Here is a 288,358-nt window from a genome sequence, read left to right as displayed (position 1 = left end):
ATGTCTCTTTCTAGCTCAAAAGCCAAAGCAGCTTTCTCTCAGAGCTTTAGAAAACGTATAGCTCCGCCTGAGATTTTTTTTCCCCTTCGGATCAACACGTCTTTAGTGCCGCGTGGATGCTCTCTCTGCCGGTGTGCGGAGAGGCATTTCACCGATTATTCCTGTTCACTTCCTGGCGTTTGTGAACACTGCCGGTGATGCTCAGGCAAAGAGATCCCCACCATCCTTGCTCTCTCCTCTTCTGGGCACGGGAGGCGTCAGTAATGGGCACCGGAGAGAGAGGGTGCTTGTCCATCCGCGGTTGCCTTGGAAACGGGCTGTGGGGAGCCGCTTTCCCTTCATTAACAGGCCCGTCCATTTACAGCGGATTTTCTCTGCGGTCCCTCCTGCTATTTTTGCCACTTAAAGAGACCCTAAAAAACGCTTCCCTATTTGTAAAGAAGAATAAAAATGACATTTTGTCAGGCCTTCAGTGTTTAAAATCCTAACAGATGATGTGTGGTTTCGGTAGTAATGCCAATTCACAGAAACCCCTCAGCAGCACATTTTTCTGGTCTCCATGGATTTCGAGGCTTTGTAATTATATATTTTCTCCCCTTTTTATTCTTTCACTTCCTTTTCTTCATATTTCACTGTCAAAGATTTACTGCTGCTCTGTTCCTCTATAGGCTCAGGGCTGTGATCAGGTACTCGGATCACTTCTGTGGTTTAAGAGATGCCCATATTTGGGAATTTACAGAGCAGTTTCCCCCAAACACCCTCAAGAAATGAAGAGAAAACAAGATATATAAGAAGATGCTTTATAAATGATGAAGCACGGTTTAAACGTGGAAAATTGTCACAAGAATAAAAGCCACCCAGCGTTTCAGACACCTGACACCCTTAGTTTTCACAACAGAATGTTGAACATTTTAAATCTGATTTCCGTTTTGCAAAGCATGTTCCCGAGCATTATTGTATCTGATCCTCTTCAACCGTGGCACACTGGATGTGAGGGGCCAGTAACTCTTTCCCCCAGCTTCCTTTGCAGCTGTGTGTGACCCCAGTGACTTAGCAGGTCTCCCATGGCCTCTGAGCGGAGCTGACACAGGCCTCTCTCAGACCAGGAGTCCACCACCTGCTCTCCTTACCCTTCTGCCGACCTGTGGGAATGGCAGGCCCTCAATGATGGTGGAGTCACGTGATCCAAGGACACTCCAGTACCCTCCACCCTGGGCTTTCATACGTGTCTAGGCACAGCAGTTTCTGAAATGGGGGTGAATGGGGGACATGGCTCTGGCTGCTTAGGCAAGATGCTCTGGCCGTGGATGCAGGCCTGAGCAGAGACAGAGGCTGGAGGAGAGAGCATCCTTCCTCTTACAGATAGGTGTTCTTGTTTGTACCTTTGCTTGTTGTATTTTTAATCAACTTTCTCCGTAACTCATCTTGAGTTTTTCCCCTTAAACTAGCCAATCCCACTTTTCAAGGTAATTCTTCTGAAATGGCAAACCCTTTGCGTTGCTGCATTTCTACAGATATTTGAAAAGTAAGAAAGGGGCAGATGAATTGGGCATAAGGGACTGACTTGTCATCACTACACCCAGATCAGTTCTAATGATTATTTTTTAAATTTCTCAAATTCATTCTGCAAGTGCATGCTGAACCCATTTTGTTTAGTAAAATGAAGTCCCTGAGTTTGTTTCCCTCTGGCTGCAGGCTCCTCCTCCAACTGAATAATCTCCAATCCTGCTTCTCTGCCACTCTGTAATTCTGTAAATATGGAGGGAGATGCTGACGGGACAGCGCCGGGGGAGGAGGCATCTGGTCCAGGCAGTGGAGCTCTGGGAGAGGAGGCTGCACAGAGGCAGCGGGCCAGGCCGCACCGGCTTTGAGGAAGACCTCACGCTGCAGACGGGCCTGGGATGCAGGTGGTTGTAGGAGGACTGGTTTCCTGAGCCATGAACGTGCAGACTGCAGGAAGAGAGAGAGAAACTCAGCGCCGAGGAATGCAGGGAAGGGGAGGGCTGAAAGAAGGAGAGAGGGAGGAAGAGAGGCAGAGAACAGGGGGAGAGAGGAGACGGGGGAATCAGAAATGGGGGTCCAGCTTCGTCTCCATCTGCACGTATGTGTTGTGCAGGGAAATGGCGGGACGACTCTTGCGGCCAGAGAGGGAGAACAGAGGAGAGGGGCCAGGGAAGAAGAGCTCCCTGTGTGAGTGCCCGGCTAGGAGGACAGGGCAAGGGCTGGAGAACGAGGCCAACAGCCTCACTGATCCTCTCATATCCCTGGGCCCTGGAGGAGCTCCTGCGTTAAACAAGAGAAAAGCACATGGAAGCTATCCTGACTCATTCCCTGGTAACTTAGAAGTTGAGTTGCCACGAAACTTCTTTTCCATTTCATTCTAGAATTACAGTTCTCTTTGCAGTCAGATCCCTGTGGACATCCACCAGGCAGAGCTAGAACGGCTGTCGGCCTTGTCCTCAGGCCCATGACTGTTGGAATGAGAACCCCATCACTTCACACATTCGGAGAAATTATTTTTCTTCCATGAACGTCAGTTGTGTCATTGATACATGGGAGACAGTGTTACTGCAGATCGTATAGATGCTCTAATGTTTAAATGAAATAGCACGTGGGACATTGTCCCTCAGTAGTTCTGCAACATACTGCACAGTCATTAGAGGTCAGTTTTATTTTGGTTCTTGCCTGCCTAACTTATGTGTAGCACTTTGCAGGCTCACGGTAACATTCAGACAAGAAAACAGGCCTTTGACCTCAAGAAAATGATGGTTGAATGGAAGCAGTTACAGTTCATTCCCCTTCTCTGTTCACTCCTCTGTTTGAGAACAGGAATTCTGCCCATTTTTATCCATCTGTTCCCAGAGCCTGACACTGTGTGTAGGACAAATTGGTGCTCAGGACATGTAGTTAGTGAGGCATCTTGAATGGCAGCCATAGGCCACCTAGAAACATTCTCTAAAGTGATTGATTAATGCAGATACAGACGTGAAGGTGGGTCTGGCTGAGGCGCCCTGTTTCTTAGTTGTCTAGAAGAAGTCTGGGAGGGAGTGGCATTGTCATGAGGGTCCAGATCAGGGAGGGGTACACCTATCTGACGACCTCAGAGCCAGCTCTGCATTACAGTGTATTCCCTCCAATCTGTTTGCCCTGAACCCAGAGGTCAGTGAGAGCGAAATATAGTTTACAAAAGTAACACAGATCTCAGGAAAAACTAGAGACTCCAAATGCAAGATGAATCAGCACTCCTTCAGGCTGTCAAACCTCATCAATAAGGAATAACCCCTCTTGAAGATTAATAAGTGCCTGGATAGAGTGTTTAATGTGTGCTGCTACCAGGACCGTGTTTTCTAGAAAAAGCAATCAGTGAGAAGGAAAAATAACAACTGTTTGTTTCAGATAGAAACAAAGAAACAATTTCTATTTTATCAAAAATTGATATCAGGGATTCTCTGAAATGTATGTGATTTGGGTGTGTTTTAAAAAGAATTGCTTTTCCAAAAATGTTGAAAATATTAATTCAACTAACAGTTACTGATAACATGCTATGTTTCTATTTACAACTATATGTATTTCCATCTCCTGCTATAGTGTCTGTGATTGGTTAGGCATAGAAGGCCAGATTTCTTTTTTCTCAAAGTGCTCACAATCTAGAGGAAAAAACACACAGGAATAATAACTTTTCTTTCTATTTTACAAAAAGGAAGCAGGCTTCATATTGCCCAAATGCCTTTTTTGGGAGTTGGAAATCTGATCTTAAAGTAAGGAGGAATGTCAAAACTTGAGACTCGAATGGTGGTTTGAGGTAAAGTTGGGCAGAGCTTTGAATGCTTCCCTAAGAAGTTCAGCTGTCAGCAGAAGTGGCTTCAGGGACAGAACTTGACGCATCATCAAGATGCGACTCTGTTCATCAGAGTCAGCATAGAACCAACATCCGAGGTCATTCTGTTCCAGCCCCTAGAGAGAAGAGACAAGCTCCCCAGAGCCCCACGCATGGTCCCCCTGACCCTGTCTGAGCACGCCCATCTCTGGAGAGGAGAATGAAGTTCTCGTGTTCATAGGACACCACACTTCATGGATGGAAGGTTCTAGCAATGAACATGTTCTGTATGGGCTCTGCTTCTGAAGTTTCCAGCTGCTGATTCTCGTATCTGATGGGCAGGGACTCTCAGCTCACTGAAGAGGTACTTTCTGCCTGTACTGTCTCCACAGACATTGTGGGAGGCACTGCGGGAGATGCGCGGGCTTCAGTCTCTCCCCTGAGGAGCTGAGAAGCTCAAGGAGGACAGACAGACAAATGGACAGAAACCACAGGTCTCCAAACGTGATACTGAAGCGCTAAGACAGCTGAGCCAACGTACTTCACGGACACAGGAGCTGGTTTGGAGACACGCGTGGGAGTTTTCTAGGAAGAAGTTAAGAAGAACATTCTTGGAGGGAACAGAGCATATGAGATCATCCGACAGTTAACCCCCTGCATGTTCAGAGACCCGTGAGAAGTTCTGGGTAATTGAAACAGAGGACTGTGAGGGCTGCGGACCGGTAGACAGACGGGTGTTCCTGGAGACTGATGGCAAGAGGTGACACTGGGGGTGTGGTTTGGGCACAGATGGCTGGCTGTGGATGCTATCCTGTAGAGCCCTTGTTGTCAACGCTCACTGCTTTTGAAACCACAGATGCCTGTGCCACAGGCTGCAGCCTCCTGACGTCATAGGGCCTAGGTGTCATCTGGGCATCAGTGCTCGTAAAAGGTCCTAGGTGATTCTGACTTGTACCTCCCAAAAGATAACCACTGTGCTAGGCAAGTCTTTTAAAAGTGAAAGTAAAAAGCAACATGATTGAAACGTGTACTCCTGTCAGCTCCCGACCACCTACAACTAGTGACTGTGCTCACTAAAAAATAGTGATAGGTAAAAGGTCCTTTAATGATGGAGGAAGTTTTTCTGAGCTCTTGTCTCGTTGTATTACTTAGTAACTGGATGTCCCATCAAGTGTTTTAGTGATTAATAAAGTAAAAAACATCAAAACTCGTGAGGGAGTCCAGGTGAGGAAGCCACCTTGTCATCTTACCCCGAAGCAGCAAATGTGCCTCACAGCCTGGACCCTGAAACCCCCTTGTGTAAGTCCACACATTCCAGCTTCATTTCACAGGCAGGAACGCCGCTGCAGGAGAATTCTGAGAATGAGTGTGTGAACAGTGCTACAAGGACCGATGATCGCACCGAGACGCTCAGTAAATCTGTCATTTGATGACAATCAGCACTTCCTGTAAATAAATCGAGAACCTGATGGAAGCAGCGTTTATAAAGGAGGGCAATGAGGACAGGTGTGTGCTACAAGCTTGCTGGCTTTCCTGACAATCCGTCTTGCAGCACAAGATTCATAAAACACTAGAGAACGCTCAAGGTCCCTGGGGGCTGCTTTATGCAGACCGCTCCAGACGATTCCACGAGCACCAGCAGTGACACAGGAGCATTTGGGTTCTCAGCATCTGATAAATCCTTTAGCTGGTGTGTCTACCCTGAAGAGAGATTTTCTTCCTGGGAGAGGCTGCTCATGGAAATGTCCTTAGAGAAGCCCAGGGAAATGGGCAGTGATCTCTGCAGTCAATGGGACATTGATTTCTTTTCTTAGAAATTTCCAAGGATTTAGATTATATTTCTTGAAGAAGCCTGCTTTTACGAATATCTTTTATTCAGTCTGGGTTTATGACATTTAGAACATATTAAATGTCTTTTGTTTTCCTTTTTATCCAAAGGGTCAGAATTAATCAGGTCAGAAGTGAAACAGAAAAATATGTCTTTGTGTGTGTCAATGTGTGTGTATGTTTTGGTGTGCATGCAGCTGTGGGTTAGTGTATGTGTGTGTCTGTGTCAGTGTGTATTTTTGTGTGTGTCTGTGTATCTGTATATGTTTGTCTTTGTGTGCCTGTGTGTGTCTGCGTCAGTGTGCATGTTTGTGTATGTCTGTGTGCGTGTGTGTGTGTGTGCGTACTTGTGTCTGTGACTGAGTGTGTATCGGGGACGGTACTGGAGAGGGATTGGCTATACTTTGGTCTTGCCATATGGCTTATATGCAAATATAGATTGTAGAAACTTAACCACACAAAATTAGGCATCTGTGCTTGACAATATTGCCTGAAGTTAGACTTTCAAAATAAAGATAAGCATATCAATGCTTTTGCAGTGAGGTTTTCTGTTGTTTTCCTGTGTGAGTGGCGTTTCCGAGCTCCGTTCCTTGGGCTGCGTCTGTGACATGGCCTCCGCTTGCCCAGCGCTCTGGAAGGCCTAGGGCAATTTCGTCCTCTGCGCTGCGAAGGTCAGATGTGAGCTCTTTCTTTCCTGGACACTGCGAGAGGGCCCATGGGGTCTTATTTTATATGTCACTGCAACTGCGAACTTCTCCATGGGGAAGGAGAGGGGTGGAGCGCACCCCCAGCTGTTTGAATGCCCCAGGGATGTGACATTGCCCCAATGCCTTTTAGCTTGGAATCAATCCTCATTCGGACCCAGGAGTGAGAATTCCTGCTTTCTCACTGTGCTCTACTTTAAGAATGAAGATCCTTAGCAAGGTGTGCCTGGGGCGTGGAGCTTTTTCCTTCCTATTTATTTGTGCCCAATGCTCATGCGTGTCTCTAGGACAAATTGAAACAAGGACCATATCAGAGAGCATGGCATAGGACTTTGTTTGTTTGGTTAGAGTTGATGCCGTGTTTTGTTCAGATCACCTACAAGCATTAACGTTGCTTTCCTGAGCTGATGTAACCAGAAGTGCTCGCTCCCTCTAAGGTGCTCCTTTGTCTGTGTGGACACTTGCCTCCGGAAGGGTGGAATTATTTGTTTTTCCCAGTAGTGTTTCTAGGTCCCAGTTGCACCTTAATAACAGTGTGCTGCATGTTCTCGGCATCTGAGACGCATGCCAGACATACCAGGGAAATAAATCACGTGTCCTTCTTCATTCTCAAAAAGCCTGCTTCTCTGTCATCAGGATATGGCAGATGCCTGGACAAGGCTGATTATAAGCTCACAGGCAGAAAGTCCCCAGCAGACAGGCCCAGAAGGACTGCTTAGCCTCTGCATATGCTAATCATAGATGGAAAGAAGGTGTCAAGTAATTGGGCTTTGCCCAAAAAGCCTTGGAGTTTAGATGAGTAGCTGGGTACCCTGGTTAAGCACATGGGAGCCTTGACTATGATATGAGAGTGGATTCCCCTTCTGGGTATAAGTGGGGTTTAGCATGCATTGTGGTGCTTTAGAAATGTAAAGTGTTTGCCCCCCATACTGTCTCACTGTGCTTTGAACCTGATAACAATCCTGTAAAGGTATTTTTTTAAATCCCCGTTTTACAGAAGAAACTGGCCTTCAGATAGGAAAAGTGACTGGCCCATGGCATAGAGTGAAAAAGTGGTAGAGAGTGTTCAAATCCAGCGGTTTTGACTTTGGGCCCAGAACTTGTTGCACCATTCTGTGCTGCACAGGCCTGCTCCCCAAGCAGGCAGCTCCCTCCACCACCAACATCCAAAGTGGATCTCGAACCCTGCCCCCTCAGGGCCGTCAGCCTCAAGGACACATGCAGTGAGGATTTAGCCACTCTGCCAGAGACAGTGAATCACTCTGGTCTAATGAGCCTCACAGATTCTGGCTGAATGTGGCAATCCTGAAAGGCCAAGATCACATACCTAGTGGTCCTCACTTTGTGACTAAAACCTGCACAATTGTAGAATGAGGACAGTGGCCTGGCCAGCTTTGCGAGACAAAGGACAATAGAGGTGAAGGCTTTTTAACTGTGAGTAATCTTGTGCCTTGGGCTGTGGAAATCTATACTGAATGAAATTAATTGAAAGAAAACAAGGTAATCTTTTGTTAATTGCCTGTAGCATAGGCAGTGGCTTGGTAGAGAGAAGATATATTTGTCTTTGCCCATAACTTCTCCCATTTGTATCATCTTCCCTCCATCACGTGAACTCCTCTTTACCCCTTCAGCTCAGCAGCACTGTCAACTTCTCCTTTCTCCAGCAACTCAGTCCACACTGCTATCTTCTGTCAAAGAAAAATTGATCTCATGTTAATATTTTATTTAGTATTTAACTTTTCTTTGATAGTTTATGTCCTGCCTCCTCAGCCACCTTGTAAGTTCCACAAGGTTAGGGATTTATGTGTGTGTGTATGTATTTGATTTTTTTGGTCTGGAGTATCTTCCATAGTATATGCAATAGGATTGGACTGATTGTAAATATGCAGTAAATGTGAGCTAATTAGTTAATGACCCCGTCCCCATCACATTTTCCCAGAACTGTCTGATGATGAAATCAGAATTGCATATTTCCATAGAAAAAAATTTCAAACAATTAATATTGAAAATTTTGGATAACAGTTACATATCTGACAATAAAAACTAAAACGTAAACTTGTAGTATCCAACCAATCAAAACTAAGAAGGTGTAATCATTTGCAGAGGGAAGTTCAGCTAAGTAGGACTTACTTTAAAATGGCATTTACTTGATCTGCTCCAAGGTGGCCTTTCCCAAATTCATTCATCCATCCATCCCTCCCTCAATCCACACATCATCCATCCATGCATCATCCACCCATGCATCCATCACCTACCCATGCATCTGTCCATCCATCATCCATCCATCCACTCATCATCCATCCATTCATTCATCTATCTATCCAGTCTTTCAACAAATATCTACTTTTTTTTTTATACCAGACAGTATTCTAGATAATTAGGATGGAGTATTAAAAAAGACACATAGAATTCATGTTCTAATAGAACAATAAATCTAGTGTGGTGAGACAGAAAGTAAAAGGCACATAAATAAACCAGAAAAATATCTGATTACAATAACTATTATGTAGATAATAGAAATAGAGTCTCAGGGAAAGCAAAAGCCAGTGCAAATGTCCTGAAGAGAGGATGAGCTTGGTGTTCTCAGGTGACAGCAAGAAAGCCAGTACACCTGGAGTGGGAGGGGCAGAGAGGGGAGAGTGGGACTGCTGAGCTCAGAGAGCTTGGCAAGGACCCATCGGGAAGGGTTTTGCATACCAGGCTAAAGAGTTTGCATTTTGTTCCAAGTAGGGTGGGAAGCAATGGAAGGTTTCAGGTTTTAAACACGTGTGCAAAGTTGATGGATAGAAAGAGAGGATGGAAATCAGTTAGGACATTTTGTTAGCCCAGGTTAGGGATGCTGGGGATAGTGGCTGTGACTAGCATAGTAGCAGTTGATACAGAAATAAGTGAATATGCTTTGTTGGTCGAATAAACAGGAATTGTTGGTGGGTTAGATGTGAGAGGATAGGAAGGAGGAGAAAAGAAATTAATTCCCGTTAAAACACAGAACACAATGAAAACTCACAAGTATACTGACAACCAGGACTGACAGTAACTTATTGTTAAATTGTGGTGGAGTTTTCCGAGACCAGAAGGCCAGTGGACGTAGACAGAGAAGTTTATCTGTTGGTCTGTGTATACTCAGCATCTGGAAACAGGAAATCTGCACTTAAACTTAGGACAGGTCCTCAATCTGCTCCATCTCCTCTCCAGGGCAGAAAAACCAGCTCTCTGCCTGTCTGAAAACTCACCAAGTAGACATTGCTTTCGAAGCAGAGAGCTCTTTCCTCCCACATCTTTCTTATACCTCCAAATAGGACTACGACTCTGAGGACACATATGGACAGACTGCAGAAGGTGACTGCGTATATGGATGTAGATGCCAGGTGGAGAGGAAGAAGCAAGAACTTGGAGGTAGTGCATCTGCAGATGGAATGTTGTCATGGACTCTCTCTCGGGTCGTGGCACGGTCAGCATTCATCTCTCGTTTCCTTCACCCACGGCAGGTGTGCCAGCTGCCCACTGCTTGCCCTCTGGTTCAGTCTGTCCTTGTTCACTGCCCCACATTTCTCCTCAATGTGTGCTCGAGGCAGCGATTATCAAACAAGCTGAATTGTCCAGAGAGATTAAATTTCATTTGCCGTTCAGGATGTCGGGCAAGGCAATGAGAGTTAGAGAAGATTTAGCCTCAGTAGAATAGAAGTTTACCAGGGGAAATCTTACCAGAGGCTTAAAAGTGGGCCAGATATTGCCTATGAACTTGCACTGTGGCTATATATCTGAGAGAAGGATTGGATCATCAACCAAGGAGACTTTAGATGGAGTCTACGAGATAGCTAATGTTTCTGAATCAGTCAAGGGAAAGAACAACTTCAGGTTTTTGATTTTAAAAAATCCAGGCAAAAAGGATATTAGCTTAAAACTTAATGGAATAAAATACAAGTAAAATTTGAGAAACCTGCTTAATATCCCCAGTAAGCCACAAGAAAATATGTCTCTTATAAAAAACAAAAAGACAAATGGATAAAATAGACTGAGACAAAGAGAACGATGGTCAGTTCTCATCCTCATCCATTTAGCCAATTGGCAGCACCTAGCACAGAGGTTCACTTTGTTGGCTTTCAAACATCACAGGCTGCTGACGATCCTTTCTCATAGCTTTTGCCTTCTCTGTCTTTCGTGGTTTCTCCTCATTTCCCTGATCTTTAAACATTGGAATACCCAAGGACCTCTTCTCTCTTCTGTTGGTGATCTCATTCATTCTCATGCTTTTAAATATTATCTACAAGCTAATTATATCCAAATCCATTTCTCCAGTCCTAACCCCATCCTAGAACTCCAGACTCATATATTCACCTGCTCATATACCCATCTACATACTCATGATATCTACTTGGATGTCTACTAGACATGGGAAACCTCCCTATGCCACAGTCTGAGCTCCTGATAATCCCCTAGTCACTTCCCCCTGTCTGCTTCTCTATCTTGGTCAATAAGCAACTCCATTCTTCCAGTTGCTCAAGCCAAAAATCTTGGAGCCATTTTTGACTCCTATCTTTTCTCTCACTTTATAAACTGTCCATCACCAAATCCCACTAACTATGCCTCAAGATATATCCAAAATTTCTTCCCACCTCAACTGTTTCTCCACAGTCTCGTCACCATCATCTTTCACATGGATTGTTGCAATAGACTTCTAACAACTCTTACTTTTGCCCTTCCTCCCCAATACCCTGTTCTTAATACAGAAGCCAATATAATCACACTAGCCTACCAGGTCCCCTGTGATCTTCCCCATCCCTCTGCATCTCGGATGTCTTCCCCTCCAGTTTTCCCTCTTCTATAGCCACATTGGCCTTCTTGCTCTTTCTCAAGCACGCTAGGAAGGGTCTGGCCTCAAGGCCTTTGCATTTCATAATCCCTTTACCTAGAATTCATGGCTTGCTCATTACCCCCTTCTCAGTGGGGCTTTCTCTAAAGTAATTATCACTATCCGATGATAACATACCTATGTGATGATGACACACACAGATAGAAATATGCCTGGTTGGAAGGACTGATTGATTCGTTGACTGAATATCTGTCTCTGTATAAGGACAAAGTTCCATGAAGACAAGAATTTTTATCTGTTCTGTTGATTGCTGAATTCCATTTGCCTAGAACAGTACCTGGCACATAACAGGCATGCAATAAATACCTGTTGGATGAACTAATAGATTAATGAATATAGAGATCATATACAAATATAAAAAGGAAACAATGAATGAGGTAAGGAAAAGGAAAGGAAAGGAAAAAATTACCAGCAGTACCAAAGTCTGCATGGGATGCTCAAAAAATAGTTAAAATACTAAAAATAAAATTTATGATTTGATGATGAATTTTAAAGTTCTTCCAGAATGAACAGAAGAAAAAAAAAAACCAAAGGGAAGTAAGTGAAGAGAAAGAAGGTGCCATAAAAGAAAAAAAAAAACAGACTAGGCATCCAATCTTAAAATTATGGTGTTCAAATTAAAATAGAAAATCAGTGCAGAGCAAATAATTAAAGTCAACCACTGGAGGAAATGTTCCCATATAAGAATAAAATTAAAATATCTTAATATGTAGATTAATTAGGTTTATTATATTTTAGGTGAGATCCACAAAATCAGCCACACCTAGATAAAGTCTGGCTTTTTTTTTTTTTTTTAATTATTATTACAGTGGGAATATCCTCTGAGTTTCCTACACACACAAAACCCCCCAAAATCAACTGATGTCAATCCTCACCACTGCAGTAGTTAATGTCCCAGATAACAGAGCCTTTCAAGCACAAGACCAAAATAATACAGCACAACTTCTGAACAGGAGAAACAGCCTTAGGCCACAACAGTGCAGACATTGGTTTCTTCATGGAAATGAAAGGTGATAGATACCATCCATTTCTTAGAGAAGCGGGGTTGCTGAACAACCGGTTACGAATGTGGTTTCCGAAACTTCCCTTCGCAGTTCTAACAGCAGCTCCTCCACTTAGAAGTTACATCATGTTTTATTATATCTTTGCTGCTTTAATGTTCTTGTTTTCTGTTTCCATCATCTTGGTCATTTCTGGGTCTCTTTCTATTGATTGTTTTTTCTCATGGTTGTGAGTCATGTTTTCCTGGTTCTTTACATTTCTGATCCTTTCTTATTGAGTGCTGCACATAGCGAATTTTACATGATTGGTTCCTGGATTTTGTTGTATTCTGTAAATAGTGTTGAGTTTTGTTTTGTGATGCAGATAAGTCACTTCACATCAGTTGGATGATTTCAAGGTTTGCTTTTAGGATTTGTTAGAGTGGGTACAGTGCAGCTCTCAGATTGCATCTAATTATTCTTCTGATATTCACCTGGATGCTCCATATGTTATTTGGCTTTTCTGCTCTGGCTGGTGGGACACTGACTATTGGGTGAGCTGTCTACCACTTTTCCGTGGTTCTTTTCCCTGCCTCTCATGCATGCAAGCTCAGGACTCAGTCAGAGACTCAGAGCAACCACTCTGCATATCTCCAGACCTTGTTTTCTGTATAGCTCTCTGTTCTCCAACATTTCTGCTCCACAAATTCTAGATGGATTAGCCTCCCCAGTCTCTGATCTCTGACTTTTCAGCTAAGAGAGGATTCTGAGCTCTGTTTGGGTTTCCTCTCCCGGTCCTGGGCCTGGAACCCGACTCCAGTGGGTTGCTGCCATGTGGAGCTCATCTTCTTTGTGCCCTTTCTCCCAGGGATCAGAGTCCTGCATGGCCTGTTCAATGTCTGACAAACATTGATTTGTATATTTTGTCCAGTGGTCCAGCTGGGTAAGGAGAGATGGTAAGACTGGTCCTGCTCCTCCATCTAGGCCAGAAGTAAATACCAAAAAGCTTTCAACCTGACGATGCCCAAGCTCTACTCAAAGTACTTATTACAGAGGGAGATGTTGAGTCCTTCTCTCCAAAATTTCAATTTTGGGCAGCAGAGAAGTTGGGAATCTGCATTTCCAACAATGTCCGAGGAGATTCTAGTGCAGGGAGTTCAGGGATCCCCTTCTGAACAACAAAAGTTAAATAAAAACTGGCTTATTAGGATAAATGACATGCCAAAAACTAAACAAAGCAATCAAAAAACCCAATTCTCTGCATCTGAACTGGAAGTAAGCTTTTCTGATTTTTAGTTCTTGGCCTATTTTTCAGCAGACACGGACCTTCTGTCTTGCTTAGCCTTCCTACAGCAGGTGTTCTCATCCAAGTGGAAGAGAAGGTCACACCAGACATAGCAGACGTCCTCAGGTTGATGGAGGGATCAAGAGTGATCATAAATAGCCTATAACATAGAAAAGAAAACTGAGACAGCCACAGCAGGATCGTATGTGTCCCAATCAAGTTTTATTGGTCATTCTTTTACTCATTTCACCAAGTTCTTCAACCCACTTCCACAGGCCCATGGTCTCCTTGAATTCCTCTTGTTCTTGACTCTATGACTTCATCCTCTTAAGGTCGGAAGGTAGGGTGGCAGTAAAGTGTTGGTGTGTGGGAACAAACTGATCTTAAAGGACGTTTATGACTTAATCATCTCGCTGTACACAGCCTTAAGAAGGGATACCAGTTTTCCAGATCTAGAAACAAATAGGCCTTGCTCAGGGGCCACTGAGCCCATTGCTAATATTGCAGTGAGCACAGGCTATTTTCCAAAGTTCTGGTGTCATTCTACGTTCAGCTTTTATGGCCATGGACTCAGATTACTTAATGACAGAAGATATGAGCTATTATGATGTTCTTGAACTTCATTCAGTTGGATATTGAACGAGCCTTTGGCCTTTTCTTGCTGGAGTACGTGTCCCTCAGTCTGACTCTGTGGAGAAAACGTAGACGTAGTTCTGATTCTAGACATACATTTAAGCCTTTGCAGCGCTTGCATCCTGAGATGAGCTGTGGGAGTCCTGGAGTGGACATTTCCCAAATCCTGTTCACCCAAGGGATTCAAGTCTTGTGCCGAGGACTGTGGCAGCACTGACCTCAGATGTCTGGAGTCCTGTGATGGCGACTGATAGTAGTTTAGTGGGCTATTTCCTACCCATCGTGCATCCGGTTTCTACTTGTTAAGATTCAGTCAAGCTCCTCCTTTCCTGTGGAGCTGGCCTTGCTCAGCTTCCTCCCTGCCCCCTCAGAAGTGAGCCATCACCATTTTGTGCCCATTGTTGTATCCCGTCTGTACATGCTTAACCCACTGTTTGCACCTATTACACTGTCCCCATGGGTGTCACCCTTTTTAGATCACAACACCTTCACAGTCCAAACCAGACTCATCCTTCATTTGTCCCAGCCACCATAATGTCTCTATATAATATGTAGCACATAAATGTTTGTTCAATGAATGTTTCCTTCTAGATAGAATAAAATGTTTTCCTTACAGAAAGTCACACTGACCAACAGATAGTTATGTTCTGAAGCCACCAAATTTAAGTATGGATTATGTTCCTATTTCAGGGTGGAGGCTGGAATCCATTATTAATAAGTAGTCCCTTTTTTGTATGTGAGGAAGATTGGCCCTGAGCAAACATCTGTGCCAATCTTCCTCTATTTTATGTGGGATGCCTCCACAGTGTGGCTTGATCAGCAGTGCTAAGTCCTTGCCTGAGATCCGAACCTGTGAATCCTGGGCCACTGAAACGGAGGGCACGAACCCAACCACTGTGACACTGGGCTGGCCCCAAGAGTCCCTTTTTGATAAGGGGGAGAGAATTTACACTGCTGATATCATTCCCCTTTCTCTGTTAATATATGTAACATTTTCTCTCACCAAAAATATTGTGTTTCCATAGCAGCAATAGGAAGAAATAAAGCTGACTTCAGAAATTAAATGTTCTTGCACCCAGGAAAACACATGCTCCATGGAACTTCGTCTCACAGAAGGGTGCAGCCTCCTCTATAGCAGGCAGTCTGAACAAGTGCATACTGATTATAACATAGGGGCTCTGGCATGTGTGCTGAGGTGTGTGTTTTGTACAGACAGGAGCATACAGATGAACAAGGCTTGGGTCTACTCTAAGGCAGAGCATTCTTTAAGGTGAGAAATGTGAGTAAATAATAGGCAGATGTAATAGTAAGGACTCTAACACAGATCAACGGGAAAAAAGGTTTGTGACATAGACAAGTGAGTTATTAATTAGAAGATTTGGGACACAGTTTGTAGAGGAGATGGCACTTGAGTCGAGTCTTGAGTGACAGAAGTGTACCAGACAGCGTGGGATAAAGGACTTAGGGTCAGAATGATCTGGACTTAATGCGCTCTTTCACCATTCTCTAAGAGCTTAAGCTTCATAGAGTTGTTGAACTTCCTGAGGTTCGGTTTCCTCTTGTGTACAGTGGGGACAGTAGTAGAGAAGTCACAGGGCTGTGGAATAATTTACAGGGAATCATTTATGCAAAGTGTGCAAGCAATGGTGTGATGGATTGAATTATGTCTCTTCAGGAGGATATATAGAAGTCCTAACCCCCAGTATCTCAGAATGTGACCGTATTTGGAAACAGGATCTTTACCAAGATCATCATTAAAATGAGGTCCCTAGGGTGGGCCCTAATCCAAAATGACTGGTGCTCATATAAAAAGGGGAAATGTGGACACAGAGACAGACATGCACAGAGGGAAGACGCTGTGAAGACACAGAGGGAGAAGCTGGCCATGTGCCTGGAGTGATGCAGCTACAAGTCACAGAGCTCCGAGGAGTGTCAGGAACCAGCAGAAGCTGGAAGAGGCAAGCAAAGATTCTCCTCCAGAGCTGTGAGAGCGAGTGCGACCTTGCTGATGTCTCTTTGACTTTGGCCTTTTGGCCCCAAGAACCGTGAGGCAATACCTTTCTGTTGTTTCAGGCCCCCCACTTTGTGGGACTTTGTGTGGCAGACCTGGGAATCTGTTACAAATATCTAATATGAGTAGACAATCCAAAAGGCCTAAGAGGACGAATTGGGAAGACACTCCAGCCTCCCCTCCTCTGTGGAGCTTGCCCTGGGCCAGTAACATAAAGTTATTGAGGCATGAAAGAGCCCGGCTGTTCAGAGACCATGAAGAAAACCCCTCAAATGGTGCAGAGGATGGACCAGCAGGGAAGAGAATGGAGAGGAGCAAGGGGTCACATCATGGAGATACATGCTTCCCACGCTAAGGAGTTTGATCCATCAGGCAGTTCAAATTGCTTTGGCTGATTCAAGGAAATTGACAGTAGTAGAAATTGAGTAAGAAAGCATTCAGCTTCATGGTCCTCCTCATGCATTTTCTGTGGCTCTAATATTCTCTAAAGTGGCCTTACTTGGCAAGCCAACACTGTATACGAATTCATAGACTAAATGTGGTAATTTGTGTTGGTAGCAAACCGTGCCCAGACACAGGTTCTCAGGTCCCCGGGAAAGGCAGCCAGTCCTAATGTGTGCATCTTGCGTGCCCGGGTCATCGAGACTCCTATGCTGTAACTTGCCTTTTATCTTTTTCCCTACAAAGCTCAGGGTCATGAAAAGAGATTCTCTTTGAAGATGTGGTGAGACCATTTGCCTCCGTCCTGGGAGGATGCTGTTCATGTCCAGGCTCCAGCAGGGTGGAGCTGCAGACTGTGCCCTACAAGTGCTCTGGGTGGCAGCTGCAAACGCCTCACTCAGCGCCCTGCCAAGGGGACCTGTGTGGGCGGCCCCAACCATGGAAATAGCTGGAATCCAATGGGCATGTGTTCTCTGGCTGCCGCTCTGCTCCTCTGCCTGGTCGCTGAGTGCCAAGGTCTGCTGCACGGGAGGCAGAGAGGAGGGGGCAGGAGGCACCACCTCTGAAGACCCTGCCCGCCCTTGGAAGAGTCTGTGCCAGAGGAGGACAGGATGGCAAAGTTGAGATGGGCTGTCATGGTCATTTTAGCCCCCACTCCTCCTTTTACACACAAAGACCTGAAGGTCCACACAGTGGAACTAGCACCGCCAACATCAGACAGCCGGTTGGGTGATGGAAGCAGAATGCTGATTTCACTGCAAACAGGTATTTCTAGACAAATTGAGTCATTTTTGTTAAAACCAGTTTCCCCAGATCTTCAGCATCTCTTCTTGCTCCTGAGCATCAGGTTTCATGAAGGCTGCCTTTCCTTCACTCCTTCCTTTGACCCCTGTGTGATGCTTCTGGAACGGTTGACCATGCAAATAGGTGGGGGTAATCCCACAGGGCAAAGCCTGTAAGAGCAGCACCTCCCTCAGTGCCTGAACCCAGGTGATTATTTCCTTTGAGATCTGCCTCAAAACAGACAGTTCCAAAGATGTTTGTTTAGACACAACTACTTCACCTTTGACACTTTCCCAAAAGCTTTTCTTGGTTCCTCACATAGACACACAGCACAATTGTCATCATTCCCAGTGACCCTGATTTCAAAGACAAATTGTTTGCATCTGCTGAAAGCATTAAAACTAAAGGTGCCATCAGCTCCAAACACAGTTTAGATTCCAGAAAATAGACATCACCGTTACAGTCTCTCTTTTATGAAAACTAACTTCTACCCGCTACCTTTCATAACCACTGTGTGTTATGTGTGTTGATTTTATCGAATCATAGGTTTTCTGCCCTAGAGGGCTCCTTGGAATTATCTAATTAGAACTTCTTTCAACTTAAAATTGAGGAAACTAAGCTCAAAATAATCGTGTTGTGTTTTCCCAAGTTTTCGAAGCTGGTTGTCAGGTTCAGCTTTCGGAATGATAATCCAGATCTTTCTGTAACAGTATAGTCTGGTTTGGTGCGACATCCTCTGTGAGAACATGTGAGGAATGGACCCCAGTACGGCTGTCTTTGAAATCTGGTGCCCGCTTCCTCCTGAAATACGGGGTTGAGTGGTAATTTAACTCTTTGAGGTTATTGGTTGAAGACTGGACCTGGAGCAGCTGCCTCTGAGCGAGGGCGATGTAGACCCTGGTGGAGCGGGCTTTGCTCACTTCTGAGGGACGAGAAGCAGCCCGGCTCTTTGTTCATATGTGTGGGCTGCTCTGTTTGACCAGCATGTGACAGAGAGAGATGGGGACACATCTCATGAGAGCCGTTTCTCCTGAAGGTCCCAATGCCACAGAGATGACTCATGCCCTCACTGCATGGTGGGGACATGCTGACTCTGGGCAGGGCCAGCCCTTTGAGGGACCAGAGTGACCTCTTGTTGTCTTGTCCCCTGCCCAAGTGGTGGGAAAGGAAGTGGAGACAGCTGCGGCTGCCGTGACAGCAGGGTAGAGCTGACACACGGGCCCTCCACCTTGCCTCTGCTGGAGGCTCAGGACGGATTATTAGGCAACCTGAACTATCTTATGATGGGAGCTATTTTGTCCAGCCCAAGGGAAAATAAAGTAACTGTGAGGCAGCTATAAATACGGTGGGACACTCATTCCAGAGACCTCTTGCTGGATCACGGTCAGAGGCATCTGTGCCCACACCCAGGAACGCCCACAGGTCCCAAGACCACAAGGCTATGTAGAGGGACTGAAAAGGGTGGGCCCATGGCACAGCTGCTGCCACAGCCCTGACACTTCCTTCTAGGAAGGGTGCAGCTACATTCTTGTACAGGTGTCACCCAATCCTTCCGGAGATTGCCCTAGAAGCTGCCTGCTGGAAGTGGAAAAATAAGTATCCTTTAATTGCTCATGATCCCTGGAAAATCCCCGGGCGTGGCCGCCTAGGGGCTGTGTTACCCTGGAGGAGGCTGGCAGTGGAAGGTCTGTTGGCTTTCAGAGAAAGAGGGAAGCTCGAGCCTGGGTGGCTGCTGCGGACAAGAATCTCTCTGCTTCTCTCTCTTTCCTACATTCTTCCTTCTCCTGTTCTTCTCTTCTTCTGTATTTCCTTTCATCTCATTAGAGAGGTCAGAAGTTTTGAAAAGGGAAGGGATGTTAGAGATCATGTAGCTCTGATGGCTTTGCTTCCTCGCATTTTAAAGATTCGAGAATTGAGCCTGGAGAGGGGCAGTAACTTGTCCAGGTCCTCAGTTCTCAATCCAGCGTGGATCATCTTTCTTCCTCTCTAAGCCCACTCCTCCTTCGGCGTGCGCCCCTTCTTTCACCTGTGGAATAGTTGGGTAATCTCTTTGCTTATCCATCCACCTATTCATAAACGTTAGTGACACAGGTGCGTTTTAACTTCCAGATTTTTCTGCAGCATTCTAAAACAAAGTGAATCAACACAACCACCCTGGATTTGGAGCTCTGGGTTGTAAAAGCATCTTCTCTTCTGTGACTTCTAATGGCAAGCACGCAATCTTCTCCCACTCTGAGGCTGTTTTCTCGTTTTTACCATGAAGAAGTTGGACTGCACGCTCTATGGAGGTTGTTTGGGCTGAAACACTTTATCATCTCTCAAATCATTTACGTTTCGCTTGACCGTATTGAGGATACACACTGGGAGGAACAGGGCATTTAAGACACCCCAATCTGTCTGGCCCACAACGTTAAGAGTTTTACCATCATAACCGACAGTTGCTTTTTCTTAAATATTCTAAAAAGTGAGCCACATGACACACCACCGCCCACAGCCCCACACATCGCAGATTCTTGCCGAGTGTCCCTGAACAGCTGTCAGAGTGAGATCCAAGGATAGTTCTCTCTGTGGCCACATTCTATGGTGCTTTTTGGGTCGTCTTCTAGGTATCGTTCTCACGAAGGCCAACTAGCTCACTCACATCTTACAGGCCAGAATTCTCACACATGACATTTCTATGACTTAGGTCAGAGTTTTCTTTTTTTCCTAGTCTTGCATATACAAAATCCTATAAGTGTAACAACTTTGCCACGCGTGTAAGGAAGGCTGTGAGGGCTAAGGCAAGAGAGCTTTGTATCTATCTTACAAATTGGACGTTATAGAATATCTCAGTCAAATATGCTGGGTGATGTATTACAGGCAAGTGACTGAAAAGCTGAGGAGTTTCTAGTTTCATCTCAAGATCTTCTCAGTGTCAGGCTGGGTTCAGTGGGAAAGGTCCACCACTCCAGGACTCAAGGCTAGAGTGTTAGTTGGTGCTCCCCAGAGGTCTTAGTGTGACTGACCCTTGATGCAAGGCCAGTCACGTTGCTGTCAGCATGGCACTCACCCTTTGTTCCAGTTCTCCCCTTAGCCAGTCACATCTCTCCTTCATTCGGTTTCTGTCTTATAGGAAAAGTGTGATCTTTAGAATTAGACGCATCTGAGTTCAAATCTTTCTCAACCATTTGGTATAGCTTTGTGGCCACGGCAAGTTCCATAACCTTGCTTACTCTGGGACTCCCAGACCCGAAAATGCAGCCACTGCCTATCAATGTGCATGAATATTGTACAAATCTAATAGAACAACTCAGGAAGTGTGGGTACTTTGTAGAGTCCAGTGCCGGCTTTCCACCCATCCTCCTCAGTTTCCTGTCCTAATTTCACTCCTTCTCTCATCCCCAGTGGATGTGGTAGAAAGAACCTGAGAATGGAAAACTTGGCTCTACCATGTAATGACCCTTGTGATTCTGAATAAGCTGTCTAATTTCCTCACTAGAAAAATGGCTATGCTAACAATATGACGATCACCGGGTTTTTAGGATTAAATGATTATAGACAATAATGTGAATAATAGTAGTTAATACTTTATTTATATTTAATATTTGTGAGAACATATGATATGTTAAGTATTTAACGTATTTCATTCTCACAAATATATCAGGTGATAATTATTGTAATCTCTGTTTCACATGTGAGCAACTTGAAGCACAGAGAAGGTAGGTAGCTTGCCCAAGGTAAGAAAGAAAATACTGCAAAGAGTCCACAGTCTGAGTCTGTCTATCTTTACTCACCTGAAGTCCCTGACATATTGTATTGTCCTAGCAGGTGCTCAACCTGGGTTTCGAATGAGCAAAGCTGCAGAACTGTAGATGGTGCCTTTGCAACTTTGCCCTGAATCTCTAGTCTCCTGGAGTGAAGATTCCATCATACTCTTGGTTTTCTATCTTCCAGGTGTTCAAGTAACCAGTGATGAATGATTTACAGGACCAGTTGTTTCCAGTTCTGTTCCTTGGGGTCAAGGGTAAAATGTATGCAGTTCTAATTCCCATTATAGTAAGCCGGGAGTGGTCAATGCCTAGAAGCCAGACATTTCTGTCTCGAGGTGTGTCCTCCTGATGGCACAGTGCCCCCTGATGGCACTGCTTCTGCCAAGCCATGATTGCTCTGGACTGGCGAGAACTCATAATCTGAGCTTGGAAGAATCTAAGACAGTTGTCTTCAGAAATGAACCAAGTGGATGAATGTAGATTCAATTTTCTATAGTAAGAATCAGTTGACGCATACATTCTCTAATAGGTGAAGTACTTCCATCTAAGCGTATTTTTATGAATTCCTCCAAGCAATGAGTTGCATGGTATAGTGTTGCCTGGCATGTATCTCCTTTACCTGCAGTCCTTATAATTTAAAATGTAGAACCAACACTCTATGTATTAAGTTACATAGAGATATTTAATTCATGGACTTACTGTGTGAAAAATATACAAGACATTAATTAGTACAGCGCCTACATAACTGAGAACTTCCGGGGGATCTGACACTGCAGAAGAGACCTCTGCTCGCAGGCACTGCAGTTTTCCTTCTTTTCCTTACAAACTCACCTGTGCCTACTCCAGTCTCCCTGCTTTGCCTAGAATCTACTCGCAGTGTTCAGTCTTTCTTCCTTGTTACCTTGGCCTGTGATCAGGTAACAGGTAGGAGATTAGAAGTGATTCCCCCCCTAACTTTGTCTTCACCTGAAGCAAACACATCATGGTTACACTCTCCTCAGGTCATATAAAGTTCAAAGGCTTTGGCCTGTTTTATTGTGGTAGGCACTTTTTAATTTTCCTCTTCCTTCTAGAGCCGTAGGGACCTCAAACTCTGTCCTTCACCATTTTCTGTAGCAGAGATTCTCAAATTCTGTTTCTTTCTCTCTAAACTTTAATAAATTTATGTACATATGTATTCTTTAGTTGGAAGGACTGCTATTTAGTTTTAAAATGGTCTTTCTTATTTTCCAGTGTTTAAATATTCATGTGAACTGGTGGCATTGATAAATTGTTGTTTTGTTTTGTTTTAATTTACAGGTCTATGTAAATCCCAAATCTGGAAACCACTTGCATGAGAGTGCTGTTTATCACTGATTCCAAAATACTCTCTCCCTGTCCCGTCTTATTATTTCTGAAAGTGGTATGCAACTTACACTCAGTGACATCTTAGATTCAATGAAATAGAGCTATATGTATTATTACAGAATTATCACACGTGTATAAGACTAATGATTATAGAACACATTCCCATTAATTATCTCATTGGGTTCATGCAACTGAGGATGTCAATGAACATACTCTCTGAATGGCATTAAGATATTTTGAGTGGTTTTAATGGACTAAATTTTATCCCCTCCCCCAAATTTGTATCTTGAAGTTCTAACCCCCAATATGACTGTATTTGGAGACAGAGCCTTTAAGAACATAATTAAGGTTAAATGAGCCGTAAGGGTGGGGCCTAATCCAATAGGATCAGCGTCCTTGTAAGAAGTGGAAGAGACACAAGCAGGCAGCACACTGAAAAAAGGCCACATGAGGACACAGCAAGGAGGAGGCAGCCATCTGGAAGCTAAGGAGAGAGACCCGAGGAGAAACCCACCCTGTGACATCTTACTCTGGGACTTGATGCCTCCAGGACTGTGAGGAAGTAAATGTCTGTTGTTTAAGCCCCCAGGCTGTGTGCTGTGTCATGCAGCCCTTGATGACTACCACAGAGGTGACGGAAGATGCTAGTGCCATCATCACAACATTGGGAGTAGTTTTGTGAATGAACCCCAAGCTTGGCTGAAGAGATTGGAATGGACAAACAGCAGATTACTATTTCTGACCTCTTTTGATTGTGAAAATCTTCCATAAATGTATCTAAATTCAGCAAGAAAATTCTAGAATTTATCCATTCATGCCAAAAATTTTTAGCAAAGTAAGAAGAGAAAGAAACTTCATCCAACTGAAAAAGGGCATCTACAAAGTATACGGCTAGCATCACATTTAGTGGTAAAAGGCTCGTTATGTTCCTCTTGGGACTGGGAACCAGGTTTGGGTGTTGGCTCTGACTGCTTCCATTCAACATTATAGACAGTGTAATAATGCAAGAAGAAGAAATAAAGGCATAATTCTTGGGAAGAAAAAAGTAAAAACTCCTGCTTTTGACAGATGCACAGGTGGCATGGTTGTTTATGGAAAGCATTCTGAGGAATACACACACACACACACACACACACACACACACACACACAATAACCCTTCTACCAGGGGCCTGCCCTGTGGCTGAGTGGTTAAGTTCATGTGCTCCACTTCGGTGGCCCAGGGTTTCGCTGGTTCACATCTTGGGCGCAGACATGGCATTGTTCTTCAAGCCACGCCGAGGCAGCATCCCTCATAGCAGAGCTAGAAGGACCTACAACTAGAATATACAATTGTGTACTGGGGGGGCTTTGGGGAGAAGAAGAAAAGAAAGATTGGCAACAGATGTTAGCTCAGGTGCCAATCTTTAGGAAAAAGAAAAAGAAAGAAAAAACCTACCACACAAAATGAATTTAGCAAGATTGTAAGATAGTGGGTAATATCCCAAACTCAACAAGTGGAAAATGCAACTTAAAATACTATTTACGATAGTCTCAGTCATACTTAGGAGTCAGGTTTATGAAAGATGTGCAAGACCTCTACAAAAATGATTACAAAACATTGTTGAGAGAAGAGAGGAAATGTCTAAATATGTAAAGAGATAGACCATGTTCACAGAATGAAATATTAAATGCTGTTAAGATGTGCCTTTTCTCCAAATTGATTAGAGACTCAATGGGGTCCTAATGAAAAATCCTGCAGGCTTTTTTGAAGTAATTGTTAGGCTGGTTTTAAAATGTATATGGAAATCCAAAGAATGTAGAACACCCAAAATATCCCGAAGAGTTGGAAAAGCTGGGAGACTTACACAAACTGATGTAAAGACTTACTTGGATCATAGACCTAAATGGAGAAACTAAAATTATAAAAATTCTAGTAGAAAACATAGAAGAAAAATTCTGTAATTTTGAAGTAGAGCAATAATTCTTAGACACGACAAAAAAAAAGCTTAAACCATTAAAATATATAAATTTATCTTCCTCAAAGGTAAGATCTTCTACTCTTCAAAAGACGCAGTTAAGAAAACAAAAAGACAAGCCATCGACTGGGAGAAAATATTCTCAATCTACATACCTGGAAAAGAGTTTCTATCTAGATTACATAAAGAATTTGTACAACTCAATATAAATTCAACATAAATGGGCATAAAACTTAAAACAGACACTTCAAGAAAGACCTATCCCAATATCCAAGAACCCTATGAAAGACTGTTCTACATTACTAGTTATAAGGGAAATGCAACTTAAAACCACAACGTACACACTCATTTGGAGGAATAAAATGAAAAGACATATTGATCAAGTGTTGTTGAGCGTACGGAGCAACAGGAACTCTGAGACATTGAACCTGGGGGTATAAAATGTTGATCCACATTTGAAAAAAGTTGGCCATTATTTCCTAAAGTTCTACATGTACTTACTATATTAGACTTTTTAAACTGCTTTGTAGCCAACTACCACAAATCTAGTGGCTTAAAACTACCTACCTTGATTATCTCACAGCTTCCGTGGATTAGGAGTCTAGGTGATGCTTAGGTGGGTGTTCTGTTCACGAGGTTCAACCGAGGAGTAGACTGGGGCTGAGGTCTCGTCCGAGGGTCGTCAGGGTCCACCTCCAAGGTCATGTGATTTTCATAAGGAATCGATTTCCTTGCAGCTGTGGAACTCACGGCAGCTTGCTTCTTTGAGGACGGCAGACCACGCTGTCACCTCTAGAGTCTCTTCTAAAAGGCTCACCAGATTAGGTCAGAGTCGCCCAGGACAGTCTCCCTGTTGATGAACTTAATGGTAACTGATTAGAAGTTTTAATTACAGTTGCAAATCCCTGCATCTTTGCGACCGAATCATAGAAGTGACACCTATTATTCACAGGTCCTGCCCACCCTCAAAGGGAAGGGATTACAAGGTTGTGTACCCCAGGAGGCAGGGAATCTTGGGGGGAGTCTTAAGAATTCTGTCTATCACATTTACCATATGACCCAATAATTCCACTACTAAGTATTTACTCAAGATACTTGAAAACATGTGTTCACAAAAAGACTAGTGTGTATATGTCCATACTAACTTTATTCGTAATAATTTAAAAACCGAAACAACCCAATCCACCAACAGGTAAATAAACAAACTATGAAATAGTCATACGACTCAGAATACAGAAAGGAAAAACAATTAGTATATGCTACAACACAGGTGTATCTCTAAAACATTGTATTGAGTGAAAGAAGCCAGACACAAAAGAGCACATGTTTTATGATTCCATTAATGTGAAGTTCTACAACAGGCAAAATCAACCTATGGTAATAGTGAAAGTGATGGAAATCTGATCGTTGGTTGTGTGGGGAAGGGGCGGGTTGACTGCAAAAGGGCGAGAGGGAACTTTCCTGGATGAAGGAAATACTTATATCTTGTTTGGAGTGATCATCAACGCGCATACGTGCATTTGTCAACACTCATCAAACTGTACACTCAAAATGTGTGCATTCTGTAAATTATGTAAACTATACCTAAATAAAGTTCAGTCTTTTTTTTTAAAGGGCCCTTCTCCCCGAAACAAGCCAAAAACAAATTCTAGAGGCCAAATTACCTTAGAATGCCTTTGGAGTTACTCCTCTGCTCCCATACAGTTTCACGGTCCTTCTGAAATCTTGATTGCCTACAGTGTGTCCAAATACTTCTGCCTAAAGCTGCCCCTGTGAGCCAGTTGGTTGCCAGCATCGGCACTTGTGGGTGGTTTCATTGCTCTTGTAGTTTCTGGATCTCTAGGCATCTTCACAATTGGTTCATTTTCTGCCTGAAGTTGTTGTGCAACAACGTGGTCCTTTTCTTTCTAAGAACAAGGGATAATCTGGAAGGAAAAAATAGTTTTTAACATTTGCAGCAAAATTTGTCGTAAGAGTATCAGCAAAAGATCTGGTTTTTCTTGTCGAAATTCTTTCTTATTTTTATATTTTATACACACACACACACACACACACGTATAGACACATCCATACACACATATCAACTTATTCCATTACCTTTATCTCCTTTACAAAGAGCATCTCATTCAGCAGGAGGACTAGATGCCAATTCCAAAAGATACACTATCAAAATTGTGCTCTGCCATCTTATCAAGTAAAAGGAGAGTTTGTGTTCACCCAACCTTATTGATTAGTTGAGTATCGAACAGGCATGGGGAAGAGGGACGGTGACGTGTCAGCTGTATCATGCAGGAACAGTTGTAGAAACTGGGATGACACAAGGCAAGCGTTTGGTGAGGAAGGGCTGGGTGTGACTCTCCGATTTCCTCCTGTCCAGGAACCTCTGTAGGCCTGTAGAGCATGCCACTCATATGCTGGCACTTAGTAGAGATACAGTAAGTGAATGAATGGAGATATATATACACACAAAAGTGCCCTATATATATTTATATAGTCAAGACTCAACAATAGTGTTTGAAAAGAATAAGTTATATTTATCTCAGTGTTTAAAGAATTGTGAATTATGAATAATAGAGCATTAAGAGAATGCCTTCAATTCACATCAAAGAGCTTGTGAAGACATTGAGACTGTTACCAAAGAAATCCTAAAATGAGAGCTCCTAATAAATGTCACCTCTTTCATCCTTACAACATTCCTAGTAGAATACTGGTCAAACAGATAATATTGCAAATGAGGAAACACTGCCAGAAAATATTTAAGTCTCCTTATTTTAAAACCAAACAAAAATCTGTATGGCTAGCAGTCCCTGGGGGTATGAATTAGACTTGCACCTGACCTCCACCCACTCCTAGACCAGTAGGGGGAAAGGTTAGTAATTGGTGATTTCAGTGCACCCCATAGGATAAGGTCACAGGATGCACAGACACCAGGGAAGAGATGCAGGACTCTGGCAGGCAGGAGAGAGTATGGTGTTACTGAACGTGGTTTCTGGGCTTTCTGGAGACATCAACTCTGGAACTGAGCTGAGAAAGAGAAGACACGGAGAGTGGAACAAAGAAGTGACCTATACAAGGCAAAGAGGCAAATGCGAGACTGGGCGTATCAGAGAACAGTGAATAAAGCTGGAGGTGCATGGAAAGGGTAAGAGAGGAGTTGGCCCTGGTCAACCCATTAAGGCCACATTTTATAATTTAACACCACTGACTTCCGAGGCGCATGCTCCAAGTCAGTGGAAATGCAATAACTGTGTTTATACCTCTGAATTTCAAAACTTACCCACATACTCAGGTTAGGGGTCTTGGAAATGTGAGCAATACACTAAGGTATTCATTTATGATGCAAGTAATAAAGGTACTCGTCAACAAAACATTGTGAACTACGGTCAAAGGAAATCACATGTGCAATGGACAAAGGGCACTCACTCCTTCAGAATTGTCACAAAGCAACACATCTTCCTGAGAGGCCTGTATAGCAAATCCCAAAATGTTCCATCCAGTGTGAAAAGAATTAGAACTCCTAAAAAGAAACAAAAGCTCCTGCCTTTTTTCATAATTCTCTAAGGCAAGGTGGAAATCATGTTTTACCTGTAATTATTTTTGAATGCCCAATTCTCAAAAGTGATCGGACTGAGTCAGAGCCAAGTGTCTGCATTGCATCCAGTTGCAGAGGATTAAATTTAGGGTTTGGTGGGGAGGAGCTATCAATTTGAGAGAATTGCATATTAAGCCTATAAAAAGTATTCCACCACGTGGACTTAAATATAGTTACTTATTTTGTCCCTGTGGAAAAAGAAAACTATGCTGCAAATACTAAGCACCTTTGTATTACTCAAGAGGCTTTTGGGTACAATTCAAGGTATTGACTTCACAAACATCAGGGAAGGGATTTTTTAGTGCACATTCTTATTAAGGTTGTTTACAACCAATGAACACGAAATGCAGTGGTAATCACACTTATTTCCAGTTACTTGTTCTTTTTTTTTTTCTTTTGAGGAAGATTAGCCCTGAGCTAACATTCGTGCCCATCTTTCTCTACTTTATATCTGGGATGCCTTCCACAGCATGGCTTGACAAGAGGTGCATAGGTCCGCACCCAGGATCCGAACCAGCGAACCCCAGGCCAACGAAATGGAATGTGCAGACTTAATGGCTGCACCACCTGGCTGGCCCCCTTTGTTCTTTTTTTAATTGACAAAAAGCAAACCTTGACAACCATTTCTAAACTAACATGTCCTTTTAGGTACATTGTGAATATCCATTCAAAACTTACAAACATCAATGCAAAAGTTCTCTACAGTGAAGCACTTGGCTCTTAGTTATTAAGAGTAAGAGGAAATTTTATCCACAATAGTTTGGGAGGTTAAAAGCTACATCTGTTTTCCTCTCTTTTCTATTATACACAGAAGGATTTTAAGAAGTGTAGCAAAATATACAAAAATGAAGAGTCATTAACTCATGCCTCACTCAATAACTCTGCGATAACCCAGACAGGAATTATTCTACTTTACAACACAATTCCAAGTAGTTCTAATTTCTGTTTTCATTCAGAACTAATTATGACAATGGAGACATTATCTACAAACAGATTTTCAAATTAAGGCTTGATTTATTGAGAATCACTATAAAACTCTTTCTATATCTTTTAATATTTCCCATCCTCAAAATCACTGCCCCATGTCCACCTACTCCAAGAGAATTCCTAAACCCCTCCTGTTCCTTTTCAAATACTGTGCATAGTGTTTTGGTATTTTATTTTCTCTTTTAGCTTTAGATCTGTAGTATTGCCATTTTCTGTTAGCTTTAATAAAAATTGTGTATTAGGAATCTCAGACCTAAAATGATCCTTTCACTCATTTATTTCCAATACCCAACCCAACGCTATCACCTCCTTGCAATGAGATGACTTCCAGAAAATTCTCAATGACAGGGAACAACACGGTGTTTCAGTAAGAGTCATTGTTGGATAATTTAAATTATTCCTCCTTGAAATATGAAAATATCAACATTGTCAACCAAACAAATCAAAATTGTTAGCACTGGTCGTAACAGTGTGTTCAGACTCTTCTGTATTGACTGAATTTATTCCAATGGGTATTTATTATTTTCATAATTCCGTTAACTGGAATAGTTACAATAGTCTTCCTTATATTATTTGGAAGATAAATATGACAGGACCATGATAGATGCCCTGGGGCCATTGAAAACAAGCTTCATGTGTCTGTTACCTGCTGATTTCCAACTTTCGAAGGCATCGATCACTTATTCTTCTTCTCTCATGACTTTTCTCCACGTTAAATATTTCAGGCCCTTCAATGATATCACCAACATCCTTAAAGTTGAGGAGTGTGACTACTTATATACGTGCCCCAGGAACTTACACAGTGTCTCATGTGAACTGAGTCTGGAGACCAGGTAATATTGGAGGAATAAATGAATGACATGATTTTATATTCCTTCCTCAACATGATCACTTTCCTCTGAAATTACAAGTTTAGCTCTATCTCTCTCGAAGTGTGTAGCCTCGAATTGGCTCCTGACCAGTGTCCAGAGTGACGTGCTTCTTTTAACAGAATACAAGGTTGCTTTTGTGTCTTGGCAGCCACATTACACCACTGACTCCTGTGGAGTTATCGGCCACTGAAGTTTTGAGTTCTTAACTCAGGGAATGCTTATAACTTGGACAGTGGTGAGTTCACTAACTTTAGTCCATTGTTTCTAGTTTATCATAATATCAATAATCAATGCTGTCATGTATTAACTGCTTCTTATGCGATAGAAATAGTTCTCAGAATTTTATATTCTTTATTTGCATTATCTCAGTTCTCAAAGCAGCTCTGCCAGGTGGACTAGTGGCCATTTCAAGCAAACAGTTTGAACCTGGGGAATTCAAGAGTTGTACCTGACTCTATATTTTATCACCTCCTACTGGTTGTAGGAACTTAGAAATGTCACTTTCACTGAAGGAGTCTCAGTTGCCTACACAATAAAATGGGTTCTGTAATTGCTCCCTGAAATCATAGAGAATGTTCTAAAGGTCAGAAAGTACTAACACAAAAATAAGAATTAAGAGAGACATTTCTGAAAAGTTTAATTTAGCAATGTTCATAGTACCTTGCTACGTGGGGTGTGGTTTGAGACCAGCAGCATTGCCTGGCAACTCATTAGACAGGCACGTTCTTGTCTCTCGAATGTGCTGAGAACTTCCTAAATCAGAATCTGCGGTTTAACAAGATTGTCAGGTCCTTCCTACGCACATGGCACATGCGGGTCTGAGGGGCGGGGCACAGTGCAAGGGGCTGCACCTGGAGGGCAGAGCGGGCTTAAGTGCTTGCTCCACACACAGCAGCTGTTTGAACAAGTTACTTAGCATTCCCAGCCACAGCCTCTTCATTGAAAAAAACAAGCAAATGCCATCTACCTCAGAGTCACAGTTTAAAATAAACCAGATTAAATATATGCACGGGTTCAGCCCAGTGTCTGGAATGTCACTGATATCTTTTACATATTTATTGAATCCAAATATGACTATTTTAAAATAATCCTTTCTTTTCCCTGATTTTTAAAATAATACATGTTTATTGTGGAAAATTGGCAAAACACATTTTTTAAGTGCCGTTTTATTTCAGTGTAAAGCTATATAAGAACTAAAAGGTTTATGAGTATTCTGTCAAATTAAGTGGCTCTTATAAAAAGCAAGTGCACTGCACTTTAGAAAACCAGGTTCTATTTTCTTAAAATAATTCTGTAATTATATATAACACTAGCACAAGTACAAAAAAAGATGTTATGCATAAAAATCCTCGTAAGAGGTAGAGCTAAGCAGAAAGAACCCAGACTTTTGAATCTGGCAGGCTCAAGGATGGGTCCAGAAGGGGTCACTTGATAGATGAATGAGGTCAGGCAGGACATCGAAGTCACTCGAACCTTGGTTTCCTTGCCTGTCAGTTTGTTGTTCTGAAGATTTAATTGAGATGAGTGGCCTGACTCAGGGGCCGCTGTAGAGGCTGCATTTTATAAACAGTGGCCATCATTGTGACAGGGTCTAAAAAGACTCCATTTTTGACAGCCCCTTCGAATATAAACTAGAACAGGGTTTACTATCTTGGTGGAATTCAAAGGAACTTCCAGACGGACAATTCAACCAAGCCAGAGAGGACCTGGGAGTGGGGCAGAGGAGAGCTCCTTGTGATGGAATTTAAAGGCTAATATTGCAGAGGTGGCAGTTTTCCGATAAAAGCAGGTTAAGCCACAGCTCTATGATGGAAGTGATTATACGCGGTTGCGCGATTATCTGCAAAATGCTGATGCTGCTTAAGATAGGGAGTTATGCAGCTAAAGAAGACAGTCTAGGAGAAACGAGGTGCCCTCTCCAATCGAGTTTACCAGATGGATGGGGCGCTGTGTGTTTCTAATATGTCTTCAGATCTCTTTTTGTGTTTTCTGATCTTTCAGAGTCAGTGAAAATGAAGCCAGTGGAAGAGTCATCAGCTCATTATCAAAGGACCAAGATTATGATGGGGAAGTAGGATACTCAGTATAGCTTATAGAATCTGTTTTAAAATCCACTGTTGTGAATCCTGCTAGGTCACAGGCCATGTGAATGTTGACAAGCAAATTTCGTCACAGAGAGGAAGTTTGGACTGAGTTCTCAGGCAATCATTCCAAAGTAGCTACATAAAATACTGTGATTTCAATCCTGCCGTGCAATGTTTGGCTGCAAAATACAGCTGGGGTGTGGTCGAGAAGACATGGACTGTGGACAGGTCAGCAGATTCTGCTTAATAAAGAGTTTCAGAGAACCGCACTTCCAAGTCCAGCCTGCCTACCAAGTCTTTGCGCTCATGGTGGGCTCCATGCTTACGACGAGTGTATCTGCTTGTGTCCTTTCCTGCTCCCTGCCAACGTTAAAAGATTACAGCCTGGCCCTCTCAGATGCTTTCCTTCACTCTTCCTCTGAGGAATGTCTGCCTGTCACAAGTGTTCTTGGGCTTCTAGCGGAGAACCGAAAAGAAAGTAGCAGGGAAGAAAAAGGGTGCAAGGAATCAAGGCCAGAATGTTTTTTCTAAGAGTTTTGAAGAGAAATATGTGAAAGTGGACCTCTTCCTAAATGTGTTTGATTATGTGGGATATAATCTTTAACTGTGCCACCTTTGAATTGATCAACATGGGTATCACTTATTAATCGGTACATATTCATTGAAATGCTCTTTGGTAAAAGTCACTGTTGGGTGACCTTATGAGAGGGAACATAAAGCAGTGAAGACGTGATCCCAGTACCAGGTAAACAGAATACCTAGGAGGGGACAGAGCACAAATGTGCATACTGTTGCATGAAAACAAAGCCTAATGGACAAGTGCCATCACGAGGCTGGGTGTGACCTAGGCATGCATGATGACGGGGAAGAAGCCTGGGCTCTCTGCTGGGGGAAACGACACTCTAGCTGGAGGAGCATGGAAGTCTTTGCAGAGAAAAGGTGCTCTGAGTCCTTTCCTGAAAGGCGAACGATTCCAGGCAGGTAGAGAAGAGAGAAGGGGATGGCCTGAACAGGCCACAGCTGCAGAAAGGGCTAGCTTTTGTGTGAGAAATTTGGACTTTTTATTCCTTTTTGTTCTCTGTGCCCTGTCTCTCTTTATATATATAATGTGTGTATGTATATATGCTGGAAAAATGTGTTAAAACCTGTTATAACCTATTTAAAAATTAGCTTTCTATAACTAATTTTAAATGGGGAACACGAAAAAGGCTCAAGAGTTTTCTTTTTAGTTTTCTATTTTTTTTTTAGTGGCCAAAATAAATATTAACTGGTCTGAGGAGACATCTGAAAAACCTTGGGCCATCTTAACTCTCTAAAATCAAATATTTACCTTGCTACAGTTCTCAAAATAAAAGCTTCTGCTTGAAAGTTCTTGCCAGCAAAACAAATGTTTGCTGCAGAATGCTACAGTTGGACTGTTAAGACATTACCAAATAAATTGCTTGATTGCCAAATCATACTCTTTGTTTGGAAAATTACTAAGATTGGTCATATGGCCTAAGCGTTAAAGTTAGCTTTTTATAGATGAGTAATAGTGTTGCACGCACTGCAGAAGGAGTGTCAGTAAAGCAGAGTAATGTTTACTTTATGGATAATATACATTTCAAAACATTTGGGAAGCTCATATGCAAAGGCAGTTACTTGCCCCTAAAATAAATGCTCAGTGGAAGATGCACGCTTGCATCATTGTGCTTGACGGTATGCCAGCCCATCTAGTGTCCTGGACCCTTGTCAATGTTTATAAAGAGATTTCACTGTAGAAAGCAACCTCAATCAATTGGACTTCACTAACTTGGAATTTGTAATATTGCTTGTAGAAACTAGTTTGGAATTTTTCTTTTAAGATAAAAGAGTAAACATAATTTCACGGCAACTTTTTAAGCAACTTAAAATTTGAACTATTGAACTATTTTTAAGCTCTGTGGGAAGAATTTACTTGCACGTGAACATTGTATATGCCTGTTGCTCGTTTCTTTGATTTATATATTTAAGCAAGTTCCCTCCAGATCCACTCAGGTATGCTGACTCTTAGCCACTCTGAAGGTTTTGTTATTGAGGTTTTGTTTTATTTTAAAATTAATAAAGCTGCACGCATTTTATATTGTTCCCAACTTTAACTATCTCCTGTACTCAATTTCTATGAATCGGTGAGGTTTTCTTTGAATAACTTCTCTGCCATGTGGGTAGGAAATCAGGTACCATTTCTTCTCGTATACGTGTTCAACTGTGAAAAACGGCCCCTCAGAGACGAAGACCTGGATCTCTGTTCAAATTCTTTGAGCTGAGATAAAATCGAGAATTCTCCAGCCTTCCATTGCATACGATGTTAGCACTGTATGTTAATAATGCGTATGTATGAGCACTTATGAGTTGTGACCGTGTTCTATACGTGAAGAAAGGGCACCCCCTGCCCTAGAGGCTTAGTATAAATCACCCAGATCAATGGATAGGAAACAGACCAGGAGAACAGAGAGTAGGAGCGAAAAAAGCCATTCTTCCAAAGATGGCTTTCTAAGTATATCAGCTAATATTGAGCACAGTATCTGAATTGAATAGAGCTGCTCTCATGGAAAGGTTATAATCCCTACGATGTAAAAATCTAGATGGGACATCCACTCTGCTGTACGTGAGGACTTTTGAAAAAGGGACATGCCCATCTCACTCCTAGAGATTTTGACAGAGTAGATCTGGGATGGGGTCTGGCCAGGAATTTTTTTTTTAACGCTTTAGAGGTGATTCTAAAGCTCAACTGGGGAATGGAAGCAACATTAACTAGAAGTCTGAGAACCTTAATGCTAGCTTGGAGATTTTCATTTACCAGAAACGTGACCTTGATGGAGTTCCCAATCCTGCCTGGGCTTTGGCATAATATTTACACAATGCAGCACTCCTAAGGATAGCACTAGAGAACACGTAAGGACAAGCGTAGAAAATTGCAATCCTCTGTGAAAATGTATGAGCTTCTTATTCTCAGAGATTAGCAGTTTGAGTGAATGAAGTTTTTTATGTAGAGAATATTTTGCCACATTTCACCAAGCTGGTTCACTAACAAATAATACCTCCTAAAGCCCCAATCAGAGCTCCACCCTAAGCCATGTATTCAGTTCATGGATTGACCAAGCAATTCCTTTTGTCTTGATGAAGCAGGATAATTCAGGAAGTCGATGTGCTTCCACAGAGCTGTGTGCATGACTTGCATAGCTGTGCCAGAAGCACAAGAACACAGTGGGTTTGAGACCCCAGCACTGAGGTGTGTGGCACCTCAAAAACGTAGAGAAAGACTGTGCATTTTCAGAAGAGACATGGAGGATATAAACATGGTCCAAATTGAACTTCTGTAGATGAAAACTGTATCTCCAGAGATTTAAAAAAATAACAGGAGATGGGATTGACGCAGATTAGATACTGCAGAAGAAATGATTAGTAACTTGAACACATAGCAATAGGGCTAATCAAAATGAAACAGAGAGAGAAATGACTGAAAAAACTAACAGCTCTGAGTGTCTTTGGGACAACATAAAATAGCCTGATGTACTTGTAATTGGAGTTCTGAAGGAAAGGTGAGGAAAAACAAACAGAGAAAAACATTCGAAGAAATAAATAATAGCTGAAACTTTTCCAAATTTTATGAAAACTCTAAACTCAGAGACCCAAGAAGCTCAACGAACCCCAAACACAAGAAAAATGAAGAAAACTACAGTAGTCAAATTGCTTAAAACCAGCAATAAATAGAAAAATTTAAAAGTACCTAAGTTATAAAGATACACTGCATACGGATGAATACAGGTAAAGATGACAGCCAATTCCTTGTCAGAATCAATGGAAACCAGAAACAGGAGAGCAACATCTTTAAAGTAGTGAAAAAAAAAAATCAAATTATCAACCTAGAATTCCAGATGTCAAGACTTTCTATATAGCTACAATAATTAAAAAAACTGTAAGGTATTAGGATAGACCTATAGATCAATGGAACAGAACAGAGTCTAAAAATAGATCCACAAATAATGTCAATTAAATTTTAACACGTGTCACAATAATGCAATTGGAAAGGGATTCTTTTTCAACAAATTCTACTGGACCTACGGAGTATCTATATGCAAAACAATGATCCTCAACTCTTACTTTGCACTGTGTACAAAAAATTTAGGTCAACACAGAATATAGAACTAAATATAAAAGATAAAACTATAAAACTTTTAGAAGAAAATATGGAAAATCTTTGTGATCTTGGGTTAGGCAAATATTTCTTTGTTATTATACAAAAAGAATGAACCATAAAGGAAAAATGATGATTGACTGGGATTCATCAAAATTGAAAGCTTTTTTCTGTTCAAAAGACCTTGATAATCAAGTGAAAAGACAAGCCACCGACTGAGTAAACATTTGAAAAACACACACTTGATAAATAACTTGTATACAGAATATGTCTTATGACTCAATAATAAGATGAACAATCACAAAAATAAAATGGGGAAAATATGTAAATAGATACTCCACCAAAGAAGATATGAAGATGGTAAATAAGCGTACAGAAAGATGTTCACAGTCAATAGTCATTGGGGAGATGAAAATTAAAAACACAATGAGATATAATGACCTACTGGCTAGAAGGGATGAAATTAAAAAGATTGACAGTACCGAGTGCTCGCACTGTTGAAAGCTGACTGGAGCATTGCCAATGGGAATACAATACGATACAGTCACTTTGGCGACCAGTCTGTCAGTTTCATATAAAGTTAAAACATACATACCGTAAGGATTAGTTTCCTAGGGCCGCCGTAACCAAGTAACACAAACTGGATGGTCTAACAACAGAAATTTATTGTCTTGTGATTCTAGAGGCTACAAGTCTGAAATCAAGTGTCGGCTGTGTGGGAGAATCTGTTCCGCGCCTCTTCCCTACCTTCTGGTGGTTGCTGGCCATCTTTGGTGTTCCTTAGCTTGTAGGTGCATCATCCCAATGTCTGCCTCCATCTTCACATGGCATTCTCCCTATGAGAGAGTGTGCAAATCTGTGTCCAAATGTTCTCTTTTTATAAGGACACAGTCATATTGGATTAGAGCCCACCCTAATGACCTCATTTCAACTTGTTCATCTGCAAAAACATTATTTCCAAATAAAGTCACATCCACAGGTACTAGGGGTTAGGACTCCAACATCTTTTTAGGGGACACAATTTAACCCATGGCACCATAGGACCTAGCAATCCCACAGCTAAGTATTTCTCCTCAAAGGGTTTTGTGAAGACTATATGAAATTTAAATCTCAATTAGTATGATTCCTGTTAACATAAGTTTTACTGTACGGAATCCAGTCCCCCATCTTGCACATGCAAGTTGAGTGAGAAGGAAATATTAATTTATTCTGCCTTTCAACACATTTATTCAACACCAGATGCATTAGTTGCATTGTATATGATCCTGCTCTTGAGGAGCTCACAGTCTAGAGGAAGATAAAAAATGTGTCTCAATGCTTATGAGGTCGGGAAGTCCTACCTGGTATAAGGAAAGTTGCAGACAAAGTGTTTGGGCAAATTCAGGAGAGCTGGAAAGTCTTTTCACTTGGGGAGGGTCAGAGATGCTATCGCGAGAAAGTGGCAGTTAACCTCATCTTAAAAGTTCTGGACAAGTGGATAGAGAGGAAGACAACACAGGCAGTCAGAACAATAAAAGCCAGGTGAAGGAGATGGGAATGTACCAGAAATATGTGCAAGAAACAGTAAATAACTGATATGCCTAAGGAAGTGCAGGTGAAGTGGACTACTGGGAAATATCATTGTAACGATGGACCAGCTCAGAGGGTCAGCTCTGAGAGGCCAGGAGGCCAGTGGAGAAGACAGCCTGTGTTCTGGAGGCAGCAACGATGAAGGGACACATTTTGAACAGGAGAGTGACAGGATTAGTACTATTTCAGAGAGATTTATCTTGCATTGGGTGCAGAGTGATCAGAAAGAAGACAGTCACACAGGAGGCCACTCAGTGGCCTTTGAATGGTAGAGGAGAGACCTCACTAACAGGGGCTCTCTCTTTCCTCCATTTGGGGAGGTTTCCTGTTCTGATAACTGGCCTTGTGTGTATCAGGGACTTTTTTATTAACACCAGTCCATGACAGGATGTGACTGAATAGTTAGAGAGGCTGATGGTCCATTCAGTAAAAGAGCAGGCACTTAACATGATGCCCTGCTTTGTTTCTGCTACTATGATGAGAAAAGCACTTGACACAATACTATTGGAGTAAGGCAACAATCAGCTTTATTTTTGCAGAAGGAGCAGGACAATTTTCTTTAGAATCAGATCTCTGAACCATCAGCATTAAAGATAATTCCAATACCACAATTTTTAAAAGGTTAAGTTTTATGCTGTTATATGCTTCTAATTGCCAGCCCTGGTGGTCTAGTGGTTAAGATCCGGCATTCTTACTGCCACAGCCTGGGTCCCTGTCCCAGCCAGGGAACCACACTATCCATCAGTCAGTTGTCATACTGTGGTGACCGTGTGGTGCTGTGATCGTGAAAGCTGTGCCACTGGGATTTCCAGTACCAGCCTGGTCACCCATGGTGGACAGGTTTCAGCAGAGCTTCCAGACTAAGACCGACTAGGAAGAAGAACCTGGCAACCCACTTCTGAAAAAAGTGGCCATGACAACTCTGTGAATAGCAGTGGAGCATTGTCTTATACAGGCCGGAAGGTGAGAGGATCGCGCAGAAAGACGGGGCAGGATTCTGCTCTGCTGTATACAGAGTAGAGTGGAGTTGGAATCCACTCAATGGCACTAACATCAACAACAGCAACAACAACAAATTCATCTAGTCCAATGCACCCTAAGCATTTAAGGATATAGCTCAAATTGTGCAGATTTCCAATTGTCCCCATGTGGCATAATCTTTCAAGGTCAATGGCCAGAGAAACAGTCCCTGTTAGAAAATCTGAGAATGATTCAACTTCATAGTAAACTACCCCCAAAACTGATTCTCGAGGGGAGCAAAGGCGAAGGACTTCTACTTCTTAGTTCTACGCCCCTGCTTGAATATCATCACAAGGTAGACCTGGCATCCTCTTTTCATTGATTATGTCAGGGGATTAATCTCTCATCACTCCCTCCCTGAAGGTGCCACTACAGACTCCTGCTTCTTGGGCAGAGCTGTGTCCCCCAGGACAAGCTCGGTGACTGTGAGGTGAGACTCAACTTTGGGGAAAGGGCTTCAGGTGTCCCCAGACACCTGGGAGATTGTGGATTGCGGGTGTACAGCCCGACTTTGCCCATGTGTAACTCTGTGGGAAAGAGGAGGCTCCCCCAGGAAGGTGACTCCGGATTCCAATCTGTCACTCGTGCACAAGAGAATGAGTTTAAGAACAATTGAGTTGAGTGCGCACATGTACTATCTCCACGAGCTCCCCAGAGGGCATTTTAAACGGGAAGCAAGATGTTTATTACTATGTAAAGCTCTGAGTTTCCTGGATAAGAAATCTGTTCCCCTATTTCTTTATTTGTGCCTGTACTTCATATATATCCATGGAGAAAAGGAAAATATTTTATGCAGGAGCATCTCTGAATGGCAGGCTTATATTTGTAAGGAAAAATGTTTGGAAATTATCTGGGTGATCTGACAGCCAAAGGAATCTGTGACTCTATGCAAAATTTAGCAGAAAATCAAAGCAACTAAATAATTTTCCAAGACCCTACAATGAATTATTAGCTGATTTGAAATAGAGTCCTTATCTCTTGATTCTCTGTTCCAACTATCCATCCAGATAACAATCACCCCAAAATTCAGCCGCTTAAAACAATAGGAATCATTTTTGCTTTTTACAGATTAGTTTGGGCCAGTATGCACGGCTCACCTGATTTGTGCAGAGTCAGCCGTGTTGGCTCTGGGAGGGGGGGGCGGGAGGGTTCTGCTTCCTGGAAGGCTCCCTCTCAGAGCAGGCACGTGGGCCATGGCTACTCCTGGGGGTTCAGGCAGGGCTGTATCCAGGGATCTCTTTACCTCTTCAAATGGGTCTCTCCAGTCTCGCTTCTTCGCAGTCTGGTGGCTACATTTTGTTTGTTTGTTTGTTTGCATAGACTTTATTTTTTTAGAGCAGTTTTAGGTTCACAGCAAAATTGATGGGAAAGTACAGAGATTTCCCATATATTCCCTTCCCTGACATGCACAGTCTCCCCCATTATCCACGTCCCTCACCAGAAGGGTACATTTGATACAACTGAGGAACCTACACTGACACGTCATTGTCACTATCAGCCAAAGTCCATAGCTTACATTGTGGTTCACTCTTCGTGTTGCACATGCTATGGATTTGAACAAATGTATCCATCATTATGGTACCATATAGAGTATTTTTATGGCCCTATAAAACTCCTCTGTATTCAGCCTATTCATCCCACCCCCTTTCTCCCCCATCCCTGCTAACCACTGATCTTTTAGCTGTCTCTGTAGTTTCACCTTTTCCAGAATGTCATATAGTTGGGATCATATGGTATGTAGCTTTTTCAGATTTGCTTCTTTCACTTAGTAATACACATTTAAGTTTCTTCCATGTCTTTTAATGGCTTGATAGCTCATTGATTTTTAGTGCTAAGTAATATTCCATTGTTTGGATGTACCACAGTTTATTTATCCACTTATCTACTTCATCTTGGTTGCTTCCAAGTTTTGACAGGTTTTGGCAATATTAAATAAAGCTGCTATAAACATCCATGTTCAGATTTTTGTGTGGGCATAAGTTTGCATTTCCTTTGGATAAATACCAAGGAGCACAATTGCTGGATCTTATGGTAAGAGTATGTTTAGTTCTGTAAGAAACCACCAAACTGCTTCCAAAGTGGCTGTACCTTCTTTGCATTCCCACCAGCAATGATCGAGAGTTCCTGCTGCTCCACATCCTCGCCAGGATTTGGTGTTGTCAGTGTTCCAGATTGTGGCCATTCTAATGGGTGCATAATGGTATCTTGTTGTTGTTTTAATTTGCATTTCCCTGATAACATACGATATGGATCATCTTTTCATGTTTACTTGCCATTGGTATATCTTCTTTGCTGAGGTGTCTATTGAGGTCTTTGGCCCATTTTTCAGTTGAGATGTTCTTTTTCTAATTGTGGGGCTTTAACAGTTGTTTGTATATTTTGGATAATAGTCCTTTATCAGATGTGTCTTTTGCACATTTTCTCCCAGTCAGTGTCTTATTTTCTCAGTCTCTTGATATTGTCTTTTGCAGAGCAGAAGCTTTTCATTTTATGAAGTCTAGCTCACCAGTTGTTTCTTCCATGGATTGTGCCTTTGGTGTTATATCTAAAAAGCCATCAGTATACCCAGGGTCATCTAGGTTTTCTTCTATGTTATCTTCTAGGAGTTTTATAGTTTTATGTTTTACATTATGGTCTGTGATCCATTTTGAGTTAACTTTGTGAAGAGTGTAAAGTCTGTGTCTATATTATTGTTTTTTGCATGTGGATGTTCAGTTGTTTCCAGTTGTTGAAAGACTATCTTTGCTTCATTGTACTGCCTTTGTTCCTTTGTCAAACATCAGTTGATTATGTTACTGTGGGTCTATTTCTGAGCTCTCTATTCCATCCCATCGATCCATTCTTTTACCACTGCAACCCTGTCTTGATTACTGTAGCTTTACATTAAGTCTTGAAGGCGGGTGGTGTCAGCCCTCCAACTTTGTTCTTCTCCTTCAATATTGTGTTGGTTATTCTGGGTCATAGCTTTCTCTATGCATGAAAGAATTCTGTCTCTGGAAGCTCATGGAATCGCTCCCGTTCCCTTAGTCCATGAGTCTTAAGGTCCTTTTAGATCCTTAAGTGAAAATAGCGTGAATTGGGTTTCTGTCCCAGCTGTGCTGTTGCTTTGATGTGCAGTAGCATCGCAAGCTCTGCTCTTCGGTTGCTAGGGTGCTCTGTGATTGTATCATTGTTTATGTTGTTGTGGTTGCTTTATTTACCTGTTTGGGCCCAGCGTACTATAAGGCCCTCAATATGATACACTGCGTCATCCCAGAGATGTAGATATGTTGTTCTCATCAGTGTGGCTTCAGAAATAACCTCAGTGTATAGAACACTGTCAAAGAAAGCCTGTCCCTGATGAACTTTAAGTAAGACTAACGCATCCATAGTCAGGGTGATTTTTGAAATGTGATTCTCTGGGTTAAATGTCCTATCCATACATTATTTAGTTTTAGAATAAACATAGCATTAAACTTTGATTAAATAGGGAGTAGATGCGAATTTAAACTACTGCAACTCAATTATTGGACTGATTAAACAAGAAATACATGTTATCTATTTTAATCTGCTTAATTACTGAAACAAGATTTTCTTTTAAAATTACTCCATTAGTCCAAAGAACAAAATCGATGCATCTTCAATTAATATTAATTATACAACAAATGCAAAGTTGAGTCAGAGAGAAAGAAAGGCACTACAGTGCTTTTCTTATTGGTAAATTGAAAATTCATTTGCTATTGAGAGAAGGGTGCTTTTGGCTACATTTAGAATCAGCATGAATGTTAAATTCTAAATGTCAAAGCAATCTCCAACCTGTAGGGGTTTATGTGTTTACAGGGCTGGAGTGGGGGCACAATATGGTTCTGTTTCCTCTACTTCTAAAATAAAACTTAAGACCTATGAAATGAATTTGTAAGGATTCTGGACATGAAGTACTTTTGCAAAACAATGTTTTAGTGGTTGAAGAGTAATGGATCAGAAGATGTTGAGTGAATTTTTTTTAGGCTCTAGGAAAATGTTACAAATGAAGAAGCAAAGTTGTGATGAGATGTGTCTGTGCTGCTGTGATGAAATTCTCTTGGGACCACTGCCTGGGACAGCTCATTTTGTGCACCTGACAGAAAGAAAAGCATGCACAGATAATTCATTTGCCAACCAAAATCCACTGGTCACTGAGGAGTAGAAGGGGAGAAGGGAGAGAGGCCTGGAGTGCTGTTCTTGGCAAGGCTGACTTGCACTCTCCCGGTTAGGTTTGGCCTGTGCCTACACATAAATAAAGTGTAAATTTGGTTTCATAGTTATACTTGATGTTTAAATACCATTTTCCATTTTACAAAGCTTTTTGTTTATTTTCTTATTTAACTTTCATAACTCCTCTACCAGTCGTATATATATATATGTGTATGTACGAAGTTATATATTACTACTAATTATAGTATATAATGAATATATATAAATTAAACAATTCAAGTTATTATTCTCCATCCATGTATTAGTAAACAGGCCCAGACAGGTGGAATAAGGACATCAAAAATGAATGGCAGAGCTGGAATTTACCTTGCATTTTCAAAGTCTAGTGCTCTTTTCTCTATAGCAAAACTCCCACCTAATAAACTGAGTTGTTCACTGACAGAAAGAGAGGAAGACTCTCAGATACACTTTAAGGATCACTTGGACTTTTCTGCCTAGGTTGGTCGAGTTGCCTTCAAATGGCCACAGATCTGCTTCTCAGCATGCTGTTAATCTAGAGCCGAAATCATTAAGCATGTGACTTAGATGTCCCATTAGTTCACTCCTTCATTTATTCATTCATTCAACAAGTATTTATGGTTGTTAATGATGTGCGAGGCTCTGTGCTCTTCCCTGGGAATAGAACAGGGCTGAAAACTGATATGGGTCCCACCCGCAGGGAGTCGGGTAGGGGGAACGAGACCAGTGGTCCAGGAATTAGACCAGTATAGGCTCGGCCATAAGGGAAGAACAGGGAGCTGTGGTGCTGCTGGAAGGGAGGGAACGGCCTGGAGGAGTCAGAGAAATCCCAGGTGGCATGTCTAAGATTAGTCTTTATGATAAGTAAGACTTCGCAGGGAGAAGCTGCAGTATGAAGGTTTGAGGAGGAAAAAATAATGTTCTTGGCAAATAAATAGCATGCGTAGGGACCAAGTGCCTTATCTAGTTTGATTGTTTCAACAATCCCTTGAGGATGCTTTGCCCTGCCAGAAACACGCCCGATCTGCAGTGGCCAGCCCTACCTGATCCGTGTGGATGGCAGGGCTCAGGAAGGCAAGATAATGTACCCTCTTCTGGAAAATAGCAGTCAGACTTAACACCTAGGTCTATCTGTCTCCATACACATTTTTCTTTTCATAGTATTATATTGTAATTAACCATGGTTTACATCAAAATTTCCAAAACCACAGTTTGCCTTCAAATAAGGAGAAGATAATAGCTCTTGCTGCAGCCAATTAGACTAGAACTTAAAATTATAAAAAGAGTCAAGGTAATCTTTTCAATGGGTCTCGACCATAGAGATGACTATTCAATCATAATTTTTCAATGATTTCTGTGTCATCAAGCCTGGAAAGGGAATAGAGTTTATGTGTGCAAGAAACCCCATTCTCAGTGCAATAATTTGCAACATGCACTAATTTCACCCTTTCTAATTCATCAGTACTCTTATCTTGTGACGAATGGACAGAGAGAAAGAAAACGAATGTAACACTGCTTTTGGGAGGTTTTGGAAATATTTATTTGTACAGGAAAACAGGCACAGGGCTTCCTTCCTATTTCTCTGCCTTCCTCTCCAGCTCTCCCAGGCACATGTCTGCTAGGACGTGTCTGCAGATCCAAATCACCAAATTATGCATACCCTTTCCTTGAGAGACAACATGTATACTCTAAGAATCAACCCTTAGGAATAGGTGATTAAGATACATAGGCAGGAACAGAGTTGTTGATTATATAGTGTGGCACTGAGGTCATCTTTGATGCCTCACCACTCAACCCTCACCCCTACCGAATGTTTACAGTTTCCTGAAAACTGCTTGTCTTCACACCTTTGCGTCTGCATTCCTCTTCACATGCTGTCTGCCTGGCAAACTGCTGTTCACATCCAGCCTCATTTTCTATCTTCAGGCTTTTAGCTCTAATTCATATATCATTTATTTTTGCTGCCCAACACCCATTCAAACTTATTCTACTAAACCAATATTGTGATTTTCTTTTGGAAGGAGAGACTTTTTTCAAGGCTCTTAACCCATGAGGTTTAGATGGAGTGGACTTCACCTCCAGGACCTGTGGTGGGTGAACTCTAATTGGCCCAATAAGAATAATACATTTCTCTTAATTGGTTCAGAGCCAATAAGATACAAAACGACTTCTGCTGGGTCTTTGTGAAACCTGCAGGTGTTCTGCCTGCTGTACTTGAACTTGGAAGAAATGTAATGTTGGAGCTGATGCTTCCATCTTGCCCCAAGACATAATCTAAAAATGAAGCCAACCCTCTCACCTGGAGAATGGACTCAAGAAAAGATGAGAAAAGTAGAGTCTAGTGAGATCAATTGGGTCCTTGAACCCAAGCCTACCCTGACCAGGCATTAGCATTTCTATTTCATAAATATTCCCTTATTCTCTAAGCCAGTTTGGGTTGTGCTTTGGCCATTTTCCATTGAAAGAACGTTAACTGATGTGCTTTGCCAACTCTGCCAGGCAGAATGGATTGCTCCCTTCTCTGCATTCTCAAAATGCTTTGTTTATAGCACTATCGGATCACTTATCAAACGGCTTCTCATGTGTCTCTAAGCCTCTGGAGGGCGTTAACCGTGCCTAATTCCTCTTTACGTCTCCCCAGCTTTAAACACAGTGCGTGGCACATGGTAGGTGCCCGATGAAGGTTTGTTCATTTAACTAACCCGTTTACTGCCCTTCCTCTGTTAGCTTCCAAATTGGTTTCCCTCTCTGTGTTTACAAGCTTCAACTCCTTCACAATGAGAATATATCAATGCAACGTTTTAATGATTAAAATAGTGTTAAAAGGCAATAGTGCTACATAATTTTGACAACCTCCTCAAAGGTGAACCAAGTTAAACACTGTTAACTAATTACCATCAGAGGCAAACCAAATGGAAGAAATTGTCAATTGTTTGCCAAGAAATGTCACCTTTTTTTTTTTTTGGTGAGGAAGATTGTTGCTGAGCTAACATCTACGGCAGTCTTCCTCTATTTTGTATATAGGACACCACCACTGCACGGCTTGATGAGCCATGTGTAGGTGTCCCAAGGGATCTAAACCCATGAACTCCGGGCTGCTGAAGCGGGGTGCACAAACTTAACCACAATGCCACCAGCCCAGCCTCGTCACCATTGTTTTAAAACAGCCATATTTTTCGAGGCTTATATTATTTCAATCCTTCTGTGGGCACTGGAGACCTTTGAAAAATGAAGTATGAGTATTCTATTGATGAAAAGATAACCTGTAAAGGATTTTAGAAGAGAAGAAATAGCGATCCCCGAGAGGGCCTTCCAGAGCCTTGTAAAAATGCTACCAGCTGAATCATGACGAGATTTCTACCTCATTTCAGAAAATCCACCGCTGCCAGGATTGAAAAGTCCCAGCCAATTAGCCATCCAGGCAGCAGGGGTGTTTTCATCAGCCTGCAGGTGTCTGCTGACTTGTACCCACACTGAGCAGAAAGCTTGCTCCTGGATCCCACGTGAATGCAATCAATACACCAGCCTCGTCCCCTCTTAACTCTGGTTGCTTGGTGAATCTATGCCCGGTGAGTTCACTACTGTTGCTCATATATTTTTGTTTTATCACAATTTTCGCAACGATCTTTTCCCCGCTTTAGGTGGAAGGAAAGACCATATTGGCCCTTTATTGATCATTCCTTGCCTCAAACAGAGCTCCTGGTAACTAGAGCCTACACTTGCTGCTCCTGGCTGTCAAAAACGACTGGCACATCTGTCGCTACTTGGCTTCTGTGGCGCTTTTTATGGTGAGATAGCGATGCTCTTGAATTTCACCTTATAGGAGTCACACCAGCAAGAGGAATAGAGCAGCGTGGTGGATGCCAGCACATAAAGTACCTGCAGGTCTGGGCTCAGGGTTCTCTGTGACCTGTGAAAAAAATTACTTCTCTTCCCTTCACCTCACAGGCTTATAAAAGACAAGAAACTCGTATAGACAGTCTATAAGGACCGGGATGTTAATGTTTTCTGATTGTGTGTTGCTTTTCTTGGAGAGGATGGCATGCTAGCTAACTCACATGGAATGTCGGGAGCTTCAGTTGGAGAATGCTCTCAGAGTTTCTTGTTTGTATTTGGCGACACACCTTTTTCTTTCTTCCAAGTTACTTTGCACAGTTGTTAACTGGGGAGCATGTGCTCTTCTTAAGCCCTCTTGTTGTGGAAAGCAAGAAATGGAATCATGGGCAAGAATAAGAATTAGAGCCTCCTCACCCTTTTGTCACGAACTGTGCGGGCTTTGGAATAATCTCTTGGGATATTAATGACATTCGAAACGTGTTACTTTGTTGGGATTTCCTCGCTCTATTTGCTGATACTTTGACTCAAATTTCCTCATCCAGAGAATTTCTAGTGACTTGTGAAATCTTCACTCAGGCCCTACCTGCTCCAGCAGGGCTTCACTGAGACACCCCATCTCTGTGTCCCCCGAGGCACATGTCAGTCATTGCGCCCCATGCTGCTGTCTTTATGGTCCCTTGGATTAGATCCGTTTCCTACGCTTTGAATTCCTTCAAGGAAAAGTGTGCCATATTCCTCTTTATATGTCCAAGATACAGCTTAAAGGGTAACACGTTATAGAAATCACAGTCAACGTATGAAAAGTAAGTTTTGATCAAATCTATTAACAAAATCCTTAAAATAATGACATACTTAAACAACACAAAAGGATTCCCAGAAATATGTACTGTAAATGGGAAATGGATTGACCAGACCAGACATAGGAGGAAATAGAGAAGATGAAATGTCATCATTAGAAAAAGCAAAATATCAATAAATATGAAAAAGAGGAGATGTGCCTTTTGAGATTAAGAACTATGGTTAGTCCAGTATGGCTAAGGAGTAAGGTTGAGAGGGAATTATAAGAACCTTTGAAGGTCAGGCTAAGACTTTATGAATATATTCTGTGGTCAACTCTATCTTGCGTGTACGTTATAAAGATGGACACAATCTCCCCAAGCCTCGCTTCCCTTACATATAAAGTCAAGGGTTAGATTCCCAGGTGACCTCTGAGGTCTCTTTACAATCCACCATCTATGACTGAGGGCAGGCTGGCTTACCCTACATGGATATCACTTAGCATAGTGTTCTTGTCATTAGGTCTGCCTCATCTGAGCCCAGGTTAGTGAATAACTGCAATTATCAGTTTGGCTCAGTCATTTCATCTTCTTTTCCTAACCACCTTTTTGTTTGTTTTTTCTTTGTTCTTGTTATTGAGGTATAATTAACATAGTAATTATATTAGTTTGAGGTATACAACATAATGATTTGTTATTTGTGTACACTGAGAAATGATTGCCACCAGAAGTCTAGTTACCATCCATCACCACACATAGGTACACAAATTTTTTTCATGTGATGAGAACTTTTAAGATTTACTCTCTTAGCAACTTTCGAATATGCAATACAGTATTATAAACTATAGTCATGCTGTACATTGTATCCTCATGCCTTATTTATTTTATTACTGGAGTGTACCTTTTGACCCCTTTTACCCATTTTTCCCACCTCTCGTCCCTTCCTAATCATTTTGAAGACAATTCTTTAACTCAGGGCTTTATCAACACGCAAGATAATTGGTTGAGGAGAACTAAACCTATTGAACTCAAGAGAAGCAGCCTACCACCCCGAGAAGTGCTTTTTCACAGAGGAAGTGGGGAGCTGAGTCAGAAGCCAGGACCCAGAACCAGAGCTGAGTTGACTCCACATTGAGAACAGAGGAATACTGAAAAGGAACCAAAAACAGAAGCCAGAAGACCAGAGCAGGTTGTTCAGGCGTGGGCTGTCCAGAGCAGTGCAGATCTGGAGCCCTGAAATCAACATGGCTGGGCCAAGAGAAGATCAGAAATGCCCCGAGACGACCCAACAGAACTAGTGTGGCTGCCTGGTTGTGGCTCCACGGGTTTGTGTTCCCAACCACCTTCCATGGAAGTTTGCACTTATACCCCAGAGAAACTTAAAGCTCCCAAGTTATTTACCATAGTTTGGAGGTAAACTGAATCATTAGAAGCTCAGACAGGCCAATATGAAGCTACTTTGGCAAATAATTCAGATAAATACATTAACTACCGTATATTACAATCACTTTGCATGGGTCCGTGGTGAAATAAAATATAATACAGACGTTTGGATGTAAAAATATTTTGCCTACTATAATTTGCACTCAAAAAAAGACTTTCTATATGATGAGCTCCTCTGACTGCTTCCTATTTCACAAGATCATTTGACTCAGGCTTTTATTCACACGTTTGGGATAAAATGCTACCCAAACACATGAAGTTAAAGTTTTGGAGCTTATGGAATTTTATAGGAACAATGAGGGTAATAAAACACACATGTATATGCAAAGCCAGCTTCATGGGCTTGCAACAGGTGCAGTCTCACTTGGCCCCATGCTCAGCAGGGGCCCACCACTGATTTAATGCTCTGCTGTCTCCGTTAAGAAATTCTCAATATTTTTTTGACAAAAGACCCAATTTTTTTTTTTTGTACTGGATCCTACAAATTATGTAACCAGTTTAAATGTATGTGTAGATAGATTATAGATAGAGGATAGATAGATAGGTAGATAGATCGATAGAAACAGATAGAAATTTCTTTTTCTAGAAACAGATGACGATGATGATGATGAGAGAGAATGATTGAGAGAGAGACATGTGAGTGAAGGAAATGACTCTTGGGGATAGGGAAGAACTTTCTACCACATGTTGAGTGGCTGAAGCATTATTTTTCTGCAAACTCACTCTTCCGCTTATTCATATCCTATCTAGAGGGAAAGTTTCCATTTGATTATTAATAGAGAATTTAAATGCTCGAAAGCACCTATTTTTTATGAGCTGCATTAAGATTAGTTTGCACGCTTCATTAAATTGAGTTAACGTTATTTATGTGGGTACTTTAAAAGAAATTAGAAAGCCACTTTTTCTTGAAAAGGTAGTGTATCTGTCAATAACCTTCCTTCCACTTCTTTTTATCATAACTTCATGCCTAAGAACCAGCTAATCCTCAGTGAAAAATATGCCTCATACGCTGCCACCTCAAACATCACCTGGAGTCAGGTTGATTCCAAATATACAGTCAGTAGACTTTGGGCCTGAGTTACGTGGTGACCACGTCTCACGCTGGTGGAATTGCAAATAGCCCCGACGTGAAGCACTCCGTGCGTGGGAGCTGGATGTGCAGCCTAAAGACACTCACATGGAGAGAAATGGTCACAGTGACAGGATGAGCCTATTTGAAAACATAAATTGTTAGAAATCCTCTAAAGCTCAGTGTCAGTCCCCATTGTATTACCTTGTTGACTAGTACATATTAGTAGTTTCCTGCATTTCTATCACTCAGTTATTCTACATTTGGGCTTACTTTAAAAAAATTATGTTTTCTTTTTGGATAAAGAAAATCATGGATACTGGAGCTGAAAGAATTATTTGGCATTATTCCACTTCATTGTTTTACAATTTTCAAGTATTTGGGCATTAGCTTCATATATATATATGTTTTTATGTTAAATAAATTTAACGTCAACTTAAGCAACAATATCCATTAAATCCTGGATTGAATAAACTAATTTTATGCTTTCCAAACATACGTAGCACACAGATATGTGTATGTGTGTGTGTAACTATTTTTTCCTAAAGTTCATCTATGACCACCTAAAAATGGTTTGTGTACCTTTCTAACAAACTCAAGTCTACAACTGGAGGTACAGAGATATAATCCAAACTTCTCTCGCTACAATACTTCTTCTGATAAGTTACTTAAAATCCCCGGACCTCAGTTTTCTCATATATAGAACTTGAATTTAACCACTAACCTAGGTTGTAAGATATTTCTGAGCATCAAATGAGGCCAAGGAGGAAGGTTAGTAGTTGGGGGGGTTATAATGACAGATGATGTGTGACCTGGTCAAGACTGTGGGTATTATTCGAGTGATATAGGAGGCCACCATCCAAGGTCACAAGAGGGGTTATTGACACACCATGAACAAAACAAAACTTTCCTAATTCTCAGTTCAACGACCTTGGTGAAGAATGAAATATGTTAATTAGGTGCTGAATAAACTTCACTAACATCGTGACTCTGCCTTCAAAAGTGTTAGGTTTTTATAAGGCTCTATTTTTCCAATGATGTTCACAGAGCACTGATCACATTTTTTTTCCTGATAAAAATATATTAATATAGTATTGCATAACAATCATTGGTTCCATAATTATTTTCTGACATGGTTGCTTCCTTGCAATTTATCTGTTCAGCAAAAGGTAAAATGATTGGTTTGTTTCTGATTTTTTTTTTTCGATCTAACATATGGTTCTGTTTAAATGTGTCCATGTTTGCAACTTACAGTTGACATTTTTGGCACTCAGAATAGTATCTTGCAATTATGCTTAGTTTAGAAAGGAGGGTTTGCTTTAACAGCAGAATGCATGAAATAAAAAAGTTCAAGTCAAATTTATTGGCTGCTGAGAGCCCTTGAGAATGTAGACGTCTGGTCTGGGGGAACTCAATGGATTTCTGTTCTTGGTACATGCACCCACTTATGTGTTCATGTTCCACCCCCATCCTCATGGCCATTACATGAAAGCATCTGAGTGTTGTACAAGGCTAAAGCTTTTTGTGTTAATCTATCCCATATGGAGTAGGTATTAAACAGACAGCGAATTCACTCAAGGCCTGGGGGCAAGCATGTCTTTGTAACATGGGGACACTGTCAAGGGACTTGTGTAGCAAAGAATAAGAAAAAAAAAGCAAAACAGAAAAAGGCGTATGAAAACTGGAAGAGTCCCTTCCAGGCTACCCTCAGCCTAAAAATAATTTCTTGTGAAGACTATAAACCTCCTACTCTGGTCGTGGTGGACATTCACAAACACTCGAGGAAACTACCAGAGGAAGGGTGCTCCTCTTGCACCTCTGTGCCCATAAGACACAGATTTACCCTATTTCTGGGACTAACCGCAGAAATTAGACCCAGAAATAGCAACGATTCAGTGAAACTCAATAGTGTCGCAGCACCAGATCCTCGACACATGGAATTAATGAAACACAGGAGTTCTGCAAAAGTAGTAGAAATGCACATATAGAACCCTTTGTAATTTAAGCAAAAGAGATTTTATGTTTGAGGTATTGAATTTTAAGCAAATGAGAGAGATGTTGACAGGTATTGGTGGTCAGAATATCTGTAGCGAAAACAAGAAATGATCAGTCCAGTTCACCATGGATCAACAGACAATGCGGGTCAGAGATAGATCTGGGGCCATAGAAGTATGTGAAGCGAACCAGGAGAGAAACACTTGTGTAGATGACCTGGTTCAAGGAGGGATTGATTCCCTAGTAGGGAAGAATTGGACTCCTGATATCTTATCTGCTGTTCTCCCACTATGCAATGCGCTCAAAGATTATTGGTCAATCTTCCCATTAGTTAATTAAACTTCTCCAAATGCCGTCTTTGACTGTTCAGACACCTTATTGTCATTGTTCCATAAACACCAATTAGACCGGTTTACTTCTATAATTTCTGACCTGCATTTTTCCTTGTTTTTTAGATTTAAAATAGCTCATTTTAAAACGTGGATACATTTCTTCTGGGTGATTTTCCTCTTGTCTTTTCACAGTCCTTAAAGGACTCTTTGAGTGATGTAATCCTATCATCTATTGATGAAGATCTCTTACACAGAATGAGGCCAAGCAAAGCCTGGAAAACCATTTATCAAGTAGAATGCATGCCCTAGTAGGTTTGTGAAGAGAGGGAGTTCTGAGTTCGAGGATGTCTATAATCTCTTTCAGCTCTGAGACTATTATTCTATGAGAGACCCCTAACAAACACTATGGACAAGACCGCACCCTGCTTTGTGGATGAGTGGCCTAGGAGGGAACAGCCCTCTGAGTCATTCAGATCAACATTCTTCTAGTTAACAAATTTCCGTTCAACAAATACTGGGTCCCTACTACGAGCCGGGCACATGATGATAACCACAGAGGACACAAAAGTGAGAAAAACAAACATCATCTTTGCTCTCACAAAGTTTACACTTTAGAGGAGGGATACAAATATTACTCAAATAACAGTAAAAGTGTATACATGTAAGAGTGGATATAAGAAGTCGAAGGAAAAGAACACTATTCTGTGCACCACATGATACAGAAACCTGACTTAGGCTGGGTAGTCAGCGAAGGATTCTTGGAGGAAGTGATATTTGAGCCAAAATCTGAAGAACAGGAGGATTTAACTAAGGAAAGGGGGACGTGAGTTTCTGGAGAGATGAAATAGCTATGCCCTGGGGAAGAATGTGACATTAAAACTACTAAAAGAAGGCTAGTGGGCTAGAGGAGAAAGATGAGGGAGGGAGGGAGGGGAGGTGTCCTGGTGCAGGAGTTACTTAGGGACACAGAAGCCAGGTTGAAGATTTAGCTCTTGATCCTAAATGATGACGGAAGACACTAAAGGTTTTAAGCCAAAAGTTAACATAATTAGATTTGAATTTGAAAGCATCAATTTGGTATGCACTTAGCCAGAAACACCCAAACAGAAACAACTTTTGAATCACCTCTAACTTATACTCCCTCAGTAGACAATTCTCAAAAAATCTTCATTGCTGGGTTCTTACTCTGCATACCAATGGCTGGACTGATTTACACACTATGGCTTAGACCCAATGAATGCTGCCAACCAGGACTTCCTGGCCATCTTGTGCAAAAGAGCCTCTTTAGTTTCCTTGAAAACTTGAGGTCAGTGGGAAAAAGCCAGGAACAATGACAATAAGGTGTCTGAACAGTCAAAGACGGCATTTGGAGAAGTTTAATTAACTAATGGGAAGATTGACCAATAATCTTTGAGCGCATTGCATAGTGGGGGGAACAGCAGATAAGATATCAGGAGTCCAGTTCCACCCTAGATAGAGCACTTACCACTCTGGGCTTCCGTTTCCTTGCTTGTAAAATAGGATTCCTTCATCCATGCAGCACTTATGTTCTGTCTTATTTTTAAACAATGCACCCATGTACCAAATCCGGTGCTAAGCTCTGGGGATATAAAAATAAAGCTTGGGGCCAGCCTTCGAGTCACTCACATTCTCCTTGGGGAGGAGATAATCCAGTATTTATCAAGTACCGACTGAGTTCTAGACACTGGCCTTGGTGCTTTCATACATTCCATTATTTAATCCTTACCCTAACCAGGTGAGATCACCAGCTTCTTAGCACCACTTCTACAAATGAGAAAACTAAGACTTAGAGAGAGGAAGTGCCCAGCCTAAGATGAGGCCATTGGTAAGTGGCAGAGCCAACTTTCACATACAGGTCTGCTTGTTTGCAAAGCCCTTGTTCTTCCCACTGTAAGCAGGTCATTACACAGCAAAGTGAGAAGTGTTTCAGAGGAGGTATGCCGGAAGAATTGAGGGGGCAGAGTGGGGAAACACTAAGAATAGCTTCCCCGCTGCTTCGGAGGGCCGTCCCAAGGATCACATGCACTAATGGACTTGAAAGTGCTTTATAAACTCAAAAGCGCTATATAAATATAAGGGATTATTGTAACCCAAACAACCGGCTCTGCTATGTTAGGGTGCTGAGTAACTCTCGGGGTGAGGAATACATGCTGGGACCACGGCTATTTAATTCATTCATTTCCAGGACTTTCTTGGCATTCACTAAACCACAGGGGTGGGACTGCCAGCCAGCAATCTCACACGCTCTAAATGGAAGCCAATGCCTGTCAGCTGTGTGGGGACATTCCTGGGTGCTGAGTGCTGGAATGACGCTTAAGGTTTTTATCTCTAAGCTGAAAGGGAAAGGATCGATTTAGCCTGGAGTGCTCCCAAGGAACGTCCTCCTTCCCTCCCCTGTTGCTCAGAACCCAGAGTTCAGAATTGAGAGCCCTCCCAACTGTACACTCCCACTGAGGCCCTCAGCTGTTTCCTGGCGGGATTGCCCACAGAGACAAGCACCAACCGGGGCGGCGGGGGCGGGCTGAGTCACGTCTCCCCATCCCGTGGGGGGTCAGGGCGAGGGATGGCTTGGAGACAAGCCCTGTTTAAAATTACAGGGATTTTCCAGGCTGCCCGGGGCGGGCCTGGGTGGATTGTAAACAGCTGTGTGCAGTAGGGAGAGAGTGACAATAGGGCTGTGTGACCCAGCTCGGAGTCCCCCAGGAGAAATTTGTGGCCAGGCTCAGGGTGGAGCTGCCCCACTGCCCATTCCTGAGTCGGCGTGCTATTGCCTGTGTGAATGCATGTTAGTTAGGGGAGCGCCCTTACTTCTTCTGTGTTGGAAGCCCTAGCATCTCCTTACAGACTCATACACCAATTCCCGACACTAGCAAATTTCTTTTCTGCTTTGCTTTTTGAGCTTTTGTGATAAGAAATAGTAAAATGGAGAGAAGGAGGCAACTGAAAAGGAGAAAGGACTTGGGCCAGAGATGGAGCTGTGCCTAACAGAGTCCTGAGGGGTGGGGCAAGGAGGAGGAAGAGAGGCTTCTGGAGGGGTGGACCAGTGTGAAGAGAAGTCGTTTTAGAAGCAGCATTGGTATGGCTCTGCGGTTTAGACAAACACGGAAAAGAAAGAGAAGTAGAAAGATCCATACCGGGGACTCTGTATTTGCTCTTTGGGAGGTTCAGAAATAGAACGGCCACCCTTTTAACAACAGTGGTTGTTCGGCCCTTGTCCTGGAACATGACACAGCCTGAGGTGAGCCCACAGGTCTGCAGGGTCGTGATGGGGATGGACACAGCTGTCTCCTGCACGTGCACAGAGCTGTTAGGAAGAATTCTGTATGTTGGCAACTAAATGCTACCGTAAAAACAAAGACAATGAAAAAAATCCTATTGTTGATCAAAGTGTGTTTCAGCAACTAGATACAGCAATGAGAGACTTTTAACTTTTCAGAGGACTCGTGGCAGAATACCCACTTGCGCCTGAATTTACCTTTTCCACCAAGTGAGGCAATTGAAATAAGTTCTTTGAATGTAACCTGCCAGGTTTCTCTAGAGAAAGCTGCAGGAGTGTCAGCCCTGATGGTTGGCAGGGACCGGAACCCACCTCATTCTAGAAGTGGTACACGCTCATCCCAGCTTCGTGCTGATTTAAGAAAATCACTCAGAGATCTTTCATTTGTACTTTTGCAAGCAGTGTGGGGTCGCAGACAAAGGGTTATTTTCGTATCTGTCTTCAGCATTATTATTATAAGAAATTAATATCATCCACCTTATCTAGGAATGCTTTAAGGGCCCTGCCCTGACCCGAACCGTGAACCCAGAACTGAATGGAACCACATTAATTTGCAAAACCAGCTGCTGAAACTGAAACCTCATAGTGATTTTAGCTGAAATGTATACTGAAACAATGTCTGCGAAAAACTTGGCTTGGCTTGGTGTGTTCCGAGAGCTAATGAAGGTATGTAAAAATGTCTCTGACTGACTGGTCATCAGAGCTTTCTTTGTAATATGAGTCAAAGCACAGGCAGTGTGACCAAAATAATTAAAGAAGAGAAAAACCACTCCAGATCTTAGCGTGATTGAGCTATCAACTTTCCATACTGTTCCTGGAAGGGAGAGGCAGGAGGGGAGCCGTGCTGGTGAGGATGAGGAGCCGGTCCAGGAGTCAGGCCTCTCGGGGAGGCAGCCCTGGGATGAGAGGGCTGGGAGGGAGCAAAGCTGGGCTTGGGGACAGCTCCGGGTCAGGCTGGGAAAGGAGAGGAAAGTGAAGTAGCGAGGGGCGGTCTTCTCCTGGGGTGTTCTGCAAACAGACTCTAAAATTTTCTAAAACTGATGAAACGAAATATGCCGGATTGTAAGTGACGCCTTGCACTGATGAGGTCATTCAAAACTGAAGTAGAAACTTCCCTTGGGTCACTCTCCTTTGGTCCACTGCTTTTAGTTTGAATTTGTTATCCATCCAGATTGGGGGTGGCGGGTGGAGGAGGAAAAAGAAAGAAAGGAGAAAGACTACCTCTTGTTTCCTGTGCAAGTGACTCTGCTCCCTGTGAAAACAGCATTGCACATCCTCTAAGGGTCCCGACACTCTGGGGACACGGTCGCACCCTGGAAGGAGGGAGTGAGTCCCCTAGGGCCTTGTGTCTGCCCACCTTGACATTCCCCATCATTTCCCACCAGTTTCAGCTTCTCCTGCCTGTGTTTAAGCAAATGGCTGTATAAACACATGAAGAAAACCATCCCAAAAGCCCGTCCTCACCCCTCCATCCTTGCCCCTGATCCCATCTAGGCCTGGGGCTCATTAGTTATTCTGTATTTCCTAGCATCACAGGCCCCTGCCTCTCAGCTTCCAATATCTTCAAGCATCCTTCATTCTCTTGCTTTACTGCCTTAAAATAAGCCTTTCCCTCACAATATACCGCCCACTCGAATTATCATTTTCTTTCCTTTTATTTTAGCAGCTGTACTAGTTTTCTGGGGCTGCCATCATAAAGAATTAGAAATTGAGTGGCCTAAAACAAAAGAAATTTATTTTCTCACAGTTTTGGAAGCTGGAAGTTCAAAATCAAGGTGTTGGGAGGGTCATGCTCCCCTCCTGAAACCTTTAGAGGAATGACATGTGTTGCATTGTGTCCCCCAAAATTCTTACATTGAAGTCCTGACTCCCAGCACCTCAGAATGTGACCTTATTTGGAAATAAGGATGTTGCAGATGCAATTAGTTAAGAGGAGGTCATTAGGGTGGGCTGTACTCCAATATCAGACACCCCAGAGCTGGGATCGTACCACTGCTCTCTTTATTACTTTAATATCCTACTTTCTCTTCTCCTCCTTAACATTGATAGGGTTGCCCATGACCTCCCAACCACCCCAGCTAATGGCCTGAACTGTCCATCTTCTGGAGACATTGACGCTGTCAACTTCCTCTTGCTCTTTGAAATGCTTTCCTGCCTCCCTTCCCAGAATGTTTCTCCCATTCTGAACCTACTCACAGAGTCCACCCGCTCCTTAAATGCCGGCGCTGCCAGGCTTTCCTGCCAGGTCTGCCGTGCGCCTCCTCCCCATCCCTGGCACCCAGGGCACCCGTGGGACCCAGGTTTAAGCCCCATTAACCACCCACTTCTCCTTCTTCCTCTGAACACTGTGACCATGGAAGGTAAGCATCACTACGCCCAGCACAGAATAAACACACAGCGGCTCTTGAGGAACTGAATAAATACGTAAATGGACGGGACTTTGTGAATTTTCAGAAAGGCAGGATGAAGTAGGGCTTCACTGCGGTCTTTTTATCCCATCTGAGAGCTGGGCCCAGAGAGACACTCATCATGCCCTGCTTCAGTTACACCCAGAGGTGAAAAGGAGAATAATTATGGGGCGTTGTGGAGGAAGGAACCCATGGTCGAGGGCACATGTTGATCGCTGCCTCACCCGGAAGATAGATGATGGATGCTGCTGGGGAGGTTGCGGTCTAGAAGCTGACACACTCACTGCCACTCTCGCACAGAGTCTCTGTCCACTTGTGAAATGAAAATACGTAACAGGAAGGACAACCATCCTCCTTCACAGGGATGTGACGGGAATCAACAGAATGTTCCTGATTTTTTAGGAGAGAATTTTAAATCCTAGAACAAAAGGCTAGTGATAAAAACAACACATCATAATATATAAAACAGACAACAAAATACATAATACAAAACCCAGCATCTTAAATCTGGGCTGGAACAGGGGCGGGCTGCAGCCCACCAGTCAGGAGGTATTTTGCAAGTGCAGTGGGCGCCTCACTCAGCAATGAAAGCTGCGCACAGCAGCTCGGGCTGTGAGCAATGGCTCTGCAGGACGAAGGGCGCTTCCCACAGAAGTGGAATTCAAAACCTTCACTTCACACCAAGACCCTCTAAGCCCGAAAGGATCCAAAGTAATGTCTTTAAAGGTATAAGGAAGCAATATCATTTTGAGAGCTCTTCTCTCAACCTGCAAAGGATAGTAATGATGTTACAACACGTGGTGCCATACATATACACACCCATAACCCAACTCATTGTGATAGTGGCTTGTGCAGTTAAAAACATGAAACGATTTGGCTAATTGAAAATTTGCAAGGACCATGATAGAATAGTAAAAATGAATAACAGTAGGTTGTTTCAATTTCTTCTCATTTCTAATTCAGAGCAGGAAATGAGACGGCACGTTAGGTCAATGGTTGTGAACTACTTAAGAGGCAAACTGAAAGCAGCTCCGTTTTTAAATAGATTATGCACAGAATATGCAATAGCCAACGTGTCAGTACACTGGCAGGCATACGGCACTGGGGCTCAGCCAGGTAACCTGGGTTTCAATCCTAGCTCTTGCACTTACTAGCTGTGCAACACTGAGCAATTTACTTAAACTCTTTGAGTCTTGGTTTACTCATCTGTAACATACACATAGTAATGAATGCCTCACAGGCTCTTGCTAAAATGTTACTGTGCAGACTATCTCAGCATACTTCGTGCAGAACTGGCCAGAGGATCCGTGTTTGGTATTTTTTATCCACATCTGACTTCAGATTGGGGGAAGCCTGAAAGAAATACATTTCACTGAAAATTAAAATCAGCTGGTGGGGACCTCGCCCCCAAATTCTAGCAATTTTTACTTTGCCACGTTAATTTCTTCATCAAATATTCATGGGCATTTTTCATCTCTCTGAATCTGCCTGGGAACCCTGGAGGAAAAAGCACATCCTGTGTCCTTTGAAAGGTTACCCTGAGCTAGTGGACATGCTTGGATGCTGGTGGTGGGCAATCGAAGAGCAGGCGATGACGGAATGAAAAATGAGGGAGGCTGGAAAAAAAAGCAGGTCACTGCAAGGGCAGAACTCAGCCTCTGAGCCACGCCAGCAAGAGGCCTGTCCTACTGCCCAGCACCAGAATCTGCTTGGGTTGCTCCCAGTTTGGTGGAAGGTGCTTCTCGCCCCAGGAGCCCCTGTCTTCGTGATCACGTGGAGGGAACATGAGGAGGGCACTCGAGATGTTCCTGCAGCCCACTCCCAGGTGTATCACTTGAAAAGGGAGAGCCACACCTACACTCAGAATAACTACAGTTTCTTGAAAATGCTAGATCAGCTTATCCTGTCTTCACAAAGACAACCTCAACCACACAGAAACCGTTTGTGTTTATAAAACAGAGAGTCACCAGAATGAAATATTGTTGCTGCCTTTTAGTGGTTTCTTTCTGTGTTATACTGGTGGATTCCGTAATGGGAGGAGGGGGATGGAGTCCTGACGACTAAAGATCTGTACTATTTGCCTTGCATAATGATTTATACCTTACAAAGCTCATTGACAAGGGCTATTTCATTTCGTTCAAGTTAAAGTATTATTTTGCTTTCCTGATGGGATTGGTGAGAAAGTGACTTGAAATAATATTTGCAAGACAGAAGGGCAGTCATGTTTCAGTGAGGAAGCCCATTCAGATGAGGGCAAGAAGCGCAGGGGAGCACCTCCTGTCTGTAGACGCAGGGCCAGGTGCTTGGCGTGTGATTTCGTATTAATCCTTTTAACAGCACCGCGTGCTGTTTGTTACTGTTTTTCATTTCATAGATGAGGAAGCTGAGGCTTGCATAGTCTGAGCAATCTGTCAAAGACGGCATGATCGGTTTGTAATAGAGCTGGGGTTTAAACAAATTTTTTAGCTACATGTGTGGTTTTCTTTAAATGATACTGGGTTACATATCAATACAAGTTACTTTGAAAAAAAAAATCTTCTCCCAGGGTGGGCATGGTAATATATCCGGGCTGAAAGAGAAAATAACTTGTCAAAACTGCCTGAGGTTGATGACAGTCACAACGTGATTACTGTGTCTTGCTGCTTTCATTGACAAGAACACTGAATTTGGTTTGAGCGGGACCTGGTGCCGTTCTCTGTCCTGCTTCCCTTCCTCAGGCTCCAGGGCAAAGTTGGAAGAACAGAGAAGACAATAAAACATGGAGCAGCAAAAGGGGGAGAAGCTGCACACCAGATGTGTGCTTTGCCGGACTTCCCCATGTGGCTTTGTGACTGATGCCGTGCGGGAGGAGAGAGGCCGGGGAAGTTTGGGGTTATTGCCTGGTGGCCAAAGACTACTTTGCTGAGCTCTCGATGTCACCGGGGTTCAGCTCCGGAGTGAAGGGAGTTGCAGGTGCTTAAGGCTGTTCTTGCTCTCCAGGAGCTTCCACTCTACAACCATCCAAAGGCTGGGATCAGCCAGGCGATTTTCCAGGACCTGTGGTATCTGGGGACCATATTTTATGGCGCTTATGCCTTTGCCTCTTTACCTGCTTTACATGCAGGGTCTCTGCTTAGGTATCCTTTGAGGAGAGGCTTCCTCGGCTGAATCAAGTCTGAGCAAAAACTGCTGTTGGCAATTTGACATATCAGTTAGTGGATCAAGGTAGTAAATTCTCCTGTAATATCTTCAAAAGAAACAACAATTATCAAATATATAGCACTTGAGGAGTTTTATATGGTAGAATGTTATACAACCTTTGAAACCGAATTGAAGTACTATTTATTATATTGGAAACTAAAGTGAAATGGGACCCAAAAGTTGGATACACATAAATTGTATCCAATTATCTACAATATTTCATCCATGCTTCTTAGGCAAAAATCCAGATGTAGGTGAAATATTAACTTCTTTGTTGTCTACACCACAACTTGTTATCTAGTTGAGATTCACTTCCCTGGGGTCATAGCACACAGCTTCTGGCCTTTGTAGGTTTGCTCCTCTTTGAGATTGTCCACAGTTTTAGCACCTTGTCAAGGTTTCAGGGGTTGTGTAGAGCAGAGCATTGGATCACTGACCCACAGAAGCTGTTGCTGAGATGTGAAATACCCCAGCACCCGGCGCCTTCACACTAGTAGGGCCCTCTGCTGCCTGCAGTCACACTCAGGACCAAAGTTCCTGGGTGTCCTGGTTGGACGCATCTTAGGTCCACACTTCCCTGTGGATATGGGGTTGTCACATCAGAACCCACAGATCTTGCCTCTTCTTACCTCCTTCTTTTTTTCTTACCTTCTGGGGGAAATCATTCTTCATCCACGTTTCTGGCCAAGACACCTTGTGTAGACACTTGGTATATCTCACACCCTCTCATGTGACTTGAGCATTTGAAAAGAGAATCCAGGAAGGAACTATGTGGAGGAGAGTCAGAGTCTTCTAGTGTTGTGAGAACACAACCAAACACACCAATGAATAAGGAAAAAGAAAAGGGAAGGCGAGAGGGAGACACAAAAGTCACGGAGGTTAATATCTACATCTCTGTATTTAAAAGCCATACATCTATATTTCTATGCATATCTGCTTCTCTCTTTATCTATTTATCTTGGAGAAAACACATCAAAACGTTAGCAGTGTTTATTTCTAGCTGGTAGGCTTTTCAATGGTTTTAATGTTTAAAAATTCCTCTACAAACATTTATTATTAATAACTGCAATAAATAAACAAGGCTATTTTGTAAAATGATGAACATAGACATGTTTTAAACTAGTATAGGAGTCTCAAAAATTAGGAGTGTGAAAGAGTAATAGATAAGAGATGAGCTGTCGTTTGTGGTCTTCGGCACAGGGCAAGGACCAGATTCTGTTTATCCTGAAGAACAGCAGATTAATTTCTCCTGGCTTTTTTAGACAGAGTGAGTAATGAGCGCTGTAGACACACAGCAGGGGAGGGCATCTCTGTTGTTGTTTCATATAATTTGTGCAGAGAATGATAATGTTTTTCCGAGCAGACTATGTGACATTCTTATTTAACTGCGGTTTTCACTGTGACATTTTATTCACTCTAAGTGTGTAAGTTCACATATTATCTGACCAGAAAAGTGAAAACTGAGGCTCAGCTCTGATGGTTTAGGAGAACCCCCTGCAGGGAGGGACCTAACGGCGGAACACCCCTTTTCAGTCAGGCTTCCAGATTTCCTCCTGATGACCTTCCTAAACCCCACCACATGGAATCGATCCCCGGCAAGGTGACAGAGCTTCAGGGACCAAGAAGAAAGCAGGAAGGACAATACCACTGCCAACAGCATACTCACTCTGTTCTTCGCCCCTCCCGGGATCTCTGCTGGGATTGTCACGTGGATCTTCTGACTGGCCGCCCTTCCCTTCCAGCCTCATCCCCCACAGGTAGTCCTCCGTCTTGGAGCCATTTTGATTTTCCTGACATTTAATCTGATCCCGATGTGCCAGTGGTGAAGAGTTCTCCACTGTTTACAGGATGAAGTCCCAAGCACAGGCATGACACAAAAAGTTTTCCACTAGAAGTTTCTCCAGAGAAGATATACAGATGACCAACGAGAACATCAAAAGACGCTCACCATGATTAGTGATTAGGGAAATGCAAGTCACAGTGCATCCATACCACGATGAGATACCACTTCACGTCCACTAGGATGACAATAATAACAGTAATAATAAGGAATAACAAAAGTGAGGATGTGGAGAAATTGAGGCCCTCATACATTATTGACGAGAATGTAAAATACTGAAGCTGTCGTGGAAGGAGTTTGACATTTCCTCAATAAGTTGAATGCGGAATATCATATGATCTAGCAATTCCACCCCTAGGTCTATACTCAAAAGAATTGACAACAGGCGTTCAAACAAAAACTTGTATAAGAATGCTCATTAGCAGCACTCTTCGCAATAGCCAAAAGGTGGAAACGATACAAATGACCATGGATTGATAAACAGGTAAACAAAATGTGGTATACCCATACAATAGAATATCATTCAGCCATAAAAACAAAAGAAGTACTTGTATGTGCTGCAGTGTGGATGAACCCTGAAAACATTATGCCAAGTGAAAGAAGCCAGACATAAAAGGCCACCTATTATGCAATTTCATTTAAATGAAATATCTAGAATAGGCAAATCACACGGACAGAAAATAGACCAGTGGTTGCCAAGGGCACTGGGTGGGCAGAGGAGCAGGGAATGGGGAGTAGTGTTTATTGGGTATGAGGGATTCTGGGGGTGAAAAATGTTTTGTGGTGATGGTTACACAACATTGTGAAAGTATTAAAAGTCACTGAATTGCACACTATAAAATTGTTAAAATGATAACTTTTATGTTATGTGTACTGTTCCATAATAACAAAGAAATGTTTTAAAGGCTTTCCATATCTGGATGTAGCTTTGTTTTTTCTGACTCTTCCATTCCAGCCCTGTCCTCAGTGGGCAGGCCAGGCCAAACACTCACACTTCACAAAACAGACACACTAGCTCCTGTCTTCGTTTCTGTGCTTATGCTGCTCCTGGTGCTAAAACTGTGAGCCATGCCACCTGGCTCTCTGCCTGGCTAATATTTATTGGACTGTGCATTCATGTTGCAAGAAATCTTGCCTGAACTACTCAAAGTAGACTTTGTGCATTCTGAGCTGAGTAAATTTTTATCAAATCCATAGGATATTGTTAAGGTTACTGTGACTTTGTAACAAACCACATCAAAGCTTAGTGGCTTCAAACAATGACATTTATTTCACTCATAAATCTGCAGTTTGATCAGAACTTCATAGAGGTAACTCTTCTCTCCTCCATTAAGCCCCAGACAGGGCAACCTGAAGGCTGGAATCATTGAAAAGCTCACCTACTCACAAGTCTGGTAACTAGTCACTAATGTGACCATTGGCTACATTGATGCTATCATCCTGTATACCTATATACAGCCAAGCCGTATCACCTGAACTTCCTTACAATATGGCAGCTGGCTTCCCAGGGCAGGGTCCAAGATAGAGAGAGGCAAGCAGAGCTCTATTATCTTTAATGTCCTAGTCTCATGGGTCACATGGCATCACTTCTGCCACATCCTATTAAAAGTGAGTCAGTAAAGCCAACTCATATTCAAGAGGAGGTGAATTAGACTCCATGTTTTATGACAAGAGTGTCAAAGAACTTAGAAGCATGTGTTAAAATCATCACAGATATTCCCCTAATCTAAGAGAGGTACACCCTGGACCCCCATGGGATTCCTTGCTCCCAGTATAATATTCTGCCTTATTTCTCATTTTGTGTCTCATCTTTTCTAGACTGTTAGCTGCATTAGATGGTATTAATTTTGCTCAATATCATATCACCAGTATGCCACACTCTGCCTAAAAATTCATTGCATGAATAAATAATATATTATTGCACTCATTTGTGTACCAGATTTTCTCAACCTGCTATTGCCTGAGGGCAAGAATTGTGTCTAATATAACTTCATAATCCATGCACCAGGCATGATAGCATCTGACACAGAGCAGCAAGAGTAGGTTCTTGTGAAAGGAATTAATCAATGCACGGATTGATGATTGCATTTGCTAGCCGGGAATCTATGTGCATTTGTGTGTGTAGGTGCTTTTGAAAGACTTTTTCCTTTGTCACATAACCACAGTGAGGAGGACAGACACTTATTTTTCTTACAAGTCTGCATTTAGGGCTAGGAGATTACTTAAACCATAGTAAGTGCACAGTATATTCATTCAATTTACTGATTAAGTAAATTAATGAATAAATTTGTAGTTTGCTTTTTCACGGAGAAATACATTGATGGATATTAATTGTCCAAAGGCTGCATCTTATGCTACATTTAATGAATTCTATTGTAATTTGGTATTTTCAACAACCCTTTTTTCCAAATATTAACTTTGACACAGTAATCAGACTAGAGTAATGGTTTTCCAAAGGAGTTGATTTTGTCCCCAGGAGATATTTGGCAATGTCTGGAGATTTTTCTGGTTGTCTCAACTGAGAGGATGCTCCTGGCATCTTGTGAGTGGAGGCCAGATGTGTGTAAACATCAACAGTGCACAGGACAGCCCCCCACAAAGGAGAATCCTCCAGTCACACACTTCAGTATCACAGAGGTCAGGAAACACGAGACTAAAATTCAGGGAAACAGATCAACAAGGCACAACCTTTGTCCCTAACAGCCCCACAAAAAAATATACAGTAGTCCCTCCTTTTCTGCTGGTTCACTTTCTGTGGTTTCAGTTAGCCAAGGTCAACTGTTGTCCAAAAATATTAAATGGAAAATTTCAGAAATAAACAATTTATAAGTTTTAAATTGCACCCTGTTCTGAGTAGTGTGATGAAATCTCACGCTGTCCCACTCCATCCTGCCCTGGACGTGAGTCATCCCTTTGCTGGATCCCCAATCATTGGCATCGTCTGCTACTGCTATGCCACCGCCTGCATCATCAGGACCCAGTGATCCTCCTCCTGATGTATCTTCAGAGGTCGATAGTAGCCTAACGCTACAACACAATGCCGACATCATTCACCTCCCTTCATCTCATCAGGTAGGCGTTATATCATCTCACGTCATCACAGGAAGAAGGGCGAGTGCAGTACAGAAAGACATTTTGAGAGAGCGAGCGAGACCACATTCACATAACTTTTATTACAATATATTGTTATAATTGCTCTATTTTATTATTAGTTATTGTTGTTAATCTCTTACTGTGCCGAATTTATAAATTAAGCTTTATCATGGGTATGTATATATAGGAAAAATCATAGTATATATAGGGATCAGTACTATCTGTGGTTTTAGGCATCCACTGGGATCTGCAGCAGATAAGGGGGCAACTGTGTGTGTAAATGAACGATTGTATCAGGGTGACTTCTGTGTAATAATGGAAGTGTGTGGAACAAATGGAGGTGGAACAGGGTAGGACGTCATTAGCTGGCCTGGACTCATCAAAGAACTCACACTGAAAGGGGAAAAGCTTGTGTCAAGTTATACGAAAAAACCTAGACTGAAATGTATAAATTTAATAATGCCCAGAACTGGTAGGAACTGACTAGAAGGACTCTGAGGTCCCTTTTATTGGGGAATGAACACTCAAGATGGACATAAAGATGTCTTCCAATACCTATCAAATATGTTTGGCACCTTGACCGACATGTTGGACAGGTCAGTACAATTTTTTGATTTCATGAAAGTGAAGAGGGCAGACAGGTTAGCGGAGAGAAGGAGGCTTTTGTCGTTGTTTTTTCCTGTTTTTTTTTTTTTTCATCCTGAAACACAAAACCTCCGAGGTGGCCCATGGATCAGGACTCTTCTTGTAAGGAGAGGCGGCTCCTCTGCGTTTCCCCTTCTCAAGCGTTTATCTTTGGATCGTGTGCCGGTAATCATGGATGGTCTTTCAGCTCCACGTCTACCCTTCGTTCCCTGCTTTGTGCTCCTGGAGCTGTACCCTGTAAACATGTCTCCTTTGCTGGCTGGAGGAATGCTAAGCTTCATCAACAGAGGTCAGTGGAGGGACCCCGAAAAGGGCTGGAGGCAGAAAGACACCTTCCTTCTCGGTTCAGGTCCTCACTTGTTATTGTTGTCATCACTATTTATTATTATTATTCAGTATGAAATATATTTAATTAATATATCAATAAATATTTTCTGGATCCATACTTAAAAAATTTTTCTAAGGTCCCTGAACCAATAAAATGTCGGAGATCATGAAAAAAGAAAGACTGAAGAGAAAAAGGCCAAGCCATCCCTCCCTCCAACGTAAAGCCTCGTCTCGGGTTCTGCTTTCTGGTAGAAATCCTCCTTTTCCTCAGGTAATTTCTATGATGAATGACTTCACCGTTGGGAGGGTTTTGAGTCAGACTTCCAGAGTTCCTATCGTGGACTCACCACTAACCAGATCTACTACTTTGGTCAAAGTATGTAACTTTTCTACATTACTATTAACTTGTTTTATGATTGTAGATATTTTAAATGGTTTTTGAAGGGAAAAAGTTTTACTTGGTGCCCTGAAACAGAAGATAATATAGAAAAAGTTCTTTACTGAATGCCCTGGCATATAGTAAACGCTCAACAAATGCTTTTTGTTTGTCTGTTTTTGTTAAGGCATGGTCCTGCCTCCTAAACACAAAGATGTGGCCTTACGTGCACAAGCATCAGCAAGATCCTACATCAATAAGGCCAGGACTCTTAAGTGTATACAACAAGGAATTTGCATATCCAGTACTGGAGAGTTATTACAAGAGCACAAAAGCTGTGGCGGACTCAGGACCACAGAATAGGGTAATAATCACAGGGACCATATACCGAGCACAGACCAGGGAGTGAGCACTGTTCGAGGTGGTTTCGCCTATAACAACTCATTTAATTCTTACAGCAACTGTATCAGCCCAGGTGGCAGGTAATACTTTCTCATATTGTGGATCAAGATACACCCATCTTTTCCAAGATTTGTCCAAGTTACAGAGCTCAGAAGGGGCAGGTGATGAGTCGAGGCCCATGACTCTCCAGGGGTTCTAATGGCCACCTCAGCTAATGATCACACTGCCTCTAAAACTGCAAGTAGATAGCTTCTCTTTTCTTGGCTCCAGAAAAGAAAAACTACGCGAGCACTGATGCTGGAAGGGACTTTGGCAATCAACCTAGTCTAACTGCTTTCAAGCCCAGGAGGGTATTGAAGCCGAGAACCAAACCGCTTGCACAAACCTGCCCAGCTAAGTGAGCTTCAAATCTGGAACTGGAACCCCGGTCTCCCAGCCCCCATCCTGTGCCCTCCTTCCCTGTGTCTCGTGTTCCTCCAACAACATAATCCGTATTCTAACGTGCGTTAACTTCCTATGCAGTTACATTTTTTAAAATCTCCATGTCTCCCCAGTCAGCCATATCCTTTCCATATGGAGGTTAAAGTCATATAAATTAAATGAGAACAACATGTTATCCAGGACTGAAGGAATGGCTGCTGGATTTTTTTTTTTTAAAGAATAAAATGACTTCAATTGATAGGTATTTATGGAAAAACACTAGAATCTTTACAAATAATCTTAATGCTGAAAACATATTTTAATTGGCTTACTAATAAAAGAGAGGCACTTAAACAGAGGCCTTGGGATTAATAATTACTTTGCTAAAAATGATACATTCCTGGCTGGCATCTCATGCAGGGTTGGCTTGTGAACCCCGGAATGGCCAGCGCCCTGGCAGAGGGAAGCTGAGGTGTCAGAACAGTGGCCTCGCAGGAGCCTGCATCTTACAGAGACTCAAGGGCTCCGAGCTTGGGGACGAGACAGTTAAAGTCTCCCTGTGCGCGCGCGTTATATCACACAGCGCCGGTGCCAGGTCAGCAGTCTGGCTGGAGCTCGGACGTGGCTGGTCGTGCCAGGAGGTGCCAAGCCACCCTGCCAGCCCTGAAGAAGGTTCCCAAATCCAGGTTTCCTTCTGCAGCCTGGAGGATGCTTTGACGACTGTCTCATGAAAGGATACTAGGAGCTGCCCTGGTGCTTCCCAGACAAGCCACGGTGGAACACGGGACTCTCCCGGCTGGGAGCCCACTGCTGCTGTAACAAAGGCAGCCCAGGCGAGACCCTGCTCAGGTGAGACGAGGCTCTGGGATTTGGCTGCTGGCTGTGTGGTCCTGTCTCTGCCGTGTGTTTGGGGAAAAGTCACTCTGCCGGGGCTGGACGCTGCTATCAGACAGATTGATTGCTGAATGCCTTTTGCCATTTCCCTAATTCCTTTTTAAAAAGCATGAGCCAGGCTCTTCATGCAGTTTGGTCAGAAAGCCACCTCTCAAATCAAGGAGCTGGTTTCCAAGAGCATCTAGCTGATGAGGAATGCTACCTCAGACCCTCAGCTGCGGCGGCGGCAGCAGAGGGGAGTCTGAATGCACGTCCCAGAGGTGATTTCTCCCGGTGCCTCCAGATGAATGCTGGATGGGGGCAACAGAATAGGACTGGGGTCTGGCGTGCTGAGTTCTAATTCAGAGCCTGTTCTGGGGTGACCAGGAAGCTGTGTGGTGTTGGAAAAAATCTCGTAACCTCTCCGCATTTTGGTTCTTGGTTGAATATTTGCTGCGACAGGTCCCAGCTCCGTGGGGGACAGAACTGGGTTCTATTTGCCTTTGTGTGCTGAGCCTGGGCACAGGGTCCGGTGTGTGGCAAGCTTAGAAACTGCTTGTGGACTCAATGCCTTGGAACAGAAAAAATGACAGCAAAATGGGTAAACTTGGAAAGACCACAGCCCAGGCTGTAGTCTCAGAGAAGCTGGCTAACCTTTTGGAGCATTTGCAAAACGAACAGAGCAAAATTTCGTGTTGTGATGGTTGCGTTAGTTAAGGTCTGTGCAACTGTGAGGCTCGTGTGGGCACTGCGGCAGCGCGGGCCTGAGCTTCGGGTTAAGTGAGACCCCAGTGACAGGTCCAAGGGATGGAGAGCAGACAGGGGTAAACCCCGGTCTTTGGGATGAGGGCATTTTTGGAACAGTCTGGATAAAATCCCGTCACAATGGCGGAATGCATATGATAGCCTTGAGCCACACCCAAGTTGGGGCCAACCTCCAAGATGTCTGATCACAGGGTGGGGTCTGGCATTAGAAATGCTCAGGATCAGGCAGATACTCTGGTTTCAGTAACCAGAAGATTCATCCAAATCGCACCTCCAGCTGAACTCTTGGACAAGCAAATACGACTATTTTCCTGATCCAATCCCCATGTTGCCTTGTCTCTGCCTTCAGGGCTGTGTTCAAAGTCCCTCCTATGACCTCCTAGGCTGATCCCAGCCTCTGGGGCCTTCATTCTCTTGCTCTCCCTTGCCTCTCTGGCCTGTTTCCAGAGAGTCCTGCTCCACGCTTCACGCAGCACATACTCAGGGCTTGTATTTTCCTGCTGGCTCCCGATGTTGTCATCATGATGCCTCTGCTTCGTCCAGATCCTCAGCCTCTAACATGCGCTCCAGCAACCTGTACTACCGTTCTCATTGTTCAAGACTAAGCTTAGCTGTAGTTTCCTCTAAAAAGCATCCTGAGGCTCATTTGGGTATTTCTCTTCTTGCCTGAAAGTGCCCTGTGTTGTTTCTCTCACGGAATTGGACTGTAATTGTCCTCACCCCCCACTAATTGGTGCTGGAGCACAGAGGCTATAGCTTTGTCAGTGGGTGCGCCCAGCATCTGGCGCACAGGAGAGAGAACCTCATCCAACTGCAGGTGGAAAGAAAGAGCATCCACCCCTGGGGAAGGCTCAAAGGCTTCCAACAGTTTCGTGGTCCTCCCCCGGACTGGAAACCTGTGAGAGACAAAACAAACGCCAGGAAACCAAAGCAGGGATCTGGGGCCCTGACACCAGCACTCAGGGAATCAGGCGGCTGCAGCTCAGAAAGCTGAGCGTTACAAGTGCACGGGCCCACCGCAGGCAGAGTGTTCACCTGGTGAGCGCACCGAGAGCATCCCTCCAGGCCCCATGACTGCCAGCCTGGTCTGCCCTGGACTACACGGGGACGAGGCCAAGGGCTTGAGCTAAAGACTGAAGCTAAGATGGAGCTGTAGGGTGGGAAGTGACGGTCAGTCCCACACTCTGTGGAAATAAGTTGCATCTTTTCCAGGACTCATTCCAGCATTGCTCTGCTCTCACAGGACAGTTCATTGCAATCATGACTGGATAATTTGCACAGAGAGGCCTGTAAGTCTCTCACTTTTTCCCAGAATCAAAGCCCGAGGGCCCCTCATGGGGACAGTGAGTAGACGTTCCCTGTGGGACCTGTCCCCAGTTAGCCGTGCACGCGAGAAAAGGCCCTATAGTCCCGTCCAGGTGGACTTCACTGTCCTTTGTGGAGGGCTCCCAAGAAAGGCAACAGCAGGACGTCTGGGTGACAAGCTGTGCATATGAGTCAGATCTATTGTGACAAACGCATCTCACACTGGTTTAGACAAGAAAGGAAATTTATTGGGACAGGTAAGCAGGAGCATTAAAATATGATTGTGCTTCTGACCCAGCATGATCCAGGGGTTCGACAAAGTCAACAGAAATCACTGGTTATCCATGTTTGTTTGTTTGGTTGGTTTTCTCTATCTCTCAGGTCTGCTTTTTTTTTCAGTTGATTTTATTCACAAACATACACTCCCCGTGGGGTGGCAAAGATGGTGCTTCTGACAGTTCCACGTAACAAGCTCAATGATGACAGAAGACCTCTTCCCCCAGAGTTCAAGCAAAATCCCAACGTCCCTTGTTTGGCCTCATTTGGCTGCCAAACCCACAGCTAAGTGCAGCCCTGGGGTCCAGGGAGCGCGATGTGCAGAGGGGCCCTCCCAGATCTGCCCCTCCGTCTCCACCCTCACTCCCACACCAAGAGGCACTGGAAGATCCTCCAACCACCGTGAGCCCCTCAACTTGCGATCACAGGCTGTCGGGGCCAGGAGGGAGCTCAGCAAGCACCTGGTTAACTTCTCTCATTTTTGGTTTATTAATTTTTGGGAGGAGGGGCTGTGAAGTCTTATATGCTTATTGATTACAATTTAGAGAATAAAGAGAAAGGAAAGATGAAAATAAAAGCCATACATAATCCCCCAATAAAAAGACAATACCTCTATTCATTCAAAATTTTCCCAAGTAACTTAAAACTTTTCTACATAATTTGAATCATGTTTATATTTTGGATTCCTGAATTTACCATAATCAATTTCCTTTGTCATTCAAGTTTTCTTTAAAATTTACTTCTATGGCAGCCCATCCTTCCCTGGCATGAACAGACACATTCACCTACATTTTGGCAGCCGTTTCCCCAGGATCAATTCCTTCTTTTTATGGGTGAGTGAACGGAGGTCCAGAGAAGGGACAGGATTCTCCTCGATGGGCAGCAGCACTGGGCCGAGAGTCCAGGCCTCTGCCCCTGGCCCCTCCTTTCTTATTTAGGGCTTCATCTTCACGGACCTGCCAGACATACAAAAGGGTTTTTTTTTTTTTTGGTGATTTCATGAACTGATGGATGAGTATTAGAGAGAGACAGGTCTCAGCTGAGTGAAATGTCCCCCCAAGGGTGGAGACTGCCTGAAGCTCGAAGGAGACAGGGTCCTTCCACCTGACCCACATGGCAGGTAGGAGAGAGTTACTAACGGGGGGGGGGGGGGGGGAGCAAAAATGCGTTTTTCTAAATTGAGTAAAGGCGACAAATACTCTGAAAATGCACATCCTTCTGTATAAGGCAGCGCGTGGCGGGGATTACAGGTGTTGCTTCTGCCTCCATGTTTTCATTCATTTAACAAATACTTATGGCTTGTCTGCTCTGTGTCAGGCACTGTTCTTAAGTACCGAAGACAAGCCATGAAAAGATGAGGGCTGTGCTCTCAGGGGCTCCTGGGCTATGCAGGGGAGGCTGGACAGAAAACAGACAAAGCAGTAAAGGAAAATGGAAAATAGATAGCGATGAATACCGAGCAGGGAATGAAAAGGGAGAGCTCTGATGGGGACTGGCGAGTGTCGATTTGGACTAAGTTGTCGGGAGAGGCTACTTAGGGTGTGAACACTAGGCTGAGCTGTGAACGGGAGGAAGCCTCAGGAATGGGAGCGACCCAAAGCTGAGGGGAGAGTTAGTGCAAAGGTCCTGGGGTCGACTGTGCAGGGCTTGTTTGTGGAGCAGAAAGAAGGCCGGCTGTATGGCTGAGGCTAAGTAAAGGAGACTGCCATCCAGACAGGGGTCAGGGAAAGGCAGGGACAGTAAGGAATTTGTGTTTTATTAAAAGTGTACTGAGAGGTTTTACAGCTGCACAGCGATGTGACCTGATTCGTGTTTTGAACAAGATCATGCTGGCTTCTGGGGAAGCATGGATTTGATGGGGACAGGGATGGAGGCAGGGAGACCAAGAAGGAGGTGTTTCAGAGGACCCGGCAGGAACCCATGGTGCCCTGAGCTAGAGGGAGGAGTGGCTGGGACGGACGTGTTTTGGAGTCCACAGGACTTGCTGATGGATTGGACGGGGCTGGAGGCCTGGGGTGGCAAGTGTCGGCTTGTTTAGGGAAAGAGGGAAATCAAAGAGCATTCCTAAAATTTTTCACACAGGAGAAAACTTAACACCTTGTCTATTCCCTTTGGGTTTCTACTTTATTCAGAAGGAGAAATTCAGATTCAAATGCTCCATAACTCATTCAGCCTGTCTGTTACCATCAAGGGGCTTCCTGGAGCATTGCTTGTCCGTCATCCTCACAAAGAGGGAGCGGATTTCACCTCTTCACCAATGAGGTGGGTCCCTCAGCTGCTTAGGGGCGTAGCCAGGACAGAAGCCAGCCTCCAAGCTGCGTCTTTTCCCACTGTGCTGCTCCATCCCTGGTGGAGAAGGGCCCAGGGGCTATGCAGGCCCTCTACTGTCTGGGTGTTGCTGTGCGGTGGGAGACGGGATTTATGCTGCCAGAATATTCGAGTGGTGCCCCTCATGCGCAGAGCAGACACAGAGTCTCACCATTGCCCAGCTCCTGCACTTCCTGTTCTCACTCTCTCTCCTCACCCTTCAGTCCTGGGTGCCCTGACTTCCTCCACTGGTCACTTAATGCCCTCTAAACCAGCAGCTAAATGCACCCAGGGGCTCAGGTGAGGGAAGGTGGCAGGGCGACATCTTTTAAATGAGAACTTTCACCTGAGTTAATGAGTCAGTGAGAAGTCATTTTTAAGGATCAAGGCCGTGAGCAAACCTTCCAGGAGTGGTTTCCAGCCACGAGCTTGGGGCTGAGGCTGTCCCGTGCGAGGGGTGCCCTTGGGCCCAGGTCGTGTGTTAGAAACAAGACAGTTCTGGAGGACTCTCAAATGACAGTGCTGAGGTTGGCAAGCTTTGGTCTGAGTTACGGTCCCCTCTTCCCTGCCCATGGCCTCTGCTCAGCGGCTGGCCTCTCTTCCCGGAGCCCCACTTCTGGGTCTTCACCTGGAATATCCGTTGTCCTCCTCGGGGCTCTCGGCCAGCCTGCCACGTCCCCGGGAAGCTGCTGTCTTCACACTCCAGTCTCTTCTTCCTCCGAATTCTGCAGCTCTCTTCATTTATTCCCTCCACTTTGCACAATTACTGTAAATCCTCTAAGTTTTGAGGATACTTCCTAGTGTACAGAACAAACATTTGAAAGCACCACAAAAAGAAAACACAGCACATCATTTTGACAGTAAGCTGCTGTGTATCGCGCATTAGGCTTCTGCAGAGGAATTAAAGATGAACCCAACACTCTTGTTGCTGGCGTTTTTTGCTATTTGGGCATCCATTATGGGCTATAGTTTTTGTAAATATTGTGAAGAGGAAATTCAAAGAGACATCGTGAATGTTTTTATGATACACTTCGCTATAAAATCAGAAACTCATTAAAATTAGAATATGCAAAGGCAGTACTTTTTCCAAAAGCAAAACCAAAATCGGGACAAGCAGACAAAATATTTTCATCATTGGAACAGGAAATGGGCTCATATGAAGAGATGCTGTGGTCACATCTAACTTGAAGTTGCTTTTGGATATACTGACAACAATTTAACTAATGTTAACACAAATGAAAGAAGTGTTTCTATGTCTAGAATATTTGTCATGCAACTAAGATTGAGATTATAAGATAAGGGAATTAATACTTCACTTGCTTTAAAATTTCATTTTAAGAATAACGATTTCAAATACTAAATATTTATGATAATATCTTTCATTTTTAAAGTAATTTTTATTAGGCATTTATTTTGTGTTAATATACCCTTGTTTTAATGATTTTATTATCAAATATCTATTAGGTGGAGACAATTTTTACTTTTTATTGAAATATATAACCTTGTCACATCATATGGGTTCATAATAATGAACCGTGAATTTATTATAATATAGAAATTTTTTTTGGAAGATTAGTCCTGAGCTAACATCTACCACCAATCCTCCACTTTTTGCTGACTAAGCTTGGCCCTGAGCTAACATCCATGCCCATATTCCTCTATTTTTTTTATTTGTGGGACCCCCGCCACAGCATGGCTTGATAAGCAGTGCCTATGTCTGTGCCCAGGATCCGAACCAGCGAACCCCAGGCCTCCAAAGCAGAGCGTGTGAACTTAGCCACTGCACTGTCGGGCTGGCCCCATAATATAGATTTTTAGAAGAAAACCTTTTTAATATAACCCAATCACAGAAAGATGATTGACTATTTATTATTTTGGTCAGTCATTATTGAAAACCAAATGAATACAATGTTATAAAAAATACAGAGAAGAGCCAGCCCTGATGGTCTAGTTTCATGGGCTCTGCTTGAGCAGCCTGGGTTCATTTCCCAGGCATTGAACTACACCACTCGTCTTTCAGTAGCCAGGCTGTGGCAGTGGCTCACGTGGAAGAGCCGGAAGAATTTACAATTATACACAACTGTATGCTGGGGCTTTGTTGGTGAAAAAGGAAGAAAGGGGAGGAAGGTTGGCAACAGATGTTAGTTTAGGGTAAATCTTACCCTGCAAAAAAAAAAAAAAATTATAGAGTAATTTGTGATTTCGAGAATACCCTAGAATTCTTGGGAATTCCAATATCTCTTTCCTGAATCCAAAAGATTTACATCTGATGGGAATTGGGAAGCGCTGAAACACATTCATGCTGCAAAGTGAGGAATCTATTACAGAACTGAGGATCGATTGATACAACAGTGTACGTGAGAAAACCATAATTGTTGCCTGAAGTAGAGGGTTAGGGAACAGAATTGAGATAGTACATAACTTAAGATGGGTTTTGAAGGACCAATAGGAGTTCATCAGACTGTAAAAGAAGGACATCTCACACTATGCAACCTGCACAAGAAAAATCTAAACAAAAAAGTATATAGTACAGTAGCAGCACAGTAAGAATTAGAGATAAAAATACAAATATCTGTGCAGTGTAACAAAACTTACGACCCCGGAGGAAGGGCCACAAAGGAGACAACGCAGGTGGCAAAGCCATTGGAACAGGGTTTGAGCCCTAGCACGTACACTTCTCTTCTGACCTCCCACAGAGCCTCTCTTTCCTCTCCCCAGGTCCTCCCAGATCATACCTTCTCCAGGAAGTCTTCCTGCCTCTCCAGCTCCAAGGGGCCCATCTTCTCCAACACCTCACCATGCCTTCCACTCTGAGTGCTCCCACCTGTAGACACATTGGCTCCTGACCCCCTTCTCCCCATTTTCCACTTCCCACGTTCTCCCTCTCAGCCTGAAGTGCCTTATAGGCCTGAGGATGTCCCACCGTCTCCACATTCTGGCATACAAATCGAGTAGTAATGCATGTAGGGTACATGGAGAAGCCACTTGCAGGGAGGGGTGGCCCGCCAGGGCCTGAGGGGACCCCCATGTCAGCACACCTGTAACTAGGAACCACTTTTGGAAAGCACTGCTCTAATCAGTTGTTCCACTACTTGAAGGGTGGACCTCGGATGAGCAGATGGGCGCCACCTGGGAGCAAGTTGGAAATGCAGATTCTCAGGCCCCACCCAGAATCCACGTTCTAAGAAGGTCCCTGCATGACTTGCATGCATGCTGAAGGTAGAGGAGCTCTGGTCTGGCCCCCCGGGCTCCTCTCCTGGATGAAGCAGAGCCAGGTGTAGGCAGGGAGGGGACCCGCCAGGGAGACCTGGGGTGGATGGGCTGCTGTCCTGCACGGAGGGTGGCAAGTAGATGGCAAGGGCTCTCAACCCTGTATGCACATGGGAATCACCCTGTGAGATGCTGACCCTGGACCCCTTTCTCTGAGGTCTGAATTGGTCTGGAATGGACCAGGAATGGGTATTTAGTTTCCAGATGATTCTAATGTGCAACCAGGGTGCGTGCAATGGTTCCTATAGCATACACCTTCTCCTCCACAAGTGGATCAAAGGATGAGGAGCCCATGCTATCCAGTTGACATGGTCCTTTAATCAGCCTGGAAGAGGGCGTGGGAGCGCCAGAGCACATCGGCGTCAGGGGTCTCTCTGGTGGGACCTCAGGACCATCCAAGAACCTCCAAGGAGAGTCCCCACCATGACTGTCAGCTGAGGATCGGTCCAGGAACAGCCCCCTGGGACATTAGGATGGTCCTTCATGCACTTGCTGGAGAGTGCAGCCCAGCCCCGGCCCATGGACAGCCGCAGCCGGCTCTGAGCTCAGGCTCAAGCTCAGGGGGCAGGCAGGGGGCTCAGGGGGCAGACCCCCGAGCCCTCTGCTTCTCACACAGAATCAAAGCCCCTTCGTGGGGCCTATAGACACCTCCATGGCCTGGCCCTGCCTCTCAAGCCTCATTTTTGCCATTCTCTGCCTCAAAATTCCCACTGTAATAGGAAAGACCTTCATGCAGTTCTGCGTGCGTGCAGACACACACACACAACCACACACACACAAACACACACAGGGCAGTGCTCGCCTTCGGGCTGTTTTCATGCAGCGCTGACTGCTTAGCCACCTGCCCTTGTCCATTCACTCCTTTCATGCCCCCGGTACGTAAAGCATCACTACGTGCCCCACCGAGACCTCTCTGGTCCCCACCCTGTCTGGGCTCAGTGTTCCTCCTCTGCATCCCCACAGCTCCCATCCCCACCTCGGTCAAGCTTTCAGCACACTCCTCCGACTTCTCATCACCTGCTCCTCTCCCCTAACGTGTGCTCCTCACTATCTGGGTGGCGGCCTCTTCCCCACCACGGCCTCCTCATGCAGCAGCCTCCTCATGCAGCAGCCTCCTCATGCAGCGGCCTCCTCCCCACAGTGACCTCCTCACACAGTGGCCTCCTCATGCAGTGGCCTCCTCATGCAGAGGCCTTCTCATGCAGCGGCCTCTTCATGCAGGGGCCTCCTCATGAGGCCTCCTTGCCAAGGCAGCCTACGTAGTTTCTGAGACCTAGTGTCATACAGCCAAGCTGTCTAACCTTTGGGAAGGAAATGTTAGGTAGCCTGGAAACCCCAAAGGACTTTGTCTGACATCTAGCTAGTCTTCTCCACATTAGACACACAGACTTTCTCTGGGTCCAGGATCCAAGTGGAAATCTCCATGGTCTGGACAAGGAGGAGGAACCTGGGGCCCGACCTCAGAAGCATTCACTAGTTGGTCCTGCGCAGGAGAGGCTCGCCGGCTCCTGCTCTAGAGAAATAGGCAACTGTCCCTGGGACCCAGGCCGGTCCCTCTTCCTATTCTATGCATAGCCTTATTTCCTCACTGCACTAGGGCACAGATTACAAATCATGTTTAGTATTAACCAGTGTCGGGGTCCCAGAAAAGGTGTCAGATTTGGGGTCGGATGATGTGGTTTCAAGTCATGGCTGTGCAATGCAGGGGCCTTGAGGAAGTGCCTCTGGACCTTGGCTCTGCATCTATCCTGAGATCAGTCTCTGCTCTAGAGTGTATTTAAGGACTTGGAGAAAGAGGAAAGCCGTTTATGTCCTTGAAAATGCTGCCCTAGAAGAGTTCCCTAGAAGACGGTGCCCAGGTGCGTTCCTCTCACCGGGAGATGGATGCCTGTTTGTATGAGGTGCCATGACAGCCCAAAATCACCCTGGACTCCAGCCAACTCTTCCTGCTGCCAAGTCCTAACCCGGAAGAGTCCCCACCCCCCAGCTCTATCCTCAGGTCTTGCCTAAATGACACTTCCTCCAGGACACCTGTCTCCCCGCCTCTTTACTCTCAGTCATGATTCATTCCAGCCTCCCCGGAGCTTCTCAGGACAGGTGCACACCCAGCTCTCCAACCAGGGCAGTGACGTGGGTCCCTCAGCCTGGGTGCAGAGACCCAGTACTGGTTTGCAAGTGAACTTGATTCGTTCGCCCTCTCAATCCCCACTTCCTTTCCTCCCTCTCTCCTCCTCCACTTCCCACTTGTTGCTGGCTGCACACGACTATGACTACATGACAGCAGGATGAGGTGACCAATGCAGTGACCCAAGCATGTGGACCTGAGAATAGATAGGAAGAAATTAGCTCACCTGGCATTGCACCTACAACCTGGGATTTTAAGGAGCATGTTCTCTGACCAATAGGACTCACCATTCGCCAGATGACCTGGAAGTGTATATAGAGAGAGTCTCATCCATTGCATGTGGACGTGTGCACACAGGAGAAGTGTGTGCGTGCTTTATGGCCATTGTTTTTAAAGAAATATGCCCTGTGTCTTGATTCATTTTGTACTCCCATTTTGCTCTTGGAGGCAGGGTAAAATTTCTTAGAGATAATGGGAAGGAGCAGGGAAGAGTAGGGGATTAAGGCAGTCGATATGTGTCAATGGAGCCCACGTTCACAGTGAGACGATGTGGGCACTGGGCAGCGAGTAGAGAGGCCGCGTCTCTAAGATCTGACCCAGGGCTGAGAGGTGTGGAAGGCTTGCTTCCATGCTCCACCTATTCTTAAACAACTTTCCTAGTTTTATACAAAAAAATAGTAATCTGAGACTGTCAGGAAATAAGGAGTTGGTGTGGGAATGCCAGTCGGCCAGAAAGGTAAGCATTTATTTTTTAAAATTTTGACCAGTTTATATAGAGCTTCTTTAAAGTTCATTATATAATTTTCCTCCTTCTTAAGAAGAACAAACGTCATAAGTCGTGATGGAGCACAGCGATGTTTCAGGGCTCTGCAGGGAGGTTTCTGCTACTGTAAGTAGCCGTCGGCTGCCGTATCTTTGGAATTTTTATGTTAGTTTCTGGAGGTTCTCAATGTTTTATCTTTTCTTTTTCCTGTCCATTGTCAGTTTTCTTATTTTTTCCAATGTTGGTGCATTTACCTATAATAGCAGTGTTTCTCAGTGTGAATATTTTTCTTCTAATATGGAGAGAACTAGGAATATGAGTATTGAAGCTGGTTGAAGATATATATAAATTAAGAAAAACCTGGGTTCGAGTGAGGACTGAGAGTGGCCTGGAGCTAAGGACATGGCATTTATCACAGGGATTTTGTAGATTCTTTTTTATTTTTAAAGATCGGCACCTGAGCTAACATCTGTTGCCAATCTTTTTTTTTTCTTCTCCCCAAAGCCCCCCAGTACATAGTTGTATATTCTAGTTGTAGGTCCCTCTGGTTGTGCTGTGTGGGATGCCACCTCAGCATGGCCTGATGAGTGGTGCCAGGTCTGTGCCCAGGATCCAAACCAGCGAAACCCTGGATCGCAGAAGCGAAGTGCACGGACTCAACCACTAGGCCACGGGGTGGCCCCTCTTGTTTCTGCTTCAATGGATAGCCAGCCCTGGGGGTCTAGTCGTTAAGGTTTGGGCTCTCACCAACGCGACCCAGGTTGGGAGAGCCACACCATCCATTTATTGATTGCCACACTGTGGCAGCTTCATTTTGCTGTAAGGCTGAAAGTTATGGCACTGATATTTCAAATACAAGCCAGGCAGCATTGTCTGATACAGTGCTGGAAGGTGAGAGGATGGCACAGAAAGACAGGGCGGGGCTGTGCTCTGCTGTCCACAGGGTCACCAAGAGTCAGAATCCACTCAATGGCACTAAAAACAAACTTCAAGTGATGCAAAGCGGTTTTGTCTATTTTATTATTTTGTATCTTATTGACTTTTATTTTCTTATGTTGTGGCTTTTGGCCATTTTACTAATAGGTGTGATTGCTAAAATCCTGAGTTCCAACTACTTGAAGTATTTTGGCTGCAACATGAAAATTCCACTCTATAAAATGGCAGAGTGTCCAGATTCAGCTTAGTTGTTCAAATACGTGATTAATCAGCTAACATGTAGTAAGCCTCTCGATGTCCAAGACATTGTGGGGGTCACTAAAAGGGACCCAGGAAGGGTAAGGGGTTTATGGCCCCCCACTCTGGATAAATGCTTGATTCCCTTGAAATGGGGCCTTTCTGGTGAAACTTTTCTGGATAGTTGGACAAGATCTGTAAGAACAGATAACTTTCTCTTTTTCTGTTTCATTTAAACATATGGCAAAAGGCACTCTCTGCTTAGGCCTATCAGTTACTCACATGTTTGTGTGATATTTTAGGTAGAAAATCTCCATGCTCGTCTGTGCAAACAGGAGAGCATGAGCAGAATCTTCTTTGACCCCTGCAGCTGGATGCCTTTTGGGGGGGTGTCACATTTGTAAAGTGGATGTTTGGATGCCCTGGGGTCACAGCGACTTACTCACTGAATTAGAGACTCTCAGCGTGTGAATTACGTGTGTGTATTTTTCCTGTGACGGGAGACTAAGCCGAGGGCTCCTGTAACCCTAGACCTGAGCAAAGTGGTCCCTGGGAGACTTGGTCTCTTTGGCACAGAGTTGGTGGCAAACTCAAGTAGCCAAACAGGCCAGGCAGCCAGCACAAAAGGGTGAAGCAGGCCAGGTCCAGCACGACAGGAAGCTCCTGCCCCATCCAAAGTGTACTGCTGAGTGCTACAGGGACACACAGGGGCCTGAGGATGCTGACTATTCTAGAGTTCCACAAGAAACCAGAGATCCAGAACTGAACGTGGAATCTCCTGGCTTTTAAAGTCCTGTGAACAACAAACAAAACCTTATGTTTGTGGAAGGGATGTGTTTTGAGATCCTCAACTTTGTCACATCTGCTTGGTACCATCAACAGGGCGTAAAAGTCTCCCACTGGGAGGCCCATTCCCCAAATCCAGATCCAGAACTACCTCCTGAGGTCAGCTTAGGGATTAGGAACTAAATAAATAAGCTCAATTTGAATGTAAATTTCTTTGAGAGGTGGATCATCTCCAGTTTTCCTCAGGCCTCACCACTCCCTCTTGCCTTCCACCAAGCCCAATGCCCAAGTTAATACTTCTTACCTGTCGCCATGGGCATTTGCATTTTTAACTGTGTACACAAAGAGACATACATTTTAATCTCTTGTCTGTTGGAGGTTTACAATCTCGTTGGAAAGCTAAAGCAGAGGAATTGATAACTAAGCAGAACCAAAAAAGTGTTATACATATCATCTTGTGACCTGGCAGAGTGGCTAGTGGTGTGCTGTGGCTTCCTTTCCTTTCCACTGGAACTTTCTAGTTCTAGGCTCTAGCCTACAGTTAACTGGATGTTAGAAAGAAAATATACAAAGCATTGATTACAGTGCATGACAGGTAATAGGAACTTGATATATAGAAACTACTGTTATGGCTGTTATTTTATGATGATTATTTTTATTAGAGTAACTGACATCAGGGGACACAAATGCATAGCCAAACAGCCTTGACATCACTCAACACAGAAATGCTTATATTCATAAACTTACACCGCCTCTTAGCAGAGTGTTCCTTATATACAAACACAATAGAGGTGGAATTCTAAAGCCCCAATTAAGTGGAAAAGGTCTCTTTCGTGGCAACAATAGGCCAGAGCTAAGCAACAAAAAAAAAGCTACTTAGTTTGGCAACCTTTGTCCGGAAGAATCTTCTGAAAAAGCCCCCCTCGGAACCCTCTGAATGGGCCCTGAACCAGCCATCTTAATCCTCAGCATCTCACATAGGGTTAATTGAATGCTAGGGAGGGGGCGGCTCCCCCTTTTGTGGCAGGAGCCGGTGGGTCACAAAACAAAAACCAATTGCCAGGTTCCAAAGGGGACCTGGCTAAAGGAAGCACTGCAGTTTGGGTTGCTTCTTGGCCAGGAGGGCGTGGAGAGAAAGTTAAATCTTTCGAACATGCAGAATTTGCTGGAAAAGGTGAAAGCGCCATTTCCAGTTCCAAACTGAATACAGACTCCAGGCATGGATGCTGTGTCCCCTCTTTGTCCCTCTTTGGGGAGATGCACTGCTGGCCCCTGCAGCTGTGGGGCGGGGGGAGTCTGTCAGGCTGCCACCCCTCCGCCCCCACCTCCCCACCCCCAAACAGCAGGCTGCACATGGTAATTAAACCTCCGGGGCCTGGAGATTTTGGACTCCAGTTTGGAGAAATACTACACTGAAGACTCCCTCCCCCCATCTTGCCCCCTCTTGCTGTGGGAATTTTCTTTAGCTACACATGGCTTCCCAGGTAAACAAGCTTGAAAGAAAGTCACAGGCGGGAATTGAATTAGCACCTTAGTGTTGCTTATAATGAACCAGTTTGCTTAATTAGATGATCATGAAATTATAACATTGAAAAAACATTAAATTGTAGCTAAAAATTGAGGATTCACCCAGCTTTCATAGGTTCTCCACAGAACATCCTTATTAAATAGGATGTTTTCTTAGATACTAACCGTGATGTTTTACAATAGACCAGTTGGAAAGTGGAAGATATGGGCTCATATTACCAACAATTGTGCTACAGTGATGCGATGTCTCCTTAGATAGATTGTTTTGTTTCTCTGGGTTTCCTTCTGTAAAACTGGTATGATTTTCTGTGTCTGGGAACTTTGAGGATTAAGTGAGGTCATTCTAACTGCCACACTTTGAACACTTAGGATATGCAAGCATTGTGCTAATTCACCTGCACACGCGATCTTCTTAATTCTCACATAGATCTGGCACGCGGACATGTGTTATCCTCCATAAACAGACGTAAATTGTTGGACATGTGAGGTGAAGTACTCACCCAAGACCACAGACTGAGCGTGTGACTGAGACCAGAGTCAAAGCCAGCTCTGCTGACTCCAGAGCTGCTGCCCGGAGCGAGACCTAATCGCTCCTCAGACTCCACGCACAATATTCTGTGTGCAGGAAGGGTTCACGCGGTCCCTCTGCTTCAGTAACCTTTCTCGTTCCCTCAAGAAGGAGGGGAACAACTGGCCTGGCCTCCGGTTTGAAGTCCACTGTGAACAGTGTGACGTTGTCCCTTGGAGTTGCTGAGTTTATAGTCTACTAGCAGGTCCTTTATTCCTGAAATAATCATGGGCCATTGCTGTTGGTCTGGGAAAGAAGGAAAGGCCAACATGTCACGAAAATGTTTTCAAGCCCGCACCCAAGTTTGAAAGCTGCTCTCGGAGGTGTGCGTGCCCAGAGACCGTTCCTGGTCTTCGACGCAGAAGAACTGGGTCCTCCAGGATTTCCTGTGGTTGTGCATGGGCACCCCAGTCCTGAAATCTCTAGTTCTCGTCACCACGGACACAGAGGGGAAGAAAGTGATCCTCTTCCATCATCTTTCATTTGCTGGGCTTCCCACTGTTCTTCCAACAGGGAAAGCATCGTCTTCAGACCTGCAAGGACGGAGGGCATGGGACTTGGGTTCCCATTCTGGCCTTGTCTCTTTCCACCAATGTGATCAAGGACAGGTTGCTGAGTTGGCCCTCATTTCCTCAATCACCTCTAAGTGTATTTCCAGTTTGACAAACTCAGTTTGGACCGATAAGTATCTGTCCAAATGATCACGTTAATCTTAACAAGTCACAGAAGTGGGAAGATCCAATTAGAACACGCAGGTGTACAGTTTACTGCAAACCTAAACCCCCACGTGCTTAGGAGCACGTTCACCATGTTATGATAAACTCACACTGTCTGTCCTCTCGTTCTCCATGCCATCACCGAGCATCCTCAGCCTGCCCTTGTGGTCCTGAGGGTGGAGGTGGGGAAGAAGTGCAGGGGAGCTTGAAGGTAACGCAGCATTCTGGGTAAGAAGAGCACAATTTAGGGGAAGAGGAGAGACTTGATCTTCCTTTTCCTTCCCACTCAAAGCACATTCTGAAGAGACTTCCATGGTGGGGGATGAAGGGAGCCACTGGGAGAGAGAGATGGGGTCCTGGGGGAAAGTTCAAATGCCAGGTTCTTGGAATTTGGTGGCTGGTAGTACCAGTAATGGTGGTATGGGTTACACTAGTAATGGTAACAGTAGTACTAGTAACAGTGGTAGTGGTGATAGGGGTTACCATAGTAATGGTAGTAGTACTAGTAAGGGTGGTAGTGGTAGGGGTTACAGTAGTAATGGTAATAGTAGTGCTAGTAATAGTGGTAGTGGTGGTAGGGGTTACCGTAGTAATGGTAGTAGTAGTAGTACTAGTAATGGTGGTAAGGGTGATAGGGGTTATAGTAGTAATGGTAATAGTAGTGCTAGTAACAGTGCTGGTGGTGGTAGGGGTTATAGTAGTAATGGTAATAGGAGTGCTAGTAACAGTGGTGGTGGTAAGGATTACCGTAGTAATGGTAATAGTAGTACTAGTAACAGTGATAGTGGTGGTAGGGGTTGTAGTAGTAACAGTAATAGTAGTACTAGTAATGGTGGTAAGGGTGATACGGGTTATAGTAGTAATGGTAATAGTAGTGCTAGTAACAGTGCTGGTGGTGGTAGGGGTTATAGTAGTAATGGCAATAGGGGTGCTAGTAACAGTTGTGGTGGTAGGGGTTACCGTAGTAATGGTAGTAGTAGTACTAGTAATGGTGGTAAGGGTGATACGGGTTATAGTAGTAATGGTAATAGTAGTGCTAGTAACAGTGATGGTGGTGGTAGGGGTTATAGTAGTAATGATAATAGGAGTGCTTACTGTAATTCTCAGGTGCTCTTTACTTGGATGGATTTTCTAACTTTCACAAGAGCCTTGGAAGGTAGGCACTTTTATTTTCTGTATTGACAGATGAAAGGCACAACGTTTAGAAAGCCGAGTGACTTATCCAAAGCACAGGGCCACAAATGGTGCCGTCTGTTCAGCCCAGGCCCCAGTACGAGACCATCCCATACAGAGGGAGTGCTGTCCTCAGCGGGGCGACGACCACCGTCCAGCAAAGCCCAAGTCCCCCGTCCCGCTGGGACCGGACGCCACGGCTCGGGCCAGCAGACAGAGCAGCTCTGCACCCCTGTCACTTGCTCCTGTCCCCCCTCCCCTGAACAGGGCAAACAGAGCACCTGCTCTGAAGAAACACACGGGCGCTCGCTGTGTGAGGCGGGGAGTGTGGGAGAGCTAGGGAGCTCCTGTGATGGATTCTGCGACCCTCTAGAACTGCTTTCACTCCTCTTTCAGGGTCATGGCCTCTGCTCTAACTGCCGTTCACCTCAAATCCCACTCCGGCCACGGGCCCCCAATTCCATCGGAAATGAGGCCTCCACGTGCCAGAAGGGCTAGAGAATAAATGAGGAGAACTGGCACATGAATGGAAAAGCATGTTTCTTTGAAGACAAGCATCCTTGATTTCATCCAGAAATCTCAGATTGAACGCAAAGATGAAAAGGCACAAGCTCTCCCTCAAGGGTCTCGTTGCTCTGTGAGGTGCAGGTGGCCAGTCAATTAACAATCATGACATGAACTTACCAGTCTTGGAAGGGAGGCCTGGAAGCAGGCGGGACAGAAGCCCCGGGGAGGATGTGATCACGCAGGGGACAGGCGCTCTTGAGCTCCTTCTTACATAAGGCTTCAGTAGACTGTCTCCCTACATGCCCGCCTGGAGAAAGGTTAGCTCCTTGTCTAAAGGCTTCCTCATGGCCCTGCCGCCTTGGGGGGAAATGCCTAGCTGACAATCTGTGTACACAGGTCTCCCTGCGACTCCCTGTGGCTCCCATGCTTCCTCGCCTTGAGTGGCAGGGCCAAGTATCAGCTCTTCAGTCAGGACCAGGCAACCAGCTCCTCTCGCTCCACGCTGGGGAGGAGGTATGTTTTGCAAAAGTGAAGCAGCAGTCGCAGTCCCACAATAACCGAAGCAGTGGGTGCTCCCCAAGGCTGTACCGAGGGAACCACTTGGACTAGACCGGTCTTGCTGCAGAGCAGGACAACGCCAGTCCATTGGATGGGCATGGCTTAGCAGCCCGCAAGTGGAAAGGGATAAAGCTTTCTAGTGCAAGCATCCTATGGTGGTGGTAGGCTCTCTGAGGGGGGAGAGCTGCTGGGCCCCAGGTAGCTGGTTCTTTGGAGAACAGGAGTGGGCAGTGAGGTGGCATCAATGTGGGAACAAAGCTTGGTGCCCTGGGCCCTCTGGGAGGGCCATACTGCCAGCAGGAAGGTGTGGATCTGGAGGTCTGATGACCATGGTTCCTCCTCTCCTTTCTCCCAGATGGAAAACGTTTATCTGCCAACTCTTCAGCTTTTTGAAGTTTTGATTTTCCCACCTGAAAAAGTAAAACAAGGAAACCTATCTTGTTGCATTTCTGTGGATGCTTAGCAAACGGTTATGGGTGGCAGTTCTACTTCTCTTGGCATGGAGTAGGCACTTCAGCAGACCAGGCACTGTGGTGGGAATGGGGCAAAGTTCTCATCCCCAACAGCTACATACTTAGCCTCCCACCCATCTCCATGCCTGAAACCCTTCTACTTGTCCTTTCTCATTTATTTAGCTATCACAACACTATTTGTGAAACATCTACTATTGCAAGGTACGTTCCTAGGCTTTCTGAGGAAGGCAGAGAGCTCCAGGAGTTAAATATTTAGAAGGGCAAGGCCAGGCATTTATCCAAATGGTCACTAGACCTGGCATCTTGTCTCAGTGTCAGAAGAGTGTTATATATACCCAAGGTCCAGGGAGAAAAGGGAGCTGGTTCTTCTCATGGTGAAAAAGGAAACTTGAAAAGCAATGAGCTATCAAGCCATGAGAAGACATGGAGGAACTTTAAATGCATTTTACCGAGTGATAAAGCCAGTCTGAAAAGGCTACGTACTGCACGATTTCAACTCTATGACATTCTGAAAAAGACAACTGTAGGGAGACAATAAAAAGGTGAGTGGTTGCCAGAGGTGGAGGAAGGGATGGATACGCAGGGCATGGGAGATTTTAGGGAAGTGAAACTACTGCGTATGATTCTATGATGGTGGACATTCGTCATTATACCTTTATCCAAACCCATAGAATATACAACACCAGGAGGGAACCCTGATGTAAACTGTGGACTTCAGTTAACAATAATGTACCAATATTGTTTATCAGTTGTAACAAACCTACCACACTAAGGCAAGATGTTAATAGTAGGGAACCGGTGGGGGTGGAGAGAGAGAGGATATATTGGAACTCTCTGTGATATCTGCTCTATTTTCCGTAAACCTAAAACTGCTCTAAAAAAGAAAGTCTATTAATTTTTTAAAAAAGGAAAGTTCAATGAAGCGGGTTCATTAGAGTGGGTAAGATTTAACAGGTGGAGCTCAGAGGCGGGACCCCCACACCAGCATTTATGGGGCAAACCAGGATGGAGCTTGTAATGGGTGGAGCTTTGGGGCAGATCCCAGGTGACCTTGGTCTCCATTTACTTCCCTCTGGAATAGTGAGCAAGCCACGGATTTGGAACATTCTAACGCGAAACAAGAATCAAGAAGCAGCTCAAACAGTAGTGCGGTGTGCCATGGGGGAGAGAGAGAAGGGTTTACACCAAACTTGTTTAAGTCTTGGGTTTGCTGCTGCTGGGTTTGTTTGAGCAAGTCACACAGTGTCTCTGGGCTTCTGTCTTGTTCACAATTTACCAAAACAGAGGTCACTGGTAAAACGCAGTAACGTTTCCCCATCAGAGGATGCTGCGAACATTAGTGACATAATTGGTGTGAGCGCCCAGAACAGTGCTTGGCACAAACTATCAGCCACTGACACTTTTCTTCTTCTTTCCTGCCTTTTTATGAGCAGGAGAGAAGAATAAGGAGAAGTGGTGCCTCTCTCAGGTGCCAGGCTGGAGGAAGTCACTCGTGAGAACGAGTCTGTACCTGAAATTCAGGTGAGCCCCAGCCGGTGGCGGCCGTGCACCCAGGTTCTATTTTGTAGCTTCTGTTTTGGTGCCTGTGTTCAATGATGCCTATTTTTTAATGATTCTCTCCTGCTGACCCCAGTTTTAAGCTCATAGTTTTAAACAGTGTGGACTGTGGCCTGGTATATCTCTACTTTCCCTCTGTCCCTGAACGGCGTCATTTGTCATAGTGACCGCTCTGTTGTGCGGCTGTGAAGGTGTTCACCACTGTGCCTGAAAAGATGCCATCATGACATGTGAGTGCTGATGTTTCAGCTTGGCACCTCTGCAAGCTGCCTTTGGGGTTTCGGCACGGAGCCCTGTCTGGAGCACCAGTGGAACCCCGTTTTTAAAGCTGCAGAGCCCACGCTGGTGCTTTGTGATACGACCTGTGTCTCGCTGGCTGTCAGAGAGCTAACGCAGCTCTTGTCTCCCCTCTCTTGGGTAATCGCCATGCACCTGCCATAGCTGCCTTCCGGTAAATGCAGACCGCGGATAATGGGACCACCGCCCAGCGGCCCAGGAAGTCATCTTAAGCAGGAGGTGGATGCTCAGTTCCTTAATGACCCATACATGAACTTCATTGCGTCCTTCATCTCTCCCAGATATATACATATAAATGTATACATATAAATATATACATCTAATTTTTTTTCTTTTTTTTTTGAAGAGGGGTAAGACAATGCTGCTTTGATCTTACATTAAGCAAATGTTCTTCAAATGAGCCCACCACGAGGTTGACCAGTGGTGACTTTGCAGTGGCTTTGGCCCCTGGGGCCAGCACAGGCCAGGGGGCGCCTCCTTCTGGCGCATTTCCCCATTTCCCTTGGTGGCCACGGGCTGGTAAGGGGTGGCACAGACAAACAGCTGGGGGGCCCACGCGGGACAAAGGGCGGAGGCTTTATGCTGATTTGCTCACAGGCAGCTACCAGGGAGGGGCTTCGCTTCTGGGGAGTCTATGCAACCCGATTGGAGAGTTTGGGCGCAGATGTGGGCAGCTAGGGAGACGCACTGGAGTGGGAACCTTTCCCCAGCAGCCGCCGCCCATGTGTTCCCTGGCCCGCTGCGCGATCTGCAGAGCCTCTTCTCAAATGTCCCAACCCCCTCTGTTGGGTTCCACAGAGCAGATGGCACCCAGGCTCCTATGACGGTGATTTACGAACGTCACATATGCTGAGTTATGGACTTCACTCTGTTGCATGTGCTTTGCTGTGATGTTCCAAAAAGCACATTTTTATGGTTTTGTAGAAACTGTGGTGTTCTGCTCTTGCTCTCTGTGAGATTCTGATTTCCTCTCTCGTCAGCATTTTAGGCTTGCCCCAGAACAACACAGATGGAAGAGAGGATCCCAGTAACCCCGCCCCTCCAGCTGGAGGCTGGAGGTGAGGAGCAGCTTAGGGAGAGGGGGGTCCCCGAGTTTGTCGGCTCAGTGAGCGGCTGGAGACCCAAGCCCTGATCCTGACCTCCAATCAATCCAGGGTTCTTTGTGTCTCAAGCCCTGATTCCCGATAATATCACAGCTTTCACACACGGCATATTTAAAAAAACAAGTGGTTCAGTAATGAACGTTATTTTATAGGTTTTTTAAAAAAGATTTTATTATTTTAGAGCAGTCTTAGGTTCGCAGCAAAACTGAGAGGAAGGTACAGAGATTTCCCATACACCTCCCCCAAGCACAGCCCCTCACACATAGCCCCCCACTATCAACATCCCCCACCAGAGTAGGACATTTGCTACAATTGATGAACCTATCCTGACACATCATTATCACCCAAAGTCCGTAGTTTACAGAAGGGGTCACTCTTGAGGTTGCATGAGTTTGGACAAATGGATAATGACGTGTATCCATCATTATAGTGTATTTTACTGGGTAAAAATCCTCTGGGCCCCATCTATTCATTCTTACTCTCCCAACCCCTGGTAACCTCTGATCTTTTTACTCTCTCCATAGTTTTTCCCTCATTTAATATTTTGTTGAGGTTTTATTGTTACCTCAAGAGGTCATATGAGTAAAGAGTTAACCATCACAGCCAAGGGCGTAGGTCTGGCCAAGTGTCCACCTTCAGGACAGAATCCCATCAGCAGCTTTCCTGTAAGTAAGGAGACACTGTTTGTCTCTAAGGTGATGTGGTTCAGCCCCCACTTCTGAGGACTGCTGTCCTCTGGGCATTGTTGAGTGTTCTTCTCAACATCCTCTCCCTTCTCACCTTGGCACACACCCCAACCCTGGGCGCCAGTATCCCACATTAGTGCCTGGCTTTCCAGGGTCTTCCATCCCTGTCTGGAGCCATTCCCTCAGAGCAAGGCCTGGTTGTCTTGCTGAGTCCTGTGCCCAGCACAGGGGACAGTGGCCGGTTTACAGTGTGTACTCACTGGATAATTCTGTGAGGAAAGAACAGATGCCTTATTCAAATTGGCCTTTCTTATGTGTTGTACTTTCTATCCCAGAGCTTTAGGGTCTTATCCTGGGATTTCTAAGCTTCGGGGTGCACAGCCATCACCTGCTGAGCTGATTCTCTGGCCTAACCCACAGGGGCTCTGAGCCGTACATCTGGGGTGCGCCCAGTCTTCTGCGTTTCCACGCAGCCTGGGGTCTCTGGGCTGCCACCTGAAGCACTGCCCCCCAAGAAGGAGCCGTGGAGACGGAGTGCTTCAGGGGCAGGGCTTTGTGGTCCACCCTCATCTGTGCTCAGTGATGGCAGGTTTGCCTGGGCCACAGGGGGATGTGTTGGTTATTTTGCGGGATAATGAGTCACTGAACTGGAGCCCTTGGGCTTGAGTTCTGGTTCCAGCGCTGCCCCTCGCAGGCTGATAGGGCTTGAGCAAGTTGCCTCCTTGCCCTGAGCCTTTCACCTCATCTTGGAGTTTGAGCATTTGCATATGTGAAGGTCCCTTTCTGTCCTTCCTAGCCTGTGAGATTAAGAACCCAGGAGTTGGTGGCTCTGGTTATGCCCTTACCCTCCGTCTGTCAGGAAGGGGCGAAAGGGGCAGGGGGTGGTTCACACCCATTACTCTGCTGGCAGCTATCCGAGGGAACCTTGCCCTGGTCTCCCAGCCAGTGCCACACTTCCACACGGCCCCTCACCTCAACATCCGGAGAGGGACTCCCTTCCCAGCACTGAGAAGCAGAGCCCACTAGGTCTTTCTTTCTCTCTGCTCTCTGCTCCCACCAAAGATTCCCCTTGCTTCCAGAACTCACCACTGTCCTCTCCAGCTTGTTTCATATCTAGAGTGGGAACTGCTTAACACCAGGAGTCAAAATGCTGGTATTCCAGCCTGGCTCTGCCGCCAGTGAGCTCGGTGACTGGGGCAGGTTACGTACCCATCCGACTTTAGTTTCCCATGTTCACAGTGGGGATTGGTGCCCACTGGTGGTTATCACCCTGGAGCCCAAATCAGGATCCTTTGTGCCAAATACACATCACTAGGTTCTGACTGCAGAGATTCTGACTCAGGAGGGCTGGCGCAAGGGCCAAACATAAGAAATTTTGGGCGAAAACTCAATAGGGGAGTCTGAGGTTAGCCGAACTTTGAGGGCTCTCCTCGCTCAGTTACAATGTGTCCCTAATAACCCATCTCTGGTGTTCATCTGTTAACAGCTTATCCCTGACATCCAATGAGCAGCCCGTTTCCAGTTAGTACAAACACTCCCTTACATTTACGCACTGTTTATGAGACTTAGCCTGAAATAATAGATCTTTTCCTGCTATTTGAGTTTCAAATGTATAAGGACCACTGTTAATAGGTGAGACTGGGTCAATCATAAAAATGTTCTCCGGGGGCTTAGCACAGAGGCAGCCCACGCATCGCAAGCATTTGCAAAGCCATAACCAGGTATTCTGGGCTGCGGCTTAAACCACCTGCGGACATTCCTTGACTTCAGGGGAGAAATCTATGGAGTATTCCTGTCATTAGGTGCATCGAAGCAGTGTCCTCCGCGTTCTCGGGAGGAAGGCAAGAGGGATGGTATGGTATGTTCTGTGCTTTCTGGTCCTGCAAATGGCATGTGGGAAAGTCACTGGAATTTTTTATTAATATTCTTTGATATGTATTCTTATGGCTTCCTCACATTGTTGTTTTTATTAACATTATGTTTATAGCAGTAGCGATATTAATAGGTACAATTTTTTGAGCATGTGCTGTGTGCCAAATCCTCATATGAATGCTTTCCATGCATTCCCTCATAACTGCACTTTGAAGTAATTCTTATTACTCTCACTGCACCTGTAAGGGAAGTAGAGACCCGAGTTGGAGCGGCTTGGCCTGGGTGCTGAAGCTGGAAGCCGTGAGCTGGGGTCTCACAGGGTTGCCTGGCTCAAGGAATTTACTCTGCCACCACACATGGCCCTGCAGGACGCTGCATCTCCTCAGAAGGGAAGGGACGATGGCAGGACCCAACAGCTTCTCTTTTGCAAACACTGTGAGCATGTTCTGTGTATTATAGTCCTTGAGGTTTTGGGGAAGGTATTATTTTGGCCACTAGGGAGTCTTATGCATCAATCCATTAGAATTCAGAAAAGAAAAGTTAGACAAATTATGGCTACCTGATTCACCTGAACTCTATGTTTTGCTTGGAAAGAATTACTGCTTTTCTTAACAAAGTTCTGGAAAAGGGAGTCACATTTAAATGCCACCTTGTGCTAGGAGCTCCACTCTGTGCATCAGCTGTCCCAGCCCTGCTCTGAGGGGAGGCACCACCGTGCTTCTTGTGCAGATGGTGGCACGAGATGCTGGAAGGTCAGCTCTTTGCCAGGCCCTTGATCAGGGGCGCACCTGATGCAGGAAGGCTGGTCAGTGCTCGTACAACACGTGTGCATTTGGGCTTCACCAAGAGATTTCTGTGAAGTGGATTTTCAAAAGCTTCAGCAAGTTCTGCTCAATCAGCTCAGGAAGGACTGAGGCCCCGGTCACCAGCAGTGTGGGGTCTGGAGGGACGGGGCTGTGGTCTGGCTTAGTCTCTCATCCTGCATGCTCATGCCTTTTTCCTCTTGAAGTGATGGCACGCTCCGGAGACTGGGCCTGCTCAGTTTTAGGAGTGTCAAAAACAACCATTTCAGTCTTTGTCCCCATGTGGCGCAAGGTAAATAATCATTTATTGGGCCCCTTCAGGTGCTTGGTATTGTGCTGTTGCATTTCTGCAACACTTCACTGCAACCTTCCCCTGCTCGCAGTAACGTTGGTAGATAGTCTTATGTCCTTGTACAACACAGGAGACCGAAGCCAAGAAGAATGGAGTAGGGGTCCAAGGTCACACAGGGAGTCACAAAACTTAGACTCAAGCCAGAGTTTCAGATGCCAATGCCAGTGCCCTTTGCATACTGTCCTATCTTTACCTTGAAAGCTGATGTGGGTCCACTCTGCTTTTAGTATCAGGGAGTAAAATGATTAAATTTGATTCTAGCCCAGCCCTGCAGCTGGCAGTGTCATTTCTCATATGAAGTCCAGGCTCCTTGTTGTAAAGTGGAGGCAAATTCATGTGAAGATGATGGATTGGGCAGTGTATAACCCACTCTCTCTCACCCACAGATCCATGCTCCAGACACAAAGGAATGCTGAATAATACAAAGCACATTTTGGAAAATGCCATAGGTGTACTTATAAAGCACAAAAAAGGATATTTCCAGGTGCCAGAAAAGAAGGGGAAACGTAAAGACAGAGCATAAGCAGGGTTTGAAACCAAGACCCTTATGCAGCTATGGGGACCAGAGAGAAATCCTGGGGGATGAGAGCCTACCACTTGCTTGGAGAAGTTCATGGAGCTTGTAGATGCTGTGTGCCATGAGAATGAGAACTGAGGAGCTTTACACAGCCAGGACCGGGATGGAGCTGTCGGGTCTCTGTGTAGAAACTAACGATACTTGGCCTTCCATCTCAGGGAATACAGTGCAGAAGCCTATGTCATCTCTGGCCTCCAAGCATGCCTGATGTGTGGAGCCTCAGTTCACACTGTCTGTGCTATTTGGATATTTTGAGCAGGAATTGACTGCAAAAGCTGATCTGGAACTGACTGCAACCCTGAAGGCCCCGGCCCAGGAGCAAGGACCGTTGTCTGGGGAGAGATGCCTGTACAACTCAGGGCATCTCTGGGACTCCAGCGGAGGATAATTCCTGAGGAAGAGGAGCACACAGCCCCTGTGGAAGCTCACTATCATGAGGTGGACAGACTCAGTGAGAGGAGAATTTACATCTGAGGAGCTGCATATCATGGGGAAATCAAAACTGGCCTTCGATCATTCAAAACACATTTTAAAGAGAAAAAGAAAGGAGCATAGCACAAATTCCAACAAGAGGACTTTAAAAAAATTCCAAAATGAAAAATAGTCACTGAAATAAAGTAGTGAATTGGACTAGACTCTGTCCTGGTCTCTGTTAGCTTTGTCCCCCAGCTGCAACATCCTTGGGAGTGGGGATGGGTCTCAGGTGACCTTAACTCTCAGTGGCCTTGCACAGTGCCTGGTACAGCGTAGGCACGCGATACGCATGCGCCTGCTGAGTGGATGGATTGTGGATGTCAGTGTCTATGGTGTCCATGGTGAGGTGCTACTTTCAGAATATTCAGGTGTGGACTGTGGTCACTACCAGATCCTTTCTGTTCCAGCCAGGTGTCCTGGACTTCAGCTTAGTGTGTGAGGGAACAGTGTGCATTGCTGGAGAGAAGATCAGCAGGAGAAACAGAGGCCAGGTTCTCCTGTCTTACACCCTGCAATGGAAGGAGCCCAGCGTGGACCTGTGGGTTTTATTAAGGTGCCAGTAGAAGCACTAAAGCTCTCCTCTACGGGCCGGCAGACTCGTGTCAGCTCCTCTGAAGCTTTCCTCTCTGCAATCTCCTGCCACGTTGTTTATTGTGTTCCCTTGTCCTGTGCTAATGAGGATCTTTGAAAAATGACTGATATGATAATGATCTACGGAACTTACTGTAGATAAGCAATTAACTATGGTTAACGGCCGGGTTACGCTGACACATTAAAAGGCCTACAGGCTGCGATTTATGAAGACTGCTCTGCTGCCTCCTTTGTATCTGCTGCATTTCTCTGGTTTCCGTTTAGGAGGTCTAGTCTCAGAAGGGAATGATTTCCAGGCTTCCCCACATCACTCCAGTTGCCAGGCCACCCAAAATCATGTTAGCATGGCTTTATGGTCTTTATTGCATCTCATAATGTCCTCAGGGTGCCTGCTGGCCTTTATCAATGTGAGGCCTGTGTCAACATTTCTCTGTGCAGAAAAGGCATGTGTGGTTAAGGAGCAATCTTAGACATAACAGTGAGGATGGTTCTCATACGTGGTGTACGATGATCTGATGACAAGAATTGAGATTAAGTGCTGGATTTTACTGTCCGAAATTTTGTGGACTTCTGGACTTAACAGAGATTCAGCCCTAGTACAAGGATAGGGAGCAATTTATCTGACCAGCAGCCAGCAAGTGCCATAGAACATGCCTCATTTATCCATCAGCCTTACCCATTGTGAGACTCCAAAGGAAGAAAAAGAACCTCTGAGAAGGCAGAACGTGAACTAAGACTGTGAAACCTACTCTGAAGGAAACAACTAGATAAGAGATGACCAGCCCATCACAAGTGTCCCACACTGCCTGCTGGCCAACCCCACTCACTGGCATCATGTTCTTCAACATGTGCCCGTGCGTTAACAGTCAGGGCTGAGGAGGAGGAAAGGTCTGTCTGCTGCTCTTCCTTTGGACTCTCACCAAGAGCTTACTGACCAACTACAGAAACATTGCTAATAACGTAAATTTGCAAGACAAGTTACTGAGGTATCTTTGGTCATTCTTTCCCCTTTTGTGGACACTTTTCATTCCTTACACTTGAGAAAATAGCAAGACAGTGCACTTTCTTGCCTTTGAGGTTGCTAATGGTTTTGTGTCATAGGGCCAAAAACAGCAGCGTCCAGGCAGCTAGAAGATGGTTCCAGCTCTTATTGTTGAAAGCCTGGGTTTACTGAGAGGAATCATGTAGGACTGGCCCGTGGAGGAAGCAGCAGAGGTGTGGAGTTTTCAACGGCAAGAGAGGAGAAGGGCCAGACCAGATGAGTCCAGAAGATGTCTCGGGGCGAGGAATGGGATGGCTTCTTGTTGACGTCATTGTGACTTCTGTCCAGTGAGTTCCTGGGGCACCACTCACATTAGAGATGCTGGGAATGTGAGGTCACTGAACACAGAGCAATGACCTTGGAGAAAGTGACAATGTATCCCTGTGCCCAAGCTCAGCTCAGATCCTGCCCACTTCAAAGGGAGCACAGGGGGTGGACGGAGAGTTCATCTGTGGGACACTAGGGGCTGAAGAATAGATAATGCTTCCATGAATGTTTTCGCTTCCAGAATGCAGAGCCTTCTGGAATTTTGTTGAAGTCCAGGAGGAATGGCTCAAAACTCAATTGAAATTACTTTGCAGCCAGTAGGTTGAAGAGAAGTTCGGATCAGATTTTACTTAGTTTGGAGAAATTACAGCATGATAGTTCCTCTGTTGTGGTCTCAAGTTCTTTAGAGTTTGCTGGTGAGATGAATTTCCCCAAAGAGGGAAGAATGTGGGAGGTGATGTTATGGCCTCTATCTCCCTCCATGTGTTATCTTCTAGGGGAACTGGAGCTGTCTTCCTGAGTGGGAATGGCACACAAGTCTACATTGCCACAGTGCTGGGAGCAAGGACAAAGGACGTTTTACATGAAGCATAGGCACCAAGTGGGTCCAGGGTGTGAGCCCACTGCCAGGATGAAAATGGTCGGTTCACCAAAATCAAAGGTGTTTTCTTTTTGTCTTTCCCAGCATTATGGATGTATAATCGACAAAAATTGTATATATTTAAGGTGTACAACTTGGTGCTTTGATACACATATACAATGTGAAATGATCACCACAATCAAGCTGCTTAACATATACAACACCTCACATAATTATCTTTTTTGAGTGTGTGGGGTGAGAACACTTACTATCTACCCTCTAAGCAAATTTCAAATAAACAATACAGTATTATTAACTATAGCCACCAGGCTATACTTTAGATACGCAAAATTTATTCATCTTAAAACTGAAAGTTTGTACCCTTTGACCGATGTCTCCCTCTTTCCCCTCCCTCCAGCTACTGGTAACCACCATTCCTAGCTCTGCTTCTATGCCTTTGACTGTTTTAGATTCCATGTATTGATAAGATCATGCAGTATTTGTCTTTCTGCATCTGGCTGATTTCAATTAGCATAGTGTCCACCAGTTTCATCCATGTTGCCACAAATGGCAGGATTTCCTTCTTTTTAAACGCTGAATAATATTACACTGCATGTGTGTGTATGTGGTAAATATATATATACACACACACACACACATATCACGTCTTCTTTATCCACTTATCCGTTAACAGACACTTAAGTGGTTTCCGTATCTCGCCTATTGTGAATAAAGCTGCAGTGAGCATGGAGTGCAGGTATCTCTTTGAGATCTTGATTTCATTCTGTTTGGATATATATTCGGAAGGAGATTTCTGGGTCACATGGTAGTTCTCTTTTTAATTTCTCGAGGAATCTCCATACTGTTTTCCATAATGACCATACCGAGTACCTTCCCACCAACAGTACACAGGGCTCCCTTTTCTCCATCCTCCCCAGGACTTGTTATCGCTTACATTTTGATAATAGCCATTCTAACAAGTGTGACGTGATCTCTCATTGTGGTTTTCATTTGCATTTCCCTGATGGTTAGTGATGTTAAAACCTATTACCGTACCTGTTGGCCATTTGTCTCTTCTTTTGAGAAATGTTTATTCAGGTTCTTTGCTCATTTTTTAATTGAGCTGTTTTTTGCCATTGAGTTGTAGAGGTTCCTTATATATTGGATATTAACCCCTTATTAGATACATGGTTTGCAAATATTTTCTCCCATTCCGTAGGTTGCCTTTTCACTGTGTTGATTGTTTCCTTTGCTGAGCAGAAGCTCAAAGATGTTTTCTAAGGCTGAGACTCCTTCTGCTCTTCCTATCGTCCAGAACTTAGTCACCTGGCCAAATCTACCTGCAAAGGAGACTTGGGAATGTCTTATTCTGATTGACCACATGTCCAGCTAAATATTGGGGGTCCTACTATTATGAGAGCCAGCCCCAGGGGTCCAACGGTTAAGATTCAGTGCTCTCACCACCACTGCCTGGGTTCATTTTCCCGGGCAGGGAACCACACCACCCATCTGTCGGTTGTCACACTGTGGGGGCTATGTGTTGTTGTGATACTGAAAGCTCTGCCCTAGGGATTTCCAATACCAGCAGGTCCCCCATGGTGGACAGGTTTCAGCAGAGCTTCCAGACTAAGACCGACTCGGAAGAAGGAAGGACCTGGCCACCCACTTCCCAAAAAATGGCCATGAAAACCCTGTGAATAGAGCGCAGCATCATCTGATGGAGTGCTGGATGGTGAGAAGATGGCACAGAAAGATCGGACAGGGTTCTGCTCTGCTGTCCACAGGGGCACTAGGAGTCAGAATCCACTCAAGGGCACTAACATCAACTATTCTGAGAAGAAACGGGAATACAAATATTGGGAACCTACTGGCAGGCTGCACAACAGTTACTTCTACAGTCCAGAAGAAGGATCGAGTGAAAAATTAGAATACATAAAATACGAAGATAGAAAACCACTAAGAACAGTGCTCCTTGAGTGGAACTTTAAATGACGTATTTGCTAATTTTTGTGTTAGCTGCCAAGTAGATAGAATACAGTGTTCAGATTGTCTTCTTTCTTTAAGTTCATACAGTTCTAACTGTAGAAGCAGTAATACTTCACTCTATTTTGTTTAGGAAAAAATGAAAAGTGTGGAAAATCAATTAGAATTAAGTAATTATCACTATCAAGAGGTAACTACTGTTTATGTTGGTAAATATTCTTCCTGTATTTTCTATGGGTATGTGTCTCACAGGTGTATGTTTCTTATGATAAGAGAATCATACTGTATACTCTATGTTATTACAGGGTTTTTAAATTTTAATAGTTTTATGGGCTGTCTATGTCATAAGAATTCTTTCTTTCTCTGCTAGAACCTGGTCAAAGACAGAGAGAAGCAGGCAGTTTACTGTGCCTGCTCTCCCGAGGGCCTTTGAGAAGAGAAGACAATCTCAAAAAGTCCTAAAGAAGATAGGTGCAGAGCAGGGTCCCTCCTGGTGCTGGCCTGGTGTGGACCTGCCCACGCTGCTCCACTCTCTCAGGCCCAGCTGGGGCTCTTCCTCCCAGAGCTGGTGACAACCACTGCGGGGAGAAAGGGAAACACTAGCGGCCCACTCCAACCCCCCGGTGCTCTGCATCTGTACACGGAGGCGTGGATGAAAAGAAGATGGCGGCATACTCCGTATCATCGAAACCCTGTAGCCTGTAGTACGTCCCCCAGATCCACGGCAGCGGCTTCATCTGGGCCACCCCGTCTCTCCTAAGCTGCTGCTCTTCGGGCACCTCACCCACGTCCAGGTGGAGTGAGGTGTGTCTGCAGCCTGTCTAAGGCTGGAAGGACCTTCTGAGGGGGCCGTCGGAAGGGCCCGGCAGTCTCCTGTTTGGATCTTGATTTGAGTTGGAAATTACATTTCTCAAGGTCAGCTTTTCCTTGGGCCATAGGTCAGTTTTAGTACTTAGAAGTGTGTGTGTGTATGCATGTGTGCGTGTATGTGCATATGTGTATGTGTGTGTTAGGGAGTGGAAGAGGGAATGAGCAGGCAGACCCAGCTATATAAGCATTTTGTTCATTCTCAAGTCTGCCCTAGTTAGCAACCAACACTTTATGGCTGGTGAATGTTCCCTAGGATTTCGATGTGAATTAATATTCTTTCAACACACACACACACACACACACACACACACACACACACACATCCATTCCCCACCCACCTCCTGGTCCCTGACATGATAGATGGCGGGCTGACCCAATGCCCAGAAGGTCAGAGCGTGCTGAGGAATCAATCTTGGGCTATTCTTCTGCTCAGTTCCCCAGGAGAGCCAGAACCGGCCTGAATCCTTGCTCATCATTTCTCAGGGTTTTTCCGACTCACAGCCTCCCCATCCAGTCGCACTGAAGGAAGGCAGGCCCCTTTGTTAAGGATCCGGAGGGCAGGCATGCCAAATAAGGCTGCGCGCAGGAGTGGAGAGGGGAGCCGCAGGCTCGCACAGCCCCGTGTCACCGTCACCGCGGCAGCCCCCAGGCCGCGGGACCCAACCTGCCCCGCTGCAGGGGCCTGTTGTGCGGGATGCTCGCACAGATTTTTCATAAGTGCCATATATTTGGAGAAACAGAGAGAGAAAGAAAGGCAGCTAGCCCGGGAATTAATCAGCCCCACATGGCTAGCGTATACATTTAAAAACTTCTACATGGCAAATAGCCCATGAAAATCCCACACTGTAAGGCTTTAAATAGGAGCTTCCTTTCCCTGCAGTACCCCAGCTCTGCTTGTCAAACAGGCTTTGTTACCCGTGCACTGTCACCGCACTCTCCCGTCCGCTTCCTCCTGACCCAGCTGAAGGAGGGGGGAGAATAATCCATCACGGCAGAGAGGAGCGGGAACTGCAGGCAGCGCCGGGAGCGCGCACGGGAGCCCCTGAGGTTTCCTTTCTGTCGGCCTCCATCTTATCGACTGCAGAGACCGCACTAAGATGGTGGCAGGCGTGGAGATGGGGGAAGAGGCAGGCTGGCTTCCAGTTACAGTCACAAGGCAGGACTTTGTGTAGGTTAGACGTGCATCTGCACCTCGGAGTCTCCCGCAGCGGATGTCAGCCTGTATGGTGACGTCTCCAGTGTCTGTGCAGCTAACTCGCAGTGCTTTTATTTTCAATAAACTCGCTGCACAGCTTCACCCCTGAATGTCTAGGAAAGACCCTTTCTGGCTGTTCTTTTTAAGAAATCAACATTGCCTTTGCCTCCTAGCCTCAGTTAGATGTAAAAGTGGTGGTGTGACTCTCTCCGCTTCAAAACTATACAGAAACATGTGGAAATGTTCTGTTTTTCAGATCGAAAACCATGTGCACCAAATTTTCACAGACCTGATCTTAACGTAGATAAAAGTGAGAAACCCAGAGGGGGAACATACTATAGAGACCCCGCATTGTGTCCTATAATTTAATCATCGTGTGCTGCAGAATTTCTTTGCATAAATTACAACCACAATGATAGCATCACTTTCACAAAAGGTGGCCTCTAATCGATTCAGCTCTCTCAGACATGCCTGGGTTTTTCAAAGCAGAGAAAGGAGGATGCCCTGCGGTCCTAAAGAGCTGGCCAGTGCACCTGGGCTCCCGGGGCAGAGGCCCATCGGCAGCACATCGCGGCTGTTCGCTTATTCAGCTGATTTTCCTTTTCATCCTGACATCTGCTAACTGCTTGGGTTTTCTTTTCCTGGAATAGAGGGCTGTTGGCAACGGGAACCACCCTGGTGTCTGGAGGAGGGGCGTTTCTAGCATTACCCAGGAGTGGAGAAATGGTGGAGGGGACTTTCTTATTAAAGGGCCTTCCCCCTCCCTTCTTCTTGTCCTCCCCTCCCCCCAAGCCTTGGACAAACACAATTTTAAAGTTTTCTACGTTTTTAATGCTCTTGGATCTTCTCATATCTGGAAAAGCACAGGCCCTGTGCTGCTCTGAGCAGTTCCGGGCCTGTGGCCTCCCTTCTCCAGGCCTGAGCCCCCAAAAAGAGGGTCTTCTTCAGGCCCCCAGAACATGTTTTGTCAGCCTCTCTATTGGAGTGAGACCGTTAGCCAGCCGCGCATATCTGCATTGTGGTGGTCCCAGAGCGTTCTGGACAAGCCTTTGAAAGAATAGGGTTGAGGAGATTCTCAGGACAGAGGCAGCTAATTTCCATCCTTGGAGCTTTATCTTATAAAGGACATTTGATATAAAGAAAAAATTGAGTCTGTGGAAACTTTGCTCCTGTTTCCAAAGGAGTTGACTGGATGAAATGGAATATTTTCACATTTTCCCAAAAGAGTGATGCTTTTAGTTCCAAAATCCTCAAAAGAGAAGGAACACACGTCACACCTATATGTGTAAAGGAGGATTATACAGTAAAAAATCCAGTGACTACAAGCATACAGTTGATGTTCAATAAGGTTAGGTGAATGAGTGAAAAATACTCAGCATTTTCATTGCTGCTCAAAAAAGTAGTGATTACTAACAGATGGAAATTTATGTTCACTTTTATAACCACAGCAATATAAAGGCCTTATCTCCCATCGTATTACCATGGGAACCTTTGATATTTATTCCTGGGGGCAAAACAGCAGAGCGGCCATCCTGGGTGTGCGTGTCCACAAATGAGATGCACCCCTGCCGCCCTGGACGCGACTCGCCTTGTGTGCCTTCAGGGATGGTCACGAGGCAGAATGCTCCCATGGACTGAAAGAGGAAATTTCACATGATACAGACTTAGAAAATGAAAGTTTCCTCTGATTCTGTTTACCTGTGTAAATAGGAAGACCTGAGTGGAAAAGAAGAGTGAAAATAGAGACAGTTTAGAAAGGCAGCAAGTATGTGTATGACATGATCATACTTTTCTGCAAATCAGATTATTCAGTTGCTCACCCTCTATGTCGTCTATGATGTTGGACTCAGTGATAATTGAACTAATAGGCCAATTAGGTCCCTGGTGTAATAGTGTGTGTGTGTGAGTGTGTGTCCATACTCCAGTGTAAGTAAGTGTGTGTGAGAGTATATGTGCATGTGCACATGAGTATAAGTTAGTGCATGTGTGTGAGTGTGTGATGTGTATTAGTCTGGACACCATGGACGTATACAATAACCCAGGAAGAGCCCCCTCCCTCGCCATTTCAATAGAAAATCTGCTGAATTGGAAACCCAGCTGGAGGATTCATGGTGGGGCTAAAAGAAAGGCTTGACTCCTTTCAGAAGATGTCTTAGCTTTACAACTTTTGCCAGTTTTATTTGTCTGTTTCCCATGCTTTACACTTTCCCCCTTGGATCCTTAGATTAAGAAAGGAAAATCTACTGAAATGATCTGTGCAGTTTCTCTTTTGTTAAAGATAAATCTCATCACTAGGTGAGATATTGGATGTTGGGAAGCTACTACCACTGGCTTTGGAGCCAGGCAGATCTGGGTGCTGGTCCCAGTGCCCCAGTGTACATGACCTTTCCCACTTACTCTGCTGCTTCAGCCTTCTTAGTGAGAATGTTTTATCTGCAGGACTGAGGCAGTGACACCCACTGTGCTGGGTGGTTGTTTATGTAGAAAAAACATGGTGCACAATAGGAGCTCAATACATAAATAGGAATTATTATCGTCTTGTGTGTGTACGTTAATGTATATAATGCCCTTAATATTTATTGAAAGCAAATGCATGCTTCTGGATTAAACATAGAAAGTTCATAAAATGCCAGAGATGTGCTTATTTGATATTTGTAAAGCTTTAAATAAGGAGATAATACAACAGGGTCTTAGCTCGGCCACTGATTAGTTATATAACCTTAGAGAAATTATGTCCCCTCCCTGGATCTCAGTTGTAACCAGAGGGTTGTGTCATAGATAGTCCTAAAAGAGGCAGTGCGCTGTGGAAGCGACATTGTGTAGGGGGCCTCTGTGATGTTCGGGTCCTAGAGGGAGCGTGAATTTGCATCTTCACCTCCCTCCCAGCTGGGATCCTGCAGACAAGCTCCTCCCTTCTCCTCTCTGGAGGCAGCCGCCCTCCTTTCCGTGTTTCACTTGTCTGCAGTCCAGCGAGGGCAGGCCTCTCCCTGGTCCTCGTGTGCAGGGCAGTCAAGCCTCGGCCTCATGGTGGCAGCTCTGGCTTATGTGCCTCCTCCCACTGGGCAGCCCCCTGTTCCTTGGGCTCCCAGGTCTCTGCTTTCCTGGTCAGGATGTCAGGAGGGCACAGCCCCCAGAAGCCGCAGGAGCACTCTCCCATTCCACGCACAGGGGTCAGCATTCTTCAGTACAAGTTATGATTTTGCCTCCAATTCACTCAGCGACGTCACTCGGCTCCTGCACCGTGAAGTTTCATGTGTCTAACATGAGAGGGCAGACCCCAGGTTCCTTCCAGCACCACATTTCCACAATTCTGAAAGGAGCCAATGAGGATGCCCACACTGGCAGTAGAGAAGTGGGGGAACCTTGTCATTCCAGATAGTGTCCCCTGGTGCAGAAGGCCCCAGAATACCCGCAAATGCAGAAGAGACCAACTCCTCCATCAGTAAGGACAGAGAAGTAGGATCCCACGTGGAACGAGAGCAAGTCCCACTGGTGTGAGCCGAGGAGGAAACGCAGTCAACAGAGTCCACAGGGATTGAAGGTGACCAGAAGGCTGGGTCCCGGCAACAATTAGAGACAGCCCGGCAGGCAGCAGCTGAGGCCCCATCCCCGAGAGCAGCGTCGGCCGCAGAAGGGCCTGTTGCCCTGGCAGTCTTCTCTGGCTGGCCATTTGTCCACAGGGGAAATAATAGCCCCCGCCTCATGGCTTGGGGCTGCAGTGCGGACAATGACCTGCTGTGAAAAGAGTTAAAAAGCTTCTGGGGAAGGGAAAAGCGGGCCGACACGGTGGCAGTTCCAGATCTTTTGGACGCTGTTAGCGTGTTCTTTAACTAAGCCCTCTTCTTCAGCTCATCCTGCAGAAACGCACCTGCTTCCCATCTGCCATCCAGAACGGCAAGCAGGAGAGCGACTTCACGCTGTCACTTTCAGAGTTTTACTGTGGCCCACGGTGATATTTCAAGGGAGTCAGCCACAGACTAGCTCTAGCTCACTCTTTCTCTTTCTGCCTTGCTCTGAGAGATTCTATGAAAACCACATTAAAAAGTGCGTGAGCCAAGTGACTCCATTTATCAAAGGAAGAAGATCATAAATAGTATTCATTCCAAGAATATTTGGTGTACTACCAGCTTTCGATGCAAAGCATGAAGACGAGAGTCCCCTTAATTGACCTAATCTCCATGTCATTCCCCAAACTGCATCTGTGCCTGAAAGCTGGGACACAAAATATTTTCCTCCACTAGAAGAATTTTATTTTCTGCAGCAGCATCTAAGGAGCGACCAGGGCCCATGACTCCAGCTTGTGAGATTTTCTGAACAACCCAGTTCTGTTTGGTGTTGCTGTGGGGGTTGCTAGTTTAGGCGGCTTGGTGCTTCTGTTCTGCAGATTGGTCCCATTCACATGGGCCTGTGGTGGGCATGAGCTGGGGCCTGCCAGGAGGCAGCAGGGTGCGCCTGTCTGTCCTCCTGGAAATCTTGTTGTTGCCAGAACTGTGTTAGCACATGACTCCAGTGCCCCTTCCCTCCCCTCCCTTCCCCTCCCACAGATGTCACTGCATTTTCAGGGAGAGGCCCTGCATGTGCTGGTTCCCTCTCCCACATATGCCTGCTCTCTCCCAAACTAGAGGAGGCTGGGGCAAACCCAGCCCAGGTGCCACCTGCTGTGGCTCAAAGCACCCAAACTACAGCAGCTGGCTCCTGCGGACTAGCCCCTTCGTACCTCGGGGCCTGTTGGAGAGGACTGTCCCTTGTTATGAATAGGGAAGCTGCTAGAGTCATTATTGATTTGCACAGGATACAAAGAAAGTGCAAGTGGGAGTTCCTTGTCTGGGCTGCCTCTCTTGAAAAATGACTGTGCCCCAAGAAGCTGTGAACCGAACAGTGGGAAGCGGTTCTCCTCCTACCTGGGAAAGCGCCCCCTGATGGGCTCAGCCATTAGACACCTGCTCCTGCTCACTGGGTCCTCTGTCTGCACGCACCTCCCTGGGCTGCCTCCACCCTCTCACACACATGTTCTCTGGACACTCCCCTCTCTGTCTGTCTCCTTACATCGTTCTTGACGTCACCGTTCACTGTGTACTCACCCTGCTGGCTCGGGACCTCCATGGACCCCTGATATCCGATGTTTTTCCATTATCAGCCCAAAGCTCGCTGAGTCTATGGAACTGAGAGGACATTTTTACTATATGCTTTTAATTATTCAGATGAAAGAGTCCTAGGGCCAGATTTATCACTGCTGCCTAAAGAAAAATGGAGAGTTAAATGCAATTCTACTCTCAAAAAGCCAACCTTAAAAAAAAATATATGATTCAATTGAAGATATTCAGAAAAATTTGCAGATTGAAAAAGCTTGATGATTTTTAGCATTTCAAAAAGATTGTGAGCTGTTATCACCATTTGGTAACTATTTCGGAGCCTATGAGCTGATGATGATGATCTTGCATTTTCAGACAACCGTAAGTGTCCACCAGCAACCAAAGACGATCTAATCTGGCTGCTGGGGGTAAAAAAAGAGAGAGAGAAATCTGCCAAGAAAGATCCAGACTTTCAAATGGCTCATAACATGCTTGTGAAATTGAGGAACGTGGTTCCAAGCCAAGACATGAAATAACTAACATTCAGGTGGGGCCTATTTATGTCCAGCAAGAGATCTGTGCAATTCCCTGATGAAACAAGGTTTGAAATCAAGGATCAGTTTCACAAATTACGCAGACACACATGCACAGACACACACACAACCAGCTTAGGAGGGTCCAAGCAGAATGCTCCCGAGGAAAAGGGCTGCATCTTGCACCTGTGGCTCTTTCAGCTTTCTGCCGTTGGTGGGGTCTCACATGGGCTGGCCTCGGCAGTCATGTAGGAGTTTGAGTTCACCAGATGCTAACTCCATCCCTTCCCCCTTCCCAAGGCCAAGTAGGGATGATGTGCCCACAACACACCCGTAGCCTTAGCACCTCAGTGTCTTCAGGTGTCCCTCCTTCCCCGTGGGTGCTTCTTCCTAGAGTAGCTTTTCAATCATGCTCACTGTTTGTCTACTTGTTAAGACTTGTCACTTTTCACAACTCCTCCTATTGCCTGCCTTCATCTAATGCTGTACCTTTTTCTCAATCTTCTCATTGACTCCTAAGACTTTAATTTTCAATTTTATGCCCATGGTTCTGAAACCTTTATATCCAGCTCACATCTCTCTGTTGAATCCTGGACACACGGTTCCAAGCCTGCTGGTCTGCTCTGCCCAAGCATTTCCCAGGCACCTCCACCTCCAAGTGTCCAAATGAGCCAAATGTCTTTGCTCTCTCTGCTTCTGACTTTGTCCTTTACAACCTGCCCATCCCTAATCTCATAATTAGCCCAATCTAGAAATCTAGTCCCCTTCTGCACACACGCACACCCCCTTTAATTTATTTACTGAATTCTGTTTCTTCTGCTACTGAAAGATTTCTAGAATCCTCACTTTTATCATGACCACTGTCATTGCCCAAGTTCAGGCCCTCATCAATTCTTTTCTTCATGGTTGCAAAAGCACCTGCCTGGTTTCCTGTATCCAGGTCACTCCCCACCCTCCAATCTGTCCTCCACCTGCCTCCAGACTTCTTTTTCATATATAAGGCTTTTGTTTTCAAGCACGTATAGAACGAGCTGCTTAGCCTGACACTTGAGGCTTTTCATGTGCTTTCAGCCTCTCTGCACACCTGTGCAGGCTCCTAGTCACCTGGCCACTCTTCAACACCTGCACCCCATTCCCAAGAGGCTGCACTCAGGATTTTGCAACTTGGAATGCCTTTTCTCCCCTTTTCCTGGCAAAATACGCTTCCAGAACCTCTTTAAATGCTATCTGTGCTATATGCCATGGGGGATATTCTCTATGGTATATGCCATGTGATGTGTACTATGTGGTATATGCTGTATGGTCCACACCATATGGTTTCTGTTATGTGGTGTATGCTAAATGGTTCTGGGAGCCTCCATGTGATTGATATCTCAGACTTGGGATAAAGCCTCAGTCCAGCCTCTTCTTTCCCAGGCTGAGCTGAGCGGCCTTCCAGGGAGATGGTGTATTCGCCGTCATCAATAAAAGGCTGTGGGCTTATTAGCTGTAATGACACACTTAGCATCGTTACTTTGTTCTTTTCAAAGTACTTTCCCATTCATTTTCTCATTCAGGGCATTGGATTTTGTCCCCATTACACAAAGGAGGAGATGAAGATTCAGAGAGAGCAGGTCATTTTCCAAGGCAGTGGCTACACTCCAGCTTCTCCTGACTCGGGCCACCTTCTGGGAGACCTGCCTCTCTTCTTCCTTCTCTCTCCTTTCCCTTGGTCCTCGTCCCTCTTGTACTCCTCCCCCATCTCATTCTCTGGCTACTCAGAGACTTTGCCCATTGCCTCACCCCCACACGTTCCTATATTGGCCTTCCTCTGCAGTGCTGCAGGCTCCCAGATAATGTAAAACCCAGAAGTATCAGAAAGTGGCAGGTATGGAAGCAACATTTTGATGGAGATGATAGACCACCAGAAGGGTGCCTGGGCTCATGAATTCCCCTGGAGGGCTATCCACTTCATGCCTACACAGGGCCAGCTTCACTCTGACTCACCACATCTTTTACATAACATTGATGTTATGTTTGTTTTCTGCATCTTGACCCAAATAATGGGTAATAATCAGACCTGATGTTTCTCAGGGGTTTGGCCATGCTTCTTTAAAATCACTAATTAAGAGGGCCAATTTAAGTCATAAATACAAATCCAGCATGATGGTGTACAAAGTTTGTCAAACTTCAGTGGGAAAGGATCACCTGAGAGACTTTTTGAAAAACATGGTTGGCATCATCTCTAGAGATTGTGATTGTGTAAGTCACAGGATTCATGGAGTGTCGGATGATTATTTACTTTATCCAGCTTTATTGGGTGTAATTGAAAATTAAAAATGTATATATTTTAGGTGTACAACTTGATGATTTGACATATGTATAGTCAATAGGATTCTCACTTTGAAAGTCTCTGGTGCAAGTAGAATTGACTTTAGACTTAGACAGACCCAGGTGCAGAGCCGACCTTTGTCATACACTAGCTCTCTAACTTTGGAAGAGTTGCTCCATGTTTTTGACCTTCAGTTCTTTCCTGTTAGGAAATAAAGAAAAATACCTACCTCAAGGAGTTGTTGTCAGGATTCAATGAAATCAATGCAATCAATTGATTAAATCATTAAATGAAAGTACCTATCATATGTTGATGTTCATATAAATGAAAGATTGCTTTTTTATCTGATAGAATATTTTGTAAAAGTATAATGCTGCATAAATGAAAATATTTTGATCCATTGGGAAATTGGTTGATTGTATTATTTAGTTTGAGAAATACATTCTACTACTGTACATCTATCAGTGGAAATTTGCAGACATCACTATAGACGATAGTTGTAATTTATTTTTTTTAAATTTCAGCTTCCTCAATACAGTAGACCAGGTACCTGAAAACTCGACCTGTAGAACCTCCTAGTAATTCTGGATACAGAACTGCACCATCATTTAAGTGCAAGGCTGAGTTCACAAGAAAGGAAGGAACATCACAGCAGCCAGAACGAGGAACAAGATACAAGACAGTGGGTGACAGGGACATTCCTCCAAATTGTATATCAAGGGGCTTATGTGTAATGACTGGAGGAGACAGAAGTTGAAGCCTTGAACTTACTCTCCCCTCTTGCTCTGCCTACCTGTATGGGTGACAGCTCAGTGACAAGTACACTAGGAAAAGTCGGCCCACCAGCTCAGGGGGCTGGCAGGGATCTCGGACTGTCTCTACCTGGGATGAGGTTTCCATTAAAGGAGGGGAGGGGTAAAATTCCCTGAACAGTGTAACTGGGCCTGCCTCGAGGGGTTGGGGCTCAAACGGAGGAAGTCAGGACTGTGACGCCCAGGCACACCTGGCAACAGCAAACACAAAACCACTCTAGCAAAAGCAACACCGACAAGGTGGAGCCCAAGATTCCCAAATCCAAAATTCATGGAGAGTGAGTATGCTGGGAATGTTTAAAGACAAAAGAAGGAAGTGAAATCATTAGAAAAGACAACGAATTCTTCAAAAACACCAGATAGGTTTTGGAGAAAAAGGTAAATTAAGCTCTTAGAAAAGAAATTAAGATAATTAGAATGAGATAAGCAGCATGTATGACACACATGAAAAGAGAATTTGTGGCTGAGAAGATAGCTTTGAATCACTTATCCCTAACGAGCAAAAAGACATAAAGAGATGTAACATGCAAGGTTAAATCTACTCACCTGTTAGAGATAACCTACCTCTAACAAGAGAAACAAGAGAAGAGAATTGAAAAAAATGAAGGTAAGACAATATCTCTGGAAATAGTGAAAGCAAATTTTTCACAACTTATGAAAGTCTTGTATCTGGAGAGTCAGGAATCTCAATGAGTCCTAAGAAGGAAAAATTAAAATAAATCCATACCTAAACTCATGACAGCGACACTACGTACTACCAAAGACAGAGATGATTTTCACAGAAACCAGAGAGAGAGGAGAGGTGATCTACAAAGAAGAAGAAACAATGAGTCTGACAGTAGACTTCTCCATAGTGCTCAGGGAGGTAGAGTTTTGGCAGGAAGATCTATGTAGGTCACCTTGACTGCCTGAGTGAGAGTTCATGTTGGGGACATCCCAAATGGCCAAGCAATGAGTCCCTGCTCTTTTGTGGAATGCAAATTTAGCCAGATTTGGTGTGTTCACTCAGCAGAAAGAGGAGTAGTCCTCGCACTCACTGTGCACCTGGACAATGGCGTCTTCATTGTGGGAGATAGCGATGACTAAGAGTCATTCAGGAACTCCCTATGATTAAAGAAAACATTGACTGACACCCCAGATGAAAAGCACTTTTTAAGGACAAAGATGAGGCTGTGTGTGCCTGGCTGAATCTCTGTATAGAGATATGTAGAATCATAGGAAAATGTATGAAGATATTAAATTGATGTGTCATTATTTCCCCCTGAAATTGTGTTCTTTTCCAGTTGTTACTTCTCAGGCTGAGCCATGAGGCTTGTGGGCCCCAAGCAGGGGGGGAGCAGGCACCAGTGTGAGCCTGAGAAGTCCTGTGAACTCTAAATGTAAATGTTGATTCTCTTGATCTCCTTAGTAAGACTTAGTTTTGAAAGTCAGCCGAGAAGACGTTTAAAATTTAAAATCTCCCCTTCTGCACATCAAGACTTAGATCTGATCACAGCATTTTCTACAGGTAGGTCTATGGGAGTGGAGAGAGAGAGAGAGAAGCAAAGGGAGAGAGACAGAGAGACAGGAGAAAGAAAGAGACAGAGAGAGATGTAGAGAAATAAAGATGAGAAGAGAAAAGGTAAGATAAGTAAGGCTGTACAGTTGCCCTGGAAAAGCTGAAACCCCAGCAGCTGAGGAGAGAAGGAGGGACAAGCTGGGTGGGGTGGGTGGGGGTGAGGGTGGAGAAATGTGCAGTAGACTAATATCATACAGCTGTTTGCTTAGCTATTTTAGTGGCTTGCTTTATTGTGCCTTTTGTTTAATATCTCTTCCTCAGAGAAACTCTCCCTGATCATCTTACATAAATAGCACCCTTTCCTTCACTCGTCACCCCTTTTTGTTTGTTTGTTTGTTTGCTTTGGAAGATTCACCCTGAGCTAACATCTGTTGCCGAACTTCCTCTGTTTTGTGTATGAGCCGCTGTCACAGCATGGCCCCTGATAGACAAGTGGTATAGGTCCTTGCCAGGGAACTGAACCTGGGTCACCGAAGCAGAGCATGCAACCCAGGCTAGCCCTCCATCCCTTATTTTTTTAAGGTTTCTTTATCCTTAAACATTCTCTCTCTTACATTGTATGTCTACTTGTTGATGTGGTTACTGTCAGCTCTCTCAGTAGAATGCCTTATTTGTTGTCATCTCCTCCAAGCCTGGAAATGGTCTACCATAATGTTTATGCAGTCAGTGAATGGGGAGGGGAAAGCTAAAATCTAAAGGTGCTTTGCTCTGCTTGTTCTCCAGGACTATGGCAGGAGAATGTCTTACAGAGTGCTTCGTGCACCGACACAGGGAAGCCACATCGTAGTCAAATTAGCATGGTTGGCCAAAATAGAGGCTGCTCACGTGGATCTCCCTGAAGAGAGGTGGTGGTGTGAAGGTCATAACGTATAGGAAAGAGAATGAATCCATGTGGACCAGGTCAAACAAGGATTAGCTGCACATTCTCAAGGCCATGGCAACCTGATCCAGAATTCACGGAGCTTCGATTTTTCTGTTACATCGTGAGTGCTATCATAACTAGAAATATAATTATGTGGAGAAGAATCCCCAGGGGTTTCTAAACATCCTTCTCCTCCTTTAACATATAAAGACATACACATTTTGCATTACTATTAAGCAAGAAATAATAAATTATAAACAGAACAGAAATTACAATACAGTGGTGTGATATCTGTAGATTTTTACAGTCCCTGGAGTATGTCCCTCTAGAAATGTACATTCTTTCTGTTGTTTAAAAATATTCACAATTCTTTGTTAATCCAGTTCACCATACCCATATGGGAACACTGGAACAGAAAATGTATTTAGAATTCTATGGGCTCCATTCTTCCATTGCATTTCAATTAGAGACGCCATTTGTCTTGTGTGTTTTATCTCTTGGAACATTCTGCCGTGTGCTGTTGGAAGATAACACCATTTTCAGGTCTCTGAAGTTGCTGGGTTTTACTCTGTGTCTCCTAACACTCCATAGGTGTATGTAATCTCACCGTAACAGAATGTTGTCATGTCTTGTTGACTAATTAAGCTCCGTTACTCCAAATCTCAGCAGCTGAAAGTTCAAGTGTTAAATGGTGGGACAGTGAATCCAAAAGGGAGCTAACAAGGAGACTACTCAGGCACCGGCTGTGTTTTTACTTCTTGTTCATCCTTTGCTGTACTTTCCCTCAGTCATGCCAGGTGCTGCCTGGTTAGAGATGTTAGTAGGCTCAACTCAAAGCCAAAGATATTGTCCAAACATGAAATTAGGAAATAGATCATATGATCATATGATAAAAGACAGCAAATTCTTTTAGCTCGATATTCCAGCACAGGAGTGCAAATTGTTATAATCAACTTATTTGTTTATTCACACAGCAAACATTGAGTGTCTACTGTGTGTCAGACATTGGGAAAAATGTTGGGGCCATAACAATCCATAAGACAAGATTCTTGCCCTCAAAGAAGACAATCTAGTGGGGAAGAAAGATAAGTGGACAATTGTAGGGCACTATGCTAAGGATTGAGAGAGAGAGGCCTGTTTAGGAGCCTGAGGGCTCTGAAGAGAGAGGGAGACTTTTGTGTGCAGGAAGGGGTCGAATCAGGGAAGGCGACTTTTGACCTGTGTGCAGATCGGTTGGAAGAATGATGCTAATTGAAGTGGGAGAGGAAGCAGAGTCTAGACCATGGTAAAAGGCCATGCATTCCACAGTACAAGCTTGGGCTTCTACTGAAGGACTTGAGGGGCTATTGAAACGATTCCAGCTGGGAATTTCCAAGGGGAACCTTGGGGTTGAAATCATACCTTGATGGCTGTGTTAAAGGATTGACTTAACAGTGGAGGAAAGTGGGATCCCACAAATTGGGGGAATTCTTTCTAAGGAAAGGAGAAGAAGCAATGAAGGTCTGGGCTAAAACAGTGAAGGCTGATTCTAGAGTTATCTAAGGAGCACATCAGTGGGCTCAGCATGTGGCTGGAGTGAGGAGGGTTTGGAGTCTAGTTTGATTACCTTGAATGGACATGATGTTGTTTGTCAAACTAGGGAATATAGAGAAGAGACATTGTTTGGGGATGATGTCATGATTTCAGTGTGGTTCACTTTTGGTTTGAGGTACCCATGAGGCATCCAGGAGGAAATGTGGACCACTCAGCCAGCCATGAGTGCCTGGAGCTCCAGAGAAACATCTGGGCTGGAATGTAGGTTTGTAAGTCAGAAACTTTCCAGAGCAGTTACAAACCCAGTGTATAAACCTTGAGGATAAAAGTAGCAAAATGATAATTATAAAATTCCAGGGAATAATAAAATGTAAAGAAAGCAAGGAGAAGAAAACCAGAGACACAGACTGGGGGCAAGTGGTTTGAGGGGTAGGAGGAGACCCAGAAAAGAGAAAAGTCACAAAAGCTAACAGGAGAGATTACCATGGAGAGATGCCATCGAAAGTGTCAGTCAGACTAGGATGGCCCCTAGCCACTGGGATTTGGCAGTTCTGAAGTCTCAAGTGAACTCTAGGTGAGCAATGCCAGTGGGTTAACGAGTGAACTGAGAACTAAGCAAAGTAAAGAGAGTAAAGCGGAGCCTAGAGTTCATCCAGCTCATTGGCTTCAATTTGTAGATGTATGAGATTGAGGTGCAATGAATGTTTGCCCAATGACATCTACAGCCTGGCAAACTGGGTTTATATGAAGGATCAGAGAAATATCCTCAGAAAGAAGGAGGCAGGGTCTTGTGGAGGGTCTTGGATTCCAGTGCAGGAATACAGGCTTCAGTTTGTTGCCGTTTTCAATAGCAATGTGGAACCACTGAAGATCCTCGAGGTGAGTGCTGGTGTGTTCACAAGAACATCTTGAAAAGGTCAATTTAATGTAAATGAGCATGAGACTGAAGGGAGAGAAAGGATGGTAAAGCTGGAAGTGAAGGTTGGGGGCTGTCACAAACTCAGGTGTTGAGGGCTGAGCATAAAAGAGTCGGGATGCGAGAGAGTTGGCTAGCCAATCGTGAGGACGGGGTCAATGAATGAATGGGGAGAAAACGAAATAGAGAAGAAGCCTAATTGTAAGTTTTCCTGTCTTTTTGTCTTAAAAGAAGAGAGATTCATTAGTGTGAATAGGAAAATCTGGAAGAAATATTGTTTCTTGGCATATAAAATGTCTCTTCTGAAAAAAAATGGTGATTCTAATTTTCCAGCGTAGAATCAGTTTTAGGATGTACCAGCAGACTACTATAAACGTGTCACCTAATGCGTCTCTTCAAGTTCGTACATACTCACTTGCTAGTCAACACTGTACAGCCTTCATTTCAGTCCCTCAGTGAGTTCTCATTCACTTTGTTGTTAGTGTCGTCAAGTGAATTTTGACCCCTAGGTACCCTGGGAACAGCACAACAGAGCCTTACCTTGTCTTTCTGCACCATCCTCTCACCGTCCAGTGCACTACTGGAGATTTTTCAAGAGTGGGTAGCCAGATATTTCTTCCTAGTCTGCGTAGTCTGGAAGCTCCACTGTAACCTGTTCGCTATGGGGGACAATGCTGGTTTTGACAATCCTGGTGGCATAGCTTTCAACATCACAGCAACGTGCAGCTGCCACATTATGACAACCGATAGATGGGTGGTGTGGTTCCCTGGCCGGGAAATGAACCCAGGCCACAGTGCTCTGGGCCTCAACCACTAGACCACCAGGACTGGTCTCACTGACTGTCAGGCTGCTGTTCCCCCAACCCAGCCACTGGAATGCAAACCCCCGATGGTCTCACCTCACCTGTCAGGAGCAACTGAATAACAGAGAGCAGCAGTGAGAGCTCATGTTACTAATATTTCATTACTTTTACAAAAGAGACAAGAGCACATTCATTAGTATATGATGAAATATTACCCTAAATAAGTAAAATTAAATTATGCTTGTCAAAATAAATGAACACTGTACATGCCATGATTCAGTGTCCCTAATTCTTTTAATTATTTTTTTTCTTGCTTGTTAATTTGTGAAATTTGCTAACTCACACTGGGCTCCCTGTCATTACTGAGAACGAGTCGACTTTGCTGTGACACAAAGGATTTGCACACCCTGATCCCATGGCTTCTGGCATGCTCTGCCTGGGTACCCTGTGGACTAATTGATTGGTTCTTTTCCTCTCTTCAAGCTTGTTACAAGCTATCTATTAATTTTCACCCTTTGAAATTGATGATCAGGAGATGAGCATTCTCTAGGCAAATAGAAGAACACCATTTTGCTTTGAAATCGGAAATTCCACTCGAGTCTACACAATGACTATAACATTGCTTTCTGTTTAGTGTTGTGTGTGTCTTCTTATGAACGCAAAGAACAACTTGCTAGTTTCAAATGTGTTGCTCTGCTGAGCCTTCTTTGCAGGTCCATCACCTCGAGGATGCAAAAGTCCCGTTGGCCTAGGTGTGCTGTGGGAGAGCTTCAAATCCAGAAAGTGCTCACTGAGTACCTTCTGGTGGTGTGAGGCATTCTGCAAGAGTTTCATAAATATTACCTGATCCATCCTCACAATACTTGTGTGAGTTAGGCATTTTGAATTTCCTTTAAAGAGTCTGACGCTCAAAGCAGTTAAGTGGACTTCTCAAATTCATGTACCTGCTGAATGACAAGATGTGAATACATGTCTTTCAAAAACGTGTTTTTACCAACTCGAGGTTCGTTATTGACTCCCATCAAACTGCCCTTAGATTGTATGTTATTATTAAGAAGCAAATATGTTTAGATGATAAAGAAATAGGGTATGTGAAAATGGTAGAGGGGAGGCATTAGAGGCAGGCATTGAAGAAAGGCTTGCACAGTTATCTCATTCTTAATTTTAATTTTTGAAAAAAAAATAGATGTTTATTGAAAAACATCGAGAAAAGTACAGCCCCAAAAGAAATGCCTATCAACATTGCATTTGCACAATTTATCTTTCAATATTTTCTTTCAGGCACCAGTAGTTTTAAAACTCTCCGTAGCCTCTGAACTAGCTCTCATCACACTGGAGTCTCATGCTCTCACCTTGAACATGTGTTGGCCTTCGGGACTCACTTTTAAGGAAGAGGATGTAGGACGCAAGCCCATGATGCCCCTGACTTCCTCCCAGGCTAGACCACATGGGGCTTCCTCCGTTTCCTTCTCTACATTGGGGTATGCAACCAGGGAGCGCTGAACTGTCCTACACTGTGATTGTCACTCCTGATGCGACCAGACTGGAGACACCACATAGAGGCCAAGAAGCCTGAGGAGCTCAGTGTGGTCCCAACACCAACCGTGAGCGAGCTCTGGGAGGAAGCCCAGCTTCCCCAGGTGACGCAGAGATGCTGTCCTCACGGAGACCCACCCTGGAGGCCAATTTGCGAGGAAAAGAAAGAAATCTTCATCTTTTTTTAAGTCACTAAGATTTGGGGTAGTTTGTTACACAGTCAGTCACTGGGACACGGGCATGGCTTATTTTTACACACTTGTGTTCATATTTTATCGGAGGTCTTAACTCACTGTACGTATTGTCTAAAAGAAAGGCTCCTCCAGATAAATTTCTTTGGTTTAATTATGAGAATGTTTGTATAATAAGGGGGAACAATTTATGCTTAAACTGTTTACTTTTAGATGTCTAATTTGTTTGTTTAGACATCTGTTTGATAGAGATTTTCTGTGGCAATTCAATAGGATAAGTTTTGCTGAGGGGACTTTTAATTCTCCTAAGGACAAACTTGGGGTACTGGGCCTGTTGATAACCCCCATCTTAATCAATTATATTTTTTGAAAAATACCTAATATTCCCCCACTATTCAGGAACGAATTTTGATTTTTTTCCTGATTGGTCATCATCACCCCAGGTAACATTATTATCTTCCAGAAAGATACGAGGCTGGCATATTTTAAAAGTGCTTGTGTATCTGATGACGAAGTAAGGCAATTTGGCTGAGCGTGATTCTTACATCTCAGATTTTCTCCACTTAAACTCCGGAGCTGTGTACATAGCCTTTCAGCCCTAACTGCTGAGGTGCAGTCTGAGACTAGTCTGCTATGGTTTAATTTTGGAAGTGAGCCCGGCCTGCCACCCCCCCACCGAACAGATGAATAGATGGTTGTAAGAGTTTACTTTATTCTCCTAATGAAAAGACCACCAGAATCAGTCTAGATGCAAACCTAACCAGCATCTCGGAGGCTCATCTTTATACAATGAGGTTTTTCCAAAATCACGGATGTCCCTGATGAGACACAGCTCTTCTCATTGCATCCAACCAAGGACCTCTGTACTGGTTTTGCCCATTCTGGGAATGTTTCTCCCATCAATTTGTCTTCCTGTGGCTCATTCGTCTCAACATTCAGATCTCTGTTCCTCGTCTGACATGCTGGACCTGACCACATGATCTAGAGAGTTTCCCAGTCTCTCTTCAGCCCGTCACTCTGTTTCTTTTTCTGAAAGCAGTTATCATTATCTGAAAATATCCTGTTTCCCTACTGGCTTGCTTGTTGATGGCCTTTCTACTTTCACTAGAACCGAAACTCCATGAGAGCAGGACACTTTTGTGATATTCACTGTTACTCCCCACAGCCTGACACGTGGCTGGAAAATAGTAATTGCGCCAGAGACAGTCGTCAAATGAATGAATGACAGATGAGTGGATGAATAGTGTTGAGTTCCTTAACAGAAACTCCTAAAATTTTTTGATTGGGAATTTTAATCCCTGTTAACCTTATCTATCCCCATCCTCTCATCAGATTTTGCTCCCGGTTGTTTTCCTCCAGTTTCAGATTCTACGTGTGTTTCCGTTTGCAGCCATAGCAAACATGCTATGTTCAGCCTTCCTGTGTTTTTAAATCTCCTGCTACATTTTAAAAGTTTTTCTGCAGTCGTTCTTCACCTCTTTCTTTTTATTTATCCTGGGTGTAGTATAGAATCTTCAACATGTGCCTCCACATCACAACTGAAATTTGCAGCAGTTAATGTGTTATATGAAGAGAGGGATGCGGTTGGGGGGAACCTCACACTGACAGGCTCATGAAGCAGCAGCTAGGAGGTCAGGAGACAGCTGGCCTGCTTCCTGAATGTGGCAGGTTTGGAATTTCTCTGCTAGGGAGATAACGAGTGAGGGAAAGAGGGACCCTTCTAGTCTATTTTCAGACAGGCATGGCACAAGTGCATGGACATTATCCATCTAGTTCCACTGGCCTTGTCGTTGTTGTAAATGCTTCTTAAACTTCATCCTCTGTCTCAGTGGTGTAGACAGAGGCTTTGATTTCTGGAGGCTGCTAGCCAGACATGAGTTTTAAGAAAATTCATGTGCATTTGTCTTTATTAGAAAATAAATAAATAAATAAATAAATGAATATATATATATATATATATATATTACAGTTCAGTGTTGGAAAAACATTCAAAGAGGAGAATTTTTCTCAGTCTGTCTTCAAATTGCTAATATTTTTAAAAATTGAAGTGTAACTTACAGAATGGAACAGGCAATGCTTTGAACACTCAGAGATTTGACTCACATCCTGAAGTTGTGTTAGTGGGTGGAGGGTCAAGGTCGTCAGGTCTGTATCCTTTGGTGGGATAACAGACTTCAGAAGGAGGACGTCTAATTTTCGATGCAGGTAGGTCGCAGGCTACTGCCTCTGCCCAGTTTGTAGCTGTGTCCCTGGAAGCTGGGTCTGAGGCTTTGCCAGCGAGTGGGCATTTGCCTTTGGCATTGGCCTAAGTGCTCTTCCTCCGACAAGCCGAAAGCCTTCAGCTACTCTCCAGAAGAGCCACGCAGCCCACTCCGACACACGGGAGTGGGGAGAGGGGAGGGGTAGGGAATAGCTCAAATTCTGTCTGCAAGGGTGAGACGACCGCCGTGTGCAGTGTCAGACTGGAAACTCCACATGCAGCTCTCCTAACTCACCGGGCAATAACCGGCACAAGAAATTCAGCGTAGACTCTGCACCACTTCTTTCTGTCTTTTTGGATGAAATTTCACTTGTATTCGTAGCACTTTGAGAATTACTTAATCTCTCCTTAAATCACTGAGGTGTGCCTTTTTAAATGGTGTTTGCATAGGCCATTAATCAGAATGAATAAAAGAAAAGCCCTAAGATCGAGGGCATTGCTTTTAGAATTTGTGCCTACCCAGTGCCTTCTCCGGAATTTACTTAGAACACAGGAAGAAGTTGTCTGTGCATGAACCCTTGAGAACTGCTCAAACATACTTACAGTTTAGGCAACTACAGTGGGTAAAAAAATGGTGGACGCTTATCACCCTCTCCCCCCACCCAAGAGGCAGTCTAGGGGCTAAGTACTACATGTAACCACTTGTATATATTGTTTTTACATTTGTTTATCTACTACATTCTGTTAGGCTCTATCTGTTTGTAGATATTGGAGATTTAGCAGGAAGAGAGATTGTCACCTTAAATCAAGTTTATAAATAATTACAATTATGATTAATGCAGTAAAATAGAAGCATATGCTGATATGGGCTGTGACAGGAAGACGTACCCCAGTCCGAGTGTTACTGACGTTTTCATGGAGCACCTGCCTGGACTCCGTCCCTAAATTGCCATCCGCCCCTTTGGTACCACTGGGAAGGGCAGGAATATCTGCAGCCTGGAGTCCAGTTGGTATCAGCTTTTAGTTTTTTTCCTTGACAAGATGGCCATTCTTATAAGACAGTTTCTTCAGGTGGCTGATGGCCTTCTCAATCTGGCTTCTTTTTATGGCCTTGTGAGAAAAGCATATGTGAGTATCTTGGAATAGAAGCATAGAATTGTAAAATTCAACACTGACTCACAACTTGGAGTGTTTTTCTTGCACTCTGAGAATAACGAGGATAACCCAATGATGAATTCCATGTGACAAAGGAGAACATAGGTGCAAAAGAAAGATACCTGCATTCTGCTCAATTTTGTGTTTATTTCTAACCAAATGTGTTCATGTGTGTGTTTTTTATTGGCCTGCCTGTGATATAGGAGCAGAGGCACTGGCCTCACTGTCGATGGCTAACGTGGCCAGTCCTGGTTCTGGTACTTTATGTGTGGACACAGCAAAGTTCTTAAGACTATTTTCACCAGATTCATTTCTTTACTCATTCAGCAAACAAGTTTGGGCTAATAATCACTTTGGAGGACAAGATATAGTAATTTTATCCCTAATGATCATAAAATCTAGATGTAAAATTTTACTGATTAAAAATACATATGCAGTGAAAACCTCCTAAGGTTGATAAAATGTGAAGACCTGATTCCTGGGGGAGAGAAACATAAGCCAACCCTTGTGGTGGATCTTGTTTTCAGTGCCAAGAATGAATTCCGTAGAAATACAGTGGCACGGAGAGGGTGTGGTCAATTCTACCCATAGGGCTCAGGAAAAGCTTTGTAAAGAAGATACACTTGAGACAGTCTTTAAAGCGAAGCCCACGTTTTCAGGGCAAATAAGAGCTAGGGAAGCATGTGTAAAAAGTCTGAGAAATGATCCAGCTTGGCTCGTTCTGAGAACACAAGCATTTTAGAATGACAAGAACACAGGGAGTGAAGAGATTTGAAGGACGAGAGAATTATAACTTACTTTTATTGAGCAGTTTTGTGTTAATTTATTCTCTGGGTGCTGTTTACATGTAAACTCACTTACCCCACCTTTCAAACCTAGAGGGGACGCTGCCACTGTTGGTTTTTTCATGACAGAGCCAAGGCTCACTGGTGAAGTAAGGGGCCGAGGTCCCAGAGCCAGGAAGTGTAGGGAGAGGAGAGACCTCTCATACACAGTCTCATACACAGGCTGAGGATATTGAGCTGTATTCTGTGTCCTTGACAAACTCCCAAATGCGTATTAGCATCTGCTTTGGTCAGGACAGGTGGGAGGAGGTGGGACTTGGACTTCAGAGAAACCATTTAGGAAACAGTTGCACTGGTCAAGGCAAGAAATGGTGACATTCTCCAAAAGGCAGTGCAGGGGGAGTGAAGAAGGCTCAGGAAACAGCTGTCAGGATGGTAGATTTTATGAGCTTTGGAAACTGATTGGATGTGGCAGAGGAGGAGGAGGTAGGTGAGAAACCTAGGATGACTCCAGAGCAAAGGCACATACATGGACCCGGGTCAGGACCCTACAAACCACTTGGTTAAACCATGGTTAAAAAATGCAGTTAACATACTTCTTGCTTCTCTCTGGCTCTGTCTACACTCACACTATGAAAACTGCAGCCCGTCAAATTTCCTTGCCTCCACTCTCCCATCCCACCAACAGAGCCACTGCATCATTTGAAGCAGTCTCCTCTGTGGCCACAGAGCCTCTGCCGTTTTCCTCCAACCCTGTTTTGGTGAGTAGAGGAAACTCCCTTTTCCCATCTGTATTGGTTTTCTTAGACTGAGAAAACAAGTACCACAGGTAAGGTGGCTTAACCAACAGAAATTTATTGTCTCACAGTGCTGGAGTCTGTAAGTCCAAGATCAAGGCTGAAGGAGAATCTGTTCCTGGCCTCTCTCTCAGCTGCTGGTAATTTGCCGGCAATCGCTGGCTTTCCTTGGCCTGTAGATGCATCACCCCAATCTCATTTCACATGTCATTCTACTTGTGTGATTGTCAATGTCCAACTTTCCCCTTCTTATAAGAATTGAATTAGAGACTCACCCTACTCAAGCATGACTTCATCTTAGCTAATTACATCTCTAACAGCCCTATCTCGAAATAAGGTCGCACTCAGGTACTGGGGGTTAGGACTTCAACATATGCATTTTTGGGGGACATAATTCAACCCATAACACCATCCAATCCCAAAAGCAACACATATGCTCACAGTGATGGGGAAGGTACTACCCCCAATGGCCCCTGCTGAAAACACCGCCACTCCTGTTGATGATTCCCATTGATGTCCTTGCCAAAGTTGCCACATTGGCTGTTTTTTCCATGGGTATCATTGCTTGTGGATCAAACCACTGGCATGATTCTGCTCAGAGATTGGGTATTCAACCCTCCCAGGAGACCACAGCAAAGCATATTCCACTTGTGCTTACACTTTGATGCATCCCTCTTGCCGAGGAGCCAAGTGTGACCCTTGGGTCTGGACTACGCAACGACAGAGGAAGAAACTCTTGCCTTTCCTCAACAGTTCCCATTCCTGCTTTACATAGAGAGCAGACAGATGAGGAAAAGACGCATATGGTGTTTTGCCATTAAAGTCCTCCGGAAATTTTGTTAAATTCCTTCTCCTCCTCATCCAAGAGTCTAATACACTCTGGAGCAATAGCATGAGAGATGCAGAGGGAGGAGGCAAAAGATAAGTGTGTGTTTGGAACGAGCTCCTACAGCCTCCATCGAGGACTACTGTGTTCCTTGTAATCATCCCTTTGATCCCTCCTTTCAATCCGGTTCTCCAGCACTGGCTTACAACCTTTGTATGCATATAATCCAAATGTATGGACTCAACCTTTTCTTCCTTTACGTGAGTTCTCTTCCAGGGTCTTTCCCACAGTGTTGCACCATCTTGCAGATGTGGATAGACATGCCTAAATTTTATCATAAGGTTTACTTCCATGCCCAATGTTTTAAGTTTCTCTTTCATTCCATAAATATTTCTGCATATTATACTGTACAACCAAGTTGCTTTATCAGTGTTCGGTAGCAATAGGTACTATTTACCTCCTACCACATGAACTCATCACATTCCATCGTTAATGGAGTGTGTCTTAGCATGGTACCTTATACACAATGCTATGAAATATATTTGCCAACTAAAGATATACATGGATAATATATTACAGCCGTATCTGCATTCTGCAGCTGAGGACATGGAAGCTCAGAGAAGCTAAATAGCTCTCCCCAGATCATCCAGCATGTAAATGGCCATTTTGTGTTCTAAGCCATATATAATACTGAAACTACTGTCTTTTTGTTGTCTCTCCTAGAACTGTAAGGCCTGTTATGGTTTATAAAAATCAAATGAAGTTAGGAGGTGATAACATTGAATAATGGGTCACATTTATATTTCAAGAAAAAATACCAACCAATTTTGCAATTCTACTTAAAGCTATTGCATTTATTGCTTGCCATTTTAGAACCAGTTGCATGTGTAGTAGTAGATTTAGCTCTGGAAGCTGTTCCTTAAGAGGATGTGGTCCAGTTTAAAGTTATTCAATGGAAAGTGACAAGGATCGAGTGTTTACAGTGCTGAGTTCCCTGTCAGTGAATGTGGTCAAAGCCAGGCTAGATGGTGACGTGGCCAATTGACTGGGCAGCTAGCTAGTTAGTGCCTAACCCTAACTCATCATGGATGTTCACTATCTGTTGGATGGATGAATGAATGAATGGAGCATCAAATGGATCACTAAAATTGATTGCCTTTAAAGCATCTCTTAACCCTGAAAATCTATGAGTCTGTGATTCTCTGGTTCCATATCTTGCCCTAGATAAAAAAGCTGCATTATTCTTTCTAAAATTTGTGTGCACTGTAAAACACTTTATTGCTAACTATTCCATAGATCCATATTCTGACATTCTGGGAGAGGAAATTCTCTCTGAATGCTCAATGCTGATACGTGTATTGGGTGTCTGGCATGCCATCATTCATGCCATCTGTTCAAGTGGCATTGTGCCTAATTGCAAGGTGGCCTGACAATTTTAAGGGGTTCTGCATGCCAATCACATTTGAGCTTAGCTAGCTAACCTGCATAACCCAGAACATAATAAGCTGAAAAAAGTTACCCTGCTGGTAAATCACAACTTCAAATGAAAACGTCATGCTTCATTAAAAATGGCCATATTTTTGGACTGTGGTAGGTAGCCTTCAAATAGCTTCTGTTGAATTTACCTTCCCCTCAGTGACCACTGCTGTGGTGATCTCATGCTATGGAGAAGAGATAAGGGACAAAGACCACATCTTGTCCAGGCAGAATCACTGAAGCCTTACAAATGTTCAGAACGTCTTCAACTCTCATGCTTGGAAATCAATGCGAGTTGCCAGAATTTCACAGCATTGTCTTCCTGTAATAAGCAAACATCTGTTACCCTAAAATTCAGTTTATCTTTTGGAAAAGATGCAGTAGGAAGCTGGATATGAGTGAATTTGCTTACCTCCTGGAATTGTCATGGAAAAGACCCAACATAAGCATTAAAATATGTAGATTGCAAAACAGGAAATTAACTGCTTTCTTGAAGTTGAAAGTCTAGGAATGTATGTTTAGGTTTAGAGCTGCCACTTACACATGAGAACATAGGCTCGGAGATGTTAAAAAACTTACTCAAGATCAAATACATGGTTAATATAGAGCTGGGATTCTAACACCTGGTATATACTCCTTTCTCCCAATACTCAGCTGGAATAACATTAACTGTTGTTTTAGTGAAAACGGTAATCATGGCTTTAAAGAAGTCTGGATTGACCTAAGCATGTTTTTCTTTTTATTTTCTTGTCCTTTTAATGACTCTTCTTTTTGTATAGTCAACCCAACTGGCCTTGCACACAGACATATTTATTCAGTGTAATGACTGTATAAAATATTGTGAAGATTTGATGTTCTTCGTCTTATAACCAAAGTCTTTGAGACATTTAATATGATTAGTGCATCTCATATTTTTATGAAGTAATCTCAATCTTAAGCCAAGCTCTCATTGGATCCACTGCAGACAGATGCTTTTGTGTTCCTGTATATTCGATAATATATACTGAATACATAACAGGAGTTCAATAAGATTTTGTACTGAATACAGATTAGTGAAGTGGGGAAGAGTAGAGAAGATAGGAGTGGAAGGCAAAGAGAAGGAATGACTGTCAACTTGAATGACGTTGGCTTTTTAAATAAAGTCCAAACTTTTGAGGGTGATAGTCCTCACATACTATTTCTGTGCTGGCGTTCTCTGTTTAAATACGTTTGTGTGCACGCCTAACTGTCAATGGCCCATTGCATAGGCTGAACTTGACTGAGGCAAGTTAAGAAACAGTTTATTTTTCTCTCATTGCAATCTTCAATCCCACTTTACTGCTTTTCTTTTCTCCATCCCTGAATGGGCAGTTTAGGCATTAGAACAAACTTCTTTTCAGTTATTAAAAACGCCAGGTTTGTCTGAATCAGCACTTGTATCTCACATCTATATTTAAAAAGACCCCTCCCCCACAGTTCAGGTCTGACGCTGGCTCTGCAGCCTTCAGTGCAAAAGCATGGTGTCGTTTGCTCTTATTTCTCACTTCACATTACACCTTCTAGTTGTAACCTCTGCTTCCTCTAGAGGAGGGAGGCCAAGGCGAGATCCTAAGTGATTAGTTTCCTCCGTGCAGATTCCAAAATGCTAGCTTGGTCATCTTGGGGCATATGCTGTGGCTTTACATGAGGTATAACTGGCTTTCTGTTCTCCTCCCATTCTCCCCTCCGATCTCAGCGGATGCATTGTTTCCTGGTATAGATGATGCACCGCCTTTGGTCAGGCTGATTTCCTGGGAGTCTTCCCTTGCCAGCAGGAAATACCAGGCATTCTTGTTCTCCAAAATCTGGATGTGTACTTGCCTCTCAATGGAAATACAGACCTCTCCCAAGGGAAATGCAGGTACCTGTCAGTGGTGCACCTGCCTGGAATGAAAATGTAGACACGTTCTGATGTTAGTGCATCTGCCTCCAGTGGAAATGCAGACACATCCCTGTAGTAACGCAGACCCTCCCTACAGAAGTGCAGGCATCTACCGATGGAGCTACATCCACTTCCAAAGGTGATGCAGGCACCCCCCAGGTGAAATCCAGGCACCTACTGAGACCTCTTCATGCTCCACTTTTGGAGAAGACAGATGTCCCCATGAGTTTATCCCTGACCGTGTGAGCAGCTTAGTTATTTCCAAACTAGGGTGGTGGAACAGGTTAGCTTTCAGTCTTTTCTCTTGGAAGACAGCCCGCGCTCTCCATGTGGTGCTGAGAACGCCTCCCTCACTTGAATTGATGTGGCAGTGGTTCTCCGCCCTGCCGTCCCTTCTCTCTTTCCAGCTCCAATCAGTTTCTAGTTTCCTCTTACTTAAAGTCCAAAGAAGGGGGATAGATGGAGTGTCTCAGAACAAGCTTGACTATTACTTAGCAATTTTTGCAAAGGATGAGTCTAGCTACCATTTGTAGAATGGGAGAGACTTGTCACCTTGGTTCTTAGTTTAATGATTTTAGCTAAGCCTCTAAAAAAATCAGAAAAAACATTGAATATCCAGTTACATTTATTTATATCAAATTTTGATCCGAGAAAATTCTGAGATGGTTTTTTAGAAAGAAAATGTACATTTTCTGGCACATTATACACAGTTGGATAATTTTGTTAGGAATACATTCAATTCATATGTTTAGGATTCTTCATCACAAAAGGATTCAATGTTCTTTTAGTTACAAATGACTTCTCTAGACAAAGGATGTGTAATAATAGAATTTTTAAAAGTTTCTCTGAAAAAAATGCAACATTATCTTATCAAAGTTGATGGGTACATATTGAGTCCTTTTCTCAAAGGGTAGCAGAGACCTATGGCGCTACAGAAAATGAAAGTGCGGTCGTTGCAAATTGTAGGCCCCGTGGTCCACTCAACTTTCAGCATCATAGGTAGCAATGCCATTTGATAGCTTTTGTTTTTTGATCTATAAAAGAATGAGAATGAAATGCATCTTAAAGACTTATTTTAGGATTTGAACAATGTATCATAACTAAAATCTCCCAATTGGCACATAGGAATATTTTCTTCAATCTGTGAAAAAATTACTTGCTATCTATTAAAATCAGATTCTTATCTAAGTAAACACACATTTGGACAATACGTATCTCTTAACATTTGACTCACAAAAACCCAGGTAAATATTATCGGCCCATATTAGATAGACGGGAAAACTGAACCCAAGGATATTTTTGCTAACGAGGTAAGAGCCTTTCTTCAAAGACAAATTAGAGTCGTAGTTTTTATCCTATGTCGTGACTGGTGAGTAAAATCACCTTGCAGAGCTAAAATGTTCTGCGACTGCTGTCCGGCTCAATTACAATCATTTGGCCAGCCCCTCTGTTTCTTACAGGGAGGCCGTGTCAATGAGCCAAGCCCTCCAAGGCTTCATGTGGCTGCAATTAAGGTTCACCCCGCCCCTCGGATTTTCAGAATCTGGGCATATTGTGGATAAATCCACACCGTCTGATAAGATGGGGAGTGGAGGGAACAAAACAGAGCAAGAGCTGGCCAGTGTTGCATGAATCGTGCTTGCTTTTCTGCAGCCTTTCTTCCTTCACTGATGACTTTTATTATGTTCTATTGATTTTCATGTTATTTCCCATTTTTGAGCAGAAGGGCTTGAAGCGACAGCAGTAATAAAGCGATGTTTCTGTCAGTCATCTGTGTCTTTCTCACCCACACACACGTTCTCTCCATCACATGCACACAAACAGACGTAATTCTACTGAGTGTTGAGTTTCCAAATATAGGAAGTAAGACTAAGATTTCTAGAACAATCATAGGACCATCCCTAGAAGCTGTCAGAATTTAGCCCTATTCCTAGAATGCGTATGAAATTGAACGCTAAGTGCATTGAACTCCACTTGACCGGACTCTCCTGACACTGAGGGCTAGCTGTGTGGACCCATCACTGTTGGTGGTCTATCTGAAAGTATTTTTATTTTAGTTTCTGTCGGTGCTAGGTTGTGCAGCAGTCCTTAAGAGTATCTGCACAATAATCCTCTTGAAGAGGACAACAGGGCAGGGTCAGCATAAAGCAGGGAGATTTAAAGGTGGGGGACCATGATAGGAAGAATTGTAAAATGCCCTCCTAGTTTATAACCCCTGGTGTACACACCTGGGATAATCCCAGGAGAGTGAGTAGGTCGGAAGGTCACTCCTTCGATGAGCTTAGGTTACACAGCACAGCTGGCTCTAGGAAAGAGAGATTGCCCTGGGCAGCACTGGCCTAATCTGATGAGCAACTAAAAGAGACAAGTCTCCTCTTGAAGGAAGAGATTTGAAACATGGGCAGAGGAATTTTACAACGAAGATCCTTCATTGCTGGCTTTGAGTGGAGGGGGCCAAGTGGCAAGGAATGTGGGAGGCCTCTAGGAGCTGAGAGTGGCCCCAGAGGAGAGCAAGCAAAGAAATAGGGATCTCAGCCCTATTCCTTTGCAAGGAACTGAATTCTGCCAATGACAAGAAAGAGCTGGGAAGAAGGCCCCACGCTCCAGAAGAGAAGACAGCAGCCAACACCTTGATTCTGCCTGTGACATGCTAGTAGATAACCCAGTCATGTCACCCCAGACTTACAGGATGATGATCTAATAAATGGGCAGGATTTTTTTATACCAACTGTATCGAGATATAAATTATACACCATAAAATTCATTCTGTTAAAGTGTACAATTAAGTGTGTTTTTTTATTATATTCACAGAGTTGTCCATTATCTAATATCAGAAGATTTTTATCACTCCCAAAAGAAACGTCATACTAAGAGTTGATTCCATTCCTCTCTTCCCAAACACCTGGAAAGCACTAATATACTTTCTGTTTGTACAGATTTGGCTATTCTTGACGTTTCATGTAAACACAATCATACAACATGTGACCGCTTGTGTCTGATTCCCTTCACTGAGCATGATGTTTTGAGGTTCATCCATGTTGTAGCATATAGAGATATTCCATTCCTTTGTGTGGCTGAATAAATTACTATTGTGTGGATAGACTGCATTTTATTTACCCCTTTATCAGTTGATGGACATTTGTATGATTCCTCCTTTTTGGCTATTAGGAATATTTGTATACAGGTTTTCGTGTGAACATATATTTTCAATTTTCTTGAGTATGGACCTAGAAGTGAAATACTGAGTAAAATGGTAAGTCTGTGTTTAACATTTTGAGAAACTGCCAACTTGTTTTCCAAACTGACTGTACCATTTCGCTTCCCAGTAGCAAAGTATGAGGAAAGGGCATGCTATGTGCTCCATGCCCTTGCCAAAATTTGTTATTGTCATGGCATTATTGGCCCTTTGTATGTCTTCTTTGGAAACACGTCTAATCAAATCCTTTTCCATTAAAAAAAAATTGGATTCTCTTTTTATTTTTGAGTTGTAAGAATTATGTATTTTGGACATAAGTCTCATGTCACATAAATGACTTGCAAATATTTTCTCCCGTTCTATGGATTGTGTTTTCACCTTTTGATGGTGTATTTTGAAGAACAAATGTTTTAAGTTTTGATAAAGTCAAATTTATTTATGTTTTATTTTGTCACTTGAGCTTTTGGTGTCTTATTTAAGAAAGCATCACCCCAATCAAGATCACAAGTTTTACACCCATATTTCCTTCTAAGAATTTTACAGCTTTCGCTCTTAGAGTTAAGTATACAATTAATATTGAGTGAGTTTTTGTATATGGTGTGAAATAAGGGTCCGACTTCGTTTTTGCATGTGGATATTAGGTTCTACAGCATCACCGGTTGAAATGACTCTTCTTCCCCTCACTGAATCTTCCTAATGCCTTGTCAAAAAGTCACTGACCATAAATATAAGGGTTTACTTCTGGGATCTCTTTCTATTCTGTTGACCTCTGTGTTTATCTTTATGCCAGCACCACATTGCCTTAAGCTTTTGGGAAGTGTGAGTCCTTCAAATTTGTTCTTCTTTTTAAAAATTGTCCATTTTGGGTCCCCTGCATCTCCCTATGAATCTTAGCATGAGTTTGGATTAGTTTTTCTTAGGACTTGTTTCCTACAAAAAAGTCTTCCTAGGTATAAGCAGGATGTGAAGATTCATACTACCATCATCTTCATTTCCAGAAAATCAAGAAGGTGTTGGCACTGGAACGCTCAGTCTTATATCTTATTTTTCAATCATTTTATGTATGTCCACTCATTTGCTTTCTTAGGAAGGCAGTGGGCTGGTTGAAAATATTTGGCCTGAGGTAAGCACCCAGATTGTAGCTGAGAAGGAAGCAAAAACTGAAGGCCAGAGGTGTGCAACAGCTTAGAAACTACAGGACTGAGAAAGCCACAGCCAAGAAAATGTGGGACGGCTCAGTGCTGCCTGGTGTGCATCACACACTTTATAAACATTTACTGAATTAATTACTGGATCAAGGTCAAGAATCTGAGTGATGGTGTGTGATTCATATGGAGGCCCTGAACAGTGAGGAGGGTCAGAAGCCCAGTTTTGTGTGGTCTAGCTGCAGGCCTTGGTCCTTGAGGGGCCGAGCCATGTAATTTATACAATCTGAATGTGTTTTCTTCCTCTCTTCCTATTTCCGCTGCTGTCTAAGCCCAATTCTTTTCAGTGTAACCATGGATACACTGTTATGGTATTTCATTACTGGCTATTTGACCAATAAGTAGAATAATCAGTTTTCAGTCGTCTGCTGTATGCTCAGTGCTCATTCAGATTCTGGTCAACCTAAGGAATAGTGTTTCAGTGGAAGGTTACGGCCTGGAGAGCATGGCCTGGCTGTATATGCTGGTGTCTCTTCCCTGCCAGCTGCTATAAGAAAATATGACAGACTGGGTGGCTTATAAATAACAGATATTTATTTCTCACAGTTCTGGAGGTTGGGAGTCCAAGAGCAAGGTGCCAGCATGGTCACCTTTTGCAAGGGCCCTCTTCCTGGTTCCTAGCCAGTGCCGTTTCGCTGTGTCTTCACAGGGTGTGAGGGGCAAGGGAGCTCTCTGAGGTGTCTTTTATAGGAAGACCAATTCTGTTTGGTAAGGAAGATTGGACCTGAGCTAACATCTGTTGCCACTCTTCTTCTTTTTACTTGAGGAAGATTGTCACTGAACTAACATCTGTACCAATCTCCCTCTGTTTTGTATGAGGGACATCACCTCAGCATGGCTTGATGAGCAATGTGTAGGTCTGTGCCTGGGATCTGAACCCATGGACTGCAGGCTGCCAAAGTGGAGCAGATGAACTTAACCACTATGCCACTGGGCTGGCTCCAGTATTTTTTTTTTTAATGTACCCTAAATTATTGTTTATAAACGTGAGTCAAATATCATGTTTACTTTGTGCAAGATCTCCCGTATATTCTCCTCACACTAGGAATAAGTGAGAAGTCCTCACCAGGGCCAGGCCCCTGACCTGAGCCAGGCTGCCCTCTGGCCTTGTCTCCTGTGGTTCTTCCTCATTCTGATGGTGTTACAACCACAAGGAACTGCTCTTGTTTCTTGGGCACCTTCAAACACCTTTTCTCTCGCTACTTCCATATGTCTCTTCCCACTTCATTTAGGGTTGCATTCAGATACCATCTCCTTGACAATCTATCTAATATTGCTACCCTTGTCACCCTCTAGCCTCTATTGTTGCTTCATATTTTTCCCTAGGATGTATTGCTACCTGCTGTTGAGTAAAGGGATCTTTTTTTGCACTACATCAACTCCAGTGACTAGAGGAATGTCTGGCATATCTTAGGTACTCAAAAACATTTCTTGAATGAATGAATGCATGTATGAATGAGTGAATGGAGAATTAGAACATGACAGAAGAGTCAATGGGGATCTGTGATCAGGGCAGTGACTCAATGAATTTCTTGTTTCAGGGCAAAAAATGAGATGGTTTTGCTCAGGATGCTTGGTGGGAAGATGAGGTCGGGGGCACAGACACCCAAGAGGATGGTACTCTCATTAGCTGACTTCTGGGGCAATAGAAGTCTGAGCTCTGTTAAGAACAGCAGGGATAGATATAAAGGGTCAAAACAAGAAATGGCCACACTAGTTGGCAGCCTGGATAAGGGAACAAAAGGCAGATATTGATCGAAGTGGACCGCAAGGCTTCCAGTGACCGATTGTCAAAGCCTCAAGGGAGTTAGGGCATTTGGAAAGGGAACTCAGGTGCTGCTGATGAGGGAAATGACGTGCCCAAATCTGGACATTCCAAGTTTGAAGTGTCAATGGAGTGTCCAACCCAAACCAGCTATTAGCAGTTGGAAATTGGGCAGCAGGGTTCCCATCATCACACAGGGAGGAGGCAGGTAGGTGCTGCAGGTGTATTTCTCCCAGAAATAGACCCTGGAGAAAGGATTAGAGAAAAGTAATTTATTAAGGAAGCCCTCATAAGAACGATCAATATATGTCCAGGAAACAGGACCAGCAGGGAATGGGACACATCAAACTGATGAAAGATTCTGAGATCCAGCAGGATAGTATTTGTTAGTAGAGTGAGCATTCCTGACAGAGTGCTTTCACAGGCCACCATTCTGAGCAAGGTGAACGATGTGCTATAGTGGCCCCTTCAGATTTCCGGCATAGGCAGATAGGGCGTAGGCTCTGCTAAGCCCTAAATGTTCCTAATAGGGTATTAAAAATGTGTTAGGAGAAGGATTAACCACAGAGCCTAAAACCTGCTCAGAAATGCTATTTTGAATTTGAGTAACATATAGGATTTGATTACATCTGGGATACGTACTCCATCCCTCACATACCTACACAAATGAGCCTGACTAAGATTTAAAAATGGTGGTGCTTTGCGTAATGGGTGTTGTCAAAGTTAGAACAATAGATACTCTCACCAAAAGGGTTGAAGGTGGGGAAAATCAGTGTAACAGAAACAGAAGAGAAAGTCAAGGACCTGGGCCCAAACACACCCATAGGAAGGCTTTTGGAGGAGGACACCTCAGTGGAGATACGGAAGTGTGGATAACCTGGAAATCAAGAGTCAGAATCAGCATCAACTGCTGAAGAGAGACTGAGAATGATGAGTTCAGTAAAAACACCAGACCAGGCCGATAGGGGGACATCTGTGACCTCTGAGCAGGCAATCGTGGTACGTTCCAAACATTGAGATCCAGGTCCCAGTGGTTAAAGTTAAAAATAACAGGTGATTATGAGAAGATGTAGATACTTCATTTTGAGGGACTTAGGAGTGAGGAAATAGAAACACCTCATGACAATTAGAAGGGGTAGCAAAGTTAAACTTTTAATATGAACAATGAAGACTATTAACTAACAATTATTAGGATGGGCTCACCAAACACCTGGAGCTAAGATTCTCATATTACCACAAACTTTACCCCCTCTACAGGAATATATTATGTACTGTATATTATACATATAACACTCGACATGAACAGATATTATATTATGTATTTGGTATTATTATACATTATGTGTATATATATATATATATAAAACAAAATATCTTCCAAGCCAGAAACAAGAATAGCAAGCCTTCTCTTTGGACCCATTATGGGTGTTAACCAGTTAGCATGTGTCAGGACAGCAGACATCTAGAAAGAGAGAAGTCTGACAGAGAGGAGCAGCCAGCAGCAGGAATCTACCACTGACCAGGGCAGACATTCTCTGCGGACAGAATCATATAGTGATTAAGAGTTTGCCTTTTGGAAAGAAGCCGATGAGTGTTCTCGTTCTGGGTTTGCCACTTCTGAACTGTCTAAAATTGGGAAAGTACTTAGCCTGTCTTTACCCTTATCTATAAAATGAGAATAATAATATCCACCCACTCCATACCATTGTTGAGAAGACAAAAAAAGTTAATGTACAAAAGATAGTTAGAATAGTTGTGTTAGTACAATTCCTAACATAAAGTAACTTTGTAATAAATGTCAGCTATAATCATTATTTTATTATCCACTTTTTACATGAAACAATTTTAGACAAATGGCTGCACCAGACTTAGATAATAGAGTATTTGAATCATCCCACTGACTCCCCTTGCTTGGTTTCCATTCTCACTAAGACAATTTCTGAATTTTCTTCCTATGTAGCTCAGCCTGCAGAAAATGAATTCATATTCACACTGAAAAGAACATTCTAGTCTATGTGACACAGATTTCCCATTAAAAGTTAACATACTGACATTATGGTTCAGGCATTAAGAATTGAGTCAGCATCATCTCCTCTCGCTGAGACAAATCCATTCTGGGTGTAAACAAGGCTGGGTTTCTGATCAAAACCTCCTGAGCGTGATGAGTTCATGAAGGTAACATCAATTGGTGGGCCTCTTGTGGGCAGCCTGGGATACCAGTTCCAACATCTACCTGGAAGCCGTTGAAGACACCCCAGGGGAGTCCTGTGCACACTGGAGTCTGTGGGAAGGGATAACACTGGCCTTGGTTACTTGGTATTGCTTAGTCTTGATATGCTCTAATATAGACATCCTTGCTCATCGTTCTTTCCAACAAACTACCTACAAAGACATCCATCTCACTGTTATACCCCATGTCTGAGCCCTAGCAGTTAGACAGGAACCAAAACCAACTGGGACACATGGAGCATGTTATAGGTTGAATTATATTTCCCGCAAAGCATATGTTGAAATCCCAACCTCCAGAACCTCAGAACGTAATCTTATTTGAAAATAGAGTCATTACATTAGTTGTTAATTGAAATGAGGCTGCAATGGAGTAGAGTGCACCCTTAACCCACTGTGACTGATGTCCTTATAAGAAGACAAGAGAGACACAAAGAGAAGGCCATGTGAAGAGAGACACGAGGAGGGAAGAAGACCATGGACAATATGGCAGAGATTGGAGTGTGCAGCTGCAAGCCAAGGAATTCCCCAGATTGCTGCACACACCAGAGCTAGAAGACGGAGGAGGGACTCTCCCTACAGGTTTCCGAGGGAGCATGGCCCTGCTGACACTGTGACTTTGGACTTCTTGTCTCCAAAACTGTAAGACGACAGATGTCTGTTGCTTTAAGTTACTCACTTGGTGGTCCCTTGCTAAGACAGCCCTAGGGAACTAAAGCACAGCCATGCCCACTGCCGGCAGATGTTAGAATCCTTCAGGCCACGCTGACCCTAGGTTTGCTTAAAGCATCATCCTCTGTGGAGCGTGGGTTTGACATGAGGTTGGAAAAAGACAGTGCTTCACCCTAAGCATTAAACACAAACAAGTAAAAATACTTTGTGAGACTCTAGATAATGTGTCCTATGTGAAAATGCCTATTTCTAGTATTAGTATATGAACTCAGATTAGCAACTGCACTTCCCTGTGAAAATGAAGACCCACGGCATGATTTAATTAGTCAATCTCTTGCAAATGGATGGTTCAGGAGAGAATAGCCTTAGCAAGATATCCTTGTAGCATTTTTATCCCTCATTGATTCTGCTCTGGTAAGCACATGCAATTCAACATCAAGAAAAAGAAGAGTATGCTGAAGATGCATCATTCTGTAATGCTGGAAGGCAGATTTATAGATTCCTGTATATTTTGAATGCCAGTCCGGTTCTTAAAAGTACTAGCATTCTTCAGAGTTATTTGTTATTTGGAGAAGCAGTGAGAAACACATACCAACAGTGAGAAGTTTATTATGTAAGTTTATGGTGGTAGGAAAATGGGATATATTGATTATTGTCTGATCAAATACTGCATCGCGTAGAAGTAGAACTCTTTATTCAGACATTCCAGCTTGAATGGATGGGTTATTAGCCAAAGAATAAACCGGCTGATCCCATGAAAGCATTTATAGTGAGGGCGGTGCAGCTGTAAAATAAAGGGTGCCATAAATTTTGTGCCCAGTAGCTCTTCAAACAGGCATTCAGGTTCTATACGGATGGCAGTGCCTTTCAATTGCATAAGCAACCCATTATCACCATCTCTCTCTTTGTGTACGTTACCGTGGCAGGCAAACCCCAAGGCTATTGGCAGAGCTGATAATTTTTTTAAACACGATTACCACTGCTTGGGATTAGGTAAACTGCGAGGAACCAGAAACAGGGCTTTCCAGCTTGAGAGCTTGTGCATTTGCCAAATGAGTGGTTTTGAAAATTGGCCTTCTTTTGCTGAAACACGTTTTTCTACGCTCTAAGAAACCTCTGGCATAAAAAAGAAATGTTGTGTCAGGACACAGGAGGCAAATTGCACACTGTGCATCCTATTTTTTTCTTCTCTCCTTTCTTTTGTGGAATGAAGACTGGCCAAATAGGGACTGTATTTGTATTCCTCCTCTCTTTACAGTGGCTCCATGACACGGTCAGAGGACACAGCACAACCTGGCGATGGTTGGGATACTGACCCAGAGCTCGGGACCCTATTTGCAGCAGCACCCACTCAGCCTGAGAGAACTCTGGGAGTAACAGGTGGACTGGAAAGCCAGGTAAGCAGAGCAGTCTCCTGGAGGTATTTGTGACAGAGCTGCAAAGGACCTTCCTGAGGTGCGCAGTGAACTTGAGGCTCAACCACGTGCATCTGAAGCACAGGTGATTCTTGCTGAAATGCCCTCCTTCTAATCTCAGATTTCCTGGCAGAAGATACTGCAAACTAAGAGTCAGATTAATATGCGGGAGCCAATAACAGTGATGATAAGAAGAACACAACACCGGAGGGGTCAATGGGGAGACCTCTCCCCACCTCACTGACAGAGGCAGACACCAGATGAAGCTGCAGTCCTGGCAGCAGCAACAGGGCCTGTAAGAGGGAGGTCACTACAGGCTAATGAAAGCCTACAGCTGGCAAAGCAGACGGCTCAGGATCCTAAGGATCTGTCCCCTAGACTGTGCACCAAAGTGACCACAAAGCCTATCCTCAGACCAGGGGTCTGGATTAACATCTAGGGCTCTGTCTTCTCTTGTTTCCCACCACTGATGGCAGAGATCAGTGATTTCAGAGATTTCAGCTAGGAATGCTTTGCAATTGTTATTAGCTTGTTTTTAGCCTGAGGGGGAGGGGGCAATACGATCAAGTTGTCTTGGCTCAGCATCCAAATCAAAGAGGTTTAAATGAGTTATGGGATTTCATCTGGGAGCCAGGAGATTGCACATGGTTATTTATTAGTCATCCTACCATGTACTTTGCATGTCCATCGCTTTCTCTTGGCCCAGAGGAGCAGAATCAATACGCTGCTGCAGATGCACACAGGGCAGCCCCTGGAAGGGGCAGGTCTGGCGTAGGATGAGCAGAGCACAGCTGAGAGCCGGCCAGCCCCAGGGAATGTCTGCGCTTGCAAAGGCCTACACTGTTGCCACCTCCGCATTGGCATTGGCCTATTTAGAGACTTGAGAGAGAAGCACCTAAACCATTTTCTTACTATCTAATGATGGAATTTGGTTCGGTGACAATTTGGAGACAGACAATGAAAATTTAGGCAACTGAATCTTAAGACATCATCTTAAAGGCAGATGAACACTTGGTTGTTTGCTCACACGCCTGGGGAAGGCCTGTTGGGTGGCGTTGGTGCTCCTTCCCTGTGGCCACGAGCCATCACGCCACGAGGGTGTCAGCACAGTATGTGGATGGACTTGTGCTGCCCTAGTCTCTGTGCGCCAGTGAGTCCCTGACTCCGACATCCCTTGTCTTCGCCCAGTGTTTTCTCAACCTGCCTAACGTTTTTTTCCTTGCAGCCCAGCTTCCTGTGGTGGTTTTAAAACTATATCCACAAATTCTTTGAGATTCTTCCCTACAAGAGATGGAGCCTAAGCTCCCTGCCCTTGAGTGTGGGCCAGGCATGCTTCTGACAAATAGAGAAGGGAGGGGATGAGGCTGTCTGACTTTGAGACTAGTCATAAAAGCTACAGCAGCTTCTAGCATGTCCTCTATCTCCCTCTTGTTCTCTGTCTCTTTGTCTCTGCATCTGTCTCTCTGTCTGCCTCTTTATCTTTTTTCTCACTGTCTTCTTTCTCTCATTCTCTCTTTCATCTCTGTCACTCTATTTTTCTCTCTTTCATCTCCCTCACTCTGTTTTTCTCTCTATAGTTTTCTCTCTTTCTGTCTCTCTCTTCTTTTTCTCTCTCCTGTCTGTCTCTGACTCTCTGTCTTGCTTTCTCATCTCTTGGTTCGAGCGAAGCCAGTTGTCCTATGGAGCAGCTCATGCGCCGGGGAACTGATGCCTCCAGCCTCCAGCCAGGTGAGTTAGTTCTTGAGAAGCTCACAGTCAGACCTTCAGAGGATGGCAGCCCAAGCCGACAGCTTGACCACAACCTTGTGGGACATGCTGAGTCAGAAGCACCCTGCTAAGCCACTGCCTGATCCTGACCCGCAGACACTGTATGTTGTGCTAAGCTGCTCAGTTTTGGTAATTTGTTACAAGGCCACAGAAAACTAATATTAGATTAGTTTGGATGCCTCCTTTCACATAGCTTCATCATTCTCTGGCAGAACTGGTCTTGCCTGGGATCCAACCTGGGCCCCGAATCCCTAAACCAGCGTACGGGCTCCTGAACCCAGAATCCGGTGTTCTCATTGGCATCTAAAGGAGTAGCTCAGAAACCTTGGCTGGCTCTTCCTGTATCTGCTGCACTTTCTGGAAGCAGCTTCCCTGCGACCTCATCACGGGTTTTGTTTAGGGAAAGCAAGGGGATCTGTAAGGGGTTTTATGAGAAGATGAATGGGCGTTACATGCTGTGAGCTGAGATGCTATTTCATTTGACCGTTGCAAAATCTACAGTTTATGCCTTCATGCTGCCTTGCTTACTGCCCATCCCCTGTCAGCCAGTTGCCAAGCCTTGTCAATTCCGCCTCCACTTTGTCTCCCACGTGTGTCCTTTCCCTCCACTTTCACATGGCTACGTCTTTAGTTTCTACCTTCAATACTCTTACCAAGAAGTTTTTCATATCACCTTTCTTATCACGTCTCTTTCTTCTCTTCAATTCCTCACAACCAGAACTGATACTCACCTCCGAAAAATAATACCATCGATCATGTTACTTCCATATGCAAATATCTTAAATTTATTACAAATTGCTCACAGATTAGCTCTAATTTTTTATCTGAAGCTGGAGATTTGCATTCCCTACAGACTCTGAGCTTCTTTATCTACATGTCCTGCCTGATCCACAAGAAATTCCCCGTTTCTCCCATCTCTCCATGTCTAAAGCCCCTCTTCAAGCCACATGTGTGTTGTTTTAAGCTGCTAAGTGTGTGGTATTGTTACATGCCTATAGATAAATAATAGACATGCAGACTTGTGCATTGACTCAGCTTCCCTGTCCCTCTGGTAATACTTCAAGTTTATATTAATGCAATTTCCACAAACAATGAAAAATTACACCCTGTTGTTCTTGAGAAGCAATGAGACGCACGATTCTCTTTTATCGTATATCAGGTAGATGGCCATACAGAATTTACTAAAATACGTCAGTCTCAGCTTTTTCATCTGCAAAATCAAGTTTTGGGACTGTGATTCCTGAGATCCGTGGTCCTTTCTAAGTCTCAATATTCCTCTCCTATGTGCTTTTAACAGTGTCAAGTGCAAAGGAAGCCAATAAAAAATATCAAATTTTTGAAATCTAAATCAGTCAATCAATGAGCATTTATTGAGTGACTACTGTGTGCTCATAATATTGCCCGGGAGCAATAAATCTTAAAACTCCCTTATGTGTCATAGATCATTTTGCTGAAGCTATTGATTTTCAAAAAATTTTCCCATGTGTCTTCCATTTCTACAGTTATTTTTATATTGATAATTCTTTAAAGTAAAGCTGTTCAGAGAAAAAGGCAGCATTCCCCCAAACTCTCTCCATCTGTGTTACCAGTTAGTTGTTAGTGGTTGTTGAAGGATAGCTGGATATGGGAAATTGAATAACTCGATCAGGCAGAGCTGGCTTCAGGGCGTGTGATCTGTGAGTCTCAGTTTAATGGCCTGTGTTTGCTGATCTTGAAACTCTTAACATTCTTTGAGCAAGAGGCCCATGTTTTCATTTTTCACTGCGTCCCACAAATTCTGTAGCCAGTCCCGCCCTCCCGTGATTCTGATATATCCCTCTTTCCCTTCCCTCTTGACAATTAGTAGAGAGGAAGAGGTTGTTTTAGGTTGCTTTCCCAGAAGCAGGCCTTAAGACAAGAGAGTGTGTGCAAGTGACTTATTAAGGAGGTGTTCTGAGGAGAAACAGACAAATTGGGGGATCCAGGGCAGCAGAGGGGAAGAAGCAGAGCAAAGTGTGATTTCAGGACAGCCCAGCAAGGATGCTCCAGGCTGGAGGCTTGTAGGGTGTAAGCTGTGGTCTCAGCATCTAGACCTGAGGTGAGGTAGTTGAGCTTCCAAACCCCTCCTCTTTGGGACAAGCATTGAGAGTGGGGAGAAGCTCCCAAGAATTTCCTGCTCTCCACACATGAAGTCAAGCAGACTCCAGTAGCTGAGGGCTGTCCTCAATAAACAGTCACAGGTACACAACTTTGGAGGCAGAAGCACCTTGAAGATGGGAAAGGCAAATGCTGAAACAGGAAAAGGAGCCCAAGGAGATCTGGGTGGAGCACGGATAGCATTCCCTGTAGTGGTCAACCGCTCTGAAACCAGTAAGCAATCTTTGTTATTCCAGAGTACACTTAACTAAGACTTCAAGTATAACGTTCTCCCATCACTTCAAATAATGATAAAGGAGCAGCAAATATGGCATATTCATTGATTGCATACTCTTTGCCAGATACTGTGCTATGGCCTGGAAGGATGAGGCATGGCTGATGTTGTACTCAAAAAACGAAAGTTAAAAGTAAGTGACAGAGACATTAATTTTTTCATGAAACATTTACTGTGAGCCAAACTTAGCACTAAGCATTGAGATTACCATGATGATGCCATTTGGTCCTTGCTCTCCGAAACTGATAGTGTGGAGAGAGGGCATCTGATTAACATGCAAACAAGTCAGCTCTGTAAGGTCTTTAGGAGGCACAGAAAGCCCATTCAAATGAAAGAAGAGCTTAAGTCTTCAGATGCTCTTTGATGGGGTTAGACTGAATTTCTAGAATGAATAAAATAAGGTAGCAAAGGGAATTCCAGGCTTGTTGATATATTAGCAAAAATATATAGACTTTCAATCATTTTTCCACCAACATTATTGAGTAAGGTGCTGGGGAGAAAATGATGAAAAAGGAGACCAAGTGCTTGCCCTCACGGAGCTTACATTCAAGTGATGGGAAGTAGTCATGTAGACAACGAAATTTCAAAATATAATACTTAGAGACAGAGATGTTTGCCAAGAAGGTAGGCATAGAAGAACATAATACATTCAAATATCTGTGAGTAGCTTGATGTGGTTGTGAAGCTGGAGAGATGTGATCATGAGAGAGAGCACTGAGAGTACAGCGGGCAGCTTTAGCATGTTCCCTTGTCAGAGATGGGAGCTATTGGAGAGTTTTGTTTTTTTTTATTTTTTGGAGGAAGATTAGCCCTGAGCTAACATCTGCTACTAATCCTCCTCTTTTTGCTGAGGAAGACTGGCCCTGAGCTAACATCCATGTCCATTTTCCTCTACTTTATATGTGGGATGCCTACCACAGCATGGTGTGCCAAGTGGTGCCACGTCCTCACCCGGGATCTGAACTGGCGAACCCGGGCCGCCAGAAGCGGAATGTGCGCACTTAACCACTGGGCCACGGGGCCTGCCCCTATTGGAGAGTTTTATTGCAGAGTGATGTGGTCACATTTGTATTTTAGAAGCATTGCTCTTACGTAATTAATCTACTTTGAGAACACGCTCGCTTGCGCTTGACTTATCTGTAGTATGTGGGTGTCCCTTTAGTCTCCTTGACTCCTTTCATCGCTGTTATTTTAAGAGTCTCAGTTACCTAATTTGAGGAAGCTTAATCAGAAGAGTCCTTGTATTAGTCATCTGAAGCTGGGGAGATCTCCCCTCTTCTAGTAGAGATTTGGAACTGTCTGGAGATGTTTTTGATTGCTATGACTTGGGGATTGCTGCTGGCATCTAGTGTATAGAAGCTTGGGGGTGCCGCTCCACATCCTACAACGCACTGGACAGCCCAGATCCCCAAGAATCATCCGATCCAAAACGTCAATAGTGCCAACACTGAGAAACAGTGTTATACAACGATAAAATAGGAAATAAAACAATTCTCTGAAGACAAGAGGGTGTCTAGTGACTGGAAGAGAGGGGGGAGGTTTGGGACAATCTCTGTGAGAAATTCCCTGAGCATAGTCTGATAGACAACAGTTCTCAGTTACAGAATTGCCAAACTAAGTGTGCAAAAAATTTAGGTGTGTCTTAAGGACTTTATTACTAAAAGCAAAGTAGCAGGTTTTCAAATCTAATGGTCTCTTCTTTATAACGTCATTCTCACTTATTTGGATTCAGCTCTGTTTCTCTTGCGGGAGTGCCGGCGTGCAGTCAGCTTTAGTCGGGCAGTTCTTGGGCACAGGAGTGGAACTGCCAATGTGTAGCATCTATTCTGTGACAATTGTTTTATGACTTATTAATTCACTGTCTCTTTCCCCATTCCAATTAAAAAGGTGTTGTTTTTCTCTATTATTCATAGTCAAATCCAACCAACAAATATTGAATAATTCTATTCATAAACTCTGGGACTATAAATATGAATAAAACATAGAAATTCAAATCTATCAGGGAGATAGATAACTCCAAACCCTGAGTAACTGGAATAAGAGCTATTATGGATGTATAAAGGGTGTGTCAAGTGGAATGCTTATGGGGGAGACATTGCACAGAGACGAGGAGATTTTACGGGGGAAGGAGAAATGGAGTTGAAATCTGAAATATGTTTAGGATTCCAAGAGGGTCGAGGTGGGGAAGAGGATATCCTGGGGGAAGGAAACATCCTAATCAAAGGCTTGATGATGGGAGAACACAATCTTAATGCAGCCTGTGAGTTATCCGAGTTACTCAGGAGATACACCTGGAAGAATTCACAGGGCAAATGTTGCTATATGCATGTGGCCTCGCTCTCTCCTACGTTTTAAAAATCATTCGAGTCAAATATCATGACCATGTTAAGGCCTTAATCTACACTGTTAATGCATATCTATACTGTCAATCTTTAATATAGCATAATCTATGTAACATAATATAATAAACATAGTCTACACAGTTAGTGCAGTATTCTACAGTTTTTCCTGTCCTTTGTAATGTGCAAAACATTTGAGTTCCATCAGCTCATTGAACTTTACCACAAATGAATCAAATTTAGCAAATGGTTACTTCTCCTCCAGTGGCAGCAGGAGTGGAGTTACCAAATCAGAAACACAGGAGGGACTCACAAGGCATTAATCAAGTATTTCTTGGCACCTTTGTTTGTCACATCAAGAGGTGTTGGCAAAAGCCCAAGAGACAATGAATATGCAGCGTTTAACTTTTTTCATTCAAATGACAAGTAATCCTATAGATGTGTCATCTGATATGGGAAAGCACGTCTTTCTCTCCCTTTCTTTCTCTTTCTCTCTCTCTCTCTGCAATCCCAAAATTTAAAGTCAAATGAGTCTGTTGAGGGTTCCTTAAAAGTGTTCATGTCTGCTATACTGGACGTATTAAAGAAGATTCCAGAAACGGTTTCTTATCTAAATAATCCGGCTCTTTCCCTGGTCTGGATACTTTTCTTGATTTTTTGTGCTTTTAGCTTTGGCTTTCTTATTTGTGTTTTCTGGATTTGGTTGAAATCTAGTGTTAATTCTTTTAAATGAGTAATCTTAATGAGATGTAAAATTTTTCTTTAATAATTACTAAACTACTAGTTTTATATTTAGATAATTACTAAAAACAGTTACAAGTTAAAAAAATAATGAATCCTTTGAGAAGTTCACACCTTAGCCAAAGTAATACAAGTTCAAGGGCTCTCCATGATTACATATTGAAATAAAGACGACATTCCATAAACAGCCAATGAGAGCGTTAATGGAGGAGAAAACAGCAAGAAACAGCATTTAGCACAAAAATAGAGCAAGGGGGCAAGAGATGGTTCATATTTCAAAACTGAGTTTCTCATTAAAGGAGATTTTTGTCTATAAATAATATTTGCAGAGGATTTTAGAGTTTGAAAAGAATATTCTTATCCTTTTGTCATGTGATTCTTTCAGTATCCTTTCAGTTACCATCAGTCTTATTTTTCTGATGGAGAAACTGGGGATCATAGAAGTTAAATAATATATTTCATTGAATCATATTTTCCTTTACCATCTTTTAAACAAGGATTCATCCTGTAATTAATGTGTTAGCAATCAGGCCTTAGTGTAATGGCAGTATTTCCTTTCATACCAGTGGTACACGTGCATCCCTGCATCTTATAATTAATGGCATCTTTGAGTCAATAAAAGGTGGGAAATTCCCCCAGTTCACATACCTTTGAGTAGTGTTTAAATTCAACTCTGACTCCAAATTGTATACTCTTTCCATGAAACTGTTGTCTCCCTCAAGATCATCTGCAAAAAATAAACCAACAAAGACTTGAGCACTGTGGATTTTGAGCTACAATTATAATGCTTACATTCAAAATGTATGAATATTATGTGCTGGACTTGTTTTTTTATGACAAAAACGTTAATGTATTCTTATCATATTTGCATTATCTATCAATCGATCTATATTTTATGTGTTTATGTGAGGAACTATTGGCCCTGAGCTAAGCTCTGTTGCCAGTCTTCCTCTTTTTGCTTGAGGAAGATTGTTGCTGAGCTAACAACTGTGTCAATCTTCCTCTATTTTATGTGGGATGCTGCCACAGCGTGGCTTGCTGAGTGGTGCTAGGTCCACGCACAGGATGCAAACATGCAAACCCACAGCTGCTATAGAGGAATGCTCAAACTTAGCTACTAGCAACTTAACCACCAGGCTGGCCTCTGCATTATCTTTATATTTTTAATTCAGTTTAACTTCATGAACATTTACCTAGATCATATTTTGTGTAGGACACACTGCGTGTTATTATGGGGTCAATGGAGCTATGTAAAATTTGAATCATGCCTTTATGGGGGAAAACAATAGAAAACAGAAATTTATACACTTTTTACTATATATGAAGCATTGTGTTAAGAACTTTTACATATTTTACCTCATTTAATGCCCATTTTGCAGATAAGTAGACTGAGGCTCAGAAAATTATAAAGCTTTTCCCGCAGTATCAGAAATAAGAATTGTTGATCTGAAATTAAAGCCAAGTCTTCTGGTTCCTCAAATCTATTCTACTTCCAATCTTTCATCAGAAAGTAAAGTATGAAAACAAATACACAATTACCTTGGTAGTTCGTAAGAAGGGGTAGACAAATTGGCTTCTTTCAGGAAGCTGGTAAAAATACTCTCTCCGTTAATCAAATAAGCATTGCCTTTATTTTGTGAGAATGCAAGCATTCTGCTGGGGATATTTCTCATGGGACAGTCTCATCTCAAAAAATGAGGTCTGAAATCAATAAAATGATCAAAGTGTTGGCAAAGGAGGGGAGAGAAGGTCCAGCGATTTTATTTTTTCATAACAACACCAGGTAACCAGAAATTTTAAATTTGCTTGTGAGTTCTCTTCATTTCATAAAAATAGTTCTATCCAAAGAGAGCAAGAAAATACATTTCTTCAATTCTAACCCTGAGCTAAGCACTGTCTGTTTAGCATCACCTTTTATTCCCACGACAACCCTGAGAGTTATTTAACTCCTATTGTGTATGTGTAAATATCCACAGGTATTCTGAGATGTTAACTAGCTTGCCCAAGGTCAACTGTGTTTCATTCTAGAACACATAACTTTCTCCTCCATCACATTGCTAAAAAGCATTTTTTTGCAGGTGGGGGGATTATTGAGAGCCCAAAATATATATACATTGACCAATAGATGAACAATTGGAGGCTAGAGACTGCCATCCTGCTACCAAGGTTAGCAACTTAGTTAAGCCATTGGAGTTTCTGTCTGGGTTCTAACAGGGTGGAACAAAGTGAATGTGTATTAATAGTAATCATACATCTAATTAGGCCTTATTATTTTTAAAACGTTTTTTACTATACTGTCATTTATCTTCACAATAATCCATTAATAATGATTATTGTTGATCCTGTTATTATTATTTTTCAGGAGATGAACAGTGAATGCATAGAATTCACTTGGACCACTCAAGGTCACAAGATATTAAGTAGTGAAATTTAGATGTTTAGGTCTCATTTTTTGAACTCTTTCCTGGCTTTATTCTGAATTTCAAAACGAGAAACAGTATTTTTCTTGGGCCCAAATGTGGACAGATGGTGGGGTTACTTCCCTGGTATGTTAAGAAGGTTGATAATGAAAGAATTCAATCAGAGATTTTGGCCTTTTGAAAGCCAAGAAGTGATGGATACATGTATGTTTTCTATAAAGCTGTACAAGGCAACTCCCGGGAGGTGATCTGGAGAAACACAGTCTGTATGAGTGAGACAGCCGTTAGCAAAAGTTCTCAAAGATGGCGAAGCTGCAGTTTGAGAGGTGGAGACATTCTCAACGTCAGAAAGCTAGCTGTCAACAAAAGGAATGGTGTATTGTGGCTGGCTATCTCCGCACCCTTTTCTTGTCATTGAAGAAGGAAAGCACAGTGAGTCATTAAGATGCTAAGCACTAAAGTAAAACTATTCTCAACTCCCAGCTCCTCCATTTAATAGCTCTGTGACCTTGGGCAACTTACTTAACATCTCTGTGCTTCGGATTCATGATATAACCGTGGAGATCACAATCTTACTTGTCTCAGAGATTTATCCTGAGAATTAAATGCAGCAGTACGTACGAAGTGCTTCGCACAGTCCCTGTACGGAGTCAGGTCAAGAAGGCTGGCCATTACTGTTCAACTTGCCATAGCCTCGATTTCCCTATCTGTAAAATGAGAATTGATTTAATATTCTGACAAGGTCTTAATAAGAAGTACCTGAGAAATAATATGAAAGAGCATCACATGACAGGAACTTAACAGTGTTTGCAGGTAATCTGGCTGCCACAGATTCAGAAACGCTATAAAAAAAGGGAAACAGCCAGTGTGCGCCTTCTCTCAACAAGCATGCGCTAGATGCCTTTCTCACATCAGGCATCATTTTTGTACTGGAGTCACTAAGACAAATAAGACACAGATTCTGGTCCCCAGGGGCTCACAGAGAGTGAGCAACACAGACATGAGAAGAAATATTTCTCAAATGCAGTGACGGTTTTCGTGGAGATTTAAGAGAACAGACTGTGCCTGGAAGCCTTCCAGCATCAATTTTCATTATGAACTTATTTTAACTTAATAAAAGGGAAGATTAGCTTTCCTCTACCTAACTTCCTCTATCTAGCTCTACTCCAGGGCAGCGTGACGGAGGGGGAGTGTTGCACTGGAGACCAGGTGACCTCACCTTAGCCTTGGCTTGCTGTGTGGCCAGGGAACTTGCTTCATTTGTTTACGTTTCAAACTCCTCGTCAGCGGCAGAAATTGTGACTGAGCACTGGCGGGCCAGAACCAGTGCTGGCGCTGCAGGCAGACAGAAGACAGAAGGACGCCTTTGGAGGAGTTGACTACTTTGCCCGCAAGATCAGACTTAAACACAAGAACCAGTTCACGGACGGTATAAGACACCATACCATCTCATATTGGACCGTGGAGGTCACAGCATCACTTTCCGGAGCAGTTCAGAGTTGAGAACTAGAGTCTGGGACAGAATTATTCCAGGTTCCTAGGAAGATGGCTCTAGGGAATTCTTCCCTTGGCGTGAACTTGAACCTTAAGTTTCTGATTCAAAGATGAATAATAATCTCCCCTTCTTTCAAGAACTAGTAAATTTTATCTATCCCACTCTCATGGGTTTTGTCACTTTCCAAAGTGAATTAGATTTATTTGTGAGGATTTTTTAAAAATTCTCTTAGTAGCCTGAAAGCTCCTTAAAGGCAGGGCATGTTTCAGTTATTTTTGTTGCTCCAGCGCATAGCAAGTTAGTGCCTGCTCATAACACGGGCTGGTTAAATGTTTGTTAACTAATGAAATAAGGAAGAAATGGAGTGATACCTGAGTGTGGGACCACCTCCTGAATGTCCATCAGCAGGTGTTTAATTAATGACAGTGATATCTGATGGCCAAAACCACGAATAAATGGCCCAGGATTTTATCCAAGTGTCGCATATCCAAACTGGGTGGAATAAGACTACCTCCAGCGCCTGTGACCCTGGCAATGAGAAGCCCGAGCCCCTGCCCAGGCTCCTTCAACCTGCCCTGTTTCTACCTGCTTTCCTCCAAATTTAGCTCTACAGTGTTTGCCCCTGGAAACAAACGTGCCTTCTTTGCTATCATTGTGGGTCATCTGTTTCTCTCTAAATGAGTCCAAGAGAGAGAAGGAGCCACTAGGCAGGAGGCAGGCGGCCAGAATGGCTGAAACTTCCGTAGAGAGGGGCGCTATGGCGGGAAATGAGAATGGGTCCTTCTCCCAGTCCCTGCACACCCACTCTCACTTTTGTCCTCCTTGCACTGGCTGCCGGGGTGACTGACTTTCAGGGCTGCATTAGCAGGACTCCCATGCCCCCTGGACTCCAGGAGGGTGCACTTGATGGTCTTCCCTAGCTGGGGACTGGATGGGGAGAGGGAAATCTTAGCTCCAGCCCTGTAAGCTCGCCTCAGGTGGCTGTTCCCGAGTGAAGGTCATAAGCCTTTCCAAGCATCTTGTTCTACAGATCTTTGTTTGCTTGCAGCTCTGGTGGCTGTTTTCTCCCGGCATCCCACCCCTCAGGCCGGGAGTGTCAATAGCTCAGGTGGTAAGAGGCTCCTTACTCCTACCCTGCCCCAAACCTCTGTAACTAGTCTCTTTGTAAATACAACTTTCCGACTTCTCCTATGTGGGGTATGTTTCCTGTTGGAGCCCCAGCTGACACAGATCCATAGATCAGAACCTAGTCGCCGGGCACAGAGTTGTTTTGTTTTTACTTTCTCCTCCTCCTCTTCTCTACAATTTCAGATGTATCTTCTCTGCTGTGTGATCTTTGACAAGATATTTCATCTGCTTAAAGCCTCAAGTTTCTCATTTCCAGAGTGGAACTAAGAACTTGATTACTGTAGACATCAAATGAGGTAATGCATGTAAAATACTTGGTACGGGCCCTGAAAAATAGGAGATATTGGACACATTTCAGCTTAAAAAAGGTGTGATCTTGAAGCTCCTCGATCTTTTCACTTTAGTAATGAACGAAAATATGCATCATTCTGCGCCCTGAGTGGGATTTTAGAGCAAAAGACAAAAATGAGAGGAAGTATTTTATTTGCTTAAAACAAACCATTTAAGAATCACTCCGTGTGAGTAATATGAGCCTCACGACCCTTCCCCCCGCCTCCTCTGCCCCCATGGATTCTGGAAACAACAGAAGAATCGTTCTGTTCAAAGGTTTCTCTGAACTATACCATTCGGGCAGGTTTTATGAGAGATTATATAGCTCTGTAAAGACCTTGATCAAACCTGACAACAGGACCACAGATAACATCGTTGTCAGTTTACTCAATTGAGTTATCTGAAAAATATGGGATTTAATTAGAGTCTATTTTCTGTTCTTTATAAACGTGAGTGGAGAAAGACGCCTGCCAGCCGACCCAGAACAAAGGCCACACTCTGCGCAGAGCAGCCTCTCATCCTTCCCAAGGCCAAGTAATTAGACGTTGTTAGGACGGTAATATCTGAGGCAAAGAAGAAAAAGGCTGAAACTTCTTAAAAATGTGAATTATCTTCTTGCCTGAAAGGAGCACAGAGAGGAATTCCACTGTGCTTCTCTGAGAGCCAAGGCTGCATTAGAAGATTACTCCAATATTATTCAGGATGAAAGGAAAGACAACTGTGGTTTTGAAAGCATGAGGCCTAGTAGGTGTCTGTGTGAGCAAGAAAGTACAAAGACGATCATCTGGAAAGGAAGCCATTTCTAGAAAAGAGAATTTGATTTTCTTGTCTCCTGTTTGCCTGAATCTGAGTGACTTAAGAGCAGAGACTAGATTTGGCGATGGACGTCTCCAGTCTTGGTCCACAGCAAATGGCGCCCCAGGGGTCCAGAGGATTATAATGAAAAATGAAGGAAAATGCTTTTTTGTTTGTTTGTTTTAAATTTTCTGAATTAGAGTCAGGATGGTCAATTTTCTTGATTTCTTAGAAAGTTGACTGCCAGTGTTGGTCCGTGGGGTAGGACCTGAATATTTTGATGTAATACTGAAATTAGGGTCCTCTGATGGAATGTGTCCTTAGAACATTTAATCAAGAACCATGCCATTTTTTTCTGGCTGATTTAAAATCCTAGTTTCTGCTAAGAGGATAAAACAGCAGTAACTTGTGGTGGGTGAGGTTGGGGGAGGGCGAGAGGATTAAAAATCGTGACTTTTTGTATGTAAATTGCACTATTACCCAAAGAAGGCACCGCCATTTTTTCCTGTCCTTTGTCCGTTCACCTGGTCCTACGATCTGTGTGGGAGGAACTCTCAGGACCTCGGTTCTCATTCCTGTCTGTGCACAGTAGCATCCACCACGTAGGTATTGGGTTTTTCTAGACGGGCATCTGATTCACCTTCTGGTAGTGTAATTTGGCGTTAGACCAGAAAAAGGCCATTCTGTTCTTTAGGAGCAGGATGGTAACTAGGTGTTAATCCCAAATCTGGTTTTCTCTACATCTTACACTGCTTCATAGGCACTTGGTCTTACCACTTTGTTAAGTCTGAGAGCCTTGTGCCCCTCGTGCTCACCCAGCTGATCACCAGATACTTCTTCTAAACAAACCGGAAAGTCATTCTTCCTGACGTGCAGCCTTTCAAAGCTGTGCCCCGGCCTTCCTGCGGCAGGCGTGCAAGTTTCAGAGCTCTACCTGAGGGGTGGGAAGCAAATTGTTCATGCCAGAGTGTTGTGCTTTTTCTTGCTCATCGTCCGTTTTTCTGACAGAATTTTTGACTCCACTTCACAACTCCATTCCAAGACAGTGACGGGAAAAAAGCCATCGTGAGAGGAATGTGAGGGGCAACCACCAGGCGCCTGGCGATGGAGTAGTGGAAGCATTAAGCCATGTCAGTAGCTGTTATGCCCAGAATGTGGTTTGACATCCCAGGAAGCAAAGGTTATCATTCCAGAGTTATCCATAAACAACAGCTTTCTCCTCCACGAAAACCCCAAGAACGGATTCCATTTCTTAAAGCGTCACTTAGACTTTTTTGAAAATAAAAAAGAGAGGTTGTAGAAGGACCTGGCATTTATTGAGTGAGTACCACACATTGCACGCTGTTATGGTATCTTGTGCATGTGGATGAGATTCACACTAGACTGCCACCAAGGTGCTGGCCCTCTGTGGAAGGTCATGAACAACGGGGGGACCCAACTCCAGAGCGTCCGTTTGCCCCAAGGTTTAGCTTCCCTTCAAAATCACTTGTTCATGAGCCGGCCCCAGAGCTCTCTGGTACTCATTTGTGTATTTCGTTAGGTCATATAACCATCATTTGTTAGAAGGTTGGTTTTTGAGCAGTTCATTCTTCCATACTGGTAGCAGACACTAAATAATGAAAAGAGCAAGCAAATAATCAAAGCTAATAAAACCCTTTCAAAAATAATTGAAGATATAAATGATGTTCACCAGAGCCACCATCCTCCTTATTTATGGCTCTAGGTACAAACATCTCCACATCGTAAAGCTTTCTCTCGGCAGACTCCCCAGTGATGTGGCTGGGGCAGTGCCCTTCTTAGGTTAACACTTGTGGGCACCATTTAATCTGCTGCTCAGAGCATAGACCAGTTGGCCATTCTTGGCTCTCACATCTAAGTCACGATCCTCACAGAGCAGAGAAGGCATGCGCAGCCTGGAAGGTGGGAGCCCCACCCTTTCACGGGTCAAATCCTAGTTGGAGAAGGAGAAGGAAAACAAATGAGGTTACAGAGGATTTCATGTCAGAAGGGGAGGGATTCTGCTGAATTGTGAAGAAGAATGTCATTTGGTGGCCTTGGGGACACAGCTCACATCCCATCTCCACCAGGGAGCCTCTTGGACCATGGGTAAATTGTTCACTGCATCGACTCATGCTTTCTCTCATGTGAAACAAATGATGTTTTCAAACTTTCCGAAAGGATTTTAAATTCTTTCAAACTTACAAAAAAATTCGCAAGAATAAAAGGTGAGAGTATAAAGAACACTTGTGTACTCTTAACCTAGATTTCGCTATTTTGAATATTTTACCCCATTCATGTGTTCTTTCTCTCTCTCTGTCTGTATATATAGGCATACATATATGTATATATACACACATACATATATACACACATGTATGATTTTTTTCCGAATCATCTGAGAATAAGTTGAATGCATCGTAACTCTTTATCCCTAAATGATTCAGTGTACATTTCACATACATATTCACCTTACAGTTACAAGCTTCAGTAAAATTAGCATTGATGGAATACTTGTCGCGTAACATCATTTTTATTCCAATTTTGTCAGTTGACTTAATATTGTCCTTTTTATCGCTTTTTTTCCTAGCAGCACAATATCCAGTCTAGGACTTCCTATTACATTTGCTTATTTTGTCTTTTACATTTCTTTTAATCTGGAACATTTCCATAGCCTTTCTTTGTCTTGTATGACATTGACATTTTTGGGGAATATGGCACCTTTTAATACTACATTTCTCAGTTGGGGTTTGCCCGGTGTATCTTCATGATAACGTTCAGCTTCCACTGTCTGGGTCATAATACGGCATGGGTGAGGTTGTGTCCTTCTCAGGGCGTTAGATTTGGATGCATGCTAGATCCACATCGTTGAGCTCCAGGTCAAAGAATTTTCTCATTTCTCTGGCAATATAGTTCATAATTTTACTTTGCAACTAATAAACCAATCTGTGGGAAGACACTTTAAGACTATGCAAACACTCTGTTCTTCATCAAGACATCCCCTCCATTCAGAATCAATTGATGATTCTTTTGTGAATCAATACTTACTGTGATGTTTGAGAAATGATGAGTTTTCCAACCGCGGTACTATTTTCACATTTACTGCTTGGCATTCAAAGTTCTACTGGAAGCAAGAACCCACTCTTAGCCCCCAGTTACTTATTTATTATTGGTAAGAACTAATGAATTTATAATTATTAGTGTTTAATTATTTTGATGACCTTCAAGCTGGCTCCTGAGTCTTTGTGACATGTCCTCATCTTTGTTTTGAACACGTCACTACTTTCTGGTGTAAAAGGATGTTCCAGGCTCATAACATCCATTCTACCTTCACCCTGGAATCATCATGAAATGAAGAACTTTTAAAAACATCGTCTCCATTGTTTTTCCGGGAATTCTGTTACCAAAACGGCCTACGTTATATGAAACTGAAGATCTTTAGATTTAGGACCACATTTGTAGGGTTTGGTTCATTTTTAGCTTTAGGAAAATGCAATTATCTAACCGTTCTCTGACTGCTTCCTATATACTGGAACACACCTTTATTATTCCATTAAGAGCACAATCAACTGGTTCACGTTTCCAAAGTTTCTGTCTGTGTCATTGCATAAAGTTTAAGGAAATAACAAGACTTTATCACCAAGATTTGAAAGACATGAAACTTAAAAATCAGATACAGTTATTTGAAGTTTAATTCAGACAAACTCTTTATCTGTGCGAGTCGGGCAGACACGGGCAGGAGGGGAGGACCTCGCTGGACATGCTGAGTGCGCCAGTGCAACAATGAGCAGCCTCACGTGTGTGTTTGATGTTGGTCCTTGCACTGACCTTCCTGTAAAATTCAAAGATATCTGGAAAACCACAAGAGCTTAGACCCGTTGTCTCATTAATTGCAAAACCTGCTCTTCATGTTCTGAGGCTCGTCTCTTGGTAAAACCAACACATGCTTTACATAGACTGTATGGCAAAGGAAAAAGAAATGCCACGTGACATAGCTTTGTAGCCCCTCTTGTGGTTCCACCAGGAGAGGACGTGATGGTGGGTGAAGGACAAGTGAGTCTAAATTAAATGCTGAATTTCACAATCCCTCAAATGTGCCCAGAGCAAGATTCTAGCATACTCTGGTCACTGAATTAAATTAAACTTTCTCTCCACACAGCACTGTACTTGCTTTGCAATTATTTTAACCCATGTTTTAGACACGTTATGGATATGTTGTAGCCAGATACAAGTTAGCTTATAAAATAAAGAGATAGCTATTTTCCAAACTGTGTCTAGACTAAATTGTCATAAGCAAATTTTGTTAGAAAGTTCAAAAAAAAAAAAAATATATATATATATATTTAGAACCTAACTTTGTTTTACATTTTAAATCTGCTTCTTTCTTTTGACAAGTTCCCGTGTACTCACCTACACCCCTGTATGATTATTCAAGTCACAGGATTCCCTAATATTTACCAGTAAACATCTAAGGCATGTCTTCACACCCACACTGCAGCCACCAAACAAGACTCTAGATGTAAAGTCTCCAGGTAGAACTTTGCTTTACAGCACGTAAAGTGAGTACATCCGTATCAAGTGTGACCCTGACTTATTGCTGGTTATCACCCCACAAGGGCAATAGTATAAGATAGAAGCTCTCTTGTGTGTCTCAATTTTTTGTCCCGGGTATTTTTAATGAACTCATATAACAATACACTAGCCATACTTATCACAGCCCAGGTCTGGAAAAGCCCCTTCCTGTGGTTTAAAACCGGTTTGTCCTAGACAAAATTTGCTTTCCTCTTGTCACGTTACAACTCAAATGAATCAACAAGCCCCCTCACCCTTGATCTGTCTGTCACCCCTCACAGCGATGCTCTCAGAACTAAACAGTCAACCGTTCAGTGGGTTTCTTTCTTCGTCTCCCCCCATTTCATTAATATTTCGTCTCTAAAACTGGACCACCAGAAACCATGGTCAAAGAGCAGTGCAATTTTGGGGAAATAGATCTTCAGTGTTTGACTCACTTAAAAGGACAGCCTTGATGGAAAGAAGCAGGGAAGACCTGTGCTATAGCTCGAACGCTGCCCGCTGCCTCCGGGGCTCAGCTTCATTTGTCTTTGGCTAATGGGTCTGTGAATCGTTTTTGTTCTCTTCCATTTTTTTAAACAACCATTTTTAAAAATGCACGCGTGTAGGGGCGGGGAGGACTGAACAAATGAGAAACAGACTCTGAATTCTTGTCCCGACCCTTCTCAGCTCCCTTCTTTCCATCTGCTCTTTTCAATCTGGCTGTGTGGAGGTGGGGTGCTCTCTGATCACACCATCTCGCTCCATAATAGGACCACATTTTACACCACACCACTGCCTGGCAGGTGGCAATGAGGTCATGTTTGAAGAGTGGGCAAGGTGGGAAACTTGCAAATAATGTGAGAAAAGGCTCTGCGGTGACTTGTGCTCTAAAGAGATGCAGTGGTTTGAGATGCTGGCATCTTTGAATCTCGCCCCTCGGAGGCTGCAGAGAGATTTTGATGTTATTAAAGCACATGTTCCACAATGCCACTGGGGCACCACCATCCGATTTGTGCCTCATATTCGAGGAGCAATTCTTTTCACTGCTTTTGTACGACTCTGCATGTCGTGGCATCAGTCAGAGAACCCGTGTCTGTATACATTATGCATGTATGAGTTCATGCCCACGTGGTATTCAGGAGGCTCCTGGATGGATGGGATGTCTGTGTGCCTTTGTGGGACATGACGGGGAAGGGTGAAGGGAGGGGGCTGAGCGAAGGCTGGGATCTCAAGGTTTCTGTGAATAGTAACACCCAAAATGAGGATAAATATGGAGGTAGAGGAGCTCTGGGGAAAAGTAAGAATCTTATAAGACTAGAAGCCCGACCTAAGCTAAGTCACTTTTCCTTTCAGCTTTTCCCCTCCCTTGTCTCTCTGCTCCCATTCTTAGTCCTCCTGGCTGTACTTCTCTCTTGCCCATCCCTGCCACTCTGGCAGGCTGCTGATCTCCTGTCACGAAGCGTGTATGTAACAGGACGCTTGCCCGTTCTATTAGGGAAGCTTTAAATTCAAGTTTTGGTGGATGATGAGAAAAGGTGTCAGACAGTAAAGCAGATGCTGTGGTGGACAGACGATGAATCCCCCGATACACCTTAGTTTCGTGCTGACATTCTGGCTGGAGACAGAATGAGGACTTAAAATCTAGCATAGGAAGGAAACATTAACAAATGCATATAATAATATGAGTCAAAAAAAATAGCTGTTGAAGAGGAAATCAAAAATAACTGTTGACCACAACTTTGGAATCCTGAGTATCTATTAAAAATTCCCAAATGTGTGTAATATACAAACGATATGCAACAATAGCTACTCCAAGACTTGATGAGATGGGCTTCCTGGTTGGAATAAGACAGTGGAAGGGAATAAATGGTCCGAGATGAGTAATCTTGCTGGTAGGAGAGGTCAGCCATGTGGGCCCGAGAAAGGGCAGCTCCACACTGCAAAATCAGCATGTTCTTCCCCAGAGAAACTGGGCAAACAAGAGGTGAAGGAAAGCCAGAGATTGGATGACACACAACGTTAATCTGTGGAAAAACAATGTGAAAATGGACAATTAAGTAGAAGATGTGTAAAGGAGAAAAGAAAGTGTTAGTTCACTAGGAGAAAACGGCTTTTCTAAGAATGCACTAAACTAACGTCAGGAACTGCATTAGCAACTAGAAGAAGCATGAGTGTGGGGCAGTGCTCAGATGCGGACTTGTGCACATGTGGTGCCCCTTGATTCAGCAAGACATTTAGAACACTCTTTCACGCTTGTGGATAAATTGGGAAAATACAAACTGAAGCAAGAGTCATTTGGATCTGTATCTGATTGTAAAATCGTCTTCTGGATATTTTTGTTAGTGGATTTCTGTCCACCTGATGACAAAGTTCTCCAGGAGTGGGTCCCGGGCCCTAGCATTCATTCGCCCCGTTCAAAATGTTCATCAGTGAAGTTGACAATGCCATGTTTTAGGTTTATTTCTAGGGGTGAAAAAGCCCCATACATTTCCTGGTGTCTTTAAAGCTTATCATTGTCATGTGATACAACTCATCGTGCCCTCAAAGTTTGCTTTCCTTTGTTTCCCCCGACTTCGTGGAGTTAGGTGCCAGTCCAGTGGCTGAGACACCGTGCAGCGCTCCCCTGGGCTCCCCCAGAGCCTCCCTCCACCGGCCCCCCGACCTGTTGAACCCTGTTCTGTTCATACTTCATAAATGTTTAACCAGCACACTCAGTTCTTTTACACGGTGGGAGAAGATCAACCCTTAGTATTTCCCAGCTGGTAATCTGGTGGAGTTGCATCCTCACAAAGCAACACGCTCTTGTAGAAATCCCATTCAGCTTCACTGACGATCCATAGGCCCACAGGGAGGCCCCCAGGACCTGCCTGAAATGACCCCCTGGCCCAGCCGCGGGGCCTTTTTGCCTTGCACAATCTTGCTTGTGTTGACTCTGCTTCTCATTGTTGGTGCCTCTTCTGCTGTGAACGGGACCACCAGCACCAACCCCGCCTCTGCGTCACCATGTGCTTTGTCCTGGCCCTCACCTGTACTGAGCTCTGCCCCTCTGCTCCTCTTCCATTTCTCAGCAATTCTTCTCTATGACTCGAGGAATGGCCTTCGGAGTCATCAGTGAGAGCACCTCCTTCCAGGACTAACCTTCAGCCTGTGGGCTCCAGCTTCTCACGCAGGCAGAAAAGAGAGGGGTTTCTCCCTCTGTTTTCCCTAAACCACAGTGGTCTTGCTCCCATTTGAGAAAGCAAGCATTGACACACAGGCCAGAGTTTTAAAATTTTATTTATTGCTTTTTAATTTCCAGCTCCATCATGTCCAAGTTTACACACACACATTTTTTACAGACAAATCCACCTGTCCAGCTTGGAAGAGATAACCTAGTGAGTGGTTGAGCACACTCCTTTCAGAGGTAGGATGCAGTATTTGATACCCTATCTCGTCCCTTTGTCACTCATATATCCTTAAGCAAGTTAAACATTTTTCTGCCCCAGTTTTATCATCTGTAAAGTGGGGATAGTAATTCCCACTTCTCATGCCTTTGTTGTGGAGTTTAAAGTCACTTAGTTCGTGTGAAGCACTTAAAACAGTAACTGGCACATCATAGGCATTTAGTTTGTTATATATTAGTCATATATGTATTAGTTATATATTAACTCTTAGTACTATAATCCCATCCTCGACATGGCTATTAAAAGAGAATAAACTTAGAAATCAACAGGGGTCAAAACATTTTGGCTAATGTCAACTGAGTATTGGTCATGTGTCAGGCACTGTGCTGGGCACTTTATGTGGATTAGATTATCCAAGTTTAAACTGTATCTCTCTGAGTTATTAGCTGTGTAACATTAGGAAAATTACCTATATTCTATAAGTAGTTTTTTCATCTACAAAATGGCATAAAATATCTCTTTGAATTGCAACAATTTAAGTGAGGCAATGTAAAGTGCTAGGCAAAAGTACGCACTATGTGATGATTATAGTTATTGTTACTGTTGTAACTATTACCATTGTTATTATTATTATAGTTGAAAGGAATTTATTTTCTTACGAGTGAGGAGAGGTTGTGCTGATGCACAGGCAGCCACAGCCCCCTGCGGTAGTGATCTGTGTGTGGTTCGCTTCTCATCCTCTCCAGGGCTGGGGGAATCTTGCTCTTTACTCCGGCAGGCACATTTAGTCAGTCTGTAGGTGAAACAGCAGCAGAAATAAGAGAACTTAGCCTTTCTTTTAAAACACCACCATCGTTTCAATACATGGAGCAGTCTTAATGTTTCCAAACCGTGGATAACCTTCAATTTTTGAATTAGATAGCTGAAGAAATTAAATTTAAGTACAGTTAATTCACATTAATAATAGAGAGAAGAGAAAAAAGGAAAACAAGCAAAAAACAATGTCCTGCAAACCTTGCTGGTCCTCGATGATGTAACATGGCTTTTCCACGGAAGCAGCTGTGACACAGATGAGTGTTTTCCTCAGCTCTGCCCCTTTCCCAGCTCTATAGAACCGTGGCCTGTAAAGGACTACATTTGAAGAGTAGGCCCTCGTTCTTTTGTTGTTGTTGTTATTTATTTATTTATTTCTTCCAGGAACAATATAAGGGTCTCCAATTAGTTGCAGGTGCAAATATTATGCATGCAATTAATTGTCTTCAAATGGTTAATTATGGGCAGAATTGGCTAATTCAGGGTGCAATTAACTACTTGCCACTTATTCTGAGAATGCCCGTAGACAATTGTGTCTGCAATTAATTTACAAGAGCCATTACAGTGAAAACCTTGTACTATAAATCCAAGAATAGAGGGGGAGAATTTTTTTGAAGCAGGATTTCACTCTAGGTTAATTGCATTGACTCTTTCCTTTGGCTTCTCTATGCAGGTCGACTGCAAATGGAGCTTCTAAGCATTGCTTACGTGACTTGTGCAGACCTGCTGGCGAAGAGAACCGGAAAACATCGAGACGCTAGTGTCCAGTCACTGAAGCTGCAGGGCCAGGCCCCAGCCGTCATTCCAGGGAGCAACGCTCTGCAAGATTTGTGCTTGTTTGTTTTGTACATTTGTTTATTTTTTCTGTACATTATCTTGCACAGCAACGCAAGAGCATTTGCAGAAATGGAAATTCTCACATCTTTCTCAATAAGTTTAATGTCTTTGTTAAACAACCAATTTTTAAAGCCACCTTATTCATACATTTATTAGCAACAATCAGCAGTTAAACAGATCCTATAAACAATCATAAGTATAGTTTTTCAGTTTATTAAGTTCTTTCTATCGGCCAACCACTGAGCTAAACACAGTGATTCACTTATCTTATTTAATCCTCAAAATAATCCTGTGTATTAGGCACTCTTATCCCCACTTTGCTTATTAAGTAAAAAAAATATATGTTTGGTGACTTGGAGCTGAGATTAAACCATGTCTGTGGGACTCCAAGGCCTGGATCTTCTCAGCTCAGCAACACTGGGGATGTCAAACGTGGAAGAGCGCTTGGATGCTGTCCTCTCCAGCTTCTTCATGGGACAGATGGGGGAACCGTGGCGCACACAGCTTGTTGAAGACAGTCCAAGCTTAGAAACCAGATTTCCTGCTGCCCCGTCCAATGATGCTCTAACTACAAAGCGTTGCGAAAGGAAAATTCTGTGGAGTCAGTTCTGTCCATTATCTGCCCATTCTTAATAAAGGGTGGTTTTCCTGTGGAATCTGAAATGTTTACGTGTCTGCGTGTAGGTCATTGATTGGAAATGACATTCCATTGAAAACGCCTCTGAGGACCGTACATGGATCTCCAGCAGGGAAGGGTTAAAGTTGCAGGGATTTTGCAGGCTGGATCAAATGTTCTTGAGAGGCCATTCTTCACATCTTGTTTCTTTAGCACCAGGATAAGGCGAGTAATCAAAGGTGACAAGCTTTCTCTGCTTGTCTGGTCCCACTCCTGGAGCAGGGCTGCCCGCACGCACATTGATCTGCAGTGGCAGCTGCTGCTAGTCTCCAGTGCAAAGATTCTGGGCCACATGGGGCTTCGTCGTGTTACTGGAAAGAAGAAAGGAATGCATGTACCACTATCAGAAAATTAAGACAAAAAGTTTTCTCTCCAAATATGAGACTAAATCACCTTGAGTTCATGGGCAATTGTCATTTAGGTTCCATCTCAGTTAACGACGCTTCTCCGATCCTCGGATATGGCAAAGGCAGAGTAAGTTCTTTTTGAGATTTCTGGCCTACTTTGATTTTTCTGGTTTGCTGCAGTCTGCTAAGGCTATGAGAAGTTGAAGGCATTCAAGTAACAGCATGCAACAACTTAAGAGCTGTGTTATAAAGGTCGCTGCCCTGAGGGGTGGGAGGATAACACAGAAATGAAAAATGCCCTTCTCTTCCCGTTTCTCATGGATTCTAAGCTATTTTGTCCAATCAAAATCAGTGAAAGGAAAGAGAGAAAGAAAGGAATCTATCAAAATTTATGCATCTGCTATGTGTCAGGCCCTTGACACAAATTGTCTTTAAAACCTTCCGAATGCCTTGCATGAGAGGAGATGTTTATTGCCATTGAAATCAAAGGTATGATATCTGGGAGAGTTGAACCAACTTTCCCAAATCATACACCACATCACACACAAAGAGTCGGAAAGGGAGTGCCATTAGGTTGACGATAATGTTGGTCAAAGCCATTTGCTTCCTTGTGTGATATATTCCGTTCCCTGAGACTTCCTGAAAATTGGCTTTAGCAAGGGTGAATTCTCACAATTTTGAGTATGATTAGTAAATCTAAGCCTTTTTTCCCTATAAATGTGATTTCATTTTACTCCCAAACAGGTGTGGCACGATGTTTTCCATTTACGTCAGGTATTGCGTGATCATTTAACGGACATTCAGGGATGATGACAGCCTGTGGGAGTAGAACCACCATGATCTGGTTGGACCAACAAAAATTGACTTTCTCAATAAGCTTTGGGTGGTGAAATTCATGGAGCTCCTTAGGTCTGCTCTCCCATTCTCTATTTGATATCTGGTTTCTCTCTTGTGTCTTAGGTCTTGGCCACACTCTTGGATTTCTGATTTCTGATTCCCTCTTCTACCAGTTAAGGTGGTCAGGACTATTAGGTTTGTTACTGTCTTCAAATCTTCAAAATCACGGTGTGAGAGCTCTCAATGACCTCTCGTTCTGAACCTAGACCCCTCCCACCCCTGAAACGCATCCTGTTAACTGCTTCACTGTCAAGTCTTGCCACTTCCTGGTGTGACAAACACCGTGTCTGTCTGGATCAAAGTGTGGATTCCATAGCAAGCATCACCCATAGTGTAATTATCATTGGTCATTGTTGTAGAAGGTATAAAAGGTGCCAGGAGGCTAAGAAATTGGTTTTTAAAAAGAAAAAGAAAAAAGATGTATTGATTCCCTGAAGAAAAGACTTGTCAAGGCAATTTCTTACAAGAGCAAATCCCTCATTAGAAATCAAGTTAGATCTAATTTTGAAGGAGTGGATGGATGTCTCCTGGTATTTCCTATTTTTATATTGTATATGACACGTATAGATGAGAGTGATTCTTTGCAATCCCCTTTATATTAAAAGAGAGCTAACCAAATGAGTAAAATCAAATCTAATTACTTTTACCTAAATTGTAGGTTTTCAGAGCAATTAATAAAACTGAAAATTGAAAGCTGCTTGTTAAGCAAATCAAAGATCAAGGAATATATTTCCTTTATTGAATGTCACTCCTATGTAAACCAACCTACACAAATCATTTTCATGTTTTAAATATAGCAAGTGTGTAATTGGAATATTCGGCAGCAGCAGTAACTTAGGCAATGAGTGTATTGCCCTGATTCCTGACTACGATATAAAATCTCCACCCCTAATTCCAGTTCTCATCCCTGAAGAAGTAGGAGGCACAACGACCAAGTACAGGAATGTGGGAATCAGGATAGACTCAGATTTGAGTCTAAAGTCAGCTCTTCCCTGGCTCTGTGCGCATGAACGCTTCCTTCACCACTGAGCCTCATTTGCCCCATCTAGCTACCCATGCAGGGGAGGAAGAATTCTTAGGATAATATGTGCTAAGTATTTGCCAAATTGCTTTTCACGTAGCTTAAGCCCAATAAATACTATTTACTACTATTATTCCTATTTTACTCACTAGTATAGTTTAAATATGACTTCCAAATTGTTTGTGAGATAATTATTATTTTTTTGAGGCAAATTATGGTTATGTTACTTTTGCCAGAACTTACAGGTCCATTCTGCTGTGCCATGAAAGTGCGTCTATCTGTACGTAGAGCTCTGGGGAGCAGGAGGCAGGAAATTATGTCACTTCCCTTGTTTGAGCCTTGGTTTCATCTGAAAACTGGGCAGTCCCCTCAGCCTTTCCTAACGAGAATATGAAACTCTGCGGAGAAGGAGGTCTTTATAGCAAAGGCCTACGGTGCCCAAGAGTGACATCCTTGGACGTGCTTAAAAAGCTTTTTTTTTAAAACAGGTTGGCCCCCAGCTAACATCTGTTGCAATCTTTTTTTTTTTCCTTCTTCTCCCCAAAGCCCCCCAGTATATAGTTCTATAATCTAGTTGTAGCTCCTTCTGGTTCTGCCGCGTGGGACACAGCTCAGCGTGGCTTGATGAGTGGTGCAAGGTCCACACGCAGGATCTGAACCGGCAAAACCCTGGGCTGCCAACCTGGAGCGCTAGAACTTAACCATGAGAGCGTGAGAACTCCGCCACAGGGCCGGCTCCTTAAAAAGCTTTATGGAAATACGTTTCCCTCCAAAAATTCACAGTTTGGAGCCCCAGGATGACTTTCCAGGTAAGCATCATCATAGAACCACAAGTCCAGGGGATAGTAAGAATTCTGAGGCAGCATCCACAACTCCATTCAAATGTGCATTACACTCTCAACCACTGAGAGCACTTGGCATCTGTGTTACCTGAGTTGACTTCACAACACCTTAGCAAGGAAAATAAGGCAATGCGTATTATTGTGACTTATATTAAGAAATATATATATGTTCTTGTCCTATTTCTGGCACAGAGCTCCTAAAACCCTTGGAATTTCCTAAATGATGAGAACTAAAGGTATCCTTTTTTATGTTAATGAGGTGACTTTAGGACTCCACCTAAGGATGGAAGCTGGTTACCAGGAGAGCCAACCATGTGATTAGAGGGTTGGCACTTTCAGTCCCACCTGCCTGACCTTCAGAGGGGACAGGGGCTGGAGGTTGAATCAATAACCATTAGCCAGTGATTTAATCAAGTATGCCTTTGTGATGAAGTTTCCACAAAAACCCAAAAGAGTGGGTTCGGAGAGCTTCTGGGCTGGTGAACACATGGAGATTTGTGGAGATTTGTGCACTCAGAGAGCACGGAAGGTCCATGCCCTTTCCCCGTACCTTGCCCTATGCATCTGTTCTATCTGGCTGTTCCTGAGTTATATCCTTTCATAATAAACTGGTGATCTAGTAAGTAGAATGTTTCTCTGAGTTTTGAGAGCCACTCTAGCAAATTAATGGAATCCAAGGAGGAATTGTTGAAACCTCTGGTCTATAGCTGGTAGGTCAGAAGCAAAATACCAACCTGGACTTGGCAATTGGCATCTGAAGTGGTGGGGGAGGGGGCCGTGTTGCAGGAGCGAGCCCTTAACCTGTGGGATCTGACGCCATCTCCAGGTAAATAGTGTCAGAATTGAGTTGAATTGTAGCACACCCAGCTGGTGTCCAAGAATTGCTTGGTGGTGTGGGAAAACCTCCACGTGTTGGACTTGGTGACCAGAATCATTAGCATGTATCATTATGCCTGTTTAGCAGATAAACACACTGAGACACGGGGACCTGGAGCTTGTTATTTAAGAGCATGGGATAAAAGTATAAAACTTGCCCTCTAGTGATTTCTGTAGCAATTACTGAGCTACCACTTATTTCAGTATCTCTTTAAGACCTATCGTGATTTTGGTTTAGTTGAATTTTTTTTTAGCAGGTAGCAAAACTTCCAGGAAAGGTAGGGGCTTAATTTGTGTGCCAGTTTCCTGCAGTTCCATGGGGCCCCCAGGATACCACTGATCCACTGATCCAAGTGTCAAATTGTGGGTGACCCTTTGATGGGAAACTGAGGGTCTCCAGGAAGAAAGAATGAAGGAGATGTTGGAGTCAACTTTCAACAAGGGTGTCAAAAAATGTAACTCTGCAGAGAGGAGCAAAGATTTTCCCTGAGATCTTCCCAAAGAGAGAATGCAGCACATTTTATTTGGACTATAAATCATCATACGTTCATATAATCCTTGCCTTACTTCCAAATTAGATACTGTACCAGGCAGTGGGCTATAATGGGAAGAGTGGCTTAGGGAGGCAGAGTGGTCTAAATCATGAGTCTAAATATGAATATGCTCCAGAAATCTTCCACCTCAAGACTCCTTCTTTTCTGAGCGTCCACCTGCGAAAAGAGTGTGATGACTTCTTCACAGGGTCTGTGGGAGGCTTGAACGAGATGCAGTGCATCGGCCACCCATTTCTCGAGCTCGCATCGTGAATCCGCCATAAGTGTTACTCCTACATGGGATAAGGAGGAAGCGATGTTCACATCCGTTGACATGTAATTATTTTCCATATGCCTAAATAAGGCTTTTCTTTTTTTTTTTTTTTTGGAAGGAAACAAACAAAAAAGTATACAAACCATAATATGAAACCCCTTCCCCAAATAAGCATACAAAACTTAATATGAACCTAAAGGAAAAGATATCAAATAACAAACAGAACAACATATAGATGAATTAAGAGACCAGAAATGAGGACCATATGGATGAGAATTTGCTTAAAATATACATGGGCTTAGGAAAAAAAGAGAGAAAATTGCTGTCAAAAAAATGCGCTTTGGGATTGTGCCAAATTTGAAAAAATCTGAATAAATAATTTAAGCTTAGAAAAATATAGCAAGATTTCTCTCATTCTCCTGAATAAATGGGGGAGAAACGTAGCACATCCATCAGTAATGCTCACAGGAGCACATGGGCATTTTGTCAAGACCTCAGCAAAGGAGGCTCCCGTTTGGAGTTGGCTGGATTAGCTTTAAAAATAAGACCCTTACTTTGGGACACTGTATAGTTTACAACACCCCACTGAATTCATGGACATAGGGTGCATCTTTTGCTTTCATTTCAGCTTGAACTTCATCAGTAGTCAAGTGAGGAGTGAACAGAGAACATATTGTACCTTTGTGAAAAAAGGAACCATTGTTTAATTCTGCAGAAGACTTTTTTTCCCCAGAATTCATGGTCACATCTTTTGTCCCATCCATTGTCTCTTTTTATTTTCGTATTCTTGGCTGTTATGCCTGAATCCAGGAATGTGCGTTCCTTTTGCTCGTTTTAAGCAACACAATGCCATTGTTCAAATAAAGATAGTTGTCTAAAATATTTTAGTCCTGGGTTCAGGGATCTATTTCAATTAAAACATGTACATGAATATATCTTTTTGTGTGAAATATGCACAGACATCCAGATCAGAATGAATTTTCAACACTTCTTTGGTTGTATGTTGTTAAGGATAAACAGGATTTTTGATTTAGAAGAAGTCAACTGAATTCTCTCTCTCCACGGAGCGCTGACCCTTCATCCCTTCATCCCCACCCTCATCCTCACAGAACTGACTTGAGCTTCCCTGCTTTGAACACCCTTTTCTGAAACCAGAGGAAAGTTGTCCTTGTTACTTAGCACCCTGCTCCTGCTCCAATGCCCCCAGTCCTCACTGACAGATCTGTACTGAGCACCTGCTGCATAACATGGTGCACACTAGGGCAGGTCTGGAGTGTACAGAGAAGAGTCGTGGTCTCTGCCTTGAGAAGCTGCCACCTGCCCCTGGAACAGACAGGTTGCATTCTCATGCAGCTTTCAGAGATGGACGAACATCGTTCAGGAAACAAACACAGGGAGTCTGACTTGGCTTAGTTCACAGCCCCTGGCAGCTCACTTGAGTTCAAATCAAAAGTACAGTAAAAGTCAAGGCAAATAAACCACTATTGAGTGTGCCCCCCACCTCTGCTCCTCTTGGGCACAATCTACAAGGCACATGGCCTGTCTCCTTGAGAAAGATAGATTTTTGTTAATAGTGCAAGTTTTCTTGTGCTCCTTTCAAGTAGCTATGTTTCCAAAAGATTCCAACGACCCACCAGTCTTTACGGAGTAAACTCCGTGACCCGGTCATTGGGTTCTTCACCATCTATGGCTAAATGCTCTCTGCCTTCTTTTTACGATTGAGCCCCATTGATTCATTCAATGCTCTCCATATCCTCTGTGCTTTTTCCAACCCTGCATCTTTGTTTGCTCCTTTTCTTCTCACACAGAATGTTCTGCTTCTTCTTCTATGTCTGTCTGGAGCCAACCAGGTCTCGAGGAGCTGAACAGTCAAGTCGGGAAACCTCTCTTTTTCACCTGCATGCCCGGAGCACCTGACAGACGCGTAGCAGAACGCTGAAGCAAGGAAGTCGTGGGTGTGGATCCCGGCTCCTCCTGTTTATTGATGACTTTGGATGAGTTATTTCATCTCACTGATCCTCAATCTTCCTCACCTGTATAACGGGAAAAGTAATGCTTATTTCAGAGAGTTACTGTAAATAAAGTTAAATAAAATACCAATAAAATGTCTGGCGTATACTCAATAGTACGCTAGCTCTTTCCTATCCTGTCTAGTCTTAGTTACTTTTATTCTTTTAAACTCAACTCAAAGGGGAGCTCCTCGAGATCCAAGACTCTCCTCTTCCTTTATACCACTGTGATCTCAAAATGATGCCTTAAAAGGCACCATAAACATAGTACATATGCCACAGATATCTATTATTAGAATTGTTTTTGAGTGGCTTTGGGGCATTTGAAATAATACCTATTATGATGAGGACAGTTCTAGATTTTGCCCTTTTTAAAAAAATGTACAAACACGATTTTGTTTCAGTTCATTTGTGGATTTTCCAACTGCGCAAAAGTGTTACCGTGCAATGTTCTACATGTAAATGGTAAAATTTTGTTTTTCAGAGTCTGCGGAAAAAATGCTTCCATATGAGGAGAATGTATTAGTCTTCCAGGGCTGCCTTAACAAAACACCACAGACGGGGCTTAAACAACAGAAGCTCATTTTCCCACAGTCCTGGAGGCTGGAATTCACAGATCAAGGTCTGGCAGGGCTGATTCTGGGTAGAACCTCTGTGTGGCTTGCAGATGGCTGCTGTTGGGCTGTGTGATCTCATGGGCTCCTTCCTGTGTGTGTGTGGAGGGAGACAGAGCAAACTCTTTGGTGTCTGTTCTTATAAGGACACTAGTCCTATTGGATCAGGGCCTTATCCTCATGACCTCATTTAACCTCAGTTAATTCCTTAGAGGCACCATATCCAAATACAGCCACACTGGGGCTTAGGGATTCAGCATAGGAATTGGGGCGCAGACAGAATCATCCAGTCAGTGACAAAGAGTAATGGTCATGATATGAAAATAGCTTCCCATGCTCTTGATTTGAGTGGGGGTTAAAGAACCCTTTCTCCACTCCTTGGGTTGATGGATAAAAAGGAATATGCGCAGGATCTCAATTTCTATTCCCCACTCTGTCCAAGCTTCAACCACTTTTTGTTTGTTTGTTTGTCAAAGACCCCAAACTGTGGTTTTCACCAGTGGCATCTCTGACTTTTGATGTCAAGATCCCTCCAAACCTAATGAAGATTTAAAAATATATCTAATGTCAGCATGTTGAGCAGAATGCTGCCTATGTGCCCTGTATCCCCAGAGTCAGAAGAATAAACATATTTTTGTGACTTGTTCATATTTAATTTTAAAAAAGATAAAATCACAGGCCCTGAAAATAGATAAATTTATAAGCTATCAAAAATAAAATGTTAACTCATGACAAAGCAATGCAAATGTTTATGCCAAAGCCAAATATTCATTATTTTATCCCCTCATCTTTCCGTCTCTCTGTCTCTCTCTCTCTCTCTCTATCAAGGTCCGGCAGGGCTGAATATACACACACATCTCCAGTATGTGTGGAAATACATCAAATAAGTCTACAGTCTTTTTAGTTGATTCACAACATATATACAAACCAATCCAAACCAACTACTGTGATTCAACTCCAGGACTAGAAGGTGAGACCCTTTAGCAATGTAAAAATAAGTGTAGGGGAGAGAGTGAAATTCTACCAATGCTGCCTGTGTAATAACACTCTAGCTCTGCAATGTTGCTTCCCACATCCTCTCCTGCCCTACTCCCTGGCTGCACTGTGTATAATCTTTTATCTTTAATATTTTCACATATTTTCACTAGTAGATCTTGATGAATTTAAGCTTGGGTATTGCACAGATTCCAGATTTCAAATGAATAACTCTTTCATTTAGTTAATAGCTGCAGCAGAGCTATAAAACCGTAATAGTTTATGACTTTCGGACCTAACCTGCAACCACAGACAATATAAATTATATTACATTACACTTTACGGCCGTATGAAGCATGGGCAGGATCTCACCGCTGGTGTGAAGTCTGGTGAGTAGGGAGTGGGGGTGGAATGAACTGTTTATTTTTTTTACTTGTTGGCTAAAAAATGCTTTTATCCTATGACCCAGCAAGCCATAATTCTGATCAGAGGCATACACACTACTGTGCTGAATGCAATTGTGACCACGAAAGAAAGCTATTCATAAAGAATTGAGGGGGATATTTTCATTTCATCATTTACTTACATGCTACTTCCAGCACAAATGGAAAAGCAAACTCCATTTCTGCTAGAGCCGTCAACAATTATTTACAAGGAAACACATGTCATTAGAAATATGAGGTGTGGGAGCGCATATAGAACTGTGCTGTGGCTAGACTTGCCAGTATTTTTGTTTTGTCCTATTTTCTATTAAGAAGAGCCTGGATGTTATCCTGCCTCAATTGCTCCTGTGGCTTCTAAATCCTGCTTCGTGTCTAGGCTTAAGGTTAGGCCTCTGAACCAAGAGCAGAGGATGAACCCTGATTCTGTAAACGGACCGTCTAAATAAAAAAATGAAGATAATAGAGCTTCAGAAATTGTTAAGGGCCAGAGGGAGAGAGTAAGGCAGCCCAGCTTTTGAAATGACGAAAGGCCACTCACTTCTTCGTTGCACCTGCTGCCTGAGAAGTGCTGTGTTATTGAAGAAGCCTGTGGTTCGATCTGCATATCAAATAGCTGATTTGTAGATGAGGTCATCCATTTTGCGGTCTGTATGTTTGCTGTGCTGGGGATGGGCTGTTGCTTAGCAGTGGGCCACCGGGTCCCTGCAGGCTCCTTGAGTCAGCAGCCCCCTCACCCATTCTGAATTCAAATCCAGGATTGACTTTCATGAATAAATCTCTGAAATATCTAATGCATTGGTAAGTTCAAAGCCTGGGTGATATATGACAAGCAAAGCTTTTCTTTAATGACTTTGGTTCATCAGCTAAGGTATTGTATAAGGCAGAGAGGCAGCTAGTTGACATTTCTCTCTCCTTCTCACCATCACACGGATGGGTAATGCTTTAGTGCATAAATATAGTACCCATTTTAGTCATGCTTAGGAATAGCTTATTGTTTGATCACATGCTGAAAGGAGAAATTAAAATATGGTGCTCTCTCTGTGGACATATGTAAATTTAGCAGAGTCAGATCTGGATGATTGATTTCAACTTTCAAGGAAGTTTTGCTAGTCTAGATTTCTGTAAGCCTGCCAGCTCTTACTGTGTGTGTGTGTGTGTGTGTGTGTGTGTGCACCCATGTGCATACGCCCTTGCGTGCGTGCATGAATATCTATGTACACGTACACACACATACACACACGTATTTCAACTGCAGGCTCTTTCTGATAGAAACCTCCAAAAGAATAAACTATAGTAAACAAAAGTCAGCCAATGCCTTTATAACTGTCTTCATGTGCTTCTCAGAAGAGAACAGTCATTTTACCTGGCCTGATTCTTTCAACTATATTTTTCCGTGACTTCATGGCTTTGACTCGTAGAAACATTTCTGGAGCAGAATCCTCCCCTAAGAATTACAAATTAGGAACCAGGAACGAAATTTGGTTTAAATGCGTAAATGCATTTAAAGGTGAAGCCCATTTGTAAGAGGTGTGCATCTTATCATAGATCCTGTCTGGGGATAAACATCTTCTGCTGTTACATTTTCCCAGTTTATTATAGCTTTTCAATCTCTAGCTGCTGTTTCTGGCTGTAGAAATAGCTTTTCAGATGGGGAACATCCTATAAGGTTAAGGAAACCTTGTCAACATAGCCATGAATAACTTTAATAATGCAAGGACGATAGTAAGGGGAGAAAAAGGGTAGATTTCATGGTTCAGCAGGCAAAATACAAAAAGTATGGTCTGACATAATTAAGAATTATCTCAGGTACCTTCCTTGGACAAGGAAAATCAAACACTATATAGAACACTAGCATTTGCAAATATATAAAATGATTTCAATTAAGTGTGGTCAGTAAGGAATGCTTCTCTGTTTGCTGGGGGGCAATTCAGGGGGAGGCAAAAGGGAAGCTGGGACAGTGAAACCAACTAAATTGATTTTTTTAAGATTGGCAATTTTACCATATAACATTGAGATATGTATTTTTTAATGTCTTGCAAAACTCACATAAAAGTGAGAAAATAATGACCTATATCTACACAAAAGTCTAAAGTACATAATCCCTTTCAAATTCTTCACTTCAATCAAGCCTCCTTTTTTCAGATGCGGAAACTGAGGCCTCAGAAGCTGTGACTTATTCAAGGTCATTTAGCAAACACAGAACCAGGGGGGAATTCGGTCTTCTCACTCCGGGACTGAGGCTCCACTTTACCATACCTTTCCCTGACACATGTCTGTCGAGAACTGTCAGCTGAGCACATAAAGAAATAGTACTTTAGGATGATGAGATACATATATATATATATATATATGTATGTGTGTGTGTGTATATATATATATATATAAATCAAAGGATGCATATGTGGTTAGAAAGTAATTTATATTTTTTCAAAGTGGCATTTTTTAGAATAAAAATATACAAAAAATGAAATATTGCATTTCTTAAACTCAGTTCTGGAAATACAGCCAGTTCTGAAAATATAGTCTGGTCCTACATGTCGTGGAAGTCAGTTTCTTCGATAAGACTGGATGGTACAGAGCTATCACAGTCTGACCACTGCTGACTAAAGATGTGTTCTTGTGTAAGCAGCAGCGAATAATAAAAATGGAGTAAGCCAGGGTACCCAAAAAGCCCAGGAGGAGTCGAATTTGCATCTACATATAGTCCAATCTTTGACCCTTTTTACAGACCAAAAGCCCTTTGAAATCGAGGTTCTCGGCCACAGATTAATGAGCCGCAGGCAGGCCTGTGGGCCTCTTGATGTTCCTCAGAGAACTGATTGAATTCCTACAGCAGTGAAGAGGTTAACTTCAGTCATCTCCTAGGGAACCAGCAGTGACAGTCCACCAGGGTCCTGGGGAGATTACTGGTCTGTTGTTTAATAAAGTAAATTTTGATTGCTATTGATGGTTCTTTTCTTTTAGGTCAATTTTTTGTTGCTGTATTCAGGTCATTGCAGGAATACTCCCCATGCTAGAGAGAACTTGAGATTTAAAAACAGCACCAGTAGCAGTATTTGTAAAAATGCTCTAATGGTGTGTATATTTACAATGGCTTAGATTTAAATATTTTTGATGTGAAATTACTACAAGGGAAATAACCTAAGGTGTGTCCACCTTGTGACACAATTTATAAAGCGGGGTCCGCCTTCTTCTCCTCTAATGAGAAAATGTGAATTTCTGCACATTACACATGACTTGATTTTAAGGTATTGAATATTTTGTGATACATTTGCCCATTTTTTTTTTTTAGTTTTTAAAATACACCAAAGCAGAATTGCACATACGTCCCATTCACAGACACACACAAAAAAGATTCATTCAAAGTTCCTCCAGCCTTTCCCTCTCTCTTTCAAAAAAGCTTCCCTGTGTGTGGTGGTGTTGACAAGTCGTAACACAAAAACCAGTGCATCAGAGCTTAATGAGCAATTCGTCTGCTCGCGGGGATTTAGGGGGCTGAGAATAAATCCACCGCAAAGCTGTGCAGGTTGGAGGGGGAGAATTCTTATTTATCAGGCTGCCTAATAAAGAACCCATCTCCTTGTCCCCAAACTCACAGCAAGCAACAGAACAGCTATTTTGCATCCTTGTGCTCAAGACTGACTTTCTCCCACCCAAGACACATCAGTCAGTCCACGTGACACAGATTTGGGTTGTTTCTTGGCTATCTGATTATTGTCCCTAATTTACCTGATAATGTTTAAACTCATATATATATATATATATATATATATATATATATATATATAATTACTTCAGTGATAAATTGCAGGACCTATGTGGGTGTGGATAGAAGCATCCCGAAGGATCCCACAATTTCACAGCAGCAGAGGCAGTGCTGACCCTGGAAGTGACTGAGAGGTGAGTCGTGGGAGGAGCTTTCGGAACAAACGGCCAATGCTCAGGGTTTACACTGGCAGCACAGGAGGCTGTCACCCTACAAAAGAGCTTTGTTAAGCCAAATCTTTAATTCCAAGAGGAGTGCCTAATTTACACCCCACAGCAGGCTGGGTATTTTGCATCTGCTATTTTTACAACATTTCTGAGGTAACCATTTGTTATTGTCGTTACCAATGGAAAATCGAAAGCTGGCTTTTTCCCCACCCTGTAGTAACCTCCCAGTATTTTGTCGTCCTCACTCTGCTTGAGATTAGAAAAATCAACAACGTGATTCCAAAACCTAATGAATAGACAACTCTAAGGAATGTATGTGATGTTTTTTCACCAAGTATATATTCAAGTAGTAAATTCTGTGATGTTCCCTCCATCAGTGGTGCATAACCCTGTGCTTTTCTTAATAGGATTTATGCTTGTCGGCTTTCTACATGCCCCGCCATGCTAGATAAAGGGGAGGCAGAGTTCCCGTGGTAACCATAGCCACTCCACTCGCCACCGTTGGCAAATTCCTCCTAAGCATAAAATAGGCAATATGAGGGGAGATTCTGTCCGCTTATACATAAACATGACAGACTCCTATCTGGAAGCCAAAGATATCCAGCCTCAGATTGAATTTAGATTTTCTGATTGTTGGGCCAGATACTTCTATTAAATCTTCCCTTTGAAACATCTGCAACTGGGAAACAAGAAAATCTTAATTCTTTCCAGATCCAAACCCACTTCCAGTCAAATGTCACTCAGACTCCATGGAGGATGGAGGAAGCAGAATTCTTTATGCATCTGCTCAAATTGAAAAGGTTATTTCACTGTCTTCAAGATGACTCTTGAGCTGCTGGCAGAGCTGAGGGCTGTGCCCTGAATGCAGGGGTTGCTAGGAGATAAGTCTAGCTTTCAGACGGCATTGGTTGGAGTTATCTCTAATTGACAGCTCCTTACCCTAAGGGTCTAATTCTAACCTTGAGACCAAGACTATAATGAGAGGGCAGCTTGCCCTCACCCCTGTTCCTGGCTAAGGCAAGGAGATTACTGGCAGCCTGTTTTCCTGGGGTTTTGTTATGCTTCTTTAGGACAGAGGCACCGACGGAGACACAGCGGCTGCTGTCTGTGGCTCCAGTTTGCATCACTGGGGGCTTGTTTGATTCATGCCACCTGAATAAACGTTCTCTTTCAGTTAAGATGGTCTCCCTTTGAAATAAGAAGGGTATGCAAGCGGGAGAAACCTTCGCTGAACTTTGAAATGATTTGGAATTTGAACAAGGAAGGTGAATTTCTTAAAAAAAGAAAGGGAGCGGGGAGAGTGGGGAGAGAAAGGAAAGAAACAGAAGGAAAACACAGGGGCTCCATGTTCAGTCGCTAACTCCTTCCCCCCATGGTCATTAATAGCTTTCGCTGCAGTCCTGCTACTTATCAGATATTATTTAGGGCTTGAAGACAAGCAGTAAAGCAAGAAGCAACAAAAGGAAGAGATTAGCAGGCCCGGAAAAGGTGCTATTTACATGTGGCTGATCCTGCAAGTGCATCAACTAGTTTTTCTGAACAAAACAACAGAAATCAATGCGATTCATATAAAGCCTGAAGCGAACACACTGAATGAGCTGATGGATCCTTTGAACTTGTGACACATCTAGGAAGCAACCTAATGTGACAGGAAAGCAGATTCCTGTGAGTAGATTGACCAAGTCAACAAGGAGAGGTATCTGATGTTTGGAAAAATCATTCCAATTTAAGAGCTCAGCTATTTCTCTTACAGGACCTCATCCCACCCCTAAGTGCCAATGGTCCATTTTGCATTTTGAATCTGAATGTTGTAATTTCATGGATAGCAAACTCTGGTCCCAGCATTTCCTGCAAGAGGAAAATTGTTACACCTTGGGGTGTTATTCTGCTTAATAAACATATTTCAAATATGGAAGATACAGTTTTACTAAAGGTTGTATTAATTGGAACAAGATATTTCTTTTCCACAAAAGGAGGTTTGCTGAAGGTTCATTTAATTGTGAGTGGGATTCTGGAATATTTAAAATAGAGAAATATCTGCAGAGTCAAGAGACAAGATGTAAGAGACTATGTTTATCCTTTGAGATTCTGAACAGCCCAGACAACAAAGTCATGTATGTATTTTCCACCCAACAAAGGCAGAGTGGGATGGATGCAAAAGACCAGAATCAAAGCATGCTCTTGAGCAAAATATTATGCTACTTTTTCCTCTATTTTCTAAATAATTTTATTGAAATTCCTGCAAAGCAGGGCTGTTTCTAAAAGGGATATTATATTTTAAAGCAACCTTTGAGGGAGTAAAAAAAAAACCTACAAAAACACCATCTTCACAGACTTTCAATTACATTTTTATTTATTTATAAACATGGTCAAAAAAGAAAGAGGGCATATCCAGGAAAAATTTAAAAATTTAATAATCAAAATAATCAACAAATAATAAGACTTTCTTCTTGAGTATGTTTTTTAATCATGGTTTTTATTAGGATATAATTTCAATTTACAGAAGTGTTGTAAGAACAGTATAAAAATTTCAAAGCCCTTACCCAGATTCACCAATTGTTTACATTTTGCCCAATGCATTCTGAACTTTTCTGTGTGTGTGTGGGGGGGGTTATTTATAGTTTTGTTTTTTTCCTGCACCATTTGGTAGTAAGTTGAAGACAACACGTCTCTGTACCTCTAAATACTTCAGTGTGTTTTTCCTAAGAGTAAGAATGTTCTCTTACGTAATCACTGTGCAATTATCCAAATCAGGAAACTTAACAACAATGCAAAACTACTATCTAATTCACAATCAATAATCAAATATGTTTCATTGTCCCAAAGATGTCCTTTATTGCAATGTTTTCCCAGTCCCAGATAAATTCCACATCTCACACTGCATTAGTTACCTAGAGGAGATTTGTAACCTTTTCATCAAGAAAGGTTTAGAAAGTTTACAGAATAATGCTACAAGACGGCAGCAATCTTTGCTTGTTTTTAACATTAAACGTTTGGAGAATGGAGGTGTCCCAAATGAGTCAGGGTGCTGGTTCTAGGATATTCCATTAAGCACGAGATAAATTTTGACCTCCTCTAAAGAGAAATGAGCCCCTTATTTTCACTATCTCCTAAAGCAAAAGCCAATCATGCTGATTTTAAATAAATGTTTTGTAAAAATTCTTGATCTTTTACAAAATGAGAAATGCCGTTCATTCTAAAATAGTTGCAGCAATCAGTGTGCTCATTTCTAAAAGATTCTTAAACATGGGCTTTTATTGGTGTAGGGACTCTTCCGTCACAGGTTGAAAGAGGGAGAATGAGAGAGGAGGAGAGATGCTGGGTGAGAGACAGCAAAGAAATTGTGAGGATTAAATAATCAGCTCTGGATGCAAAGAAACAAAACTATGTAGAGAAGAGCAAGGAAATATTTAATTTTAAGAATGAAGTTTTTCTGTCATTTTCTTATCATGAATATTATTTTGTAAAAAAGAATCCTCTTGCCATTGGAAATATTGTCTTGCTCCTCTGGTCCTGCAGACCTGTTTGGAGTCCAGGAAGCCTGTTGCCCTTCTTGTGCCTCCGTCAACCAAAAGGAAGGATGGTTGTCCTTCTCCGTGTGGTACTGGCTTTTGTGCACACACATGAGTTGATGCGATGTCCAAGCTTTGAGGGGGTGCACTAGTCCCATATAGCCATACACATGGTCCCAACTAATTGAGTTTCTAGCCTTTTTCTAATTCTACAGGAATAAGTCCAATTTAGAGGGTCATCGCAGGTGAATATAAAATTCCCCAAACCTCTCTCTCTCCTGTTCGTCATTGACACATGATAGGAGCGTTCAGTGTTTCCTGATGTTGAGCTGTGAAGATGGACGTGTATGCAGCCATATCCGTTTCCTTTACATAGCTACGAAACAAACATTCTGTAGCCACCGATTGGCAGAGCCTTTCATTCCCTATGTATTTGCCAGCTCACACAATCTTCTCTGCAATTAAAACCGACATCCATCATATTTTTATCGACAATGATTCTTTTACAAGCCAGTTTTAAATTGATTTTTCTAAACTTCGCATTCTGTTTCAAAGTAAGCAACTGACTCTGGGTCCCAGCCTATCAGATGAGTTGGGATCTACGCAGTGGGTTCCATTCAGGAGATGGCCTCTTCCAGAGTACAAGTTCCTCAAGATGAAGGGAACAGATCTCAAATCGTCTGTGGCAGCTGCATAGTAGATAAGAGCTTGTTCTGATTCAATTGAATGGTGTTTTTAGAAGTGGTTACTGACCCCTGATCCCTCCTGAAGAGGAGGCTGATAGGATTAGGGAACTGGTGTTCAGTTTATGCAGCTATAATAAACCTACAAAAGAGAATATGCTTTTAAATTATCAAAACATGTTTGGAAACTGGACTAAGTCCCTGAGTGGGACAGTGGGTACAACAAGTTATAGATAATTGTTACATGATATTTTCTCTCTTTTCAAGAGAGTGAACAGGTGTAAGTGAAGTTATGTACTCTTCACAGTCAGCTTGGTTGTCTGTAGCATGGCTGACTCTCCCTGTTCTCCACTCAGGCATCACCGACAGATTCTACTCCAACATCCCAACACAGTCAGTACTTTCCCCCTCTCATCTAAGGAGGGAAAGCAGCCTTAGCTTGCAGGGGAAGGAGACTATTAAAACTAGACTCTGAAGATAAGGCATGAGAAAGAAATACAATTCAAACATGCATCGACATGGGAGGAGCTCTGACACCAAGACCATGTGATGACAAAGGCCCACCGAGCGAATTCCTGTTGTCTCATGGGCTGGTTGCTTGGAGTCAGTAGAACCACCTCTCCACCATAGACAGAGTGGACCTCAGGACAGGACAAGGTGCAAAGGAACAAAGGGAATAAAAACTAAGTATCACTTTGTAATCCACTCTGCATCCTCTGATTTCTTTTTGCTGTGTTTTTATCCTTGGAATAGTTGGGGTGACCCAACATGAGTCTATGTACATTTCTGAGTTTATCCAGAGGCTGAATTCACGGTATTCGTTGAGGTTTCTTCTTCTTTATTGTTACTTTTTTAAGGCAGTTCATTCTTCCTCTCAAAGGTCCCCTGTTAGTTTGGTTTTGAGGTCAAGTCATTCAGCCCTGCCAAAGCCAAATATGCTATTTGATCCATTAGCACTTTAGCTCAAAATAAATAGCCCTCAAACATGAGAGTTGCTCAGGGGTTGTTTTTGAAATCTTAAGACCCCAAATTTGGAATTTCCTGCTAGTACTCAAATCGTAGAGTAGATATTGTGAGGACAGAGCAGGTTGAGGGGGTGGAAGTGGGTCTTTCATCTATCTATCTATCTATCTATCTATCTATCAAACTCTAAAAGCAGGTAGTTGGTCTGGCTGCTATGAAGAACACACATAAAAGCTGGATGAGCTTCTTGCTGACTTTCTGGGTGGAAGTTTCATTTGGAAAAAAGATAAAGAAGAAAAAAAAATGACCATTTACTGTGTTCTGTCTGGAGTTGGGGATGAAAAACAGCCCTGACCTTTAGGAACTCCGAAGATGCCTAACTGTTAAACGGTGTGTTGTGTTCTCCACGCTACGTTCTTGTTATGTATAAACTGTTCTGGGATAACAGATGAGGGAAATGATTTCTCCCTTGTGGAGTTAGGGATGACTTCACAGAGGAAGTGACATTTGCACTATAACTTGAAAAGTGAATGGGGCTTTGCCAAGCAGTTAAACGAGAAATATCACTCCAGGCAGCAGAATAACTTAAAACTCAGGGGTGGTGTGAAATTTCATGTCTTGTTCCCAGAATGATGGTAAAACTGTGTTGACAGGGCTTGGAGTGCAGAGAGGAAGGGGTGAAAGCAAGCCGGGGTTGGTGATCACCTGAGCTGGGTGGCCGGGGCATTCATGCCAGGATGATGTATTAAGCACCTGCCGTGAGTGATGCCTTATTTCAGGCACTCTGGATACTGCAGTCAGCCAGATATGAAGTTCCCTAATACACAGTGAATAAATGGAGAATTTCACATAGTGATGAGTGCTATAAAAAAGATGCGGTATGTTACCATCATAGATAATACCTGCAAATGGGAGTCTACCTTGGGTTGGGCTGTCCAGGAACGCTGTTGTCAGCCGGGCTGTGGGTCTGGAGCTCCCAGTAAAGGAAGTCACGACTGAAGTTACCCTTGCCAGTAATGAGACTGACCACCAGCAAGCACCTCTGGGCCCTGCACCAGGGAGAATTCAGCATCTCCTCTGTTGCATTTTTGCCAAAATATTAATATTCAACAGGAACATCAGAGAAACCCAAATTGGGAGACAGTCTACAAAATAACTGGCCTATGCTCTTCACTTGGTGAAATGTGAACAAGATCAGTTGATTACATAATAGAATTGCATCATTAATTTCCTGTTACGAATAATTGTATGCTGTTTATGAAAAATATATTTTTTTAATTTTTGAAAACACACACTGAAGTTTTAGGGATAAAGGATAAGTTGTCTACAACTTACCTTTAAATGGTTCAGAAAAAATATGTGACTGGGTGTATGTGTGTGTGAGAGAGATACAAACAGAGAGAGAGAGAGAGAGGGAAGCCTGAAGCAAAAAGCAAATGTGGTAAAACGCTAATGTTTGAGTACTCCGTGTAAAGAGTATCCAAGAATTCTTTGTATTATTCTTGCAACTTTTTTTTGGTCTGAAATATGTCTAAATAAAATACAAAAGAAAAAGACTGAAATTATAGATGTGAGAAATATTGATCAGAGCTGAAGATTGGGAGTTGATCAGAAAGTTCCTGAACTATGAGCGGGCTAGAAGAAGAGAGGATGTACTCATAGAAAGGGGCAGTTGAGCAGCAGAAGGGGGAGAGCTAGAGAGAACGAAGGAGAAGGTGGTCTGGTGGAAGAAGGACTCTGCAGCTCAGCCCCCATCATCCCATTTTTCATTCCGAGAGCTGCGTGTACGCTGGGGGAGAGTCAAAAAGACCTTCCTGGGCTCCGCGGGAGAAGGCAATGGCTCCAGGCAGCACCGTTTCAGTCGGGGCTCCCTGAGCTCCAAGAGGGCAGAATGTTCTTCCACTCAGTGAAAGTCCCCCGCCAGGCTGGTCCTCCCACTGCCGTGCCTCCCGGAAGTCAGCTGCTCCTTCACTGCTCTGCACATCGTGCGTCCCTCCGCCCTCTGCCCCGCTTTGCTGTCAGATGTGCCTGGTTCTGTTTTCTCTATAGAAGCTGCTCCTGTCTCCTACTGTTGTCAATGTGCCTCTAATGCCAGATCCAGGATGTGCAGTTTCAATTGCCTGGCTGCCATCCAGGATGTTATAGCTAGGAATTTGCCGTGCCAACCTACTCGGAAACGACTCTGATGCAACTGAGGGGGGCCAGATACATGATAACGATGGCTAGTCGTGGCCTCAGAAACCATCAATAGAAGTTTATCATTCCCTGGAAAATGGAGTTGCATCACTATCATCTTAGTCGGTTCAGCTCTGAAGCGTTGTGCTGATGATCCATATTTCTTTGTCTAGCAGGGCATCATTTCATGGTGTAAGTTTAAGACAGCAAGTTCTGGCAACAGCTTGAACCTCCATCTGGCTGATGGAGAACTCGCTCTCCGGGTACACACTGGTGCCTTACCCAGTCTTCTTGAGAACGACAGCTGGGGCTTGATGCTGTGCAATCTGATTTCTTCTCTCCCGCCCTGAGGAAGCTGAGCCCCCATTGAGAGTGACTGTGAAATATCCCATTGCAAAGGTAGCTACACGTTCACTGACAATGTATGGTCACCAATTTGGGGCTATATAAATTAGGAGTCAAAGGTCCTCTGGATCTTTCTCATCAAAGATTAAATCCCCCATTCCAGGAAAAGAGAAAGTTAAACTCCTATTATCAGGAAACTACAGGAGGAACCATAAACCAATGACACCGATGATCTTTTCCAATTAGGCTTATGTAATTTATAGTGGGGAAACACTTAGCTGATGTCAAATACTTTTATTTCCCTTTGATTAGATAGAGAAGCAATCCACTGGTGCTGACTCAACTAAGTCTGAGTGCTTTGGCCGGGTCAGTTTATCATTTCCCTGGATTAAGAACTTCCGTTTTCCTAATGCTTATAACATCCAATCCATTTCTTTCCAGTCTGGAGCCCTCGATCTCCTCTCAACAGACCTCATCCTTCCTGTGGAATCTCATCTTCAACTCTGTGCTCACCCAGCCCTTATGCACTTTGTCTCTTCACCAATCAGAGAAACATTTTTAATTCCTTAAACCTCCCCAAATATGAGGTCCTATTTTTCAATCCAGTGGCTTTTTAGACAGAAGATTGAAAATAGTCACCAAGTAGAAAACAGATCCACATTCAAATTCTGGTACTGTTCCTTACCAGCTGAACAACGATAGGAAATTTATTTAAACTCCTCTGACTCCTAGTTTTATTTCCTGTGAAAAGAAGATATTCTTCTCATAAGATAATTGTAATTATAAGATCAAATATGCAGTTAACTAATGTACATAAATTGTCTAACATAATAGCTGGCACACAGTAGGAGCACAGAAAAGTTGGTTCGATTTCTCCCCTCCTCCATGAATCCTTTTGATGACCCCTGCCTACAGTAGGCTTTTTCATTCTCTACATATCAAAAGCATTTGTCTGTGCCAAACAGCTGAGAAACCCAGCTGTATATTTTATTTTCTCCAGCTGTTTCATGGAAATTCACCTTATAGGACATTTAGGCAGAATGTTTTCTTGTTCTTTCATATCCTGATCCAACACAGAATATTTATTTAATAACTACAAACTGACTTCCCATATTGAGGGTTTGAAGTAGTGGTTCTATGAGGCTGTGAATCAAATAATTTGTCTTACTAATAGAAAAGGGCATGATACTCTCAATTTGTGATAAATATGTAAATGAGCCAATTTATAGTAGCTAATAGAGTGTTCCCCACACAGCAGGCCTTCAATAAAGATTTCTGACCTACTGACAAGGAGAGATCACAGAATTCTTGGATTTCAATCCAAGTGACAAATAAAAGTAATCCCTGTGTTCCGTTAGACTCCTGTTTTTTCTGTTGTTACCTACAACTAGCAATGCATAGACTTAGAGTGGAAAGAAATGCCATTGTTCTATACTGTACCCCAGTCCTCAATGCCCTATGCCACTGAGCACATATTTTTGGTCCTGAAGATATGGAAGCCAAAGTCTCAATAACTAATTTACATTTATTTAAGCTCATATTTCTTCCTCTATCCTTTTTGTTTGCCTATTTTTCGTAAGGGTATCTTCTTTAAACCACATTCATCCATCCAATTGAGCCAGTACAAGTGTTAAAGACTTGTCTACATCTTCAAAATTCTTCCCAATTACGCAATTCTATTATTTGAATACTTATTCTTAATAATTCATCCATTCAGCTCATATAGTGAGCACTTACTGTGAGCAGGAATCATACTAGATGCCTGGGATACGGAAATGAATCTGCATGTAAGATGACAGCTATTGGGAAAGACGGATATGGGAAAACAACAACGCAACGAAGAGCGCGGCCAGGGGGATGGACAGGCTCAGGGGGCTCCAATGACGAGTGATCTTAATGGTAGAACTTTTTGAGTTTTTCTTTAAGAGATTTCCAAGAAATATGAATCATTCTCAACCTTTCCAATACATATGGAAATACTTTGTGAACCACTAGGTAACAGCAACTGCATTATTTTCCTCTTTTTCAGCAGATTTTGTTGAGGTTTAATTTATCTACAGTAAAATACACAATCTTTTATACGCATGATTTGATGAGTTTTGACAAAGGTAAACACCTTTTATTTTATGATTAGTACACTTTGGTGCTGGTACGACAACAGGTTTGGTGTGGCTGCCATCTGGCTTGTGTGTGTTTGAGAGAGATGAAGTGGGATGTTCAGGCTGGAGATGGCTCAGCCAATCCGAGCGGGTTGGATCAGATACTGAATACACTGTGAGAAGTCTGGATTTTTAATACGTTCGTATTGGAGAACATTGAAATCACCTTAAAATCTACATAATACCAATAGTTGTACTTATAATAATACGTTATACACAGTTTGTGTTCAGAAAGAGAAAGGCTACTCCTAATTAACAAATCATAAACAGAAGTCTCTCTTTTTTATTATTATGTCAAATTCTTAGAGAGGGGCTTGGGAATTGGGGAACAAGGCAGTATATTTTCCCGATTTCCTAAGATGGCTACCTTTTGGAGTGTGTGATTAAAAGAACCATGGGTTAAGATTCACAAAATTGGGGTCTACTTGTAGTGCGTCCATAAGTAGCCACCATGTAGGAGAAGTCACATAATACTTCTGAACCTTTCTTTTTTCTTTTTTTTTTTTTTTTTTATTGAGGAAGATTAGCCCTGAGCTAACTGCTGGCAATCCTCCTCTTTTTGCTGAGGAAGGCTGGCCCTGAGCTAACATCTGTGCCCATCTTCCTCTACTTTATATGTGGGAAGCCTACCACAACATGGCTTGCCAAGCAATGCCACGGCCGCACCTGGGATCTGAACCGGTGAACCCCAGGCCGCCGAAATGGAGCGTGCGCACATAACCGCTGTGCCACCGGCCCAGCCCCCTCTTGAAGCTTTCTATGCCTGGGGAAATAATATGGTGGGACTCTCCTTCACCAGGTTGTCACAGGAGACAGATGCTTTCAAGCATGAGTGAAATCTGTGTATACTCATGCACTATTAATATTTATTATTATTATTTCAGAGATAAAAACAAATGGCTAAAATATTCAAAGGTTTTCTATTTGAACAAGAAAAAATTGTCATTTCAGATATCAGTTAAAAAACATGCAGGATGTAAATGTCTGTCTCAGGAAACGTCAAATGAGCTCTCTGCACGCTGTCATCGTCTGAAAGCGCCCGTGACTGCTCTCTGTCTGATCAGGAGTTAGAGATGTAATGCAGCAAATCTTTTCTGCTTTCTTCCAAGAAATCTAATAAACGAGTTCTAGCAAAAGCCTGTGTGGTTAGGGTCTACTGGAGAAGAATATATATTCAGAATATTGCCTCCAGGACCAAATAAATAGATTTCCTTATTATTGCTGCAATCTGATCTCCAATGTATAAAATGTGGATAAAATAATAAAAGTAAATGATATAGAATAGAAAACAATAGAGCTAAAACACATAATCTTTCAAAGAAATAATCCAGACGATCTGAAATACCTTGGTGAAATTTCCTCAAATAATAATCAAAAAAGGAGTAGGATGTTGACACAGTTCACATCCCGCTCTGCTTCCCTAGAGGATGGAATTTTGTCTCCCCTGAGTTGTCCTTAGCCTCCTGCATATGTATTGACACGAAATTGCCTACAGAGGGACCGCAGCTTGGGAGAAGCTTCATGAAGGGCTGAGGTGAATAAGAATTGCTCTAGCTAAATTCTATTTCTTTCCACATGAAGTTCACATTTAAATTGTGTTCTAACCAGCTGGGCAAGTAAAATGAACACTGAAACCAAAGTAAAAGAACACCCTTGGTTTCCATGTCTATGACTCATTTCTCATTCAGCAACATTCAGTGAGCGCCTGCTGCATACAAAGCCTTGATTGGAATGAACACAATTGAGACCTACACTTCCCATTTCTTTGTATCTGAAAGTCAAGATGTATATTTAAATTAATATAAGATATGAACAGTGAGGTTCATTAACTGCATCGCTCCCTTCAGGAGAGAAATTACATGCAAATAATTTGGGGTTGGGGTGGGGGGTGAGCGTCAGGAATCTGCAGAGCAGAATAAAGAGGTAGCTCTTAAGTTATACTCTGAAGAAAAGATAAGATTTGAACTTTGGAGGTTTGGGAATTAGTAATTAAAATGGCTTCCATCAAGGCAGCAAAAGGGGGTGTGTGTTGGAAGATCAGTGAGGTGGGTTTATGTGACTGGCTATAGGGGATATGAAAGGACAGTGTGGAAACAATGGGAAAACTCAGCTGGACTGATGGTTTTATGCCTCTTGTCTGGACCATATAAAACCGAGGAATGTTTGTAAGCAGAGCAGTGACATTAACAGGTGTTGCCATAGAAAGAAATAGAGAGGGGGCAGGCCATGCATATTGGTTAGGTACCTACTGTTTCAGCCACTCCTCTAGGCGTTCAATCTTATTGAAGATAATCTGGCAACAAAGATCCAGCTGGGAGATGGTAAGTGACGTTTTCATATACCTGGTATATGTCATATACCTGGTAATTGGCAGAGCTGGGATTGGAACATTTTTCTTTCTGGAACCAATGCTTTCTTTTTTTTTACACTATGCCTTGAATTATATAGAGTCAACTAATAACACTTTAAAATATTAACAGTAAATAGGATTCTTAATGTGCTTCCAAGAGAAGCGTCACGTAAAGGTAGAAACTTTGGCTTAAGATTTTTAATAAATCTCCATCATATAAAATGATGACAAAATAATAACTAATGAGTATTGAGAAGTTATTATAAGCCAGTGATTTACGCACATCACTTCTTTAAAGAAGAGTTCTGGAGAGGTTGTTACTAGTAAGGAAAAAGTTATCCTGGAAGAAGACTCAGTCGAGGCGGAGACGTGGTGATGTGAAGATAAGGCGGGCGCAGTTTACAGAGCGCTATCACGTTGATACTGCTGAAGTGCAGTTTGAGAGCAGTGTCCAGAGATGAGGCTGCAGAGACCAGGTCGAAGCTGATCATGCTTACATTGTGCGGCGTGCTGAGCAGCTTTGTCTCAACTCTCAGGCCCCGGTAACCCTCCATCTAAGCGAGCTTGCTGACCATCTGTAGTTACTATTTGGTAACATATATTTCAAGAAGGAAGTTATAAGACTAATTAAAAAATTAATCAGTGCCCTGGCCAACACAAGGAACCAAAGTACTGCTAAGCTAAGCTATAAGCCACTTTATAGTTTTATTCCTCAGAGACTAATTAATATCTTGTGAAAAAAGGAACAAAGAAGCAATCATCTATCCCTTTGGAATATATCAAGTCCTCTGTCTGGAGCAAAGCTCCTGAGTTGTGACATCTTTTTGCTGACTAGGAATTGTGGATCTTTGTGCTGCATAAAGGCACATGCCAGTGAGTCTGGAAATGTCTCCTGTTAGTCAGGGTCAGTAATGGCAGCTGCTGTGACACACTGACCTTCGAATCTTGGCCACTTAACAAAGCAGCCTGCACATTGAGAAATCCAGCTCACCGTGCAGCACCAGAGGACAAGGGAGTTGGTGCAGGTGTTCAGGGCCCAGGAGCCCTGCTGCTCCCTTCCTGCTCTGTGCTGTGGACACGGCCCTTACATGGCCACAGGCTGTCTCCATGGTTACTCTGCTCATGCACCATTGGCTGTTCTGGGGTAGAAGATGATGAAGGTTAGCTCATGTCATCTGGCCGAGGTATTTTGTTGACCTGGTTGTTCAGTGCATCTTCTGGTGGAGATCAACGTGAGACACAGAAATCTCCACATCTCTTGCCCATTTCTATTGTCCATTCACTGGCCTTCACCCGTTGTGATCTCCTTTTCTCCCACCCCTACTCTGATGTTTAAGAAAGGGCTGGATTACTCTAACTTAGTTGCTTTCATGGGACTCAGTATTCATATCACAAAGTAATTTTAAATGTCATTGAATACTTTGAGGGTTTATAAGTAAACAGATTTTCCAACTTGAAAGGCTTTCACTTTTGTTATCTCTTTATTCCTTTCCATTTCTGCTTATGAGCTGGTTATTTCTTTCCGGAGCTTATCTGTTTCCTTCTACACCTTGCTACACTCAGCTGATAGTAAAGAACACAATCAAGATGCTGATTCCTTTCAGAAACTGTTGCTAGAGCCATAGGGTATAAAAAGTGAAAAAACAAGTTACAAAATGGAGGAAGATATTTTCAATATATACAACTGACAAAAAATTAATACAAAAATCATATAAATACTTCTGCAAAGCAATAAGAAAAGCATAAATCTCGGACAATAGTCTATCTGAGACAATCTCTCAAACAGAACAATGGGAAGATAGGAACGGGTGTTTTATAGAAGAGGAAAGACAAATAGTAAATAGATACAGAGAGAGAGGATACCAACTCTCAGCAGTCAGCGGGATACAATTCATGAAAAATTAATTTACACCCATTCTTCGGGAAAAATTTTTTTAAAATATCTGAACAAGAATGTTCATGTCAATACTCCAGAAATGCAAAAATCTTGGAACAATTCTAAAACTGTATCAAAAGAAAAGAGATGAATAAGCTATAATATATGTTATAACACTCAAATCAAATTAATAACAGTGACACAATGAAATGATGAATCTTATCAATATAATTTTAAATGAAAAAATAAATCTTAAAAGATTATATACAGCAGAAAATATACTTTGTAAAACTAAAGTAACTAAGATAAAAATATACAAAAGCATTCATATAATAAAGCTCAAGAGGAAGGCATACAGAATGATGATGGATACGCAGTGCACTGAGGGTTGCCTCCATGGGTTACCAAGGTGATGGGATGGAGAAAACTAAGTAGCAAAATGTAGGTTACATTCAAGGTCCTGGCTTTTATTTTTCATGGCTGTTTCATGAGTACTTATTAAAAGATACTAAATAAATAATTTGCTAAATAAATGATTGTGATCCATATGTGGACTGATGAGTTTTTCGTGAACCTAAATGATTAATTCATAATCTAATTATGTTCACTTGACATCCAGAAATTGGGAAGGAAGAAAAGAAGCAAGGAAGGAAGGAATGAAGGCAGGAAAGAAGGAAGGAAATTTTTTTAGTAAACTGAGCAGAAAAATTAAGCTTCCTAAAAGTGGTGAAAATAGTCTTGTTTCATACTTTTCAGCACCAACAGTCAATGCCAGAAATCTGGCAGTGGAGTAATATCTATTAATTTCTTAGGGAAAGAAAATGTGAGCCAAAAATATTACATGCCCAGTTACTCTTTTTTTTTTTTTTTTTTTTTTTTACTGTAAAAAGGAAACAAGAAGACATCCTCAAACACGAAGAAAAAGTGTGGAGAAATGTAACTCCCATATGTTCTTTTTGGAAAAAATAGCTTACTTAATGAAATAACAAGTCCCTCAACAGATAAACAGAGAAGCAACGGTAAGAAGAACGTGTGCTGTACACAATGCAGAAAACAATGGAGCACTTGTCATGAAATTCTGAGGGAAAGAAAGGGTGGCCCAATGCTTTATACCCACCCAAGATGCCATTGAAGTATAAAGGCAGCTATGGATAAGAGAGCTGTTCACTCTTAATGACGATGAAACCAAATCAAACAAGAAATCAACAAAGAAATTTTCAGATTGAAGATACTTTGGGAAAAAAAAGATTCAGAGTGATTATGAATTCATTTAAATACAGAACTTGAGCTACACAACAATTATGACTATGAAACTGAATATAACTTCAGATAAAATGCAAACTGAATATGATTTTCAAAAGCAGGGGGTGAGGGATGAAGAGTGCCGTTTTCTCCATTTAGTATATTATACAGTAAACCAAAACTGTGTAGAATGGAAACAAAGATTCAGATTGAAGTCTAACTGTGGCAGCCTCTGACGGTTTTACAAAATCACTTTATTACGTTTCGAGTCCTTTTCAGAGAATCAAATGTTTAGGAAAGATGGTAGTCAGTAGTTCCTTCAGTTAAACATTTTTTAAGACTTTATCATTTAGAGCAGTTTCAGGTTTACAACAAAATCAAGAGGAAGGTACAGAGATTTCCTATACACCTTCTGCCTTCACACATGCATCACTTCTCCCCAAATCACTTACCAGAATAATACATTTTTTTTTTAAAGATTTTATGTTTTTGCTTTTTCTCCCCAAAGCCCCCAGTACATAGTGTTATATTCTTCGTTGTGGGTCCTTCTAGTTGTGGCATGTGGGACGCTGCCTCAGCGTGGTTTGATGAGCAGTGCCATGTCCGCGCCCAGGATTCGAACCAACGAAACACTGGGCCGCCTGCAGCGGAGCATGTGAACTTAACCACTCGGCCACGGGGCCAGCCCCCAGAATAATGCATTTTTTACCAAGAATGAACCCACATTGACACATCGCAATCATTCAAAGTCCATAGTTTACATTAGTGGTGACTCTTGATACTGTTTGGAAAACATATAATGACACAATCCATCTTGATAGTATCTTACAGAGTATTTCCATTGTCCTAAAAACCCTCTGAGTTCCGCCTATTCATCTTCCCCACCCCCACTTCTGGCAACTACTGATCATTTTATTGCCTCCATAGTTTTGTTTCTTTCCAGAATGTTGTATAGTTGGAATCACACACATGTAGCCTTTTCAGGTTGGCTTCTCTAAGGCATTTAAGGTTCCTCCATGTCTTTTCATGGCTGGACAGCTCATTTCTTTTTAGTTCTGAGTAATGTTCCGTTGTCTGGATCTATCACAGTTTATTTATTTGCTCATCTACTAAAGGACATCTTGGTTGCTTCCAGGTTTGGGAAATTGTGAATAAAACTGCTATAAATATCTGTACACAAGTTTCTGTGTGGACATAAGTTTTCAACTCCTTTGAGTAAATACCAAGGAGTGTGACTGCTGGATCAGATGGGAAGAGTATGTTTAGTTTAGTAAGAAACCACCAAACTGTCTTCCAAAGTGTCTGTACCGTTTTGTATCTCCCACCAGTGATGAATGAGAGTTCCCGTTGCCCCACATCCTTGGCAGTATTTGGTGTTATCAGTGTTGCAGATTTTGGTCATTCTAATAGGTGTGTAATAGTATCTCATTGTTGTTTTAATTTGCAATTCCCTAATGACATATAATGTGGAACATGTTTTCATAGGCATATTTGCCATCTGAATATCTTCTTTAGTAAAGTGTCTGTTAAGATCTTTAGCAAATTTTGCAATCAAATTGTTTGTTTTCTTATTGTTGAATTTTAAGTGTTCTTTGTGTACTTTGGATCATAGCCCTTTATCAGATATGTTTTTTACACGTATTTTCGCCCAGTCTGTGGCTTGTCTTCTAATTCTGTTGATGTTGTCTTTCATAGAGCAGAAGTTTTAATTGTAATGAAGTCCAGGTTATCAATTATTTCTTTTATGAATCCTGTCTTTGGTGTAGTATCCACAAAGGTCTTCACCATACCCAGGGTCATCTAGGTTTTCTCCTGTGTTATCTTCTAGTTTCATAATTTTGTATTTCACATTAAATTCTTTGATCCACTTCGAGTTGTGAAGTTTATAATTTTTCAATCTGTTAGTTTAAAGTAAGCCTAGTTTTCTTTATTCTCATAAAATAACACAGCATGATCTGAATTTTATGAAATGATTTGTCTCTCTATATTTGTTTATCCATCTCTCTCTCTCTGTTTGTCTAATCTCTATACATCTCTGTGCATTCTACTATCGATATGAATGGACAGACATGTGCAGGAGTTGTAAGCCCATTGGCCTTGACCAATTTGACTTCCAGATGTAAAGTGTTCGGCTCACACAGGGTTCTGCTGTGGTTTTAACACAAGTCTCAAAGCGCGTACCTGTGGTCTGCCATTTCTGCTGCTTCTCAGGCACCTCGTGATTCCTTACCATGCATCTAATGATTCAGTATTCATTTCCCCAGGTGGGCCCCTGAAGTAATATGATTCTACAACCACTGCACCGACAATGTGTAAAGAATACTCTTGAAATCTTAATAATGAGATGTGTGATATTTTCACTTTTTCCTTTTTACACTTTTCTTCTGTAGTGCTGGAAAGTTGTATAACATGCTGGTACAATTTAGTTTAAAACTGTAAAGCCAGTATAAACTTATTCAAAGTATGCAATCAATTAGAGAGAAATGCTTATAACATTTTTGTTTACATGGTTACTTGTCTGCAAAATGACTGATAACGTGTAGTTTGATGACAGTTTTGATGCCATGCAGATTCTGTAACCAATACGTCAGATGTCAATATTTATATAATCCGTGCACCTAATTATGTCTCAAAAACACAAGGAAAAATGCAGTGATTTATGTGAAATGCTTTGAATAACTTGGAAGAAAAAATTGATATATAAATTCAAGATGGTATTTGAAAGGATGATAATTTACTATGGGATTTTTTTCACCAATGGATCTCAGCTCCACTTAAACTCTCTGTCTGGAAACTGTTCAATAAATTCCCAGAAATGTGTAGATCAATCTAGATCAGCATGCATGAGCAGATTCTGCAAATCAAAGCAAAGCTTTCTCAGGAGAGTTGACCTCAAAGTGAAATTAATACTGTTAAGAATCCTCTACCCTTCCTTTAGCCATCACCTCCAAGCTAGACTTCCAAGTTTATAGGGGTCTTCCACAGCCTGATCTGCAGCACGGGGTTCATCTTCCTTTTCTGAGTCATTAAGCTGCCTCCCTCGCCAGCCTCGAAAAACCTTTTGTTGTAGGCACGGAAAGCTACTCTTTCCCGAAGGAGCCGTGAACTTCCACAGCCTGATTCTGTGCATGCTCTTTCCTCTGCTGGAATTAATTACCCTACTCTCTGCTTTCCCTACACCTGCAATTCTATGCTTATCTTTCAGTGCCTGCCTTGCTGTCGTGTTCTTCAAGAATCTTTCTAACTCACTCAGGGATGACTAAACACACACTTTTCTGTGTTTCAACAGCTGATGGCTCAGACCCCTCATGGTGTCCACTCCACTGTGAAACTAGAGGCTGGGTCAAGGTATTCTCTCTGCTTTATGTCAAATTTATTAAATCTTGATACCATTGACAGTGAGCACACATCTTGTGCACATGTTGGGTTGAAAGGAATTGAGTTACAGTGAAATGATAACCCGATTTTGAATTTAATGTAATAAACTTTAGGTTGGTGGTCTAAGAGTTACAGTCTTGATTCTCCTCACAGTGAGGTGCAAGAACCAGGCAGCACTTCCGCTGGAGAGCTGGCTGAGAGATGGTTTCATCCCCGATCCTGTTTTCTTAAGGAGATTTTGCTTGATTGGGCCATCCCTGTGTAAGGAAGGTGTAACTTACTTAGGAGAATGTATTCAAAAGATCACCTGGTACTACTTCTTGCTTTACATTTAGTTTACATTTGAACTGCACTGGAATAGCCTCAAAGCCTCTAGAACAGAACCTTGGCATAACACAAATTGTCTTTTGATCCTTGTGATGACCTAGAGTTATGTGAAAGCGAGTCTCAGCATTCATCTTCTCTGAGACTCCTGTGCAGCTGATAATGTTATCAGCATTAAAAACATGTGGCTTGAGCCCTGCTGCCTGCATGCTAATGTGGAATGAGACAGACTGGGGGGATGTCCGGGAGCAGGTAAGAGGCATGGTATACGGCGCACCTCCCAAATACGGCATAGTTCTGTGAGATGGTAGGTGTCGGTTAGGTTGGAAAGGGTCTTGACCACAGGAGGAGAGGGGGCCTCTCTCCTGACCCCCTGGAGAGGCAGGAGCGCAGTTGACAGCCTAGGAAACAATAAGAGGAAATGATCATTACAAAGGCCACTGCCCTTGCTTTAGTCCTTACCTGGTGCCAGACACCAAATGGGTTGTATGCTATTTCATACATTCTTTCCAATCCAAGAATGTTGGTGAAAGAGTCAGCAGTTTACCTACTTTACCATCACATGATGAAAAATTCCTGGGCTTCTGCACAAATAGGGGATCAAGAATAAAACAAGGATATAATCTCTTATCTCTTAGGCATTTTCTGTGCATCATCACGTCCAAGGGCATTTGGCAGTTGCTTGTCTAATAGTGTCGATGCAGGACAAGCTGAGAACCCCCAATGAGCCTGAAGTTCCAATTTTTCTGACTGACAGAATTAAATCGGCAGTTAAGACATCAGAGACTAAAAAAACCAGTAACATATACTCTTCCTTGGAACACAAACTGCTAGATTTTGAGTCAGGTGACAGGCCAGAGCAGGACTAGGGGGATCACCTGCTTTTTTAGCCTATGTCAACTGTGGATGATCTTGCTCTGTATTCTTGACACTCTGAATTCAGGTTAATTCAACAAATTGTTACTGAGAGCCCACTGTTTGCCCAATTGCTTCCCTTCCAGAGTTTAACCATCCTTACCTCCTTTCAGTTCACCTTCTGTGGTACGTCTAGAACTTAACTTCTGCTTCTACTTCAGTAGCTATAATATTAGCAATGACGACACAATAGTAGTGATAATAGATTATGATTTGACTTTCACAAACTGCATTCACGTACACTATCTCATTTGATTCCTAAAACATCCTGAGAAAAAAATAGGCCAATTACAAACATCTCAGTATTACAGATGAGAAAACTACATCAAACTTAAGTAAATTGACTAAAATCACACAGTTAGGAATTAGGACCTATATTGGCTCTTTTGACTCTGTGGTGTTAGCACATCATTGTAGCCACTACTTCTTCAGGACACACACCTTGCCTTGTAATTCTTTACCTAATCACATCATCATGATTTATATTCTCGATAGTACATATTATTTTCCAAAAAGGTTTTTGTTTTTTAAAGTTTTTTATTGTCTCGCTCCTACCTAGAATGTAAGCTCCATGTTATTGGAGATGGGACATACAGTAGAGACGCAACGACTATGTGTTGACTATGTGCATGACTTAATCACCATGGTCTTTATTTTAGATTGACTTCCTGTAGCAATATCACGGCTACAGTCCCTTCCTCCGTAGGAGTGAAGCCCCCTCCCTCCCAGCTGGCTTCTCTGTCCGTCCTCTTCCTCTTTTACATGGTGGGATGATGCTTTCCTCATGGGCTGCTGTGAGCATCCAGTACATGGAAGTGACTTGAAACTCTTAAGTGTAACATAGATACTATGGAGAAGAGAGTGATGGTGTCTTCCCTGAAGGAAATATTTCTACACGCATAGGCACACACAAACATGCATGCACACACACACAATTTTCTTTAACAAATTAACCAGTCAAGGCTACAGCCATGCAAAAATATTAGGGAAGGTTAATCAAATATAAATATTTAACGGGAGCTAATTTCTATGTTTTCACAGTGAGTCTAAATTTCTGGAATTCTTTCCTTGCATATTAGCCTGCTCCATAGTATCGATCATTTTACACTATTTTCTTTCGCTTCAATCTCTGTTTCCTGCATACCTAGTCTTTATAAGATCGGAGTCCAGATGAGATGTTTCTTGGTATGCCGTGCATCACCCTGCATAGGGTTGACCACAAGGAAAATCCTCAACATCTGCTTTCACAGTCCTCTAGACATCAGGAATATGAACAAATGTGGTGCAGTGTTTGCAAACATGGCCACATCACTGCCTTTGTCTTTTGAATCTGGGTTTGGCCTGAGACTCACTTTCACCAACAGAACATTAGAAAATGGGAGGCAGACACTTGAGAAGTACTTGCTCTTGAGTCTTGCCTTCTCTTGCTACATTCGGATCCTGAGAGCAACTTGGAAAGGATCTCTAGCCAGATGACTGGAGTTGAGAGACCCATGGGCTGCAGTATTCTTGCTGAGACCCTCCAGATCAAGCTGCTTAAAAACACCAAACCTGTAAGCAGGCTCAGGAAGGATCCTCCAGCCCAGCCCAGCCTCCAGATGCCTGCAGAGATCAACCAAGAGGTCGAGATGAGAGGAACCACCCAAATGATCACAGAAGTGTGAGAAATAATAGTTTGTTGTTTTAATCGCTGAGTTTCGGGATGGTTTGCTAGTCAGCAAACACTAACTGGTAGAGAAATCAAGCAGCTATCATCAAGAAGTGCAGGAGACATTGAAAAGTTAAGGTACTCATCAACTGGCTCTATTGGGGAAAAGTCTGGTTTACAGACATTGACATGAAAAAATTGGTTCCAAGCAAATTTTAGTGAAATAAAAGTGCTCATACCATTTCCATTTTTTCCCAATGGAGCTTTTGTATTGGTTAAATATGTAATTCTTCTATGGACAATGGTTTCCAGATCAAAGTCATATTAAAAAGTGTAGGGCGATTTTAGTATGACTAGAACAACAGCTACGACTGCCTCTCTAATACTTCTAGGACTCCTACATTGATCAACGACAAGAGCACGAATGTGATAAAGACACACAACACACCACGAGAAGACCTGCAGACTGGACTCAGAAGTCAGTGAGTCAACACCTAGATTTGGCCCTAACATGTATCCTGATGTTGGGATGTTAGGTGAGTCTTTCAGCATTCTTAGCCCTCCACATCATCGGCAAAATAAGAAAATAGATTTTTAAAAAATACTATCTTCCAATACTATCTTCTTCTTAGTCTGTTTTTTCAACTGTGGAGAATTACTCTGGGATAGGATCACGATCTTCAATCATTATTTCACCATGGGCTCCAGTACTGACTTCTGGACTCCATTCTCTGGGTGTGATCGCCTCACTCCTTAGTTCTGAGAACCAAGTAAATTAAATGCTAATTACTTTGCAAGAAAAGTAACTATGTGTGGAAATCATTGTGGCTCAATTCAGCCAGAAAGAATAGAAACGCTCGCTGGGGATGAGATGTGAAATTCTGTTCATTGAAAAAGTGAAAAAATCAACAACCAAGTGGATGGAGGATTGACAGTAACATTTCTGGGTAAGTAAAGCTTCTTTGAATGCCTCCAAAAAAAGAGCTTTTAAGGTCCATATTGAGCATGTAAACTTATATACTTTAAATTCTTTTTCTCAAAGAGTGACTGTAACTGATACAGCTTATAAAAGTCACATTTGTGGAGTGAGATGTGAGCTTCTGCAGGTCCAGGTGGAACAGTCCATCCCCAGGTGCCTGGGACCCCAAGAGTCCACGAAACAGAACAAAGCAGTATCTGATGTAATGTAAGCCAATGTAAGAGCTCTGGGGAAATGCCACACACACAAGGGTCCACGGAAGACTCAAGGTTAGCTTTCCAGAAACAGTTGGAGCTAAGTAGATAGAGTGAGTCAGAAACAAACGAGAGTTGAGGGGTCTTGGTTGCCTCTATCATCTCTCATGCCATAGCTGGACTCAATTCAGTCTCATGAGCAGCTCCAAGGGACGGAGGCAGAGTAGTCACTTCTGAGGACAGTTTCAGCCAGAGCCAAGGATGGCACAGGTCGTCCATACTGAACCTGTGCTGCTCACAGAATTTCACATTTGCCATGAATGCATCCAAAGGGGAAGCTGAAAACCAAACAGTATTATTAATAGTGACAGAAAGCTTTTAGGCTGACTCCCCTCTGCAATGATGGATATTGCTTATCATATTTTACTTGTTGCATTTAAACTTCCCTTGTCAGAGTGAATCATGACTAAGAGGAAGGGGACTAGATTATAGACAACGTGATTTGTCTAATCGCAATTGCCCCTCACCAAGAGGCATGAGCAAAAGCCAGCAGAAGCAACTGTAGGCTTGTCCAGGCTCGAAAACCATTCTCGTTGCCAGAATCTGTCATGGGTGCACCTGGATCCCTAAGAAAACACACAATCTGCCATGTGGACGATTTCCTTCCTGCTCTGAGGGAGTGGCATTTCTGTTTGACTCCTGCTATCTGGCAGATTGATAATGAAGATTAATTTACTTATCTCTTAGCTACATAAATTAGTGTACAGAAAAGACATCTTGCAGCTGCCCAGAACCTGTCTTTAAAGATGCCTTATTTAGTCCTCCCTGATGGGCCTTGAAGCATGTGGAAGTGCACAGAAGCATGATTGCCACATGCCTGCTGTCCTCTCTCATTCTGCACTCTCAAAGACGTCTAGCACACTGGGCAGGCAATGAACACGTGTGTAAACCGTTTAGCAGAGATTTACATGACAGTGTCATTTTTTTCTTGCTTTGGTTGTAACTAGATCAGGTTTGGCACAGTCCAGTTAAACTGTGACCATGATAGATTCAACTTGCTTAATATTCTTAGGAGGAATAAAATAACTCAATAAACCCAGAGTAACGGAAATTGATACTTTGGTAAACACCGAACTTACTGATTATAAAGCTGAATTCAAGACCGCTTCTTTAAAGCAAAACAATACAAAACAAAACCCGGACAGTCATTTAGGTCTTCAGAATGAACAGAATCCATTATCTATCAGTGTAAGAGGTTGGAAGGTTTTTAAATGTGATTATTACACGATGTTGGTGGCAAATGCGAAATGGTCCAAGTGCTGGAACTTCTGTGTGAAACGCACTTTAAGGTTCATAGACTGCATTGTTATTTACATTACTTCTGTCACACGTCTCTCCAATATCTAAGCATGCCCCAAAGACCTGGGAACCGGAAATCTGGGTTTTAATATAGCAATAACACAAGCTGTTTAAGCACAGCCCCAATATGTAATATCCCTGAGGTTTATCTGAACAACAATGTCCCTCATCGGTACCAAGAGGAAATGGACCAGAAGTCCTCCAAGACTCTGACTGCATGATTATCACTGTCTGATCAAGGTCATGCTTCTATGACTTGGGCTTAGCAAACATTTCTAAGCCTGAGTTAACTCAACATGGACCTAAAATACACCCTTAAATTGCAGGGTGTGGCAGAGAGTAAATGAAATAACAATGATGTAAAATACTTAGTATAGCGCTTGGTGCATTGGAAATTCTTAATAAATGTAAGCTATTATTAGTGCTGTCGTTATGCATGGGTAGTTGTGATATATGGATTGTAAGTACTTTTTACTGAGAAGCAAAGGAAAACAGGAGGCAGAGAGATGCTTTTGGAATCTGAGCTATGGGAAGGAATTAGGCAGGAGCTGTGATTAGATACAGAAATGAAGAATGACCACAAAAATAGGAGGTGGGAGGGCATTCATGAGGGTCTAAAAATGAGTAGAAAATGGAAGAAAGAGAGTGAGCAGTGTGTACAGGAAACTGAGTCTGGTTAGCACTCATGAGCATGTGAGATGACAGAAGGACAGATGGCTGTAAAGGTGGAGCCGAGTCTACATGTGGGCTGTAGATGAACTCCCCATCACAGCTGATTTCAATATTTCTGGCATGAGTGACACGAAGGATGATGAAGTTTATTGGGAGGAACTCTTAATCCCTTGCTCCACACATTGCCAGGAAGATGGATGCCCATGTGCACTTCCTGGCCCTTCCCCAAGCCTTAGTCATTCCTCCCTGTGGATGAGAAGTGAGTGAATCTTAACTGGGTGGTTGTAACAGGCTGGGATCGTCTTTTCTGAATGAGATGGAGCCACTCTATTGGAAGATTTAGCACGGAGGAGTTTGGACTCTTTTCTCCTATTTCTGTTTGAGATAGTGGAAGACAGCCTTTCTCTACACAAGTGTCTGCTCTGTACACTCAAATCTTCCCACTGAGTTCGTTTGGCTGGCAATTCCAAGACCTGGACTTGACTCAGCGAAGGCGCATCAGGCAGGGAATGCTGGCAAGCTCATTTGGTCACATGTGAACGAAATCCTCCCACCTAGATTTTGTCTGTCCCCCAACTGTCTACTTCCTGTGTCTAGCCCTCTTTCGGGTCCAAACTGGGCTGTTAACCAAAATGTCAAACTCTAACGATGCTATATAGAGTCCAGGGAAGAATGAGGACAGTGGGCGCAGTGTCACTGTGTATCCTGACCTATCTGGTAGACTGCACATAGATCAGCTCGCTTTACACTTAGCGTAGACTTATTTATTCATGGAAGAACCTCAGACTCTGAACTGAAGTAAGTCGCAGACTCTGTTAGCAGTAGAGCAAAGTTTGAGGCTCGAGATTCTGGAGCTAAATCTTGTGCTTTTCTGCTATACCCCAATGCTGAGTTTTCAGTTAAACATGGTAGATTTCTTGTTTCTTGCTGCTCAATATGAGGAAAAGGAACAATAGTATCTATTCCTTTCTTTGCAAAGCATAAGTTTGCTTATATTGTTGAATCTCTACAAAGACTCTTTCTGGATTATATTTACACATCATTGGTGATTACCTTACATACAATTTAGGGATTTCATGAAATCATGCTTTAAGAACCACAGCATTAATATGTGTCAGAAATGAAAGGGAAGGCCAAACTAGAAATTCCAGAAGTGAATTCACGCCAGGAAGATAAAGGGCCTTAGATCACTCAGCTTTCTGCAACCTCAACTTCCTAAAATCTACCCATCATGGGAAGATGTCTTGGAGATCAAAACGCTGTCAAATGTAGTCAGTGTTGAGTAAAGGGAGCTGGCATTAACACTTAAGAACAATGCTGGTCCCTTGCGAGTCAACTTTGCAAGGCTGTTTTGAAAAATTACTTTTATTGCAACTTGGAATTTTTATTTCTTCAGTTTGTCTCCAACTCCAAGGAGCCGTCATATTGGAGACAAATAGAAGAAGTCCGAATTATTGGTGCCTGAATTAATACTGTGGTACATGGGTGCAATTTAGTGACTAACTGTATGGGTTTGCAGGCTGTCGTTCTGTGTGTTTTCTAGACAGTCAGTTAGCCCAGAAATCCACCTTAAGCTCATACGAACCTCACAGCAGGTTCGCTAGGCCCCTACTTGTTCTCCGCCTTGACCGCCGTGTTCATTCTTGCTGGTATGTCTGCAAGTGCGTAAATATTTGCCATGTCAGTGCCCTCAAAATACCATTCCAGGCACCGTCTCAGTAGTGCTAAAATTCTATTTCTTTATCACTCTATGTGGACGTATATAACATTAGCATTTTTTGTTCTCTCCTTTTGATTAGTGATTGTAAATACTCCTGTAACATGTGCTTTACTATCACCGTTTACTACTATTGTATCTGGTCAGCCCATTAGCTTCCAATTTACTTCTTCCTTTTTTAATATTATTGCATTTCATGATCATCACTAACTAGATTAAGGAGTACAGAGCTGGTTATATGTGGCCTTCAATTGATGTTCCCAGTAACTATGCTCAGGCTCAGAACTCACCCTGTGTGAACCGGGTTGCTGATGTGAGGTTGCCTTGGCCCAGGAGACAGGCTCATGTCAGGTTTAGCTGACAAGGGCTGACAGGAACCCATCAGAGAGACATACTCCCTGATTAGGTTATATACAACCACAACCAGAAAAACAACAACAAAATGATGCTACTTTCCTTCAAAAGGTAAATGGTAAAATGCAGAAAATAGTTCTAAGTGTAGAGAATGTACTTTGCTCCCAGCCCAAATCATCTGCATCCTGGCATTTCTTTCCCTGTTGAGGTAAAAGGGCTTTGCAGTGCGAAGGAAAGGAGGGGCATGGGGCGGGGATGCTTCTGTCCTTTGATGTCTCCTCTTCCCTCTTGATCACCCAGGACCTGGCTGCCCCACTTATAAATTTGCCCCTAGAGGTTTCTTAAAGAAGCCAAGTCTTTTTCTTCTACACCTTTTAAGTTTTCACACAAATATAATTTTATTTGAGTAAATAGTTCTTTGTGTCTTTTCCTCCTTCACTTCTTCTGGCCTCTGTAACAATGAGTTTTCTTTCATTTTTCTGCTATTAGAAATTTGAAGTTATTGTCTTATGGTCATACTTCTTACTAGTACTCAGGCTACTTAATGGAGAGTCCCACTTGCATGCACTCCCTTTGAAAGCATTTCTGTGTAAGATAAAGAGTAAAGCCACATCCATTAAGCGGTGATATCCACAGATCTCCAGTGTAAAATGACCCCTCGGTGGGATTTCAATCACTTTTTCTTTCACTAGTATTTTTCCCGTTTTAAAATTAAAAAAAAAGATTCTGCTTTTATAGATAACATAATTTTGTTCCTTTATCAAACATTAATTTGATGAAAAAACTATAGTAGTATTGTGATATAATATATATTATTGATTATGTGTTAAAATAAATTTTAAAATAGATTTCTCTTCATAGTAAGTCCTAGCAAGTGAAAACAGTCCTTTGCATTTGCCAATGTGAAATTCCCTGAACTAGATTCAAGTACAGACAGTCCCCAACTTACGATGATGCGACTTATGATTTTTCAACTTTATGATGGTGCAAAAGTGATACACACTCAGTAGAAACCATACTTTGAATCTTGAGTGTTGATTTTTTTCCCAGGCTAGCAATATGTGGTACAATCCTCTCTGGTGATACTGGGCAGTGGCAACAAGCCACAGCTCCCAGTCAGCCCAGCCACCACGAGGGTGAGCAGCTGATACACTGACAACCATTCTGCATCCAAACAACCACTCTGTTTGGCACTTTCAGTACAATATTCATCAAATTACATGAGGTGTTCAATACTTTATTATAAAATAGGCTTTGTGTTAGATGGTTTTGCCCAATTGTAGGCTAATGTAAGTGTTCTGAGCATGTTTAAGATAGGCTAGGCTCAGCCATGATGTTTGGGAGGTTAGGTGTATTAAATACATTTTTGACTTAGCAATATTTTCAACTCACAATGAGTTTATCAGGCCATAACCTCATTTTAAGTCAAAGAAGATCTGCATATCGGAATTTGAGATTTGACTGAGGTGACATTGCAGATTAGTGGGGAAAGCATGATCTCTTCTATAAGCCATGATAAGACAAATGATTATACAAAAGAAAAGAATAGCACCGAGTCTCTGTTTCACACCATAACCAAAAATAAGTTCCACATGGACTAAAAAGCAAATTTTAGGAAAAAGTGGAAGAACACTGTTTGTGTAACCTGGGATCAGGGGAAATTTTCTTGAATAAGAAATATGAAGGCAAAATCGTAAAAGAAGAAAGTTGAAAAATTAATATATTAGAATTTAAAAATCTGTACATCAAAAAAATTGTGAAAAGTAAAGCTGTAGCTGAGAGCAGTTATTTACAAGGATATAACTAATGAAGTATTAGTTTGTAGTTATATATAAATGACTTCTTGGCTTTTTTTGATGACAAGCAGTCCAATAGAAAAAGTTAACCAAAAGGAGAGACAGACATTTCATACAAGAGGAAATCCAAATGGCCATTAAAGTTATGAAATATTCCACCTCAGTACCAATCAATGAAAACAACTTAAAACCAGGAGGATAAACCTACTCATTGGTCAAAATTGAGCAAACTGAAAGCCACATGAAAAGAATGAAACTGGACCTCTATCTTACGTCATACACAAAACTAATTCAAAGTGAACTAGATTTGAACGTAAGACTTGAAACCATAAAACTATTAGAGGAAAACATAGGCAGTAAGCTCCTTTGACATTGGTCTTGGCGATGACTTTCTGGATTTGACACCAAAAACAAAGGCATCAAAAGCAAAAATAAACAAGTGAGGATGCATTAAACTAAAAAGTTCTCCCTAGCAAAGGAAATCACCAACCAAACGAAAAGGCAACCTACCAAATGGGAGAAAGTATTTGCAAATCATATTTCTAACAAGGGGTCAATATGCTAAATATGTAAAGAGCTCATACAACTCAATAGCAAAAAAGAAAACAACCCAATTTAAAAAATGGGCAAAGGATCTGAATAGATATTTTTCCAAAGAACACATATGGATGGCCAACAGGTATGTGAAAACGTGCTCAACATCACTAATCATCAGGGAAATGCAAATCAAAACCACAATGAGAGATCACCTTCCGCCTGCTAGAATGGCTATTATCATAAAGACAGGAAATAAGTATTGGTGAGGATGTGGAGAAACTATACACTGTTAGTGGGAATGTAAACTGGCGCAAGCACTATGGAAAACAGTATGGAAGTTTCTCAAAAAATTAAAAATAGAACTACCATATGATCCAGTAATTCCACTTATGGGTATTTATCCGAAGAGAACGAAAACACTAATGCATAAGGAAACATGCACCCCCATGTTCATTGCAGCATTATTTACAATAGCCAAGATATGGAAACAACCTAAGCACCCATTGAGGGGTGAATGGATAAAGACAATGTGATTATACACGCACACACACACACACACAGAGGAATGTTATTCAGCCATAAAAAAGAATGGAATTTTGCCATTTGTGACAACATGGAAGGACCTTGAGGGCATTATGCTAAGAGAAATAAGTCCACAGAGAAAGACAGTCTACGTTCTCACATACAGCCTAAAGGAGTATAAGGAGACTCCAGTGATGATTAAATGTCATTTGATATCTTGCCTAGGACACTGGGACAGAAAAAAGGATATTAGGTGAAAACTAAGGAAATCTGAGTAAGTATAGGTTTTAGTTAATAATATTGTATCAGTATTGGTTCATTAATTGTAACAAGCGTACCATATAATGTAAGATCTTGATAATAGGAGATGGTAGGTGTGAGGTATGTGGGAACACTCTGCATTATATTAGCAATTTTTCTGTGAATATAAAACTGTTCCGAAAATAAAGTTGATTTAAAAAATAATTCGAAAAGAAAAGGACTGCTGAGTCTAACTAATTGAGATAAGAAATTTACACAAATGTTACCCCACTAGCGGATTAAAATGCCCTCCTCGCTTAAATGATATTTTAATAAAAAACATTTTCGATGGAATATTCACAATAGCAATCAGCTTCTTTCCTGAGAACTTCAACAGATGTGTCTTCCTGGGAAGCATCTGAGGCCTTCTGGAGCTTGCAGAAATTCTCATGTGTATTGATGGCAAAGAAAATTAAAACGAACAGAGTATAAAGTAACAGACGTGTCAGAGCGGATTTGACCAGATTCCAACTTGTGGAAGACATTCCAGCTGACAGCCTGCTGTACTGTACAAGGTTTGCTCACAATGTCTCCTTCTTCCAAAAAGCTCTAGGACAGTAGCAGGCATAAACAAAAGCCATCTGACCTGCTACTAAATAGGAGTCTTCAATCCATTTCTTTACCATGCTGTATCTTAGGGTGTAGAGCCTGTCTGTCTGTCCGCCTGCCTCTTCTCTCTCTCTCCCTCTCTCTCTCGTTAAAATCACCAGCCCCACACAGAAGCATGGATCAGATCCTTATCATCTACTTAGACCAAGAATGCCAAGAAGAAGCCACACGATTAGATTACAGAATTACAGAAATAAGTCTAAACTCAAGAATCCCTGGCTACTTCCCTTTTCATCTCCAGTGTAAGACTGCCCAGAATGGTATGGCAAACACGGGACTCCCATAGTATGACTAATACTTTCGAATACAACTCCCATTTCTAGGAAAACCACTTCACTTGATTACAAAAATTAGCTCTAAAATCCTGAAAAGTCCCAACAAGTTAAGGATAGAAAAACTTAAAATGCATTTTGAAATTGAAGTTTCTGACACTAAATTAGTCTGAATAAGTCATATGTATAATATTCATCTTCACGCTCACATTCACAGAATTTTCATATATTAATGCATGCGCTCCTCACCACTGGGCCAAGCGAATCTAACCAGCCTCGGCATGACCCTCCCTAGATCAAGTTCTGGGTATGAGAGATCCTGGAATTTCTTGCCCAGCTGGCACTAAGTCTCCATGAGGCTCTGAGTTGTGCAAGATCCTCTTCTCTGGTTCCAGAGACACATTGTGCTGCTGTTGTGCAGAGCCTGGGCCTGAGGAGTAGTCAGGGAGAGATGGTATACATAGCATGGACCTGAGGGCTAGCATCCTCATAAAGGTGCTGCAGGGTGCCAAGGTAAGGGAGGGACCCAGGCCTGGGAAGACAAGAGAGTGGGCAGTGCACCTGCAGCCTCCATTTGTACCCTCAGGGGAAGTACTATTTTCAGGGATGAGTCGACTGTTAAATAGAGTAAAACAGAAAAAGAAAGTCTCAGGTAGGGGCTGAGGACTCAGACTTGGCTGATGATGACCGAGCACATGTCCCAGAAGGCCGTCGGAGGGTGCACACAGTTCTGAGGCAGGTGATGGAGAAAGATCTTGCATCCTACAGAACTTGTGTGGGCAGACTCTATGGATCTAGACTAGCTGGATATCTTGCATTATTGATGGTGACTGATTAAATGGGTAAGATATGATTGCAGTAGTTCAAACTCTACTACCTGTGGGTATCCTGGATTTCACAGTTGGTTTTCCTTTTTGTTGAAAGAAGGCAAAGTGGTATAAATGGATTAACGTGAACTTCAGAGTCAAATGAATTTATATACTTAGTCTGTCACATTATTAGCTGAGTGACTTTAGACAAGACCCTATCCTCTAGGCATCTCAACTTTCCCAACTATCTTACAGGAATAATACAGAGTAATACAAAGATGGCAGGCATTAGAATTACAAATACCAGCAATTTAGTCTGGGTTCTGTCAAAAGCTTCATGACTTTGGAAAGTTATTTGACTTCTATGAGCCTCAGTTTCCACATATATAAAACAAGATGCTAATGGCAACAGTACCATCTGATAGCACCACCGTAAGAGCTAAATACGAGTGTGTGTAGCAAATGCCTTTCAAAATGGTTAGCCCACGGCAGACACTCAATAAATGGTATTAACCAAACAATGACTCTACTGCATAGATCTTAGACAAAGTCTGTCTCTCTTTTTTATGTACCTAATACAGATCCAATCTTCCCCTTTTTCTGGTTTTGCCCAATTTATGCCACTCAAAAAATAAAATATTTCTCCCTCCTTCTGGTTTCCAACGGCTAAAATTTCATATGTGCTGCTACACATCTTGCTTCTCGGAAACAAAATTCTTTACATGATTGCAGTGGGTTTACTCTTTCATTGACATGAACAAATATATCAGTCTAGTAGCCCATAATCAAACATTTTTTAATTATCTTATTTTCAATGAATCACATAACTTTTCCTCAAAAAAAAAAAAAAAAAGAATTACTGGCCTTTCTCTTGACCTTTTACTTAAAATAAAGTTCCCTTCTTTCTTGGTAATAGTTAAAAGAAAAATCTTTTTAATATCACTATGAATTATTTAACTGGGGAATTACCATCAGAGGCACGGTAGGAAAAATTGTCCATAAACCTCACAAAGATGCGAGTCAACCTCCCATCCGACTCACATCATCATTAATTTTAATGAGTTCAGGGAGTGAACAGTGCAGCGTGGGAAGAGCGTGTCTGTGTTTTCTGACCATCAGGGAAAATGTGAAGATTTTTACTCACGCTCTTAATCCATATCAGGGGCTCAATCAATATCGGCGGATCCCTCATCACCATTAATTGATTCAGAGAAGAGTCTCCAAGCTTCCAGTTTGCATAGCAAACAACCAGGGCCTGCCTGGTGGGGGGATTTTAGCAATGTTGTACCACTTCTTGGATTAGAGACATTGAGAATTGCCTTTGAAGCCCCACTCTCACATAAGAGCATTACCCTGAAGATCATGGCCCTCACTGGCTGGTGTTCAGTTTACCTCTTTAGAATTGATGGGTGAAAGGAGGCCTGTGTACAGGGAAAGTGGGTGTGGTAGAGGGCAGGATCCCCAGGACCCAGTGAGGAGAACCTGGCTATCATCCTGCTCCACGATCAGATGTCCGCCCTGTTACAGGCAAGTCACACAGCCAAAGATGTTGTGGTTTCTTCATTTCTAAAAATACGGTAACAACACTTACTTATCCTACGGAATTGTTGGGAGGATAAATAGACATTAAGCAAACAAGTGCCTTTCAAAATGTAAAGCGCTGTGCAATAGAAGGTTGTGGAATGCTCTACAGAGGACTGAGGATGATGGGGAAGCTCCCCAGGTCTGGGAAGAGAAGAGGTTCTCGCCCTGGCTCCACACCCACCCCTATTACAGCACTGTCTCTGCCTCAGGTGTGGGGTGCATCCATAGGTGACTATTTTAGCACCTACTGGGTCTACAGGAGGAAACCAGGTCCTTCATGGGAAGGAAAGAAGGGAACATTTGTAGGGTGTTTCCTGTGGTCTAGACAATTTTGCATAGTCATTTAATTCTCCCAACAAATTTTGGGGTTATCATCATCATCATCTTCATCAATTCATATTTAAGGCTGAAAATATGAAAGGTACAAAGGTCAAGCATCTTGTCATGACACAGCCAGTAAATGGAGGAGCTGAGATTCAGAACCACGTCCATCCAAATATAATCATGCTCTTCCCATGGCCCCAGTATCAACGGAGAATGTGATCTGAAAACAAAGGCCTGAAATGATCAGTCCTAAGTCAGTTTCCCACTAACAGAATTAGCATTGATACAATGCCACTGAGATCCACTGTGCTTCTGTCTACTGGATGCCAGACGCAGCAGGATAGATAAAGCACCAGAACACTATTCGGAAAGGCGGCTAGTTCTGGATTATCTTTTCCTAAGAAAGATATTTAACCTGTCTGGGCCTCAGTCTCCCGATCTGTGAGAAATAAAAAACAACTGTAAACCATTCTGGAGCTTATCGTGCGGGAGCACAGTTCATTTACACACACCCCGTCTGGCCCTCCAAATAGTCCCACATGCAACCGTGTGACACAGACAGGACAACTGAGGTGCAGAAGGCACAACAATGTTCCCACAAGTCAGTGTATGGTGATGATGGCAGGTTTCAGATCAAATGACATATACACTCCCTATAGCTCTAAAAGTATATACATTTCTAATTTTTCTCAAAAAGAAAATTAAAAGTTAGAAAAAGCTTAGTGTATAACTTTATGAAACGTATCTATATAAAGAGCATTGACTTCCTTTCACAGAGTTCTAGAAAACTGGTGGAAGCATAAAGTATATTACTTACTCATATACATAGTTTTAAATGACTTTTCTCAATTATTTACATTTAAGCATATTTGTGAATCTGGTAAAGATGGCATCCTGCTGACAGAAGTATAAATTGAAAACGTGTCCTGGAAAAATTTAGTATTATGTGTGTAAAGCCTTAAAATGTTCATATTTTTTCACTTGTCCAGATGTAGATATCACTATAGTTACTGGAAAAAGAATAATAATCATAATAAAAGTGAATACAATTTAAAAGCCCAAAGGGTTGATTAAAAAAAGTTTATCCAAATAGTGGGATACTATACAGCCTCTGAAAACAGTTCTCATTAAAAATTTGTAAACTAGGAATTGTTCACAATAGAATGATATGCATAAAAAGCATAACACAAATGTTGTAAAGTCAGTATAGTCTAAATTATAATATACATTAATATGAGAAAAGGAGAAAAAAATACTAGATGTAATTATACTGAAGTGTTAATGGTAGATTTTTTCCTGAAAAGTTAGATTATGGAATCTAAAATTTTTCTTTCTCTCTACATTTTATAGTCTCTAAAATTTCTTTTATGTATTTTTATAACAAGAAAAGAAGCTTAATTTTAAAATAAGAATAAAATATGTCTACTAAGAATTTAATTAATATTTATTAGATTAAAATGAGCTCATTAACATTGGCAGTATTTAAAAGTGTTTTATATTTCTATTTCGTCTATCCTCACCCTTCCATTGGGCCTTTAATAGCTCTGATATTGGTCCCCAGCTCTGATAACTGCCACTGCGGGGAAAGCTACCAGCAGCATCAGAGGTTCAGGAACCACGATTAATATCTGTGTCAATAAATATGGATGATTAGGTGGCTTCCTTTATTTTATTACCTTCTGCTCCGATTCTGGCTTATTTCCCATTGAGGATTATGGTAGATAAAGGACCTTGATTCTCATTTTCCAAGTATCTGTGCGAACATTCTGTGAACCTGACCTGTCTGGCTGCCCTGAGCGTGCCATGGGAGCCGGGTCAGTGAGAGCTCCTCCGGGGGGCTCTGCTTTGTTCTGGGCTGGGCTTGGGGAGGGCAAAGGCAGAGGCAAGGCCAACTCAGGGAGGTGAGTCAGGAGAGCAGGCATTTCTCCCTGGCCCACTGGCCCATTCCCAGGGAATGAGGGAACCATTGCTTGCCCTGTAACTGTCGGTGGGCATTGCCCATGGCGCGGCACCTCTTTCACGGACTATTTGTATTTTTGACCCCATCACATCACAAAAACTGCCCTTCTTGTTTTGAATAGCTATAGAGATGGCAAACAGCTTCATTTTCCACCCTTTTCTACATTTGCATATACACGCGCACATATCCATCCCAACAATTTAAATGCTATTTCAGGAAAAGCAGCCAAAGTACCTTATGACGTAGACGCACTGCTCCTGTGTACCCATGGCTTTGTGTGTGGAACGTGGCCAATTTCAATAAATAGCTGTGCTTTGAGGCCAGTGGCAGAGAAAGAGGGAGAAGGCACACCCAGAGACATACAGGAAATTCTTCCCAGAGCCTTACGATTTCTTTGTAGCAGTAAAAATCCAAGGATACAAAGAGGCTAAAGAATTCTGTCTGGCTGAGGGGTGCAATCTCATTTTCAATATGCTTAATGGACCATTCAGGTAATAACCTGAAAGATGTCACTGCAACTGAACATGTGACCAGCGAAAGGGCCTTGGCCTTTTTCTGCCAGTGCGATTAGAGCTGCAATCGACTACTGTAAGACGTTATCACTGGCTTTCTCAACCATGGAGCATTCCTGAGCCAAGGCGACTCTTAAGTCCTGCTGCATGCACCCAGCATAAAGCCTCTGCCCTTGGTAACCAGGGAATTCCTGAAAAAATAAGAAGCGGTATTAGAAGTCCCTCTAATTTGTAGTGCTATTAATAGAATGCATTCAGCAGGGAGAACAATCAATAAATTTGAGTGTATCGAAAAGAGAAAAGCATACGCAGAAAAAATTCTATAGTTGAGATCTGGTAGCAAAGTGTAGAATTTTGTATGAATGTCGTGAACCAGATTCTTCTGCAGAAGCCTCCTTTTGTATGTCTGTTTCTATGTTGCATTTAAAAATACCGAGGCTCATAGACAATGTATGCCAGCTTCATATCTGTATTGATTTTTTATTCTTTCTGAATTGAATGTGAGTATAAATAACACCTTGACCTTCATATTAAGAGCTCTCCCAAAAGCTTCCTTTGTTTGCAAAGGATAGCACTAGGTTCCTCTATATGAAGCTCCAGCATGAGTGGAACATGAAAAAGGCCACTATTTTCTGTTAGAAATTCAAAAAACCCTTTCATTTTTCTTTTTTTAAAATATAAACTCTATATAACTTCTGTCAAAAGCGAAGAAAAGCCCAGTGGGTACCTGAGCTATGGCAATATTTCCCCAGCCGAGAATATGAATGTGCATTCATAAGTGTGATGCCCAGTGACAGGTGGGGGAGGGGAAAGGTCTGGATGAAAAATCAGAACCTCATTCTGATCACATCAATAGCAAAGCCAGAATCTGGACACGGATTATTATTTTTTCATTTATTGTATTTCTTTAACTTCTATTTATTTATTTATTTTTTTTTTGCGTAAGACACCAAATTGGACTCTTAACTTGGGAGTAAAATCAGCAGGACAGGTTGAAAGAAAGGAGGAGACAGAGAAAGAGGAAAAGAGACACAGAGAGGGAGGAAGCGAGGGAGAGACTGAAGTCTAAAGTCTGGAAAACAGAGGAGAGTAGAAATGTTTAAACTAGTATCTCGTAGACTGTCACTCGTATTCAAATAAAACACACAGACTGTGTAGTCACTTGAGCAGGCTTAAAGAGAATTAGAGTTGGGTGTTAAAAATATCTTCACTGTTTTGGAAAAACTTTTAGTTTTTATTTTAAGTTTTCAGGAAAATCTGCATTACATTTAAAATTAAAAACAAACAAGCTGAGAGGTCCTGTAACCCAGTGGTGACGAAAGTGGTGTCTGAAACCAGGCAGCCTGTTTCGCTCCTGGCTGTGCACTCACAGCTGTGCAGGTATTTGTAAGCGTCTGAATGGTGCCTCAGGTCTCTCATCAGAAAATGGACTAACAATTCAGACTAAATGACTTAGTGCAGAGAAAGCATTGAGAATAGTACCTGACTCGAAGTCGATGCTCAGTAAATATTAGTTATTATTATTGCTTAATTATCGAGAAAAACACCAAACGTTCAATAAAACCTCACTGGATCACTGGGCATATGGAGGGCGTTATGGATAAGTGAGGATTATAATTTATGGAGGACTATGATTGCATATTATATATAAATGTTTATACATTATATATGTATGTGTACACATGCACAAATGTGTGTGTATACGTGTGTAGATACATACATATTCGTGTATACTTCATAACCTTGATTGACAAATATCATATTACCAAATAAAGTTAAAGGAATATTTAAAACCAATGGATGTAAATGAATGTTCTAAAAGTTCTTCGAAATGATTTTTCAAGAAATTAATTATTGCTCAGCTTTCACTTCAGTGATGAATTTGCCTGAACGTGCACTGAGAATAGTTTTAACAGCTAGTATAAACATGGTCTCAAGTTCCAAATGACTGGATACTTCATAAATCCACATTTTTTTCTGCATTAGCTGCTGGTTAAAGGATGTGAAATTCTAGCTGAGAGCTGTAGGCAATAATAGTTGATAGCAGGGAAAGGAGAAAAGTCCCAGGAGCATTGGGAATTGTTCTCGGGGCCAACAGTAATTCCTTAAAAAGAGAATCTAGAGTTCAGATATTTGATTTCCAAAGCAGGTCTTTCCCTCCCCCTCCCTCTTTCTCTTCTCCCTCCTTTTTCTCCTTCTGTCCTTCCATCTCTTCACTTTTTCCAAAATATAAATTCATTGTTACATGCTTTGGAGTAACTACCGAAAAGAGAAAAGGATTCACGGGAGGCGACATCCAACCTGGGTTTATAATATTATATCCCCAATTTTTCAAATTTAAGAAGAAACCCTGTAAGATCCACAGTTTTGAAAGGATAGTAAGAAATAAAATGTCCCTCCTGTTAAATTCTCACACACTGTCAATTTTAAAACACATTCCAAATTCAGAACTCTTGGAATGTAAACAAACAAATAACAAAAATTAGAATCCATGATTTTCTGCAACACAGCATTGTCTTTCAAAGCAGAAAAGAAAGGGTGTCTCAGTGCTTCATCTCTTTCACTGCTACCAGAACTGTTTTTTCTGTAACCCCAACACTAATTCTCCACTTGGGTCTCCAAAGACTGCCTGAAGATAACTCTAGACAGAAAAACTTAACATATTACAATTTTCTGCTTCCATGCCTGTGTCTGCTGTAAGCTTTAAGTAGCTTGGCAGTGGGTCATTTTGTGTTGTTGGTTTTGTTATATGTCCCTGGCATAGAGAAAGAATATTCAGATAGACCAAAAAATACTGTCTATTGACTATTTAGATAGATTAAAAATTGTGGTTTATCGCCTAGTGCATGCTGAAATGAAGTGAAAAATTTAAGAAGGATCTGAAAATTTGTGACTTTGGACTCGGACTTCTGGCCAAGATAAAAAAAAATAAAAGCAGGGATCAGATTTACTCTCTCATACAAAATAAGCAGAAAATGAAGAGTGCTTATGAAACAACGGTTTTCAGGAGACTGTACATTAGGCAACAATGGATGAAGATCCCTGAGAGATGGGAAACAAACACGGGGAGCCCCAGACCACCCAGCCTACAGCCTTGGGGGAGTTTCAGATCCCAGTGCAGGGACAGGGAAGTCAAGCAGAGCACGCAGACTCCCCAAGGTGAGGGGACAGAGCTGAGAGTCAGGGACCAAGAGCTCAGCTTTCCAGGGATGAGTTTGGATAGCAGCGCGCTACACAGAAGGAGCCCTCTGGAGATCTGCAGAAGGGCCCTCATCTATGATGAGCACAGACCAGCACACGTACCCGAGGAAACTCCTTAAGGCAAAGGAATGAAGCACCAGAAGGGTGAAGGGAACAGTTTCCTGTGCTCACACAGGGCCTGGCGTAGTTCCTGCTCCTCCAACCAGACAGGAAACCAAGATTCGTGGTGCTGTCGGTACTGTACACAGAGTGTCTTACTTAGACAGTGGGGAATCATTTCCCTAGCTAGGGCATTGCTCTGTCCTCACACAACAAATCATAGAAACAACTCATCCTACAATTTGTATTACAAAGAAAAGAAACGAAAATTTTAGAAGAAAAGAACTAACTTGGTTGACTCACATTACCAGATTCAAGGCTTATAGTCTTATTGTAAAGGTAGAGTGATTAAGACAGTTTGGTATTTAAAAGATGATGACACACAGGTCAATAGAAAAGAACATAGTCCAGAAATTGATCTAAACATACATGGAAAATTTATTTTTGACAAAACTGCAGCGCCAACTTAACGGAGAACAAATAGTTTTCTCAACAAATAGTGCTGAACAACTGGACATCACACGCAAACACACACACACAAAAACCATTTCTATACCTATGTCACTCATTAATAAAAATTAACTCAAAATAGATCAGAGACTTAAATGTAAGACCTAAAACTACAAAACTTCTTAAAGAAATCATAGACCGTGAGTTAGACAGAGGTTTCTTAGATATGCCGTGAAAAGCATAATACATAACAAATACATTAAGTAAAATCTTCTGCTCTTAGATACTATTAAGAGAATAAAAAGGCAAGCCACAGTGTGGGAGAAATTATTGCAAAACATGTATTTAAAAAAGGTCTCGTATCTGTAACATATAAAGGCCTCTCAAAAATCAACAATAAGAAAATCAAAAACCCAATTTAAAAATAGCCAAAAGATTTGTTGAAACTTCACAAAAGAAGATGCATCAATGGCAAATAAGCACATGAAAAGATGCTCAATATTATTAGTTATTAGGGAAATGCGTATTAAAATTAATGAGATGCAATTACATTTATTCTTTATTTATGAACTTTTCAGTTTGTCACAATGATGTTTTGTAGTTTATAGTATTAAATTCCTGAAAAATTTTTTGTTAAATTTATTCCCAAGTATTTTGTGACATTTATTAATTTCATTTTCCATTGCTCACTGCTAGTACATGGAATAAGTTATACAAATCTTGCAATGGTGTAGATTCAGCACCCTCATTATCTGAATATGCGCTGTCATATCCTGCATATACATACATACTAAATCCTACATTACAGTGTTAAAATTTTTGATTTAAGTAGTCCTGTCATTTTATACAAATTAATTTAAGTATAATTATGTTCAAAGCATGCATTTTGATGAGTTTTGTCATATGCACACGCTGTGAAATCATCAGCACAATAGATACTGAATACTTTCTTCATGCCCCAAATATTCCTTTGGCCTCTTTGTAACCCACACCTTCTCCCAACTCCACCTTCAGGAAACCACTGTATCTATTTTCTGTCACTACAGATTAGTTTGCATTTTTCTAGAATATCAAATAAGTGGAGTCAGGTTTTTTTTTTCTTTTTTTGGTTCGGCTTCTTTCAGTCAGCATGATGATTTTAAGATGTATCCTCATTCATGGATGCATCATTAGTTCCTTTTTCCTGAGTAGCGTTCCATGTAACAAATACGTTTTCAGCACTCTTTATCATTTACCTGTTCATGGACATTTGGGTCATTCCAGCGTGGCTGTTCCAGACAAAGCAGCTTCGCATGTCTGTGCACAGTCTTTGTGGAGACATATGTTTTCAGTTCTTTGTGGGGATGGCTAATATATGCTAGGCATTATGTTTAATTTTTTAAGAAACTGGTAAACTCTTTTCCTAACTGGCTGTAGACGTTTTCAGGCCATAAATTTTGTTATTGAGAGGTCAGTTTTCAGTGTAACTGAAATATAATGTATAAATTTTAATATAATGTAATTCTTTTGCAGATAAGCTATATTTCAATCCATAATGACTCTTTTTTTGGCTCAGGTGTCCTACGATATCACTCTAATTTATAGAGATGTGTATTTCATTTTATTTAGCTTTTTTGGAATATGTTGGGTTTCTTAACTGAAGACTGTTGACTTTCCTCAGTTCTTAAAATAATCAGCTATTCTCTCAGAGAGTATTTTCTTTCTCTTATTCTAGATATCATCTCCCTCTGGAACTCTGACTAGATCTAATTTAGGATTTCCCACTTTAATCTCAATTTCATTTCACTTTTTTTTTTTTGCTTCAAATCTCAATCCAGCATTTTCCGTAATTTCTTTTGATCTCTAATTTCTTCAAATCTATTTCCCTGTTTACTAATTATCTTTTCAGTTGGGTGTAATCTTGTGTTTATTCTTTCCACTGCCTGTCTAATGTCAATTATTACATATTATATTCTCAGATTCTATTTGGTCCTTCTTTGAAATCTTTTGAGTAGTCTTAAAAGTTTGTTATGGTTTTATCAAGTTTTTAAAACATTATTTTATTTTTTTACATATATTTATTTCATATTCTACATTATGATGATTCTGATATCTATTTGTGTGGTTCTAATTGTATTACCTGTTCTTTCTGATGATCTTCTCTTTCTGCATATAGTTAGAGATTCTTTTCTTTTTTTTTTTGCTTTTTCTCCCCAAATCCCCCCGGTACACAGTTGTATGTTTTAGTTGTAGATCCTTCCAGTTGCGGCATGTGGGACGCCATCTCAACACGGCCTGATGAGAGGTGCCATGTCTGTGCCCAGGATCTGAACCGGCGAAACCCTGGGCCACTGAAGCAGAGCGCGTCAACTTAACCACTCAGCCACGGGGCCAGCCCCTAGAGATTCTTGATTATGAGTTCATGGTCTTTGAAATTTTATCTGCGAGGAGTCTTTGTGTTAAAGTATGTTTTTCTGGAGAGGGTTTATTTGTTCACTCTGTAAAGCAACTGGGGGTGCCACCTATCACTTTTTTTTCACATTTCCTATTAGTGTCCCTAAAAAACTACAGCAACAGGTCATCCAGGGTGGGCAGAAATCTCTGGGGCAAATGTCAGATCTGGGACTGGCTAACTGCCCAGATTAAAGCTTTCTTGGCATTTCTACATCCCCTCCCAACTGTTTTACTTTCCAGCCAGCATGACCATGTGTAACATAGAAACATAAATTATTTTCCAGCAGTGTTTCTCTGACTGTGTAATCTACGATGTTGCTAGAGAAGAAAATCCTTATTTATTAAGTCAATAAAATATTGAATAAGCAGTTTATGGGTCACTCTAGACTATATTAAGATACAAATAAGAGCTTTCTAGTGATTAGGGCCTCTTGGTAACACCTTCTATCCAAGGCGATAGAGAACATCCGGCCAGTGGAAACTGAAGTAGGGAGTATATACCTATGTGCGTAGACTATGGTGTATCCTAAAGGACTTCTCTGCAGCAGAGCCAGTTACAAGAGACAGACTGAAAGGGATCACAGGTGGTTATATTATAAACAGGTTATTATGGATGGACTGCTTATGTCCCCCTAAATTCATATATTGAAGCCCTAACTCCCATCATGATGGTATCTGGAGGGGCCTTGGGAAGTGATCAGATCATGAGGGAGGGTCCTCATGACGGTATTAGTGCCCTTTTAACAGAGGAAGAGACACAAGATCCCTCCCTTTCTCCGCCATATAAGGACACAGAGAGAGCACGGCCATCTGCAAGGCAGGAAGAGGGTCCTCACCGGACCCCCACCAGGACAGCACTTTGATCTCTGACTTCCAGCCTCCAGAACTGTGAGGAAATGAATTTCTGTTGTTTCAGCCCTCCGGCCTGTGGTGTTTGTTACGGCAGCTCGAGCTGGCTGAGACCTAGGGGAAAGCTCACAAATATCCAACCAAAAACTTCTTACCCTCAATGGAGGGGAAGAAGACACCTTCCTGAAGAGACAGAAACAGACTTAGGGTCAGGAGTGCTCTCGCTGGCACTGCCCAGCTCCCTTCTGTTCCTGTGACCTTGGAGATTCCACTTCCCTTTCTGGTTCTCAGCTTCTCCATTCTTAAAATTGTTGAACGAAGTTGTTTCCATGGTCCCTTCCCTCTCCAATATTTCATGATATTAAGAGAAAAAATTTCTGCATAATAGACTTGTATTTAACAGTTACCCTACTTTGATTTATTATTTATCATAGAATCATTGAAAATTCCGTTCCAGAAGGGTAGTTAAAATCATATCAGTAAAGCGGTGCTCAGAAACATAGAGGTAAGGTTAAATGACTGGCCTCAGGCAGCAGAAAAAAATCAGACTCAGAGTGAAGGCAACACACCCCTGCCCCAATTGTGTCCTGCTTGGCCTGGGGCCACACCAGGCAGTGAGAAGACCTGTAAAAGCATCGAACAGCTTGTTACAGATAAGCAGGACAGCATGTGCTGTGGTTCCTAAGCCACGCTCATCTTCTATCTGCTATCACAGATGGAGATGAGGTGCTTGCTCTAGGTGTGTGCAACCTCAGCAAGGTAAGGGGATATAACAGCGCCTGATCTTTCAGGACCCATGCTCAGAAGTCAGCCAGGATGGGGTGTTTCCATGTCATTTTAAATGAGAGTTCAGTGTTTTCTAACCTGCAATATGAAAGAATCGGACAACTTAGATGAATTCTAAGGCTCACCTGTATTTTAATGCAAAGTTCACTCTGAGTTGCTACAAGATCTCAGGTTTAGTCATTGCTCAGGGTTGCCCAGTTCTTTAGGGGCAGAACCTGGCTTCCAGTCAAGGTCTGTTAATGTGAAATATCTAGAATATCTTTAATTATAGGACCGTATTGCTACATAGGTAAGGATCAATTGGAGTTTAAAATTGGCAACACACAATTAGGCCATAAGGATTATAGCCACTAGCTGCCCAATTCTAAATATTGTATTTCACTTACACTAAGTCACTGGTATTATGATTCTATTTTCTTCATCAGATCGCTGGGGAGCTTACGTTGAGTCACAGGACACCTGCAGACCTGCGAGTATTCCTATCAACATTTTAGTTCTGTTTGCTCTCAGATGATTATTGTCTCATTTTCACAGAACAGAAAAATAAGTACAGTAGAAAATAAACACGTAAGAAAAATGTCATAGATTTACAGTTAGTCTTACCTGGGATTCAAACCATATTTTAATCATCAGCTAAATGATCTAGAAAAATTACTTACCTTTTTATGAGATTACTCAACTATATAACAGGGATACTAATATGGATATTTTAAATTAACGTTAGTGTAAACGCCAAGCACAGTAGCAGACATGATCTGAGCCACTCACAAATTTTAGTTCCTATGTTACTTACTTTTGCTGCTAGAATTCTTCGTAACAAACAATCACAAAACCTAGTAGATTAACACAGCACACACTTGTTTAGCTTGGGAATCTGTGGCTTAGAGATGTAGGCTGGGCTCTGCTGGGAGTCTCTCCTGGTCTTGGCTGGGCTCAACCACACGTCTGGTAGTTGGCTGAGTGTTGGCTAATCTGGGATAGCCTCAGCGGGGACCACTGAAAAGCCTGACTCTGCCCACGTGTCTCATCTTCCGCTGGTGAGCTCAAGCTTGTTCCACTGGGGCAAGCATGTGGAAGGCAGAGGCCTCAGATCCAAAGTTAGAACGGGTGCACAGTCATGTCCACTGCTTTCTATTGGCCAATGCTAGTCATACGACCACCAAGACTTATGGGGTTGGGAAAAGGATCCACCTTTTTAATGAGAACCACAAAGATAAATAGTCCAGAGAATGGAAAAAGGGAGGGGTGATGGATTGAGGCCATTAATGCAATGAATCTACCTTCTCCTTTCTCTGGGCTTCCTGTGACTTAGCCTTGAAAACGCTGTTCCCATTAACCATCCAGATACGTCAACCATTTGATTTGTCCATTACATCAGCTTTCTACAAATATGCATGCACTTTAGGGAAAGTAATTGATTTAAAAATAACACTTTCAGAATTACAGATCTCCAATAATCTGTGTATGTTAGGAAAGCAGAGAAGAAAATGCAAGCCCCAGAATTGACAAAGGCTGTAAATTTCATACGCTTATTTATTTATTTACTATTTAAGACAATTCAGAGGTTTCCTTCAGTCTTTGATGCTCTGGTGATCTCTTCTGATGCTCCTTTATAAGCAAGATGTGTCACGACCACTAGGCATAGGGTAATGATGGCAACTACATAGTCTGGTCCAGCCAAGCTGCTTTGGGCTATCTTTGTCTCTTGGCTTGTCCCTCTTTGGCACCTTCCAGAGCCTAACAGCAACTACCCTTCCCCTCACTGGAGCAGAGTCTTCATAAGCGTCCCCTCATAGTAACTCTCTTTAAAAGTATATGACATGATTTTCTTGCCTTATTCGGCTCACAAATTCTCCCCCAATGTGTTTGCAAGTTGTACTCCAATTCTACTCCCGCTTCCTCCCCTTAATATGATCTCTGCATTTTATTTCCACTTGCCCCATTCTGCTCTGTACCCAGATATATTGCCTTCAGTACTTACTGTACGTAAGGGTTTGCACCTGCTATATCAGAGGATCTTCCTCTTCTTCCTGTCTCTACTCCCATGCTCACTTCTATTTGCCTGCAGGGTTTCAGTGTTCATTCCTACACTCAGTCTTTTCCTCATTCTTTCTTTCCTATTTGCCATCTTCTTACTTCATCTCTAGGACATTTGCCTTGGAGAACAGTAGAAAACAGAGACAAGGAGTCTGGGTGACCTTGAATGGCAGATATCGGACTCATAGTCTTTCTCTTTCTAGAGCTTCATGATTATCCTTAGATAGTAGAGGCTTTGTGAATCTTCAATCAACAAAGAAATAAGATCCATTCTTACTCCTGTACCATTGAAGAAATGATTTACTCTTTCCCTCCTTAATTATCATAATGATACTGTCATAACCTTAACTATCCCGATATCCCGACCATGGTTCATTCACAGTTGAACATTTGGCTCCATCCTTCTACATTGGAGTAGCACCTAATTTAGTGATAGGAAAGTAAGGTTTTTTTTTTTTTTTAACAACCTTATTGATATATAATTAATATATCATACAATTCAACCATTTACATTGTACAACTCAATTGTCTGTAGTATATTTATAGATATGTGCAACCATCACCAGTAAATTTTAAAAACTTTCCATCCCTTCAAAAAGAAACTTGGTATCCTTTAGTTATTACCTCTCTGTCCTCCCACCCACCCAACGCAGGCTAAAGAGCCACTATTTTATGTCTCCTTAGATTTCAAAGGAAATAAGCTTTAAAGACAACTTACAAGGAAGGAATATCCTTGAAATCCGCTTGAATTGTTTTTACAATATATTACAAATAGCCATATTTATATGCCAAGTTGGACAACAACATAGCTTTTCTCAATAAATCCAACATAGCCAGATTAGTCTCCAGGATTGGAAAAGACAGCTGTTTCTTCAAGTGGCCATTAAATGAACTAGTTGGCTGGTGTTTCGGGATCATGGTCTTACAAATAAATGATGTTGCACTGTGGAAACTCAACTTGGAAAGATACTCATTCTGAGAGTAGCAGTTTATGCTGGTGACAAAGCTATGAGATATGAGGTTTGCGACCTGTTAACATCCATCTTTCCAACCAAATGATGAAGCTACTCCAAGAAATCAGGCTCATCTGGAAAGAGAAGTAGGAATGAGAGATTCAGAAAAGGATCCTGGTGACACTGGAGTTCTAATCTCATTTGTCCCTGAGCCTGTACAGTATGTTGCTCTTCCCTCAGCTTGGTTTATGTGAGCCAATACATTTCCTCCACTTTCCTGGAGCTCAAGTTGGGTTTCTGAAACTTGTAACCCACCCAAAAGTCTTTACTAACACAACTACAATTTATATATTGTTAATACTTTTTTTTAAGCAGATGGAAAATGTCACATCATGGTATAAGGAGATTTTTCTCAAGGTCTAGAATTGGATGTCAAATTCAAGATCTCATCTTAAAGACAAACTCAATATTAGTTTTATTTCAATAGATTGCTTCACTCTAAAACAATTTCTCAATATTTTGTAGAGTGGGCTAAATATATATGTTATGTTTGGGATTTTAATCCAGAAAGGAAGGTACTAGAAACACACAAATGAATATGACCCAACTTTTGTCCTCAAAGAGCTCACAGTTAAGTAGTGACAATACACAAGAAAACAGATAATTTAAGAAGTAATATGACAAATGAAATGATATTTCACATAATTTGAAAATCTATAACTTACTGGCAGATAATATTTTGTCAAAATTTACTTTCTTTACCTTGAAATGAAAAACAAGAGATTTTTGTTTTGTCTTCTAAATAAGTAATTATATTCTAATTTTGAATATATTTTTACAAACTACATCTCTATCCCCCACACTTACTCTCTTACCGAGATTGTCTTGTTCTCCTAGGTCAATGTACTTCCTGTGCCTTTGGCAGCTGAGGGATCACTATGGTTCATGCACATTTGATAGCCGTGTGTTTAAATTCCGCTCCTCCCATTTACTAACAGAATAACATTGGACAAGTTATTTCCTCTTTGTATCTCTCTCTCTTTTTTTTTTTTTTAAAAATAAAGGATACTAAGATAATAATTCCTAGAACGTGGAATTGTTGAGAGGATTAGCTGTGATGCTGTATGGAATCCAAGGGTTAGCCTCTGGGGGTCCTAAATCTTCCAGGGTTTCAGAGTTACTCTCATCTTTAATAGTAAAATGATAGTGGCTTGGGAGCGTAACTCATGAATAGTGAAAATCAAGTAATTTATTCAGCGTTGTCTTATTTCTTCACCTTCTAGACTATGTTGTATGACTCCCTTTCCTTCCTCAAATAGGCCCTCTAGGTATTTTGGTGGTTGCAAGGGATCCTGTCAGCATGCCTCCTTCTCCCATCTCTGTATGTGAGTAGGAGGCTGGAGTATGGCACAATGTATTCACCCCCTCCCCAATATTGCATCTGAACCCCAGGCCCTGCCACATCTTCCCCCCACATACACAACACAGAGAAAAGATGCTCTCCTTCTTTGATGCCAGCTTTCTCCCTCTCCATCCCTTCTTTGGTAAATATCTGTAGGAGTCTCCTAGGGAAGACCCTCCACGTTCTTCCCTGGAGGGCCCAAGCAGTGCTTTACCTGGGAGCTTCAGAAACGTGTCAGCCTGTGTGCAAGTATTCACACAAGGCATTATTCCAACTCTGATCCTTGGATCATCGATTTCCGGTCTTCTCATTAAGATAGAAACCATCCTCACAGTGGAGTACACATTATGATTCTTTTTTTTTTTGAGGAAGATTAGCCCTGAGCCAATGTCTGCTGCCAATCTTCCTCTTTTTTTTGCCGAGGAAGACTGGCTCTGAGTCAACATCTGTGCCCATCTTCCTCTACTTTATATGTGGGACGCCTACCACAGCATGGCCTGACAAGCAGTGCTAGGTCTGCACCTGGGATCCGAACCGGGGACCCCAGGGCCGCCAAAGTGGAACATGCAAATTTAACCACTGCACCACAGGGCCGGCCTCCACGTTATGATTTTTTAAAAAAATGTAATTCCTTTTTTTCTGAAAAAATAGATTAGATAAGCATATAAAAATATAGTGGAATTCTGACCTCAGTTATCCCTCAGGTAAGGTGTTTGTCTTTGCAAGAAAAGCTGGAATGCTTTAATTGCCCAAAATATTGCAAATCCAATGTGCAGCAGGGGAAACGCATATTCTACGGTGTCAAAGCATCGTGAGAACAATCAGCTGACATATGTTCTATCAAGGAACTGGAATGGGGAGTAAGAGAACAGAATTAACATAATTTTTAATTTATAAACTTGCAAAAGAAAGCCTCATAAACAAAAATGGAGATAACTCTAAAACCATCCCAACCTTTGACTGAGGGAGCTTATGAGGAGGAAACGTGAGGGGTGCAGCCTCCAGAGAACGGCTCATATTTAGGCCAGGGGATTACAAAGATCAGAAAGTGCCTTTTCCTTAGAGAGGGAGCTGGTCTTAGACCTAAACTATAGGAGCAAGTCTGGTGTCAATCTAATTTAAGCACCATAGGCTGTTTTATCATGACACCTGAATAGAAAGAGATGTTTTGTAGAAAGGGCCTCCTACAGCATGATTCTACGTTCTTACATTTCTTTTCTCTTTCCACATGTGTGCCGACCATAGGGTGTTTCATTCACAAAATTCATAGTCCAGTGAAGGGTGACAGACTGGAAAATCAAGTTTGTATATGGCATAAATAGTACTGAAATCATTCTAGATTATTGAAAATCCACCCAGTGTGACGGTAGAGAAGAGAAAATCCTTTCAGGGAGGTAATGATATCTGAGCTGAGCATTGAAAATGTGAAGGAGTTAGGGGGAATAGAGGCTCGTGGAAGTTGTCCAGAAAGGGAGAGGGCATTTGTAAAGTGTCGTTAGTGAAAAAGCACATAACAAGGATCCTGTGTTTCCATTGCCACTGCAAAGAAAGCACCTGAGTAGAGGATGAGACCTGAGGAGGTGATGAGACCTGAGGAGGTGATGAGACCTGAGATGGCAGAAGTAGGCAGGGACTATGTCATGCAGACTGCTAATTTCACACATCTCGATTCAGGTTCTGTGGTTATCAGCAGGAGAAACCAAGTTTTGATAATTTATAGAAAAATCAAGTTTTTGAAGGGTATGTGTGTGGTCAACTAAAGAACTGAATGGACAAGTGAACAACCGAGAAGCGTGTGATTCCAGGAATCCAGAAGGAAGGAATCCACAAACTGCCATTTCTGTTCAAGTATCTGGCTGAGAAGTTCTGCCTGGCTCGTTTGGGTCTCACACCCATGTCTGAACCGAGCACTGTGGGTATTTGGGAAACCTTGATCCTCACTGCAAGGAAGAGCAGTGATGTCCAAGTCGGGGGGAGGGGGACGCTGCTCTCAGAGGATCACAAGTTGGCACACTGGGGTCTGGAGGAAACACTGAAATGGCTAATTACATTTATTTATTTCAAAATAAGGAAGACATGACACCTTACAGATAGTTACTGTATGTCTTGAGTTGGCCTCCTCACTCTCCACATGTCAGGTGACCACATATCATGGGCCACGTAGGAGGGAGGAGTGAAGACTCCTTTCATATGCGAGGGATTAGAGCAGCTCTCTCACTCCTGTGTTCCACCTCAGCAGATTCAGGTTTATCGACTCAATTTACTTGTTTATGGATTTACAGATTACATTGTCCAATTTCATCTGAACATTCTCGCAAAAAGGAGAATTATTGTAGAAGATTACTGCAGAGAAATAGCAGATTTAGGATTATAGGAAAATGCAAGCACATGTGAACAGCAAGAAAATGGCAGAGCTAAGGGCTTCGCTCCCATTGCAAGCTCTTTATGAGCCACGTTACGTGGGAAACCAATGCCTTCCAGATATATGGCGCCCTGCAGACACCCTGGGGAGAGCAGGTCTACCTTCTTCCTCCACATGAAGATGACATGTTAATGTTGAGTGCAGAAGTAACTGGCTTCTTTATTTTGAAAAAAATCATTACTATTTCTTAAGAACATTATATAAACAGGTGTTAGATATATTTCCATCATTATGTGATTTCATTGCCAAAAATAACACAAGTAATTCACCTGTGTAAGCAAGAAAAGAAAAAAACCCTCCTTCAAGTATTTAAAAAATCTTGGAAGCATAATTTCTAATTTCTTAATAAAAAATTTAAATAAAGACTTTCAGTGGGATTATAACCCATCTGTTAATAATAAAAAAAAGTGCAATACCTTCCAATTAGTTTGGAGAACAACTGATTGACATTATAAAAGATGGAAAATTGAGGGACAAATTTTAACACAAATTGTTACTTAATTGGCGTATGGGATTTAATCCTGAGCATCGTCATTCAGTGAGCACAAAAATGAATTCCTCCTGGATATCACAGTGAGGCGTCTTTTTCAGCTGTGATAGTCATTAAAAAGCAGAGAAATAAACTGATCTTAGATCCACACAAATTATTATAACACAAAGCACCGAACCAAGTTTTCAAATTTAATAGACAATATTTAGTCACATTTCTCACATGAAAAAGTTGTACTATTAAGTGATCATTTTAGGTTATTGCTTATTTTATCTTTATCTCATTTTTTTAATTTCTATTTTGTGTATTTTTTTAGTATATATGTGGCTATTAGTAAATTACTACTAAAAATGAATGGAATATATATATATTTTTTTATCAATGCTTAAAAATATTTCATAGGAAGAGATCTGGGAAAAAACAGACCTGTAGACCCTTATCTAGAGAATGGTTTACCAGGTGTCAGCAAGTAACAGTCATAGCTCCAATCCCGGCACGGCAAGGTAAACATTGTTTGTGGCTGCTTTCAAAGGCATAATTGAGTAGCTGAGACATGGACCTTATGTCTTGCAAAGTCAAAATCACTTATGATCTGGATCTTTACATGAAGGTCTCTACCCTCTTGTTTAAATAATTGGCAATAAACATAGTCAGTCTATTTTTGTTTTCTGATGTACCTGTATAACGGTCTTGGGGAAAATAAATAGTTTGATTTCTAGAGTAACAGTTCATGGGCATGCCTCTATGTTTTTGAGGGGCAGGTGTCTGACAGACAAAAGGCAATTTGGGGATTTTTCTCTTAGAATTTCCTTTCCCCCCCAGACTGTCAACACAACAAAGTATTCCTTTAAGAGATTGTATATGGCTGCCCTTTATTAGACAGGGTTAACATTTCTGATGTTTACTTGAACAGGGTTTGTGCATTTAACTATTTTTTGAAAAGATTAATTTTCACTGAGTATACAAATCTACTTCAAACACTACAAAATCCAAACCTCTCCAGGGGGCTGACCACTGGTGGTGAGCTGATCCCCTCGGTTATTTAAACAGCAGCACCGCTGCCCAGAAATAAAGGATGTCCATGAGGAACAGGAATCTTAAAGTACTACCTGCAGAATGAAAAAGCTCATGGACCTTTGGAAGCATCGAATTAATGGGTGATTATATTTATTTGGAGATTTTTAGGTAGATGGGTGTTGATTTTCTTGTGGAACCTTTACAAATCTCAAGAAAAATGGATTCAGGAAAATTCCTGCTAATCCAGTTCAAATTGTGTAAGTAAATTTCTGACTCCTGTACACTTCATATCCACCCTTCCCCCATCAGATAAGTTGTGTCCCCCTCGGGTCAGTTAGTTCCTTGTTTCCTCAAACTTGACTCAGGTGAGAGACAACAGTCAAGGGACTCCTGTCTTTCTGGGCTGAAATTCAGCCACCTGGACTCAGTCCATTCATTTGTGTGTCCATTGATCTGACATTCACACATCTAGCCTATTCCCAAGGAAGAAATAATCACTTTTTCATTTATTGTGACATTACTAGATATCTCAATATGTTAAGAGCGAATGCTAATGTCGTTGTTTTGTTTTCCATTAATCAGCTTCCATTTCATAAACAAACTTTTTTCTAAATAAGCCCAGAAGATTATATTTTAGTTTTAAATTGGAAATTTGAAAAGGAAGAAAGAGAAAACCAGAATTGTTTGTGTCTGTACTCTGCACCTGGCATCATGTTCTTTAAATGAATATGCATTTGACATTCATAATCTCTTTAGCCCATACATTGCGTCCTGAAGAAGGTATCACTCTCTTAACTTTACTCATGTGGGAACTGAGACCTGGAGAGGCAAAGGGTTTATCTGACATCCACCAACTAAAAATGACAGACTTGGGATTCATACCTAACCTGTGTCTTTCCAAAACCCATTCTCTTAACTAGCTTCCTTTCTATGTTCAAACTTGTGTTTCCAACGCATTCAGTTTTCAGTTTTAAATTTCATCTCATTTCCAGTCAATTTGCAGATTTATGTTTCCCAAATATTTCAGCTAGGGGTTTTCCAGGAACTACCATCTCATTTGCTCCTCATTTCTTTCTCCCTTCCACTCCCCTCTTCCTCCTCTCAATTCCTTCATTAATTCAAGTTTTTCGGTGTGTCTACACTGTATCTAAGGATTCGCTCACTTCCCATACCCTTTGTGTGTGAATTCTTATACCTCCATGGACTTCATTAACTCCCATTCCCAGCTGCTGTTACATCATCCCCTTGGGATCTGGGATCAAATCTCTCTTAGTGAAAAGGGGCTTAAGATCTGCCAGAGCTATAAACCCCACATTTGGCTCTCTTGCTGAGCCTGCTTTGGACCAATTGCTCATGTCTGGAAAAGGATCTCTGGCCCACATCCTGATAACTGTCTTGTTTTCCTGAGACTCTTCAAGCCTGTGGTTTCTGCAGTGGGCTATAGGATCCTCAACCTCCTGGCAGCCTTCCCTGATGCTCACAGCTTGCCTCTCCCACTGTAGCTTGGATCTTACCACCTGCCTTTTATTTTAACTGCCTCATGGTAGGGTCCATCCCCTTGTGGGACAACCACGATTCTGAACAAGTGTTGATGTTGTATCACACTCTCTGCATAATGTTCCTCATTCTAGAGGTGGATTTGGTTACATCTGCTATAGCTGAGTTCAATGCACACTCATCAACTCACACCACTCCCGGCAACAAGAAGGCTTGGCCCGCTGCAAGGGTGATTCATGTCTAATTCCAAATGCCAGCCTCTAAATTAAAATGGTTTTGCTGCAGTTGACCTACACCTGCCTGGCTTTGTCCAAGACTCAACATTGCAGGAACACATAAAACACACAAAATTGTGAGACATGGTTCTTCATCTCGATAGCCATTTAGTCGAATTTGGGAAGTTTCATCAATTGAACTGTGTCCCCCTTTAAATTCACATGTTAAAGTCCTGGCCCTCATACCTCAGATTGTGACCTCATTTGGAAATAAGATCATTACAGATGTAATTAGTTAAGTTAAGGTGATGTCATCAGGATGGGCCCTAATCCAAAGGATTGTGTCCTAATAAAAAGGGGAAATTTGGACAGAGACACTCACAGGGAGAATGTCATATAAATGTGGAAGCGGGGATTGGGGTGATGTTTCTACAAGCCAAGGAACGCCAAAGATTTCCAGTAAATCTCCAGCAGCTAGGAGAGAGGCCTGGAACAGATTCTCCCTCACAGCCCTCAGAGGAATTCAACTCTGCTGACACCTTGATCTTGGACTTTGAGTCTCCAGAACTATGAAAGCATGAATTCCAGTTGTTCTAAGATACGCGGTACGTGGTGTTTTGTTCCATCAGCCCTAGCAAAACAATAAAGGAAGTAAGATGTCATTCACGATTCAGGTGAAGAATCGTGGGACCCAGTGAGTAAATTGGGCAGTGTAGTCAGTTTCAAAGACGGATCTAGATTGAAATATAGAGCATCCAATTAATAGCTACTTGCTTTTCAGTAAGCTATCCTTTCTCAACTTCAATATTTTCAGCCGCAAAATGTTAGTATGTAGGACCTTTCTCAAGGGTTGTTGTGAAAGGGGAGCAGGCAACACACATGGAAGTATTTATTACCCACAAAATTGAAGTTTTTAAATGTCGAGCAAAGTAGTAGAGAAATTAAATGCCTTAGGAGGTCAGAGAAAGCAGGAATCTCTGTATGATCAAACTGCTCTTTTGAAAATTTCTATTGGTATTAAAACAAAATTTGTAATAGTGCGGAGTTTTAAATTTTTTAAAAGGAAAATATCTTAATAAAGTAACACAGGGCCGGCCCGGTGGCGCAGTGGTTAAGTTCGCATGTTCCGCTTCTCAGTGGCCTGGGGTTCGCTGGTTCGGATCCCGGGTGCGGACATGGCACCGCTTGGCATGCCATGCTGTGGTAGGTGTCCCACATATAAAGTAGAGGAAGATGGGCACGATGTTAGCTCAGGGCCAGGTTTCCTCAGGAAAAAAAAGGAGGAGGACTGGCAGTAGTTAGCTCAGGGCTAATCTTCCTCAAAAAAAAAAAAAAACCATTAATAAAGTAACACATACCTGTGAAGTTCTTCTGATTTTCTAAATTATCATTTAGTTTTGGTAAGGATGTCACAATTATTTTCTTTCAAATATCTGCTCGTCAACCACATTAATCACAAGCAGCGTTCTGTTGAGTCCTCTGTGATTTGGAGGAGATAAGTTAGAAGCAGTAGTATGAGCTACTTGTATGCTAAAAAAAGTTGAATCCAAATTATGCAAATGATTTTGGCCCAGAGCTATTTTTTGATATTTTAAACTTTTTGTTCCCAAGGTTGCCTAGAAAATTCAACCAAGAGTTATGAACTCTTGGCAAATCTTGTCTTTGCTCTGCCTCTCTGTCTCATTCACAAGCCGTTAGAAGCCAGCCCCTCCTCACCCTGGGCCCTGCCCCTCTCTCTAGCCCAAGGCCAAACATGTTCTCCATTGTCTCCTGGTCAGCCTGGGTTGACTAGATATGACAGACTGGCTAATGCCTCTGTCTTTCACAGTATTTTTCCCCTAGGTCTGGAGTCTGTCCCTCTGCATCTTGTCTGCCTCCTAAGCTCCCACTTACTCTTCAAAGCTGTCTGTTGTCACACCCCCATGAAACTTTTCTTCTTTCATTCTTTCTCCTATATTTACTTTTCCACTCTATTATATTCTTATAATGGTCTCACTTTCCAGACTGAGCCTGCACTGAATCTAGAGCAGTGCCCCCTGTCAGACTGCACGACTTGAGGCTTGGGGCCGCAGGGTCCTCCCTGAGTCTCCAGGTTCCAGAACAATGTCTGGCACTTTGGTAGATACTAAAACCTATCTTCAGAATAAAGGAAAGAAGAGCAGAAACTCTATTAACCAGAATATTTGAAAACCTGCTAGTTTCTTGCAAAAAGAGCTGACACTTTTATCAGCTTACTGTGGGCCAGGTGCTGCTCCAGCTGCTTGAGGGATATGAACACCTCATGTTCACAATCATCATATGAGGGAGGTAGTATTTCTAGCATCTTCAGTTCACAGGCAGGGAAACTTGAGACACAGAGAGGTCAAAGACTTTGCTCAAAGTCACTCATCCAGAAAGTGGGAGGGGCAGGATTTAAACCAGAGGCTCTGTATCCAGCATTTGCGAGCTTAACCACTGTGGCATGTAGCCCCTTAGGGCTAGGGATCTGACGCAAGAAATAAGGCATACCTTAATGAGAACTAAACTAGCAAGGAACATAGATTCAGCACTCTCTCCTTCTCTTGTCCCACAGCATCTTCCACCTCAACTCTTCTGCCTCCTTGGTGTGCCCCAGTCCCCAGTCCTCCCAGTAGTGGACCCAACTCCACTCCTCTGGGAAGCCTTCTGGGGTTGCACCTCTTAGTGGGAAGATGTCTTTCCTCAATGCCCACAGCCCCTTCCTGCCGCTCCTCCTTCACCTTTCACCTGGTATCACAGTGCTTGTTTAAATGGACCATTTCTTCCAGAGACTAGTTAATCCCCTGAGAGCAGAGCCTGTCTGACACAAGTTTGATTAGTATAAACTGTGGAGAGCATTTTGCCTCGCCCCTGGTAGGTGTTTGGCAAATATTTATTGAAAAGATGAGTGAATGATCACATTGTAACAAGAAGTCATTTAAAATACTTTAGGGTAAAAACAATTGCTGTGATTTAGTGTGTTTAACAAATAAACATGGTGAAAAGCCATTATAACACGGACTAATAAAACGCAGGTTAGCTTCTGTACGAGAGGGCAAATTATGTTCCGCAGACAGTAACCACATCGAACAAATCCACAAGGCAATGGGCTAAGTCTAACGCCGCTTCCGAATACCAGAACCATAAAGGTCACGCTGCATATTTGAGATGAATCCAATCAATTATACTGTCAAACAGGCCATAAGGCAAAAAAATTTACTATTCACTTTGAAATTTCCACCCATAAATAAAGCACATGGCTCTAGCCTTATTGTTGAGCTGCGTGATTTACTGGTGTGTGTGTGTAGGTTTTTAAAAATGAGGAAAGTATATGTGTGTGCGCCCTATATGTATGCATGAATTATGTATGTATGTATAAAAGAGGATTTAAAAGATACTGCCAGTGCGATGCAAAGAAACCCCCAACTCTAGAACTCTCTCAATATCTAAGCTCACCTTTCCGATCCTCTTTTTAAGAAGGACGCTGTGGCATCCTGGCTCTTCTCTGTGCACGCTGAGTCAGATGACCCGTTTGTTTTCGCAGATGCTCAGAAGAACAGCACCGCCACGTAAATGCGTCCGTCTTCAACTTCTCTCCTTTTGCAGAGAATGTGAGAAAACATAGATTGTATCTGTGTTTTTGTCAATTACTTTTTTCTTCTCACATAATGTGATACACCACCAGACCTCAGGTCCTAAACCTTAAGGGAAGGTGTAGTTATCTGGGATCCATGTGTGTTTCTTCTAATGAAGAAAACGTTTTCCCCTGATCTGTGCTGGTGCCGTCATCTGACTACCGTTCTCGCAGGCTCTGTGGTCCTTTGCCAGGAGATTACTGATATCAAAAACCAGATTTTTTTTAAAGTTTATTGGGCAACTCTAAGCACAAGCAGAGAACTCCTTTTTAGACTTCAGTCAGAGGATATCTGTACTCCAAACATTAAAAATATTCATTTGTGCAAGGGTTTCTCCCTGTGACTGGAAACATGATACCAAGTGAAAGTCAGCAGTGAGGTCTGGTGAGGCCCAGGCCAGGGACTGAGGCTCTGGCTATTGTGCTCATTGCCAAGTGCTCTGTAGACACTTAAAAATGTCCTGGAGTGGTTGAAACCATGTTATTTACCTGACATTTGGAAAGCATAATTAAAATTAAAAATAACAAATATAAACCCCAAGTGAAAGGTTTGGAAGAGGTATTTATTTATTCAAAAATCTTTGATTGACTATAGTGCTAGCCCTTTACTCGTGGCAGGATACCTCGAGTAATTTCACATTTGCAAGCAAAGACGCAGACTGTGTAACATCCTGCTGTGACATCCATGGACATGGAGTCAGCTCTTCTCAACAAATTTCTTTCCTCTCTCTGGGGCTCCCATGGGTCCTGTCTTGCTACAGCACACCCCGCTCCTTACCATGCTCTTGTTTTCTCTCTGAAAATCTGATCAGCACTGAATGTTATCAGCCATTGGTCCTGAGGTGTGAAAGTCAGTCATTTTGGCACTTTTCTTGCGAATGTATTATTCTAGTTATGCATCTTCTTCTCATTGGAGCAATGCCAGCCCTGGGCAAGAGGACCACAGACTAGGGAAGAGAAGCCATTATTTTATTGGCTAAGTTTACCTGGTGGCTGAGATACAGAGGAAGATCACAACCAGAATCAGTCAACTGTTTACTCATTTTAATGGCTGGGGAGGTGGCTACGGAAAGACCATCCCACGTCTGCCTCCCTCTCTTGTGAAGTAGCCAGAGGTCATCTGCAACGACAGGTCATCTGCGCGATGAGGCCGTAGCTTGCGGGGACCAGGTGACTTTGGAACCTCAACCGCACATAAGAGAGAGAAAGTGAGGAGAGACGGCTGAGCTCAGGAAAGGAACGGAGGGCGGACTGTGCAAGCAGCTGAGCTCAAGGGATGGTGCCTTTGTAGAGAAATCAGAAGTCTCTGACCAGGAATTTGCCACCAAAGCAAAAAATAAACAAACTCACATCCAGAGTGAGTGGATCTGCTTTTCTCATAATGATGACTTCAGACATAATGACATTCCTTCCAAATCATCTATCCTGTGGAAAATTGGATGCAGATAGCTGAACTGATACGGGCCCCTTGAATAACTAGGCTGTGAGTCTCTAGTCTGAGAGCTTTGCCATTCTCCATACATCGTGCGTGGTAAAGCTGAGTGCAAGCTTTTCTCCCTGGGATTCTTTCACATGCTTTATATTTTATAGTCATCCATTTATTCAACAAACAGATAATTTACAATTATTACTAATGCATTAATAAGGGGCTCAGGAATTCTTCTTCGGGTGCTAAATTCCTTTGTACATTCCATTTTATAAGAATTTCTCCCTTTAGCCTCAGACATTAGTGCACATTTGAATCCCCCGAGAATGCTATAAAAATGCAGATCCTGGGCTCCTAGGTCTGGTGTGAGTTCTGAGACTGTGCACTTCTAATAAGCTTCTTGGAGATGGCAATGTTGGTCATCTGTGGACCTCACTTTAAGGAGCAAAGTTGATGGCCAGTGTTTCTCATAGTTGGTCAGTAAGACAATTAGCTGGGGGGCTTTTTAAAAATGCTTATTCCCCAGGCCTCAACCCCAAACATTCTGATTTAATTGCTTGGAGAGGAAACTAGATAGCTGTAATATCTGAAACCTCTTAGATGATTTGCATGGGGCCCAAGTTTGAAAAGCACTGCGCAGGACTGTCCCCCTAAATTTGTTGAAGCCCCTAGACTTCAAATTAAAGGTGAGCTAATGCACCCTGTTTATATACAGCCATTTGACCACAGGCAGAAATGAAGTGGTTGTGATATAAGAATGGAAATGGCTCTCGGCAGCATAACTTTAAAGAACTGCAGGTCACCTTCGCACGTGAAGATGCCCAGCCTCTGAGCGCTCAGCCACGCTAGCTAAGAGTTGTGATTATAGCCAGTTAGGCCCTGAAGAAAAAGCCCTGTTACACTCTTTCCAGGTGTCTTGAGGTTATGGGATGCTCTCTTGTCCACATAATTCCTGACATGCCTGCTAAGGTCTGAGGACAGAGTCCTTTTTCTCTGGATATGACAAACCCAGATTCTCACAGGGCAGAAATAAAGCCTTTCCCTTCTATCTGCCAAAATCCATACTAAATCTTATTTGAAGGGGTAAGAGTTTACAACATTTTCCCTCTTTGCACTAGAGATCTTCTGCTGCCTTCTCCTACTAAGTCTGATAAAGATCAAAAATGGAGCTTTTGTTTTATTCATACCTAGCGAGTTTATGCTCTTTGAGTTAAAGACTCATACATTTAGAGAAATATGAACAGACAATTGTTTCCACCTTTGGAACTAGAGCATCAGTCTTTAAGTGCGCAAGGATACTGGACGAAGCAAGCTGGACAAGACTCTACCATCCTGGAACTCATAATCTAACATTCATTGGTGTTAAAGGTTAAAGAGCATTGAATGTCAATTCTTCATTCATTCAATAAGCATTTACTAAGTTCTTCTGCGGGCGACTACAATTTTCACATCTTTTTGTATCATCAGCAAAGGGGGCTTGGAGTAAAATAGGCAGAGACATATCATTATAGTTCATCAAATATTTGTTGTTATGCCTTAAAGAAAAGCTGCATGTGGATGTGAAGCTTGGCTGGAATCCTAACGTCCATGATCACACTCGTTCAATGAGAACAGCATTTTCACATCAGACTCTGATGGCTTTACACTGCCTTTGCACCCACATGTTCCCACAGTGCTCCCCACAAAGTCCAGCACAGAGCTGGGTCTGCAGCAGGTACTCTGAAAGGCTACTGATCAGTTTCACATCTCAAAGACACCAGCACTGACAGGCCCCATAAATACCATTACACTGACCAGCCCCAAAGTATAATCAATCCCAGTAGGAAAAACAAATTAAGCATCTCCAGGCTTTTTTTTCTCCCTTCCTCTTTTCTTTGGGCTTCTCTTTCTCTGTCTCTGTTGTCCTTTCTCATCCCATGTCTAATGTCTCTCTTTTTCTCCTTCTGTCTCCCTCTGGGCTGTAGATCTCCATTTCAAATAACTTTGATCTAATCTTGAATGGAAAGGCTTTTAACCTCATAGGTCACATTAAGAGAAAATCCTGACATTATTATGTAAATATGTTTTATTTTTCTCTGTCGTCTTATACTATTTTAAGCAGGGGGCACTTGCTTTAGCAACTGGTCAAAGTATATGCTGAAATCTCAGGGGTCTGGGCTTGTCTTTACTTGTATCCTCCATAAAATACAGAGAGCCTTTTGCATGCATAACAAGATTCACGAACAAGAGGAAGAAAAGGGAGCGAACACTTACAGAAGGCTGGCTTCTATATCGTGCTGGGCAGATTCACTGAAGAATTACAATTCTGAGAGGTAGGGGAGAGTCTTCTCACGGCAGCATTGTGCTAGGATTGTCATGCTTTCTTTCAATGAATCCTTTTCTCTGTGGAATGGGGAAAAGAATGCATAATTCTCCATTGTTCCATCAGAGAGATTAAAAGTCAAACTTATATCCATTTTTAGAGAAATGCTCAGCACTCAAGAGGTGAGATACAGCTGAGATACAACCACACACACATTGGGAAGCTGTAACATGACAGTCAACATGGAAACTGTCACCTTATTATTTATACTGTGATTAAAAAGGTGGATAATATCAGAATTCTTGAAATTGAAGGTATATAATATAAAATAATAATATACTACTATTCTATTAATAATAATCACTAAAACTAAAGGTGGAAAAATCCAAAAATAATGGGAAATGCAATTATTTTCATGACAATACACTAATAAAATTTAAGTTTTACAGTTTTCATTTGGTTTTTCTTTAACAGAAAGCAAGATTTTGGATAGCCTTTTGAAATAATCTATATCTTTCTAGAATTTTCTGATTTTCCCCAAGCTTTGGCAGTTAACATGCCACTACTTAATTCAATATAGTGTTTTTGGACAATTGTGCTTAGCATGTCTAACACTAAATTCATACTTACAAAAGCTCTCTTTTCATGCTCACAGATCATTAATGTACATAATATTTAATTCAACTGTATGATTATGATAATAATGACAATAAATACAATGGACTCTTGATAGACACACACTTCAAATGGAAAGTGTATATATGTATGAGTCCAGTGAACAACAGTGTACTGGCCACCGATGCTCAGTGGAGCAAGGCCATGGGCCAGGATGCTTATACTGAGAATGGGGAGCAGCAGTTTCCTAAGAGGACGGGATCTCTAACTGACATGTCCAAAGTGAGAGAGGGCCTATTTAATCTCAACGATAAGAAAACAAACAATCTGATTAAAAATGGGCCAAAAACTTTAAACTTTAACAGACATTTCACTGAAGAAGATATACACATGGCAAATAATCATATGAAAGATACTACACGTCATATGTCATCAGGGAAACGCAAATTATAACCACAATGAGATACCACCACACACCTATGAGAATGGCCAAAATCCAGAACACTGACAACACCGAATGCTGGAATGCTGGCAAGGATGCGGAGCAGAAAGAACCCTCATTCATTGCTGGTGGGAATGCAAAATGGTACAGCCCCTTTAGAAGACAGTTTGGCGATATTTTACAAAACTACTCATACATACTCTTACCATATCATCAAGAAATTGTGCTTCTTGGTATTTACCCAAAGGAGCTGAAAATTCATATCCACATAAAACCCTCAAATGGATGTTTACGGCAGCTTTATTCATAACTGAGAAAACTTAGAAAGTACCAAGATGTCCTTCAGTGGGTGAATGGATAATAAACTGTGGTCCAGCCACACGATGGAATACTACTCAGGGCTAAAAAAGAAATGAGCTGTCCAGCCATGGAAAGACATGAAGAAACCTTAAAAGCATTTTACTAAGTGAAAGAAGCCAATCTGAAAAGACCAAATACTGTATAATTCCAAGTTTATGACATTCTGGAAAAGACAAAATATGAAGACAATAAAAAGATCACTGATTGCCAGAAGTTAGAAGGATAAATATAGATAGGCAAAGCACAGAGGACTTTTAGGGCAATGGAAATACTCTGTATGATACCCTAATGATGGATAAATGTCATTATACATTTGTCCAAACCCAGAGAATATACAACGCCAAGAGTGAACCCTAATGTAAACTCTAGACTTTGGATGTTCACGATGTGTCAATGTAGGTTCATGATTGTAACAAATGGCCCACCCCGGTGGGGATGTTGATAACGGGGCAGGCTGTGCGTGTGTGAAGGCAGGAAGCACAGGGGGGAACCTCTGTACTTTCCCTTCAATTGTGCTGTAAATCTAAAACTGCTCTACAAAAGTAAAGTCTTAATAAACAACAAAAACAACAACATTGCTTTGCATACAAAGAAAGCTGAAAGAAAATACCAAAAATTCAAAGAATAGTGGAATTATGAAGAAAAAAAAGTGAGAGAGGTATATTAAACTTTACGGAACATTTTTCTAATTCTCCTATGTAAGTCAAGTTCTATGAACTCCAGAAATTAGAAAGTGTATTGTTCACCCTCACTGACTGTGATGCAATAAAATAAATATAAATACAACAAAATTTTTAAAATGACTGTAAACATTTAGCAATTAAAAAAGCAAACTACAACATAAAAGAAACCATAAATTTACTGACCAAAGCAATTAGGAAAAATGAAAACAGACGGTATCTGCAAAATTAAAGTAAAATAACTGAAAAGCTGTTGGCTAAATAAGATAACTGAATAACATAGCTGTTTGCAAAACACGTGTTTAAAAATCAGATACTGAGTAACTGGACATCCACAGGCAAAAAATGAACCTTGACCTACAGCTCATGTCTTATAATGAGTCAGTTCAACTCAGGTCTCGATGGTGAGTGAGCTTAACGGAATAAAATTTACATTACATGACATTAAAATTTACTTTACATAAAAATGTAGGAGAAAACCTTCAGAATTTGCCAAATTCTTAATTATGTAAAGAATTCTTAGACTTATGACCAAGAACACAATCCAAAAAAAGGATAATTTGATGCATTGAACCTCATTAAAATAAAAAATTTTGCTGTGTGAAAAACTATGAGAAGATGGAAAGACAAGCTTCAGACTGGGAACAAATATTTGCAGAACCTCAGATCTGAAAAAGAACTCACAACTAGAATATATATTAAAAAATTCTTTAAAGCTCAACAACAGTGTGGCCTGTCAAGATGGAAAACTCTGATAACGCCCGACGTTGGCAGGGCTGTAGAGTAGCAGAAACTTTAAAACTCCTGTAAAAATTTTATTGGTACAAACATTCTTCAAGACTATTTGGAAATACATTAAGATGCCTTAAAAATGCATTCATCAATTTCCCTTGGGAGAATGTGTCTTAAAAAATTAATCGGACAAGTGTAAAACAACACCTGTAAATGGAAATTCATTATGATATTACATTTGAAATAGCAATATAGAAATAAATTGACTGCCTGATAGAAATCATTGGTCAAAATCATTTATTCTCACGCATGCTTATAATGTTATATCATGCAATAATTAAAAACGAAACACTGTCTTGAACAAATTTTATAACGCATGTCTTTGATTTATTTAATGATAATGTATTAACTATATAACAACCTTAAGATTCAGCAAGACATATAAAGAATGATTCTGTCTTTGTGATAAAATGCATGCACACATCTGTTCATATGTGTGCAAATGTGCATATGTGCATAAGTTAAAAGACTGGAAAGAAAAAAGCAACAATTGATTAGTAATGGTGATTTCTGAGCAAGAAAATTTTGGAGTTTTAAGTCTTTTTTCTTTTTGAGGAAGATTAGCCCTGAGCTAACATTTGCCACCAGCCCTCCTCTTTTTGCTGAGGAAGACTGGCCCTGAGCTAGCATCCATGCTCATCTTCCTCTACTTTATATGTGGGATGCCTGCCACAGCATGGCTTGCCAAGCAGTACGTATGTCCACACTCCGGATCTAAACCAGCAGACACTGCGCAGCCTAAGTGGAACGTGAGAACTTAACTTCTACACCACAAGGCCGGCCCCTGGAGTTTTAGCTTTTTATTCACACTTTTCTTTACAACATTTTCTACAATAAAGTCATGTTGTTTTTAGAATCAGAGAAAAATAGCAAAGTAGTATATGTTTTTAAAGGATTCCATATTTATTATATAAAATTCAGAAATCCCTTAAAATGCAGTCCAAGAGAGGGCGATTAGCATTTCACCAACACCCAGCGGTGACTGCCGACATGATTCCATGGTTTTCCTCCGACTCTTCTGCAGCACACAGGTCTTTACGCAGGCGTGATCAGGCTGCTCCCATGGCAGTGTTCCCTTGTTTCGCTCACCACCCAGACCTGAGCGTTTCCCCAGCATTTGTACTGTGCAGAGTGGCCAGCATCACTAACCACCAAACCAGGGATCTAAGTCATAACCATCAATCTTCACCAGTACGAGCATCCGGAGCCCTCTCCCTTTACAGGCATGGATCCCTGCAAACCTCAAACTTAAAACAGAGCCCCGCACATGGCAGCATTTTCACACTAACTGTAGAAAAAGGTCTCTCCTGAACTCTGTATGCGCATATTGTGCATTTGCACGTATTACAGTGGTGAGTGTCCAAGAGTATTTTTGCTCAGGGTTTATCTTCAAAGGGTTAATGGGGCTCACCCGAGGGAGGGCAGCAAGCCTGCTCCTCAAGGGGACCCTGCAAGGTCAGGCCTGACAGACGTCACGTGTGGCCCTGGTATGACCCATGGCCTGAGCGTTGGGCCGGGTTTTCAGCTTTTATTGGTTCTGTACAGTTGGGTTTCAGGAAATGTCCCTTTTCATCTTGTTACAACTGTTCTCCTGTTTCAAATCAGCTCTGAAAGCAGAAGCTGCTCTTCCTGCCTCTGCAGATGCAAGAAGCCCGCAGGTTAGAGAGGGGCCAGCCATCCAGGCCGTCTCACCACGGGAGCACACCCTGGGAGTTCTAGAAAACTCCCAGTAGAGAAAGAGAGTGTTTCAATGGCGGAGCAAGAATCCTACAAGCAGAAAGGCAAGCACACCAGCTGTGCATGTCTTCTTTTGTTTGAAAGCAGGGTCTACATTAGGAATGTTTTTATGTTAACAGGCTTGAAAGTTAACTTTCCTTTAAAATTTCCTCCAAAGACCCCTACCCTTGCGAATGACCTGAGAAAAGGAGATATTAGTCGGAAACCCCGGCAGGAACAGAGGAGATGAAAAAACGAACAAACACTGAGCTGGGGACAGTGCATCTGAATCCAGCCTGCGCAGGGCCAGCATTCCACCCCGGCCTTGAGGCACTTCTCTCGGCTTCAGTTTCTCACTGGGTAAAATAAGTTCTAAAGTCTGTTACTGCAAAGGTAGCGACAGTGAGGACTGCCAGTGACATACGTAGCTGCCAGAGCATGCTGATCTTTCTCAAGTCAGTTAAGTGAAGGCTAGTGTGGAGAACATCTGGTTTGAGAATGCTTATTCCCCTAACACAGAGGCTGGGGACGCATTTTTGAGGAAGGAAGAGGGAGAAAGTTTGGCTGAACTTGGAGGCTGGGAGGCCCTCTGGCCACCTTCGGCCTGAAGGCTGCTGGCCGCAGACGGGAAGGAGGCGGACCTCACCTCACTCCTTTCTTCTGCCCCTGCCATGATCTATGTAGACAATTTCAATACCATAGAGCACTCTTTCAAACTCCACCTCACCACAGTAAACTTGCTTCCGGAATCCAAGGTGCCTTCTGGAAGTTCCCCCACGTCTGTGCCTCCTAGAAGTCCCTGACTCGGGTGAGAAGACCCTCTTTACTTTGTGACACGCTGGAGATGTGGAACACACTTGGCTGCTTTCAAGCCCCGCTCGGACGTGCAGATCTTTGAAGGATCTCTTCGTGTCCCTGCCTAGCCCGGACATCTGGGGAGGGTCTCTGGCATGAGTCTTATATGAAAGCCGCTTCCCACCACGAGCGCCCTGGTGCATCTAAAGGCAGACAGGTTTAAGAGACACCGCCTGGACTTTAATGTAGCCACTGCCTCACAGGGTGTGGACATGCTACAGGGCTCCACCAAGAACCGACCTGCAAAACCTCCGAGTTCAGCTGAGACCATTCCCCTTTGCACTGCCAGGGAGCCAAGCGCCTTCTGCCAAATCTCCACCTCCACATGCACATATTCACACACCCAGATGTGCCAACGTTCTTTCGTCCAGTTATATAACCTCACTGAACCTCAGTTTCTTCATCTATAAAATGGGGACAAGAATCAGAACCCTGAGGGTTTATACAGGGGGTAAAGATAACGGATATATAAAGGTGTTGTCTCACAACTGACTATTGATAGGTAAATATCTATTAAACTCTACTATGTGCTAAGCATTGTTCTATGCATTGGAGATAATGGAGGAAAGAAAACAAAGTCTTTATTATCATAAGGTTTATGTTTTAATGATAGAAGGCAGACAAGTGAGTAAGTAAAAACTTTAGGTCTTGGGTGACACAAGTGCTAAGAAAAGAACTAGTCATCACGCCTCCATCTGGTGGGGGCAGGCAGACAACTCAGTTGGCTCCATCATGGGATCCCCAAAGCAGAGTGATAACTCCTGGACACTCTTCAGATAAAATCCTCCAAAAGGATTCTTCTCTCAGAATTTATTCCAAAGACCTTACGGCAACCAAACGTTCCTATTCTCAACTCACCAGAGGCTCTTCCCGTCATTCTCCAAATGGACGTAACCTCTGTCTCTAAATCCATGTGGTACCTTATCTATACCTGACCTCTGTCACTTTTAGTGTGTACCTTCGTAATACTACAAAATATGCTTGTATATTTTCTCCCCTTCTATATAAATGTATAACTTTGTGCTGCTTCTCTCTGCTTCGTGAGAGAACATGACATTTTTTTGTTGTTGTTTTCTTCTATTTGGCATCCCAGAAACTGCATTAGCACATGATTTTTCAAATAATAGGTGCTCAATTAAAGCATGTTAAATATAAATGAACAAAAGCAAGACAGAAATCCATAATTCAAAGATGTTTTGTTGTAACTTGGAATCCTTGCTTTTTGTAACATTTTCCCATTTTAGCCAGAGCTCCTCATGTCTTTTGAAACTTATGACACACGGAGAAGCTGAATTATGTTGCTTGGATATTGGCTTCTCTAGCAGAAAAAATGCAGAGGACAACTGGGATTTGTCTCACTTGAACCATTACAATTCCAGCTAAGGTAATGGGAGAAGAACGAGGCAGCAGTAGCAGAAATGTGTTTTGATATTTATTTAATTTCAGCACAGCATATTTACACTAATTAGAGCTGTGCCTTGCAGGCAGATGTTCAAATCAGCTGGGAACACAGGAGGCAAACACAAGATTCCTGGAGTTCCATGTGGTTTCAGCGAGAGAGGCAGCGTCCTCGGCGTGGGTGAGTTTTGTGTGCAGGGCGGGAGGCCCCCCTGAGCATCGTTCCTGCATTTCAGGATGGATTCTAAGCGCTCGCTCCTGGCATTCCTTGGACTCCAGGTTTACCACCATTGTCTTTATTTTAGTGTCAATCTAAAGCCTGTCCTGCAAGCTGACTGTACCCTGGGTCCACCCAGTCTCATTGCTCAGCCCCAGACTCTCCTCTCCTCTTGACTCGCTCGACTCTCTGTCTTCATGAAAGTAGCACCAGAGCCAGTGTCGTCTGAAAGAATGGGGTCAAGGCTATGAGAAAATCAAGGCTCTCTTCCTTTCCAAACTGTGAGCTTGGTGGAATTCTTTTATATTTCCTGCTAATCTCAGTTTACTCATCTGTAAAAGGGGGATAGTTGATCTTAATACAAGGTTTTGTGCAGATTGAATGAAACAATGTACACAGTTTCTAGCATAAAGTACACAATGTGTGTGACATCTGGTTCTTAGCCATGACCCTCCCAGGTAACATACCCCCAGCTGGAAACTACCAGAATCCAAAGTCTGTTCCATTACTCTCAGTAGCCTTCTGCCTACTCTTGAAAAGATCTGACATATGTAGAGGTTATGGTGCCTTATAATCTCTCTCTCAGAACCAAGGTGCTGAATCCTCAGTCCTTGTGAAATGGTCTTTGTGAGTCTTTACTTCTTAGCTACTCCTTTCTCTGGATTTCTTTCTTTTTGTTGAAGCTTCTTTGTTTGATGCCTTCTCTTTGGCTATTTTTTCAGATCTGTTTCCTATCTAAGAAGTTGGGGTTTCATTGTATTTGGAGGGTCTTCTCCCCTAAGAAACTCAGTACAAACTAATGAGAGGGTGTAACCATCAAAGACAAATTCATACTGGTCCTATTGTAACAGTAATAAAACATCAAAGTTATCTTGCAGGGGCAATGAGCAAAAACTGCAAGTCATGTGTCTGGAGCATGCTCAGAAGATGGAAACCTTATCCTCAATGATCTCGAGCCACCTAGGAACCAAAAGTTCCCTAACTATGGGATTTGATATGAAAAGAAAGTGGCATGGGGAACCTAATAAGAAGTGAAGGATCCCTTGATTTGTAGCACACTGGGCTTATAAGACTGTTACACTCCCACCATCCAATCAGATTCATCCAAGTTAGCATTTTGCATAACCACTCCCACTCCCGGCTCCTTAAAAGTCTGTCCCTTCTTAGCTCAGGGAGACAGGTTTCAAGTTTGCTTCCTGTCTGCTTGCTGGTTGGCCATGCAATAAAGCTCTGTCTTCTCTCAAAAGTTGATACTGTTTTACTGGTAATTAGGGCCCCAGGAGAAAGGCCATCATTAGACTCTTTAGGCCAAAGAAACCTTCACAGTTTAGGCAGAGTCCAGCCTTGGTCCCCAGGACCAGGCCCCCTCAGGAATGTTATTTCATTATACACACAACTAACAAATTATTTATTTACACCACTGATTTTTCTCTCTTCTTTCTGATTCCAGTAACTGCTTCTAAGAACCACATATTGTAGGTTTATACTTAACGTCTCATAAGATGTAAACTTTTACAGATTCTGTCAAAGGGGAAAGAAAATGAGTATCTGTTGGCCACTTGTGTATCCCAGGCCCTGAGATAAATACTATACGTATTTTAAGATTAATTTATCTTTGTAAAGTCTTCTAGTAAAATTATTATGCTCACTTTTCTCCTAAAGAAAAGAATTTCAGAAAGGTTAAGCAACTTATCCAGAATTCAGTAGAAACACTGAGATTCAAACTCAATTTTCTTGATTAAAATACATGCTGTTTCATCATTTCTTGTGTTTTTAACGTCATTATTATATTAAAAACTTTTTATGATAGTGTAACTAGATTTCAATTTCAGGATTTAATTTCTTTAAATTATTTACTTTTTATGGAAAGAGTAGTAGAAACTTAGATATATTTTTTAAGTTGAAACGATTAAAAAATAACGTGCAAAACTTTCCAAGGTGAAATTTTTGTAATGATCATGAGACACTAAAGATGGTGCTAAAAAGTTTTCATTTTTTTTGTGTCAAATAGGTGCAGGTTCAAATCCTGGTTAGGCAAGTTATTTAACCTTTTATATCCTCAAATTCTTCATCTGCATATGGGGTAATGATAGATATTGTCTTGCCCGGGCTTTCCTGGAAAGCAGAACTGAGACAAGGCTTGGTTCCAGATGGTTGATTTTGAGGCGTGATTTCAGGGAAAAGGAATGAAGCAGTGGGGAGAGTGAGAGCATTTCTGGATGGTTCCCTCCCCCATCAGTCAGTGTTGCTCTGTGTGCTGTTAACTCCTTCACACTTCCAGGCTGTGCACCCACAGTTACGGGCATCTCCCCTCAGAGAGCTCAGGAAGCAAGAGATAGTGGTGCAGCGGAGACAGAGTGCTGTCAGGTCACCCCTGTGCAGAGGTGGTTACTGCAGCGATGGCTAGGTGAAGAGTGGAGCCCGGAGACCCGGGTGGGTCTCCAATGATGTGCCATACGTCCTGCTCCTTTGCTTCTGCCCTGCATTAAATGCAGTCTGACAGAGAGCCTTCAAAGAGGTGCCAAGTTGCTTTACAAAAGACAGCATAGAGGGTTAATACGACAAGCCACAGTCCCTGTTCCTGTAGCTGCAATTGACATATGTCATCTCTGGTAAGGATGACTCACTTCCTCTGTAGGATGAATGAACTCTGATGAAGTCAACCTCCCACCAAGTGGCTTCCTGGTCTTTACGGGTATCAAATCATGTGAAGGATTCAGAATTGGTCATTGCAGTAGACAGATTGGGCTTACAGCACTGACAATAGCTACATCAGCCTTGGTGAGAGGGAGTCTGTACTACTGGATCCTCACAAAGGCTCCGTCTTTGCTACCATGACCTCCATTTATGGAGCCTTTGGAGACGCCCTGGGCTGGCCAAAGTAAGAAATGATGAGTTATAAATGCTGGTTGTTAAATGACTGCTCTATAGTCACTCTGTAGACATTATTATTAATGTAATAACTATTACATTATTAATGTCATAATGCAACGCACAAACATTTTGCACGTTTTTTACTCATTCCCATAGATCCATCCACTTCTTTCAATTTCCTTGTCTTCCTGTCCTTTGATCAACTATCCAAGCCATTATTCATTGGCCAGGAGTCCGTGTGCATCTGGGCCTCATGCTTCTCTTCCTCTATTTCAAGTGACAAAGCAATACACTCTTCGAAGCACTGCCCATAGAGAAGAATTTCCTTCACCACTGTTTTCAAGTCCAGTGTAAGTGGGGTTATTTTATGACAACAGTCAATTTTCAGACAATTCATCTATAAACTGGACCCAATTTTTTCTTTCTCTGCAATAGGTTGAGGGAGAGGCATCTGTTCAAGAAAGGTGACATGACAGGCGCAATGGATGTAGTTAGACATCCTGTCCATGTAAGTTACACATGTCCTCTGCACAGGCTCAGTCCTTGATGTACCCCTTCCATCATATGATGGACTAATGTTCTGTGGGCATAGCAGATCCAGTAATATCCATCTCACGTAGAACAGTTATGGTCAAGTTAGCATAAGGTCATTAATAGAGTGTAACATAGCCCTCCATCTGGACAGTCCTTCCTTGCATTGTGTCCTCGGTGGCTGCTACTTATGATTCAGATGTCAGTCTGAATATCTTCTAGTCAGAGAGGCATTCCCTGACCACACCATGCAATGCAGACAATGTTCAACACTGATCTTCTGGTCACTCTCAAATATGACCCTGTTTTGCTGTCTTCACCTTCACTTTCTGAAATAAATGTGCTTACTTATTTGTCTCCTGTCTATCTCCTTCACCTAAATTTAACCTCTGTAACATCAGAGGTGTTATTTGTTTTACTCATATCATATTCACTTCATCTAGAACTGTGTTTGGACAGATTGTAGATGCTCAAAATGTTTTTGAATGAGTAAATAAATATTTTGGTAAATATTTTGCAATATCTAATACTTGAAATCATAATGCTTCATAGTGTGATATGTGCATGTATATGCATTGTGTATGTCTATACAGATATATATGTTGTATATTCACTGTAGAAAAGTCTATTTCATTCTTATCAACAAGGAGTTGAACAGGTAATTTTTAAAAAGATACCACTGTCAAAGAATGAGATTCTCCTTTTAAAATCTGAAACAAAAACAGAGCTGAATTTATTGCTTCCTTAAGTAAAGGAGAATTCTACTGGACAGGCTTAGTCTTTCTTATGTAGTATTTTGGGGAAAGGTTTTGTTTGAACTGCGTTGGTTACAGAGGCAACGGCATGTTGACATCAGTTTTAGAAAGGTGATTTTGCTTAAAGAAGTGGGAATAGGTTGACTCCAGCATTAGCAGCCTATTTGGTGTTGGTTACAGAGGAGAGGGTGGGTTGACATCACTGGGCTGAGCCAGCCTCCACTAGCTGACTTTCAAACTGTTAGGCTTCCACTAATTGATTGGCTTTCACAGGTGACTTTACTGTAGCAAGTTGCTACTGAATGATTAGGCTTAAAAGCAATTCTGACATTGCTTGTTATGATGCTCTAGAACTTTTCCTGGTTATTAAGACCAGTTTAAAACCAGGTCTGATAGTTATCAGTTATCATGCCTATAGAACAATTCTAAGAAACTAAAGATTTCTTTTTTTTAATTCACCATGTCCCCTTTTGATCATTCTCAGAAAAACTGCAGAAGAGACCATCAACCACGAAGAAATGTCCCGATCTTCACCCCTGTTGTTGAATCTCTATATAGATGAGGTTTGATCTGCAGAGGTCTAATTTGCAGTTCAAGTGTGGATCAGAAAAACATCATCCTCGAGTTGTTGAGTCATATGTTAAATTATCTGTTGGGATGGTGGTTGAATAGAAGAATTTAAGACTCTGAACAAAAGACATTGAGCAAAATGTTTCCTAGAACTGCAAAGCTTGATTCTAAAATGTATAAAGAAAAACAAGATTAAGAATAGCCAAGGCTTTCTGGAAGAAAACCTAGATGGAGAAAATTGCCTTACCAGGTAAAGACATATTGAAAAGCTATAACAATGAAAACAGTGTAGATAGTAAAAGAACAGTGAAGATAGTATAGAACAGTAAAAACAAACAAACAAACAAAGAACCCAGAATCAAATCCAAGAACTTAAGGAAATGTGCTGCCAGACCAAGCTCAGACTGAAGAATGATGAGGATGGGCAGGTCATTCAAGGAGCGGCGCTGGGACCATTGATAATCAAATAAAAATTTAGTGGTCTCCCTCTCCCATAACATACACAGAAGTGAATTCCACATGGCTTAAAGGCTTAAAGTGAAGGACAAACTTTTAAAAAAATTAGGAAAAAACGCAGAAAAATATCTCTGTAAGCTTGGAGAGAGGACCTCCTATAAACCATCACGCTAAAGAACAATCTGTAAAGAAACTGTTTACAATTGATTACATTAAAATTAAAACTAATTGTTTTAATCCCAAAATGACTTAAAGTTTAGAAAGTGAAACTTCAACCTCCCAAAAAGTACCTGTGACACACGCAAATGACAAGTGATTAGTTTCCAAAAGAAATAAAGAATGCTTACTGGTCAATTAAAAAACACAAAGAGCCCAATAGAAAAATGATCCAAATGGCAGTCAATAGACAGTCCACAGGAAAAGGAGACCAAATAGTTCAACCTCCTTCATAAGCACGAACATGCATATTGCAATTAAAGGCATAGAGAGGTTAGTTCAGACACAGTATAAATAGAGATTAAAATCATCAGTTTAATTATTTCTGCAAAAGTAATACCACACCAATTATTTTCCAGTGCAAAGAAAAATCCATAACTATACATTCAAAGGGTCTATTTTCATCCCAACACAATGATCAGTTTTAACACTGCTAATCGTGGTTCAATCACATATCTTGTCCTCTGACCCCCGTAATATGACATACACCTATGATGACTTCTAGCCAAGAGAATGCTAAACTGGAATCCATTCAGCTTTCATGTAACTTTAATTTACAGAGACTAGAGAACAGGCAAAATGGCACCATGAGGAAGCAACTATATAAATCTACAAAGTCGGATATCTTGCAGATACCTTATACAAGTCAATGTCCTAAAAAAGAGACTGCACAAGAGTAAAAGAGTTATGGACATCAACTGAAATGTTACATAGTCCTGGATTGGAAAAAAGTTTGAACAAGTCAGCTGTAATGTGCATATGGGCCTATTAGAGGATTTGGATAAGATCAAGGAATTAAAAAAGATGTAAATATGTCAAAATCAAAAGTTCAAGATTGTTCATTTAAAAAGCAGGTTACAAAACAGCACATAGATTATCTTATTTGGGTTAAAAGAGCTGGACATACAGGCACCAAAATATTAATGGTGTTACTCTGGACGGTGGGAATGTGATAGTCTTAATATTATTAGTGATTTTCACTGTTGTCTAATGTATAATACCTATGTAATAATAAAAAGGTATTTGAAAAACACCACAAGATGCCATTTAACACCCATCACACTGGTAAAAATTTTGAAGTTTGATGAAATCAAGTGTTATCAATTATACAGAAAAATATACACTCCTAAATATAAACCTGGAGAAACGCTTGTCTGCATACTTCCGGGCATATGCGTTGGAATTTTTATGTTCTGTAAAAGAATTAGGGACCACCTAAGGTCATCAAATATTAATTAGATTAATGTATTGTGGGATACTTACATAATTTTACTATAAAATAGTTTAAAAAAGAATCAATTACAGCTATACAAGTAAACATAGATGATTAAAATGTCAATACTGAGAGAAGAATGCCTGTCAGTGAAGATCACATACAGTCTGATTTTATTTATAAAGATTTAAAACAGGGATTGTTTCATTTATATGCATTCAAAACAGAGATACATACATATACATACGATATGTACATACTTTTAAAGAAATAATAAAAATAGAGGTTATTAGTTACTTCTGGTGCAGGGAAAGTAAGATACAATTGGGAAGAGGTGTACTGGGGGCTTCAGAGATAAATGTAATATTCTGAATACTCTAAATGCGAGTTTTGGATACAGAAAATTGGTTTTATTATTATTATTGTTCATATGTGTACACATACACAGGCACACAGTATATGTGCATACATTTATATATATTTACCCTTTTATGTATGATATATTCACAGTAAAATTGAAATTACTAATGAAGACGTTGATGACTCTACTCATAGGTCAATGTCGACTTGACCCACAAGGTCAAGATTTATTCTAGCGGCAGCAAAGCTCAGTTGGCACTGGGAGCGCTCTGGACCTTCAGTTTTGCACTTGGGATGAAAGTGCGCAAGTATCGCTTGGCGGTCTCTCCCGAGAGACTGGAATTTATCTGGGAGCCACAGAGTTGATCTTGTGCAGAAGCTGCACATCCCATCACAACTGGTCTCCATACGCCATTAGGATCTTTTCTTATAAATATCTGCATATTTGATCAGATTCAACGGCACACCAAGCCAACACCCTTCTTGTTTGGATGTAATTGTCTATACATATTCAAAACACAAAACAAACATGTTAAAAGCGCATTCCTACATACATACACAACATCTTTAGTGTTTGGGCCCCAGCTAGCCTCTGCTATTCCAGAAATAAGAAAGAAGTGAGCCTGGACGAAGCAGAGGTGTGTGTTACGAATGCCAGGTTATTTGATACGGCGGGCTGTGGCACGATTGTGAAGAGTCCTAACAAACAGGTTAAGCCCCGTGGGGATTTGTGAGGACACCCTTGACTCTGTGCAGGAGGTCAGGGGTAAAGACATTGGAGTTGAATCCTGCAGGCCTGGCAGGAAGGGCGAGAGGATGTGAGACAAGGAAAGCCACATTGGGACAATCACAGGACCGCTACTGACTTGGTTGGGTAACAAGAGCGGTAGCACATTACTCTCTTCGATTTTTTCTTCGGGAGTTAAAAGTGATTAAAAGAGAGGGGCCCTTTTCATTCCAGCTTCCTCCTTACCCTCAGAACGATCTGGCTTTCTGACATGCACTGCAGAGTGGAGAGAAAAACATCCTCGCCAGGTCCAGCAGCAAAGAGTGGACTTGGCCTCATTTTTCCTCATTAAATGGCACTTCAAACGGTCATCCTGCTTCCTTCTTTTAAAATCTCATTAAACATTTCTTAAAGCAATTAAAACTAAGTCTCTGCTAAAAAGAGGCTTCCTTTTCTTTTAACATCAACCTGGCCCAAACATAGAATCATTTTCAGCGACCTTGCTGGTGTTTATGATATTCTTGGAGACAGGCCTAAAACAATGGTGCTTCTTGGCTGCGTCTGAACAGAGAGTTCGCGAGCACCTTTCCAGCCACTGCAGAGGGCCACGGTTGTTCTTCTCGCTGCCGGAGCTGCACACTCAGCATGATGTCTAGAAATTAAAATGTAGCCTTCTCTCCCTCTTATTCATTCCAGAAGCATTAGTATTAATTTTTATTGATTTTCAAAAATACATAGTAAGGGAAATGCAATTTCAAAGAGCTTTAACTGTGGGAAAGCTTTTACTGGGTCATAACCTCGTTAATTTATGTTCAATTCTAATTCTTCCTTACTTAACACAGCCTTCCACTGGTGACCCAAGATTTTAGCCTGTCTTTATGGCCTGCATGTAAGTTACTCCCCATGAGTAAACCGATACACTAGGAAGGAAGGCACTGTTAACCCTTCAGGCTACTGAGGAGTTCTAGTCATTTTCTCATACAAATCCTAAGGAAGTGAAAGACTGCTTGAGTGCAAACAAGTCTCCATTCTCCTGCATGCCAGTGTCGGCAGCCCAGAGATGTTGCATTAATGTCAATTTCCGGAGATAATCATTCACCCACTGGGCAACAATAACTAACACCATTTTTTTTTGTTAGGGTGCAGTTTACTGTTTCTTTTCCAACTTAAATTCTCTATGCCTTTTGCTGCTTTTTAATCTAGAAGGCCTTCTTAGAGACTCTAACTGCAAATGTGTCTGGAGCACCTTCTCAGGGCTCAGGACCAGGGAGACCAGACAGGTTACAGAGTTCTTGCCCTAAAGTAGCTTGCAGCCTTCCGGGGACTATAAATAAATGATGTGACTCAGTGTAAAAAGGATGCAGTGGAGCACTATGAGCTTAGGAGAGCGGCCAGAACAAAGAGGGAAGACTTCCTGAAAGAGGAGGCGCACAAGCTGAGTTTTTAAGTGTAAGTAAAAGTTTAGTGAAAGAGAGTGGGATAGAGCACATGGTCAAAGTGAACATCAGGCACAAAGCAACTGCACAATGCATTTGGCTAGGGAGAGAGGGAGTGCATGTGCGTGTGTGTGTGTGTGTGTGTGTTGAGGGAGGGTTTTAAGGAGAGTGGTAGGAAAGGAAGCTAGAGAGATGGACGTGATCTGACAGTCCCCCTTTATTCCACCTCTTAGCAAACATTTTCATCTGAGGATCCAGGCTAAAAGGCATATCTCGGTTTCTTTATCAATATTTTGTCCTTTAACGGGAAGTCCAAAGGAAGAAGGCGACCCTAGGAAATAATGAACATTAACACTGAAGTTCCAGATGCGAAATTTCAAATGCAAAAATAAAAACTGAGCAAGAAGTTAATATTTAGCTTTTTGTTTGTTTTCTTTGTTTTGTGAGACAAAGGCCTGACCATCTTGTCGATTTCGGAAATTTTCTTTCTGCTATCTGCCAAATTTTAAGGATGATTTCCAACATACACACCAATACTCAGGAAAATTTGAGAGAGAGAAGAGACATTTAACTTATCTACTAGAAGCATAAGTCCTGGAGGTGTACCATACAGCATGGCGACTGGAGTTATGAATACTGGATTGCATGCTCGGAAGTTGCTAAAGGAGTCGATCTTAAACATTCTCAGTACACAACAAAAATGGTAACTGTGTGAGGTGATGGATGTTAACCAACCTTATTGTGGTAATTATTTTGTGATGTATACATATAGCAAATCCTCACGTTGTACACTGTAAACTTACACAGTGTCAATTATGTCTCAATAAAGCTGGGGAAAGATTATCTGCTCCAATTCTTCTCTTTGTACTGACAAAGAAATTGAGATGCAGAGAGAGAAGTTGACTATTTCAAGTTCACCAGCAAGCGGGAGGAAGATCAAGGTGGACAGTGAAGGCCCCCTGAGTCCCATGATGGTACCTTCGCATCTTCACGGACCTTGATGTTCCTTCCTTCCACCTTCATTCCCCCGCCCTCCTTCCCGCCTGTGCCCTCTTCCTTCCTTCCTTCTTACCTTCTTTTCTTTCCAAAAGCTAAATATTTATTATGAGCCTCCTTTTAGACCTACTTCACGGAGACTCTGTGAGCAACTCTTCTCACATCCTCACATATAATTTTATGAGGATCAATCTACCTTTACTTACATTTATAGGAATTCTAGCAAGGGAAACCAAACATATTTCCCAGTCAGCTTTTGCCAGTTATTTCAGCAGAGTTTTCAGCTGCTTTGTGAGGCATTAAGATGGGAATTTGCCAAGGGTCATGCTTTAATCATCATATCACTAAGCAAAATAAACTAATATGACTCTGAAACATCCTCCACCTTGGCATCTTTGAAAGGAAAACAGGCCCAGCCATCTCCTTCTTCCATTTTCTCTTCTAAATGTCCTATTCCAGCTGCCCCCCTGTAAATGTCCGCCATACCCCTCTCCTCTTAACCTGCTTGAGCACGTCACCACCCCCATGGCAAGGGCCACTCTGGGGAGCTCCTCGGGATCCTGACTTGAGGCGAGACTTTTGGAAAAGCCTTCCATTTGCCTCCCATTTGGACTCAGGCCATGGGATTAACCTCAAAGTGCTTCCCTCAGGCAGATTCAAACCAGCTTTACAGACTATGTGAAGTTGGTCTTTGAACTTTTGAGCAGAGGCCCCTGAATCCCGAAGGGGCTGGCAGGCAGACAAGCTGGGTGGACAGTTTATAGCTCCTGGCCGTTTAGCTGGTGAGATAAAAATCGGGTTGGCCAAGCTCCTGAATGTTTTTTCAGGAAAGGGAATAAAAATATGCTTTTGCCAAAAGTCTCCTCTTGTGACCAGTGTGATTTTAATTACATTTTTTGGCATTGTCAAAAGCCCTGAACCAGAAAATTCATTTAATTCGAAACAAAAATAAACAAACAATACCTCAAAAAATGAGTTTAAATGCCTTAGAGAAAGCTCAGAGCATGAAAAACGAAAGTGTCTAAAGAACTTCAATATGGTAAAGAAAATATTTTCTTTCTCTTAAGGAATAAAAGCAACTGTGAGGAAGTCATCACGCATTAAAAAAGAGCCTTCATTAGGTGAATGGAGAACAAAAATGTAGAAAAGGAAAACAACAGAAAGTTAAAAGGAATGTTGTTTAGACTGATTCGCTTCCCTTTTTTCTGATCCCCGTGTTAATCAGGGCAAGCAAGATGCTGGTACACTGGACCCATATGAACACATGCATGAGATTCATCATTTATCAGCGAATATGTCTCCATATACTTATAAACGTTACAGGCAACTGCGTGCGTTTTACTTAAGGTCATTATAATGCTTAGTGTATGAATTTCATAGAAACTTAAATGTGCATTTATAGCATACATCTTTATATATTTGGACATCACCTTTTGTGATGGAATGGCTGTCTGTCCTGTGTTACAAAGGTAGAAATGAATTACTCCTTAGCACCTGTCAGATGAAGTCCAACCCCCCAACTAGGCACCCAAGCCACTGGTAGATAGCTCGTTTCCAACACCCTCTCTGTCTCTGTCCCCCCAGCTCACTGTCCTTGGGCTACGTTGACTGACTTCCATTGTGCTAGACTTGTTCTGTATCTCTGTGCCATCCCACGTGCCAGTTCCTCTGCTTGGAACGATTTCTCTCCAGTTTTACCTTCTGTGGGTTCCTGTTTATCTTTCAAGACTCAGGCCGACCCTGGCTCTGGGTGGAGCTCCCCTGTGCCTTCCCAAGTGCACCCCAGCCTCTGATGGTCTCTCTTGTGCTCCGTCCTGCAGCTCCTCCCCCAGCATGTAGGATTGTGTAATTGACGATGGTTTCTCTGACTCAATAACACTGAACAGTCAAGTTTTTCACGGCAACAGCTTATGCTCTTTCCTTCTGTATCCCTAACCACCAGGACCGCATGACACAGAGTGAGTGTGCAGTAAGAATTTCTTGAGGGATCACTGAAGAAAGAAAGACAAAGAAAGGATAAAAGGAAAGAAGGCAGAGGAAGAAAGGAAGGAAAGAGAGGGGGGAAGCAGAGAGAGAGGAAAAAAGAGGCTTGATTCCTTTTGGATCTTTGCCATTATGGCCTTTAGGAGCAATCACTGAGAAGATGTGGAGGAGGAATCAGGAGGTTGATGTCATCTGGAAAGGTGGGTCTGGGGCACCCAGGGAGAAATGGTAAGGTGGTCCCAGGCCTCAGAAGCAAATGCAGACTTGATGCCAAAAGCAGAATGCCAGTCTTCAACCTGCTTTTAAAGAATAGTTCTTTTGATCCAATCTTTAGGAATCTGATTATTTAGGACTTGTACTTTTTACCTGATTTCAGTATGCTGACTTCCCTGTAAAGGGCCACTTTTATTTAGAAATGTAGGTTATTATAAATAAAGGGAGAAAAGTTAGGTTTAAAACATTTCAAAGGTTAAAAATTACATTATGGCAAATCAGAGCCCTTCATGGAGCAAGTAACCAAATCTGAGGAGTGCGTGTTATCTGCACGGAGAAAATTTGAGCTTAAGTGAAACCAGAGGAGGTGGGTCATTTTGTGCCTGACCCCAGATGCCGCGCGCTCCAGTCTGACTCCAACGCAGGCTCGGTCGGCAGTGCCGGGGCTGCACAGAAGGGCTTTGTGGCCATTTTGGGGTATTTATTTCAAGTTAATTTTTCATTTGAGTCAGAGGAAACATTTAAAATCCAAGGAGGTAAACTGCAGAAAGGAAGCAAAACTCCAAAAGGAAGGTGTGCCTGGGGAGACTGCTCATTTGCAAAACTCTATCTGAAGAAATAAAGAATTCTCTAGAAAAAACGGCTGAGAGAAGTCCCTGTCACAGTGGAAACGGGAGATGGTGCAAACACACTGAAGAGTCTACCACCTTTGATATCGATTTTTAATCTTGAGCGCTCAGTTGTTACTATCACATGTCATATCATTTTAAGAGAAAATTTGTCTTTAGATGATTAAATGAATGGTCTGTAAGCCCATTTCAGTTATCTGACTGGCTTTTAGGATATGAAGGCATTCGTTTTTAAAACTACAAGGTTGCCCTATTTACATAAATACAAATAGTTGTCTTAATAATTTAGACTTTTTAAAGAGCTATTCTGTAGATCACTAGTCCCTAAAATGTTGGTAGCAGTTACAGATGGTTGGGAAATGTGGACTAAACAAATTTCAGTTAATCAAAGACTTCTTCAAGCCTCAAATGTGTAAGGATGCGATGTCGGTCTCTCAGAGAGAACTGTTGTCCCTGATCTTTCTTTCTGCTCCTCAGCCTTGATTATTAAAGCATTCCTAGTAGGAACAAACTTTAGGAAATACTGATCTCACATCATACAATATCAAAGCCAAGTGGGACTTCTGGGGGGACCTTATAGAGTGGTTTTCTAACCTGACTGCTTGTTACAATTGTGCAGGATGCAGAAGAGAGAAACTCCTGGGATTATTCCCAAAGTTGTTACTCTGAAGGTCTAGGATGAGATACAGAAATCTGTTTGAAAACATTCTCTGCCAATTCGGAAAGGGATGGCATTGTTTGGAGACCGCCGCTTTAACTGCTACCATTTATCTCACCTACAAGGGAAATTAATTCTAACTATGAAACTAAATCATTGGCCTCTCGTATCTGACATGATTCAATTCTAATTCTATCAAAGAAGTCCTCTCAGAGCCTCTCCCTGCCCCATTTTCTCGCGATTCACATCACATCCAGGTTTGAGCGGTGCCCAACCGGGCGATGTAGGAGCTTCTGATCGAGCAGACACACACTCAAAGTGCCCATTTTGAAAGTCACACAGACTGAGTTCTAGCCTCAGTTCTGTCACTACTTATTAATTTGATTTAAGAAAATGTCTTCCTCCTTCCAGCCAGCCCTGGTGGTCTGGTGGTTAAGATCGGGTGCTCTCACTGCCAAGACCCAGGTTCATGTCTCGGTCAGGGAACCACACCAGCTGTCTGCCACTTGTCATACCGCAGCGGCTGCCTGTTGCTGCTGTGATGCTGAAAGCTATGCCACTGGGATTTCCAATGCCAGCAGGGTCACCCGTGGTGGACAGGTTTCAGTGCAGCTTCCAAACTAGAGAGACTACCACTTCCAAAAGCAATTGGTCACGAAAAGCCTATGAATAGCAGCGAAGCATTGTCTGATATGGCGAGAGGATGGTGCAAAAAGACCAGGCCGACTGGGAGTCGGAAACCGCCTGACGGCACTAACAACTTGCTCTTTCCAGGCCTTCATCCTCATGTTCCAAGTTTGAGGAAAATGTCTCAGATCAATATCACCTGAGAGTGATTCTGCTCTGATTCGGTAGAAAGCTGTTACATGACATTATTGTGTATCATAAATTTCATTTCAACATACATATTTATTACTGATAAATTCTGCCCGAACTACATACTTGAGAGCAAAGTGGACTGGGACAGCAATTCCTGGAGCTAAAAGGGGAAAGTCCTTCAGATGTCTGACCGCACGCCAGACGGGATCCCACCAGAGAGTGACTCATGCATACCATTTGCTTCAATTCACTGGCCTGAGTGATCACAGGAGATCAAAAGTCAGACTCATAACAGGAAGTGCTTCTAAAATTATAGCCCCTCCCTGAACCTGACCTTCCTGCTATCTGTTCTTTTTGAAGGGGCATAATTGAGCCAGCTCTGGTTACAGGGACAGAAGGTTGGGAGAGCCAAATGTTCCGAATGAAGGTGACCCTGTCTCGGCATCCCTCACAGAATAGGGTTTCTTTGTGCTTGCATGCTTTGAGAGCGGGGAGAGAGCTTCAGCTCCCAGGTTTATGACTGCAGATCATTTTCAGCTTCAATGCCTGCTCTGGACCGGAGCTTCCCCGGATGGGTTTTCTATAAAAAGGTGAATGCCTTACCATTCATCTTGTCCTTCTCCCCGGACTTAAACTTTCTCTTGAGAAAAACTCTGGTGAACTCTAGTCAACTTACTTTTGGGTCTTGGGCAGCCTCTGGCTGCAGAGCATGGCTGCGATCTTGCAGTGTGAGAGGGGTTGGTGGGAGCAGTACTCCAGTCTTCAGGTTCTCCCAACGTTGTAGACTTTTTGTAGCTGAAAAGGCCTCAAAAATGCTTTAATGCCTAATCTTTATTTTCAGTAGATTCCTAGTAAGCTGAGTTTAAATAGATCTCAAAAAATAATAAAAAATGTAATGAATTAGAGAAGTACTCTACCTTAAAATTATACATATATTATATACATAAAATATACATGTATTTTTATATATGAATTATATGTAAATATAGATAATATATAAAATGTATATATTTAAATCAAAATAAATGATTAGAAGAGGATGTAAGCTAGAAAAATATTTTTTAAAGCAAGAAGTCACTCACCAGTCTCAAATTCTGGCACCTACCTCCTTCTAGAACTTTAGACCCCAGCTGCATGCTAGAGTCACAGGAGCACATGGACACAGGTGCATACAGGTGCATGTGCACACAGCTCACTTCCGTGTCTGAACCCCAGATAAGTTCCTCCTTCTCCATCGCCTCAGGCTGGTGTACTTCCACTCCTCCTTCACGTCCTAGTTTAATCTTTTTTCTGGGCCCCCCCATAAGAATTATTTCCTTTTTCCCACAGCAGGTGCCACACAGTGTTGAGTATGGTCAGAATCCTTCCCTAGATTGAGCTCCTCCAAGTAAGAGCCATGCTTTTTCCTGTGGGTCCCCAGCTGCAAACACAGGCTTGGAGCTTGTACAAATATGTATGCACGGAAACTGATTCCATATGCCTAGCCATGTTCTCATCCATTTATTCAGTAAATATATATGGACTCTTTCCTATGTGCCTGGCACTATCTTTCATGTTAGGGTTCTAGTGCTGAACACAAAAGTGCATCTGCCCTCACGGAACTTCTAGTTGAAGGAAAATGCAACATGTACCTACACGAATAAAGAAATAATTTAAGATAGTACTAAAGGCAATGGATAAAATATAATAGACAATGGGTTTGGGAGTAAACTGAACAGTGGGTGGTGGCTAATATTAGGGATGGCGTCTTTGAAAAGGCACTGTTTAATTTGAGGCCTAAATATTGAGGGGGAATCAGTGCTGTGAGTATCTGGGGAAAGTGTACTGTGGGTGGAATTTACAAAAAGTGAAACAACCAAACAAACAAAAAACAGAGATTGGAAGATGCTTAGATGTTCTGAGCCTAAAATGAAGAAGTCTAATATGGCTAGGTTACAGTAAATAAATGTAAGAGATGTTAGTAGCAGTCAAATCATAAAAGGTTGGTAAGTTATGATGAGAGTTTAGACTTTATTATAATGGTAAAACATTGTTAGGTTTTAAGCAAGAGAATCATATGACATTGTACATTTTTAAATAAATACTGTGGATGTTCTATAGAGAATGGACTAGAGCCCATAATCCATCTATTGAACAACAAAAACATTGGAGCTGATGACTAGGTAGCAGATATTGAGGATGGAGTTGACAGGAGTGATCAAATCTGGAGATAAAAAATTGAGGAGCTGTCAGAATACAAATTGTATTCAGATCCATTGAAAATAGATAAGATTGCTTAGGGAGAAAATGGAGATAAAAAAGAGATGGAGGCAAAGGAGAGAAATCTTGGCCACTCACACATTTAGAGTTCTGGCAAAGATGAGGAGCTAGCATAGCAGACTGAGAAGAAAAGACTGAAGCAGGAGGGAGTGAAGCCACAGACACCTAGAGAAGACAGTGTCTGACAGTCCATTGTGCCAAATGCTGTTCCATAGTTGGGTAAGGTAAGGAAGAGATAATCACCAGTAAATTTGAGAAGAGGAAGGTCACTGCTGACCTGAATAAGAAATATTTCATTTGGATGGCAGCAACAGAGATCCAGATGAAATAGGCTAAAAAAGGATAAATGACAAAGCAGAAAAGAAAGAATCAGGTTGTAAAGGGGAGTAAAGGAAAGAAATGAAGGCTCTATCTGAGAGACGTGGGATGAAAAGAGGTTGACTATTGTAGAAAGATAACATTAAACATGAGTAAGACCAATAAGCAGGTGGAAATTACTAGCAAAGAGTGAGACACTGATAATGATGCAGAGATGCAAGATACTGCCAGAGCAGGTTCTTGAGTCCATGGGAGAAGATGAGATACAGAACATGAGAAAAGACTGGCTTTAGATAGAAGCCAGAATATTTCTGTCTTTGAAATAGGAAGAAAATCATAATAAGTGGACATGGATTCACAGAGATTAGTGCATCCGTTTTCAAGTGTGAGGTGAGGTCATTAGCTGACAGTTGAGGGCATGAGATTGCCAGAAGTTTAAAGAGAGAGTAGGTATGAAATAGTCAACTTTGACAGTAGAAATTAGATTTAGTTGGGAAACGTGATACAAGTGTCTGTCAATGCCTTTGGACATAAACCAGAAGAGGTATTAGACATCACAGTTGTGTAAATGTATTCAGCAACATGTAGCTAAAGGAGCAATGTGGTTTTGCTTGAGAGTTGATTTGACCAGTTTAGTTTTTGGCCTTTGAGAAGGATAGAGGAGTAGGGGATGTAGGGGTGAGGATGTTGCTATGAGGGTGCATGTAGTGCAGGACAGTGGAGGCTAAATCACATAGGGCATGTGTCAGATGATGAACAGGGGACATGGAGATGGTAAAAGTGGAAGGTTTCCATATTTTGAGGCAAAGTCCAAGTATGACCATGACAGTGGGGAGCTGAGCCAGGAATGGAAGACAGGTCATTGGAGAGGAGGTTGTAAAAACCTGAGACTCCAGGGAATTGAATGGATCATCTTTGTTAATATTCAAGTGACCTGGAAGGATGTCAGTAAAAGTGATGCAGAGGGAAACAGGAACGGCGAGCTAACGGATGAACAGGAATGACTGGGAGTTTGGTAGATGACAGCAACAAGACAGGGTGAAGCCTGATGATTTGTGTTCAAAGGAGATTGGATTTTTTGAAGGAAAGTAAAGAGAAATATTTAATTTTAAAATATTAGGTTTTCTTAGTGCAGAGTCCACCAATATTTGCTAGTATGTAAAAAAAATGTTGTCTCATCCTGCTTCCTTTTGTGTCTTGAAGAGAAGTTGATAAAGGATGCCGGTGTCTTACTCAACACTGAACAATTCTCCAGCTGGGCTCAAATGCTCTGGCGACCTCTCAGAGCCAAACTTCTCAAAGCTTCCCTTATTTTGCTCTCCTTGTAAGAGGGCAGAGTGTTACATTCAGCCAGGTATTTATGTCTTCAACAGCTATTAGCTACCATGTCTACCACAGGGGAGAAAAATAAAACTTCAGCCCATCTTTTCAAGAAAAACGTATAGAAGTGTGATAAATGCCATGACTGTTGTCATCGAACAGTACTATAAAAGTATAAAAAAGCCAGTCACTAGCTATACTTGGGGCTCTTTAGAAGGACTCAACTGTCATGTGTGCTTATCTTGAGGGGGAAATACACATTTCCTAGGTGGAAAAGAGAAGGGAGGATGCTCTAAGCAGAGACAACAGAACACACAAACCAACAGAGCTGTGAGTGAGAATATTACAATAAGAGATGGCGGAAGTTGGGCATGACTGGGGCCAAGCATGCCTCTGTGTGGGCTGTGGTTAGGGTTAGATTGGGGACAGAGGAGAAATTTATTAACACAGCTCTACAGACTGAACTCTCTCTGGTCCTGTGTCCAATCAAATTGTTTCCAGTCCCGCTCTCCAGTCCTTTGGAAATCTGCTGTCTGTGCATGAGCAGTGGCAATCAACTAGTGATGTCAGGTGCTATATGTAGCTGGGGGGGAAATACTCAGGTATCTTGTTTGTATCACAAAGAAAGGTGGTGTATCTGTTTCTTCTGTAGAAAAAACCAGACAGATGTGCATAACAAGAATAATAATAATGTCGCCACCTCCTCTCTTGACTCCTGGATTCTCTGGGATAGAAAGGCCAAGAATGGTGTTCTTAATCCCTACAATTGTATCAGAAGTAGCTGTTATGTCCTCAAATGAGCTCCAGGCTGAGAGCATTATCAGATTTTTTCTATTCTCCATTATGATAATTTTACAAAAGATGATAACATCAAGGCTTTTGCAGCATTTCATAATTTTAAAGCAATATCACAAGCATTACCACATTCGATTTGAGACAAGATGTGTATATTACATATTACAACACAAAACTTCATTTTGAAAATGGACTTGGAAGCTCAGAAAGGTCACACAGCTACAAAATGTCCAGAAACATGGCTACTGATTTTTATGTTAGTGATTTTGAGCTCCTAATTATTAAAAGCAAAACTTACAAGGAAACCCCACAAAACAGTTACCTGTTCCCTGAGTCCGTAGTCAGATTGTAACAGCTCCACTCAAAGGAATAGTTCTTTCCCTGGATAGCTATGATTTTTTCAAGAGTGATAATGATCAACTCATTAACCGTGGTTGCCTTAAAGCATTTTGATAAGATTCATATACAGATTACTATTATTTAATGGATTTTTATTTTAAAGAGCCAGTAACTCATGTATTCTGACTAAAATAACCCGTCTGCTCAATCTGCCTTAAATGGATATTGTATTATTTTCAAATGCGTTCAAGCAATAAAATAATACAAAGGCAATTCCATGGATTCACAACGCAAAGTTGAATGGTAACAACTAAATCTTTTATGCATTGATTTAAGACTCAGTAAGTCTAAAGTTTAGGAATTCTGTGGCATTGAGAAGTAATCTTCCTGTCTATTCCCTCTGCCTTGCCCACCCTCCATATTAGCCATTGTCAATGTCCTACACAACATGTATTATTCATTTATTTTCTATTACCAGACCCCTAAGTATAACCACCTTTTAGGGGAAAAAAATGGCCCTAAGCCTAAATCAAAGCTAAATCCCCTCTAGTCTAAACCAATCATGATAACTCCATTCATCCTGCCAGTGCTCGGTCTATGTCATTGGTTCTGTGATGTAGTTCTGACCAGTGAGATGTGAGGGCAGGTCGACTAGGGGCTCCTGCGAAATAGTTTCTCCTTAATTAAAATAAAACAGGGTCCTGCATTGCAGCAGCTCTCCTGCAACCACGTGGGGAGCTAACCAGAGGAGAAGTGTGCAGAAAGATGGAAGCCCCAAGACATCAACGAACCTTTTACTCTAAGCCACCCTACTTCAGGGTGTCCTGTTCACAGAGACAATAGAATCTCTCTTTTCTTCAATAGCAGATGAGTCAAGGTTTCATCTACTTGCAGCCAAAAGCACTCTGTCTGAATCTCCCTGCCCTGATGTGCAAACATCTGAACAGGATTCCAAATAGCTGGTTGGCTTTCCTTCAGATTTGGTGTCCCACCTCCCAGAACAGAATTCCCACAGCACCTGCAGCTGGATTCTCCCAGCCCCATCCCCTCACAATGAGGAGACCTACTCTGAGGTCATGACCATTTCTGAACCTTCCATCTCACCACTAGGAATGCCTAGGCATACTTAGGTCCTGAAGAGATACAGATGAAGAAGACGCTTTTCTCAAGATGCTGCAGACTGCTTACAGGGAAGAGCTATTTACATATATCCTTTTTTAAACTCATATTTTCCAGAATTATACCAGGTAGGAAAAAAGTACATAATAGCAGCAGTTACAAAAATTAAATCTATGACCCAGCTCTCAGCAAAAACTCTGACACCCACATCCCAAACTCCTTTGTTCTTATTCAAAAGTTTATGGAAGTATGTCATGCATGCTCACAAACGACATGACCATATTTTTCCCCCATGGATCACTCTTGTTAATGGATTCTGGTCACTTCATTGGCTCCTAGTGATGGCCTCTCGCCAACTTCCCACACACCCAGCTCCAGCTCCACTCTCAGTGCCTTCAGCGTGACTCTACTAGTCACCTCGGGATGCTATGACAAAGCACCACAGACTGGGTGCCCTAAACAACAGACATTGATTTCTCACAGTTCTGGGGGCAGGAAGTCGAAGAGCAGGGTGCCAGCAGATTTAGTTGTTGGTGAAGGCCCTCTTCCTGACTTGCAGATGGCTATCATCTTGCTGTGTTCTCACCTGGTCTCCTGTGCCCATTCAGAGAGAGAGCTCTGGGCTTGCCTCCTGTTCTTATGAGGACACTAATCCCATTATGGGATCTCACCCTCATGATCTCATCTAAACCTAATTACCTACCAAATGTCCCATCTCCTAATTCTATCACATCGGGGGTGAGGGCTTCAACATACCGATACTTATGAGGGCCCTGATGCCACCTCTCAGGACATTCTCACTGGAAACTCCATGAGCCAGCCACCAGCACTCTCACAGTTGCAGTGCAGCAGTCACCGTTTCATTGAAGAGGATTAGGGGTTCTAGGAGTTTTGGATGCCACGTATATGCTTGTCAACCATCACTATGATTCCAGTAGTTTTAAAAACAATTTTATAGCTGTGTTGTATTACCGCATCTAAGAGAAACAACTGGAGGGATTGCCTCCAAATTTGGACAATGTATTTGTAGTAATCTTAAGTAAAATATAAAGTATGACATTTGCTGAGTTCATTGAGGGGAAGCCCTTGGTAGAGGTGGAAAGACCCATAAGAGAGATAAGCAGTCATTCTCCAAAGTGGCTAAAACTGAAATACATTGAGACGGCTTTTGGATTGCTGCGTAAGATGCTTGCTGCAGAAAACCACAATCATAGGTTCAAACAAAAGCTCTGAAAAGACATCAAAAAGGTTGATGCTCAAGTGTAGAGGGGATTTTCAGTCAAGCTGATTTTCACAGGGAAACTCTCGAAATGCTTTAGGGTTACTGTAGCAAGCTTTTATTGATTTAAGACTGGTTTAAAAATGATACCAAGGAATTAGGAGCCAGTGTACCGAAGAAATTTAGGGCATTATATGTATCCAGAAATCAAGAATACCTACCCCAGGCACTTATCAACAAGAATAACCTTGATGAAATCACTGCTTTATTTTGTATGTGCAAAAAGCTTATACGAGAGTAACATTATTTAGGAAGAATTACAAGAAATATATGCATTTGATCCATTAATCTACATTCTCTCTTCATTCTTCATTCATTCAATTCCTCTTTATTCAACAAAGATTTATTTCATCTGTACCACTTACAAGGCATCATTCATGAATTTGGGGACCCAGCAGTAAAAAGATAGGTTACATTTCTATCTTTAAGAAATATATAGTCTCACTGGAAAAGATAAAGATTAATTAGGTTAAAGAATATAATGATTTCAAAAGTCAATAAAGGTTGTGAGGAAAATTAAATAGGAATGGAGATAGAGTGGGGAGGTTAGGAGGGTGGCATTATCTGGAAAGGGTTTTAGAAAGATGGTGCTTATGTTGAGACCTGGATGTTGAGAAGGAAGCAGACAAATGAAGACGTGAAGAAGGGCACAGCAAGTGCACAGGCAGCAAAGAAACCATGGCAATGAGCCCAACATTTGCTCAGTGTGACCAAAGCAGGTGACACAGGGGCCAGGTCCTAGAAGGTGACAGCAAAGTGTCCAGGGATGAACCGGGCAGGGTCTGGCAGGCTCTGTGGGGAGGGGTAGGAGTCGCATTCTGTCTGCTGTGGGGAAACTGACTGTGATGGGACAGGAGACTGACAGCGAGCCAGGTAGCAGGTAGCAAGACAGCTCGTCCATCCGTGGATCACATAACGGCACCTGGGAGCCTGCTTTCTCAGAATGTTAAGAAGACTTTGTCATGACCCCATTGGTTTTCTGAGAAACGTAAAGAAGCTCCTCTATGAACAACATTGTTGTGTTTATTTTCATCAGATGGGGATGAGAGGTGGACATGCTATGTGTTACTCACCATATCAGACAGTGTCTTCCACAGGAGAATTCACTGGGGAAAGGTCACCGAAGCAACTGATACTTTGTCTCCTCCTAATGTCTGGTTTCAAACATGCCCCTGTGCTTTGTTTCCAACTTCTCCTCTACTCGAATCTTTTCCATTGACTTAAAACCTTAGTGAGGTAGAATATACAAATTTCACGTAACAAGGGTACACAACTTGACAAATTTTCACAAATCCAGACCAAGAAACAGAACATTTCCAGAACCTTGAAAGCCCTTTTTGTACTGGTTCCAGCTGACCTGTGTTTATCTCACTGTGAATTACACATCTAATCCCATTTCCTTTCATATGTTGGTTGCTAGAAAATCCAGAACCATATTTCGGGTCCATCATTAGCAAATGCCAGAACTCAGAGCAGGCTGTTATGTAGTCATCTCCTGGTTTCATTTTTATCTTTCCTCATACCCTTTGTCCTTCAGCTGAAATTTGGCTTTACTTTCTCTTTTTCCTTATAATGTCATTGAATGTAACTTTATAAGCCAGTGTCAATCACTTAGAGACATTTAGTCCACTCAATGTGAATTCTAATCCATGAACTAGAATTCATTTATAAGTGCAGCAGGAAGGCAAAAGTGATTCTGTCAAGTTAGTGGTCTCAAGTTGATCCCAACTCTTAGTGACCCTGGGGACAGCAGAGTGGAAGGCTGCCCGGTCTTTATGCGTCATCCTTTCACCTTCTGATGCTGTATCAGACAATGTTCAGCTGCTGTTCAAAGTTTTCATGGCCAATTTTCTTTGGAAGTGGTTGACCAAGTCCTTCTTCTTAGTCTGTCTTAGTCCGGAAGCTCTGCTGAAACCTGTCCACCATGGGTGAGCCTGCAGTATTGGGAATCCTGGTGGCATGACTTTCAGCATCACAGCAACACGCAGCTGCTACAGTATGACAATCAACAGGTGGGTGGTGTGGTCCCCTGACTGGGAAATGAACCCAGGCTGCAGCGGTGAGACAGCATCAACTCTTAACCACTGGACCACCAGGGCTGGCTGTACAAATATTTAACCATTACTAAAACACACAGCCCAGAACACCTGCCTAAAATCCCAAACTGATGACCTGTGCCAGTACCAGGGGCCTCTGAGTCATTTCACACAGGAGATGTCACATCCACACATCATATCACCTTCTCCATTCCAGTGCCCAAGGGCTTGGCTATAAGGGGCTCCAAGGTACACAATTTGCTTTTCAGAGCCCAGGCAGAGAAGTGTGAGAGGAAGCCAAAATCTTCCAGCTGGTCTGTACAGATAGGACGGTGGTCAGTGACAGGACAGTGATCAAGGTGTAGCGCCCCATTGCAAGCATTCAGAAGCCCTAAGGCCTCTTCTCTGGCCCTCAAGTGTGTTCTCTACCCGCTCCTGCCCATAAGTCTGATTGTACCATTAGAAAAGTACAGTGATCCTGAGTTAAAAATGCATTGATTCACTTAATCTATGGAGTTTCAAAGTGTTTACTGATTTTTAAAATAAACTTTTTACTTTAGAACTGTTTCAGATTTTTGAAAATTGCAAAGATGGTACAGAGTTCCTGTATCTCTCACATTGCCTCCCTCTGTTACTAAATCGGTACGTGAGTATGAAGCATCTGTTACAACTGATGAACCAATATTGGTATGTTATCATTGAGGAAGTCTCTACACTGTTCAGATTTTTAAATTTTTTACCAAATGTCCTTTTTATGTTCCAGGATCCCACATTACATCTAGATGCCACATCTCTCTAGGCTCCTCTTGGCTGTGGCAGTTTCTCAAACTTTCCTTGTTTTTGATGACCTTGACAATTTTGAAGAAGTTTGGTTAGATATTTTGTAGAATATCTCTCAATTTGGATTTTCTGATGTTTTTCTCAGTTTTGGAGAAGAAGGCCACAGAGATAAAGTGCCATTCTCATCACACCATATGAAGGATCCATGCTATGAACATGATTTATCACTGTTGATGTTGACCTCGACCAACTGCTGAGCTCATCTCCACTGTAAAGTCACTCTTTTTCCCATACTATACTTTCCAAACTATAATCCTTGGAAGCAAATTACCCTGAGTCCACATTTAAAGAGTAGTGAGTTATGCTCCATCTTCCTGGAGGCAGAATACCTACAAAAATTATTTGGAATTTTTCTGCATAGGATATTTGTCTATTATCCTCTATTTATTTATTTAGTCATTTATTTATAGCAGTACTGACTCATGGGTGTTTATTTTGTAAGTTTGGTAATAATCCAATACTATTTTTTTGCTCAATTTTTACAGCTTTAGCTATTGGAAGTTTTTCCAGTTTATTCCTTTGTCTCATCATTTTGGTGCTATTTAGGGTTTTTTTTTTTTTTTTGAGCACTATTTTATTTTCTTGCGCTACAAGATGCTCCAAGATCATTTTGTGAAATTTCTGCACTAGTTTTAGTACAGGGCGTCTCTCCAAGGACCCCTGGTTCCTCTTACTGAAGAGGGGTATTAGAAACCAAGATCTGCGCATTAGAGGTGCTCATTGCTACTGGGATGTCATTGCTTCTAGGCCTTCCAAACCAACAGAGCAAGGAAATATCTGTGTGTGCCTACCTGTGTGCATGTACTCATCTACTAATATTTCTATATGTAACTTTCTGTGTTTAGATTAAGACAATCATGAGTTTTTGATGTCTTTAACTCTAATTCCTTACCACATGGATTATTCTAGCCTTCTCTCCCTGCATATATGTAACTTCCCATTCCAACAGTGAGGAACTAGACTCATTATTTGCTGCCATCTATTACTCAACTCCAGTATATGTATATAGTGGTAAAAGAATTATCAGTCTGTACCCACATGACAAGCAATTTTATCAACTAGTTTGCAGTACTTATATAGAGTTTATTTTGCCTTTAGTCTTATAGACATCATCCATTTCCAAACTTATGCTATTAAATTTTAAAAAGAATAATGACATGATAAAATATTTTATCTGTATAAGTACCAAATTCAGGCATACATGATATCTTTGTTTTGTTTTTAAATGTGTGTATTAAACATTTTTTTAAATAACCCTTATGTCACTGATTCACTTACCAGTCTAAGTAGTCAAGAAACACCATCCCCCAAGGTTAAATTTGATCATGCACTATTGCATCATATGATGATGGCACATGAAGCCACAAGGGTAAGCAGAGCTAATAGAAGGTGCATTGACCTTGGAGTCAGCTCTGCTAATTTCTAGGAATATGACTTTGAGTAAGTAACTTGATCTATCTGAGCTTCTATTTCTTCTATGCAAGAGGGCTTATTGAGAAGATTAAGAAAATATCCATGTAGGATCCTTAGTATGAAAACTAATTTGAAGTAGACAATAAATGCTAATTTCAATTTTGTCTCTATTTTTAATTTTTTTCTTTTATTGTCTCTGGCTCTTTAATTGAGGTCAACTCATTGCCAAGATAAACAGCCCAACCAATGAACTTCAGGCTGAAGCGACATCTCACTCTTGAATAACCTTGGACTGGGTTTTTTCATTAGAATCTTCCCAAAGTGCTGGCAATTTATTTTCCACAAAAGAAAGGTTTGCTTGGGGCTGGCCCCGTGGCCGAGTGGTTAAGTTTGCGCGCTCCGCTGCAGGCGGCCCAGTGTTTCATTGGTTCGAATCCTGGGCGCGGACATGACACTGCTCATCAAACCACGCTGAGGCGGCATCCCACATACCACAACTAGAAGGACCCACAACGAAGAATATACAACTATGTACCGCGGGGGGGCTTTGGGGAGAAAAAGGAAAAAATAAAATCTTTAAAAAAAAAAAAAAAAAAAAAAGAAAGGTTTGCTTTTCAACGGGCACAGGAATCCAAGCTGAAACCCTCACTGCACACAGGAGGATATTGCCTCCGGGGAGCTCATGCTTGGAGATGGTGTGCTGCAAACTAACACCCCATTTAACAAACGGAGCAAAAAAGCTGCTCTGAGCTGCAGAGCCAGTGGCTGCCTACAGTCACCTGAACTTCCCGGCCAGCTGGAGCCGTCCTGGATAAATAACTTCAGCTAAACAGACATCGAAATATCAACTCCCTATGCATCCACAAATAGAGTTTCTTATCAAAGACATCCACCACTCAAAGACTTAATTTATTTTTCTAACTCAGTAAAACAATGGCTCTTTTATACAGTATCTGAATAATGCAAACCTAATAAAGGCAAGGGAAATCCTATCATCAAATGTGACAGAGAACACGGGTTTAAGTGTCTGGATAGAAATGATCTCTTTCACAACAGCACAGGACGGTGGATAGAAAGATGCATGTCAGTACGGCACCTGGAATGGAGTTTAGTAATCCTAGCCTCTCGCATGGAGGGAAGAGCATGGGAAAGAAAGAAAGATTTCTCAGTCGTTGCTGCACTAGGCTTCCTGATGACGTTGGGAGATTGTTCACTCAATAGACACTTGAGGTGCAAGAGCTCATTTCTTGTCTGAGCACCCAAACAAAGAGACTCAACCCCGATTTTCTCGAAATGTGGAAGCTACCTTTCCAACAAAGCCCTGTATTGTCTCTCTACACGTGACATCACTCTCCATGGCATCAACAGGACAAACGTGATATATGTTATGTGTCAAGTGGGGCTGGGGTTCTGACAACACTTGTAGCCCTATGAATACCAGGTCCACAGGATGTGATTTTGTAAAAGATAAATGAGTTAGGAAATGAGAGTGACCAGCACTCAGGCCGTCTTTGTGGAAGGCAGCTTGGGACTGCAGCAATTTCTCACAGGTGCGGTCTCCCTCCCTGGTTCCCTCTCATGGCTGGCTGTGTGTCTGCTCCACACCTCCCTCTTGGACCCTGAAGTCTGGTCAATTCCCAGGCTGTGATGCCTGCTTGATATTGACCTTACTGCTCTGACTGTGGTGTCTCTGTATACTCTGTCCACTGACGTCACCCTAGCAACTCTCGGCATCACCAACTTCCTTCTCTTTACGGGGCTGAGATTTTTTTTGTTTTTTGTCCTTTTTTGACTGGTGTGCCTTTCGCCAGGTTCATGCTGCTTTTTCTGGTCTGATTTATAGCCTTTCCTCATTGACCCTTAATCTCATGTGGCTTAAGCATGAGAAGTGTTAATTTTGTAACTTCTCTGGTCAAAAATGTTCATGGTACCTCATTAAACCAGTAAGACACTACGAAGAGGGAAATGTTATCATTCTTATTTTGTGGCTCTAGAAAAGAAGGTTTGGAGCAGCCGGGCAGTTGGATGGCCTGCCCACAGTCACAGAGCTGAGAAGTGACAGGACAGCGGCTCCCACTAGATCTCTCAACCTCAAGCTCTTCCCTATTTCTACGAAACTCTACATTTTCACCGACAGCCACTTCTAAAAGTGGAACAAATCCCCTTGTTCTAAGATGTTATGAATCCTTGACTGATATATTTTTACCTGAAAGTTAACTCACAACTGTCCAATTATGGATAATTCTATTTTATTCTATTTTTATTTCTATAAATGGAGAGAGTCAACTGATGATAACAGATATGTGAAGATTTTATAAAAAAATGTCTACATAAATTGTCTCGGTTCTTCTTGGGAAAAATCATGTTTCATTTAATATAATATAAATAGGAGCTGCTATTTAATGAGTATTCACTCTGTGTATACCCTGTGCTGGCATTTTACATATTTTATTTCACTTAAACTTTCTAATAACTCAGCCCAGTAGGGACTGTTATCTCCATTTACATGCAAAGAAACTGGAGGTCAGAGAAGGTAAATAATGTTTTGAGAGTCACACAGTGGCAGAGCCAAAAACTAAACTAGGATCTGCCTCTTTCTCCAGAGTTCATGTTCCTAATATACTATCCAGCCTTATTAGCACTCTTCACACAAATGATATAATTTTAATTTAATAATTTAAAAGTATCTTCAGTAGGCCAAATATGAGAGAAAATCAACAGTGGTCATCTTAATTGCTTAATGAAAATGGCAGGTAAGTTAGTTTTCTAAGAAGCCAGAGGCATTAAATTTTGGGGACAGCCCACAGGTAAAACAGAAATAAAATGATAAAAAAGCAGTCTATCCCTGTGTCTTCATCTTGAAGTCTCTCTCACTCTTCTCTGACTTCTTCTCATTACTTAATTTAACCTGGTACTGAAGCGTTTCTTATGTCTTTTGAGACATACATCTGGAAAGCCCTCCCTCCAATAATGTACTGAGCTCATGCGTCATCAGCCAGCCGACAGCTCAGCGCTGCTGTCACCATAAATAAAGCTGTAATTTTATTACTGTCAGGAGTTCAGATGGAGGCATGCCTACTTACACGAAATGCGTCCAGCGTTAAAGGCACGGGTTGTAACAGACCTAAACCACGCTCCCTCTCCTCCTAGGAGGGCAGATCTGCAAGGCATGGCTCTCTGCAAAGAATTCAGGATGTGGAGGCATGAGTTACTGAGATGTGAAGCCCTGGTCAAATTCACAGTATAGCTGAAGAGCTAGTTTTATAAGAAAAGCTTTCAAGGGAGGACATCAAAGGTTGTCAAGCCTGAGGGATGGCCAAGGTGAAACCAACAGCCCTTTCCAGTCCTGGCATCTCAGAGGACTCACGTGGCGGGTGCAGCGCCCATCCTCCAGGGGCCTGGCTCCACTGAGGACCTCATTGCTTTCTCAGCCTGAAGTCCTTTAAGTCTCAGTCAATGTCACTTCCATTCCCAATCCCCCAATTTTTCGCTACCTCGTCAATCCTCCTGGACCTTCCTGTACACATCGCCTCTGGATCACTCAGGACGTTTTACTGAGATGAGCTGATTGCATGCCTCTGGCCCTCACTAGACAGAAAGACCGGGATCCTGTTGCATTTATTTCCACATTCTTGGAGCTCAGCCCAGCGCTTGGGACCAGGGACCAGATCAGTAAAGGGTTTTTGCATAAGACCATTATTTCCCCACTGAGAGATAAATCAACAGCAATAGCACGAGGTACCAGAGAACTACAGCCAGACCCACCAGCCAGCAAACTGTGAGAGAGAAATAGTTACTGGGAAGATTGTCCAAGAAGATAGACTTACGGTGTCTGAAGGTCTAATCAGCTAATCTTGCTGAGTGGTTGACTGAGGCCATCGAGACAGAGCAGGATGCTTATTGGGGTCACTCTTCCACCCGCACACAAGGCTTCACATTCCCGACACGTGCGTATCTGCTTTCTACCCCATATCATCAGTGCACTACTATTAATTCACTGACACAGAACTCATGATCATGATAAGCAGGACTTTATCCAGCACACTTTTTCTTCAGAGTGCAAATGAATCATTAAAATAAAACATACGAGCATTTTCCATGAGTAAGTTTCTGCTGCCTCCACCTCCGCCCTGATGTGTGTAATGATGTGGCCCCTGTGTCTCCACCCTGCCCGGGGCCAGAATCAAGTGACGCCCCTCTCCATTAGCAAACAAAGTCCTCCCCGAGACAGGGTCATAGACTCCCAGGGAGAGAGGGAAATCCATATTTATTTAAGCATCCTCTGTGATAGATCATGTGCTCATACTTTAGATATAGTTTATATTTAAAATAGTTTATAGATATTTTAAATATGGTTTCTGATTTACATTCACAGTGATTTTGCAGTGTAGTTACGATCTCCATTTTACATGAAACAACGGTCAGAAACAAGGAAGAGCTTATCCAGGCTAATATGTTGACGAGGATTTTCACAAAATTGTAACTGACTTCATAATTCATGCTCTTCCTACCAACATCACCTCCCTTCCAAATTGTATAATCGGGAGGGTTTTGTTCCCAGAGGGACGTCATGACTTGCTGAATGCTTTTTTTTTTTACCCATTGAATGAGTACAAATCAAACACCTGCCAGGTGCCAGCCGCCATTCCAGGTGCTGAGAATTCCACAGTAAAAATGATGGATACGGGTCTTGCATTCAGAGAGCAAACAGTCCAGCAAGGGAATTAATTGTCTTCTCTTATATCCAGTGTGCACGATAATTCCCCGTGTTATATGAATTACTATACCCCAGAGGCTTTGGGAATATTCCATTAAAAACATTCAGCCCTACCCCTGCAAACACGCCACATCCCATCCAGCCAGTGCTGGATCAGTTTGTAGATCATGGTCCTTTCTCTGATGGAAGCTTCCGGGATTCATTACCAGAAGTTTTCTTTATCAACAATCATCAAGTCTTCGGAAATATCATTGCCATATACAAACCGATAACATAAAAACCATTTCTGTTTTTTCAATAAAATGGTTTTCTAAAGCACAATTTACTTTTCAAGACAGTAAATCTGGTACCACCTCTCTCTAAAAACAATCAATCACAACAACAAAACAAAGGCAAGAAATAGCGCTACAAACTCCATCTGCAATGAGACTGAGAGACGTGTAGGCCTATGAGGGCACGCTGATGGAGGATTCCCGGCAAAAAAGGCAGCAAGGGAACGAGGAACGCAGGCTGGAGACCAGAGCCTCCTGGGACCGCCTTTGCCACCAAAGAGAGTCAGTGAGGGGAGCTCAACAAAGCACCAGGCGGATGTGCAGATGGGCCCCCGTGCAGGGAGACGCTTGCGGGTAAGGGGGTGGTCAGAGACCGCCGGGTGGTGGGGGGCCGGCGAGTGTCAGCTTCCGTCAGATGGGGGAAAGTCAAAGCTCATGCAGTCTGGCCTGTGTCATGGCCATCCATCCATATTAGCTTTCACCTTGTGAAAACACTTTCTGTTTTGTTTAAAAAATTGCACATCATTTGAACTTTAGAATACATACATATGCATATATATACATAAATGAATATACACATATAAAACACTGTATTTTAAAATATGGCCTTTGGGATTTTTTCCCTTTTTCCAAACAAATATAAATAAATATGAATCTCATTTAATGCACTTATATCCACGGAAGAGCTAGCAAAGCGGCTCTCCGGAGGAGCAGAGACAGCTCTGATTTGGAGCATTTACCAATTTCTGCATTGTAAATACTTCCACCATAGTCAATTTCAAGGGACAACATTTTAGTGCCTGGCTCACAAAATTCGTAAATATTTGACTTCGGCTCTCGTGAGCCGGAGGAACCAGCTGTGCCACAACACGTCCCTCCATGCCCATCCTTCCTATATAACGGCAAACGTTTGTGAGGTGCCCTGACATCGTGCAGATTATCTTTTCTTTTTCTACGCACAATCACTCTGCAAGGGAGTGGGTCAGGATATTTCCATCTTTATTTTACGGATTAGGAAAAAAACATTTTTAGAAAATCCAAAGAAGATCGAAGAAAATACAGATCGACATCAAACATAAAAAGTATTCCCTACATGTTTGATGATTTGAATTCTTGACAGTAGGGATGGAGGAAAAAGAGACCAGAGAATGCTGAGGTGTGAGGTACCCACAGAAGTTCTAGAGAGAGCGGCCGGCCCGCCCGGTTCTGCCCCGAGCCGGGGACCCCTCCTGGCAGAGCCCGGAGCAGGGAGTGGCTGCGCCCCCCCGGGACCCGGGCTGCGTCCTCGCTGGAGTCTCCAGGCCCGGTCCTGGCGCAGGGCGCGCGCTGCAGCCGCTGTTCCCTGCCCGGTGACAGCTGGCCGCCAGCCTCCATGAGCCTGCACGTGGGCCTCCAGCCACAAGCCATCTCGTTTACGGCTCAGGAACTTTTCCTTTAACCTGCTGTAAAGTTGGTCACCCCTCAGCTTTTCTTTCTCCAGGCTAAGCAATCCACTTCCCCCAAAAGTCCCCCTGGGTCCTATTTCCTCACCCCTTTATCATCTTTGTGACTCCTGTTGGAGTTCTCTTTGAGAGAAACGAGAATGAGCTTCCGGGCGAAGTCTCACCCCTGACCCTGGAGTGAAAGACCAAGGAAAGCGGAGCGCAGAGGAAAGTGTGGGCATGGGGCCGCTGCTTGCAGGAAATCTCTCTCCCCGCCCTCCCTCGCCTTCCACAGGGACACCGAGGCCCCCACATCAGGGCCACCCTGCCGCAGAGCCTCCCTTGTCCTCACCGACACTGGGTGTCAGAACAGAAGAGACTTAGAAATGACCACACACCCTTCATTTTAGACACGGGGAGGCTGGGATCCAGTGGATTTAAATATCTTGCTTAATATCAAACAGTTAATAGAAGAGAGAAATTAGAACCAAGACGTCCTAATGCATTCGTGGTTTAGAGCTAAGTGTACTCTACAAAATAGTGAATCATAGCTCTTTCAGACATGAGAAGACAGTAAGAACAAACAATATTCACGCTACCTATTTCCTTTAAATCGTACTGGCAGGAATCTTTTCAGTCTTACTCTCCATTACGTTCCCAGTTCCCAGAATAGGGACCAGGATGGAGTTTTCCTTCCACGTGTACAATCGGCCTTCTCCATCCGCGGATTCAACCAACGGCAAATCGGGTACTGTTTACAATTTGCGGTTGGTTCAATCTGCGCATGCGGAAATCACAGGAGGACGCGGAACCCGCAAGCAAATATGGAGGGCCAACTCGGGGACTTGAGCATCAGGGGATTTTGGTATCCTTATCGGGGCGGTTCCTGGAAGCAAGTCCCCACGAGTCTCATGGACTGCTGCGTTATTCGCGTTGGAGGTACATCCCTTACCTAACTTGCCCCTCTGCACAGCTTGGTGAGGATAAGTATTACTGATGAGAAAACTGGGGTCCTTTTCATTTTATTCCTTTTTCACACAGTGTTTGTGATTAAAAATCATAAACTTGTAAGCGGCAGAAACTCTCTAGAATTACTTTAATTACAGAAAATATGTTATAGGGAGTGAGCAGTATGTGAAATACAAAGGCATACCATGTAGCCCAGCCTCAGGTGGAGTGAGACCTGGAACAGGAGCACCTGTGCTCTTTCTCCCTATGGCCATGGGGAGTGGAGGCTGCTCCTGGCTTCAGTGGAACAGGTAGAAGAATGACATAGGGAAGAGCGATGTTTCAGTCATAGTTCTACCAATCGCTGTGTGATCTCAGGAAAATCACCTAACCTCTCTGAGCATTATTTCCCTATTTATAATATGGGACAATTGATCTCTGCTCTTCCTACCATGGATCAAATAAGCTAACGTTATGAAATACTTGGAAAAGTTTAAAATAGGATAAAACATAAGATTAATGTTTTACAATGAAGAATTGCCTCTTTCCTTGGCCTGGAAAACATAAATCAGATGAATAATAATTGCCATGCATCTAAAGACTTTCATTAGAGTTTCACATCAAGTATTGTATTGAAATGACCCGCAGTGAAATAAAACTTATTTAGGGATGTAACATTTCAAAAAAACATAAAATAAAATCTCACATTCTTTTTAAAGACCTTAAAGCTTTGAGTTTTTCAAATCAGAAAGAAGCAAGAAGCATATAAAACATTCACTCACTGACTTGATGGCAGGTCTGATAGGCGGGGAGCAGGCTCAGAGATTCCTGACAGGCAAATTGTTCACCTCTGGCATGCTTCTTGCTCCAACAAAAACAGAGTCTTTGAAAGAATTTACGTTGTCGGATGGTGTTATGTTTACTGGATCTGATCCTAAATCTTAGAAATTAAAAAGGCTTTAAGTCTTGATCCTTGCATGTCACAAAGAGGTGAAACTATTTTGGAGAAAAACAACATGCTTTAGCGATAGCCTGGGGGCAATGTACAGACATGAATTCTCGAGTATTTTGAGTTTTACACCTGGAAAAATGAATAAGCAGCGAGTAATGGCTCTTTCTATTCATGGGTAATTTCATTCAATGTATCTCCTCATTCTATCTGTAAAAAAACCCACTGTTGATATGTAAATGCTTTCATAAATTATATTAGTTTTATTGCCTACAGTGACTGTGAGAAACAGGAAAAGTATAAATTAACACAAGTTCTCTCTTACTTTGACGTTCACCTGCTCATCTGTTCATTCATGCATTCTTTGAACAAACATTTCTTTAACAAGCATGCTGTGTGAAGGAGCATGGAAAGTTCTAGAATTAGGGTACGTTATGAAGAAAGAACTAGCTATTTATGGCTTTATAGCTCAGTTAGATAAACAAGGTAGATCAAGAGACTAAAAGTAAAGATAGAAAAATATAGATATAGAACAGAACTCATCAATAGGGCAGCATAGGCAGACTCTGAACTCACCTCCTCCCATGAACACAACCAGGTTACAACTATTCTTGGAAAAATTACCCTGGAGAGAGAGCTGAAAACTGGATAAAAAGAACCCCAATAAGGGACAGTATTGACTGAGGCAGAAGAGGCAGAACTTCCTTCTGGAGAGAAAAAAAGCCACCTTCGTGAGCCGTGGACCTTCACTTCACAGCCAGCTGGGCAGGAGCCACCCCAAGGTACACAGCCCTCCCTGGAGGAGTGCAGATCTGAGCAGGGGGTGTGTTACCGCTATAAGCATCCTTCAGACTCAGCAGAACTGAGATGAGTGACCTACTATCTGGCTTCATTGGCTATTAACTGCTATGGGGGATACCTTCAGAAAAGCTATCTGTTGAAAGCCAAAAAAAACAGGCTCTTAAAGAGCCCATATACAAATTCATTTGTCTCAGAGAACAACTGAAAATCACCAGAAAGAAAGCTGCACAGTTCTTCAGTGAAATGAGACTTGCCTGGTAGGCTCTGGGTGCATCTCGGTGTCCCAGAAGGAGAAGAGAGAGACAAAGGGGGAGAGAATCTATTTGAGTAAATAACAGCTGAAAACTTTCCTAACCTAAAGAAGGAAACAGACATCCAGGTACAGGAAGCAGAGAGAGCACCAAACAAGATAAGCCCAAAGAGGCCCACATCAAGACACATTATAATTAAAATTTCCCAAACTAAAGACAAAGAGAGAATTCTAAAAGTGGCAAGAAAGAGGCAACAAGTGACATACAAAGGAAAGCTCATAAGGCTATTGGCAGACTTCTCAGCTGAAACCCTACAGGCTAGAAGAGGGTGGAAAGACTTATTTAAAGTGCTGAAAGGAAAAAACCTACAGCCAATAATACTCTATCCAGAAAGGTTATCATTCAGATTGGAAGGAGAGATAGAGTTTCCCAAACAACCAAAAAATTAAAGGAGTTTATCACCAAGAAAGCTGCTCTACAAGAAATGCTGAAGAGACTGATTTAAGTGGGAAAGAGAAGACCACAAATAGGGCTAACAAAAGTATATATAAAAAAAAAAAAAACCAAAACAGGCAATAAAATCAATAGTAAAGGCAAAAATACAGTAAAGGTAGCAGATCAACCACCTATGAGGATAATACGAAGGTTAAAAGACAAAAGAACTAAAATTACTTATTTCAATGATAAGAGGGTAATGGATAGACACGCACAAAATAAGAGATTAGATATGATTTCAAAAACATAAAATGTAGGAGGAGGGGAATAAAAGAGTAGAGCTTTTAGAAAGAGGTCAAGCTAAAGAGGCTATCAACTCAATATAGATTGCTATATACGTAGAATATTACATAGGAACCTTACAGTAATCACAAACCAGAAAGCGATAATAAAGAAACGAATAAGTAAGAGGAAAGAAATAAAAAATATTACTGAAAAATTGCTAAAAAAATATTACTAAATAAAGCCATGAAGTCACAAGGGACGAGAGCAAGAGAAGAAGAAGAGAACAGAGAAGAACTACGAAAACACCCCAAACACAATGATCAAGTGGGATTTATTCCAGGGAGGCAAAGGTTGTTCAACAGCCACAAATCAATCGGCATGATACACCACATTAACAAAATGAAGAACAAAACTCATGTGATCATCTCAGTAGATGCAGAGAAAGCATTTGACAAGATACGGCATCCATTTATGACAAAAACTCTAAATAAAATGGGTGTAGAAGGAAAATACCTCAACAAAATAAATGCCATATGTGATAAACCCACAGCTAATATCATTCCCAATGGAGAAAAACTGAAAGCTATCCCTCTGAGAACAGAAAGCAGACAAGGATGCCCACTGTCACCACTCTTATTTAACATAGTATTGGAAGTCCTAGCCAGAGCAATCAGGCAAGAAAAATAAATAAAAGGGATCCAAATTGTAAAGGAGGAAGTGAAACTGTCACTACTTGCAGATGATATGATTTTATATATAGAAAGTCCTAAAGAATCCAATAAAAACCTTTTAAAAATAATAAATGAGTGCAGTCAAGTCACAGGATACAAAATCAACATACAAAAATCGGTTACGTTTCTATACACTAACAACAAAGTAGCAGAAAGAGAAATTAAGAATACAATCCCATTTACAATTGCAACAAAAAGAATAAAATACCTAGGAACAAACCTAACCAAAGAAGTGGAAGATCTGTATACTGAAAACTATAAAACCTTGTTGAAAGAAATTGAAGAAGTCACAAAGACATGGAAAGATATTCCGTGCTCTTGGAATGGAAGACTTAGCATGGTTAAGGTGTCCATCCTTCCTAAAGCAATCTATGCATTCAATGCAGTGCCTATCAAAGGTTCAAGAACGTTTTTCACAGAAATAGAACAAAGAATCCTAAAATTTATATGGAATAACAAAAGGCCTCCAATAGCCAAAGGAATCCTGAGGAAAAAGAACAAAGCTGGAGGTATCACACTCCCTGATTTCAAAATATACTACAAAGCTATACTAACCAAAACAGCATGGTACTGGCACAAAAATAGACCCACACATCAATGAAACAAAATCAAGAGCCCAGAAATAAACCCACACATCTATGGACAGCTGATTTTCAAGGGAACCAAGAGCATACGATGGAGAAAGGAGAGTCTCTTCAATAAATGGTGCTGGGAAAACTGGACAGCCACATGCAAAAGAATGAAAGTAGACCCTTATCTTACACCACGCACAAAAATCAACTCAAAGTGGATTAAAGACTTGAATGTAAGACTTGAAACCATGAAACTTCTCGAAGAAAACATAGGCAGTACGCTCTTTGACATCAGTCTTAGCAGCATATTTTCATGTACCACGTCTGACTGGGCAAGGAAAACAAAAGAAAAAATGAACAAATGGGACTACATCAAACTAAAAAGCTTCTGCACAGCAAAGGAAACCATCAACAAAACGAAAAGACAGCCTAACAATTAGGAGAAGATATTTGCAAACCGTACATCAGATAAGGGGTTAATAACCAAAATATACCAAGAACTCATACAGCTCAACAACAGAAAAACCAACAACCCAATTGAAAAATGGGCGAAAGATCTGAACAGAGATTTGTCTGAAGAAAATATATGGATGGCCAACAGGCACATGAAAAGATGTTCAGTATCATTAGCTATCAGGGAAATGCAAATCAGAACTACAATGAGATATCACCTCACTCTGGTCATAAGGGATATAATTAACAAGACAGGAAACAACAAGTGTTGGAGAGGATGTGGAGAGAAGGGAACACTTGTACACTGCTGGTGGGAATGCAAACCGGTGCAGCCACTATGGAAAGCAGTGTGGAGTTCCCTCAGAAAATTAAGAATAGATCTACCATGTGATCTAGCTATTCCACTGCTAAGTATTTATCTAAAGAACATGAAAACACAAATGCATAAAGATACATGCACCCCTATATTCACTGCAGCATAATCCACAATAGCCAAGACTTGGAAGCAACCTAGGTACCCAACAAGGGCCAAATGGATAAAGAAGATGTGGTGGATATACACAATGGGATACTACTCAGCCATAAGAAATGATGCAATCCGGCCATTTGTGACACCATTGATGGACCTTGAGGGTATTATGCTAAGTGAAATAAGTCAGAGGGAGAAAGCCAAATATTGTATGATCTCACTCATAAGTAGAAGATAAAAACAATGACAAACAAACACATAAGAACGGAGATTGGCTTGGTGGTTGCTGGAGGGGAAGCGGGGAGAGAGGAGGGTGAAAGGAGTAAATAGGCACACGTGTGTGGTGATGGATTCTGATTAGTCTTTGGGTGGTGAACATGATGTCATCTACACAGAATTCGAAATATGTTACGATGTACACCTGAAAGTTATACAATGTTATAATCCAATGTTACTGCAACAAAAAAATGTAAATAAATAGTGAAAAAATATATAGATATAGATAGATGATCGGTTGATAAAGATATAAATTGATAAATTCCAGGTAGGAGGTAAAAATAAGTCAGAAAAAGTTCAAAATGCAACGTGAAGCATAGAGCTTGGAAGTTTGGCTGTTGAGGATCACTGTTCCAAATTGTGCAATCATTCTTTAGAGAAATTAACTTCTTAACCTAGTAAAACGTGTTTGGGAGTTGTTCACCTACTTCAGTTATAAAGCAATCCTGGAGGATTTCCTTTTCTGCTGCAACAGAACTGTGTTATCCACTTGAAATCAGAAGAGAGCTGAACTACTGGAAGATGGCTTTGTAGACATGCCCCCTGTAACCACAGCGATCCTTCCCCTTCTTTGTAATTTGTTGGAATTTCTGTAAAGTATAAACATGCTTTCTGTACACGAATCACAAGTTTTGAAAGAAGACAGCGAGCAAGTTTCATTTGCTCTTTCACTACTAGGTTAACATGTATGAAGGACCAACTTTGTATGAGATCGCCCCCGAGCTGGAGGGACTCGTGGCTGATGATAAATACGTACATCCAACATACATACGTACATGTAAGCGTCAAAAGCACCTCAACCTACATCATTTCATTAGCTTTACAAGAACCTTCTAGGATAACTTGTGGTTATTAAAATCCTTGTTTTGTACTTTGGGAAAGTGAAATTCGGAGAGTTGAAGCAATTGATAAAGATCATTCAGCTTGAAACTGAGAGACTCTGAAGCACCTAATCTAATCTAATCAGATGGAGTTCTGATTAGAACCCCAAGTCCTGTTCTATTAAGGGATAATCAAGTATATTCTCTAGATTAGATAGATTTTATTTGGAGTGGGAAAAGAAGAGGAATTGTGAAAAGATACCTCAAAGATGTTTCTTTCTTTAAATATTCTCTGCCCTCAGTGACCAGGACTCTCCCTGTTTTCTCCTTCTCTGGCCCTTCGGCAGCCTCACTCTCCTGACACACATATTCCACATGGGTAGGGCCTGTGTCTTCTCTTCCTATTCTGCAGCCCAGGCCACCTCGTCCCTGCCTGTGCCTACGTTAGTGTCTACAGTTATCTCACCATCTACGTCTCTTGTTCAGCCCTCTCCGCTGAGCAACTCCAGGTGAGAAGCTCCACCAGTCACCTCACTGTGCACGCCAAGAAACTTCTGGGCACTCCTCCCTCTGGAATCTCCCTCCCTCCTCGACCCCACAGCCATAACTCCTAACCTACCACGCACCAGGAGACGGTCCTTGAAGATTTCATTTTCATCATCTTAGTTGATCTTCATTTTGGAGGATCCTCCAATTTTTCTCAATATAAAGAGGACATATAATTTATATATAGTTTATTTTTATCTATTGTATAATAATAATAATTTGGGGGGGTATCTCTCTCTAACTTCTTGATCCTCCTCACAGCCTGGCTGGGAGGACAACATCTACCAAAAGTGAGTATTAGTCCAGTCCAGTAACTTGGTGTCATTCCTCGCTGGTTCTGCTGCAGGGGGCCAGTCTGGTTGACTGTCTCAACTGCTAACTGCTCTGGTGCAGCTGGCCCTCTCTGGCCTTTTGAGTTTTGAGCATTCACTCCTGGAGCATATGTACTTGGGTTTTTGCCCCCAATTTCAACATCTTAGGCTGTTCAGCCTCTTCATCTTGACCCAGGCTCTGCTGGTGTATGAGTGCCTTCTGAGGCCCCGTGTCCCCTGACCGGAGCATGCTAGAAGGTCCAGCCCTACACCCCACACACAGACCATGAGGGGCCAGCAGTGCTGCCTCTGCCTTGCCTCTCAGATGCTGTGCTATTCTCCGTGCGGCCGGTGGGTGAGTGGCCGTATTAGTTTTTTCTAGAATCTTTCAAGCCTCCTTTAGCGTGCCTATAGCATTGTTCCTTTGACTCTCACATTCTTGAGTTCCTGCCGCCTATCTGGATGTTGCTCCAGCTGCCTTCTCCCATTGTGTAGGGTGCAAGAGAAATAAGAAGTCTTCTATCTTCCTCTGTATCCTTTCCCCCCATCAAACCACCCTGGAACGAGTGGTCTTGGGACTGTCACTTCTCAATGATAATTCCTCCTCCTCCATTAAGGCACGAAGCCTCATGGCCAAGAGACAGGACTAGCAGAGGCAGGGATAAGAGAGTTTGCTATACTATGTATAAACCTCTATGCTCTGACTTTTTCACATTTGATTCTTGACATAGCAAAGAAAATTTTTTTTTTTTAATTCTCTCTCTCTCTTTCTCTTCCTTAAGTCTTGCTTTAAAACCTATCATTTTTCTTCAAACTCTAACAAAACTCTATTTGTCAGTCAAAGCTGAAAAACATCTTCTAGCTGGTAGCTGGCCTTTCTTGAAACTCTGAACCCCGTGAATGCAATGGGTTAGATAGAACCTCCCGTAGCAACACGATTTACACAGGAAAACACATCTGAAATAGCTTTAAAAAATATTGGCCTAATACACTCACAACAATACTTCAAGGCAAATTTTGTCATTCTGGTCCATGTGATGAAACTGAATCTCAGTAGATTCCTGAGTTTAGACAGCTAGTCATTGGGGAAAGGCGTGGTCTGGGGTTCCAACTTAGGTCTGCGTAACACAAGCATTTTTCCCTTTGTTCTTTTTCCTACTGTACCAAGCTGCTGAGAAAGAGTCAGCAAGGCCGGGCCCATGCAGAATAACTTAAGGGAACAGCTGGGATTTCTGATTCTTTCCCTTGAGGTTGTCCCCTCCCATAAGCATCCTCCCTAGAAGCTGACCTCTTCCAGATTCCCTCTTCCAGAGCCCTCAAAAAGGTGACATTTTCCAGCCTCCCTCATGTTTAGATGGGGGTGTGTGACTGAGCCTGTGATAAGGAGAAGAAGGTAAATGCACTGTAAACTACTTCAAGGTTTGGAGATACAATGGCCCACGTGATTGGTTCTTCTCTCTCTCTTCTCTCTGTCTCTCGTCCTTGACGGTCTGAAGAGAGAGAATCCACTGAAAGATGCTAAGGAGGATCTAGCAGATTCTGGTACCATAAGACGGAAGGAGTCAGAATCCCTGAATCACCACAATGCCATCTGCTAAGCAAAAGAGCTATGACATAGGAGGAAATAAACTCTATTGTACCTTTCTGAGGTTTGTTGGTTTGCTTCAGCAGTTAGTATCAATACCCTGACTGATCAACTTGGGGGACACAGCCCCCCGTCTGATCCCTCGGAGGCTCGACATGGCTCTACAAACCCCTAGTGTTTCTCTCTTCTTAGGTAGCTGGGTAAGTCCTGTAACAACAATGACAACAACAATGACCGCAGATAGTTACTGAGCCTTCCCTAATGCCGGCCACTTTCTAAATGATTTACAACTATTAATTTATTTAATCTTTGCAACACTTCATACAAATCATTTTCCCCACTTACAGGTGATAAACCTGGAGCTCAGAGATGTTAAGTAACTTGCCTAGGGTCATTGTAGTTAATACCCGACAGAGGCAAGTCACGAACCCAGGCGCTCAGCTCCAGAACCCTGACCGGGGCAGAGCACAGAATACCAGTAACAACTGTCAAACAAGCCAACAACCTCAGCTAGGAGCCAGCCCTCAGTGACTTCAGTTTTCCCATTTTGCCATGAGAGGCGGTTTCACAGTTCACGAATTCCGGGCTGCAGGAGGCTCGGGAAACTCCCAGGTTGGGATTCTTGCGTTTTACTCTCGGATCAAGCTCCAGGAGGGAAAACTCACCTCATAACTGGACAACATACCAGGAACTATTAATAAAATGCAATAAATAAATTCCAGAAATATACAGTCTTTCCTGCAAGGCCGCAGACGAGAGAGGAATGAGGAGAGGATGAGCCCAGCCTCGAAAAGCTCACCACGTTGTTTGTAACCCTCAGGAATAGAAACAGTTCAGGGAGCTTCTGCTCCCAGGCCTCACACAGTGCACCAGGAAAGTTTAAACACAAGAATTTCTTGAGACTCTGCCTTTCCTATCCATCAATGCACACACCTAAGGAGGAAGGGGCCAGAGAGGGAGAGATTGACAGCAGGGGCAAAATCCTGGTGCTGGAGCAGGCAGGGCGGTTGGGCCTCCATGCACAAAGCAGCATGGAGCCTGGGCAGGTGGTGGGACCCAACTTCCCTGGAGGTGGGAGAAGGGAGAGGAGGGGAAAGACGCAAAGAGCCTTGAGGTAGAGGAGGAAGAGAATGGGACAAAGGAAAGGTCATCTGCAGAGAGGAAGCGGGAGACAGAGACGGCTGGTATTGGTGGTCTGGTCTAAATTCTCAAGTAAATATCTGGCAATATTTTATGCTATTTTTTCAAATATATGGGTATGTTTGCCAAAATAAATAATTGATACTAATAAAAGTAAGAGTTGCTACCATTTATAGAGAATCCACTATGTACAATATTAGACATGTTTAATTTAATGAATCATCTTTTTTCTTCACAGCAGAACTGTCAGGCAGGAATTATTATTTCCCTTTTTACACAAGAGGTGTCAGAGAGGTGAAGAGATTTCTCAAAGTCCAACAACTAATAAGACCGAACTCTGTAAGTGTGGGGCTCTGTCTTACGGACAAAGGCAAGTTTCTTAAACATCTTGCCAACATCTCCAGTATGTAATGCTGTGCTCACCTCAAGGATAACACTTAATGACCACATGGTGATACTAATTATTCTCAATATGCATGATTCAATATGGCACCAGGAAGGAGAGGAAGGTGAAATTCTTTTCACTGAAGAGGAATCGGGGCTGTATTGTCTCTGAGAGTGTGAGTGAGGCAGGGCATATAGAGAACACAGGCTAGAATGGAGAATTGAGGTCATCTACCATACATTTGGTGTTAGGAGTGAACGTAGGGGTTCATGGGGAGTCATAAACCTAGGAATGACCACTGAGGCACATTGTTAGGATTCCTAGGGGAGAGACCATCAATGGTTTGCTGGCTCATACACCTCTAGGGTCTACATGAGTATTTTTCCTTCTTTTTATTCCTTCCCTCCTTCCCTTCCTTCCTTCCTTCCCTTTCCCCTGATGGCGTGAATTTTCATTAAGCAAAGAGCCAAAAGGAGAGAACAGGTTTTTTTGAATACCAAACCAGATCGAATCCCGGATCTGCCCTGCAATGGCTGTGTGACTTTGGGCACGCGATTACCTCCTCCACCCACACTGTCCTCATCGACAGAAGCGCAATGATATAACTCCTAACCAGGTATCTTGTAAAGATTAAATGAAAGAACTTCTATAACCATTTCACACCATTCCTGGCACAAAGGAGGTGATCAGAAAGCACCTCTTTCCACCACTTTCTATCTTCAGATGACAAGTCTTGTGCCATAAGTGTCATAGTAAGGACTGGTTAATATCCCAGCACCTTTGAAGGGCACCATCCCTTCACATAAAGGTGTTCTCTGGCCAAAGATATTTTTACCCATCAGCTGGAGGAATCAGTAAGTCTGTAAAGAAAAATTACCCAATCAGACTCACTTGACAGAGCTGCTGACTGTGATGTGATCACTTTCCTGCACAACCTTCTAAGAATTTTACCCTGCAAACCTCTGTGACCTTGGGGGAGACCACAACCTCCTGGCCACACATGTCTCAGTTGTGTATAGACAGGTGGCCGAATTGTGAGTATAACTCATGACCATTTATCCACCTCTCCCAATCTCTTCTCCTTCAAGACAGCGTGCGGTAGCAGGATTGATGTCAAGTGTAAATTTTGGTCAGGGGTAGAGACCCCTCAGAGTACTCACAGTGACAGAAGGTAGGTCACAGAGAGTTCACTGAACAGAACTTGCTAGAAAATCTGTCAGCCTGACCTAAGCATCACCCGGTGGAGCAGCTGGGAGGTGGAGAGCGGAAACAGGTCTGGGTGCTCACTCTCCCTGAGGCTGGTTTGATGACAGAGTTCAAGCTCTCCTACTCAGATATGGGTATGTTGATAGATGTTCTGAAGCTCTTGCAGTCAGTACAAGGGAGTGACAATGAGGTACAGCAAATAGCTCAGACCTGTAAGGCTGTCCCCTGGGCAATAAACTCTAAATCAACGTATGAGGGGCAAAGCAGGGGCATGCAAGTCACCTAGAGACAAAGGTCAAAACTTGTTTGCAACCAGACTGAAGTATTTGCATATTTAAAGAAGTACAGCATCATTTAAAGACAGGACACATTCTGAAAAACGCATTGTTGGGCGGTTTTGTCGTTGTACTTACATAAGCCTAGATGGTACTTCTAGGCTACACATCTAGGCTATATGGTACTAATCCTGTGGGAGCACCATCATATATGCAGTCCATTGTTGACCGAAACCTCATTATGCAGTGCATGGCATTAATACGTTACTAGGAAAGCAGTTGGGTCTAATGAGAAGCTTAGAAAATGGGGTCAGATATTGTCTGGGTCTGGGCCCCTTACATTTGCTCTGTAGACTATGGAGCTCTGGTCTCTGAGACAAGAATGGCTCTACCCTGGAGAGAGGCAGACATCAGGCTCGTACGGGTTGAGCTATGAACAACTTGGACCTTTCAACTAACACATCTTGCTCCTAACTATAATTTGGCTTCTTTCGTCAATGGACCTACCCAGAGAGAACATGCTGAGAATGCTGATGCAAACGTTCTGATTTCCACAATAATTATATTTTATGATGACAGTAACAGGATTATGTAAGCCATTGAGTGTTGAGTGCTTATGTGTGCAAAGAGGAATGTCAGATTCTTCAGTTTGGGCTTTAGGTAAGCTAGTGCAATGCAAAGACTGCAGAAAGAAGCAGCTTGGGTGGCTGTAGAGAGAACACGACTACGCTTATTGCTCAGAGGGCCAGATGACTTTTCCTGTATTTTTTGCCTTTCCTTTCTCTCCGTCTAAAGGCCCTGGTCTTCATCCCTTTGCTGCCACTTCCCAGCTCTCCTTAAGTTCTAATTTCTTTTCTGGATAGGTCATTTCAGCCCTAGTGGGATCCTTTGACCATCCAAATCACTTGGGAAGTGCTTGAGGCTGACCAGGCCTGGATCCAGACTTCTCTCCAGTGCAGAGCCCCACGCACAATCGGTCCAAAAATAAAAAAGGGTGATGATGAATAAATATAAATTCCCAGGTGTAAGAAGTGGGTATCCATCTCCTCTGAAGCAGGAACAAAGCACGGCCC

General features: G+C 42.4%; 2 long non-coding RNA genes across 5 annotated transcripts; one reads left to right on the top strand and one right to left on the bottom strand.

The window, feature by feature from the left end:
- Positions 1-68,777: 68,777 nt before the first annotated feature.
- On the top strand, positions 68,778-191,883 carry LOC111768169 (uncharacterized). Of its 3 annotated transcripts, none has more exons than XR_011426627.1 (9): positions 68,778-69,168; positions 137,322-137,460; positions 160,324-161,637; positions 163,975-164,237; positions 167,762-168,002; positions 168,447-168,584; positions 169,405-169,546; positions 173,806-173,894; positions 188,881-191,883. It is a non-coding gene; the product is annotated as an uncharacterized lncRNA (long non-coding RNA). The 3 variants fall into 3 exon arrangements; XR_011426628.1 differs by having other exon boundaries at positions 167,796-168,002; positions 188,881-189,452; XR_002800353.2 differs by lacking the exons at positions 173,806-173,894; positions 188,881-191,883 and having other exon boundaries at positions 167,762-167,908.
- Positions 191,884-231,301: 39,418 nt separating this feature from the next.
- On the bottom strand, positions 231,302-275,592 carry LOC111768168 (uncharacterized). Of its 2 annotated transcripts, XR_002800352.2 has the most exons (3): positions 275,446-275,592; positions 235,159-235,287; positions 231,302-231,442 (listed from the first exon to the last, which is right to left on the bottom strand). It is a non-coding gene; the product is annotated as an uncharacterized lncRNA (long non-coding RNA). The 2 variants fall into 2 exon arrangements; XR_011426626.1 differs by lacking the exons at positions 231,302-231,442; positions 235,159-235,287 and adding an exon at positions 274,410-274,867 and having other exon boundaries at positions 275,446-275,573.
- Positions 275,593-288,358: the final 12,766 nt, after the last annotated feature.

This window comes from Equus caballus, chromosome 15 (genome assembly GCF_041296265.1).
Source record: "Equus caballus isolate H_3958 breed thoroughbred chromosome 15, TB-T2T, whole genome shotgun sequence".
NCBI classification, from domain to species: domain Eukaryota; kingdom Metazoa; phylum Chordata; class Mammalia; order Perissodactyla; family Equidae; genus Equus; species Equus caballus.
This window is presented reverse-complemented; position numbering and strand designations above follow the sequence as displayed.